Here is a 288358-nt window from a genome sequence, read left to right as displayed (position 1 = left end):
GACTGAATTACAGTGGCGGGGGTGTTTTTGAAGCACCTGATTAGAGCCATAGGCTCTAGGTTTGTTAGAACAGCAAATTAATTTTCGCTTTCCTAACACTGAACCTCCTTACCGCCAATCAGGTGCTCGGGTCTGTCCGGCTGGTATAGTGACTGCGTTTGATGGCACAGTGGCTGCGTTTGATGGGCACAGTGGCTGAAATTGATGGCACAGTGGCTGCATTTGATGGGCACAGTGGCTGCGTTTGATGAGCATAGTGGCTGCGTTTGATGGGCACAGTGAAGCTGCAATTGATGGGGTTTTTTTTCAGTTTGTTTGCGCACCTCCAAAAATTTGGAGCACCAGCCGCCACTGAGTATATGTATGAAATGCTATTGCTACTATTAGCAGGAAGTAGGAATAACAGTTCCTATAATTGACACACATATTATTGCATCATTCAGTGTTTGCCCCTTTACCAGGAGCCATGCTACACACTGCTGTAAGATTTATTTTGCTGCACTTCACAGAAGAAGAATTGTACTTCCTTATTTTGTCCTGCAGATTGCCAGATAGTAGAACTGCACAATCTAGTTTAATATCAAACCATTCTGCAGCCGCACACAGCTCCAAAGAAATGCACTCTTTCCTTTTTTTTATTCCAGCCCAACAGTGGATAATGAGTGCTTGCCAGACCTTGATCATACAGCTGCCTGACATGGCCCCACTGGCAATGCACTTAGGTGGTGAAACAAAGGGGTTAATTTACTAAAGGCAAATAGACTGTGCACTTTGAAATGTGCAATTGTACTCTGTAAGAGCAGTTGCACCAGTGCTAAGGAAATGAGCAGAAGCTCTGCTGACTTCCGTCATTCAATTATGTGCAAGCACAAATGCTTTTTTTAATTTTCCCTGCATGTGATTGGGTATTCTTTGCAAAGTGAAGCTTTACCCAAAGCTGGTGCAAGGATTTTTGACACCCTAGGCCAGGGATCCTCAAACTACGGCCCTCCAGCTGTTTCGGAACTACACATCCCATGAGGCTTTGTAAAACTTTGACATTCACAGACATGACTAGGCATGATGGGAATTGTAGTTTCTGAACAACTGGAGGGCCATAGTTTGAAGACCCATGCCCTAGGCGAAACCTAATTTTGCCGCCGCGCCCTTGGCTCCACCCTGAATCCACCCCTTTTGACCTGCCCATGTATACCCCACCTGTTTAATGAAGCGCCCATCAAATGCAGCCTACCAGCGCCCATCAAAGGCAGCCTCACCTGCGCCCATCAATGCAACCTACCAGCGCCCATCAATGCAGCCTCACCAGCGCCCATCAAAGGCAGCCTCACCAGCGCCCATCAATGCAGCCTACCAGCGCCCATCAATGCAGCCTACCAGTGCCCATTAATGCAGCTTCACCAGCGCTCATCAAATGCAGCTTCACCAGTGCCCATCAAATGCAGCTTCACCAGTGCCCATCAAAGGCAGCCTCACCAGCGCCCATCAAAGGCAGCCTCACCAGCGCCCATCAATGCAGCCTACCAGCGCCCATCAGTGCAGCCTACCAGTGGCCATCAATGAATGCTTGCTTCCATTCATTCAGGACACTATGTGCGAACGGAGTGATGCTGAGACTTAGTTGCTTGCTGCAGAGAGAAGAGAGTACTATTACCAGTGGCTGGGCGCCCTAGGCAGCAGTGTGCCCTAGGGGGCAGCCCAAATTGCCCAGTGGTAGCACCAGGACTGGCGTTACCTAATTTACTAAGCTCTGGAGCAACTGCACTTTGTTTCAAGTTCTGCTAAAACTATTCAAGCCTAGCTAGATACAGAGGAATACACAGAAACGTATTTTGATTTATAAAAGCAACACAGCAGGAATTACTTTTTTGCACTTTTCATAGCAGAAATGCTCTAACTAAATGAAGGAAAATGCATTAAAGTGTCAGACCTTACAATATGTGCTTTCCCTACAAAGAAACCCTCCACCATACAGAGTGTGGTACATCATTTAATACAAGTCACTATGACAGTAACAGGCTACTGTAAAGGTACATTTTGACACATTTATACATTTTCTATGTTTTTTCACACATGTGCTAAAATCATAATGCATTGGAAACCATCAACCTTCTGACAAAAATATTCACTACCTGATAGGTTAGTTTCTAAAAAAAAAATTGTTTTAGTTTTGAATAGAACATAGATTCTGTCTGTGTCCCCAAGGTAGAGATTTGCCATCCCTATTTGTTTTGATGTCTATTGTTACCAGGAAGTGTCACTAGATCAGGAAGTTCGGAGAATTCTTGGAATAAGGATAGCTCATCCAGTAGCAGATAAGCAGGGATTTCCTTCACTAAAGATATTTTCTGTTGTGTCCTTGCGATAGGAATTGACAAGACAAGAAATGCTATAAGAATATAGAAAAAAATGTTGTCTAAATATTATGATGACTAGGGCAGAATGTGCCAGTGCCAGAATTTGCATTGAAGAGGTTGCTTGTAGTCCAACTCAGGCCCCGTACACACGACCGAGTTTCTCGGCAGAATTCAGCCAGAAACTCGATCGGAGCTGAATTCTGCCGAGAAACTCGGTCGTGTGTACACTTTCGTCCGAGGAAGCCGAAAAGTTCCTCGTCGAGCCAAATAGAGAACATGTTCTCTATTTCCTCGTTGTTCAATGAGGAAAGTTGGCTCGCCGAGATCCTCGGCGGCTTCACACAGAACTCGACGAGCAAAACGATGAGTTTTGCCCGTCGAGTTCCTCGGACGTGTGTACGGGGCCTCAGAAGTGTGCATGAAAGAGTGGAGATGAGCTGAGTAAGGGTGCATTTATACTGGTGATTAGATGCCAGAACCAAAACAGGGGTTCCCGAGATTAGTTGTAAGAGTCGTTTGTCAATATTGCCATTGCACACGTTCCTGGACACATGCTCAGTGGTAGTGGGAGCTGCAGGTCAATGCACATATTGCCCAGCACACCAACGATCATCAAGTATTGTCCAAACTTCTATTGCAGAAAGATCACATTACAAAGGACCAAGTGCAAAGTTTCGGAGCCGCGTAGGACCCCTTCGTCAGTCACGTGATCATGATGTGATCATCACATGCCTGATGAAGGGGTCCTGCGCGGCTCTGAAACTTTGCACTTGGTCCTTTGTGATGTGATCTTTCTGCAATAAAAGCTTCAGATGATATTTGATGATCCTTGATGTGCTAGTGTATAGCTGCAAGAGGTAGTCCCATTAAAAGCAATAGGAGGTTGCCGCCTCTTACAGCTAATCGTGGCCACTTGTATGTAACCATTCATGCAGCGATCACATGCGAGTGGTTGGCCTTGGACACATACTGCTAAATGTTAATTTATCTGTCAGCTTAAAAAGTAAGGCCCCGTACACACGTCCGGTTTTCTCGGCAGAATTCAGCAAGAAACTCGATGGGAGGCGTATTCTGCCGAGAAAAACGGTCGTGTGTACACTTTTCGCCGAGAAACCCGTCGGGAAACTCGTCGAGCCAAAAAGAGAGCATGTTCTCTATTTCCTCGTTGGGCAATGGGAACATTTGGCTCGACGAGTTTTCTGACAGCCGAACAAGGAACTCGACGAGCAAAACGATGTGTTTTGCCCGTCGAGTTTCTCGGTCGTGTGTACGAGGCCTCAAAGTTTCCCCGCTACCTGAGATGAAAAGTTTGTACATATATGTGTTATGACAATACGCAGTAATGTGGTAGTTAATATATATTTATGAGACCAAATGTTGTATACTTTTATTATCTGTTTGCCTTCAACAATTCTGCCTTTGCAAACACTTTAAATAGTTCTGAAGTGAAATAACAGCTGAGAGATTGCCCACAGGAATTGCTTGGGTTCATAAGATCTGATTATAGCTCATCATCTATATTTATAAATGCACAGGGGGAGAACTGGAGAGTTTACTTTCATCCAAACAAGTATTTACAATGGCTTTTTATGTGCAATATACTCTAGGAAGGGTTTACGAGGGTGTAACAGTTGGACAAAAGAGAAAGTAAGTAAGAAATTTAAAACTGGCAATCACTTTATCAGTTCATAATGGATGCCATGGGGTTGGTTTACTAAAGGCAAATAGGCTGTTTACTTTGCAAGGGAATTTTCACTTAGCTTAGTGAATGTGGTGAAAATGTACTTTGTAAATAATACCAAATCATGTGCAAGGAAAATAACAGAAACGTTGGGGTTGATTTACTAAAACTGGAGCAGCTGTGCATGGTAGCCATTCAGGTTCTAACGTCAGCTTGTTTAATTAATCTTTGACAAAAAACAAAACTGGAAGCTTCTATGCAGAGCTGCACCAGATTTTGAACTCTCTAGTTTTAGTAAATCAACCCCGGTATTTTTACTTGCTTGTGAATGGATTATGGAAGTCAGTTACCTTGTTCACTAAGCTTAGCAAAAATTCCCTTGCAAAGTTAAATAGTTTTGCAAAATGAACTGCCTGTTTTCCTTTAGTAAATCAAACCCTATTCTTCATGAGCTGTAGTCTAAACTATTCTGCAGATAAAAGTTTGATATGCGTGTAATGAATATTTCTTTAACCTCTTCCGGACCGACTTGGTCAGATTGAACAGACGGGAGTCAATTATACACACAGGCACATAAAGGAGTTTTGCCTTTAGATACACTTTTTTTTTAATCCAACAAAAAAGTTTTTATTGATGAAAAGGTGGTATACAACTTATGACATCCAACATTGTACAGCAAAACCAGGAGTACATCTCTCAGAACCAAACATAGCACGGCATTGCGATGACCGGGTTATCTTCCCTCCCACCATAATACACAGTTCCCCATACTATGGCACTCATCCCGCATTTAATCCTAACAATCTGTCCATGACCAGATCCACCGGTGAAAGCCTGGGTGTATCCAGCCACGGAGCCCAAAGGTTCTCATATTTTCGGGTGCTCCCCCTGTGTTGATAAATAAGCTTCTCCATTCGTAACATTTCACCTATCCTAGCAGTCCATTCCCGCCTTTAGATACACTTTAAACTCACCTATACTTTGCTTGGCTTTTGTGAGCTGTTCAAATGACCACCAAAGAATGTATCTCCATTTTTGCTTTATATATCCTCCGCCGGTCACCCGCGATCATTCCCTAGAAATGCAGAACGGCGATCTGCCTATGGCCCTATGCAAACAAGGCAGATCGCCGTTCTGACATGGGGAGAACATAGAGATCTTGTGTTCCTGCTAAGCAGGGACATGGATCTCTGTGTTCTCCCAGTCAGAGCAATCCCTACACAGCTAGAAAGCACCCCCTAGGGACACACTTAACCCTTTGATCGTCCCTAGTGTTAACCCCTTCCCTGCCAGTGTCATTAGTATAGTAACAGTGCATATTTTTAGTACTGATCACTGTACTAGTGTCACTGGTCCCCCAAAAAAGTATTAAAAGTGTCATTTGGATGTCCAATTTGTCCACCACAATGTCATAGTCCTGCTAAAAAGAACCACTGATTGCCACCATTACTAGTAAAGAAAAAAAAATATCCCATTATTTGTAGACGCTCTATGTTTTGCCAAATCAATGAATATGTTTTTATTGGGATTTCTTTTACCAAAAATATGTAGCAGAATACATATTAGCCTAAATTGATGAAGAAGTTAGATTTTTTCAATTTTTTTTTATTGGATATGTATCATAGCAGAAAGTTATATATATATATATATATATATATATATATATATATATATATATATATATATATATATATATATATATATATATATATTTATTTTTATATATTTTTTTTTTAAATTGTTTATTTTTTGCTTATAGTGAAAAAAAAATGCATCTGATGCAAGAGCGGCAGTAACTTTTCACTTCGGCCCTCATAGACGGCCGATAAAATCGTTCTTGGACTAATTTAAAGGTCCTATCTGGACCTATGGTCATCATGAAGAGCGGTCAGCACTGTTAATCTCTGTTTCTCAGGAAGGAACAGTTGCCAGACACCTTCTGGTTCCTCCGATGGGCCTTACCGGTATACAACTTCGTCTTCTAGCCGCATTCATTCCCATTCTTTATGGACTACTTTAGCTCCTTCATTGGAACTACTTAACAGCATCTGAGGGTCACAAACTGATAAGGATTTCTTTAAAAGGTTACCCAATGGGTCTTCACATTGGTGCCTTCTCATATGCTCTTTGGTAATTTAGGCAGCTCTTGACTATGCACTTGTGTCAAATCACAAAAAGGCAAAAGGGGGCAGCCCTGGGACTTTGAATGAGGTGAGAGAGGTTTAGCCAATGTTCACAACCAACAATGAGACAAAATCAATGTATTATTTTCAAAGTGTTATGTAATGAAGTGGCAACAACAATGATTGTGAGTTACCCGGCATAATAGTCAATGTACACAGCACAAGTGAAAGTAAATATATAAAGATTTATTACAATTGTTATACATCAATGAGCAACAGTAGAACTTAAAAGTTGCAGGGCCAGTGGATGCACATATACAATAAACAAATAAAATGTACATACATATAAACAGAAGTATGTAGACATAGTACAGACAATAATATCCAGCATGTACAGGCATAAAACAAGCATCGATAAAGCCCAACTAGTTTTGCGAGACCCTGCTCACTTCTTCAGGGGCGGATGAATGAATGTTGTATCTGCAATGTAAGTAATAAAATCAATAGATGTATGTTGTTAAATGGGGGGCAGGCGGATTGATTGGCAAGAGAGGTCTGAAGAGGGACCTCATACTTACCCATAGGCTGAAATGAATTGCCAAACACTGGATATCAGAGTGTGTCAAATCACAGTAATATCTGGGCACTCCAGCAGGGGTGACCCTCATAGCTTCGGCCCCTGTCGCCCCTTTGTGCCGGTGTTCTATTCCTTGACATACAGCCAGTACGTAAATGGATCCAGCTCTTCTGACCACTGTCGGTGGCGTAAGGTCTTCAGGAGAGAGCATCAGCATCTCGGTTTCCCACTCCTGGCCGATATGTCATACTGAAACGAAACTCAGACAGGGTGGCCAACCACTGATGTCCAGTGGCATCCAGTTTGGCAGTGGACAGCAAGAAAGTTAGCAGGTGGTTATCTGTTTTCACCACAAACGTGCCCTGATATAGATAATCTCGTACCTTGTCCACTACAGCCCACTTGAGGGCCAGGAACTCCAACTTGTGTAACGGATAATTCTTCTCAGAGGGAGTGAGACTGCGACTCACATAAGCCTCCGGGCAGAGTTTCCCTTCTGACTCTTGATATAACACTCCCCCTAAGTCATCTCTGTTGGCATCCACGTTTAATTCGTAAGGCTTCGAGGGATCAGGATAGGCCAATACAGGTGTTTCAATTAGACTTTAGCTCCAGATAAGCATTGCAGGGCCTCTTCTATGCGAGGGGTTGTGTACTGATCTGGAATAGTTCTTCGATTCAGAGTTTGGTAGTCGATACAAACCCGGAGGGACCCATTTTTCTTTCTCACAACCACAATCATCGAGGCATAAGGGCTGCTGGATTCCCTAATGCCCCCGGACTTCTTCAGTTCAGCCAACTGTTCTCGAAGGTCCTCCAGATCACACAGAGGGATTTGTCTAGCTCTTTCTCGGAAGGGCTTATTTTCACCTAACGGGGTTGTAAAGGTAAAAAAAAAAATCCTAAATAGCTTTCTTTACCTTAGTGCAGTCCTCCTTCACTTACCTCATCCTTCGATTGTGCTTTTAAATGTCCTACAGGAGAGTCAGGACGCCCGCTACCACACAGCTCCTTTTTCTATCTGCAATGTAGAGAGCATCCTGACTCTCCTGTAGCCCAAGGGAGGGGGCGAGCACGACACTCCACACCAGGGAGAAAGCCTTGCATTACTGTGTGGAGTTACAGGCAGAAAAACAGGAAGTGAGGATTTCTCAGAAGAAATAAGGACATTTAAAAGCAAAATCGAAGGATGAGGTAAGTAAAGGAGGACTGCATTAAGGTAATAGGAAGCTATTTAGGGAAAAGAATTGTACCTTTATAACCCCTTTAACCAATCGAGCTACTTGAGCTTTCATTCTCTACTTTCATCTGGGGACAGATTTGGACACTGGTCAGTGGTCTCTTCCAGTTTCCTTCCGGGTTAAGTCATACCCTGTCACTGGGTTGGCAGCACTTACTTTTCTAATCACCATACTAGGCTTCAGGCTGATTGAATGGCTAGTGAAATTCCTCTAACTGACAGGAATTCAGCCCCCACTTCTCAGTAAGGCCCTAGTGGGTATGATCTCCGGAACCAGTTCTATCCCATTATCTTCCTCCAGTGTGTCAGCTTCTACTACCACATAAGGCCCCATTATTCCCATGACAATTTAACTAGGTGGCTTTCATGGAGGTTCTTTGCCCAGGTTGCAGCACCTTTTCTTGGGTGTCTAACCGCCACAGTCTTCCCACCCCTTCCGCGGGGGCCTTCTTCTCCTGCAGTATTCGTTGAAAAGGACGTGAGTAATCTCCTCACACAGATTGGTGTTGGTGCCTATCAACAAGAAGTTTTAGGCCGTCACCAGAAGGTCGGGGACAGACAATGGCTAGAATGTCGAAAGTCCCTGGCTTTCCAGTCAAGGAAGTATCGAAGCTTATCTTGATGGGTATATAACCGTCATATGGACACTTTTGTGTTTCTATACTCCAAGTACTTGTGATAGAAATCCCGATACAACAACATTACTTAGGCTCCGAGAGCCAACAAGTCTTGTGTATAGATACCCTCTACTTGTACGGGGATTATAGGAGAAGGTCCCACCAGATCCTTTGGCAGACTCCCAGCTGGTAAATCTATAGTTTGAGGCAGTTGAGTCTGTTTAACAACTCGCGCAGAAGGGTGTCTATTGATTTCTCGTATCTGTCTCATCTTCCCTGGGGGCCTTGTTTTATTTTTAGCAGACAAGGGAGGGAAAGGGGCAACAAACGACTTTTGTTCCGTTTTCATGTGTGTTTTCTTAACTCTGGAGCACAGTTTTCCCCCGAGGTCTCCTGAAGTTTCCTGCCAGCTTCTGGAAAAGTAGCTTCTGTAAGGCTTTTAAAACTTCAGTGAGCAATTGTAGGCTGATTCCAGCTTTGGGGCACTCAGCCCAAAAGTATCCAACTTCTCCACATCCATAACATTTATTTTCTCGTCCTCTGAAAAACTTTGGCCCTTCTTGGTGGGATCCTTGATCCTGGACCTTTGCTTGGGTCTCCATCACCCACATTAGAGCATGATACAACTGAGTTAGGGCTTTAGCTACTTGAGCCATCAGCCAGGTGGGCCCAAGTTCTCTCACTGGTTTGTTAGTATCAGGAGTGGCCAGCCCAGCCGGTTCTAATTCAGTTCCACTGTCATCATCGGAGAAACCTGCTTCTACATGAACAGTTCGGGCAATTACTTTCTCCCTATTACCAGTGGTAGTGCTCAATTCTCTCGTTCCTTGACTTTTTTCTTCCAATAGAACTTCCTCTTCTCGCACTTCTCTTATCAACTCTGGATACATAGGTACCACCTTGGTTCTTTTCAGTAGTAACTTCAAGACAATGGGATGGTTTGGCTGGGCCCCTTGAAACACCCAGGCTAAAAGAGCTTGATCAACGTCCTTGGAATCAATACCCCTTTTAAGGATAATCTGGTGCAACATTCTGTCTATTCTTCAGAACAGGAATGGGAGTATCTAGTATATATGGCATCAGAAATATAACACAACCAGTTAAAAGTTTACCATCCAGGACATTTTACATAGTGAATAAGGAACTCTAGCAACCAAATCCAAGGTATGGATCTTATGATTTGGCTCTCAAACATATAAAATGTTAGGTTTAAACAGATTAAACATCCTGTCTTTTATTCATCCTTTTGTCTCACCTATACTGTATCTAGATAATTACATTTTAGAGCATTTCAACTACAACAAAGAGATTGCAAACTCACTTATTACCTCTGAGGAAGTTCTTCCAGCTTGGTGGCTACATTAGTTAAATATGCATATTTATAGCACACTTGGCTACCATTTTCAAAGGGTCATTAGACTTCTCCATAATAGGTTTTACCAGAATTGGCATGGTTCTGTAAAGATTTATTTTTACTATCTATCATTTCGAGACTATAATTGTTTTTTTTTAAACATTTTGCATAGAGATTTTTATATATAGTTTTCTTTATAATATATATATATATATATATATATATATATATATATATATATATATATATATATATACATACTATATTTTATATAGGATTTGTGCATTCCATGTGCAATCATTTATACATGGATTTGTGTTTTATCCCTGATGAAGGGGGATTTCTTGGCCCCAGATATGTGTTGGATAATGTCTTTCCACTGGTTGTGACTTTTACTGTCAAGCATAAAGGATATATGGACTTTTGAACTGATTGGCACTTGGTTTCTTCTGTTACTTCTGGTTAGTGTTCTCACACATCTGTCAGTCCAGGCATATCCAAAAGTCCAAAGGTGTCCCTAAGGGACATATATGAGGACACAGGTCGGCCAGGCTCCTTACTGCTGTATATAATATCACCAGATTCTTTGGGGGTTGCTTATCTAGGAAATGGTCGTCCAAAGTGATTCTCTCTGTGGACAGTGCTGCTCACTCCTGCCCACAACCTAAAACAGGAAACAGTGTTTTTTTTTGTTTTTTTTCCTTTTTTTTACTAAAACTGGAAAGTACAAAATGTGGTACAACTCTGCAGAGAAACCAATCAGCTTCCAGGTTTTATTGCCAAAGCTTGATTAAACAAACTGAATTTAGAAGCGGATTGGCTATCATGCACAGCTGCACCAGAATCTGAGTGCACCAGATTAGTAAATCTACCCCAGTAGCTAGTTTTTAGCCTGCCTGATCAATTGGAACAAGAAGTCCTAAATGGGACGTATAGACTTGAGATTGCTGCCCAATCCATCCCAAAATAGGAGACAGTCACCTCATGTGTATGCAGAGCATACCATAAAAGGTGAATGGCATTAACAGTTATTTAAAAACATCGGTTCACCTTTGCAAATTTTTTATTTTTGTTTGCATGTTTTGTTATATTTTTGATTTTCCAAATTTTGAGTTTGAGTTATATATGATTTTATAAATGCCTAAGGATATTAGTGGATATGACATACAAACAAGACAAATGTGGTTGGTGGTACTGATATACAGTAATCTGCCTTTCTTTTTTTAGAGATAGTTGAGCAATAAGATATCCATTCTATTTTTAAATTCAGAACAAAATGATCTATGTACATTTTTTCTACTTTTAGATGAATGCATGTGTTTAGCTAACACAACAGAATTTGAAAGTCTAAAAGCATCTTTATAACAATCTGCTAACTCTTAAAGGGTTTTTGCTTTTTTATGGATGTGGAAAGATGACTTTGTGCATGTTTGACAGGCAAATGATCAGGTGAAAATGTTCATTTCAAAGCCACAAGCTGTAATGTCTGTAGATTATTGCTTTGTTGGCTTGTGGAAACAATATTCTAGTCCTAACCCACCAAGAAATAACACATTGTCTATCTAAGAGAAGACAAAAACAATTACAGGAATGGCAACACATATTTTTATGGATCAAAAATCTCAAGTTGCTGTGTTAAGTATTGATGGCATGCCAAGTATTTGAGAAGGTGTATAACTACTATTGATGAGAACATGTATGAGCCCTGCTCTCTACAGGACATCTGGGACATTTTACAGACATGCAAATATCCCAGTAATTTAATGATCTGGTTAAAGGAAAACAGATGGTATTCTTGCACCTGCTGCAGCATGACATTCAGAAGTTTATGTGAAAGCACACATAATATTCTTCCCAAGGCTCCCTCACATCAGCATTGCAATGGAACATAAAGATGGGTATATCATTTGACCTGAGATATAGATATAAAGATTTACAGTATCTCACTGAAGTGTGTACATCCCTCACATTTTTGTAAATATTTTATTGGATCTTTTCATGTGACAACACTGAAGAAATGACACTTTGGTACAATGTAAAGTAGTGAGTGTACAGCTTGTACAGTGTAAATTTGCTGTCCCCTCAAAATAACAACACAGCCATTAACGTCTAAACTGCTGGCAACACAGGTTGCCACTGGAGTTCTCTTCCACTCCTCCATAACGACATCATGGAGCTGGTGGATGTTAGAGACCTTGCGCTCCTCCACCTTCTGTTTGATGCCCCACAGATGCTCAATAGGGTTTAGTTCTGGAGACATACTTGGCCAGTCCATCACCTTTAACTTCAGCTTCTTTAGCAAGGCTGATATTATGCAGACACACATTGCACTTACGGCATGGGAAATATCCCTTGCAATCCTGGAAGAACAAAATCATTTTAGGTGGATCCATCACATTGGGGGCTATTTATAAAACCGCTCTATGGTCTTGGCCACCGTGCTGCAGCTCAGTTTCAGGGTCTTGGCAATATTCTTATAGCCTAGGCCATCTTTATGTAGAGCAACAATTCTTTTTTTCAGATCCTCAGGGAGTTCTTTGCCATGAGGTGCCATGTGGTGCCATGTTGAACTTCCAGTGACCAGTATGAGAGAATGAGAGCGATAACACCAAATGTAATACATCTGCTCCCCATTAACACATGAGACCTTGTAACACTAGCGAGGCACATGACACTAGGGAGGAAAAATGGCTAATTGGGCCCAATTTGGACATTTTGTTGTCAGCAGTTTAGACATTAATGGCTGTGCGAGTTATTTTTAGGGGACAGCAAATGTATACTGTTATACAAGCTTTACACTCACTACTTTACATTGTAGCAAAGTGTAACATTTTTCAGTGTTGAAAAAATATAATAAAATATTTACAAAAATGTGAAGGGTGTACTCACTTTTGTGAGATAATGTATATACATTATAAAGCTATAATGTTGCTTTCTCTGGCTCCTGTTTCTTTTTTATGAAGCTTTTTATACTGTAATATCTGACTAAAAACACAGTTTATGCTAGTTCCATACATTTTTTCTTTGCAAAATAATTTTCTGTTAACTCAGTAAATATTTGGTGCTTGGTGTGGGGGTTTCCCTAACAGTCTGAAACCTAAAAATGTCCCTAATGCCGCATACACACGGTCGGAATTTCCAATGAAAAAAGACAGACGGAATTTTTTTCCATGGGTGCGTCCCCGCCGTCCTTCTCTCCATAGAGTCTCGGTTTTGATTGGATAGATTGATAGCAGCAAAGCTATTGGCTCCCGCTGCTGTCAATCAAATCCAATGACGTGGGTGCCTAGGGGCGGGGCGAGTCATACACTCGGCGTCTATGGACGCCGAGTGTATGACTCGGGAGCGCGCCCGCAAGGTAACCCCCTTGGGAGAACGATTCTCTTATTCCTAGTACACACGAGAGGATTTATCCGCGGATACGGTCCTCCGGACCGTTTCCGCGGATAAATCCTCTGAGGATTTCGATCCGCTGGATTGTACTCACCATCGGATCGAAATCCGCGCCGAATTCACACCGTGGTGACGTGTCGCGCCGTCGCCACGATGATGACGCGGCGACGTGCACGACGCTGTCATATAAGCAATTCCACGCATGCGTCGAATCATTACGACGCATGCGAGGGATGGTTTCGGACGGATCGATCCGGTGAGTCTGTACAGACCACCGGATCGATCCGCTGGAGCCGATTCCAGCGGATAGATTTCTTAGCATGCTAAGAAATTTTTATCCGCTGGAAATCGGTCGGCCCGAGAAAAATCCGCGGAAAAATATCCGCTGGGTTGTACACACCAGCGGATCTATCCGCTGGAACTGATCCGCAGATAAATTCCAGCGGATAGATCCTCTCGTGTGTACGGGGCCTTAGGGGGTTATCTAATGCGGGGAGGAGCTGTGAGAGCAGCCGAGGGCCCCCAAATGAGGAGGATTGGGGCCACTCTGTGCAAAACGAACTGCACAGTGGAGGTAAGTATGATATGTTTGTTATTTAAAAAAAAACAAAGCTTTAGTATCACTTTAAGTATAAACCCCAAACAGAATTCCAGCCTCAATGGGTACAGTGAGGCAAACAAAATTTGCCTAACAGAACAGATTAACCTCATTGACTTCAATGGGCCCGAAATAAATTGACCTATCCTAGCACCTGACTAGGAGGGTGTTACATAAGTATACATAAATACACTATATAAGTATAAGCTGTTTATTATTTTATTTTAAAAAATGCCTTTAGCAACACTTTAATACTTCCCCTAACCCCTTAAATATTCCTAAATTATAAACAGAGCAAGTAAGGATGGCCAATGTTATTGATACCTGGATCAGGATAGGAAGTGAGGAAAAATCCCCCCAAAGAGGGCTTCAAACATCAGAAAAAACACATCTTCTAGTAGAGGGAAAAAGTAAGTCAGTTTAGCACCCTCGTGACCAACCCTTAACACTTTGATACTTAGGCCCGGATTCACGTACAGCGGCGTATCTTTGAGCGCGCGTAACGTATCCTATTTACGTTACGCCTCCGCAACTTAGACGGGCAAGTGCAGTATTCTCAAAGCACTTTCTCCGCAAGTTGCGGCGGCGTACCGTAAATAGGCCGGCATAAGCCCGCCTAATTCAAATGTGGAAGATGTGGGCGTGTGTTATGTAAATGTTATGTGACCCCACGTAAATGACGCTTTTTACGAACGGCGCATGCGCCGTCCGTGGACATATCCCAGTGTGCATTGCTCCAAAGTATGCCGCAAGGACGTATTGGTTTCGACGTGAACGTAAATTACGTCCAGCCCCATTCACGGACGATTTACGCAAACATTGTAACATTTTCAAAATTCGACGCGGGAACGACTTCCATATTTAACATTGGTACGCCGCATATAGCAGGGGTAACTTTACGCCAGGAAAAGCCTAACCTTAACGGCGTATCTGTACTGCGTCAGCCGGGCGTACGTTAGTGAAATTGCGTATCTAGCTGATTTACATATTTCTATGCGGAAATCAGCTTACACGCCCCTAGCGGCCAGCGTAAATATGCAGTTAAGATCCGACGGCGTAAGAGACTTACGCTGGTCGGATCTAATACAAATCTATGCGAAACGGATTCTAAGAATCAGGCGCAAAGATACGCCGTCGTATCTCCTTTGAGAATCTGGGCCCCACTGTGCAGCCCTTGAATCTGAATGGTCAGTATTTGTGTGGGTTTTCTTGTCTTTAACCACTTCAATACCGGGCTTTTATACACACCTCATTACAAGGCCTATTCTGGCACTTCTCTCCTACATGTAAAAATCATCATTCTTTTGCTAGAAAATTACGCAGAACCCCCAAATATTATATATGTTTTTTTAGCAGACACCCTAGGGAATAAAACGACGGTCATTGCAACATTTTATCTTGCACGGTATTCGCGCAATAATTTTTCAAACGCCCTTTTTTTGGAAAAAAATTGTTTCATGAATTAAAAAAATAACAAAACAGTAAAGTTAGCCCAATTTTTTTGTATAATAAGAAAGATTATGTTACACCGAGTAAATAGATACCTAACATTTTCACGCTTTAAAATTGCGCATACTCATGGAATGGCGCCAAACTTCGGTACTTAAAAATCTTCATAGGCAACGCTTTAAATTTTTTTTACAGGTTACCAGTTTAGGAGATCTAGTTCTAGATTTGTTGCTGGCACTCTAACGCACGCGGCGATACCTCACATATGTGGTTTAAACGGCGTTCACATATGTCGGCGGGACTTACGTGTGCGTTTTGCTACTGCGCGTGAGCTACCGGGGACAGGGGCATTTTAATTTTATTTTTTATTCTTTTATTTGTTTTTTTACTTATTTTTTTCTTTTTTTACACTTCTTTTCTAATATTTTTTTTTTTTTTTTTTACTTTACTGTTATTCCTATTACAAGGAATGTAAACATCCCTTGTAATAGGAAATGTGTGTGACAGGTCCTCTTTATGGAGAGATGCGGGGTCAGTAAGACCCTGCATCTCTCCTCCAGGCTGGAAACCATGAGATCGGTGAAAAAAAATTCACCGATCTCATGAATACTGTTGCTTACTAGCCGCAATTGCGGATTTGTTTACTTACGGGGACCCGGGCGTGACGTCATCACATCGCGCCCGGGTCCTCCGACGGTCATAGAGATGACTGGTGACCATCTGGTCACCAGTCATCTCTATGCTTCCTGCGAGCGCCGGACGATTCTTTCTCCCCTCCCGCCGCCTGTAAGAACGATCAAGCGGCGGAACCGCCGCTATGATCGTTCTTATGTTGCGCAGAATCGCCGGCAGAACAAAAGGATATCTGGATGATGCCTCTAGCTGCAGGCATCATTCAGATATCCACCCGCAAAGCCCAGGACGTCATTTGACGTCCACCCAGGATGGGAGATCCCATCTGTGGACGTCAAATGACAATGGGCGGGTATTGAAGTGGTTAAATGGTAGTGATCTCTAGCAGTCTAATGGTCCAATCTGAAAATGTATTGCTCCTAGCAGGCTTCTGGACCATGCAAACATCTGAGGCCCCGTACACACGACCGAGTTTCTTGGCAGAATTCAGCCAGAAACTCGATCGGAGCTGGATTCTGCCGAGAAACCCGGCCGTCTGTACACTTTTGGCCGAGGAAACCAACGAGGATCTCGTCAGGCCAAATAGAGAACATGTTCTCTATTTCCTCGTTAGTCAATGAGGAAACTTGGCTCGCCGAGATCCTCGGCGGTTTCACAAGGAACTCGACGAGCAAAACGATGTGTTTTGCCCGTCGAGTTTCTCGGACGTGTGTACGGGGCCTGACACATTCTCACAATGGACACATACTGTCATTTTAAGGTCATAAGGCAGCCAGGTTTTCCATCCAACTCATTTTATACTGGAGGCTTGTCAGGTTTCATTGCCTACGCACAACCCACAACCTGTGAATAAAAAAATATAATTCTCCTAGAACTTGAATTATTGTATGTACTAGACCTTTACACTCTACAAATTATTAAACATCACCTAAATATATTTTCTCTGTCGCTTGTCACAGTGCTTTTTTAAATTGGAAATGTTTACAGAGGAAGTATATTTTCACATCTTTGCAGCATGACTCGTTGTATGAGTGACCATGGGGAATGAATAGAATCCAACGTCATTACATTTACTCAGTCAGTTTCTACAAAGTAAAAATAAATGTGACAGTTGCACAGACCACACAATGACGTCCGATCCGGCATTCCATTCACTGAATCTGTTTAACGTGCAGCCCAGTTAAATGACACATGCAGCCCTGCATTCTTTTTAATGTTATTGAAAAAAAAAACTTTCTTCCAAAGAATGTAGGATATAGTACATCGCTGTACCAGTTAAGAAAGAGAAAAATAGAGAGTAAGCGAAGTTGAGAAAGTAATCGCAGGAGCTAACTGAACGCTATACACAATGCAGACTGACCTTCTACAAAATATATTCATCAGTTATATGGAGTGTGACTTGAAACATTCTTGAAATTAACCGAACATCCATATTTTGTGCAATAGAAATTGGACCAATAGTTCTAAAAAAATTGATTACTGAATCCCTAGGAATAAAACTATTCATATGCAAAAATATATTGATGCACAATCTAAATGATTCCAATGTAATGGCCGATTATTGCTAATTGGATGCCGGATCCCCGGCCTTAATCCATAGGGTTTCTTCACTAACTCTTGGCAACTTAAAGTTTCATCTCCCTCCATAAATTTTCTATAGGATTAAGGTCTGGTGACTGGCTAGGCCAGTCCATGACATTAATGTGCTTCTTCTTGAGCCACTCCTTTGTTGCCTTGGCTTTATTTTTTTTTGGTCATTGTCATGCTGAAAGACCCATCCATGACCCATCTTCAGTGTACCGGCTGAGGGAAGAAGGTTCTTGTGATAGACTAACCCAGGACAGAGGCTTTTGGAGGGGACTGAATGCTAGCCTTTTGCCTGCCCTGGCATTTGAGGGAGCTAAAAGCATTTAGGAAGATGTTCTTTTATGTAATGCAAAAGTGACATTATTAAGGAGGCCATGATGGTCTCTGTGAGCTTTGGACTCATAGCTGATGTTGATGTTATCAGCAAGCCACCTGTCAAAGGGTTGCCTACTATAATGTGTTTGCTGCAAGTAGGTCTAGTGCGCCTCCTAAGGGTCTTTCACCCATTGTTAATTGTGCTAATTAACTCACCTATTGTCTGTCTGCTAGCAAACCATTGTGGGTTGTGTTTCTACTTGTAATAATGTTTATTGTACAGTACTCTGTATTTGGTATTGTAGGAGTCGGGAAGTCTGACCTGGAATGAGATCTCTGAATAGTCTGGGTGGGCACTGAGTCACCCAGGTAGCCAATTGTGTAATAAACGTAATGTTTATAGTATATGTTGGTTGTTTTAATTATATTGATGTGTGCAGTTTGTATTGTGTGTGTATTGTGTGTACCTCCTACGGGGTATATATTCTGTGTAAGTTTGTTCAATAAAAGTTCCAGCTTTGTAGCCAAACAAGCCCTGCCTAGTTCTTGGTTGCAATATGTGGATATAATATCTGATATCTATGTTCAGACTAGAGGAAGCGGTATACTGTCAGAAGCACTCAAGTGGAGTGTGCGACGGGTCCGTCACAGTCCTCATCCAAGATTTTACAATACATGGCCCCATGTTTTGGCCCCTCAATGCAGCAAAGTCGGTCTGTACCTTTAGCAGAGATACAGCCCCAAAGCATAATGTTTCCACCTCCATGCTTCACTGAAGGGATGGTGTTCTTAGGCCCCGTACACACGTCCAAGGAACTCGACGGGCAAAACTCATCGTTTTGCTCGTCGAGTTCTGTGTGAAGCCGCCGAGGATCTCGGCGAGCCAACTTTCCTCATAGAACAACGAGGAAATAGAGAACATGTTCTCTATTTGGCTCGACGAGGAACTCGTCGGCTTCCTCGGCCGAAAGTGTACACATGCCGGATTTCTCAGCAGAATTCAGCTCCGACCGAGTTTCTGGCTGAATTCTGCCGAGAAACTCGGTCGTGTGTACGGGGCCTCAGGGTCTTAGTCAGCATTTTTCTTCCTCCAAACACAGCGAGCCCCCCTTCTCAAGAAGGAACATGTACAGTCATGCCAATGAACATCTAACTGATTCAGAGGATTGGGAGAAAGTGATGTGGTCAGATGAGACCAAAGCTTGTTGGCATTAACTTGACTCGCTCGGTTCGGAGGAAGAAAAATGCTGACTATGACCCTAATGCCGCGTACACACGGTTGGAATTTCCGATGGAAAAAGTCAGATGGGAGCTTTTCATCGTATATTCCGACCGTGTGTATGCCCCATCTGACTTTTTCCATCGGAAATTCCTATGGACTTAGATAGAGAGCAGGTTCTCTATTTTTCCGTCGGAAATTCCAACTGAGTTTTGCCCGGTCAAAAGTCCGACCGTGTGTACACGGCATAAGAATACCATCCCTACAGTCAAACACGGAGGTGGAAATATAATGCTTTGGGGCTGTTTCTCTGATAAAGGTACAGGCCAACTTTGACACATTGAGGGGCCAATGGATGGGGTCATGTATTGTAAAATCTTGGATGAGAATCTTCTTCCCTCAGCCAGAACATGGGTCGTGGATGAGTCTTCCAGCATGACAATGATCAAAAACATACTGCCAAGGACAAAAAAGGGTGGCTCAAGAAGAAGCACATTAAGGTCATGGAGTGGCCTAGTCAGTCTCCAGACCTTAATCCTATAGAAAATGTGGAGTGGCCTAGTCAGTCTCCAGACCTTGATCATATAGAAAATGTATGGAGGGAGCTGAAATTCACTGAACTGCAACTTAATTTATAGCATTTGTTTTATGCATTTTTTTCTGGATTTTTAGTTGATATTCTGTCTCTGTAATTTAAAATATACCTATGAAAACATTTATAGACCCTTCATTTGTTGTAAATGGGCAAACTTACAAAATCTGCAGGGGATCAAATTATTATTTTCCCCACTGTATGTATGACATACATAAAAATGTTATACAATATCCTATACGATACCCATTTTACCAATCAAGTTCTTCTCAACACAATCCATTCGCACCTCACACACTGAAGAAACCTGGCCTTTTACCATTGTAATTAAAGACACTGACATTTACTGTGTCCTGTACAACCCTTTGAGGCCTCTGAAAAAAAGCACTATAAAATTATTATTAATGTTACTGCTGGACATGAATTTTAACTGCATTCAGGTAAGCCTGTCACACAGGGGGCCTCTTATGTCAATGTGTATTAAGGGAAGATTTGTCTCCTAACAATGTATTTTCCCTTAGCAACTAATTAAATGCTTCATTTTGTTCCCCTATAGTATCTTGAAGGGAGGAAAGGAAGAATCTTATTTGTGGCTGTGGGCAAAATTTATAAATCCTTCCCTCTACGCACATTGATAAATAAGGCCCACAGATGCTCATAATTTCATAAAGAACATGTAAACAGTGTCTAGTTTCTGGTTATTCGATCAAAAGTTTTCAGAGTTTTTCCCCACATAATTATGGTATAAAGCTGAGAATTATATTACAGCAAACTAGAAACCCAATTAGTTGTTTGTAATAAACATGTAGAATATTTTACCAAAAAAAAAAAAAAGAATGATTTGAAAGATTTGAAGTTGCTTGTGCATCAAAACCTGCTTTGGATGCAATCCATTAAGTCACTGAGCAGAATTCATGCTATAGTGTATGGGAATAAAAATCTGTACATTATTAAAACATATATATCTATGTATTTTTACCTTTGAAAGTCAAAGTCCTCCTTACACAAGTACCTACAGTATAATGTGTAAAGCCCCATACACACTATCAGTTTTCCTCATGGTTTTCTCTTCAGGTTTACCAAAACCATCTAATATGAGGTCAAACCTTAAGCGTTTCAATTTGAATGCAATCAGGCAGGTCCTTGTACTACATGGTTTTGGTAAACCTGAAGAGAAAACCAGCAGGAAAACTGATAGTGTGTATGGGGCTTAAGATTTTAGTTTAAGATGAATAGAGTTGTAACTAGGGCTCTTTGTTCAGCTGGAACTTGGTGGAACTCAGTTCCACCACCTCTGGCTCAGGCCCTCTGCTCTCTGCTCACCACCATCATTTGTAAAGACAGATATCTGGCTTCTGTGTTTACAAGTGATAGCTTGTCTCCCAATGGCTCCCACAGACCTGATCTCCCTCCTGAGAGGCTCTCAATAATGTCTGATGGGGACAAGGGAGTTGCAGGTGCCCAGGGTGCAGTGTGGATGCCGACACCCCAACTGGATGATCTTCCTGCAAGTGAGAGTGGTGGAGCCACCTACAGCATACTGGAGCCTGATGGGTGCCTTAGCTTAATACAGAAACAAAAATAAGACAGGAGGGAGGGGAGGAGAAGATAGAGGTAGTGGAGGGGGGGTTGAGATGGAGGCAGTGGAGGGGGGTTTGCATGCAGAGGTCAGAGCTGAAGATGGGTGAGATTTGAATGGGGGATGTAGAGGTAAGCAGCTGTGGAATCCTAAACTCTGCACTATGTACGTAGTGCACTCCTAAACTTCTCACTGTGTGTAAGGTACCACATGCAAAAATGTACAAGGGTCTTTGCCGAAAACAAGTTTGGGAATAAGCAAAAAAATGATGTTTTATTTGCCACCAAAAACTTTGAAAAACCCATAAGACCCACTGTCATTAATAGTCTAACAAACTGAGTTTACATTATCACACCCCAAACACCACTGGTCTATCCCTATGTACACAATGTACCAAATAAGTATCAATACACAAAAGCATTGGGACACTCCTTATTTTAATGGGATGGGGCAACGCAACGCCTTTTTTATAGATAAAGATTCTCTGCTTTCACAGGAGTATATTGTTACTGGTTATCCAGAGATTGTATCACAGATAGAACCATTTAACTTCCCAAAAGTAAATGGAGAAGAAGATGGCTCACAGGCATACCCAGCTATCATGTGTAACTATTATGTATTGTATGTTAAATCCTATGAGCAGCATCCAGACATTTGTAATAACTTTCCTGGAATATCAAAACGTCCAAAGACATATCCTAGTGGACAACATCTTGCAAAGCACTACTGAACCGTCTAAAATTGCTTCTACATGAAATCTCCTGGAAATTCCAGGACATATGATAAACATAGAGGGCTAGATTCAGAAAGAATTTACATTGGCGTATCTATTGATACGCCACGTAAATTCAAAGCTGCGCCTGCGTATCTTCTTTCTGTATTTAGAAAGCAAGATACGCCGAAATTAGGCTAAGATCCGACTGGCGTAAGTCTCTTACGCCGTCGTATCTTAGTTGCATATTTACGCTGGCCGCTAGGTGGCGCTTCCGTCGATTTACGCGAGGAATATGCTAATTAGGTAGATACGCCGATTCGGAAACGTACGTCCGCCCGGCGCATTTTTTTACGTCGTTTACGTTAGGCTTTTTCCGGCGTAAAGTTTCCCCTGCTATATGAAGCGTATCCTATGTTAAGCATTTTCCGTCGATTACGTCGTTTGCGTAAGTCGTTCGCGAATAGGGCTGTACATAAGTTACATTCACGTCTAAAGCATTGACGATTTGCGGCGTGATTTCGAGCATGCGCACTGGGATTCTTTCACGGACGGTGCATAAGTAATTTAAATAAAACACGCCCACATCATCCACATTTGAATTAGGCGGGCTTACGCCGGACCACATACGCTACGCCGCCGTAACTTAGGGCGCAAGTTCTTTATGAATACGGAACTTGCGCCCTAAGTTACAGCGGCGTAACGTATCTGAGATACGTTACGTCCGCAGAAAATTACGCCGGGCTATCTGAATCTAGCCCAGAAACATTAAGGCAGAGGTGGAAATTGCATTAATATCATCACACAAGAATAGGCCCTGGCAGCAGCTTTAAATTTGGAATTCTCCCACTCAGAATGCAATGCTACAAGCCATCCATCAGGCATTGTCCCCCATGCCACGACTAGAGAAGCCACTATAGTGTTAATTTTAAGTAAAATATGTATATGTAACCGCACTATACCATCATAATGCCACTTCTTGTGAATTGAAATAAATTAAGCCCAAACAATTAATAAATTAAGCCCAAACAAAACCAAACATTCTTAGTTTTAAAAGTGCATGAAATAATTTCTTTCCTTTGACAAAATAAGATTAATTAAATAAACCAAACTCTAAAATCCATAGCACTATAAATGGCTGCAGGTGCACAAAATATTGTACAAAGTCTGTGAATGGTCCATATAAATTGCAAAGTGCAAAACAGGTGTTTGTATAGATTCAAAAAAGTGCAAAACCGGGGATTTAAGCATACATAAAGTTTATTTAAATGTCCAACAGACCAAAAAAGTTACAGTTTGGGTACAGTTTAATCAACAAGCCCTTCATCAGGCCAACAAAGACAGATATATTCTAAAATATGAGTATTCACATATATAATAATACCAGCAATAATGAGTTTCAAGCAATCAGTGGCAGCTGGTGGGTTTTTTGTTCGGGGTGGGTGGAAAACAACCACTCACCGGAGGCGTGGCACTAACAACCCCCCCACGCATCTGACGGTTGGTCTGGCACTTACGTGGATAGATAGATCCAGATAGATGGGGGGTGTCATCCAGTGCAGAGGGATGTGGGCAGTGGCTCCAGGCTAGCAGGTTTGGGGTCCAGGCAGCGGCTCCAGGCTAGCGGGTGCAGGGTCCGGGCAGCAGCTCCAGGGTGGCGGGCTTCCTCTCTGACACCAGCAGCTTCCTCCCTGGCTCCATGTCAGGCATCCAATAGGATAGCCTGGCTTTTGGCCAATCGGGAAACAGGTCTCACACCTGCTTCCGGATTGGCGGAGAGAAGATTTAGTGTGAAAATAGCGAAAATTAATTTGCTATTGTCACATAACTGAGTGGGATCAGGACGCAGTGCTCTGTGCCTCAAGCTCACCCTTTTTTGAAGCCTAGTAACCCCCCCATCCGTAGAAATTCATGCACCGGGCATCCTGAAAGGGGACGGGCGCATAGATAGGGAGGGCAGTGGCGGTATTAGGGGGGCAGGGTCCGTGCACCCACAATGCATGGGCCGCCACTGCTATCAATGATATCATTTAGTCAATATAAAGCATCAGTGTTACCATAGACCATACAATCAGAATCTTTGAAAAGGGAGAGGAATACCACTACCTTCTCCTCTCAGAAGTATAAGCATTCAAAAACAAGAAAGACGCTAAAAGAACGCACTGTATATACACGTATCGTCTCTATTATAAAGCAATTCCCTATGACCTCCTCTGGCTTAGGCACTGGCTTAGGCACTGAATCAATAATAGTTTATCTCTCTTGGGATACTGTGTGTTCCTATTCAACAAAATGCTGTGCCAAAGGCTGTTCCATTCATTTATCCCTGATTGCATATTTGTGCTTTGCAATTCTCTTTTTACCTTGCTGAGTCTCCCCATTCCCAATGGTTGTGTGTGCTGGGTGCAAGCTGTGAGGATAGAAAAATAAAAATGTGATATTTATAAATTAAACTAATCTTTTCCAATTCAAGGCAATGTTTCCTAAATTACTCTGTGCTACTGTTAAGTTTGTTATAAAAAAGAAATTATGTTAGTGGGTCTTACGTGATTTTAACATTTTGAATAAAAAAAAAAAACTTTTTTTTTTTTTTACATATTTTGTTGTGAGTTGGTACCTCAAAAGTCCGAACCAGTTTCCTGTAAAGGCCTATGCTGTGGTAGTCAGCAGTTGAATCAGATATAATCAGCGAAGGAATTTACATTGCTTTACGCTATACACTGTTGAGCTGAACTCTTGACATATGAAAAATACTTCTAATTAAATACTAGCGAGCCCTTTGCTTCTATAAGTGATAACAAGGTTTTGCAATAGTAAAACAGGTGTTTTTTTTAACATGGCTTGGAACAGTTGGAACATTTCTCAAATTCTTGCTGCAAATTAATCTGCTTTCCGCAGACAGGTGTAAAAAGCTAATGCTTTAATTTGCCAACAGTGCCCTCTTGTGGACGTTTAACAGAAAGCATTGAAAATTTAAGTGTATATACTGTATAGCCAAGGTTGAAATCGTTTATAAAAATATATATATATATATTGTAGGGGTTCCAGTGCATTACTTTGTCCAGGGACCCATGATGCTTTTAAGATGGCCCTGGGCTCAGCACTGGATCAAAGTCAGGCTCGGGTAAGTATAAGGCCCCATGCACAATGCTGCTCATAAACGGAAGTTTTGGGGCTTTTGGCATTTTTTTTTTGGTACTCAAGCCGCGTACACACGACCATTTTTCATGTCATGCAAAAAAAATATGTTTTTCTCAACGTGATTCCTCTCAAGCCTGCCTTGCATACACACGATCGTGATAAAAAATGTTTTTTTCACGACGAGAAAAACTAGAGCATGGTCTACATTTTAATGGCCATTTTTCTCGTCGAGAAAAATGCTCTGGAGCCTACACGCGACCGTTTTTAACGACAAAGTAAAAAAAAATTGCATTTTTTCTCGTCATGAAAAACGGTCGTGTGTATGCAGTATTAGACTTTTAGAGGAGCTTAGGAACAGCAAAGTCTAGAGCAAAGTCTACTATGTATACAGAAAAGCACCCACCTTGAGGGATTTGGTGGCCAAAAATGTTCCTGACCCTCCGCAAAGGGGGAACAGTTTGACATTCTTTCAGGGGAAAGGTTTCTTTCCCTGTAAAAGGTGTTTTGCCTGCAAACACACAAACTTCATGGGCCAAAAATGCTCGAAGTTTATCTCCAATGTGACCAAAAAGGAATACATAATTGATGATCTCATCACGTGTCGAACTGAGGGGGTTGTTTATGTTCTGGAATGCCCATGCTCCCTACAATATGTAGGACGCACAAAACGCATGAGGGAGCATGTTCAGAACATACAAAATGAAGCAATAAAGTGAGGGAACTCAGTAAATCCGAATCCCGTTGGATTTTTGAGATTAAATCTTTATCGCCCAATGGTTTAAATATTGATTTTGATCTTAATTGTTTTATTTCTGATTATTAATTTCTTAAGTTCCATACAGTTCATTAATTGTCAGTGGTCTTATTATGGGTAGTTAAATGGTATTCATATTAATATTATGTAATTTTATATGTCTTCATTTTAATAGCATTTTAAGGCTATCCTGAGTCTCAAGTCTACATATAGACTTTATTAATCTATTAATTTAATTGGTTTTATTATACAGATTTTTAATATATTGGTTTTAAGTTGCATTATCCTGTCTGTGTATAGTGGTGAAGTATTACTATTTTTTGACCACTAGAGGGAGTAGAAGGCAGTGATATGCTAATTTTATACATATACATTGTTGAGAATTAGCCTAGTTGTTATAGCGATGACAATTATATATATATATATATTTTTTCAGCATTTGTTTTTTTGATTAAAGTTGTTCAATGTATTGATTTAAATCCGCTTTTTTGCCCCAATGATGTAACACTTAGTGTGCTCTCCCTGTTCATTTGCTTCCGGTCACATGTCCTGTCTGAGCACTATAAAGCAAAGCTGGCAACGCTCTATGGACATTACCCATGATTAAGTCACGTGGCAAGTGACGCAACGCGTGGGGGAGGAGCCTGCCGTATGAGACCTGTCAGAAGTTCCCGAGTGAGGATCTCATTACTTTGTTACTGAGCGGCTTTCACAAAGAGGGGGAAATCGTGAGTGTATCGGCGCACAGCGCTACATTGATGTTGCATTGGAGTCTTGCAGTATTACACTATTGTGTGTTTCCTCTCTCCTTCATATCTTTCACATCCTGCCGTGATTTGTGTGGAGCGGGTCTGAAGTTATTGCAATGCATATCAATCATCAAGGCTGTGTGGTCTGATTACACTGGAGCGGGTCTGAACAGGGCCGGATTAACAATGGGGCTGATGGAGCTGCAGCTCCAGGCCCCTTTCTCAAGATAGGCCCATTTGCCCAAAGAATTTTAAGAATTTTTTTTTTTTAAGATCGAATTTGGGGGGTTGTAGCTCGATGACCAGAGGTCACAGAAACCCCACATTTGGGGGTAGGCATGGGAAAAGCTACCCCACAACTGGTCAAAATATGGGATGGCTATCATTTATGGTTCCGGAGATACGGGCCTGCTTGCACAGCCTGTCAGAAGCTACATTCAGAGCGGCCAATATAAATACAAGCTGACACACTGCAGCAGACTGATAGGATCACAGTGCTTATAATAATTATTTGTATATTACTCATGGTAATTAACCCCTTGTCACCCAGGCCAATTCTGACACTTCTCTACTACATGTAAAAATCATCATTTGTTTTTTGCTAGAAAATTACTCTATGGTGGTCTTTGCACTTTTTATGTTGCACGGTACAGAGCTGCACGATTCTGGCTAAAATGAGAATTGTATATTTTTTGCTTAGAAGATAGATCACGATTCTCTCACGATTGTTGCGGCGTAACATCATCTTTCACATAAAAAAAAAAAAAAAAAAATGGGCTAACTTCACTGTTTTGTTTTTATGGTTTTTATTATTCATTGAAGTGGGAAAATGCAGTGTGACATAACATATTGCAGCAATAGCCATTGTATTCCCTAGAGTCTCTGCTAAAATATATATAATGTTTGGCAGTTCCAAGTAATTTTCTAGCAAATAATATTGCTTTTTAACTTAAGAAACAAGTGTTGGACTTTAAGTGGTTAAATTTAGTTACAATGTTAGTTAGTTACAATGTTTCATTTTGTTTACAAACTTCGCAGACTGCCCAGATTTTTTCTTTACACACAGAAGTGTATCCCTTTGATCTAAGAAGGAAGGTTAGTTACAATGGGCCTGATTCTCAAAAGAGATACGCAGACTTAACTGCTGTTCAGCCTGCGTATCCCTGTGCCTAACTTTGGAAACGATTTTCAAAAGGCTTTTTCCAAAGTTAGGCAGAAAATCTGACATGTGTAAGACACTTACACGGTCAGATTTTAGGATGCAGTACCGCATCCGCCACTGGGGGCATTTCTCATTGAAATGCAGCTTTGAGTATGCAAATGAGGACTTAAGCAGATTTTCAAAGCATTTCATCACTGTGATTTCTGCCTAAGTTCCGAATTTGCCTGCGCAAAACTAGGGCTGGTTTTATAATGTGGAAAGTTAGTCACACATTGTAAAGGCCCATTCCAGCGACGGCATTTGGTATGCATTCCCGAGGGAGAACTCCACGGCAATTTTTAAATTCAAAACCGGCATGGGTTCCCCCCCCAGGAGCATACCAGGCCCTTAGGTCTGGTATGGGTTGTAAGGAGACCCCCCCTACGCCGAAAAATCGACGTAGGGGGTCCCCCTACAATCCATACCAGACCCGTATCCAAAGCACGCTACCCGGCCGGCCAGGAATGGAGTGGGGACGAGCGAGCGTCCCCCCCCCCTCCTGAGCCGTGCCAGGCCGCATGCCCTCAACATGGGGGGGCTGGGTGCTCTGGGGCAGGGGGGCGCACTGCGGGCCCCCCCACCCCAGAGCACCCTGTCCCCATGTTGATGAGGACAGGACCTCTTCCCGACAACCCTTGCCGTTGGTTGTCGGGGTCTGCGGGAGGGGGCTTATCGGAATCGGGGAGTCCCCTTTAATAAGGGGGCCCCCAGATACCGGCCCCCCACCCTAAGTGATTGGATATGGGGTACATCGTACCCCTATCCATTCACCTGGAGGCAAAAAGTAAAAGTTAGTAAACACACAACACAAGGCTTTTTAAAATAATTTATTATTCTGCTCCGGATGCCCCCCCTGTCTTCTTTATTAGCTCTATTTCCAGGGGGGGCTTCTTCTTCCACTCTCCGGGGGGGGTTTCTTCTTCCGCTCTCCGGGGGGGGCTTCTCCGCTCTCCGGTGGGCTTCTTCCATCTTCTCCCCTCTTCCGCTGTTGACTCGGCGAACCCCGGTTCTTCTCCAGCTGTCCGGTGCCTTCTTCTTCAGCGCTGGCTGCCTGCTATGTTTGTGTGTTAGCTCAATTAGTAACAGGCAGCCGGCGCGGTCTTCTGTGACGTCAGGGTCTTCTGTTCTTCTCCCCTCTTCCGATGTTGACTCGTCGCCTGTTGTCGCTGTAATGATGGAAGCGCGCCTTGCATCCCATTTATATAGGCATCACCGTCCCATCATGCTCCGGCAGGTACCCACGTGGTGGGTGCACGTGGGTAGGCACCCACCACGTGGGTACCTACCGGAGCATGATGGGACGGTGATGCCTATATAAATGGGATGCAAGGCGCGCTTCCATCATTACAGCGACAACAGGCGACGAGTCAACATCGGAAGAGGGGAGAAGAACAGAAGACCCTGACGTCACAGAAGACCGCGCCGGCTGCCTGTTACTAATTGAGCTAACACACAAACATAGCAGGCAGCCAGCGCTGAAGAAGAAGGCACCGGACAGCTGGAGAAGAACCGGGGTTCGCCGAGTCAACAGCGGAAGAGGGGAGAAGATGGAAGAAGCCCACCGGAGAGCGGAGAAGCCCCCCCCGGAGAGCGGAAGAAGAAACCCCCCCCGGAGAGTGTAAGAAGACCCCCGGAGAGCGGAAGAAGAAGCCCCCCCCTGGAAATAGAGCTAATAAAGAAGACAGGGGGGGCATCCGGAGCAGAATAATAAATTATTTTAAAAAGCCTTGTGTTGTGTGTTTACTAACTTTTACTTTTTGCCTCCAGGTGAATGGATAGGGGTACGATGTACCCCATATCCATTCACTTAGGGTGGGGGGCCGGTATCTGGGGGCCCCCTTATTTGAGGGGACTCCCAGATTCCGATAAGCACCCCGCCCGCAGACCCCGACAACCAACGGCAAGGGTTGTCGGGAAGAGGTCCTGTCCTCATCAACATGGGGACAGGGTGCTCTGGGGTGGGGGGGCCCGCAGTGCGCCCCCCTGCCCCAGAGCACCCAACCCCCCCATGTTGAGGGCATGCGGCCTGGCACGGCTCAGGAGGGGGGGGCGCTCGCTCGTCCCCACTCCCTTCCTGACCGGCCGGGTAGCGTGCTTTGGATACGGGTCTGGTATGGATTGTAGGGGGACCCCCTACGTCAATTTTTCCGCGTGGGGGGGTCTCCTTACAACCCATACCAGACCTAAGGGCCTGGTATGCTCCTGGGGGGGGGGAACCCATGCCGGTTTTTTCTTTGAAAATTGGCATGGAGTTCTCCCTCTCAGGAATGCATGCTGAGCGACGCTGTCATTTTTTTTAATAATTATTTGTTTTCCCGGCGCGTCTTTTTTTTTTCACCCGTCGCAACTTTAGTGTCCCGTCGAAATTCTCAAAGCCGCCCGGCGTTAATTACGTTCGCGCGCTGCACGTCGGGAAAATGACGTCACACGCATGCGCAGTACGGCCAGCGCGGGAGCGCGCCTCATTTAAATTTTAAACGCCCCCAGGAGAGGAGGACCGCCTTACGACGGCGGCACTTAAGTTACACGGCCTGAAATTTCTAGGTAAGTGCTTTAACGATCGGGCACTTAGGTAGAAATTTTAAGTCAGTGTAACTTAACTGCTGAAATTTAAGTTACGCAGGATTTTTGAGAATTTGGCCCAATGTTTCCTGTTAAAAACTTGGCAGACTGCCCAGATATTTTCTTTTGATAGCTGAACGTCTCTCCACTTGTTATATGAAAGAATCGGCAAACTCTGCATTGAAGATCGTCAGGGGGGTTGAATCGAGATCACGTTTTTTTTAACGATTAATTGTGCAGCTCTAGCACGGTATTTGCGCAGCAATTTTTCAAACATGTTTTTTTGGAAAAAAATGTTTCATTCATTAAAAAAACAGTTAGTTAAGTTAGCACAATTTTTTTTGGTATCCTAAGCGATGCTTTACATTTTTTTAGGTTACATGTTTAGAGTTACAGAGGAGGTCTAGTACTAGAATTATTGCTCTTGCTCTAACGATCGTGGCGTATGTAACCTGTGTGTATCTGGCTCTGATACTACCAGTGCCTACCCAGCCACTGACTAGTATCTCTCCCCAGCCTGTCCCCACACACCCTCTCACCTGTCCCCACACACCCTCTCACCTGTCCCCACACACCCTCTCACCTGCTGACTAGTATCTCTCCCCAGCCTGTCCCCACACACCCTCTCACCTGCTGACCTGTGGATGGGGGAATCACTCCTGCAGTGTTATTGTGTTCTGCCAGTGCGTACAATGATCAGTGTTGCTAACTTTAGCTGGCAGCACTGATTGTTTTAAGAAAAAAAAACAGGCTGGTTGTACTCAAGTTGATTAATAGATTGACTTGTGTAAAACCAGCTAGCCCATACATAGATTGACTATGGCTGGTCTCTGCATAATTGGCGTAATTTCAATCCATGTATGACCCGCTTAACCACTACTCAGTCCCTAAATATCCTTCCACTCCTGTACATAGTGCTCACTGTCATACCCTCCACACTCCTCTCCTGTACATAGTGCCCACTGTCATACTCTCCACACTTCTCTCCTATACATAGTACCCACTGTCATACCCTACACACTCCTCTCCTGTACATAGTGCCCACTGTCATACCCTCCACACTCCTCTCCTATACATAGCGCCCACTGTCATACCCTTCACACTCCTCTCCTGTACATAGTGCCTGCTGTCATACACTTCTCTCCTGTACTTAGTGCCCACTGTCGCACCCTCCACACTCCTCTCCTGTACATACTGCTCACTGTCATACCCTCCACACTCCTCTCCTATACATAGTGCCCACTGTCATACCCTCCACACTCCTCTCCTATACATAGTGTTCACTGTCATACCCTCCACACTCCTCTCCTATACATAGAGCCCACTATCATACCGTCTACATTCCTCTCCTGTACATATTGCCCACTGTCATACCCTCCACACTCCTCTCCTGTACATACTGCCCCATCATACCCTCCACACTTCTCTCTGGTACGTACTACCCTCTGTCATACCCCCTCACTCTTCCTGTACATACTGCCCATTGTCATACACTTCACACTCCTCTCCTGTACATAGTGCTTTTTTCCGTACCCTTTGTACTCCTCTCCTGTACATAGTGCCCACTGTTAGACCCTCCACATTCCTCTCCCTCACCTGCACATACTTCCCACTTATATACCGTCCATACTCCTCCCCTATGTCGCTTACCCACAAAAACAGTTCTTTAAAATTATACTGAATACCCTCAATGTTACCAGCTCTAGAATGGACACACTTTTGTTAGTTCAACTAAAGGAAATCTCAGTTCTCATATTTGTTCTGCTTCATTATTAGTACTCATTTAATTTTGTGATTACTACTATGATGTATAGAGGAACATCGGGGGTTTTCTGCTACTCTAAATATAGCACTTATATAAAAAAGTGGCCCTGAAAATATTTTTTAAATGTTGGCAACTGTGCACTTAGGCACTGCCCAAGGGCCACCGTCCACCGGGTCAGTAGGGGGCCCCATGAGAGGCTCCTGGGATCCTGTGATAATAAAGCGGTAGTAAACTTTCCTGACATTACTACTTTTTAGAGGCCCTGGGGTAGGTTATGCCACAATGTACAAGTATGCACAGCATATTAGCACATTAGTGTACACTTACATTTTCAGACTGAGCCCTCCAGTGCTGTGATGAATCAGGCGGGGCCTGGACACTTCCATCTTCACCCGGTCTTCCTTCTGGGTTCTGTGCCTTTGGTCACTTGCCTTGGCTGGGCTGCGTTCATGTCATTCCCACGCATTTATTTATTATTTATTACACCCCATTCACACCTCCGCGACAAAACGCCCGACGCCGGCTGCTCGTGCCGCTGGAGGGGAGAATTCCCATTGCTGTCTATGAGATGGTTCACATCTCATAGATGCCGTACACCTGCGGCATGAAAAAAGTCCCGGACCCTTTTTTTCAGGCGGCATTGGCGTTCGGCCATACAAAGCAATAGGAAGGATTTGTAAAAAAAAGTTACACTATTCGCGGCAAAATACGCCACGTACGCGGCGTTACTTGTCGCGGAGGTGTGAATGCAGCCTAAAAGGCCCCACCAAATTCCTCAGCACCAGGCCCATGATGTTCTTAATCTGGCCCTGGGTCTGAAGCTATTGCAGTGTATATCAATCATCAAGGCTGTGTGGTCTGATTACACTGACATTCACTCTCTGCTGTCAAGTACTATACTGTTAACCCTTCAGTGATATCATCCTTTCAATACAGGGACGGTTATGTGGAAACCAGTCTGCAGATGATGCTCTTTTAGTTTATTAATTGCCTCGTATTTTGGTGATATTAACACTTAGCTCTTTTTACTCAATATTAATCAGCACATTTTTGATTGTATTTGATCACATTTTGATTGCATTTGATCTTTTGTAGTAGGTATCACATTAAGGCTCCATTCACATCTCCGCGACAAGCAACGCCACGTATGCGGCGTATTTTGCCGCGGATAGTGTATCTTTTTTTTTTTTTTTTCAAATTCTTCCCATTGCTGTCAATGGGCGAATGCCAATGTCGCCTGAAAAAAAGGGTCCGGGACTTTTTTTCAGGCGACAGGCGTACGGCGTCTATGAGATGTGAACCATCTCCATAGACAGCAATGGGAATTTCCCCCTCTAGCGGCACAAGCGTCCGGCGTCGGGTGTTTTGTCGCCTAGATGTGAATGGAGACTAATTAGTTGTTTTAGCGCATATGTATATTATTTCACAAAGTCTACTATGGCCCTCTAGTTGTTCAGGAACTACAATTCCCATCACGCCTAGTCATGTCTGTGAATGTCAGAGTTTTACAATGCCTCATGGGATGTGTAGTTCCGCAACAGCTGGAGGGCCGTAGTTTGAGGACCCCTGATCTAGAGGTAGTCAAATCTCCTTCCCTTTAACGCAGAAGAATCGCGTTCAGGAGAGGAGCTTTTGGGCATAAAAAATGCCTAACATGGCTAAACACGTCTAAACACGCCTAAGCACGATGGGCCAGATTCACAAAGAAGCGCCTATCTTTAGACGGGCATAGCGTATCTCAGATACACTACGCCGCCGTAACTTAAGTTAGAGCGGCAGGTCCCGTATTCAGAAAGAACTTGCGCTCTAAGTTACGGCGGCGTAGTGCAAATGGGCCGGCGTAAGCCCGCCTAATTCAAACTAGGCTGGTAGGGGGCGTGTTGTATGTAAATGATTCGTGACCCCACGTAAATGACGTGCTTAACAAACGGCGCATGTGCGCGCATGCTCAGTATCATGTCGAATTTTCAAAGTAAATTACACCCGCTCAATGCTTAGTCGACGTGAACGTAACCTACGCCCAGCCCCATTCACGGACGACTTACGCAAACAACGTAAAATACGCCGCTGTTCGGACGTTTCCGACATCCATACCTAACATGACTTACCCCTGCTTTATGAGGGGTAACTTTACACCGGTCAGACGCCTTACGTAAACAACGTATCTTGATACGCCGGGCGCACGTACGTTCGTGAATCGGCGTATCTAGCTAATTTGCATATTGAACGCGGAAATCAACGGAAGTGCCACCTAGCGGCCAGCGTAAATATGCACCCCAAGATACGACGGTGTAGGAGACTTACGCCGCTCGTATCTTGGCCAAATCTATGCGAATAGATACGACGCCGCACATTCGGACTTACGATGGCGTACGTGGAGATACACCGTCGTAAGTCCTTTGTGAATCCGGGCCTAAGTGTGTTTAACACTTCCGCATTAATTTTTCAGTATTTACAATAAACCAGTGTGGTCTTAGAAAGGTGAGGTGGAGATACATACACTGAAACAAGTGGTGGCTGGTGCTAAAAAAAAATTAGGGGGGGGGGGGTGCAAACAAACAAAAAAAAAAAAAAACAATTGCAGCCTCACTGTGCCCATCAAACGCAGCTACTGTGCTCATCAATTTCAGCCACTGTGCCCATCAATTGCAGTAACTGTGCCCATAAATTGCAGACACTGTGCCCATTAATTGCAGACACTGTGCCATCAAATCCAGACACTGTGCCCATCAATTGCAGACACTGTGCCATCAAATGCAGACACTGTGCCCATCAATTGTCGCCACTGTGCCCATCAATTGTTGCCACTGTGCCATCAATTGTTGCAACTGTGCCATGCCGACAATTGTCGCCACTGTGCCATGCCATCAATTGTCACCACTGTGCCATCAATTGTCGCCACTGTGCCATCAATTGTCACCACTGCCATCAATTGTTGCCACTGTTCCATGCCATCAAACGCAGCCACTGTGCTATGCCATCAAATCCAGCTACTGTGCCATCAATTGTCGCCACTGTGCCCATTAATTGTCGCCACTGTGTCATGCCATCAAACGCAGCCACTGTGCCATCAATTGTTGCCACTGTGCCATCAATTGTCGCCACTGTGGCATTCCATCAAACGCAGCCACTGTGCCATCAATTGTTGGCACTGTGCCCATCAATTGTCACCACTGTGCCATGCCATCAAACGCAGCCACTGTGCCATCAATTGTCGCTACTGTGCCCATCAATTGTCGCCACTGTGCCATGCCATCAATTGTCGCCACTGTGCCCATCAATTGCCGCCAGTTTGCCCCCTTAAAAAATGCCAGTTTGCCCTGTAAAATGCTGCCAGTTTGCTCCCTCAAATACCACCAGATTGCCCCGCATGGCACTTACCTGTCTCGGGTCAGCCAACCTCCCTCCACTGTCCCTCGATGTCTTCTCCCGCCCCCGATGACGACTCAGCCAATCAGGTTACTGGTAACCAGACCCAGTGAACCTGATTGGCTGAGACACAAGTCAGTGTTAACCAGGGAATGCACACCCTGTGCGTCCCCTGGTTAACTATTTGGAAGCCGATTACAGCCCACGGGCTGTAATCGGGAAGCCTATCAGAGTCGCTGGCTCTGATAGACACTTCCAAAAACCAACCAACTGCTGTTATTCAGATGGCCGCACCCCTGGTAAGCGGCAGCAGCAGAGGCACCAGCGACAATACATAGATTCATGCAATGCATGAATCTACAGTATGTATTGTTTCAGTGGCGGTGCAGGAGAGAGGGGGCAGCGCTCCTGCGCCCACTATCGATGCACCGCCACTGACTGAAACATTTTTTTTTATCTTAATGCAGGAATTGTATTAAGGTCAAAAATTGTTTAAGTGTTACAACCACTTTTTTTTTTTAACAGGGAAAAACGTGTTACAACCACTTTAACCTTCAATCACTGCTTGAATTTTTTTTTTTAACTAAAGGCCTGTACACACAATACGAAAATCAAAAGAAGATTTTCATCCGACGAACAATCTGCCAATATTTGGATCGTTAGTATGGTGCTTTCAACAGCCGATTGCGGGATGTGCAGACTAAAACACTTTTGCTGGATGTGCAAACTATAACACTTTTGTCATACATGAACTCAACATCTGATTTTCATTTAATTAGTACGGTTTTCGTACAATAAAAATCATAAGAGCAAGACTATGTATGCTCAGAAACGAAAGAACGCATACAAAACTAGTCAACACATGACGTCACTTCTGAAGTTGTATTCTGTCATATGGTGAGTAACCTCTTCACTTTCGACATGAGACTAGCATGCAACAAAAATGGACGAATGGTCGTCCGAAAATCTGATCCTGTGTACGAGGCTTTAAGCTGGCCATACATTATAAGATTTTCTTATTCAATTTCCTTTAGATCTACCTTCATCTACGTAGTATAAGGGCATGCCTAATTGCATACAATTTGAAACTGCTTAGGTTTGACCTCATATTATATGGTTTTTGGTAAATCTAAAGAAAAGTTGTACAAGAAAATTGTATAATGTCTAATGCCGTGTACACACGGTCGTTTTTTGTCTTGTAAAAAAACGTCATTTTCTTCATTTTAAAAAAACGACGTTGCCTACACACCATCGTTTTTTCAAAATGCTCTAGCAAAGCCCGGTTACGTTCAGCACGTACGGCGGCACTCTGTTCCATTCAAGTTCGCGTCATAACTTGCTTCTCAGCATGCGCGGGTTTAAAAACGCTGTTTTAAACGTCGTTTTAAAACGGCGTTTTGAAAAACGACATAAAACATTTCGTTTTTCAGAACACATAAAACAACGTTTTCCCCACACACGGTCATTTTAAATGACGTTTTTAAAAATGACGTTTTTTTTCATCACAAAAAACGACCGTGTGTACGCGGCATTAGACCCAGTGGTGGTTCGTCTATAGAGGGCGCTGGAGCTCCGCCCGCTCTAGCTCTCGCACCGCCACTGAGTAAATAACATAGATTCATGCATTGCATGAATCTATGTTATTCTTGCTGGCCGCTGGTCTATTCAGATGGCCGGACCTTGAGTGCCGGCCACCTGAATAATGGCAGCTGGTTGGCTGTGCCAGCGGCTCTGATAGGCTTTCCGAGTACAGCCCTCAGCCTTCCGGATGCTTATCCAGGGAACGTACGGGGGGTGCGTTTCTTGGATAAGACTGACAGGTGTCTCAGCCAATCAGGTTCACCGGTTCTGGTTATCGGTAACCTGATTGGCTGAAGCGTCATTGTGGGCGTGAGAAGACATCGAGGGACGTGGAAGGACTAGGAGGATGGCTGACTTCCAGAACGGTAAGTGCCTGGCGGGGGTAGGGGCATTTTACAGGGCACAGCGGCGACAATGGGCACAGTGGTGACAATGGGCACAGTAGTGACAATGGGCACAGTGGTGACAATGGGCACAATGGGGACAATGGGCACAGTGGTGACAATTGGCACAGTGGTGACAATGGGCACAGTGGTGACAATGGGCACAGTGGGGACAATTGGCACAGTGGGGACAATGGGCACAGTGGCGGAAATTAAGGGCACAGTGACATCAATGGGCACAATGGCGACAATGGGCACAGTGTCGACAATTAAAGGGCACAGTGGTGACAATTAGCACAGTGGCGACAACTGATGGGCACAGTGGCTGCGTTTGATGGCATGGCACAGTGGTGACAATTGATGGCACAGTGGCTGTGTTTGATGGCATGGCACAGTGGTGCGAATTGATGGCACAGTGGCTTCGTTTTATGGCATGGCATAGTGACTGCATTTGATGGCATGGAACAGTGGTGACAATTGATGGTACAGTGGCTGTGTTTAATGGCATGGCACAGTGGCTGCGTTTGATGGCATGGCACAGTGGCTGCGTTTGATGGCATGGCACAGTGTTGCGAATTGATGGCACAGTGGCTGCGTTTGATGGCATGGCATAGTGACTGCATTTGATGGCATTGCACAGTGGTGACAATTGATGGCACAGTGGCTGCATTTGATGGGCACAGAGGGGCTGCAATTTTTTTTTCTTTTTTTTTCGTTTGCGCCCCCCCCCAAAAACTTTGAGCACCAGCTGCCACTGCTTAGACCCCTTTCATACTGAGGAGTTTTTCAGGCGGTACAGCGCTAAAAATAGCGCTGCTATACCGCCCGAAAAACTCCTGCACTGCATACTTAATGTGAAAGCCTGAGGGCTTTCACACTGAGGCGATGCGCTGGCGGGAGAGAAAAAACTTCCTGCAAGCAGCATCTTTGGAGCGGTGAGAGGAGCGGCGTGTATACCGCTCCTTCTCTGCTCCTTCCCATTTAAAACAATGGGAAACTGCGGCAATACCGCCCGCAATGCGCCTCTGCAGAGGCGCATTGCGGGTGGTATTAACCCTTTATCGGCCGCTAGCGGGGGTTAATACCGCACCGCTAGCGGCCGAATCCCGCGGCAAATCCGACGGTATAGCGCCGCTATACCGCCACCGCGCCTCCCGCCCCAGTGTGAAAGGGGCCTTAAGCTGAACATCGGATCGAAATTCAGCTGGTTCAACAGGGACCAGCCATATTTGGATCACTGTATGGCCACCAACAGAAGTTGATTGTTTGATGGACCTCTGTCAAACAAACAAGTTGGGAAAACTTTTGTCAATCTGCAGCTGCAGGCAATTGGTTGCAGCCGCTTATCAGTTTATTCTGGCAGCGCCGGTGTCAATTCCCTAAGTAAAAGCACAACAATGTTTACACAAAAACACTGGCTAGGCACACAGTTAACCCTTTGATCGCCCTAGATGTTTAACCCCTTCCCAGCTAGTGTCATTAGTGCTAGGGTTGTCCAGATACCGATACCAGTATCGGTATCGGGACCGATACCGAGTATTTGCGGGAGTACTCGTACTCGCGCAAATACCCCCGATACCTAAATAGAATACTTTCCCCCCCCGCGCATCGAAAGCCGCCGCATGGGTTAAACGGCGTGCGGGAACATCACAGCTTTCATTTGAATAGCTGTAGTGTTCCCGCGCGTATAGACACTCCCCCTTGCTCGGGATTGAATGGGTAAATGTGATCTGTCCAATTCCGAGCAAGGGGGAGTGTCTATACACGCGGGCAAAACAGCTATTCAAATGAATGCTGTGATTTTCTCCATGCGGTGGCGGCGGCTTTTGGCGGCAAAGGTATGGGGTAAATGGCTGGAGGGACATGGCTGCATATGTGAGGGACATGGCTAGAGGGACATGGCTGCATATGTGAGGGACATGGCTAGAGGGACATGGCTGCACATGTGAGGGACATGGCTAGAGGGACATGGCTGCACATGTGAGGGACATGGCTAGAGGGACATTGCTGCACATGTGAGGGACATGGCTAGAGGGACATTGCTGCATATGTGAGGGACATGGCTAGAGGGACATTGCTGCATATGTGAGGGAAATGGCTAGAGGGACATGGCTGCATATGTGAGGGAAATGGCTAGAGGGACATGGCTGCATATGTGAGGGACATGGCTAGAGGGACATGGCTGCATATGTGAGGGACATGGCTAGAGGGACATGGCTGCATATGTGAGAGACATGGCTAGAGGGACATGGCTGCATATGTGAGGGACATGGCTAGAGGGACATGGCTGCATATGTGAGGGACATGGCTAGAGGGACATGGCTGCATATGTGAGGGACATGGCTAGAGGGACATGGCTGCATATGTGAGGGACATGGCTAGAGGGACATGGCTGCATATGTGAGGGACATGGCTAGAGGGACATGGCTGCATATGTGAGGGACATGGCTAGAGGGACATGGCTGCATATGTGAGGGACATGGCTAGAGGGACATGGCTGCATATGTGAGGGACATGGCTAGAGGGACATGGCTGCATATGTGGGGGACATGGCTGCATATGGGGGGGACATGGCTGCATATGTGGGGGGGACATGGCTGCATTTGGGGACACATTTAAAAAAAGTATCGGTATTCGGTATCGGCGACTACTTGAAAAAAAGTATCGGTACTTGTACTCGGTCCTAAAAAAGTGGTATCGGGACAACCCTAAATTTAGTGCAGTGTGTATTTTTAGCACTGGTTCCTTGTATTAGTGTCACTGATTCCCACAAAGTGTCAAAAGTGCCTGTTAGTGTCCAATTTTCCGCCATAATAGCGCAATCCCACTGTAAGTGGCTGATAACGGCCATTACTAGTATAAAAAAAAACAATAAATAAAAATTTCAGTATATGTCTCATAGTTTGTAGACACTATGGCCCGGATTTACAAAGCACTTGCACCGACGTATCTCGAGATACGCCGCGTAAGTGCAAATATGCGCCGTGCCCACAAACTGAGATACGCCTAAAAATAGGCTTCATCCGACCGACGTAACTTGCCTACGCCGGCGTATCATGGGCGCATATTTACTCTGGACGCATGTGGCGCTCCCATTGATTTCCTTTTTAAATATGGAAATGAGGGATATACGTCAATTCATGAATGTACTTGCGCCGGCGCATAATATACGCGCTTTGCGTAAGTCGTACGTCCGGTGTAAAGTTATTCCCCATATATGAGGCGCAACTCATGCAAAGGTATGAACCAGGGAACACAAGCCGTCGTATCTTTTGTCGTTTACGCTGTACGTAAATTTGACTAGGCGTAGGTTACGTTCACGTCGTAGGCAGTGATCCGGCATATCTTAGGGAGTAGTTCCGACGTGATTCTGAGCATGCGCACGGGATGCGTCCACGGGACGGCGCATGCGCCGTTCGTTATTCGTATCTTTATGGTGCTCGGCCCATCATTTGCATGGGGTCACGCCTCATTTGCATGGCTCACGCCCACTTTCACTTACGACGACTTACGCATAAGAAACCCAGCGCAGATTTGGTGGCAAGTGCTTTGTGAATTCGGTGCTTACCTCTCTGCGTTGCGTCGGCGTAGCGTAAAGAAGATACGCTACGGCGGCATAAATATGCGCCGATGTATGTGATTCCGGGCCTATAACTTTTGCGCAAACCAATCAATATACGCTTATTGCGATTTTTTTATTTTTTTTACCAAGAGTATGTAGCAGAATACATATTGGCCTAAATTTATGAAGAAATTCGATCACTTTTATTTTTTCCTGATTTTTTTTGTTGTATATGTTTTATAGCATAAATTTTTTTGTCTATAGCGCAAAGAATTAAACCCAGTGTTTATCAAATGCCACCAAAAGAAAGTTCTATTTGTGGGGGGAAAAAAAAAAGACTTAAATTGTACTTGGGTACAGCGTTGCATGACCACGCAGTTGTCAGTTAAAGTAATACAGTGCCATGTCACAAAAAATGGCCTGGTCATGATGAAGGGGTATAAATCTCCCAGAAGTCAAGCAGTTAAACGGTGGGTCATTGTGGAGCAATCATGCTCCTATGTTTATTTCCATATAGCTGGATTCAGGTAGGGCGGCTTACTTTTGAGGCGGCGTAGTGTATCGCATATACGCTACGCCGCCGTAAGTCAGAGAGGCAAGTGCTGTATTCACAAAGCACTTGCCTCCTAAGTTACGGCGGCGTAGCGTAAATGGGCCGGCGTAAGCGCGCCTAATTCAAATGTGGAACAGGGGGGCGTGTTTTATGTTAATGACTGGTGACCCGACGCGATTGACGTTTTTAACGTACGGCGCATGCGCCGTCCGTGGACATATCCCAGTGTGCATTGCTCCAAAGTACGCCATTTCGACGTGAACGTAAATTACGTCCAGCCTGATTTGCGCACGACTTACGCAAACGACGTAAAAAGATAGGCCTGTTCCGACGTCCATACCTTGCATGGGCTGCGCCACCTAGGGAGCAGCTTTATCTTTACGCCAGCGTATCTCTAACGTAAACGGCATAACTAATTGCGACGTGCGCACGTACATTTCTGAATCGGCATATCTAGTCATTTGCATATTCTACGCCGAACTCAACGGAAGCGCCACCTAGCGGCCAGCGTAAATATGCACCCTAAGATACGATGGCGTAGGAGACTTACGCCGCTCGTATCTTAGCCTAATTTAAGCGTATCTGGTTTCCAGAATACGCTTAAATTTACGACGGCGTAGATTCAGAGTTACGACGGCGTATCTGCTGATACGCCGGCGTAAACCTATCTGAATATAGCTAATAATCTATAGAAAAGGCAGCTGTGGAATTTAGGGACTGCCCTAATACATGGAAAGCTGTTTAGACAACTTTCTGTTTCTTAAGAATTCTTTCTCCTTTACCAGATTTATGAGAAGGCATATTTTTCTCGGTGATAAGAAACATATTTAGGGCACAGCATTTCTATTTAAAGTCAAGCTGGCCTACGAATGACAATTATGCCACAGAGCCCAGGATTAAGGGCCGGTTCCCACTGCTGCGATGTCAGGCACTGCATGTGATTTGCTCCGCACTGGTATGCAGACTTTTTGATTTCTCTGGATGAATTCTTTTTAACCACAATGTTTGTGGAGATGAAGGTGTAATCTAGCAGTGACAATCATCAGAAAACTAAGGCCCCATACACACGAGAGGATCCATCCGCTGAAATTGATCCGTGGACCGGCTCTAGCGGATAGATCCCCTGGTGTGTACGATCCAGCGGATCTGTTTCCGCGGATTTTTATCCCCTGGGATGGATTTCCAGCGGATAAAAATTTGAAGACATGCTTTCAAATCTATCCGCTTGAATCCATCCCAACGGATTGATCCGCTGGTCTGTACAGACTCACCGGATCAATCCGTCCAAATCAATCCCCCGCATGCGTCGTAATGATTTGACGCATGCGTGGAATTCCTTATATGACAGCGTCGCGCACGTCGCCGCGTCATCATCGCGGCGACGGCGCGACACGTCATCGCGATGGGATTTCGGCGCGGATTTCGATCCGATGGTGAGTACACTCCATCGGATCAAAATCCTCGAGAGGATTTATCCGCGGAAATGGTCCGGTGGACCGTATCTGCGGATAAATCCTCTTGTGTGTATGGGGCCTAAAGGAAAATTACACATTTTTTTTTTTTTGCATAAATCATGTATTAGTCATCATTGCCAGAATACTAGCTTTAAGATCTTATCTTGGTGATGATATCTTAGGTCGTGTACACACCAGCAAACATGTACAATGAAACCGGTCCGCCGGGCCGTTTTCACCGTACATGTCTGCCCGGGGCTTTCTGTACGATGGCTGTACTAACCATCGTACAGAAATCCGCGCGTAAACATCAGCGCGTCGATGACGCGGCGACGTGGGCGGGCCTGCCAGTTAAATGCTTCCACGCATGCGTCGAAGTCATTCGACGCATGCGAGGGATGGCGGGCGCTCGGACATGTACGGTAGGTCTGTACAGATGACCGAACATGTCCGAGCGGGCAGGATTCCAGCGGACTGTTTTAAAACAAGTCCAGGAATATTTGTCCGCTGGGAAAAGGCCCAGCGGGCAAATGTTTGCTGGAATCCTGCACGCTCGGGCCTACACACGACCGAACATGTCTGCTGAAACTGGCCCGCAGACCAGTTTCAGCAGACATGTTTGGTCGTCTGTACGGGGCCTTAGCCTTATGACATTCCTGACCATACAGAAAACATTCTGGAGACTGTTTAAATGCAAGACATGAGGACACAAGAGTGATCCATATCTCATCTATTTACAGATAATACAATACCAGAACATATTGGACAGAATTAAAAACATCCAATATTTTTTAATCTCAATAACACTTCACAGTTTACTCTCATGCATTCCAACTCCTTACAAGTCCGATCAGATTCTCTCTGTGGAAATTGTGATTTGTGAACGTTATTGATATTAAAATGCAGGGACGATTCTAGGCAGGGTGCACAGGTTGCTTTGCACCCAGGCGACTGCAGAGGTGGGGGGTGCCAAAGTTCTCCCCTCCCTCCTTCCCTCCTTGTTTGTGTCTGTCCAGAACTAGTGTTCTGAGTATAGGTGTGTGTCCGTCCAGAACTGACATGTGAGCATAGGGCAGCCCGGCCAGTGTCCGTCCAGCCTGGCAGTGCTGGGGGGAGGGGCCGCTCCTCTTCCTGACACAAGGGTTCTAGTTTTCAGTGGTTGCTGAGTGCTGATGTGCAGGAATGAATTCCTCACACTGGGAGTCTTGGATCTCCACCAACTCCAGTTGGAATGCCTCCCCCTCCCATCTCTATCTTGGGCTGCACAGAGAGAGAACCGAGGTGAGTCACAGTGTTCAGTGTGCTGTGTGCTGGGGGATGGCATCCCCAGCATCCCTTTACACATGTTCTGGGCTGCCCCTGCTCTAGATGTTTTATGGCATGATAGATTGCATAAGATACACAGCCCCTGCCCATCTCCTGTACTATGTCTGCAGTCTCTGACCATCTCCTGTACTATGTCTGCAGTCTCTGACCATCTCCTGTACTATGTCTGCAGTCTCTGACTGTTTCCTGTACCAAGTCTGCGGTCTCTGACCATCTCCTGTATCATGTCTGCAGTCTCTGACCATCTCCTGTATCATGTCTGTAGTATGTCTTGGGCCTCTTTCTAACAGACTCTCTAACAAAAGCCCTCTCTGTGTCCATCAGAGAGGCCCCCCTCCAGGTCCCAATAAAGTACTCTGCTTCTCTTCCTATATTTTGTTTATTGTTAAGAGATCATGTAAGGATTCCAGGTTAAAGCGATTGTAAACCCTCCCTCATCAATTGTATATTCACAGTATTATGAAAGACAAGGTATTTAGCAATCGATTGATCACGTTGTATATAAATAACTGTTTTATCTTACTGCATATATTCTTTATCTTGTAAAAGTTTTTCTGCATATTAGCTGGCGCCATCTCCACTGTGGTCTTCCACATCTGAAACTATCTTTATTTCCGCCCACAGTACGTTCTCATCTCGGTAATCCCGCGCATGCGTCTTAGTAACAAGCCCATTGTTCTATCAGTATGGGTCCCCCCGCTTTGTGCTGGCCAGCGCTGTTCTATCGAAATGTCCAACTAAAAAAAATCTCTGCTGAATAATACACCCGCCCCTTTCCGCCTCTTGCTGTGAGCTCGGCCAGCGCTGTTCTATCGAGATGATAGGACACCTCTGTCTCTCCTCCACCCTGTGACGTACAAGTCACATTGTACCCGAGGAAGCATCGCGGGATGTCGGGGCTGACGTCTAAAACAGGAAATGACGCAGCCCCTACATAGACACTGAATTTTTCCGGCCGGGTCTCGGCTTGCCGGTAGAAAGGAGGATATGGCGCATGCGTGTTAGACGTCATGAATATCGATAACTGGGACAGAAGGCAGGTAGAGTAAAAATTAACAATGGCAATTATTTTAATTAACTAAATACAAAATTAAATGCAAAGTCAGAATTTTGGGTATACAACCGCTTTAATGAAGATTTTGCGGGGGAGCATATCTGTGGTTGAGTCATTGCCATAGAAACATTTGTAAAAGGGAGGAGTTAGTAAAATGACCACGCCCATGTGGGGGCGCCAGACATATTTCTGCTCCCAGGCGCTTGTGACCCTAGGATCGGCCCTGTTAAAATGTATCATTTTACCTCACTTCCTTTCTGGTAAAATATTGTTCCCAGAACAGTGAGTGAGGGAAAAATCTCTTGAACAGTGCCCTGGAAAAGTTTTGGCTACAAGTTTCCCACAAGGGCCAACTCTTTTCTTTCTAATCCAGCAATTCTTTCCATACTAGCCAGGTTCAAAGTTACCAACCAAAAAAGCACTAAACAAAATTAATCTGTCTAGCTGTATGCATTAAAAACAGAGGTTTAGTTGCATGTATTTGCAAATACCTGTAGTAAGCTGCAGGCCAACGCCAAGGCACTCCGTGTGCTGCAGTCCTAACTATGAATTTTAAAGTCTCCTAAATACGAGCACAGGCGTGCTAATCAATAGATAGGGGGCAGGTGATCTCCTAAACCCACCCCTACCTATAGTTGGTCTGGCAAAAAATAGCACTGGAAAAACAAAAGAAATGCAGGAGTGGAACCAAACATGCCTACCAAACAGGAAGAGCCATTGACAGACGCAAGTAGAGGAGAGCCGATCCGTGGCTCTCCTGACAGGGGGGGTTCACGCTGATTGTTTATCAGCGGAGCCCCCCCTCGGATGCCCACACTGGACCACCGGGGAGGCCACCATGGCCCAATAAAATAAATAATAGGCAAAAAAAACAATAAAAAACAAAAGCACAATAAATGCCAATCAATCAGTGCCCACAAATGGGCACTGACTGGCAACATGGGCACTGACTGAAGTGATGCCCAGCAATGCCATCAGTGCCACCCCTCAGTGTCCATCAGTGCCACCCCTCAGTGTCCATCAGTGCCACCTCTCAGTGCCCATCTATGCCCAGTGCCCACCTATCAGTGCCCATCTGTGCCACCCATAAGTACCCATCAGTGCCACCCATAAGTGCCACCCATGACTGCCCATCAGTGCCGTCTATGAGTGCCCAGTGCCGCCTATGAGTGCCCATCAGTGCCGCCTATGAGTGCCCATCAATGCCACCTATGAGTGCCCATCAGTACCGCCTATGAGTGCCCATCAGTGCCGCATACCAGCACCGCCTATCAGTGCCCATCTGTGCCGCCTCATCGGTGCCCATCAGTGCTACCTCATCGGTGCCCATCAGTGCCACCTCATCTGTGCCCATCAGTGCCGCCATATGAGTGCCCGTAATTGAAAAAGTAAACGTACTTATTTACAAAAAATTAACAGAAAAAAATAAACACTTAATTTTTTTCAAAATGTTCTGTTTTTTTTAGTTGTTGCGCAAAAAATAAAAATCGCAGAGGTGATCAAATACCACCAAAAGAAAGCTCTATTTGTGGGGGGAAAATGATAAAAAAATTGTTTGGGTACAGTGTAGCATGACCGCGCAATTGTCATTCAAAGTGCGACAGCGCTGAAAGTTGAAAATTGGCTTGGGCAGGAAGGTGCGAAAGTGCATGGTATGGAAGTGGTTAAAGTAACCTATTTAGAAGATAAAAAATGAACCTTTACAACCCCTTTAAAGTGGTGTTTCCATCCCAAATTTTTTTTTTCATTATTGTGCTCATTAGACCTAAAAAAGAAAAAAAAATGTTTTTACTCATCTGGAAATGCCTGTTGCTATGCGGTCCCACGAAATCTGCCTTTGGAATCACCTAGGATCCTGACATCATCTCCCTCTAATGCACCTGGGAAATGTGTGTCATCATTTCCCAGGATGCAGTGCACTACCCAATTATCACTCCCCATCCAAGACTTCCAGGAAGTAAGTGCTTGTGGGCTTGACAATGCCCACAAGCAAAATGACAACGGTGTGGACATAGTTTTATAAACAATCTTTTTTGAATAACTATGCGGAGCGGCGGCGGATTGTACAATAGTAAGTGACCGGATTTATATTATAAAAACGCATGATGAAAGGACATACATTTAAAAAAAATGCTAATTGTGGTTGGAACCCCGCTTTAAGCAACATTTGTCAAGTTGTCAAATGTACTGAATTTTTCACACAAATTTCTATTGGTATATGGCCAGGTTACACACTGGGCCAATATTTATTACTCCTACTCTTTTAGCTAGATTCATGTAGGGGCGCGCATCTTTAAGGCGGCGTAGCGTACCGTATTTACGCTACGCCGCCTTAAGTCAGAGAGACAAGTACTGTATTCACAAAGTACTTGCCTCCTAACTTACGGCGGCGTAGCGTAAATGTGGCCGGCGTAAGCGCGCCTAATTCAAATGAGGATGAGGAGGCGTGTTTTATGTTAATGGGGGGGTGACCCGACGTGATTGACGTTTTTTACGAACGGCGCATGCGCCGTCCGTGTACATATCCCAGTGTGCATTGCTCCAAAGTACGCCGCAAGGGCGTATTGTTTTCGACGTGAACGTAAATTACGTCCAGCCCTATTCAAGGACGACTTACGCAAACGACGTAAAATTTTCAAATTTCAACGCGGGAACGACGGCCATACTTAACATTGACTAGGCCAGCTATTTGATGGAATAACTTTACGCCGGAAAATGCCTAAAGTAAATGGCGTATCTTTACTGTGACGGGCGCACGTACGTTCGTACGTTCGTGAATCGGCGTATCTGCGCCTGTGAACTCAACGGAAGCGCCACCTAGCGGCCAAAGGAAATATTGCACCCTAAGATATGACGGCGCAGGCCGTCGTATCTTAGCTAGGTATAAGTGTATCTCAGTTTGAGCATACACTTAAACTTAGGACGGCGCAGATTCCGAGTTAGGTCTAACTCTCTCTGAATCTGGCTATTTGACTTTATCTGTCATTCTCTTAAAAAACAATATTTTTGCGCATACATCATCCAACATCAGAAATGATAGGATCATGCAAATCCTGGTGCTTGTTTTGCACAGATTAATTCCCTGGTGCTGCCTCTCATTTGAGATGCAAATTTGGTCACCCGCTTATCTATTGTGTGATCCTCAGGCTGAAGAAGCCAGTACAGGTAGTTCGAATTTTTCCTGCGTAGGTTCCTACTTGCTCTGCACTGCATCCCATGGTAATGAAAAGGTCTGAGAAGGTGCTCCTGTAGCACCATACAGTATGTGGTTAAAGATAAATGTCAAGTATGGCAGGTTCTAGTTCATTCCTCTATGACTGCATATCTGAATGACTGAAATTAATCGCAGGGACTTGAAATGTAAACAAATTATTATGCAAACGTCAAAACTGTTTGTGACTATTGTGTGTAACCGATACCTGTCACATCTACCTACTGTATTATAAAATAAAATAAATTTCGGGGTAGGGAAAGACAAGTTGGCTAGATTTCGGACACTGGGCCGACTGCCCATCCCCTACCATACAAACAAAGACATCATGTGAGAGTACTAGGTCAATCACCAAGTACCAGTGATGTCACATGGGGTGAGTCAGGCCGCGTACACACGGACGGACAATCCGATGAAAACGGTCCGCCGGACCGTTTTCATCGGACATGTCCGCTGCCGGATTTTGGTCTGATGTGTGTACACACCATCAGACCAAAATCCCTGCGGACAGCGAACGCGGTGACGTGGTCGCAACGTGGCCGCGACGATGACGCGGCGACGTTTCAGCAGACATGTTCGGTCGTGTGTACAAGGCCTCAAAGGTTCCTCCATACCTGACTGTAGTAGTGGGAATAGAGTCAAGTGAGGACTGCAGCACACTGATCGAAATTCAGCCAGTCTCTGCTGAACCGGCCACATTTCGATCAGTGTATGGCCAGCGGTGTATGGATAGAGTATCTGCAATACTTGGATTGCATATAACAATATTACAGTTTTACTAGGCTGACTGTTTTTTTTTTACATTAACGTAACAATAATTAAATCACTTATAGGGAGAATGTAAACCTTATACAGGCTACAGTAGCTGGATAGACCTGAAAAGCCAGGTGTCTGCCAGTACTCCTTGCATCAGAGTTCCCCTTTACACCAGAAGCCACCGTGTTTCCCCTTACATCAGAGTCTTCTTCGTACAACAGAGTTCTCAGTGTTCCCTCTTAAAGCGGAGTTCCGGCCACAATTTCACTTTTTAAATATAAATACCCCTGTAATACACAAGCTTAATGTATTCTAGTTAGGTTAGTCTGTAAACGAAGGTCCGTTTTGATAGGTTGTTACAGCATTTAGACACTTTATAAAATAGAAATTGACTGGGGCCATCTTAAGTGTGGGCATCATGAAGCCAGACTGTATGACTTCCTGGATTTCAGCCTTGCAGATCTCACACATGCTCAGTGCTGCACAAGCAATGTAATAGTTTTCAGATCAGGTTTCAGCACCTGTACTGTCCAAGTCACATGATTCTTCGAGACTGGGGAGTGCACAGACTCCTGGAAAGTTACACCCACTACATTCCCAGGAGTCTGTGCAGTGAAGCTTAAGCACCTAGGTGCAGGAAGAGGGAAGATGAACTATTCTGCCTAGCAACAACACTTTGAAGGCATCGGAAAAAAAAAATGTTTTTCTTAAAGGACTAATGACATTTTTTTTAAACTACTGATGTAATGTTATATTTATGGATGGAACTCCACTTTAAATCAGGGTTCCCAGAGCATCCCTTATGTTAGAGTCTGCAGAGTCCCCCCATACAGTGTAAGGGAACTCTGTGAGTTCAGATGTAAAAGAGGAACTCTGTGGACTCTGATATAAAGGGGAACTCTTGTTATTAACTTCATATGATTAGAAATGTTATTTAATAGCAAAATATATGTATTGACCCAGATTCAAGTAGCAATTGCACCTGTGTAACCATAGGTTACACAGCGCAATTGCTTACTTGCCCCGGCGTTACGAATGCTCCTGATTCAGGAACATCGTACCGCCGACTGCAGCCTAAAATCTGCGTGGCATTAAGGCTCTTATGCCACTCATATCTAGGCTGCATTCTTGCGATGACCGCTAGGGGGCGTTCCCATTGTGCTCAGCGTATAGTATGCAAATTGCATACTAACACCGATTCACAATGTTGCGCGAGCCCTGCGTACGCAATTTACGTTGTTTCCGTACGGCGTGTTTAGCGTAAGGCTGCCCCTTCTAATAGCAGGGGCAGCCAATGCTAAAGTATACCCGTCGTTCCCGCGTCGCGACGTTCGAATTTTACGTAATTTGCGTAAGTGATTCGTGAATGGCGCTAGACGCCATTCACGTTCACTTTGAAGCAAATGACGTCCTTGCGACGTCATTTGCCGCAATGCACGTCGGGAAAGTTTCCCGACGGAGCATGCGCTCTGCGCTCGGCGCGGGAGCGCGCCTAATTTAAATAATTCCCGCCCCCTACGGGATCATTTACATTAGGCGCCCTTGCGCAGGGCAAGTTTACACAGCGCACACGCAATTTACGGAACTACTGCTCCGTGAATCGCGGGTAGCGCAGTAAATTTGCGGGGGCGCAGGGCAAAAACGCTGCCCTGCGCCTCCGTAAATAAGGGGCAAATCTACCTGAATCCGGGCCATAGTTTATACTATAAAAAAAAAAAATTGCTGTGCGCCGCAAAAGTGTTCGGGTTTGACTTGAAGAAAAGGTGGCAACCCTACCGTACACACACAATTTCTGACCGTCCAAAACGCGGTGACGAATGAAGTTTAATGCTTTCGAGCATGCATCGACTTGATTCTGAGCATGCATGTTTTTTTCTCCGTCGGAGTTCCATACAGACGAACGGAATTTGCAATATAAATTGAAATTGAAACATGTTCTCTTTCTAAGTCCGTCGGAATTTACGATGGAAAAACTCAGATGGGGCACACACACGGTCAGAATTCCGTCTGACTTTTTTCATCAGAAATTCCGATCGTATGTACAAGGCATTACTATATAAGGACAACAACACTCTGGGGACAGGTTGTTAAACCTGATTACATTTTTTGTAGGAGCTGAATGCTAATCATACGGTTCAAGAGAAAAAATGAGATGATACATTGGTAACTGAGCAGATCAGAATAGGCATGCCAGTTGACTGCTTATCCAAATAGTGCTAAATGTCATCCCCCTGCCCAAAAGCACTTTCAACTGAAACTCAGTTATACAAAGGCTGCCTGCTGAGTGGATCACAAAGCTTGCTCTCTTCTCATTCTCAGCCTTACAAATAAGAGATCAGTGAACTTTGGAACCATTCAGTTTGAACACTGTAGAATATATCAATCGTCTTTCTTTTACATACAAACATACAAGTGCTCTGACGTAGAGAAATTATTCTATCCAAGAACAAAGTCCTTTTTTGTTAGGAATAAGCAAACAAGGAATGGCAATAATGCCTATGCAGTATCTACATCTTCTAGTCATCATCTGTAGGTCACATTTTAGGCAATTTCTGCACTAAAAATCCCAAATTCTTATTCTTTACCAGAGGCTGATGCAAAAAGAACCTTATGCCGCGTACACACGATCATTTTTCGGCATGAAAAAAACGACGTTTTTAAAAAATGTCATTTAAAATGATAGTGTGTGGGCTTCACATAATTTTTCGGGTTTCGGAAAAACAACTTTTTTTTTTTTTCGAACATGCTGCATTTTTTAACGACATTTTAAACAATATCGTTTTCGGGTTGTAAAAAATGATCGTGTGTGGGCTAAAACAACGTTAAAAACCTGCGCATGCTCAGAAGCAAGTTATGAGACGAGAGCGCTCGTTCTGGTAAAACTACCATTCGTAATGGAGTAAGCAAATTCATCACGCTGTAACAGACAGAAAAGCGCGAATCGTCTTTTACTAACAGGAAATCAGCTAAAGCAGCCCCAAGGGTGGCGACCGTCGGAAGCCTGTCGGAAGCCTGTCAATCAAATAGGAACGCCCAGTCCCGAAGACCATACCCGGAAGCGGCGGAATAGATCGCTCTCTAAAACGGTAAGTACTGCTTCGATTGTAAAAAAACTACCTGATTCCCCTTGACAAAATGAGCCTCAATCTACTGTTAAAAAACATTTTTCGGGTGAACTCCCGCTTTAAAGGCTTGGGTTGTTTTTTTTTTGGTAAATAACAGACATATTATACTTACCTGCTCTGTGCAATGGTTTTGCACAGAGCACCCCCGATCCTCCATTTCTTGGGTCCCCCTCCAGCTCTCCTGACTCCTCTCTCCTGCCGAGTGCCCCCACAGCAAGCAGCCTGCTATGGGGGCACCCAAGCAGGCTCACTCCTGAGCTGCTGCTCTATGTGTCTATTCACACATGGAGCCCGCCCCCACGCTCTCCTCGTTGGCTGTGATTGACAGTAGCATGAGTCAATGGCTACCACTGCTGTCTTAGCCAATGAAGAGGAAGAGACACCCACCAAAGCCGAGGCTCTTGGGCACATCGCTGGATCAGGATGGGGCTCAGGGATGTTTTAGTGGGGGGGCTGGGGGTACTGCTAAACACAGAAGGTTTTTATCTGCATGCATACAATACCTATCCTTTACAACTACTTAAATGCAGCCATCATGTCTAGGGCCTGGTAAGCTACAATTTATTACATTTCTGTTTTGAGCGTAGATATAAATATTTAAAATGTGGATGCCTTAATAGACCTTAAAAGTAAAAAAGCCAAATTTTTCACTAACCTATAGGAAAGTAGAGAGGCTGTCATTGGTGAATGTTTTGTGGAATGTTTGCTGTGTGGGCATCATATGGATTCTCCTTTAAGCTATCTTTACACTAGCCTGCACAATAAAATGTAGAATTTTGTGTTTTAGTGTTGTACCATGCAGGCTAGTGCAGTGCTGGCTCCAGCAGGGGACGTGTGATACGCGTTTCAGACAATGCACTAGTGTTATTTTTTTTTTACAACTTTATTTGAAGTGGCATTCACATGCTGTGCAATACAGTACTGAGCAAAAAATGCAGACATGCTCTATTTTTCTGCACTGCAACACATTGCACATCCCACCAGCATTGAGTTATAAATGGGGCACAGAGAAAACACTTGTTTTTTATGTGCCCTTCCAGTTACCTGCATGTATCCAGTGCAGAAAAATGCAGGTTATGGCAAATAGTGTGAATAGTCCCTTAGTGCTTTCTGGGTAACAGAACAAGCATGCTGTTAGGCCTCTTTCACACGGGGCAGTGGAGGTGCGGTGGAGGTATAGCCGCGCGATTTTTAGCGCCAATATACTGTCGTATTTACCACAATATTCGGCCGCTAGCGGTGCAGTTTAAACCCCCCGATAAAAGAAAAAAGAGTTAATACCGACCGCAATGCGCCTCTGCAGAGCGGTAAACACACCGCTCCAAAGATGCGGCTAGCAGGACTTTTGGAGTGGTCCTGCTAGTGCACCACTTCAGTGTGAAAGCCTTCGGGCTTTCACACTGAAGACTGCAGGGCACGATTTTTTCAGGCGGTATAGCAGCGCTATTTTTAGCGCTAAACCGCCTGAAAAACGTGTCAGTGTGAAGGGGGCCTTAGAAAAGTCAGAATAACTTACCTTCCCCTTGGACTTTCCCTAACCAGGTACTTATTAAGAAGCCTGTTTGGCTTGATTTTTGACCTTTCCTTCATTGGCTATAGGGATTTCTCTGTATATCTTTCTGTACATATATTCCCTTATTTACCCAATACTTTTACTTATTATACAATATATATACTTTTTTTACACAGTTAACATCACTGTGATCAACCTCTCATCACTTGGCTGTTATATTGCCTTCTTCTGATCTAATCCATAATTGTGGAACAAACTGATTGGTTCTATTAAGATAAGCCTCCTTGTCTCAATAGACAGGTACTTATTTCATCATTATATATTCTTTTTTTAATTTTGAGAGATATTTGGATATATGTTTGTACATACATATCCTTTATCTTCCAGATACTTATCTACTAGGTGGCTTATTTTGGCTGTGGTTCTCTTGAGGTGTTTTCTGGTTCTGTGTTGAAGCTATAGCTCTTCCTGTGCGGTCCGCTGCCTGCACATGCTGGTTTTTCAGAGATTTTTTACCTTCGGGTAAGTTATTTGGAATTTATTCTTATATACATCTTTGCGCCCTTGTTATCTATGATTGAGATCGCGGAGCATGCATATTCTGCCAAAATTTATGTAATTGATTAACTGTTTTCCCTTTTTTTCATATATTGAATTATAATATATTTATCTACCATCATGTATTGATATGTAAAAAAATTTTTACAGTCATTTAATTATATGTTTTTCTTTGTTTCTTTTTTGATATCTAGCATTGTCTGTTTAACGCTCCTGAGGAAGCTCAAAAGAGTGAAACATGTAGAGCTAACTGACTAACCAATGCCTTGTCTTGATTTCACATTATGTATTCAATCAAGATTCATCTTTATTTATCATATTTATGTCATATAATTGTTGTAATAAAATGCTTTTTCTATTTTCATAGAAAACCTTGATTGTGTGAATCTCTATCTGCACCATTTCAATAGCCCCTGGGTCCCTTTGGTACCCTTTTTGCCCTTTTTTTTACTTTTCATAGATCCTTAATGACAACCAGACAACTGGCATTTTTAGTAGCAACCCTTACTTCTTCAATTAAACCATATAAAACTGCTGCAATACACAGTTACATAGTTACATAGATGGTAAGGGTGAATAAAGACATCAGTCCATCCAGTTGAACCTGTGTGGGTGTGTGTATGCATTTGTCATATTGCATTAAACTTAAAAGCAACACAAGTTCAGCTAAATTAGGTACAGACAAGTTCAAGTAAATGAAATGCTCACGTCCTGAATTAATATGAATTATTGAGAAATAACCTGTAGCTATGTAACTATTACATGTGAGTGGGCACGATTAGCTGTGAGAGCCAGCGGCCTCACATTGCTTTAAAATGGGCTGGGACACATCTCATTTCGTCCTACTTAGGGCTCGTTTACCCTTCTGTTGCTCTGTGAAGAGTAATCCATGTTCAGATCACTCTTTAGAGAGCTATTGATAGGCAATGAGGAAGGGTTGTATCATCTCCTCACCATCTGTTTTTACCCCCTTAATGCCGCACTACTGTGCTGAAACTATAAAGCATTGCGCGCGGTAGCAGGGCTGTTGCAGCAAGGCCCTATTCACATGAATGAGTCTCATCTGGCAGGACGTAATGGCTGTCAAATGCGAAAGGGGGGATAATTCCTGCAGCTGCTCCAGGACATGTACACTCCCAGGAGCAGCCTTTCCAGCTAAAGGGGGGTGGGGGGCAGTTGAGGGGCAGTAAAAATTTGGCTCAACTGAGCGGTTTTATTCCCCCTCCAACCCCCCCAAACGCTAGTGTAAATGGGCAATTACACTACACAGTGTGGATCAGGGCTGGACTGGGATAAAAATTTGGCCCTGGACTTCATCCAGTCCGGCCCACTGACAGGTTTCTCAAATGTGGGTGGCCAGACAAACCCGCCCCCCCCCTGGTTGGCCAACCCTGATAGCCACCCAAGCCCCGCTCCCCCTTCACTAGCCATTAGCCATTCTACTTTATTACATGATGCTGCGGGGAGAGAGAGGAGGTGAGCGCTGCGGCGAGGGAGAGGAGGTGAGCGCTGCGGCGGCGAGGCAGAGGAGGTGAGCGCTGCGGGGAGGGAGAGGAGGTGAGCGCTGCGGGGAGGGAAAGGAGGTGGAACGCTGCGGGGAGGGAGAGGAGGTGGAACGCTGCGGGGAGGGAGAGGAGGTGAACGCTGCGGGGAGGGAGAGGAGGTGAGCACTGTGGGGAGGGAGAGGAGGTGAGCGCTGCGGGGAGGGAGAGGAGGTGAGCGCTGCGGGGAGGGAGAGGAGGTGAGCGCTGCGGGGAGGGAGAGGAGGTAAGCGCTGCGGGGAGGGAGAGGAGGTGGAACGCTGCAGGGAGGGAGAGGAGGTGGAACGCTGCAGGGAGGGAGAGGAGGTGGAATGCTGCGGGGAGGGAGAGGAGGTGAACGCTGCGGGGAGGGAGAGGAGGTGAGCGCTGCGGGGAGGGAGAGGAGGTGAGCGCTGCGGGGAGGGAGAGGAGGTGAGCGCTGCCGGGAGGGAGAGAAGGTGAGCGCTGCGGGGAGGGAAAGGAGGTGAACGCTGTGGGGAGAGAGAGGAGGTGAACGCTGCGGGGAGAGAGAGGAGGTGAACGCTGCAGGGAGGGGGAGACAGAGGAGCAAAGGGGGCGGCGGTCCGCTGTCACTGAAGCCGGCCCACTGAGCCATCGGCCCACCGGGAAACTCCCTGTAGTCCAGATGGCCAGTCCATCCCTGGTGTGGATATTTAACACTGTTTACGTTTACTTCTCTTCTCAGTCAAAGAAATGAAAGCGTTTGTTACTTCCTTTATGTGAAAACCCTGGTGTTCCTGTCAGTCCCTTTGCTTTCCTATTAAAAACGTGGTCAGTTTTCTAGCTTTGCTGGGAACTCAGTGTACTCTCCTCCAATGATCAAACTTGTCTTGACACGCCCCCCTGCACAGCCATTCGTTGGGAAGCTCAGTGTGCTGCTGTTTCTCCTTCCCCAGCTCTTATGCAGCTGAGAACAGAGGGAATGTGATCACTTATAAAATAGGGAAAAAAAGTATTTATAATGTTAATTCCTACCAGTTATTTATAATGTTTTTTTTTTATCTATACACAAATGTTTTGCCTTTCATTTCTATTTTAAACTGAATGGATTGTTTTACAAGGTGATTATTTAAAAATGTTGTAATTATTTTACAAATACTGCAGCTGCTGACTTTTAAAATACGGACACTAACCTGTCCAGGGCGCCCGTGATGTCGGCACCCGAAGCAGATCTGACTCTCAGAGCTCGGATGCTGCCGCCACCATCTTCGGTAAGGGTATCAGGAAGTGAAGCCTTGTGGCTTCACTTCCTGGTTCCCTACTGCAAATGTGTGAGTCATTCTGTGCAACCTGAATGTCTTCTGGGACCTGTGTGTCTCCCAGAAGACAGCGGGGGGGGACAGAGGAGGCGCCAAAATTGGCGTAGATATCCTTGGATATCTATACCCGGAAGTGGGAGCAAATACCTGTATTAGACAGGTATCTGCTCGCCCCCTCCTGCAGGATTTCATGCCGCGCGCGCCCGTCAGTCTGACACCCTGCATCTCCCTGGAAAATCTTTACCACGTGATCAGCCGTGTCCAATCACGGCTGATCACGATGTAAACAAGAAGAGCCGTTGATGGCTCTCCGTTGATGGCTCTCCTGACAGGGGGGGTTCACGCTGATTGTTTATCAGCGCAGCCCCCCCTCGGATCGCCACACTGGACCACCAGGGAAGGGCAAACCAAAAAAAAGCCAAAAAAAAAAAAAAAGTCTGAAAAAAAAAAACCAGCATTAAAAAAAAAAAGATGCCAATCAGTGCCCACAAATGGGCACTGACTGGCAACATGGTCAAATCAGTGCTGCCCCACAGTGTCCATCAGTGCCACCCCAGTGTCCATCAGTGCCACCCCACAGTGTCCATCAGTGCCACTCCACAGTGCCCATCCATGCCCAGTGCCCACCTATCAGTGCCCATCTGTGCCACCCATAAGTATCCATCAGTGCCACCCATAAGTGCCGCCCATGAGTGCCCATCTGTGCCGCCTATGTGTGCCCATCAGTGCCGCCTATGTGTGCCCATCAGTGCCGCCTATGTGTGCCCATCAGTGCAGCCTATGAGTGCCCATCAGTGCCGCATACCAGCGCCGCCAATCAGTGCCACCTCATCTGTGCCCGTCAGTACTACCTCATCGATGTCCAACAGTGCCATCTCATCGGTGCCCATCAGTGCCGCCATATCAGTGCCCGTAATTGAAAGAGAAAAACGTATTTACAAAAAAATTAACAGAAAAAAATAAAAACTTATTTTTTTTTCAAAATTTCAGTCTTTTTTTAGTTGTTGCGCAAAAAAAAAAAATCGCAGAGGTGATCAAATACCACCAAAAAAAAAGCTCTATTTGTGGGCGCCAATTTTGTTTGGGTACAGTGTAGCATGACCGCGCAATTGCCATTCAAAGTGCGACAGTGCTTATACATTGTGAAGATCAGCATTGTGTAAAGACTTTACAATGCGCTTTAATAAATGTACACCCATATTTGACATCAAACACAATTTAGATGTGTACACCATTTCTTCCTGATTGGTAATTACAGAATAAAGACATGTTCTGTCACATCAATCCAACCAATAAACCTCTACAGAAATATCATTACCATGAGTTCCACAATCTAAAAATTAAAGTATAATTACCTGAGTGTGTTTATACCGGGCAGCAGACTATGACACAATTCAGTGGCGCTGATTCACTCTACAGACCTGTTAAATGATGACAACTATGTATTATATATTTGTTATGTTAGGGAGATAATTGTACAGAGTTGAGGAATGTTGTTTTACAAATGACATAGTTATAATTTTAGTATGTAATGATATCTTACAATAAAACCAGTATAATGGTTTAAAGGACTAGTCCACCCAAAAGTGATATTTCCATTGAAGGTTCACGTTGGTGTGCTACCATCACATGACTAATGAGGGGGTTGTGTGTGGCTCTGAAACATTGCCTCTGTAACTATTATATGATCACTGAATAAAGCTTTGGACACACATTGGAGATCTCTGTATGCTGGTGACATAGTTTGCTACTGAGAACACCCTCCCGAACCTAATTAAGTTCAGTAGACATGTGCACAACAAAAAAAATCATATTTTTTTGTTCCGTTTCGTCTCATTCTGTAGATTCGTTAAGATTCGTAAATTCGTAAGACTCAAGTTTTCCTATTCGGAACCGTTCGTATTTCGTAAGACGCAAGTTTTCCTATTCGGACCCGTTCATATTTTCGTAACAGTTTTATTTTTGTTTATACTGAATGATTCGTAATTCTGTCTAATTTATTTTCGTTGATTCGAAATTCGTAATTTTGTTAGATAATAATTTTCGTTTAATGGATTCGTAATTTTGTACTTTCGTAAATTCATAGCAACACGCGGCTAATCCATATTAAGATATACTTTCTCTTAAAGCGGTGTTTCACCCTAAAAAACAACTTTCTAGCATGTCATTCAGCATAGTAGCGCGAGCTACAGTATGCCTTTATATTTTTTTTTGGCGCCATACTTACTGTTTAATCGCGTAGTAAAGTTTCAGACTCCCCGCGAGGAATGGGCGTTCCTATGCAGAGGGCTCGTGATTGACGGCCGGCTATGGCACGTCACGATTCACGAAAATACCCGGAGTAGGTCTCGGCTCTTCACGGCGCTATACGGCGCCTGCGCACAGACATCGGAGCTGACTGCACAGGCGCCGTGAAGAGCAAACACCTATTTTGGCTATTTCCGTGAAGCGTGACGCGCCATAGCCGGCCGTCAATCACGAGCCCTCTGCATAGGAACGCCCATTCCCCTGAAATTTTACTACGCGATTAAACAGTGAGTACGGCGCCAAAAAAAAAATAAAGGCATACTGTAGCTCACGCTACTATGCTGAATGACATGCTAGAAAAAAAAATGTTTTAGGGAGAACCCCCGCTTTAAGCCCCGTACACACGGTCTGACTTTTTGCCAACAAATGTCAAAATAAACGTTTTCCAAAAAATCCGACCGTGTGTACACTCTATCGGACAAACTTTTTCGGTTTCAAATGTCTGGCCAACTCCCTTCAGACAAAAATCCACGGAAAAGTTTGTTTGAAGTCCGATCGTGTGTACGAGGCTTTACACTGTACAATGTGACTCAGCACAAAAGAGATAAGCTGATTGGGTAAGATATTAAGTAATCACTCACTAACTACACTGCCCATTCAAAAGAACGATACACGTACACAAATTTACGAACAGACAAAGAAACAGATTTACAAAACACACAAATGAAAATACGAACATACGAATGAAAATATGAATATACGAAATTACGAACAGACAAAGGATTTAAAATACGGAATGCAAATCGTTCGTTATAGATGTCATTTTCGTTCTTTTGCTTTTTCGGTGTTTCGTATTTTAGTAAGATTGTCCATTAATACGTTCTTATTTTCGCTTGTTCGTTATTTTGCTTATTCGTAATTCCGTAATTCTCGTATTTTGGTTCTTTCAGCTTTTCGGATGTTCGAATTGATACGAATGTACGAATACTAACAAATTCTTACGAAAATCCATTTGTTACGAACGGGAACGCACATGTCTAATGTTTAGGTGTTCCTACTCTTCTCTTCCTTTGCGCCCTTGTAACATGAATTAGAGAGAGTGGGACCCTCCTCTTAATGACTGTGGCAGGCATTCAGCTATTTTTTCTAAAATGACTTCAGTTTGTGATACTTAGCACAGAATGCAATTGTGAGTCTTCTGAGCACAAGGATACCTTTTATTGCTAGCACTGGAATCACAGGGCCCAAAGACAAAGCCCCCATCCTCTCCTTTCTTTTAAAAGGAGCATTTGTCTTTCTCAATATATCACAACAATAATTGGGTAGAGTATATATCCTAACTATTAGAGCTCATGCACGCAGTAATGGGTGCCTGTGCTGCATGAAAGAGCATGCACAATCTGTAAAAATACTTTTCCCAGGAGACACAACTGCTGCGTACAGCCGCCTATAGAAACCAATTACAGGATGGGGCTGTATACAGGTTTATACTGGTGCTTGCGTGAACGTGCGCAATGACATATGACCCTTGATCAGGGCTGGTGCAAGGATTTTTGACACCCTAATTTTGCCGCCCCCCTTGGCTTCACCCTGCCCATGTATAGCCCACCTTTTTAATAAAGCGCCCATCAAATGCAGCCTCAGCAGCGCCCATCAAATGCAGCCTACCAGCACCCATCAAATGCAGCCTCAGCAGCGCCCATCAAATGCAGCCTCAGCAGCGCCCATCAAATGCAGCCTCAGCAGCGCCCATCAAATGCAGCCTACCAGGGCCCATCAAATGAAGCCTCACCAATGCCCATCAAATGCAGCCTACCACCGCCCATTAAATGCGGCCTCAGCAGCGCCCATCAATGCAGCCTACCAGCGCCCATCAAATGAAGCCTCACCAGCACCCATCAAATGCAGCCTACCAGCGCCCATCAATGCAGCCTGTAGATTTTGACTAGGGGCTAGTAGTATTGGACTTTAAAGCGGGGGTTCACCCGAAAAACACATTTTTAACATTAGATTTAGGCTAATTACGGGAAGCACAATTGGGTGTTTTTTTTTTTAAATCAATGCAGTACTTACCGTTTTAGAGATAGATGTTCTCCGCCGCTTCCGGGTATGGTCTGCGGGACTGGGCGTTCCTATTTGATTGACAGCCTTCCAACCGTCGCATACAGCGTGTCACGAGTTGCCGAAAGTAGCCGAACGTCGGTGCGCAGGCGCCGTATAGAGCCGCACCGACGTTCGGCTTCTTTCGGCAACTCGTGACGCGCTGTATGCGACGGTCGGAAGGCTGTCAATCAAATAGGAACGCCCAGTCCCGAAGACCATACCCGGAAGCGGTGGAGAACATCTATTTCTAAAACGGTAAGTACTGCATTGATTTAAAAAAAAACACCCAATTGTGCTTCCCACAATTAACCTCAATCTAATGTTAAAACATTTTTTTCGGGTGAACCCCCGCTTTAAGGGCACACAGTAAATATTGTAAAAAACTAGAGGTATTTTATTTATAGAAATGTCATAAAAAACTGTTTCAAATATAAAATCAAAAAAATAAATCGATAACTGGTCCACGCAGGTTATCACAAAAGTATTAACATAATACAGTTTGATCATAGAAAACTCAAAAAGAGTATAATAAGAGGTTTTTGAGTTTTCTATGATCAAACTGTATTATGTTAATACTATTGTGATAACCTGCGTCAGTATATTCAGAGCATCACCCTGTGGGGATATACGTTAAACCCAATTTTTTTCATACATCAATGCAGCCTACCAGCTTCCATCAATGCAGCCTACCAGCACTCATCAAATGCAACCTCACCAGTGCCCATCAATGCAGCCTACCAGTGCCCATCAATGAATGTTTGCTTGCTTCCATTCATTCGGGAGTCGGGACACAGACACAGTCCTCCGCCGCTGCTGCAGATGCCTGCTGATGCTGAGACTTAGTTGCTTGCTGCAGAGAGAGGAGAGTAGGAACACCAGTGGCTGGGTGTCCAAGGCGGCTGCCAAGTTTGCCTAGTGGTGGCACCGGCCCTGCCCTTGATGCAGATAATGTTTTATATAGATTACTGTAAACAGCAACTGTGGCTCTCGGTAGTAGACTTTTTGCAGGTTCTGTAAGCTCCTGCATGCTGTACAGCCCCCTTGCGGCCACGTGCATAAGCCTTTAATGTAACATCCAGATAAAAATAAGATGAACACGTAGATCATACTTTGGGCAATAGCATAATGTACATAGTATTGATTTGATTTGAAAAATCATAGATGACTTCCTTTTGAGAGTCTGTGGGTCTCATGCAGTAAGTGGCAATGTCAACCAGAGCAGTGTTTTGACAAATTAATGAACAACAGAGGGTTACAAGAAGCAGGAGGCAGCAGGGCAGATGTCAAAATTTTCATTCAAAAACACTTTGGGGGTTATTTACTAAAGGCAAATCCACTTTGCACTACAAGTGCAAACTACAAGTGCAAAGTGCACTTGAAATTGCACTAAAAGTGCATTTGGAAGTGCAGTCGCTGTAGATCCGAGGGGGACATGCAAGGAAAATAAAAAACAGCATTTTAGCTTGCACATTGATTGGATGATAAAATCAGCAGAGCTTCCCCTCATTTCAGATCTTCCCCTCAGATCTACAGCGACTGCACTTCCATGTGCACTTACAGTGCAATTTCAAGTGCACTTTGCACATGTAGTGCAAAGTGGAGTTGCCTTTCGTAAATAACCCCCTTTGTAAACTGGGACTCCAATGGAGTTAATGTTATATGAACTCATGATGAGGCATGTTCCAGATACCTGAGAATGTCTACTTTTGAGGTTAGTTTAAACAATACTAAAGCCGGGTGCTGACAGTTTTAAGCTTCTGGGGTTGAGAATTAGGCCCCGTACACACGACCGGATCTGTCCGCTGGGATTTATCCGAGGATCAGTTCCAGCAGACAAATCCGGTCGTGTGTACGGCCTAGCGGACATTTTTCGGCGGACATTTGTCCAGCCGACCGTTTTTCAAGCGGATAAAAATTTCTTAGCATGCTAAGAAATCTATCCGCTGGAAACCTGTCCGTCGGATGTGTTCGGTCGTCTGTACAGACTCACCGGACACGTCCGACCGTCCGCCATCCCTCGCATGCGTCGTACTGATTCGACGCATGCGTGGAAGCTTTGAACTTCCAGGGCCGCCCACGTCGCCGCGGCATCGTCTGATGGTGTGTACAACCATCAGACAGAAATCTCCAGGCGGACCTGTCAGGCTTCACTTCCTGATTCCCTCACCGAGGATGGCGGCGGAAGCAGCTGAGGACCGAGCGATTGCTCAGCCTTGGCTGCTGACATCGCGTGCGCGCTAGACAGGTAAGTGTCCATTTTTTAAAAGTCAGCAGCTGCTGTATTTGTAGTTGCTGATTTTAAAAAACGACGGAATGTACAAAGTAAAGTAGAAATCTCTGGGTCAGAAGCTAAAACACAACTATTTTGGTAGTGAGTGGAAAGACAGGTACAACTTCCTTCCATTTGCAGTTCTAAGCTTATTAAAAAATTGTAGACCTCAAAACAGAAGATTTAATACAGCAATAAACTTAGTAGGATCCTAAACATACAGTAACCCAGAGGTGTAAATTTAAGATTTTTTTTCTTCTCTAATCCCTCTTTCTAATTTGTGTACAAAAAGCGTTAATAAGACACAGATATGATGGCTTGCCCAAAGACATTATCATAAACTCACATTACTTCCAAGTAAAAGAATGTATTGTGAAGCTAGCAAAGGAAATATCTGAAATTCTTTGGCTAATCTTGTCTAACTCTTTGGCAAATTTTCTCCAGTGACTAATCAAAACAGAAGAAATGTGAGAGCTATTTTTCAAATATTGATCAAGCCTTAGGTTAAATATTACTGGATCTTTCCTTCCATAATGATTTTACTTATCAAAATAAAACACACCCACAGTATTCACCAACATATCAGTGAGTGAGAATTTATGTATCTCAGACTCATTAAAGGGATACTAAGGGTTCCTTTTTTATTTTTTTAAATAACAAACATGTCATACTTACCTCCATTGTGCAGCTTGTTTTGCACAGAGTGGCCCTGAACATCCTCTTCTGGGGTCCCTCGGCGGCTCTCACGGCTCTTCCCCGCATTAGATAACCCCCTTAGGGAAGAGCTCTCCCGAGGGGGTTACCTTGCGGGCGCGCTCCCGAGTCATACACTTGGTGTAAATAGATGCCAAGTGTATGACACGGCCCTGCCCCCCGGTGCCCAGGTTATTGGATTTGATTGACAGCAGCGGCAACAATCTCCTCCCTAGCACAACGACTCTCTGAGCTGGAGCGATCCCAGTCTTCCCAGGCAGCCACGGCCATTGACTTACAACTGCACTTGGAAGACATGGAGGACCGCAGCCGCCGCAATAACTTGTGGCTGCCGAGCCTCCCGGAGGCTATTATTATTATTATTATATTATTATTATACATGATTTATATAGCGCCAACAGTTTGCGCAGCGCTTTACATCAGGGAAGCTACCGGAGCAGATGACCTCTTCTCCGTCCCTGGAGCTGGACAGCGTTCATAGAACTCTCGGCCCTAAGCCATCAGACCCAGACAGACCCCGACACATGTTATGCAGGATCCATCGGTACACGCAAAAGGAACTTATCCTCCGTAAGGCTTGGACGTCGGATTCGATGGGGCTACAGTTAGGATCCTTCCGGACCTCTCTCGGGCTACGTTACAGAGGAGGGCCCTGCTGAGACCCGTTCTGGAGTAGGCCGTCCAGGTCTCCCTGCGAGCAAGAACTACCAACCTCCACGCCAGCAGCGGTCCAGGAAAAGACCTAGAGCGCCATCTGCGGAGGGGATACGTGAGATGTAACTGTCCTGTTTGTTCTCTGGCACTTATTAGTTAGCACGCAGTTTGTTGGTGGTTCTTTTGTTTTGCCCCAGTACATTTAATGGAGTGCTCCCCGTGGTCCACTATTTGGAGGCCCTGGCCAGCCCTGCCCCCTCCCAGGGGTGGAAATCATCGTCCCCCTCACAGGAGACCTTTCTTCTAGCAATGAAGGAAGAAGAAGAGGAACTAATATACCTAGTGCAACATCATCATTCCCTGTGTTTTTATTATATTATTATTATACAGGATTTATATAGCGCCAACAGTTTGCGCAGCGCTTTACATCAGGGAAGCTACCGGAGCAGATGACCTCTTCTCCGTCCCTGGAGCTGGACAGCGTTCATAGAACTCTCGGCCCTAAGCCATCAGACCCAGACAGACCCCGAGACATGTTATGCAGGATCCATCGGTACACGCAAAAGGAACTTATCCTCCGTAAGGCTTGGACGTCGGATTCGATGGGGCTACAGTTAGGATCCTTCCGGACCTCTCTCGGGCTACGTTACAGAGGAGGGCCCTGCTGAGACCCGTTCTGGAGTTGGCCGTCCAGGTCTCCCTGCGAGCAAGAACTACCAACCTCCACGCCAGCAGTGGTCCAGGAAAAAAAACCTAGAGCGCCATCTGCGGAGGGGATACGTGAGATGTAACTGTCCTGTTTGTTCTCTGGCACTTACTAGTTAGCACGCAGTTTGTTGGTGGTTCTTTTGTTTTGCCCCAGTACATTTAATGGAGTGCTCCCCGTGGTCCACTATTTGGAGGCCCTGGCCAGCCCTGCCCCCTCCCAGGGGTGGAAATCATCGTCCCCCTCACAGGAGACCTTTCTTCTAGCAATGAAGGAAGAAGAAGAGGAACTAATATACCTAGTGCAACATCATCATTCCCTGTGTTTTAACCTCCTCGATACCAGCATAGCTCTTCATTTAACAATTGTGGCAAAAAAAAAAAAAGATTTTTGTAGTACGGTAAACCTCCTAAACGCCACTACTATAAAATAATTTACTCTAATGTGCTTCCTAAAACCCCAAATGGTTGGAAACTTATATCTTAAATTTAAACCTGTGAAGATTTGCTGCATTATGGGAAACATTCAGAAATGCCTACCCTGAAAAATCTACCTTTTGCCTGGAATTCCTCCTGAAATATACCAGTGCTGGTCCTGGACTCCTGGTATGTGAGGATACCTAGGCACCTGTACCTATAGACTCATAGCTGTATATCTGATTTCTGAGATCAAAGACACTGCTGCCTCTGACTGCTAGTCTTGGGAGTTTGGAATGATATTTTGTGATATCACTACTGTGCTGTTGACTTTTCTCCTTACTGAAGGCTCTGACATGAGAAAGCAAAACACTGCCTCTACCAAGATGGTTGCCTTCATAGAGAGAAACAGTGCAGAACAAGGCATGGAAAGATTCATGTATGGCATAAATCTATCCATGGCCGCCACGGCCACCCCCTATTAATGCGTCCGACCCCTTTTAGGGCACCAGGCGCATGAATTACAGCAGCCAGGTTTTTCTTTTTAAGCACCTCATTAGAGCCAGAGGTTGTACATACTGTATGTGTATATATACACACACACACACACACACAGTATTTACAAGTAAGAGCAACCCTTACATTTTTGTAAATATTTTATTATATCATTTCATGTGACAACACTGAAGAAATTACACTTTGTTACAATGTAAAGTAGTGAGTGTACAGCTTGTGCCCTACGTACCCCAGCGGACTTACCTGCCTTTTTTGCCTTCCTTGAGGTGGATCCAGTTCAGGTCCCAGATTGGCTCATTCTCCTTCCTCGCACCTCCGACCGTCCAGGTCTCCCCGCGAGCAGGAACTACCAACCTCCACGCCAGCAGCGGTCCAGGATATTTTGTGATATCACTACTGTGCTGTTGACTTTTCTCCTTACTGAAGGCTCTGACATGAGAAAGCAAAACACTGCCTCTACCAAGATGGTTGCCTTCATAGAGAGAAACAGTGCAGAACAAGGCATGGAAAGATTCATGTATGGCATAAATCTATCCATGGCCGCCACGGCCACCCCCTATTAATGCATCCGACCCCTTTCAGGGCACCAGGCGCATGAATTACAGCAGCCAGGTTTTTCTTTTTGTACATACTGTATGTGTATATATACACACACACACACACACACACACAGTATTTACAAGTAAGAGCAACCCTTACATTTTTGTAAATATTTTATTATATCTTTTCATGTGACAACACTGAAGAAATTACACTTTGCTACAATGTAAAGTAGTGAGTGTACAGCTTGTATAACAGTGTAAATTTGCTGCCCCCTCAAAATAACTCAACACACCACTGGCAACAAAAGTGCTGGCATCTGAACAGCTGGCAACAAAAGTTAGTACACCCCTAAATGAAAATGTCCAAATTGGACCCAATTGGCTATTTTCCCTCCCCGATGTCATGTAACAAGTTAGTGTTACAAGGTCTCAGGTGTGAAGGTGTGTCAAATTTGGTGTTATCTCAACATGTCAACCTGTCAGTGCTCAGACCATACGCATCAAATTGGTCTGCATGGCTGTCATCCCAGAAGGAGGCCGCTTCGAAAGATGATGCACAAGAAAGCCCACAAACAGTTTGCTGAAGACAAGCAGACTAAGGATATGGATTACTGGAACCATGTCATGTGGTCTGCTGAGACCAGATAAACTTATTTGGTTCAGATGGTGTTAAGCTTGTGTGGTGGCAACCAGGTGAGGAGTACAAAGACAAGTGTGTCTTGCCTACAGTCAAGCATGGTGGTGGGAGTGTCATGGTCTGGGGTTGTATTAGTGCTGCCGGCACTGGGAAACTACAGTTCGTTGAGGGAACCATGAATGCCAACATGTACTGTGACATACTGAAGCAGAGCATGATCCCCTCCCTTTGGAGACTGGGCCACAGGCATGGGCGTCCGCTCCATAGGGCAAGGTGGGTCATTTGCCCCCCCTGAAATCGCCAGGGAGAGCCAGGAACAGGGCTGAACTGGCCCTGGGGCTGCTTTAAGCGGCGACTGCAGCGCTTCCCTCCTTTTGTCCTCCGGCGCTCATATCGTATGTCATGGAGCTAGTCTGTGTGCAAGGTCCCGCCCCCCTAGTTCGGATCGTCTGATAGTCTTCTAGTGTTCCGCCTATCACACGAGCCGAACTAGGGGGGTGGGACCTTACACACAGTCCGAGCTCCGTGACATACGGGCGCCAGAGGACAGTGCCTGGCCTGTGCTTTGTTTGTTCCAACATCTGTTGCCACAGGTAGCACTAGACTATTTTCTGATGTGTTTTTAGCAAGTCTGGAAACGCAGAGCAAACACAACACAGAGTTGTAGCCTACGGCATAGTTTCTAGTTGTCCCTTATTTAGAGTGCCTGTCCCTCTTCTGTAATCAAATCCATTTGTCCCTCATTCCAAAAGGTTCCTCTTTTAGACCTGAAATAAATATACTGTCAATATAGTGTAGTGTTTCAGTCAAGGTAAAGGGGTGTTGTGTAATGCGAAGGGGTCCAGTGATGCAGGGTGCTGTGTAATGTAAAGGGGTCCAGAGCTGTGGGGTGCTGTGTAATGTAAAGGGGTCCAGAGCTGTGGGGTGCTGTGTAATGTAAAGGGGTCCAGAGCTGTGGGGTGCTGTGTAATGTAAAGGGGTCCAGAGCTGTGGGGTGCTGTGTAATGTAAAGGGGTCCAGAGGTGCAGTTGTGGAGAGGGGGTACACAGTAGTGACAAAGAGATATTAAAAGATGCAGGGGGCACAGTGGGGTGTTTTTACATTTTAACGTGGGGGGGGGGCGCTTTTAACCCCCGCTAGCAGTCGAAGAAAGGGTAAAATGCGACTGTGTATCGCCGCTGCCGAATCGCGCCCCCCCCCCTGAAAAAATGTCAGCGGACGCCCATGGCCGCAGGGCAGTACTCTTTAATAATAACTACCGCAAACACACCTCCAAGACGACCACTGCCTTGCTAAAGAAGCTGAGGGTAAAGGTGATGTACTGGTCAAGCATGTTTCCATACCTAAACCCTATTGAGAATCGGTAGGGCATCCTCAAACGGAAGGTGGAGGAGCGCAGAGTCTCCAACATCCACCAGCTCTGTGATGTCATCATGGAGGAGTGGAAGAGAACTCCAGTGGCAACCTGTGAAGCTCTTGTGAACTCCATGCTTAAGGCAGTGCTGGAAAATAATGGTGGCCACACAAAATATTGACACTTTGGGCCCAATTTGCAAATTTTTCACTTAGGGGTGTACTCACTTTTGTTGCCAGCAGTGTAGACATTAATGGCTGTGTGTTGAGTTATTTTGAGGTGACAGCAAATTTACACTGTTATACAAGCTGTACACTCACTACTTTACATTGTACTACACGCCTACCTCTAATCCGATCAGATTAGAGTGGGTTCTATAGAGTAGAGTGAGCTGCCATCCACCTGCTCCGCTCATTGTGGCCCACGACCAGTTACCAAGTCATTTAAGTGGCCCCTCGCTCCTCAAAAGGTTGGGCACCCCTGCTGTATACTGAAATTCCTATAAATATTATCTAAGAATCAATTCTTAATTTTCTCAAATTATAACTCTGTCAGTATGTAAGCTTATAGTCACATTTAGGTAGATTCAGGTACATTGGGCCAGATTCACAGTGGAGATACGACGGCGTTTCTATCTATGCGACTGATTCATAGAATCAGTTACGCATAGATAGCCATAAGATCCGACAGGTGTAATTGTTTTACACTGTCGGATCTTAAGATGCAATACCGCAGCCGCCGCTGGGGGGAGTTTGCGTCGTAAACCAGCGTCGGGTATGCGTCGGGTATGCAAATTAGGAGTTTTTTTGGTGCCTTAACGTTACACAGCAATCGTATTGCTGTATAAAGTATGGCCGTCGTTCCCGCGTCGAAATTTTAAAAATAACGTTGTTTGCGTAAGGCGTCCGGGAATCCGGAATTACGCTACGCGCGTCGCCGTTCGAAAAAATGACGTCACGGCGCGCAATGCATGGCGGGAGTTCGGAAACGGAGCATGCGCGGGAGCGCGCCTAATTTAAATGGCACACGCCCATTTAAATTGGCCCGCCTTGCGCCGGAGGCCGCCGGCGTAGGTTTTCATCGCAAGTGCTTGGTGAATCAGGCACTTGCGATGAAAAATTGCGGCGGTGTAACGTATCTACGATACGTTACGCCGCCGCTGCCCTACGTGAATCTGGCCCAGTGGCCTTACTTTAGGGCGGCGTAGCCTAGCCTGTTTAGGCTACACCGCCGTAAATTAGTTAGGCTAGTAGTGATTCTAAATCAACTTACCTGCTAATTTTCGGAGGCGTAGCCTAAAACGAGCGGGCGTAAGGGCGCCTGATTCAAATTGGTTGGAGGGGGGCGTGTTGTATGGAAATGAGGCTTGACCTCACGTTTTTTGACGTTTTTTTACACTGCGCAGGCGCCTACATTTCCCAGGGCGCATTGCGGCTAAGTACGCCGTACGGGCCTATTGATTTCGACGTGGACGTAAACGACGTAAATCCCGATTCGCGGACGACTTACGTAAACAACGTTAAAATTTCGAATTTCGCGGCGGGAACGGCGGCCATGCTTAACATTGGCTAGGCCACTAGAGCATAGCTCTAACTTTAGGCGGCCTATCTCTTACGGAGACGACGTAATTCGACTGCGGCGGCCGCGCGTACGTTTGTGAATCGGCATACAAGCTCATTTACATAATCTACGCCGGCCGCAATGGAAGCGCCACCTAGCAGTCAGCCAAAACATTTCAATCTAAGATAGGACGGCGCAAGCAAGAGTGTATCTCTGTTAGAATACACTTAAACATAGGTCGGCTTAGATTCAGAGTTAGGTCGGCTTATCTGTAGATAAGCCGGCCTAACTCTTTCTGAATCTACCTAACAGTCTTCTGAGTCATCATTATAAGCAGCACTTAAAAATTGTTATCCTGAATTTTGACTCTCTAAAAAGTACCCAAAAGCATCCAGCATGATGCAAATGATACAACACACCTTCTTTATGGGATATTACACAATAAATAGCGTCATCAAATCATTCACTACCGCAGTGTTTGTTCAGTGTTAATTGTCAGTGTCAGCATGTTAATACTATACAGCCAAGCACAAATTACTGCTTGTTCAATTATAAAATGATGGAGATCATCTTCCACCAAATTGACTTGAAAAACACCATAGCACTTTTTTGTCAGAGAAACATGTGAAAGAGATCCACGTAATGTAAATACACTTATCAGTGTGCATTAATATTTTACAAACCATTCTTCTATGTATAGTTTGCAATTACTCATGAACCTTGGGGATAACAATATTTAAGCTGGCCGTACACTAGTAAAATTTTGTACAAATAATCACGAAATAATCATGAAAATTCTTGGAATGTTTAATTTTGTTTTTTGTTGGGTTCACACTGATACTACAAGCGCCCCCCCCTCCTGAACCGTACCAGGCTGCATGCCCTCAACATGGGGGGTGGGTGCTTTGGGGCAGGGGGGCGGTCGGGGTCGGGGTCTGCGGTCGGGGGGGGCTTATCGGAATATGGGAGCCCCCTTTAATAAGGGGGCCCCCAGATCCCGCCCCCTACTTTTTGTGAATGAGTATGGGGTAGTTTGCAGGTTACTGACTGATAGGTGACCAACGTCCAACCTCTCAGTACCTGGTTACCTTGTCCCCGGTGGATTGTCGAGACCCTGTTGGATCGCCAGCCTCTCTTGGCTCGCCTCAGATGGACTCCCCACAGAACTGCTTCCTCTGACCGGGGAAACGCTTGGGATCTTCTCAGAAATGGGGACCCAGTCGATTACTGGGGCCCAGCCACAGCTTTAAATGTTCCGGACCAACGTGGTCCCGGAACCAGGAACACTGTGTGGCACGCGCACCCTGGCCTGGAAGGCCATTTCGCCGGGGCGCTGTGATGCAGTCACCCTGAAAGTGGGTGCCGCACTCGAAAAAGAACCCAGACCAATGGAGTCTGTCTCATAAATACCCTCCCCCAGCATGCACAGCGAGCAAAACCCCTCCTGATAGGCTGCCGGGGAAAAGCACCCAAACCTCGACTCCACTGCTGCCACCTGTCGTCCTGGGGTGGGAACAGCACCCCAGGAGCGGCAGAATGAGCCCACAGTCAGCCAAGCTGAGACAGAGACCCAAATTTGAACAAATCAGCTGGGTCAGAGATAATTAACTCTCTGACCCCCTCTAAATTTAATTTAGCACCGGTACTTAGAAGTAACCAGGCGCTACATATATATCTGTGCAACATGAATTGATGTCTTACACTGTGTAGTTAACAAATAGCCATGAGCGCTTTTCTTATATTGTAAAGTAACCAGACCTGCACTGCTTTACAGCAAATAACCTGAAATCCAGCCAAGTCATTGCTTTCAAAGTAACATGATAAACGTGTGTACAATATGTATTTGACACACCTATTATTATTGCTGCATGCAAGGCAATCAACACACACAGCAATTATATAACCCCATATACAAGATTATCATACCACTGAGCTTAGATATTTTATATTGTTCTTTATAAAGCAGCAAATGAAATGCAACAACTTCTTTATAAAGGTATGTTCATAAAAAAAGTGGAGCAGACGGAATCTGGAGCAGTTTTTTATAGTAACCAATCAGCTATTAACAAAACTAAACCAAGCTAGACACTGATTTGTTGCCACGCACAGCTGCTCCAGATTCTGTCTGCTTCAGTTTTAATAAGGCTGGGTTCACACTGGTACGACACGACAGTCGTACTACTTTGTATCCGACTTTGCCCTGCGACTTGAAGTCTAACATGTGTCCGACTTCAACGAACAGGGATCCAACTTTGATCCAACAATATCAGGCACTGTGTCTGTGTATAAATCTTAAGGAAGAACTCCACGCAAAATAAAAAAAAAAAGCGTCATGGGTTCCCCCTCTAAGAGCATACCAGGCCCTTCGGTCTGGTATACATTTTAAGGGAAACCCCCACGCCAAAAAAACGGTATTGGGGGTCTCCCCAAAATCCATACCTGACCCTTATCCGAGTACGCAGCCTGGCCGGTCAGGAAAGAAGGTGGATTAGCAAGCGCCCCCCCCTCCTGAACCATACCAGGCTGCATGCCCTCAACATGGGGGGTGGGTGCTTTGGGGCAGGGGGGCCCTGCGCCCCCCACCCCAAAGCATCTTATCCCCATGTTGATGAGGACAAGGGCCCTTGTCGGGGTCTGCGGTTGGGGGGGGCTTATCGGAATATGGGAGCCCCCTTAAATAAGGGGGCCCCCAGATCCCGCCCCCCTACTTTATGTGAATGAGTATGGGGTAGGTCCCGGCAGCTCCGGGGGTCTCTTTCGACTTCAAGGGTCTTTTCCGACTTCTCCGGCCTCTTCACCGCGCTCTCCGGTTCTTCTCCTGCTGTCCGGTGTCTTCTGCCAGGCTCCTCCGCTATCTTCTGCTCTTTTGCCCGCTCTTTTGCTAGCTCTTGCCCTGTCTTCTCCGTCGTCTTCTTCTGTCTTCTCTTCTTCCGATGTTGACACAACGCTCTCTCCCGCTGTAATGCCGTGTGCACAGTGCTCAACGACTTATATAGGCATGGGGCGGGATCACCGGGTGATGTCCAGGTGCCCTCTCATCCCCACCCCCTTTCTTGACCGGCCAATTTTACTCCCACGCCAATTTTACGGCGCTGGGGGTTTACCTTACAATCCATACCAGACCGAAGGGCCTGGTATGCTCTTAAAGGGGGAACCCATGCCGTTTTTTTTTTTTTATTTGGCGTGGAGTTCCCCCTCAAGATCATCAGAGCACAAGTCGCATGCCAAAGTCGGATCAGGCAAGGCGGTGTGTCGGACCAGTTAAGACGGCTCCCATAGGGAATCATTGGTTTTCCCAATGTTTTCCCAATGTCGGAGCGTTTGTCGCGTTTGTCGCACCAGTTAGAACCCAGCCTAAACCCCTCTCAATCAGGAGAATAAATTATTATAATGGTGCAGAAAACTTGCATTAGTTTAAGTCTGTCTTCTCCACCCATCTTTACTCCTGACTATGGATGAGTTCAGGTGTGTCCGCACCCATGCAGAGCCTGCCAGGAAGTTGGCACTGTGCAGCGCTAATCACAGGCAGTGACACCTTTTCCAGATCTGTGGCTGCAGAGATCAAGAAATGTCCCACTGCCTGTAATTAGCGCTGTGCAATGCCGACTTCCTGGCAGGCTCTGCAAGTATGGGTTGCTAACACGCCTGAGCTCTCATCCTTAGGCCTCATACACACAGTTCGATTGTTGTACGACCGAGCATCTGATTTTGTCTAGCATACTAAACACACGCAAATTGTCATTTGGCAAACACGAACGTAGTGACATACTATGAGAGTATAAAGAGGAAGTTCATTTCTCAAGAGCTACCCTTTGTTAGTCGAAGTTTGGTGAGAGCGTTGATTCACGCTTTTCAGATCGTACAAAACAATTTTCTTTAAATATGTTTAGCATAACTACATCAGTATCACCAGCAAAGCAGCTTTATTATTATGCCATTAAAAAAGATGAGAATGTGCGCTGCATTTCAATATTTTATCAATTGCCGCGTCACGAATGTTAATTTTAGATTACGAACAGTAGTTTACAAGACCGAACTCTTCCCAGTTGTTCGTTGATTCCGAGCATGCGTGGTTGTACTTTTTCGACTTTTGTGTGATGGATTTTTGTACTGACCATCTGAAAATCAGACGTTGAGTTCACATGCGCCAAAAATGTTATAGGCTGCACATCCAGCTTTTGTCTGACGAAAAAGTCAAATCGGCTGTCGAAAGGTAAATCTGGAGACAAAAATCTGCAGAAAATCTAATAGTGTGTATGGGGTCTAACACCTCTATGTTAGGCGGGATTCACACCTATGCAGTTTTAGTGCTTTTTGCAGATTTAGCGTCCATTTAACATGGTTTCCTATGGAACACGTTCTGTAGTGCAAATCGGCAAAATGCACTAAAACTGCATAGGTGTGAATCCAGCCTTATACCTACGGTTCGATTGTTGGAAGGGGATTGTCTGTTGACAATAAAATCTTACCGTTAGTACGCTCCTTTTGATAATTGTTGTCCGATTTTCCGCTAACAAATGTTGGATGACAGGCTAGTAAATTTTCGGCAGACAACAGTTTGATGTCAGATTTTCGTGTGGTCAGTACACAAATCCGTCACACAAAAATCAAAAAGTACAAACACGCGTGCTCGGAATCAATGCTCATTAAACACAAAATTACCAGAAGGGGCCCAAAGGGTGGCGCTCAAAAGATGAAATTCCCCGTAGTACGTCACTACGTTCCTGTTTGTGGCACGACAATTGTGTACCGTTAGTATGCAAGACAAGATCCTGGCACACACCCTTTTGACAAAAATCAGACGCTCAGTTGGCCAACAATCGTACCGTGTGCACTAGGCTTTAGGCTGGGTTCACACTGGTGCGGTGCGAATTTCAGCTCTCTTATCTCTGCAGAGAGATAAGAGAAGTGTTCAGCAGATCCATTGCGTTTAAGCTGCAGATTAGCTGCGAATTTGGAGACCTGGGAGAGGGGAGGGGGAGGGGGGAAGTGTATTGAGCTGAATGAGACAAATACTGAAGAGAAATGAACACATCTGCGAATTCAGCTGCGTACCCATAGAAGATAATGGGCCTGAATTCGCACCTGAGCCGCACCGCAATGCCTAAAAGACGCACACGGTTTTGCGGCAATGCGCAGTGCGAATGCATCGCACATATGTGAACCAGCCTCATTGAAAACAATGTATTTTTAAATGTTCTGCGAATTGGATGCGGTTTAAGCCGCACTCAATTCGCATAGGTGTGAACCTGGCCTTACAGCTGCACACGGTGAGACATACATTACTGCAACCTACAACGATGCATCTGCATACCTCCCAACTTTCTGAGATAAGAACGAGGGACACCTATTAGCAAAAGTTTGTACAAAAAAAAAAAAAAAAAGATTGGTTAAGCTCACAAGAACCTTTTTTACCATTAGTATTCCTTTATACTGGCATTTGGAATTTACAAATGCAGCAATTTAGAAATTGGATGAAATGTTTAGCACTGGGAAACACTTTTTGATAGATTCATTTTATATACTATATAGATCAGACCAAAATGAGGAGGAAAGAGGGACAGATGGACTTTGCTCCAAATCAGGGACAGTCCCTCGAAATCGGTGCATTCGGTGCATTATTAATTATTCAAACACACTGTATGGCATAAGGCAATGTTCTGTGCATTGTGGTGCACACTGCATTGTTAAAGAAAAGGGTCTTGTGTGTTTTTTGTCTGTGCATTAGCATACCTCCCAACTTTCTGAGATGGGAATGAGGGACACCTATCAGCAAAAGTATGTAGGCATAGGACACACCCCTTGCCACGCCCCCTTAAAGGAGAATTGTACAAAAAAATAAGATTGGTTAAACCCACAAGTGCTTTTTTTTACCACTACTATTTCTTTATATTGGCTTTTTGAATTTACAAATGCAGCAATTTAGAAATCAGATGAAAGTTTAGTGCTGGGAAACACTTTTTGATAGATAAAAAGTGCATTTTATATACATCTATATAGATCAGACCAAAATGAAGGACAAATGAGGAGAATGAGGGACAGAGGGACATTGCTCCAAATCAGGGACAGTCCCTCAAAATCAGGGACAGTTGGGAGGTATGCATTAGCAGCACATTTTAATGAACGGGCTGCCTAAATAAACTTACATTACCACGCGAAGTAAAACCATTTAACACACTGCAAACATAGAGAATTTCTTTCCTTCAAGAACAAACAAGAATTAGAAGGGTTAACAGAAAAGCCTTTGCTTGCAACAGAGTGAGAACACCCGAGTACACCAGGCTGTTTTGTATAGGTAAGCATTGCATGGGAAAAGCCAGATGGTCACAGGTTTTCCATGCTTTCTACTTCCCTGGCTGCCTCTTACAGGAGCGTTGCTTGGCCTATGGATGTAAAAAACATAATGTGCGGAAAGTTGTCCCTGATTATAGGAAATGTTTATAGCTTTTACTGGGCAAAAAAGGAACATCTGAGAGGTTTATGTGTTATACACTAGAAACATGAAAGTGTCCTACAAAAATGAAATTCAAGGAAAGCTAATTCATGGGTCTGCCCAGAGAAGAGGGCATTACTAAAATTTGAATCCATGCTTCCAACAGAAATGTTTGGCAATACAGTTTTAGCACTGGTATTACGGGGCCAACAGCGTAAGTACTGTTTCTTTTTTAGGCATTTAATAAGAAATTGTTCCCTTTTGGAATACCTGAGAATACCTGAGAGAACAAAAGAAAAGTTATCAGTACCATTTGTTTTTTTGTATGGAGCTTGTATGAGAAGTAGTGATGAGCTCCGGCGTGTTCGCACAGTGCACGTGCAGAGCCCGCCAGGAAGTCTGCACGGCGCTGCGCTAACCACAGGCAGGGAGACATTTCCCGATCTCTGCAGCCGAGCATCAGGACTATGTCTCCCTCCCTGTGATTAGCACAGCGCAGACTTCCTGGTGGGCTCTGCACGTGGAGTGTGCGAACACGCCGGAGCTCATCTCTACTGAGGAGCAATGAATGGCAAATCATGATGCATGTAGGGTAAGAAAACTATTTTTAAAAGTTCCACCCATATAAAAGTCACTTTTAATAATTGGAAACTAACCTGTCCCAGGGTCCAGCAATGTGGGGGAAACTAAGCTGTGCTCCTCTCCATGGCGCCGGCATTCTGACTATGGGCGACCGGCTGTGGCTTCGCAGCCGGGCACGCATTGCGCATGCGCTAACTGTGTTGCACGCTGTGATTGGCCGGGCAATCTTTCGTGACCTGTGACGTGTCCCAGAACATTGCACGGAGGGAGGGGGTAGAGGTGAACTTCCCTGGTAGGAAGTGGGAGCTGGGTGCCTCTACAAAGAGGGTAAGAGGGTGTCCGCCCCCCTCCAAAAAAAAAATGTCATGCCAAATGTGCCATGTCAGGGGGTCACCTTCACTTAAAGCGGAAGTTCCATTTTTAGGTGGAACTCTTCTTTAGGCTGGGCTCACACTAGTGCGGTGCAAATTTCAGCTATCCTATCTCTGCAGAGAGATAAGAGAAGTGTTCAGCAGATCCATTGCGTTTTAGCTGCAGATTAGCTGCGAATTTGGAGACCTGGGAGAGGGGAAAGTGTATTGAGCTGAATGAGACAAATACTGAAGAGAAATGAACACATCTGCAAATTCAGCTGCGTACCCATAGAAGATAATGGGACTGAATTCGCACCTGAGCCGCCGCACCACAAGACCTAAAAAACGCACACGGTTTGGCGGAAATGCGCAGTGCGAATGCATCGCACATATGTGAACCAGCCTCATTGAAAACAATGTATTTTGAAATGTTCTGCGAATTGGATGCGGTTACAGCCGCACTCAATTCGCATAGGTGTGAACCTGGCCTCAAGGAACTAATTGTTCCTAAGTGCTCATGTATGGGACCTGTCAAATCCCATTATCTTCCAAGAAGGTCATTTACCGATATGGATTTCACAGATTTTCAGTTGCAGCATTTCCTTTTTTTGTTACCTGTAATAATTTAGCTTTGTTTACTGGTAAAAATAATATGTATACACCCTGTCCGAGTATTGCTCATGCCAATGATTTGATGTTGTTAACAAACAATATAAATGTCACTGATGTGATAGAGAATTTTTTATTTTTTAAACAATTGAATTTATTGGAATCGCATACAAAAAAGGTAAATAACATAAAGGAGTAGGTAACACTCCATTAGGAGACGATTTAGTTCACATTTGTAGTGCTATACAAGTTATTCATTCATTCAACAGTGATATGTCATGAGTATATCAAAAAATATTGATTAACCACTTGCTAACTGGGCACGGACCAATTTTCAGCTTTCAGCGCTCTCACGCTCTGAATGACAATTGTGCGGTCATCCAACACTGTACCCAAATTACATTTTTATAATCCCCCCCCCCCCACAAATAGAGCTTGTTTGTGTGGTATTTGATCACCTCCATTTTATATTTTATTATAACATTTTGCCAACAGGTAATTTTTCTCCTTCATTGATGTATGCTGATGAGGCTGCATTGATGGGCACCGATAAGGCAGCACTGGTGGGCACTGACATTTGACACTTTTATTCAGGCTTCTATCCTTTATTTTTACCTGGTAATCCTGTGAATAATGTACTACTTGTTCTTTGGTGGGTGCATTCTCTCCTCCACTGTATTCATTCAACCATGATTCTCACCCAGACTGGTTCAAAGAGGTCTGTTTGTGTTCATGCCAAGTTGGATCAATGTAAGTATGCGATCCAAATAATTCCTAGCGTACAGCTATAGCACTTGATTGCAAGCACTTTTCTGTATGTTCCAATGCAGTGCGTTTTTAGGAAGCTCTTTAAATTCAATGGGCTGCCTTATATGCATGAAACGCGCAAAAAAAGATTTAAGATTTTTTTAAATCACAGCGCACCAAACCATATGGCTTCTGGTGTAAAAAGGGGACTCTGGATGTAAAAGGAGAACTGTGATGTGAAGGGGGACTTCTGATGTCAAGGAGTGGGGCTCTGATATTATATGCAGGGCCGGATTTCCCACAAGGCCAACAAGGCCAGGCCTCGGGGCGGCACTGTATGCAGGGGCGGCGCTGCACGGCGGAGGAGACAAGTAATTTTTCAGCCGTGCGGGCCGTGCGGCGGAGAGAGATTACATCTTCTCTCATTGCACGCACTGCTGTTCCAGCTTCCGCCCTTACTTACAGGCTGCGCGACACAGAAGAGAGAGAAGGACGTCATCTCTCACCGCCCGCCCTCACTCTCATCTCTCACTTGAGTCTCATGGTTCACCTGCAGCTAGTTTCCCCGCACGGGAGAGGAGAGGCTGAGAGCGTTGTACCTGGCTGCATGTACTCTGCAATGCTGGGGGGGGGGGCTTGATTTTACATGCAATTAGTGACAAACTGGTACTTTTTAGGTGGCAGCAAGGTAACTGTGGCAATCCCTTTTCTGCTAGCAGGCAGTGTGGCAAGTGACATTCCCATCTAGTGGCAGGCAGCAAGGCAAGTGACATTACCATCTGGTGGCAGGCAGTGTGGCAAGTGACATTCCCATCTAGTGGCAGGCAGCAAGGCAAGTGACATTCCCATCTGGTGGCAGGCAGTGTGGCAAGTGACATTCCCATCTGGTGGCAGGCAGCAAGGCAAGTGACATTCCCATCTGGTGGCAGGCAGTGTGGCAAGTGACATTCCCATCTGGTGGCAGGCAGCAAGGCAAGTGACATTCCCATCTGGTGGCAGGCAGCATGGCAAGTGACACCCCCATCTGATGGCAGGCAGCATGGCAAGTGACATCCCCATCTGGTGGCAGGCAACGTGGCAAGTGACATCCCCATCTGGTGGCAGGCAGCGTGGCAAGTGACATTCCCATCTGGTGGCAGGCAGTGTGGCAAGTGACATTCCCATCTGGTGGCAGGCAGTGTGGCAAGTGACATCCCCATCTGGTGGCAGGCAACGTGGCAAGTGACATCCCCATCTGGTGGCAGGCAGCGTGGCAAGTGACATTCCCATCTGGTGGCAGGCAGCGTTGTACCTGGCTGCATGTACTCTGCAATGCTGGGGGGGGGGGGCTTGATTTTACATGCAATTAGTGACAAACTGGTACTTTTTAGGTGGCAGCAAGGTAACTGTGGCAATCCCTTTTCTGCTAGCAGGCAGTGTGGCAAGTGACATTCCCATCTAGTGGCAGGCAGCAAGGCAAGTGACATTCCCATCTGGTGGCAGGCAGTGTGGCAAGTGACATTCCCATCTGGTGGCAGGCAGCGTGGCAAGTGACACCCCCCCCATCTGATGGCAGGCAGCATGGCAAGTGACATCCCCATCTGGTGGCAGGCAACGTGGCAAGTGACATCCCCATCTGGTGGCAGGCAGCGTGGCAAGTGACATTCCCATCTGGTGGCAGGCAGTGTGGCAAGTGACATTCCCATCTGGTGGCAAGTGACACGCTCAGGGCTCCCACTCATTCTGCTTTATGGTGAGTTGAACTATTTCATTTTATATTGCAATGTAATGCTAGAAATAATGCATTTCAATAATCCTGACACCATAACAACCATCGTGCTGGAATGATTGAAGCACTAACATCAGTCATTGTCTGCGAAAAATCGTTTACCCCCCCCCCCCCCCCCCCGTGTGATGGTGGGGGGCGGCATTGAAGGACCCGGCCTTGGGGCGGCAAAGGGAGTAAATCCGGGCCTGATTATATGGGAGACTTCTGATGGAAGCGGGCTCTGATATTATAAGGGACACTTCTGGTGGGAAAGATGATGATGGAATAATGGAGGTGGGGGCTTTTGATGTGTTTGGGGGACTCTGATGTGACCCTATTTCTTGACGCATGTTCATTCATTTAAATAAAAAATAAAAAAATGGCCTGTGAATATATGTAAAATATACAACGTGGTCCTCATACTGAAAAGATTGGAGACCCCTATTATGTTGTATTGCAGTTCATCCAGCATATCCACAATAATCCTAAAAGGGAGCAGCTAAGATGATCACATCAACATTACATCACTTCTGTACGTCCCAAAATCAAGTGTTGCAAGACAAAACGTTTGCATGACAATGGAACTAGATTTTTAGCTCTACACTCACCTTTCAAATGAAACTGAAGAAATGATAGATATATATATTTTTTTTCAGAAATACGTACAATCCGACGGTACAGGGCTAGCTCTACAAACAGGGGCAGATCCACAAAGATCTGCTCCGGCGCAGCGTATCTGAGATACGCTACGCCGCCGTAACTTACTTAGCTTTGATTTGAATCCTGAAAGAATTTGCGCCGTAAGTTACGGCGGTGTAGTGTATCTCTCGCGGCGTAAGGGCGCGGAATTCAAATGCGGCGAGTAGGGGGCGTGTTTCATTTAAATGAAGCGCGTCCCCGCGCCGAACGAACTGCGCATGCCCTGTCCGTCAAAACTCCCAGGGTGCATTGCTCCAAATGACGTTGCAAGGACGTCATTGTTTTTGACGTGAACGTAAATGGCGACCAGCCCCATTCAGGGACGACTTACGCAAACGACGTAACATTTTCAAAATTATACGCGGGAACGACGGCCATACTTAACACTGAGTACGCCACCAGATAGCGGCTTTAACTATACGCCGGAAAAAGCCGATCGGAAATGACTTAACAAAATGCGACGGCCGCTCGTACGTTCGTGGATAGTCGGAAATAGCTAATTTGCATACTCGACGCGGATTACGACGGGAACGCCACCTAGCGGACACCGAAAAATTGCATCCAAGATCCGAAGGCGTACGAAGACGTACGCCTGTCGGATCTAACCCAGATGCCGTCGTATCTTGTTTTGAGGATTCAAAACAAAGATACAACGCGGGAATTTTGAAATTACGCCGGCGTATCAATAGATATGCCGGCGTACTTTCTTTGTGGATCTGCCCCACACAGTCTATATTTAGTAATGGCAATATGAATCCATAACTTTATTCTAACTATGGAAAATTGCCACAATACACAAATAACACACTTTTTTTACATTAGGATGTCGCATGGATACAACGACATCTCTGGAATACTTAACCACTTCCCTACCGCCCATAGGCATATGACGTCCACATATGGGATCTCGCATCCTGCGTGGATGTCATATGACGCCCCGGGCTTCCCGGCTGTCTAAGGGGCGCACGCCCGGGACACGGTGCGCGTGGCCCGGTGGCCGCGATGTCTGCTGGGCACTCGCGATTGCCTCAATCACTGCAGGACTGTGGATCTGTGTGTGTAACATTGGGGAGCGTTTCAGGTGTTTTAGCGCTAAAAATGGTGCCTGAAAAGCACCTCTAATGCCTCCCCAGTGTGAAAGTCTGAGTGCTTATACACTGAGGCGGTGCGCTTGCAAGATGGGGGGGGGGAGTCCTGCAAGCAGCAACTTTGGGGCAGTGCGGGAGCACTGTATAGACCGTCCCTGCCCATTGAAATGGGCAGCGCTGCTGAAGTGCTTCGGCAGTGCTGCAACACGGGCGCTTTTAACCTTTCCTCTGCCGTTAGTGGGGGTTTAAAGCGCCCTGCTAGCGTCTGAAAAGCACCGCTAAAACAGCGGGTAAAGCTTTAACACTGGCACCGCCCCAGTGTGAAAGTACCCTTAAGTTTACGGGAAAAAAAAAAAACCTTTAGATTGTGTTCACACTTTCGCGTAGCAGGAAAGGGTTCACGTTTTGTTTGAGTAATTGGCATGTGATTTTTTTTCATGTTGCATAGGGCCAGCCTATTCACTTGAATTTGTCACCTGAAAAGAAGCTGCTGCTCCTATTTTGAGGTGACAAGCTTTGTTAGATTTTTTTCAGCAGAATCGCATCACGTTTGGGGTGCCATTAAGGGACAATGGCACCCCAAACACGCGTTGTGCAGTGATGATCGCTGAGCAAATTGAATTCCAAATCGCGAGGTGTGAATGGAACCTTGGCCTCTCCAACCACCTTAAGGCAATGAGAGGTTCTGAATGGAACGTGTGCTGAAGTGTTTTCTATTCCCATGTTTTCTATAAAAATTCGAATATGGAACGTGTACTGAAGGAATATGTAATGACCATGCTGTAACAGAGAACATATGTATTCTCCCCTGTATGCTTTCCTTTATTAATACCAATTGGAGAAGATCTAGAAAAGGGCCATTTACTAAAACAGGAGCAGCAGTGCCCAGTAACCAATCGGCTTCTAGCTTCAGCATGCTCAGTTGTGCTTTGCCAGTGAAGGCTGGCAGCTGATTGGCTGTGGATGAGAGGCTGGGTGCCATGCCTGAGGAGAGCTGTGATTAGCAGTAAGCGGCTCCTCTCTCTCTCTCCCTCACACACATGCCTGCACCCATCTCCTTGTGCAGGTACCTCCTTCTCCTCCTCCCCCCTCCCCTCCGCCTTTTGTTTTACTATCACAGGGAGAAGGAGAGAACAATTTCCTGTTGACACCGGAATATTTAGAAAGTGCAGGGAAGGAGGACCGGGAGAAGCTGGCCGGGGAAGTTTCCTGTGACTAGCAGCCAGGCCAGCCGTGCTCGGATGAGGAAAGTTTATGTGGCCGGCCTGGCAGGCTGTATGTGCCATCATCGAGGAGTCAGGTGCGGGAGATCCAGGGGCTGAGCCTAGAGGACGGAGGAGAGCACAGCTCGGCCTGCACACCACAAGGAATGTGATTTTTCTCCTGCCTCTGCCCTCCTATGCTGTCTGCTGATGGCTGAAGCCTGGCTGGAGGAAGAGGAGGAGGAGCTGAGGGACAGTGCTGGCAACAGGAGACACAGGAGGTCCAACCTCAGCCAAGCTACAGGTAACCATGGGGATCAGGGATGGATGGATGGATGGGCACAGGGTCCTATTCCTCACACCTGGTATACATGGACATCACCCACATCCATTATTCTAGAAATAGCTAGATGGGTCTAATGCAGCCTTTCTCTACCCATTAACCCCCCCAGAATCTAAAGGAGGACCCCTCACCCTTCTTGCTGCACTAAGCATGTTCCCCCATACAAGGGCCTATTCACACTATGTGCGCTCACCTGCGATTTTCCTCACGCAAAAACGCAGGTAATTGCAATGACACAATGTCCTGTTCACGCCAGAAAGCTGTGTTTATCTGCCTTGTATATTATTGCAGCGCACAGAAATGCGTGGAAGGGCCTATGTTGTTCAACAATATATTTTGTATATATATTTTGTTTATTATTATAATATTTTTATTATGGTGTTTATTTTTATTATTGTGATTTGTTATTATTATTTTATTTTTGTGTTATTATTGTTGTGTTTATTATTATTATTATTATTATTATGAAGCAAAAAATAGTTGTTTCATATGTGTATTAACTGATTATTTCAGGATATCTAGTTGCAGCACCACTTCTTCTTCTTTTTTTTTTTTTTTTTTTTTTTTATAAATCTTTATGCAGTACCACTAGTTTTGGTTACACCAGCACGTTTTGATTTTTTCACAACAATTTCATTATACTTTATTTTCACATTATATTGATTTAATAAGGGGTTTTAGCGCAGATTTTTTTCCCCACCTTTTAACACTATTATTATTACCATATATCCTTTTATTATTGTATTTCTGTGTTCCAGAGCTGTGCCATATTATGCAACATGTTTGCATATTATCGCACTGCAACGCACAGAAATGCGTGTAAGGGCCTGTTTTTTTTTTTTTCAAATCAATTTTTATCTATTTTTAAAGGATCACTAAAGAAATCTTTTTTTTTTTAGCTAAATCGCTTCCTTTACCTTACTGCAGTACTGGTTTCATGTCCTTATTGTTCATTTTTGCTTTGAAGTAGCTGTAATTCTGCTGTGATCTCCACACTTCCTGCTTGTCTGGCTCCTTATAACCATCATACTGGGAGCTTTTCACTGTGGTCTAAGCTGTCATTACTGTGTGTCTAAAACTTCACAGAACCAATCAGATTCATTTTAAAAACAAAACACTGATTTGTTTGTTTGTGTTCTGTGTGTCTCTCTAGTTCACAGGAACATGAAACCAGTTTAAAAGTAAAACTAACCTGCAGGCACATTATAGGATTGATTTTTTTCTATTTGTAATCATTTTTAAAAGGAATCAGTTAACTTTTATGTCTCTATACCCTGTAAACAGTAATTTCAGCAAAAAAATAGTTTTCCTTTTAGTGACCCTTTATCTATTTTTAATATTGTGTTTATTATTATATGTTATTTTATAATTGTGTTTCTCTGCATTGCAGAGCTGTGCCATTTGATGCAATGTGTTTGCATATTATTGCACTGCAATGCACAGAACCACGTGAAAGGGCTGGTTCACCACAGATGCGGTCCAGTACATTTTTATTATTTATTTTTTTCCTACATCAAAAATGCATTGACAATAGGTTATATGGGTTCCAATGACATAGGACACGCTAGTGCAGTGCTTTCCAGGGTACTCAAAGTTAGGGCAGTACTGGAACGTGGCAAAATGCATTAAGTGCTAGTTCTCACCAGACGCAGTTCCATTCAGTTCCCTGCGCTTTTTTTCTGCATTTAAAAAAATGCATGCACAGTGTTTTCCATGTATTCCAATGGCTCTAGTTCACACCATGCAGTCAGTTTCTGCACCGCAGAAGTGTGAACTAGAGCCATTGGAATACATTGAAAATGCTGTGCATGCATTTTTTTTTTTTTAATAGTGCAGGAAAAAAGCGCACAGAACTACATCTGGCGTGAACTGGCCCTAAAAACGCAACGTAATGCTTTAAAGCAACAAAAAAATAACTTTTGAAAAATAGAAACGAGAGGGGAAAAAAAACACACTAGAAAGCATTAAAAGGGTGAATGCAGAAACGCATCCAGGAAGAGTTTTTGTGGTGTGAATGAACTGAAAGCAAACGCGCATCCGGAGTGCATTTTTTTTTTTTTTTGTTTTTATTTTGTTTTTCTACATTATATTTTTATTGTGCATATAAAACCACAAAGCAAACAGTAATAATGTTCCAATGTGCTTGCATCAAACAACTAAAGTGCCGAAACTGTGCATACATAAAATGTATAGTCCAACGAATTGTATATTTTAAACAAATAATTGCGTCCAAAACAATATATGTAGACTAAAAAGTCCCCAAAAAACATCCTTCCAAATGGTCACACGGTGATCAGTGCTCCACACCAACCCTATTGTTTTTTTTTACTCGCCAGATAATATGGACCCCTTAGCAATACTGCATGTGGGTCTATTAGGCTTAAACTGGTGAGGAATCCTCTGTAGTGACCACTCATGCATGAAGGACAGAGAATCTGTATAGTGTAGTACATTCTTGTTTATTTTATAAAAAGTTTAACATTACACTTGACATTGAATTGGTAAAGCAGTCGGCTCGCTCCAGGAACTCGGTAGGTTGCAGCAACCTCGTGTGCGTTCCACCGCTTGCCAGACGTGACATTACTAAGGAACCGGAATCTACGTTGACGCGTTTTTCCCCTCTTACAGGGCATTGTCAAAGTCTCCAACACTGAACCTTCAGGTCTCTCTCTGTGGCTGTAGAGTTGCTTGCAACTGTTCTGCTCTCTCCTCTCTTGTCCAATCACAGAAGGCTTTGGATTATGTGAACCTATTCACAAATCCTTCTATGAATGGGCAGCGGAGGGGAGGGCAGTCACACAGAACAATGCACCAAAATTCACTATGGTGTGTTGCAGCTCTGTGCAACCCAGGTGCAATGACTTTTGTGGGTGGGGTTGCTACTCAAAATGAAAGGCAGCACAGTGCATCAATGAATGTAGTGCGCATGTTCCTGCAAGGTCAATCACAGCGGCCCTTTACCATGTGATCAGCTGTGTCCAATCTCAGCTGATCACATTGTAAACAGACTTGCTGGTTATCGACAGTACTTTCCTTTTCTCTGTCACGGTGTGAGGAAAGGAGAGCCGGTAACCGCCAATTCTGACATGCACATGTATACTCAGTCCAGCATATTAGTGCCTTGTCATCAGTGCCCAACAGTGCCAGCTATCGGTGCCAACTCTGTGCCCATCATTGCCACCTTATCCGTGTACATGAGTAAAGAAGAAAAATTACTTATTTTGCAAAATTTTCTAACAGTAATTAAATAAATAAAATAAAAAAATTTATTTTAAAATGTTCAGCAACAAATTTAAAAAGCCTAGTGGTAAATAAATACCACCAAAAAAAAAGCATAATTTGTATGGAAAAAAAAGATAAACATTTCATATGGATAAAGTGTTGCTTGACCACTCAATTGTCATTCAAAGTGTGACCGTGCTGAAAATTGGCCTGGGCAGGAAGGGGGGTGAAAGTGCTCGGTATTGAAGTGGTTAACATCTAAAAACAAAATAGAAACCCTAGCTCTGCTGCTTTATATGTAGTTGTTTTTTTTTTTTTTTCTCCATCATCTGCTTCTTCATCTACATACTGACACCTTCATTTATTCTTTGTGTGTAAACCTGTGTTGTGCATAGATACACATCACCGCTACATACCAGAAGGTTTTTATTTGGGTGAAAATAAAGCTTTGTTTAAAAAAACTAAAAACGGGCTCCTAACTCGTTTAGCTTGCTCCTAGATTCTATGCAAATTTGTCAAGCTCTGGTTCTTACATAGGTCTAGCTTGAACCACTGTATGTCGGGAACCATGAGACAGAAAATGCAGTAAAAAAAACACACCTTTTTAATAAAGTGGTAAAAATAGTAAACATAGTCAAAACATAGCTAGGGTTCAGTAGTGAGAACAAGCCATGAAATCCGGAAGCCAGAGATCAGTGTAGTCAGAGGCAGCAGACATGATCAGGAACCAGAAGGGATGTCAGCCAGGCAAGTCTTCAACAGGAACACAGCAGAGAGTCTCTAGATATGTTGACCAAGGCGATGGCGCTGAATGAATGAGCAAGGCAGTTTAAATGGCCAGAAGGGGCTGGCTGTGGGCTGGACTGAAGAGCAGAAAATGAACACCAGGTGAGCCGTGGAATGATGAGTACTGGCAATTTACAGACAGCTGAGCCCAGCCTGACACTGTAATTGTGTATAAATATACTATACATGGAATTTATCTTTTTTTTAAGTTTCACAAAACGGGCAGAAACGAGGGGTACATTACATACAGACATAGATCAAATAGTCACCATACATATCATTGCAAGTATAAATGAGAAACGGCAAACGTAACAATCATTTGGTCTATTGCTTGTGACAGATACAACAAAGTCTGTGTGGATGGAACCGTAAAGATAATAAAGGGGGGGGGGGTGCATTATCACCTTCAAAGTGGAACCCATATCCTATACGATATACAAGTTGTAAAGAGGATCTAAGTGAGGGCATGTGATAATGAGAGGAGAAAGAGCAACCCGGCTCTACTCAAAGGGCCAGATGTTTCGCCTTCACCCAGGCTGCCCAAATTCTATCAAATGTTTTAGGACAATTTCTACCCAAGTATGTCTGTTTATCAAGCGGGAGGGCTGTATTACCCAAGGATTGCCAGAGCTGTCTAGTGGGCGGCTGAGCCTGATTCCATTGTAGTAGCACTGCCTTCCTTGCTTAAAATGCCGTGTAGAAAACATTTTTTTTCCCTTTTGAGAGGCCTCAAGGAAGTCACACACACCTAACGAGAGGAATAGGGCTATATGGGACGTTTATTTCCCCTACAGATTGTCGGCCAGAATTGTCTTCCAGAATTCAACCACCCTAGAACAAGACCAAACCAAATAGAAGAATGGAGTTTAACTTTGAGGCATATTGCACTAATCATTCAAAACCAACTCCCCTTCTCCATCGTGATACCTTTGTTGAACGGGATTTTCACGAGGACCAAGTCACAAATGTAAGGGGTTCCGATCTAAGAGAGGTACCCGAGGGGGCAAGAGAGTTCAGAAGCGGAAAACGAAGACGAACATAAAAGGACAAGGGGTTTTTAATCTGAGTACTAAAGTTTTCACACAGGATGAACTATCCGTTTTGGATAAGGGCCTCAAATTTGCCCCTCCGAAACGTTTAGATAAATTTGGAACGTTTATCGATATCCAAAAATACATCCGTAAAATTAACATACAAAGATACCTAATTACTAACCCCATTAGAAATGAACCTAGAGCGGCTACCTCTGGCACAGTACATTCAGGGTTGAGGAACCCTTCATTGTTTAATCCATCTGTTCCAGCCGCAGCCGCAGTTAATATTTTCAAAGATCTTGTCTTGAATGATCTAGCAGAGATACCAGATAGACGTAATACTAATCTTCCGATGTCCAGTGTCGGTTTTAAATCCTTATGTCAAAACAAGGACATCATTATCCGTCCCGCGGACAAAGGGGGTGGCATAGTCATCCTCGACAAATCCGACTATGAAACCGAGATGTTTCGATTATTGGACGAGCCCAATACTTATTCCAAATTGGCCGCCAATCCCACATCCCGGTTTAAAGCAGAGCTACAAACACTAGTTGATAGTGGTTTTGAAAGAGAGATTTTAAATTTGAAAGAAAAGAAATATTTAGTCCCCACGGTTCCTAGGATACCGACCATATATTATCTTCCTAAGGTCCACAAAGACCCTGTACACCCACCTGGTCGACCCATTTTAAGTGGGATCGACTCTGTTACTTCCAGGGTGGGTCGATACATTGATAATTATTTACAACCTTTGGTACAACGCACTCCCTCCTATCTTCAAGATACAAGGGCAACCATAAATAAATTGGATAGTGTTGAAATAAAGGGTAAATATATTATGGTGACAGCCGATGTAGCGTCACTTTATACGTGCATCCCTCACGATACAGGTTTTGAAGCCGTACATTATTATTTAAAGAAAGATCAGACATTAGCCCCATTCCAGACAGATTACATCATGGAATTGTTAAAATTTGCCACCAAACATAGTTATTTTTGGTTTAATGAACAATTTTATTTACAACAGAGAGGCGTGGCTATGGGGGCTAAATATGCCCCAAGCCTCGCTAATTTGTTCATGGCCAAATGGGAGGAGGATGTCGTCTATGCCTATAATACCACTTCACTGGTGTTCTGGGCGAGGTATATTGACGACATCCTCCTCCTATGGGATGGCAGTTTGGAAACACTAGAAATTTTTATGAGTCATTTGAACAACAATGACAGGGGGATATCTCTTACCCATACTGCTAGTTCAGATACTATTCAATTTCTAGATCTGGAGATTAGCATTGTAAACAACCGGTTTCAGTTTAAAACATTTTTTAAAAAAACTGACCGTAACAGCTTCATTTCAACTGATAGCTGCCATCATCCGTCATGGCTGAACTCTATACCCCGAAGTCAGTTTCTCAGGTTGAGAAGGAACTGTACAGATTTAGATACTTTCTCTACACAGGCTAACATCCTCAAAAATAGGTTCATTGAGAAAGGATATGATCCTGCCAACATAGAACTGGCTCTTAAATCCTCGCTTGAAGTGGATAGAAGTTCCTTATTAGAGGTTAAACCAAAAAGAGAACAAGATGAGAGTTTCAAATGGGCATTGCTCACGTCTTTCTCCATGCAACATAAACTAGTCAAATCCATTGTTTCCAAGCATTGGAATATATTGAGAAATGACCGAGTTTTGGGATCCGTTCTACCCGAACGAGCCAAAGTTATATTCAGGGGTGCACCATCACTTCAAAGCAAAATAGCCCCGAATATTATCAACCCCCCCACACGCCCTTCTTTCTTTTTCCAGTTAGTTGGTTACCATCCTTGTAAGAAGTGTACGGTATGTAGGTATAACATCTCAGGCAGGACTAAGAACCTTGAGTTTCGGTCCACAACAACCGGGAAAGTTTATCCTATCAAACAGTTCTGTACCTGTTCAACTAAGTACGTTGTATACCTCATCACTTGTCCGTGTGGCCAACAATATGTTGGCCGCACTATCCGGAAATTTTCTGTAAGAGTTGCCGAGCATATAGCTCTTATTTTAGCCGGTGACATTTATCATACTGTACCCAGGCATTATAAAAAACATCATGCCCAGAACCCCACTGGCACACAATTTCTTATTATAGATCAATTTGTGTCGCCATGGAGAGGTAGCCCAAAAACCCGTGGGGTGTCTCAACTCGAAACCTTCTGGATATATGAATTGGGTACACATACACCATTGGGCCTTAATGTAGAGTGGGACATCAACTCTTTTATTAACAAATCCTAGGAAACATATAGATGTCCCTATCTACCATGTATTGTTCTATACATTTTTAACACATCAGTTTCATTTGAGACATATTATTATTTCTATATGGTATGGCATGTTTCTATGAAACAACATTTATTTCTTTTCTTTCATCCACACCTGTTTTATTATTGTTTTAGATTTTTATGTATACATATAATAACATGTATCGTATTAATTTTTAATATGGTTATAGATATTGTTGTTCAATTTATAGCCTGCATAGGGGTTCGTTCGGAGGAGTGTCATTTCCTGGTCTCTGTAGTTTCACACGCTCAGACTTGTAATTGGACATAGACCCAATGGATTGGGTAAATTCTCCCTTTATATAAAAAAAAAAAAAAAAACATCCCCTATAGGTTTATATTACCTTTCTAGGGGGCATTAGTCCTGTTTTATAAATGAGGATGCTTATTGACATTCATAGGCAATATATACACTGTCCCCTTAATGTGACTCCTATTATGGAATCAATGAGTTACCTTTTTGTATGGACGTAAATTTTATTTCACCACACTTTACCGTTTTAGTGATAGCTTAATTTTACTTCCACGTTTATCCCCTGTTTTATTTAATATATATCATTTGCGTCTGCCGGGATAGTGAGTTCGTTTCCGCATCCCGGAACGCATAGTGGAGCGCAGCGCACTGGATTCATTCAAACGTGGAGCGCAACGCACGCATATACACACGTACGCACTATGTACCAGTGAGAACACGCCCATCGCACATGTCACTCCATCGGAGCGAATGAACAGACTGGCGCGTCTCATGACGGTTTGTTTATGCGCCCTCGTTCAGCGCGGTCACGTGACCCAAATGCCGGCTGGACCCGGGACAGCGATCGAATCAACTATTTATCCACGTCCCTCACATAGGGACCTTGATTGATCTCATTGGCCCCGAGTTCCATCCTGGAGTCATATGGGATTATATAATGTGATTTTATCACACCAGATCACTATGGACTGTTTGTCTCATTTCACAAACGGATCAGGTTAGTGCATTCTAAATAATAAATTAGCCTCAAATGATAATAATATTCATTGGAACACAGAATCTATATGTTTTATTTATTATATATTTAAACAATTTATTATTACTGAGGCGACCCGGAAGTGCATTTCCATTGGACGATCCCCTAGGGGTGTGTTTCCAAGGAGGTCAGATTTTAAATTTAAGCATGGCGGCATCAGTAGGGTTTCACCCCAGACGATGCTAGTTGTAGCGAAACATGTCGGGACTCTACTGCTGCCATGCACTTTACAAACATTGATGTCCTTTTTTATCCACTAAACTGTAAGTGTTTTTAACCGATAATAAACGTTGCTGTTTTTACGGTATCACGCTATGTGCCTTTCGTTTTCCTCCACATAATTTGGGCAAGCTCTTCCAACTGTATGAGCCATCTCCTAGCTGAGGTACCCCCTCCACCTGATACCAAGCGAAGATCTTATCGCTGTTTGTTGTCCGTTTGCGCTGGCGTGTTCCTGTACCATCTCATCTGTACTGCCTACAAGCCTATTTGACCCTTTGGGTATAAGCTCATTTGGGTCCATCGCATCCGGTAAGCCTCCCCTTTGGTGGTGGGCGTTATCACTATCATCACATTCCAATAGAATCACCGTGGGTGTCTTGTCACTATGATCTCTCATTGATGATTTCAACAAAAATAATTTCCACATTTTTTCCACGTCTATATATATGGACTTTTATTTTTACGTATATTCTTGTGGACTTATGCATATACAGATATTGCCTTGTTAATAAGGTCCATAGTGCTTTCACTATACCAATTGATATCACTTTTAATGTTATTCACTTATTTACATTGATACCTGTGAATGTCGAACATAGACATCACGGTCTTCCTACTATTCATTTTCAGCGCTGCATTTTTTTGAATTTTGTTTGTATTTCTTTCCTTGGTTTCACTGGATTGTATGTAGCTGCTTGTCACCCTGATAGCGCAGATTTATTTTTTATTTCTCTCTTGCTTGTTTTGTGATTTCATTTTTGCTGCTATCTATTTCTCTGAGTACACGCCTTCATATGGATATATTTGAATATAGAGCTTCCCGTACCGTGGACACTGATGGAGTGTTCACCGTTACAGGAAATGACTCAGAGATAGGAGGTTTGTTCACCAGACTTAAAAACGTCATGTCATCTGAGTTGCACCTCCAATGGGATCTTGTATTTTTGGACCAGTATATTACTGACCGAATGGTACCAAGGAGTCTCAGGTGGGAGGTCCAACCGCAACAGGGAGATCTAGAAATAGACTCCTGGTTCAAGTATTTCAATGATGCTGGTATAGCATTTTTAGGGGTCTTACTTTCCAAAAAGAAGACTAGACTGGTTGCTCTTGATAAAGAGATAAAAGAACTCAGAGAGAAACTGGTTTCACACAAGAAATCTCTAGAGTACATCTCCCTCTCAACCAGCCTTCAGTCTTTTTTGGAAAAAGAAGACAGAGACCAAAAACTAAAAAAACACAAGAAGTATGCCAGGGATGCTGGTGATTATAGAAATCACACAGTTTTCAACTGGCAAAAACTTTTCTCAACATCATTTAGCACAGATATGGACTCAACTCCAGTCTCAGCATCTTCCTCTAGCATTGTTCCCAATTCGAATGTAGGCCCTTCTACTGGTCAGAGTACAAGTACTTTAAGGGCTCCATCTATGCAGGTGTCCCGGGTGGTTGAACCACATTCTTCTCAACCCAGGGTTCAATACTCCTCCCCTCGTGTCTCTGGTCAGCCCCATCGAGGTAGGGGTAGATCCAGAGGCAACAGAGGAAATAGAGGACAATCTAGAGGTAATTCCCATCAATCTTATCCTCATTATAATTATGATGATAGACTGTATGGACCTTCCCCCGCAAGACATAGGGAGAGACAAGGTCCCTACAGAGACCCCTCCCCCTATTATGGGTTCCAACATATTCCTGTTCACAATAGGTTTTCTCCTTTGGGAGAGGTGCGTAATGACAGCTACTATAATCGTAGCTGGGACCATCACGAACCGTCCAATCGTAGTTACACCCCAACCCATCGTGATACCTTTGTTGAACGGGATTTTCACGAGGACCAAGTCACAAATGTAAGGGGTTCCGATCTAAGAGAGGTACCCGAGGGGGCAAGAGAGTTCAGAAGCGGAAAACGAAGACGAACATAAAAGGACAAGGGGTTTTTAATCTGAGTACTAAAGTTTTCACACAGGATGAACTATCCGTTTTGGATAAGGGCCTCAAATTTGCCCCTCCGAAACGTTTAGATAAATTTGGAACGTTTATCGATATCCAAAAATACATCCGTAAAATTAACATACAAAGATACCTAATTACTAACCCCATTAGAAATGAACCTAGAGCGGCTACCTCTGGCACAGTACATTCAGGGTTGAGGAACCCTTCATTGTTTAATCCATCTGTTCCAGCCGCAGCCGCAGTTAATATTTTCAAAGATCTTGTCTTGAATGATCTAGCAGAGATACCAGATAGACGTAATACTAATCTTCCGATGTCCAGTGTCGGTTTTAAATCCTTATGTCAAAACAAGGACATCATTATCCGTCCCGCGGACAAAGGGGGTGGCATAGTCATCCTCGACAAATCCGACTATGAAACCGAGATGTTTCGATTATTGGACGAGCCCAATACTTATTCCAAATTGGCCGCCAATCCCACATCCCGGTTTAAAGCAGAGCTACAAACACTAGTTGATAGTGGTTTTGAAAGAGAGATTTTAAATTTGAAAGAAAAGAAATATTTAGTCCCCACGGTTCCTAGGATACCGACCATATATTATCTTCCTAAGGTCCACAAAGACCCTGTACACCCACCTGGTCGACCCATTTTAAGTGGGATCGACTCTGTTACTTCCAGGGTGGGTCGATACATTGATAATTATTTACAACCTTTGGTACAACGCACTCCCTCCTATCTTCAAGATACAAGGGCAACCATAAATAAATTGGATAGTGTTGAAATAAAGGGTAAATATATTATGGTGACAGCCGATGTAGCGTCACTTTATACGTGCATCCCTCACGATACAGGTTTTGAAGCCGTACATTATTATTTAAAGAAAGATCAGACATTAGCCCCATTCCAGACAGATTACATCATGGAATTGTTAAAATTTGCCACCAAACATAGTTATTTTTGGTTTAATGAACAATTTTATTTACAACAGAGAGGCGTGGCTATGGGGGCTAAATATGCCCCAAGCCTCGCTAATTTGTTCATGGCCAAATGGGAGGAGGATGTCGTCTATGCCTATAATACCACTTCACTGGTGTTCTGGGCGAGGTATATTGACGACATCCTCCTCCTATGGGATGGCAGTTTGGAAACACTAGAAATTTTTATGAGTCATTTGAACAACAATGACAGGGGGATATCTCTTACCCATACTGCTAGTTCAGATACTATTCAATTTCTAGATCTGGAGATTAGCATTGTAAACAACCGGTTTCAGTTTAAAACATTTTTTAAAAAAACTGACCGTAACAGCTTCATTTCAACTGATAGCTGCCATCATCCGTCATGGCTGAACTCTATACCCCGAAGTCAGTTTCTCAGGTTGAGAAGGAACTGTACAGATTTAGATACTTTCTCTACACAGGCTAACATCCTCAAAAATAGGTTCATTGAGAAAGGATATGATCCTGCCAACATAGAACTGGCTCTTAAATCCTCGCTTGAAGTGGATAGAAGTTCCTTATTAGAGGTTAAACCAAAAAGAGAACAAGATGAGAGTTTCAAATGGGCATTGCTCACGTCTTTCTCCATGCAACATAAACTAGTCAAATCCATTGTTTCCAAGCATTGGAATATATTGAGAAATGACCGAGTTTTGGGATCCGTTCTACCCGAACGAGCCAAAGTTATATTCAGGGGTGCACCATCACTTCAAAGCAAAATAGCCCCGAATATTATCAACCCCCCCACACGCCCTTCTTTCTTTTTCCAGTTAGTTGGTTACCATCCTTGTAAGAAGTGTACGGTATGTAGGTATAACATCTCAGGCAGGACTAAGAACCTTGAGTTTCGGTCCACAACAACCGGGAAAGTTTATCCTATCAAACAGTTCTGTACCTGTTCAACTAAGTACGTTGTATACCTCATCACTTGTCCGTGTGGCCAACAATATGTTGGCCGCACTATCCGGAAATTTTCTGTAAGAGTTGCCGAGCATATAGCTCTTATTTTAGCCGGTGACATTTATCATACTGTACCCAGGCATTATAAAAAACATCATGCCCAGAACCCCACTGGCACACAATTTCTTATTATAGATCAATTTGTGTCGCCATGGAGAGGTAGCCCAAAAACCCGTGGGGTGTCTCAACTCGAAACCTTCTGGATATATGAATTGGGTACACATACACCATTGGGCCTTAATGTAGAGTGGGACATCAACTCTTTTATTAACAAATCCTAGGAAACATATAGATGTCCCTATCTACCATGTATTGTTCTATACATTTTTAACACATCAGTTTCATTTGAGACATATTATTATTTCTATATGGTATGGCATGTTTCTATGAAACAACATTTATTTCTTTTCTTTCATCCACACCTGTTTTATTATTGTTTTAGATTTTTATGTATACATATAATAACATGTATCGTATTAATTTTTAATATGGTTATAGATATTGTTGTTCAATTTATAGCCTGCATAGGGGTTCGTTCGGAGGAGTGTCATTTCCTGGTCTCTGTAGTTTCACACGCTCAGACTTGTAATTGGACATAGACCCAATGGATTGGGTAAATTCTCCCTTTATATAAAAAAAAAAAAAAAACATCCCCTATAGGTTTATATTACCTTTCTAGGGGGCATTAGTCCTGTTTTATAAATGAGGATGCTTATTGACATTCATAGGCAATATATACACTGTCCCCTTAATGTGACTCCTATTATGGAATCAATGAGTTACCTTTTTGTATGGACGTAAATTTTATTTCACCACACTTTACCGTTTTAGTGATAGCTTAATTTTACTTCCACGTTTATCCCCTGTTTTATTTAATATATATCATTTGCGTCTGCCGGGATAGTGAGTTCGTTTCCGCATCCCGGAACGCATAGTGGAGCGCAGCGCACTGGATTCATTCAAACGTGGAGCGCAACGCACGCATATACACACGTACGCACTATGTACCAGTGAGAACACGCCCATCGCACATGTCACTCCATCGGAGCGAATGAACAGACTGGCGCGTCTCATGACGGTTTGTTTATGCGCCCTCGTTCAGCGCGGTCACGTGACCCAAATGCCGGCTGGACCCGGGACAGCGATCGAATCAACTATTTATCCACGTCCCTCACATAGGGACCTTGATTGATCTCATTGGCCCCGAGTTCCATCCTGGAGTCATATGGGATTATATAATGTGATTTTATCACACCAGATCACTATGGACTGTTTGTCTCATTTCACAAACGGATCAGGTTAGTGCATTCTAAATAATAAATTAGCCTCAAATGATAATAATATTCATTGGAACACAGAATCTATATGTTTTATTTATTATATATTTAAACAATTTATTATTACTGAGGCGACCCGGAAGTGCATTTCCATTGGACGATCCCCTAGGGGTGTGTTTCCAAGGAGGTCAGATTTTAAATTTAAGCATGGCGGCATCAGTAGGGTTTCACCCCAGACGATGCTAGTTGTAGCGAAACATGTCGGGACTCTACTGCTGCCATGCACTTTACAAACATTGATGTCCTTTTTTATCCACTAAACTGTAAGTGTTTTTAACCGATAATAAACGTTGCTGTTTTTACGGTATCACGCTATGTGCCTTTCGTTTTCCTCCACATAATTTGGGCAAGCTCTTCCAACTGTATGAGCCATCTCCTAGCTGAGGTACCCCCTCCACCTGATACCAAGCGAAGATCTTATCGCTGTTTGTTGTCCGTTTGCGCTGGCGTGTTCCTGTACCATCTCATCTGTACTGCCTACAAGCCTATTTGACCCTTTGGGTATAAGCTCATTTGGGTCCATCGCATCCGGTAAGCCTCCCCTTTGGTGGTGGGCGTTATCACTATCATCACATTCCAATAGAATCACCGTGGGTGTCTTGTCACTATGATCTCTCATTGATGATTTCAACAAAAATAATTTCCACATTTTTTCCACGTCTATATATATGGACTTTTATTTTTACGTATATTCTTGTGGACTTATGCATATACAGATATTGCCTTGTTAATAAGGTCCATAGTGCTTTCACTATACCAATTGATATCACTTTTAATGTTATTCACTTATTTACATTGATACCTGTGAATGTCGAACATAGACATCACGGTCTTCCTACTATTCATTTTCAGCGCTGCATTTTTTTGAATTTTGTTTGTATTTCTTTCCTTGGTTTCACTGGATTGTATGTAGCTGCTTGTCACCCTGATAGCGCAGATTTATTTTTTATTTCTTTCTCCAGAGGTATCACCTGAACCAGGGATGTGCTGCTCCCTCACTAGTGATGTGGATGCATTTGGACCAATTAGGGAAAGCTTCCAATAGAGAAAGTGACAAATGTAATTAGGCGTTGATGTTGGATGTAACTAAATCAAATGCCATTTAGCATCTCGGAACATCACTGAAGAACAGGGGTAGGCAACCTTTGGTGCTCCAGCTGTTGTGGAACTACATTACCCATGAGGAATTGCAAGGTTGGCAGTTACAATTGCTCCCAGAGACATGATTGGGTTGGCAGTTACAATTGTAGTTCTGCAACAGCTGGAGTGCCACAGGTTGCCTACCCCTGCTGATGAACTAGCTTTAGACCCCTTTTACACATGCGTACCGTCTTTTTATTTTTTTTTTTTTCATCTGTTTTTTACCTTAACCACTTGAGTTCCGGAGCCATATTTTCATGCAAAAATGGACCGTTTGTCCATTTACATTCGCTTTTTGTCCGATCAGTTTTTTTTTTTCAGAAGAAAAATAGGGCATTGATTTGTTCCGTCAAAATCTGTTTGTTTTGTTTTTTGAAGCGGTAGTAAATAGTTAATTCTCCATTTACATCCTTTTTTCCATAGGAATGCATTGATGTCCATTTTTCATCTGTCAATGGATGGATGAAAAATGGACAAACGGTCCACATGTGTGAAAGGGGCCTTACATGTTACTTCCTAAAAGTAGTTGAAATTTCTTGAAAGTTAAGGTAATTCTAGTTATACACTTTGCCAGGGCTCGACAAATCCCGGTTGCCAGGTCGGAAGCTGGGCAAAAAAATATATATATATATATTTTTTTTTTCGGAGCTGGGCCGTTGGTATTACAAGTTATTACCACCAGATGTGAGCTGGCGCCATCTGGTGGTGGCCTTCGGTATTACAAGTTAAGCATTACAAGTTAAACAGCAATTCTAATGTCATTTTTCACTATTTTTCAATGCCATATTCTTCCCTCTAATTAGAACCCCCAAACATTGTATATATTTTTTATCCTAACACCCTAGAGAATAAAATGGCGATCGTTGCAATACTTTCTGTCACGCCGTATTTGCGCAGCGGTCTTACAAGCGCATTTTTTTGGGAAAAAATAACACTTTTTTAAATTAAAAAATAAGACAACAGTAAAGTTATCCCCATTTTTTTTAATATTATGAAAGATAAAGTTACGCCGAGTAAATTCATACCCAACATGTCACGCTTCAAAATTGCGTCCGCTCGTGGAATGCCGACAAACTTTTACCCTTTAAAATCTTCAAAGGCGACGTTTAAAAAAAATCTACAGGTTGCATGTTTTGAGTTACAGAGGAGGGCTCTACCAATCGCGGCGATACCTCACATGTGTGGTTTGAACACCGTTTACATATGCGGGCGCTGCTCACGTATGTGTTCGCTTCTGCGCGCAAGCTCATCGGGACGGGGTGCGTTTTCTGGCTCCTAACTTTTTTAGCTGGCTCCTAGATTCCAAGCAAATTTGTCAACCCCTGCACTTTGCAAATTTGTTGCTTTCATTTTTTTTTTACCGCCACAAATGTTTCCTGCTTTAGGCAACAAGTTGATAAACATCGGGATAGAAAGCTGCATTTTATTAGTTCTGGTTGATTTGCACCCTATTTTCCTACATTTATTCACTATAAGCAACAATTGTGAACAATAAAGTATTCATAAATAAAAATAAAGAGCAGTGCCTGTATCCTCCACCCTCCTTCATTGAAATGCATTCTTCTACCCAGGATCAGTGTGCACTTTGTGGTTTTCTTACAATAATCTGTGTATGTGGAAGATCATGGGTCTATTCTACCATCACCAGCTGCAATTGGGTGGTTGTTTAGTGTCTGTGTTGAGCTTTTTGAAAAATGTCAGTGGGATTGACGCCAATTTTTCTTTTTTTTTTTCTTTTTATTATTCTACAGGCGGTAGGGAGAGTGGCCCACTAACATTTCTTCAAGGCAAATGTAATATAAGCTAGAATGTGAATTCAAGTAGCAATATGACTGACTTTGCCTGCTATGTAGTACCCATAGAACATGTTATACATAGACATGGTTATAACTGAAATCTGCACAAAAACTTTGCATGATCTTTTTTTTTTTTTTTACTTGGTCAATTTTAAAGCGACAAAGTGATGGAAAATCCAAACTTTTAGATTCTTGATCAGTACAAGGGGTACATCTCTTCCAATGACAGCCGTTTAGCGGAGTCTTCCAGCTTAGCAGGAGATCACTCTGTTGATCTTCGCTGAGCCAGCAGGTGACAGGTCCATCTCTGCTCACTGAGCGGGGAGGGGTCTGTCAGAGCGCCGCTGATTCCTATGGGAAGATTGGATCAAAACGGACAGCATGTCCGTTTTCATCAGATCCCATCCAATCCGCCAAGACGGATGGCGAACGTATCGCCATACGTCTGATTGTAGCGGATCAGATGGCAGACGGCCATCAGAGGACACATCTCCGCTGACATCCATCTCCCAATAGGAGTCAATGGATGGCCCGCTCAGATCCGTCTGAAAAACAGACAGGTGGATCCGAGCGGGTGAAAGGGGCCTAAGAGGGGAATTTCCTCAGGTTTGTCTCTGGAAAAGGAAGTGTGTGAAAGTGTACTTATCCCTTTAAAGGGTAACTCCACTTTTTTTGATGAGATACTTCCAATAGGAAATCACATCTAAAGGAATGCAGACCATGCAATTTTCCTTATTAGAGCTCTGCAGGTGCACAGCTGATTGACAATTATAAAACCACTCCCATTAGACTCACTTTGCCACATGGATACAGACAAACACACAGGGATTTATTCAGAATAGCAAAAGGTAGAAATCTGCAGCAAAGTTTGTTAAAATCCTTGCAATGTGCATAGATCACCCAGAGGGGAATTTTTATTTTTTTTTCTCAACAAATGTGGAGTTGCACATTAAGCCTTAAAACGGGGATCCTCAAACTAGGGCCCTCCAGCTGTTGCGGAATTACACATCCCATGAGGCATTGTAAAGCTCTGACATTCACAGACATGACTAGGCATGATGAGAATTGTAGTTCCTGAACAACTGGAGGGCCGTAGTTTGAATACCCCTGCCTTAAAACATATATGGGGAGTCAACATGCAGATCCGGGCTTGGCTATAGTGCACCAGACCATCTCCCTTCATTTTATCGATGATCCTGAAAACTACTCTTGTTTGTAATGCAGGAGAGGTCTTCCCAAACGCACTCATCTGTAGGCTCATGGCTCAAATACAGAAAGCCTGATGTTCCAAAGAGTACAAAGACCTTTTTTAGAGCCGCCTTATTCAAGCCTATGTTGGAAGTTTACAATTTTTTTTTTTTTTTTTTAAGTTTATTTGATTTTTTCATATAAAAAAAATATATATAGTTCACATACTTAAACACATTAACCAGAAAATATACTTTTCCCCATTAACCCAATTTCCTGTTCCCCTATTATGCCATTTGTGCCAATCACTCCCATTTCTCTTCTCCCTACCCCCTCGCCTTCCCCCTCTACTCTACCAAGCTTTCAACATATTTCCTAGTTTTCTTAAATTCTATCCACTTTTCCCATATACTGGTGAATCTTTCTGTCTGATCCCATCCCTGTTATTCAAATATTCCATATTTATATGTATATTCTATTCTGTTGAACCAATCTCTATCTGTGGGTCTCTCTGGGTCTAACCATTTTCTTGGTATTACCCCTTTTGCTGCATTTATTAAATGTGGCATAACTGTATTCTTGTATTTTTCTTCTTTGTTTACATTGTGGAATAAACAAAATCATGGGTCATCAGGAATCTCTGACCCCATAATCTCCTCCACATACTGTTGTATTTCATGCCACTATTCCTTTATCTTCGGGCACTCCCACCATATCTGGGACATAGGGCCTTTTAATTACATCCTCTCCAACACAGGTGGAATTTCCCTGGTTGATATTTCTGTACTTTATCCGGTTTAATGTACCATCTTGCCAAACATTTGTAGTTTGTTTCTATTGTATTTATGTCCACTGCAAAATCATGTATGGCCCCCAGTATTTTACTTATTTGTTCTTTTAATCGTGACCCTAGTTCCGTTTCCCATTTTTCGATGAATGGAAGTGTTCCCAGTCCTTCCACCTGCATGAGAACCTTGTAGGTCTGAGATACCCCCATGTTTCTACGCAGTTGTTTTATTGGGTTCAGGTTCTCCCCATCTCTAGTTGGTTGCGACAAACTTCCCACAAAATGTTTTAAATGTGAATACCTCCATTCGTCCAATATCATCAGTTCTCATCTGTGCTTTAATTTGTGATATGATTGTATTTCCTCTTTTTTTTATTATATCTTTTATCTGTGCATTTTTTACCCAATTTCCAAAATGTGTCCCATTTTACCAGGTAGAAATAAAATGTCCCCCCTAGTGAGATTAGTGGTGAGTTATATTCCATTTTGCCTGTCTGTAAATTTATATCCCATATTTTGAAGACTTTCCTAGTCAATTCATGTGTATTTTCATCAAGCATCTTCTATTTTTGTGATAATCAAATATACTTTCATAAATTGTGCTCTACTTAAAGTGGAGGTTCACCCTAAAACAATTATAAAACATTACATCCAGCATACTAACGACATGTACAGTATGCTGGTATTTTTTTTTTTCCGCCGTACTTTACGTATATTGTTATTTTCCTTCCGGGTTCTGATTCCCGCGGGACTGGGCGTTCCTATTGAGAGGTTAGATGATTGACGTCTGGTGAAAAACTTCCCATGGCGCATAAGACGCGTCACCAGTTTTCCGTAAATAGCCGACCTGCGAGTCGACCCTATACGGCGCCTGCGCCCGCCGTGTAGAGCTGACTGAGCAGGCGCCATATAGAGCCGACTCGCAGGTCAGCTATTTACAGAAAACTGGTGACGCGCCTTATGCGCCATGGGAAGTTTTTCACCAGACGTCAATCATCTAACCTCTCAATAGGAACGCCCAGTCCCACGAGAATCAGAACCCTGAAGCCGGGGGGAATATAACAATATGTACGGCGAAAAAAAATACCAGCATACTGTACATGTCGTTAGTATGCTGGATGTAATGTTATATAATTGTTTTAGGGTGAACCTCCACTTTAATGTATTTTCCATTTTCACCCATCTTTTATCACTCTTTTGTGGTTCTCCATTCTATCATTCATGCTTGTATTACTGCATGTGCTTTACTTTTACTTATTATTGAGAATTTAATTCTAGGTTTCCTATTCTGCCATATAAACTTTTAGAATGAAAATGTGTAAAAAAATAAACTTTTAGAATAATTTTGTCTTTATTTTTTTTTAAATGTCAGTGGAGGTGCAATTGGCATCACTTTATATTTGTACATGATTTTTGGGAGTATAGCTGTTTTTACCATTTTGTATTCGTTCTGCCCATGAGAGTGGCCATGTTGATATTTTTTCTATTTTTATTTCATTAAGTAATGGTATATAGTTTGCTTTTATATAGATTCTCTAGTGAAGATGTTTAACCCCCAGTTTTTTAGATCTATGATGCAGTAAAGTGATTTATATAGGGTTTTAATCCACTGGGGCCTTTCCCCATATTCTCTATTGTGTCCATAATGAATCCCCAGTCTACCCTGTCAAAAGCCTTTTCAGCGTCTATTGACGGGAATATCCACCCTTTGTTTTATGCAATAGCAATAACGTTCTTATCCCATTCTCTTTTCCTTCCCTACCTGGGATAAACCCCATCTGTGGATCAGGCTGTGCATCAGCTCTTTCAGTCTTGTGGCAAGGAACTTTGCAAACAATTGTGTGTCGGCATTTAACAACGCAATTAGTCTAAAGCTGGAACACAGAGTTGCATCTTTTCTCTCTTTAGGTATTCCTGTAATGTGTGCCAAAAGAGATTCCCTCCTCATCTGCTCCCCTTCTCCTAATCTTTTGATATATGCACACATTTTTGGTATTACTTGTTCCCTACATTTTATTTATAATATCGGATCGTGAACCAGTCTGGTCCTGGGCTTTTCCCTGTCACTGCACTTTTGATTGCTGCTCTTATCTCATCTTGTGTCTATTGGGTCTTCAATTTTTCTACTGATATCTTTGGTAAGTGTGCTTTTTTTTTTTTTTTTTAAATATTCTTGTTTTCTTTTTAATTCTACTTCCTGTGTACCTTTTTTGCCTCAGTGAGTATCGTGTGCTATAGTAACTTTTTAAAACCCTAGCTACTTTTTTTAATTTATGGACCATTTCCCCTTTTGTTGGTGTTAATTTTTTCAATACAGTTTGATATATATTTTTTCCCTGGTTTATTTCCCCATTGGTATCTGTCCTTGGCCACTCTATTGTCTTACTGTGTCTCCATATCTACCTTTTTGTTTTATGTATCTGTTCTCACTCATATATTTCTTTTGTAAGCCTTCTCATATTACTCTTCCTCTCCTACTTTTATATCTTGTATCATTTCCTAATTTAACCTCCAGGTACTCATCTTACTCTGGACAATTATGAACTTCAGTTTCACCATTACAGGTGCATGATCCTATATTGACATTATTTTTATTGATGATTTTACAACCCGTTGAGCATAGAAAAAAATATACAAACACACAAATGTCTAGTGCAACAGGCACTACAATTACGGATAAATCCCATTGATGTACATACAGACATGGCAAAGAATAACATTACATGTGCACAGATATTTCAGCGTGGAGGAGGGCAGAGCGGTGCTGGGCCGGCGGGGGGATGCCCCCCGGGGCCGCCGGGGAGGGGCACGACTAGTCAGGCGCATCACAGGTGGAGGCGTCCCCCCATCCATCTATCCCAGACCTTGTGGTATTTGTCTGGGCATCCCCTATGGACGTAGAGTAGCTTTTTTAAGGGTAAAGTAGTGTTAACCGCTCTGATCCACTGCTGCAGTGTGTGGGGGGTCCCCTCATCAATGTCTTAGCTATCTGAAGCCTGGCAAAGAATGATTCCTGTAAAAATATATTCAGGTACTTTTCGGCCTCAGGGAGTGAAAGAAGCCCCAGCACACATTGACGGGGGCAGAGGGACAGTGGGGAGCCCATGCGGCCGTGGAGGAACCGGACCACCTGGGTCCAGAACCCCTGTATGCAGGGGCATGTCCAGAGGAGATGATAGAAGGTGGCGCTGGGGTGGTCGCAGCCGGGTCAGTCGGGGTTGTATCCGGGTCTGTATCAAGAGATACGGTAGGGCGTCGGGTATGAGTGGTGTAGGATATATAGGTGGGTAAGTCGGTCAGATATCTTGGGAGAGATAATTCTGCAATTGGTGAGAGCTTCATCCCAGTCCTCAGCCGACACCTCGCCCAGATCAGGTTCCCAACGGGATTTCAACTAATGGGCGGCGGTCAAGGGCGCCAAAAGATAGGCGTAGAACTGGGAGATCGGCTTCCTGGCAGGGCTGTGGAGTCGGTAGATAAATACTCTGACTCCTCAGTTTTTTGTACCTCCGACTCCCCGACTCCTCTGTATTAATATGCGAATGTATTTTATACATTCCTTGAAGGAAAGAAAGGCAACATACATGTCATTACCACAGGAGTTTTTATAGCCTTAGCTGAATGACAGCAGTTTTTCCAATGGTTTACAGCTTCAGTCTTGAACTATTGACCCTCCATTCCCTTCACTTATACAAGAGTGTCTCTAGTCCTGCAAAAAACATATTTACTTAAAGCGGAGGTTCACCCTCAAAATGAACTTTCCAGCATCCTTAAAGCGGTAGTAAACCCATCAATTTAACAGTTTGAAAAAGCAGTTACCTTCCTGGCATGCCGGGAAAGCTAACTGTCACATTGGTTGTGCTCTCAACCAAACTGTCAAACCATCCAATGGCTGGTGTCATAACTGATTACATGTGCAGCATCATGGCAGTTGAAGATTAAACAGAGGCCAAGACACGCCTTAGCAGCCGTCAATCAACTCCTCTTCACTTAGAAATGCCCATTCCCCCGCAGGATTCCCCGCTCGGAGGCGGAAAACAAGGGCTCATATAACGATAAGTACAAGTAAAAAAAAAAAAAAAACAGCATACTGCAGATGTTAGCAGTATGCTACAGCTAATGTCAAAAAGTGGATTTTTGGGTGAACCTCCGCTTTAATCCCTTATCAGTGAGAGGCTAGGTTACCCATGGGCGCTGCGTTACCTGTAACAGCAGAACACAACACTATGGAATGTTTAAGTATTGCCGCTCCTAATTGTGCGTTGCGTGCCATATAGTGAAGCACATGAAAAGCATGCTTCTTCACGGTCACTTAACGTGTTCGTTTTGCGCTTACGTGAGGCACTGCATGCATTGGTCTTTATTCTTACAGTAGAGAAGTCATTAATTATAACTTTTTGTAAATTGGGGCATTTAAACTTGCTTTTTTAATTTCAATCTAAATTTAGTAGGAGTCGGTGAATTGTTTTCCGACTCCAGGTACCCAAAATCTCCTCCGACTCCTCGACTTCGACTCCACAGCACTGCTTCCTGGGGTCCCTGCCCAGGACAATATCCACTGGCAGCGGAATCTCGAGAACAGGGATGGCGTCTCCAAACTGTGTGTTGAGTGCGTGTCGAAGCTGGAGGTAGCGGAAGAACATATGATTGGGCAGGGCGAAGGTGTCTTTAAGGGACTGAAAAGACCTGACCGCTCCATGGGCCACAACTTGCGTCAAGTATATGACACCCTTGTTGACCCACATGCCATAATCAGGGACCGTGGCCAGCTCGGGCAATTGCGGGTTACCCCAGAGGGGCGTGTGCGACTGGGGATGGCGCCTCGTCATGAAGCATGGCGAATTGCCAGATTTTGCAGTGGTGAAACATGTGTCGCCTGTCTGGGGTGAACCGCGAGGTCCACAGAACAGAATCTGGAAGGGGTGTGACAGCGGGCCAGGGAACACACTAGGGCCGAGTAGCATTCTCTGTCTGAGTGGTTAAGGTAGTAGAAGTGGGAGAGCTGGGACGCTATGTAGTATAGGGAGAGGTCGGGGACCGAGGTGCCACCCAGGCTGGACGGGCACTTCAGGACTCGCCACGACAGTTTGTGTCGGGAGGAGCCCCAAATGAACAAATTGAGGATAGACTCCATGGCTTTAAATATACGGAGGGGGATATAAAGCGGGGCCTGCCAAAAGGCATAGAGCAGCTTTGGGAGGAGGATCATCTTGACCAGGTTAATTCGGCCCATAACCCCAAGGGGGAGACGAGACCATATCTGCGTTTTGGTTTTCAGGGTATTGAATAGGGGCTCAATGTTGAGGGTGATGTAGTTTAGGGGGGATCTGGAGACGTGGATACCTAAAGTATTTGATGGCGTTTATTCTGACAAGAGGGAGTGCAGCTTGGTCAGCAGTAGGGGCGCCCAGGTCTAGGGGGAGGATGTGGGACTTAGCCCAGTTTATCTGCAACCCTGAGAATGCCCCAAAGGCTGTTATAATTTGTAAGGCTGTCTGGAGCGAGGGGCCAGCATCCGCGTGGTAGAGGATTATATCGTCCGCATAGAGGCTGACCACAGCGCAGTCCTCTGATTCCTGGGTGGCTCCTAAGGGCAATAGCAAGAGGTTCTACAGTAGGGGTGCAACGGATCAAAAAACTCACGGTTCGGATCGTTCCTCGGATCAGGAGTCACGGATCGGATCATTTTTCGGATCGGCAAAAAAAAAAAAAAATCTCCCCCACTGTAATATCCACATGTCCCCCCCCCCACCAACTATAGTACCCCCTCTGTGCAGACACCCCCCTCCTCTCGGTACAGTGACCCCCTCCTCTCGGTACAGTGACCCCCCCTCCTCTCGGTACAGTGACCCCCCCTCCTCTCGGTACAGTGACCCCCCCCTCCTCTCGGTACAGTGACCCCCCTCCTCTCGGTACAGTGACCCCCCTCCTCTCGGTACAGTGACCCCCCCTCCTCTCGGTACAGTGACCCCCCCCTCCTCTCGGTACAGTGACCCCCCCCCTCCTTTCGGTACAGTGACCCCCCCTTCTTTTGGTACAGTGGCCCCCCTTCTTTTGGTACAGTGGCCCCCCTTCTTTTGGTACAGTGGCCCCCCTTCTTTTGGTACAGTGACCCCCCCTCCTCTCGGTACAGTGACCCCCCCTCCTCTCGGTACAGTGACCCCCCCCTCCTCTCGGTACAGTGACCCCCCCCCTCCTTTCGGTACAGTGGCCCCCCTTCTTTTGGTACAGTGGCCCCCCTTCTTTTGGTACAGTGACCCCCCCCTTCTTTTGGTACAGTGACCCCCCCCCTTCTTTTGGTACAGTGACCCCCCCCCCTTCTTTTGGTACAGTGACCCCCCCTTTTGGTACAGTGACCCCCCTCTGACAGGTACCGACAGACACTCCCCGAGCGTTGTGTCCCACGAGTGCCGGCTCCTCCTCTGTGGGTGTAAACAGAGGAGGGCCGCCGCCGAGTGTACCAAGATGGCCGCGGCTCCGGAGCTAGGCCGAAGCCGCGGCCTTTCCTAATGTTACGGCGGCGGCTCCGGAGCTAGGCCGAAGCCGCGGCCTTTCCTAGCGTTATGGTCGCGGCTCCGGAGCTAGGCTGAAGCCGCGGCCATAACATTAGGAAAGGCTGCGGCTTCGGCCTAGCTCCGGAGCCGCCGCCGTAACATTAGGAAAGGCCACGGCTTCGGCCTAGCTCCGGAGCCATGGCAATCCGCGGATCACAGTGTGTTCCGATCCGACGGGGGTGACCCATTCGGATCACGGATCAACTGTGATCCGTTGCACCCCTATTCTACAGCCAGGGCGTACAGTAAGGGCGATGTGGGGCAGCCTTGGCGTGTGCCATGGGAAAGCGGAAAGGAGGGCGAGATCCTGCCGTTGACTTGGATACGTGCCGTGGGGGCCTGGTATAGAAGTTGGAGCCATTTTACAAAGTTTGGGCCGCAGCCAAATCTGCGGAGGCACTCCCACAGGTAGCTCCATTTCACGGAGTCGAACGCCTTAGCGGCGTCAAGGCTAACCACCACCCTGGAGCCCATGGACAATTCTTTGCTGCTATTTTTATACAGTCTTGTTTAAATATAGACCAAGATGCAGTGGGGAAAAGAAAGGCAGGTGGCAATTTCAAAATTTTACTTTGTACTTGTTTAATGTTTATACAAAAAAGAAAAAACTAATTGTAGAATTAACTCGGCAATCAGGAAAGATGAGGGTCAGACAGGATTTTTTTTTTTCTCACTTAAGTCTCCTGTCCGATGTCCCAGGGTTCCTCCGTGTTTATTTACACTTTTGAGTTATTAGCAGTTGCTATTGTATTTTTCCTTAACTGTTCAAGTCCTCTTCGTGTGTAGCTTCATTATTTGGAGCTCCATAAGCCCTCCTTTTTTTTTTCTGGTCCTTGTAGTCCTTCCGTCTTAGCCCTCAGTGTCTACTTAATGACAGGGATGCTCGGCTCTCTCTTTGGCTCTCGCCTCCACTTCGGGTCTAGCTGCCCGAGGTCGAGTCCCTCCGGTCTCTTCCGGGCTTTTCTGAGCCCTCTCCATTCTCCCACCAGAGGTCCTCACTGCTTTCGAGCCACCTATCAGGTCTCCTACGACTTGCTTGTGCCTCTTGCTTTGCTTCCTCGGAGTCGGAATGTGATGTCACTCAGCCACGCCAGCACACTCCTCCACTCAGGTGCAAGACACCAAGCATCGGAGTTTCCGACCATCCACCAACCTCCTCCACACGGCCCACACACAGCATACTGAGTCGCAGGGTAATGGCCAAAGACTATCCATTTTGGCAGGGGATTTGCGGGGATAAATCTGCTCACTTTATGGGTTGGATGAGAATCTCATGGAGCTCCTAGCAGGTGCCATTTTCAGGCTCCTCTTCCCCTATCCACTAGCCTATTGACTTTCCTAAATTTAGTTACTGATGCATAAATCTGAGAGGAAGTTGCATAACTGAGGTTCAGGAAGCAGATGCTTCCATTACATGTGTTAGTTGCTTTGTGAAATCTGGCTGCAGGTGATTATATAGCACAGGGGTCTTCAAACTTTTTTTAAATGAAGGGTCAGTTTACTGTCCTTCATACATTAGGGAGGCCAGACTGTGGCCAGAGGAAATAGAAATTATCCTGGAGTCAGTGTGAGTAAACAGTGCCTAATTTGTATTAGGGGAGGAATCGTGCCCCATCATTGGTGTCGGACTGAATGGTTCTCCTCTTTTTGGTGTTAGTGGGTGGAATAGTGCCCTATTATTGATATCAGTGGGCGCAATGGTTCTCTGCTTTTGGTGTCAGTGGGCGGAATGATTCTCTGCTTTTGGTGTCAGTGGGTGGAATGATTCTCTGCTTTTGGTGTCAGTGGGTGGATTGATTCTCTGCTTTTGGTGTCAGTGGGCGGATTGATTCTCTGCTTTTGGTGTCAGTGGGCGGAATGGTTCTCTGCTTTTGGTGTCAGTGGGCGGAATGGTACCAGGAACTAGGCCCTGCTGTTGCTGACAGTGGGGGGGGGAATAATGGCCCAAGGGCCGGACAAAAGGTAATTCACTGTTTAGGTTAATATTCTATAATGCGGTACAACTTCTTTTTTTTTTTTTTTTTTTAAGTGTACATTGACATGGACTCCTTGTTGTATTTCTCCTAACTACCACTGTGTCTTCTATCCATAAACAAAATATAGAGCGTTCTCTCCACTTCACTTCAAGGCCACGTAGCCATTCTTTAACCCGACTATTTGGTAATAATTCACTTGAGTGATCAGTTTCATATAGAAAAAAGGAAGTTTAGCAATGCTGCAGGCTTGGATGAAACTAAACGGAGCATTTAGGACCCATACAAGGTGACACATTGATTTAAAGCGTACAGTAACTCCACTTTTTGTTGAGGGAAAAAACATTCTCCTCTGGGTGATCTATGTTCATTGCAAGGTATAAAACAGCCTTTGTTACTGATTCCTCCCTTTTGTTTTGATAAAATTCCTGTTTGTTCCTCGTTGCCTCTGTGCGGGGTGGGTCTAATGGGAGCGCTAATGAGGAAATATGCTGGGCCTGCATCCCTTTAGACATGTTCCTATTCGGAAGTATCTCACCAAAAATTTAAAATTTTCTTCCAGGGGATACCTGAAATCTGATTTGTATCTTAGGCAGACACTTCTGGGAAAATCAGTGAGCCAATCGCACAAGCAGGAAATGTTTCTGGTGGGTGGTCAGTACACATTTAGTGTACAGAACAACTTCAAGTAGTCATATTGTAATACATTTTCAGAAAATTAAAGAGCTGCAGATTGAAAAGAAACAGTAATTTTTTGATAACATTCGATTACAATATGACTTGTGTCTCAATTGTATACACTAGATTATTTTTTCTTTATTTGCGATTTTCCTTCCCCCATGAAAGTGGGGTTACCCTTTATTTAATAAAACTGGAGAGTGTAAAATCTGGTGCAGCTGTGCATGGTAGCCAGTCAACTTCTGACTTTAACCACATCAATACTGGGCACTTTTGCCCCTTTCCCTCCCAGGCCAATTTTCAGCTTTCAGCGCTCTCGCACTTTCAATGACAATTGCGCGGTCATGCTACGCTGTACCCAAATGAAATTGTTAGCATTTTGTTTTGTACAAATAGAGCTTTCTTTTGGTGGTATTTATTTATGACTCCGTTTTTTGTTTTTTTGCAATATAAGCGAAAAACAGCCGAAATTTGGAAAAAAAAAACCAATATTTTAAAAAGCAATCCAAATTTTGTCATAAATTTAAGCCAAAATTTATTCTGCTACATGTCTTTGGTAAGAAAAATATAAGCGATAATAATTGGTTCGTGTGATCACAGACATATGTACGCAAATGATCATGTACAGATGTGCGCAGGTGATCACGGACGTGTGTGCAGATAATCATTGGGACATATGATTTTACTGTTACATATGTGGGGACATGTGTTTTGGGGACGTGTGTTTTTTACTAGGCTAGTGATCAGTGTGTAAAAAGCTGTAAAAAAACAGCTCATACACACTAATTGCCAGCCGTCTGCAGCGATCCGCTCTCCTCACCGACAGCTGTGTGAGGAGAGGAGAGCAGATTGCCTAGCAGCCGGCTCTCTGTTTACATCACATGACAGCTGTGATTGGACATTGCCGGTCATGTGATGATGAGGGCCCTCCTGCCGATCTGAGATGCGCCGTGTCTGGGTGACACGAGTGCATCAGGATCGTGCCGCTGCATGGGCGATCCCCCTCCTTCTGATGGACTTTCCTGAATGTCCACTCAGGAGAGAGCACCCACCCGGCCGTGTTTGTACAGTGGCTGGGTGGGAAGTGGTTAAGCTTTGCCAAAAACCTGAAAGATTTTGCACAGCTGCACCAGATTTTGCACTCTCCAATAAATTAACCCCAATGTATCTCTGAGATCCTAATGAGCAAGGTGCGTTGAAAGAATTTGTTGGGCTCAGTACAAGTGAGTAAAAATTAACTGTAACTGAACGCTCTATTTGTGGGGGGGGGGGGGGGGAGCATACATTTTATTTGGGTACAGGGTCGCACAACGCAATTGTCAGTGAAAGCAACAGTGCCGTATCGCAAAAAATGGCCTGGTCAGTAAGTGTGTAAAAAACCTCTGGAGCTGAATTGGTTAAAGGGTCATCGGAGGAACTGCTTGCTCATCCAACCAAAAGCAGGAGAATCACCAACGCCAGAGAAAAAACACTTGTGGTGTAATATTTGTTATAAATCACAAGTTAAAAAATATAAAACCACTATGATCCACATGAACAGATTGCTTGAGCATAGGTGGGTAAGTAACAACTTACATCAGATACCACCAAATCACAAAATGGGGAATGGCGGCTGGACCTTGAGTGTATAACAGTTGATTCAAGCAGTCCATATAATGTGCAATGGAAACGTAGGACCTCAGGTATGTAAATCAATCAACTTGGGTACAACCAGCCTGCCGGATTTTCTTGCAAATATCGCTAGTGGCTGCTGTAGCCGCTAGCGATAATCTCTGTCCTCTCTTCTCCCAGCGGGAACAACTTCCCCCATCCCCGCCGGGAGAAGACATTGGCCTGGCAAGAGGAATTCCCCAATTAGCACTGTCTGTGTTGGGAGGAATTGAGTGAATCTTTCCTGCAACCCATGGTGTATGGCTGGCCTAACTATGGATGTAATGTGGTATAAAAGGACAATTCCTGGTGATTTGGACAAAGCTCAGGATATGATTGGCATTGAAAGCACCAAGCAGCTCAATAAAAGTCAGTTTCAGCTAAACCAGGTAGAAATGATGTGCTGATTAGGCAATGATGCAGTTATTATTTGGATATTCAGGCAGCCATGGGTGTGGTGTCTGTCTGAATACTGTAGCCGACAGTGGAGTGTGGATGAGGGACATTTATTGATTTTTCTCTTGTTCAGACTAGAGAAAATTGAGGAGGGTATGGCTACCTAAGAACAGACAAAATGTGGTCCACATCTCTGACATTTCTATGCATTGTGTTTCTATATTCCAACCAGTAGTGTATTTAGGTTTTGTGCTGCCCTCGACCTAAATAAACTTGTGTACCCCCTAATTTAAATACTACCCACCCCTTCCTGTCAAGGCAACACCCCTTTCTGTTTATGACCCGACCTGAAATTTTCATGTGGGGACACTAGTTCTGAGGGCCTGGGGGTGGGCAATGGATTCCCTTAATTTGCATAGATTTCCTCTCACTTCCTGTTTGGCTATGGGGCAGGAAGTGAAAGAAAATCTCTGCAATGGGACAGGGATGGTAAAAAATAAACTGACCGGGGCAATAACCCTCCCTTACTATCCAAAATGGAAAAAAAAAAAGTGTTGCCTATAGTTCTACTTTAAGGAGAACATTTCTGAAAATTGAGAGGACTAATAAGATATAACCATGCCAATGGTGCAGCAGAAAACATATAGCACAGTGAGGAAGGTTTGTGGGCCAGCATGATAGGACAGTCAAAATTAGAAGCAGCTTGCGTTACACTAACAGTGTAGTGCAAGCCGGAGAGGACTCTTTCTGAGCTGCCCCCTTGCAAAGTGCTGCCCTAGGCCTGGGCCTTGTTGGCCTAGGCCAGGATACAGCGTTGATTCCAACGACCATTTTTTAAGTTTGTATTTATAATTAAAGCCTGCTTTCGGGTTACTATAATTTTGAGCGATTTGAGTAATCGGCAATATTTCATATTTTTGGGTAGAGTGCTAATGGCAATTTTTTTCAGCTTGTATTTTGAAATCTTATCACAGTGCATTTCAGCCCAGGTTCACACTGGGCTGCGGGAGTGAAGCTGGGCGAGTTCAGCTGAACTCGCACGATTTAACTCCCGCTTGTCAGTCCCGATTTCGGCCACGATTAGAGACATCTTTCAATGTAAATTGCCGGCTGAAATCGCAAAAAGTAGTACAGAAACTACTTTTTGAAATCGGTGCAGCGATTAGGACAGTGACATTGCCGGCTAATACCGCCGATTTGACATGTCAAATCGCACAAGTGTGAAACAGGGCTTACTGACATTTTAAGAAAGCTCCTGTTTTTTAGAGTTTACATCCACCATATATTTATGATGTCCAGGAGCTGCAGCCCACATAGAAAGCCAAGCAGGTAAAGTATGCTTTGCGATGACACATGGATGACAAGCCCTGTTCTTTGACTGTATATTACTGGAGAGGCAGGTCGATCAGGTTGGGTGGTGGTTCAAAGTAACAACTCCTGAGAATGAGTCAGTCCAGGTTCAGAAACTGACGATAAGGAATGGGGAACTATAAAAACATGATAATCAATATCAGGCTTTCTCTCCCTCATTTCTCATATATAAGCATAGCTTTGTGTAAGTTTGGAATGGTGATTCCTTGTGTTTTTATGCACAGAAGGGTCCGTTTTAAATTAGAAAATGTGTAACAAATAAGCCATGGTTTTTTTTTTTTTTTTTTTTTAGTTAATCATGTTAGGCTAGATTTACACTCATGCTTTTTTGGTTCATTATTGCAGTGCATTTTCTTGATGCCTTGCAATGCGTTTTCATGCTCTTGGTACTTTTTTTTTTTTTTTTTTAATAAGTGAACTTATCCTTTAACTGACACATATCAAAGCTGCTAAATGTAGTCTGTCTATGTATGCATCAATGACTTCTGGTCATGAATGGAGTTAATAAGTTACTATTTAGGCATAATGGTGCTTTTCGCACCAGATTGTGTGCTGAAATTCAGGATCTGCTCCATAGTGTGTAGTGAAAGGGACCAATTCACTATACTAGGATCTACCTGGGGGGAAAAAAAAAACGCTTTTCACTTTTGAGTTCTCTCATTTTTATACATTGGTCACACCAGTAGTGTATTTAGGAGTTGTGCTGCCCTAGGTCTGACTAAACTTATGCACCCCCTAATTTAAATATGACCCAGCCCTTCCTGTCAAGGCCACACCCATTTCTGTTTAAGACACTTAAAGCGGGGGTTCACCCTAAAACATCTATATACCTTTACTTCCAGCATACTGCTGACATCAACAGTATGCTGGATTTTTTTTTTTTCTGCTTTACTTACTTTTCTTTTCGTTCTTTTCACTCGGCTTCCGGGTTCTCGCTCCCCCGGGGAGTAGGCGTTCCTAAGACGAGGCCTAGATGATTGACGTGCGGGTAAAGCGCGTCACGCCTTCCGAAAATATCCGAGATGGGACTCGGCGCCTGCGCAGTGAGCTCTACACGGCAGGCGCAGGCGTCGTATAGCGGCGTAAAGAGCCGAGTCCCCGTCGGATATTTTCGGAAGGCGATGACGCGCTTTACCCGCATGTCAGTCGTCTCCTGGGAGGATCAACACTCACTCCCAGGAGACATTGCGCAGAGCTCCCCGTCTGGGATAAGGAGTGACACGCCCACTCCCCGCAAGGAAGAAGACCCGGAAGTGAGGCTGAAGACAGGTAAGTGTCCAGATTTAAAAAAAAAATGACAACGCTACAAGCCTTTATTAAGGCTGCAGATAGCATAGATAGAAAGTTAGTTTTAAGGGTGAACCTCCGCTTTCAGTTCTTAGGGCCTGGGGGGGCATTGGATTCCCTTAATTTGCATAGATTTCCTCTCACTTCCTGTTTGGCTATGAGGCAGGAAGTGAAGGGAAATCTCTGTAATGAGACAGGGATGGTAAAAAATAAGCTGACAGGGGCTATAACCCTCCCTTACTCTATCCAAAATGAAAACAAAGTGTTGCCTATAGTTCTACTTTAAGCACAAATTTCTGATAATTTTATGGAGAGGACTGAGAAGATATAACCATGCCAATGGTGCAGCAGAAAACATATAGCACAGTGAGGAAGGTACAGTCAAAATTAGAAGAAGCTTGCGTTACACTAACAGTGTAGCGCAAGCTGGCGGGGACTCTTTCCGTGTTGCCCCCCTACAAAGTGCTGCCCTAGGCCTGGGCCAGGATACAGCGTTGGGTCACACATTGAGTGCATGTATAAATGTGTTATGTTTTGAGGTGCTGTGTACTTGCTGTCCTAGGACTGTCCAATGCACGCATTTTGTGCTGTACCTCAGTTTGAGTATATTTCTGCAAGCACCACATGGGGGCGCCCTCCTACTGTGATGGGATATATGCATATGAAAATGAAGACTGTTCAGCAAGATTTGACTTTCAGATTTCAATATGATGTTATTGCTGAACTTTGTTTAAAGTAAACAACCTGATGACCGCCAGCATACTGAAGCGTTTCCTCCTCTCGTTAAATGCAAACAGCTCAGAACACTGTGAAATTTACATAGTGATCTCACTTATGTCAGAATGTACATGTTTTTTCTGATGTATAGGTCTCTATTATTATTATTATAGCTTTTAAAGTTTTACTTAAAATTACTGTCAATGGGGGAAAAAAATATGAAATCTATGGACAGAACTAGCCACATGGAAACAATAAGGCTTTTGGTACTACAGGTTTTGGAAAGACCTCTTGAATAGTAGCTTGTAAACATCGATGGGTATTGGTAGAATGTTTCTGTTTTTTAAAAGGAGTTTCCAGAAAAAAATACATACTGTTTGATTGTGACCCCTGTGCATAGTATTCATGGGTTTATTTATGAAAAGTGACCTAACTAAACATTATTTATTAAAAAACAATTCTTGCCTATAGCCACCAATCCACAAATGAGTCGGAATCTCAAATGGCTTTCAATATATGTGCTTATTGGTATACTTTGTTATTAGTTTCCTGCCTGATACATGTCCTGCTGTTTTTGAAATGCTTAGAAAATTGAAACAGAAAAAGTCAGTCCAATCAGTCTGAAATTTTGGCGAGCCATAATAAAATGAATGAAAAAAAAAAAATATATATTTCACACTATAATTGCTTATAACCGTGAATAGTGGTGTTTAGCTGTGGCCAATCACAATAGTACATAGTAATCATATGGTACAGATGGGCTGTGCATGGCCCTGTCTGTACGATGTGATCACTGTGACCAATCACAGAGAGAGAGTACACAATGAATGGAAACTTTTTTGTGTACAGTTTCCATGTGATCGGTCACAGAGATCACATGGTGTGGGCAGCAGGCCAGAACACCAGACACAGTGGGTGATTGCGCCCTGTGACCTCCACCCAGATCTTGAGCGGTCCCGCCTGGCTAAAGCACTGGGAACTACCTCACTGTTTGCACTACTGGGTGCCTTTCAATTTCCTAATGCTGCTGTTTTTACTGCAGCGGGGTTAAACCAAAAAGCAAAAATTTGTTATATTGCAGCTTACAATTTCTAGATGCAATGGCTATATTATTATTTGTTTGGCTTTCTTTTGTCTGTTTTCATCTAGTGATCCAGTCAGCAATTGTTTTTCAAAAGCACAAGCTCTCCCACAGAATGTATCGGTGTACATTAATGAGACAAACGCTGATAGGGGTGATTTTAAATGATCAGCTTTTATTTATTAATACAAAACCTTTATCCCAAAAGGGGAAACAACTTTGTAACTAATTATAAAGTGTGAGCTGTAGTTTGGCTTCAATTTGTTTGATGTATTTATATTTGTTCATACATTTAACACTCCCCCCCCCCCCCCAGACTGACAATACTGCTGTGCCTCCTGTGTTCATTCATTCAGAGTTGTCTCACCAAGGATGAGCTCAGGTGTGTTTGTAACCGCACGTGCAAAGCCTACCAGGAAGTCGGCACTGCACAGAGCTAATCGCAGGCAGTGAGACATTTCTCTGCAGCCGCGGATCAGGAAAATGCTTGTGATAAACGCTCCGCAGTGCCAACTTCCTGGTGGGCTCTGCATGTGCGGTTACGAACGCGCCTGAGCTCATTCTTATTTCTCACTAATACAGGAGGTGTGTTACTGGTCGGATCACCAGGTGAAAACAGAAGGTTTGAACTTAGATTGAATCAGGCACCGCCTGTCAGATTCACCCTTTTGAGATCAATGGGGCCACACCAAAACCATGCAGTCCTGCAACATGAAATTGCCTTTCAGTAATTATTAGGAAAAAAAAACAAGTGTCGGGAGGTGGCGTAGTGCCTCTTGAATGCCTGCCAAGCACTTATATACTTCCTTCCGTGAAGCACTCCACAGCAGATCGCTTTTCAATGGGCGCTAAGCATTACTATCTGTCTGAAAGAGCCCCTAGAACTTTTTATGTCATCCGATGAGCAACCCAGTAATTGGCACTTATCTGCTGGTTACTCTCTATGCACAGTCAGATTGTTGCATGATTGTATTGAAGATGTTTGCATTGTCTGACAGTTTGGCTCAGTGTAGAGGTACATTTGTACACCTCCTGTCAGCCCCTGTCCCAGACATTGGTGTTCTGATAATGACAAGCTAAAGGCAGTGAATTTTCTGCACCTGTTCCTCCAGCCAGCAATGTAAAGTGCCATGGAAATCATTTCACCAAGACCCTTCATGGAACAGAACAATCTGTGCTGAGGAGTCCCCACTGGCTATGATGGCTCCATCTGCAAAGGGATGCTTGGACTTGCCTGAGTCATACTGTATTTAATATGCCATTGACATATATAGAGACATTTCCCTTATATCCTGCTTAGTTAGCTCAGTACTTTGCCATTTGTTAAAATTCAGCTGAAAGCTTTGTAAACCTTTCATTCAGAATGCCGTGTTGATGAAATGGGGCTGGTAAAGTGTAACTGACCCTTCCAGTAATATGAGATGTTTGCCATGGGTTGTCCTGAAGCCTTTAGCTGGGTGTGTTTTTAAGAAATGAAGATAAGTGTAACTATGGATGAAAATACATTTGTGTCTGATGAGGAGACGCAGAATACTTCTATATGGTTCTATATTATTTTATATTTGGGAGAATTTACATGATGGAAGAGTGGAGCCATAATCTGGGGTAATCGATCACACACGTCTTTCTTCATCTGAATCATTCAACCTGATTGCTGGCTCTAGGTAACCTTACTTTTGCTTTGTTTTTCTTATTTGAGAGTTTATAAGTCAGTGACTTTCTCTTTCTTATGGCAGCATGCAATAAAGACTAACGTTAAAGGGGAGCTTGAGACTTTTTGATTGTGTTCAGGTATGCATGTAAAAAAGATGAATAAATCTAAATAATCGGATCAAAGAGGAATAAAGCTGAAGTTTAGATATGGCAATTGTTGGTTACATTGTTCCAGCTTACAGAAATGTAAGCATGTGTGTGCCATACCTGTGGGATCACCATGGAAGCTGGAAATCACTGTACTAAGCACTGCTACTACAATGCTCTCCATTGGCTTCCAGATCCATTTGAGTGGATGCAAGGTATGTTCTGATTGGACGAGGTAGAGATTGTGACATCACAGGGGGATCCCACAGGTATGGCCAAGCAGGACCAATGTAACAGTTGAATAATTACCATATCTAAACATCAGCTTTAGTGTCGGTTCACACAGGGGCAACCCGAATTACAGCGCAACTTTGCAAGGCGACTTCAGAGCAACTTGCAATGCGATTTGAAGTTGCCTCTAGGACAGGCAACTTTGGCTGTGGCCAATCGCAGAATAATCGGCTCTGTGGGAGGGAGGGGTTTGTCTGAGTAAACAATTTTCTTTTCCTGTAAAGTTGCTTCAGTTAAGATGTGATCCGTCTTTGGAGGAACTTCCATTGAAATCTATGGGTACAAGTTGCCTAGAAGTCGCCTTGAAGTGGTACAGGAACCTTTTCTGAAGTCGGAGCGACTTCAGTAGTGTACATTAAGACGGCTCTCATTCACTTCAATTGAATTTCTCATGTCACGTGACTTGGGGAGACACAAGTAGGATCCCAAGTCGCGGTAGTGTGAACCAGCACTTAAACAGTTTTGGCTTTACATGCACCTTAACTGTTTTTAGATCTGGATAAAATAAGACCCCTTTTAAATTTTTCTTGCTGACTGTACCAAGTTTGTAAGATTTACAGTCATGTCCTGGAGCCACAACTGGAAATGAGAGGGAATCTCGATGAGGAAAAAAAAAATGTCCTCTTATAGTTGTCAAAAAAATTGCCCCTCAATCCCCTGCTCTGGTGACAACTCCAAAATTTTGGATTTTGCATAATTTTCTATAACAGACATCAGGACACTGGGTTTTTATACACTTGCACTGATCTTAAAATGGGGAAAGTGCTTGCAGTGCAGGTACCTCTTTCACACTGAGATTTTGATCTGGACTGAGCTCCGCGGTCTCGCCCATAGGAATTGCCACAGCTTCAGCCTTGCCCAGAAGCCGCGGCCATCTTGGTACACCCGGCGGCAGCCTAGACATCATCATCACCCGCCTGTTTGTGTTGTCTGCTGCCTGCTGTGCATTTACATATATTCGTATATGTAAATGGGGCCAGCTTTACTATTTTATATTACTATATACAATAATGTACAGAAGTCACTTTGCTTCTATCAGGGCCTTTTATCTTACTGATGTGTTCTGCATGATTAAAAACAAACCTACAATGCAACAGGTAGACGGAGACCATTTGAGATCTATGCTAATGGTGTGACATGGTTAAGCTCAGACTAGTATACTCTTCTGATCTTCACCATGTCACATATTAGCAGCCTACATAATTTTTCTCATTTCAAATTTTCTTATAAATGCCTTTTTTGCATGTCTTCCCAAATATGACACAATTCTCAATGCTAATTACTATTTATGTCCTATTATAGGTAATTATTATTACATAGGTATTTATTACCTATGTGCTATTGTTTCACTTGGTCACAGACTTCTAGAACAAGAAGCATATATTGAAGGTATCCCTACAAAATGCCTTGGGCACTATAAGTACAGTACAGTTCTACTGGAAAAACAGTTTCAGCCTTGAATCTCTTCCTCATACAATATAACTGAAGAAAGATACAAACATTGCAATTGGAGGTAACAAACCACTGATAACATTGTACAATATTGTGATACAGCAGTTGTATTTGGTGGGTTATTATACTGATCTTCAGACAACACAACTCAATCAAGATTAACCACATTTGCAACCGCATAAGTGATGTTATAATGATACTTCCCCACTTCTAAGTAGCATAAACGGCTATTAATAACCACAAAATAATAAAACATGGAATCGGGAAACTGACAGTGAAAAGGAATACCAAGAACAAAAGATAAATATGTTGCAGTTTACCGATCCTTAGATGTGGTGGCTGCATTAATAAAATGTTTTGTCTAAGCATTTATCAAGGACACAAAATGTGTTAATCATGCCAGAAGTGCCATGTCCTTTTCACTTCATGTGAGCTGAACTGAAAGCAAAAACAATGCTATCCAGTATGTCTCAAACGTCTTTTTAGTCACAGAACTCTTAAAGCGGAGGTCCAGCGGTACAAAAAAAATTAAGTCGGCAGCTACAAACACTGTAGCTGCTGACTTTTAATAAGGTTGCCCGCGATGTCGGCCGCCCGAGGCAGATCCATCCCTCGGACCGGGTCCCAGCGCTGCCATTCTCACTAAGGGAAACAGGCAGTGAAGCTTCACTGGCCGTTTCCTACTGTGCATGCGTGAGTCTCGCAGCTATTTATGAATGGGAACACCGTCATGTGTGTCCCAGAAGGCAGCGCGCCTCAATTTTCCAGGAGGCAACGTCGAGGAGGAGAACACAGAACCTCAACGCGGAAGAGGCAGATTAGGACGACCTGCCTAGTAACAGGAACTTCTGGTGAGTAGAATTTATTTTTTATTTTTTTAGGGTGGACCTTCACTTTAAGACCCCTTTCACACTGAGGCAGTTTTCAAGCACTTGGCGCTAAAAATTAGCATCTGAAAACTGCCTCTTAAGCCACCCCAGTGTGAAAGCCCGAGTGCTTTCACACTGGGGCGGTGCGCTTACAGGATGGGGGGGGAAAAGTCCTGCAAGCAGGACAGCGGCCTTGTCCATTGGAATGAATGGGCACCGTTTCCGAAACGCGCATCATGGTAAAAAAGTAAATGTTGCTTATATCAGTACGAAACCTGAGCCTGGGACAATGCACGCAACTACCTCAATAAAATTAACTTCACATCAGAGATCCCTCCATGTCAAAGGCCCCCAACACATGAGAGTCCCTCTATCACAGTGGTTCTCAACCTGGGGGTCGGGACCCCCTCGGGGGTCAAATGACGATTTGCCAGGGGTCACCAAATGCTGGTCTGTTCCTGAAGCCTGCGCTGCTCTCTCAGCCTTTTTGCAGCCTCCTAGCAGGGCTGTCTCTGGAGCCTGTGGCCACCCAGCTGGGCTGTTCCTGGAGCCCTCGGCCACCCACTCGGCCTCTTCGCAGCCGCTCATTCAGTTCATGGCATGGGTGGGGGGCAGAGACTAGAGGTCAACTGGTGAGGAATGTGAAGTGGGAGGGGCTGGAGGAGACCCTATCTCCTGATTTTGGCATAGCTGTCACTGCTACGAGACACCACACATTTGGAGAGACACAGTGAAGCTGGAGACAGTCGGTAACACTACCTGTGATTATAGTTGCCATTAAAGTTCTCAGATCAGCAGATGACATTGATCAAGTGCACCTAAGTTGGCTGCTCAGAACTCCCCCCCAGCATTGCCACTGATCCCACCCCCTACCAGCACTGCCACTCATTCCAACTCCCCACCAGCACTGCCACTTATCCCCCCCCCCACCAAGAAAGATGGCTAGAGAGAGGGATAAAAACAAAAAAATAGCATACAGAGAGATAAAATGGAAAGAAAGGAGAACAAAGAGAAAGTGGTACATCCTAAAATGTACCATAAGGGGATTTAATACTGTACGAGTGGAAGGAACTCAGAGAGTGCTAAATGTCCATGGGTTAGGGGTGCAAATTGCTTGTCTTGCCTTGAATAAATAATTTTAGTGTTAGGGAATTTTAGTGTTAGGGGTCCCCACAAATTGGGAAATGTTATCAAGGGGTCACGGCACTAGAGAGGTTGAGAACCATTGCTCTATCACATCAGAGCACCCCCATGAAAGAGTCTTCTTATTGCATCAGTGCCCCTGATCCAGGGAAACTGGGTCTCGTGCCGGCGGCGTCCTGAGGGAACTCAAAGGGTGCACCAGGGTGCCTTGGCACCCCAGGTTGAGAAACACTGCTGTAAACTATTAATCTTCCCTACCCTCTTGTAATGGAGATGATGAGGAAGACCTAGATACAAAAGAGTAAGCCTGCCGTCACACTGGGTACAGTTTAAAGTAGTGCGATTTAAAGCCTGACTTCAACCACGTCTTCAGCACTACTTCTGTACTTTGTAACGATTTGATATGACTTCAGTGATACTTTATGAGAGGGGCTGTCCATGTCACAGGGAGAAACAGTGGTGTTCTATACAAAAGTTTAACTAGCAAAGTGTTAATCTTTCATTTCTTTCAGGCTCAAGTAGTGCTGATAAGGACACAGGCATGTTTTGCAGCAAGATTTACTTTATAGTCTATGGTAGAAAAGTAATACATGAACTTCTCAAGTCGTGCTACTTGAAATCGTATGTTTTTAATACTGTAATGAATGGCATTCAGAATATAAATTTCTTTTTTTAATTTCACAAGTCTTTTTTTATGTATTTTTCAATTGTAGGCAGCATTTACTACTGTCTGCACTTGGTGCACACAGTGCAAAGTTAACTGACACTGCGATATATACAAAATCCACAAAACAATGTTTTACAGCACCTTGTAAAGTGTGTGTTTTTTTTTTTTTTTTTTTTTTTTAATTCTAACACAGCTTGCATATGAACATTAAACCGTTTTGAATCTAGGATGGATCCTTCATCGGGTTAGGTCAGAGCTGATCTACAGTAAAACCTTGGTTTGAGAGTTACTTGGTCTGAGAGCGTTTTGGAAGACGAGCAACATTTTTTAATTTTAAAACGCGTGGCGTCATGTCACCATTGAGTATAAAAGAGAAGCGCCTCTAAGTGTAGTTATATGGTTAGCAACTCACATGGTTGTTGATTAAAACAGGCACATCTAAGAATGTAGGCATTCGGGGTAAAGCTGTTCACATAGACCAGTGTTTCTTAACCTTTTTCCAGTTGAGGCGCCCTTAAAAAGTATTTTCAGTCTTGAGGCACCCCAGTCCAAAACTTGGTTCATGTTACTGTGTGTCATGGAACACATGCAAAAACGTGCGCGTTCCCCAAACAAACGAATGCTCTGCTCTTTACGGGTACCATTAATTCTTAATGGTTCCCCACACAATGGAAAATGTGGGGTGCGTTTGGTGCAGTGCAATTTAAGAAAAAAAGGTCAGGGACTTCTTTCCCTGCATTCTTGTGGGTAGGAAAGCCCATTGAAATGAATGGGCTGCGCTACACGCAGCTACACAGATGTGAACCAAGGGCTTGTTCACATGTCAGGTTGGAGGGGAGGTAAAACCACATGTTTGAGCTGTTTCTACCACCCCAAACTTCTCCCCATTTAGCTGCTGAGGCATACACATGCTTTGGCTGCAGGTGGAGGTATGCCCAGGGTAAATGGGGCTGCACTGCAACTACCCCGCAACTGTACATTTTACGGTTGCGGTGTAGTGATGCTGCATTTACGGGCTTAAAACAGGTGGTGAGGAGGCAACATAATGCCTCTTTACCGCCGGGGGTCAGGATTAAAAAGAACGAACACATGCGCGCGCACACACACACACACACACACACACACACACACACACACACACACACACACACACATATATACACATATACAGACAAGTGCACACACGTACAGACACATTCACACACTCATACCGACACATGCGCGCGCGCGCACACACCTTTATACAGACACACGTGCAGACGCATGCACACACCCAGACAAATACATGTGCACACATACATACAGACACATGCACACATTCATACCGACACATGCGCACACCTATACAGATACATGCACAGACACACACAGACGAATGAATGCGCACACATACATACACACACATACATGCACACACACACATACATACATACAGACACATGAATAAAGCTGTTTTAAAACGAATCTAGCTTCTAGCACAGTACTGTGCCTTTCCTTTTACCTCATCCAGCCGGGTACTGCACTGCAGGGGGAAGCAGAGAGCACAGCACACTTCACTGCACTTTACTTTCACTTTGAGACTGAAGGAGCTTCTCATAGTGCTGATGTACAGTTCGGCAAGGGATCAGGAGATCAGGCTCACCTGACAGCCCCTTCTCTCCCTAATCTGGCGACGCACCTGAGAACCTCTGACGGCACACTGGTTGAGAGAGGCTGACACAGACCATTCTCCTCACCCCCATCGACATCATCCCTTCCACGATGTGCTCCGCGATTGGTTCAAGCCCCGCTTTCAGATCGGTCTACTACAGGGTAGTCTTCCCGGTCACAATTGCAGACTGACAGCGGTATGAGCCAGCGGTGCGGAGGATGTTCTATATGAACAGCTTTACCCCAAATGCCTGCATACTTAGATGTGCCTCTTTAATCATCAATCATGTGAGTTTCTAAATGTAACCATATTGCTACACTTGGAGGCACCTCTCTTCTCCTTTATACTCTGTAGCTCCTGCTGGATTTTGCTTCTAATCCCCTTGTTGAGGCTGCCATTTGTGGATGGACATTTTACTGTTGCACAACTTATCACATTGCTATAATCTTTTTATATGGACTATAAATTGGTGGACTTATGAATAAATGGTTGTGGAATGAATCATTTGAGCTTTGGATTATAAGCATGTTTTTGGAACAAATTATGCTCGCAATCCAAGGTTTTACTGTACTCACAAGTAGGAAAGCTAAATCCTAAATGAACCAGAAATCTGTGTCACATGCATTCATCAATAGGCATAGTACGAACATAGTTGTATACAAGACAGAAACTTTAGCAAACAAACTGGACAATTCAGTAAAGTGTTAAGGACACATTTCTGGTGGTAGTTTTCTTTAGAGTTACCTGCACGCTGTACCTACAGTGGGGAAAATAATTATTTGATCCCCTGCAGATTTTGTAAGTTTTCCCACCTACAAAGAAATAAAGGGTCTATATTTTTTATCATAGGTGTATTTTAAATGATCGAGACAGAATATTTAAACCCCCTACCAACCAACAGTAATTATGACTCCCACAGACTGGCTGCAGTATGTGCTCAGTCTCCAGACCTAAATCCTATCAAAAATGTATGGAGGCAGTTGAAATTTCGAGTTGACAAGCGACAGCCAAGAAACCTTAAAGTGGTTGTAAACCCACTGTTACAACTTGCACCTACAGGTAAGCCTAGATTAAGGCTTACCTGTAGGTGCTAGAAATATCTCCTTAACCTACACGGTTAAGGAGATATTTTCACAAAAACGGGCACCACTGTCTACGACACAGGTGCACTGAGCGGTGCCGTTTTTGTGAATGGCATCAACAAGGTTAATGCCGTGTTTTCGCGCATGCGCAGAGATCTGCCGGTCCCGCGCGCATGCGTGGGAGTGACATCGCCGCTCGGGCCAATCACAGCGCCGGAGCGGCAAAAACGGGAAGAAGATCCAGGGGACATGGCGGCGGTGGTGGACGGGACCAAGGCAGACTTCGGGGGCTTCGATCTCAGGTAAGCGACACATAATAAGCTAGTATGCTGTGAATACTAGCTCATTATGACTTTCTCTTGCAAGTGTATTTAAAAAAATAAAAATAACCAAGGGTTTACTTCCTCTTTTAGGATTTAGAGAAGATCTGTAAAGAAGAGTGGACCACAATCCCTCCTGAGATTTGTGCAAACCTGGTAACCACCTACAAGAAACATCTTGCTTCTGTGCTTGCCATCAAGTGTTTCTCCACCAAGTACTAAGTCATGTTGTGCTTGGGGATCAAATTCTTATGCCGCGTACACACCATCACTTTCTGCGATGAAAAAATGCGACGGTTTATGTGATGGAAAAAAACTACATTTTTCAAACTTCAATTTGAACAACGATGTAGCATACACACCATCACTTTTTCACAACGCTCTAGCAAAGCGCAGTTCCGTCAATCACGCACGACGTCACTATAAAGGGTCGTTTCCATGCGGAAGACGGCCTCTTTTGCTGATATAGTGTTGCTGCGTGTTAGTAAGTTTGGTGAGAGACGATTCGTGATTTTCAGTGTTTGTGCTTTAAATTTCGGACCAATGAGTTGCAATACTATACATTTTGTGCTCTTGGGTTTAGATACACTTTAAATGCAGTGCAGCTAAACCCAGTGGGGGACGGGCCGCACTGGATGCCACACACTGGGGGGTGTCAGGCCAGCGACTGAAAGGAGACAGCGCTGTGGGTTTAGACACACACACGGAGAGCCAGAGGTAGTCGGCACACCCGGCACAATAATCCCCTTCTCTCCATGGTAGCAGCTCAGTATCGGCTGCGGTTGACACAGCCGAGCAGAGTGAAGCCGCCTCACCCTCCTCCTTTATGTCTACACAGTGCTGTGCATGCAGGAGGAGTGGAGGCGGCTTCACTCTGCTCGGCTGTGACAGTCGCTGCCGCGACCACGGAGAGAAGGGGATCGTTGCGCCGGGTCCCCGGTGTGCCAACTGGCTCGGGTGCGGCTCACCCCCCCCCCCCGCAAAGCCACTACCTCTCCGTGTGTGTTCTGAGATACATTATGGGTCTGAAGGGGGGTCTGTATTGTGGGAGGGGGTCTGTAATGTAGGGAGGGGGTCTGCATTTTAGGGGGGTCTGTGTAACATGCAGGGGGTCCAGAACTGTTAGGGGGGTGTCTGTGTAACATACAGGTGTCCAGAGCTGCAGGGTGCTGTGTAATGTGAAGAGGTTCTTAGGTGCAAGGTGCCGTGTAAGGTAAAGGGGTCCAGAGGTGTAGGGTGCTGTGTTATCTTAAGGGATTGATAGGTGCAGGGTGCTGTGTAATGTAAAGGGGTCCAGAGGTGCAAGGGCTGTGTAATGTAAAGGGGTCCAGAGGTACAGGGTGCTGTGTAATGTAAAAGGGTCCAGAGGTACAAGGGCTGTGTAATGTAAAGGGGTCCAGAAGTGCAGTGTGATGTAAAGGGGTCCAAAGGTATAAGGGCTGTGTAATGTAAAGGGGTTCAGCTGTGCTGTGTAATGTAAAGGGGTCCAGCGGTGCGGGGTGCTGTGTAATGCAAAGGGGTCCAGAGGTACAAGGGCTGTGTAATGTAAAGGGGTCCAGAGGTACAAGGGCTGTGTAATGTAAAGGGGTCCAGCGGTGCGGGGTGCTGTGTAATGCAAAGGGGTCCAGAGGTACAAGGGCTGTGTAATGTAAAGGGGTCGAGAGGTGCAGTGTGATGTAAAGGGGTCCAAAGGCTGTGTAATGTAAAGGGGTCGAGAGGTGCAGTGTAATGTAAAGGGGTCCAGAGGTACAAGGGCTGTGTAATGTAAAGGGGTCCAGAGGTACAAGGGCTGTGTAATGTAAAGGGGTCCAGAGGTACAGTTGTGGAGAGGGGGTACACAATAGTGACAAAAAGATATTGAAGGATGCATAGGTATGCAGGGGGCACAGTGGGGTGTTTTTACATTTTAAGGTGGGGGGGGGGGTTGCCAGATATAGGATGCGCCCCGGGTGCCAAATGCTCTAGGTACGCCCCTGGCTAAACCTATTCTGTTGGTCACTGCCCAGCACCTAGTATGTAAACACAACATGGCAATCGTAGCTTTATCTTGTAAGGGATTTTCTTTTAGGTTCTTTTAATGGACCTGGTTTCCTTTTTTTAAGTGGTGAAAGTGAGGAGGGACCAGGCACTTCCTGAATAGCTGCATTCCTGTACTGCTCTTTGACCAGTTTAGCTTTTCCAGTCATAAATGCACAAACACACAGGACCCATCCCTCCAGTCCTCCGCCTCTCTGTCTCTCTCTAGATGCTGCTAGCTCATTTCGTCTCTGGCTTGCTCTCTAACACGCATGCCACTACATTGGGCTTAGCTGTGTGGGTGAGTGGGTGGGAAGTCCACTTAGTAACGTAAGCACTGCAAACTTGTTGATACTCGGAAACAATGCTGGAAGTAATGGACAACACAAGCGTTTCTTTCTCTGGATCTAGGTAAGATACAAGAAAGAGTTTTTACATTCCTTTCTTTGTGTCTGCTTGTTTATACTACTTTTGACTAAGTATGGAAATATTTGACAGCGATCATTGAGTCACTTTAATTGGTGTTTTTCGTAGAACGCATTGCTACTGGTTTAGCACACTTTCAACATGCAAACAGAGGGAAATGTAAATAGACTTGATACAGGGAATAATAGGATCCTTCTTTATGTAAGAGCAGATGCCCAGAACAGTAATAAACTATATTAGCTTTAGTCTCTGTTAACAGGGAATATACAGTCTTTGCAACAAAAAATAAAAAAATGTTACAGCATGTTCAGCATGCACTTTGTATAAATTGATTTTATATTATGAAATCTTTTAAAAGCCTTGTTTCTCTACCTTGCATTGGTTTATTTACTGGGGGTGGCCAAATTTTCTCATTACATAGACAGGTTCTGCTTCCGGCTTTGCAGACCTACACAATGGTTGTGCTTTACTACTACTTTCTACAATGCAAGTCCATGCATTGTCTGACTCAGTGAAAGCTATGCACTTTCTATGTGGTAGATAGCTTATGTCAATGTTAGCAGAGAGACGGAGCAAGTGTACAGAGCCACTGCCCGCAATGCTGGACATACTACACTGATATATATTTTTTTCCTTTCAGCCAAAAGATGGAATGGAAACCAAAATCCTGATTCCTTCATTCACCCAATGCAGCACAAATGTACAAATCCCTTTACTGTGTTGTTATGGCAGCTGCTGGTAACTGTCAGAATACCCAAACGGTTGCATCTGATATGATGCAGCCACTATTCAGCTGACAGTTTTCTGTCCAGCTCTTTTCCTTTTTTTTCCTTTTTTCAATCCAAGGATGTCTGGTGGGGCCAACAGTGCCATTTACTAAGCAAATATCAGACTGTTTATCAGGGGCCACATGCAATTTGGCTTAAAGGGGGTTGTAAAGGTAACATTTTTCCCCCTAAATATCTTCCTTTACCTTAGTGCAGTCCTCCTTTACTCACCTTATCCTTCAATTTTGCTTTTAAATGTCCTTATTTCTTCTGAGAAATCCTCACTTCCTGTTCTTCTGTCTGTAACTACACACAGTAATGTGGCACTTTCTCCCTGGTGTGGAGAAAGCCTCTTGAGGGGGCGAGCAGGAGTGTCAGGACGCCCACTAACACAGCTATTTTTTCTATCTGCAAAGTAGAGAGTGTCCTGACACACCTGCTCGCCCCCTCAAGAGGCTTTCTCCACACGAGGGAGAAAGCCTTGCATTACTGTGTGTAGTTACAGACAGAAGAACAGGAAGTGAGGATTTCTCAGAAGAAAAAAGGACATTTAAAAGCAAAATCGAAGAATGAGGTAAGTGAAGGAGGACTGCACTAAGGTAGAGGAAGCTATTTAGGGAAAACATGTTTTACCTTTACAACCCCTTTAAAGCGGGGGTTCCGCCAAATTTTGTTTTTTTTCAAAGCCAGCAGCTACAAATACTGCAGCTGCTGACCCCGCCGCCATCCTCGGTTAGGGAATCGGGAAGTGAAGCGCTGCGGCTTCACTGCCCATTTCCCTACTGCGCATGCGCGCCGTGCCATCACTGGTCCCTGCTCTCTCCTGGGAACAGTGCATTTCCCAGGAGACAGCGGGGGGGGGAGCAGGTAGGGGTGTGTCTGCCGCACAAGTTGTTTCCGGTAGTGGGTGCAAATACCACAGGTATCTGCACCCCCCTCCCCCCTGAAAGGGGCCTAATGTTACACTGGAGGGGGGGGGGGTCCGAAAAGTGGAAGCTTCTTGTCTACAAATATCTGTATTTAATAGAATAATAGAAATAAAGGCAAGCTTGTAAAAATATGATGTACCCAGCTGCCCAAAGCCTCCTGGGATACTTGCATCACACATCCCACTGTACATCATCAAAGGGCCAGCTGCACAAACATGAAAGAGGTAGCCGACTCCTGATGATGTCAGCAAAGATGGTGGGGCGTCTGATTTTTTTTTTTTTTTTTATAAAAAAATGTTTTTTTAAACAAAAGATGGTGGGGCAGAACCTGGCTTGTGGCAAGCTTTGCCAAATTGCAGCAAGACAATGCTGAATTGGCTGACTGTGTAAGTATATGTTTTAGGAGGTAACCCAGGAAAGAAAGAAGATAAGAAAAAATATAGGGGATAGGGGGTTTAAAGTAAAACTATAGGCAAAACTTTTTTTAATTTTGGATAGAGCAAGGGAGGGTTATAACGCCTATGAGATTTTTTATTTATTTTTTGCCATCTGTATCCCATTGCAGAGTGGGTTTTCCCTTCACTTCCTGTGCCATAGCCAAACAGGAAGTGAGAGGAAATCTCTGCAAATTAACCCAGGTCACCAGATCTAGTGTCCTAATTGGAAGATTTCCCCTTATTACTTTTCTGAGGACAACCCAAAATTTGGGATTTTCTTTTACTTTCACTTTCAAGGATAATGGTAAACGGGACAAATAGAGAGGGTGAATCTCCTTAGTGGGGGGCACAGACCGCAATACAAACTGACAAGCATTCTAATTCCTCTGCACTCTCCAAAATAAAAAAATAAAAAAAAAATGGCCTTTTAGTTATACTTTAAGTATTTTTTTATGATGAGCAATACAATGACTAAAATATGTGTTTGGAAAAAGTATATGATTTTTTTTTTATAGGTAAAGCTGAGGCCTTTATGTATGTATTTGTTCAAATGAAGGAAGATTTGCCTGAATAATTGTAGAATAGAAGATTGTCTGGTTTGTGGTTTAAAGACAGATCTGTATGAACAGATTTGGAAGCATATATCCTTGTAAAGTTGAACATAGAGGGACCCTTTTAGGTCACTTGGGGCAATACATGAAACTTTTGTACTCATCAAAACCCAGTGGAGAATGAAAGGTTAATTTGCAGTGTTTCCTATAAATTATAAGGTATTTATACAGCTATACAGTAAATTTCCAGATGTTGTATAGACCTGCCCGACTCCCCCCTTCCTGTCGCGGAACCTTGCCAACAGTGATTCATGGAATAAGCTTAAACTTCTTTTTTTTTTTTTTTTTTTTGTGGTTTCTTTTTTTCTCCCTCCTCTATTTTTAAAGTTGTGGCTGAAGTATGAGTTTGACCTGTTGCTGAGGATACAGCTGCACAAGGTTGCTTTGTCAGCATTTTATTGTGTTCCTAAATTTAGGTCTTCCCTCGGTCAGTGGAGAGGCAGGGAATGCTTTTATGAACAGTTTAGATGGTATTATGACAAAGCCCAGAGATGTACTGTAGAACAGATCAGCAGAACATTACCTCAAACTGTTCTTAACCCATCCCTAGCCTTTTTCTTTAATGATGACCATATGCTGTGTGGTTTTTGCTAGCTGTGACACATCACCAGTAAAAATCAGGTAGTCAAGGCTTTAAAGCGGAGTTCCAGCCACTTAAAAGTCAGCAGCTACAAAAAGTGGACACTCGTCTGTCCCACGGCCCAGCGATGCGGCCGAACGAAGCCCCGCTTCTCTTCCCCTCCTCTCTGCAGTGCCGGCATCACTACTGTGGGCGCCAGGCTGTGGATTCACATGCGCATGCGAGAGCTGTGATTGGCTGGGCAATCTTCTGGGACCTGTGACGTGTCCCAGAAGATTGCAGGGAGGAAGGGGGAGAGGTGAACTTCCTCCCAGCGCTGCGGAGCCCCAGCAGGAAGTGGGAGCTGGATTCCTCTAAAAAGAGGGTAGCCACCCCCCCCAAAAAAATATGACATGCCAAATGTGGAATGTGAGAGGGTTATCGTAGCTTAAAGCGGAAGTTAAATTTTTTGGGTGGAACTCCACTTTAAGGTAACCTTGTAATGAAATGTCAAAGGTTATCCTGTCAGCAAAGGGTAATTTCTATAGAACTGCATACAACTTTTTTCTTTTACTTTCACTTTCAATGAGAATGGTTAACAAGACAAATCCAGAGGGTGAATCTCCTTGGCCGGGTTCACACTGCGCCAACATGGAAGTCGGACAACTTCCAATCTAACTTTGCCATACAACTTCATGTCCGACCCAAGCATGCAGGGGGTGGGGGGGAGAGCGAGCAAGCTCCTAGACCAGTGGTTCTCAACCTTCTAGTGCCGTGACCCCTTGATAAAATTTCTCAAGTTGTGGGGACCCCTAACAGTAAAATTATTTTCGTAGCGTGGGTTGTCAGCACCCAAGGCAAGACAAGTAATTTGCGCCCCTAACCCACAGACATTTAGCGCTACCTGAGTCCTTTTAATGGCAACTATAATCACAGGTAGTGTTACTCACTGTGTCTCCGGCTTCATGGTGTCTCGTAGCAGTGACACCTATGCCAAAATCTGGAGATGGGGTCTCCTTCATCCCCTCCCACATCACATTCCTCACCAGTCAGCTGACCTCTAGTCTCTGCCCCCCAAACATGCCGTGAACTGAATGGGCGCCAGAAAAGAGGCTGAGTGGGTGGCTGTGGGCTACAGGAACAGCCTAGCTCGGCGGCCACAGGCTCCAGGAATAGGCCGTCTGAGTGGCCGCAAAAAGGCTGGGAGAGTGGTGCAGGCTTCAGGACCAGACCAGGATTCGGTGACCCCTGGAAAATCATCATTTGACCCCCGAGGGGGTCCCGACCCCCAGGTTGAGAACCACTGTCCTAGACCATACCAGGCCACATGCCGTCAACGTGGGGTGGGATGCTTTGGGGACAAGAGCCTCTTCCCGACAAGCCTGGGTGGTGGTTGTGGGGCTCTGCAGGCAGGGGGCTTAACAGAATCTGGAAGCCCCATTTAACAAGGGGGGGGGGGCCCCCAGATCCCGGGTTCCCTCCCTATATTTATGAGTACATTGTAACCCTACAAATTTACAAAAAAAAGTGTCAAAAATAAATAAAAACCTACACAGGATTTTGACAAGGTCCTTTATTAAAAATAAAGAATGTTCCCTGTCGTAGCACCAATGTGTCTTCTCCCTCCTGTGATGTCTTCGCTATCCCCCGGGTTTCTTCTCCCTCTGCTGCTGATGTGTTCTTCCTTCAGTTCTTCTGCTGAGGAGGAACAGGAAGTGAGAAATTCAGACAAAGAAAAAAAAACATTTAGAAGGGAAATGCACTATGTACTAGCTTAAAGGAACCTATTTAGAAAATAAAAACAAACCTTTACAACCCCTTTAAGGCCCCTTTTACATGGGGCGGATCAGTAATGATCCGCCTCCGTATGCTCATCGGGGATCGCTCCGTTGATCCCCATTGAGCAGGCGGATGACAGGGTGCTCCCCGCACACTGTGCAGGGACCGCCCTGTCTTTTCTCCGCTCTTTCCTATGAGGTGATCGGATTAACACGGACCGTATGTCCGTGTTCATCCGATCCACAGACGAAAGGAAAAATAGGGTTTTCTTCCATCTGCAGAATTGGATCATTGCGGAGGCGGACGAGATCGGGTGTCGGCGGATGTTCACCTGCTGACACACGCAATCTCATAGGGACCAATGCATGTCCCTTTTTTTCATCCGCAAACGAATGGATGAAAAAGCGGACATACGGTCCGCAGGTGTGAAAGGGGCCTAAGGCTTCTTTTACAGCGGTGTGCTTAAAAATGCAATATGCGGTTTGCAAAAATGCATTCTGCATTTTTAATGTGTTTTTTTTTTTTGTTTCGTTTTTTGAATGCCTGACTCCCAGTATGCACCTGTGAATCTTGGAATGCGACTCAAACATACCAAAAACATACTGCAAGTGCATTTTTGATGCGGTCCCATTAAATTAAAATGAAAGATGCGTTTTTGAAAAGTCCACCAAAGATGCTGAATGCAGAACTTTTATAAAAAAAAAACAATAAAAACGCAGCGTTTTGCCTAAGCAGTACAAGGAAAACAATTGGATGTAAATATTTGACATTTGTGCCTGAATGTTAGATCTGCCAGATGCATGCTGGTTCGCAGGATTTATTGATACAGAAAGTGTGTTGCTATATGTATGAAACTGCTCTGAATCTTATGGGAGGTGTTGCAGTATTGTGTGGTGTTGTATGTTGTGTGTTTGGTAGCAACAAACACGTGTGGCCTCTGTGTACTAATACCATTGTAGCTTTTCACTGAAATCTCTGCAGATCAGTTCATCTGTCTTTTGTTCTGGACCATGACTTTTGTTTGTTTTAATCCAGTCAGTGGTGTGATGTATGGGTCTCGTGCCAGCAAAATGCTCTCTTAAACAGACGTGAAACTAGTTGGCATGCTAGCAAGGCAGATTGCTAGATGGTATTTGCACATGCAACCTAGAAATGCATAGAAACCCAAAGATAAAATCAAAGGGCCAGATCCACAGCCAGCCGCCGTAACTTAAATATTCCCATTTAAGTTACACTGCCCCAAAATTTCTACCTAAGTGCCCGATCCACAAAGCACTTACCTAGACATTTTCGGCTGTTTAACTTAAATCCGGCCGGCGCAAGGCGTTCCTATTCAAATGGGGCGAGTCCCATTTAAATTGGGCGCGCTCCCGCGTCGGCCATACTGCGCATGCTCACGATGTCATTTTCCCGATGTGCTTAGCGCGGTTTTACGTTGCGATGGGCGTAAAAAAAAAATACGAGTTGCGGCGACGCGGGATAGAAGGGTCTACTTTTACAAGGCCTAAACAGTTTAGGCCTTGTAAAAGCAGCCCTAATATTGTGTTTGCAAACTAATACTTACGGAGAAAAAACGAAGCGTAAAAGCTTTGTGGATCTCCGTAAGTGCTAATTTGCATACACGAAGCGGCATTTCGACGAGAAATGCCCCCAGCGGCGGCCGAGGTACTGCATCCTAAGATCCGACAGTGTAAGTCCCTTACACATGTCGGATCTTCTCCCTATCTTTTGGAAACTGATTCTGTGGATCAGTTCCAAAGATAGAAACAGGGATACGACGGCGTGGATCTGGCCCAAAGAAGCTTAGACATTCGTGGAGTGTAGTGGAGTGGAGTGTACTTATAGTTGCAGTGCTATCTCCGATAAAGTGATACTAAACACATACTGTTAAATTTATATTATGCCTTCTCTTTCTGTATGAGGATGATGGTACTGTATTTATATTAATAAAAAAAAACATCTAAGAACCTTCTTTCCTAATCGATATACAGCTGTCGCATGACCCAGCCTGTCTGTAGGGAAACAGTGGCAGGAGGAGCTTCTAGTGTTCTGCCACTGGTCACATGTTTAATAAAAAAATGTAGTCGGAAAATAGAGTAAATATAAATAATTAATATCAATAAACTGTTTTAAATTGCCACACAATTTTATATTTGAAATCAAATCCTTTTTTTTTGGCCTGTGGAAAATTGCAAGGGGTATGAATACTTTTTCAAGGCACTGTATATGCCCACATATATGACTATAGTCACATGGGCTGCTCAGATGTGATAGGGAGGCAATGAGCAGGTGCACTAGCTGCCAATGCTGATCCCCCACCCCCCACAACTGCAGTGGGGACATGGACAGGAGGGGGAGACAGAGAGCAGCAGAATCTACCAGTTTGTTTTGCAGGATACAGAAAACAAATCTTATAGTGACTGAGTATGAACAGCATGTAAAGCACCATTGAAAGTTCCTATTGATTTGGGTTTAATGACACTTCAAAAGTATCTGCAAGCTTTCTTCCCTGCAAATTTTTTTTTTGTTAGTTACTGTCAGCCATTGAAAAATCGGCATAACGTCTCATATAGAGTTATTTCATTTTATGTCGGGCTAATGATACAAAAATACCACTAACAAGTGGCAATGCATTAGAAAGCTCTTTAAAGTACATATGTCAATTCTATATGAAAAACTAAAGACGGGGCCACAATGTAGGCACATACAGATAGATGTCTGCACTTGCCTTTTAGAAGGCACTCTAATATACATATATCAACATTCAGTATTGCTGAAAACTGTCCGCCTCCATTTTTCCTCTTGCACTTTCATAATATCCAATTACTGTATTGGACAGATTTACTGGCCAGTAGTGAGATGCAGGAAGTGAGGTCGGCTTTCACCATATTAATAGGAGCTGTCATTTACATGTAAGAGCACCTCAGGATTCAGGGCTCCTGGGGACTAAGAAGTCGTCTAATATTGTGAACAGATCTGGTAGGTGCCTGCATTTTAATCCTGGGGCCAGTTTAGGATTAATAGAGAAATAGATTGCATACTGTGCATAACTCCATGTAGTTTACTTCTGAAATATTGGGGGAAGGAGTTGTAATGCTCAAAATAAATTTGCTTGATTATTATTATTATGATTATTATTGTTGTTATACAGCTTGATTGTGTCCTCCAACTATAAAGCTAAAACAAAAATTCACTTGCCTATAAATGTATTGTAGATTTTGGCCCGGATTCAGAAAGAAGTTACGCTGGCGTATCTATTGGATGCGCCGGCGTATCTTTTTTTCTGTATTCAGAAAACAAGATACGCCGGAATTTTGCTAAGATCCGACTGGCGTAAGCCTCTTACGCCGTCGTATGTTAGTTGCATATTTACGCTGGTCGCTAGGTGGCGCTTCCGTAGATTTCCGCGAGGAATATGCAAATTAGGTAGATACGCCGATTCACAAATGTACGTACGCCCGGCGCATTTTTTTACGTTGTTTACGTAAGGCCTTTTCCCTTTATGTTTAAAGTAGTGTATATGGTGCTGTTCCAAGTGACTCTTGCAACAAAGAAGAAAAATACAAACAATCGCCACTAAATTATATTCCTACAAAATATTGAGGCCAGGTTCACACCTATGCGAATTGAGTGCGGCTTAAACTGCATCCAATTCGCAGGACATTTCAAAATACATTGTTTTCAATGAGGCTGGTTCACATATGTGCAATGCATTCGCACTGCGCATTGCCTCCAAACCGTGTGCGGTTTTTATGTCTTGCGGTGCGGCTCAGGTGCGAATTCAGTCCCATTATCTTCTATGGGTACGCATCTAATTCGCAGAAGTGTTCAGTTCTCTTCAGGAATTTCTCTCATTCAGCTCAATAAACTTCTCCCCCACTCTCCTCTCACCTGGAACTTCTCCCAGGTCTCCAAATTCGCATCTAAAAGGTTGCTAATCTGCTGAACACTTCTCTTATCTCTCTGCAGAGATAAGAGAGCTGAAATTCGCACCTCACTAGTGTGATTCCGGCCTCAAAAGAAAACTGTGTGGTGAATGGCTAATGTATAAACAAAAGTGCTCCACGTAAAATGTAATATTATGAACAATACTCCACCATCAAAGTATTCAAACAAATGGGATGGCACACATAAAATCAATTGTAATGACAACAATACAAATATTGCTCCACTTAGAAATATAAATTAAAGAAGAGGTAATGTTCCGTATATAGTAGTGAAAAAAATGTGACCGTCCGACATCCACTTGAAATTACAATTGTGCTCCAGCTTTTGTGTAGCGAGCCTCTCACCTGATAAAGTGGACCTATAAGGGATATAGGTCAGAAGCGCCTTTCCCCTTGTAGGGGAATAAACACAGATGCACCCTTATCCTCTATATAGGCTCTCCTTTTTTAGGCAATCCTCTCCTCTTCCAGCCGTGCACCTTGTACTCACAAACATACAGAGACTCCCATAGTGTGTAGTAATAAACTCCACCCATATTTTATTCAAATAAATAAAATAAACACCCACATATTGGATACTGTATGTTGGTGCACATCAACACAAAGTCGTCAGTAATGCAGTCCCAATATGGAGCAATACTTAATCAGGGTTCCCCCTGATGAAGTCATGTGATTTTTGTCGATACGCTGGCTGAGGGTGTTTTTTGACCAGTGTTCTTGACCAATCTGTGCTTCTGCAGAGGTCAAGGATCTGGCTTTGTCTGTTTTTCTCTAAAAGTGATGCCAATATCGCCAAACTGACTTAATAGAATTATGGATCCTTTGGCAAGAAAAATAGTAACCTCAGCTTTTGCATTTTCCAAGTTTCTAATTTTACCTTAAGTAATGCAGCAAGTCCCATAAAAGTTAGTTGGAATTTCCAGACTTCCCAGAATGCTGCAGTGCAGAACAAGCACAGTGGTGGGAAACATCACCTTTTTTTTTTTTTTTCTAAAGCTGAATAGAATGGGTTTGATTTGAAAGCAATTGTAACAAACTCATTACGCTTACCTCCCCTATGTCTACACTAATTTGAGATTAAGCATATGGCTATGCTGCAGACACAGTTTTTCTTAAATATTTAATCTTTCTGGACATTTTCAAATTTTGTAGTGATACAATATGGAATTTAAAATGGATTTCGTTAAGATTTTATTGCACTGATCTACACAGAATAGTTAGTAGTAATGAAGTGGCAAAAAAACATTACAAAGTTCCAATTTCTTTACATAGAAAACCCAGAAAGCTTAACATTGTATACGTATTTACCTCCCTGTGCCCCTTTTGTGCAGTCAGTTACTTTCAGATGTTACATGAGTAGCTGAATGGAGCTCACATCTGTGCAGATAGTGTCACATGATCTAATTCCTTATTATTCGTGAAGAAACCTAAAGGTTTTTGAGAATTAGCAGGATTGTGTAAGGAGGAAAAAAATATATATTTATATATATCTATCTATCCTCAGAAGGAGCTGTCTAATTTGAGAGTGGATGTGAGGAACTGTCCATGGGGCCAACCACAATACAAGCACTCCAAAAACCTAGATGATGCAGAAAGCCAACACTGCTCATCACCCTGAGAAAACCATTCACATGGCAAAAAAAAGACTGGTCCAGTTTAAGGGAGGAATACAAGATGGCATTGAATGAAGAGGAACATCTTTTTTTAGGAGACCTTAGTTGGGATAGATTGCCAATCTTCCAGTCCAGTCTATGATGTTAACATGTGTGAGATAGTCTCAACCTTGCACCATCCCACAAGCCACGCCCTCAGACATGTTTCACCCCATCCACCAGGGCTTGGTCAGAGGTCACCCCGGGTAGGATGGCACAACTTGTCAGAGGACATAGCTTGTGGAATGGTGTAAGGGTGAGGCCATTTCACGTGTTGGCAACATAGACTGGACTGGGAGAGCGGTGGTTTTTCCTAGTATATACACTATACACTATACACTGGATGGTGATATTTAATGCTAGCACCAACGGGACAAGATAACATCTTCCTTTTTTACTTAGAGCGCTACAAATATAAGCAGATTACAGTAAGTTTTTGATAAAGGTTCAACTTCCAGCGGGGAAGTAACCATAAACCCACAGCCAAATATGTATAGCAGTGACTTTAAAGCCAAAAATAAGACGCACATCTTGGTCTTATAATGGCCCAGTCAGGGCCCATATCTTGAAGATCTGTGCAAAGATTTGGCTAACTGCTGTTTTACAAATGTTTTTGCATGCAGATTGACAGAGGTTAATTTTTCCAGGAAGAATAAGCAAAGTTTGCTGTACTTTAGGTGTGCAAAGCTGGTTATAACTTAATGCAAAAGGCTTACAGCTGTAATTTCAGTCAAAGTTGGATCTACTTAGTATTGACCAGGAGCAAGTTTGTTTCAGCTCAATTAAACGTCCTTGGGGGGGGGGGGGGGGGTCTGTGTCCACTGGGAGAAAACTGTGATTATTGGTAGCAACAATAGCAGCCGTTTGCGATGATCGGAAGTGAATCCGGCAGGCTGGTTGTGCTTAAGTTGATTGCTCGACCAACTTGGTATATTTATCCTGCCCATTAATGGCTCAAATCATATATGGCCGGTCCAACCCTGTGCTTGCATCAGAAAATCTCACACTCAAAATCGGCACAGCACTCTGACATGCCCCCCTGAATACTGCCTAATACCTGGTCACTGCTTAGGGAGGGACAGCAATGGTGATTAGAGCAGTGCTCCATGGGGCATTGGACCAATGCTGATTAGAGCAGCGCTCAGTGGGGCATTGGACCAATGCTGATTAGAGCAGCGCTCAGTGGGGCATGGGACCAATGCTGATTAGAGCAGTGCCCAGTGAGGCATGGGACCAATGCTGATTAGAGCAGTGCTCAGTGGGGCATCGGACCAATACTGATTAGAGCAGTGCTCAGTGGGTCATTGGACCAATACTGATTAGAGCAGCGCTCAGTGGGGCATCGGACCAATGCTGATTAGAGCAGTGCTCAGTGGGGCATCGGACCAATGCTGATTAGAGCAGTGCTCAGTGAGGCATGGGACCAGTGCTCAGTGGGGCATCGGACCAATGCTGATTAGAGCAGTGCTCAGTGGGGCATCGGACCAATGCTGATTAGAGCAGTGCTCAGTGGGGCATCGGACCAATGCTGATTAGAGCAGTGCTCAGTGGGGCATCGGACCAATGCTGATTAGAGCAGTGCTCAGTGGGGCATTGGACCAATGCTGATTAGAGCAGCGCTCAGTGGGGCATCGGACCAATGCTGATTAGAGCAGTGCTCAGTGGGGCATCGGACCAATGCTGATTAGAGCAGTGCTCAGTGGGGCATCGGACCAATGCTGATTAGAGCAGTGCTCAGTGGGGCATCGGACCAATGCTGATTAGAGCAGTGCTCAGTGGGGCATCGGACCAATACTGATTAGAGCAGTGCTCAGTGGGGTGTGCAAGACCACAAGAGACCATAGGAGCTTGTTCTAACATTTTTATGTGCTGGCAGGGTTTTTAATCTTTGGTGCAGTACTTGGCTGATTTAAAAAATACATTAATTTCTGTAAATGGGCTTTAAAAGGTTACAGTTGTTAAATCTTTAAATATTGTATATAGCAATAAAACCTATTTTGCGCTTTTAAAATGGTTTTAGAATGTGTTGTGTAAATGGGCGAAGTAAAAATGATAGGTCACGCCAACAGTAAATTGTCAGGTTCCAGCTGTTTTACTCTGGCAGAGCCAACTTTCTTTACCCTTTTATCCTCCGAAAATATTGGTCAGTAGGAAATCGTGAAGATTTCAACATTTTAACATTGGTTATTTGCTGTAGAATTATTTTTTCTTATGCAATGGTACATGATTTCCTTTCACATGGTTTAATTACATTGCAGAACATTGCTTCATAGGGTATGGGGAAAAAGTCATTGACTTTTTCCACTGTGAAATGGTGATCCATAATTGTATGTATATGCCTGTAAAGTTTTTAGTAAATTTCTATTTTTTTTTTTTTTACTTTTCACAACCATAAGATGATCTGAAAATGGCAAACAGGCGTGTATAATCATTTAATGTCCCCAATTATTGTTTTATATGTGCTCATGTAACATGTCCATAAAAATAAATTCTTCCTATCTTCTTTTTTTTCCCCCCTCTCTTTGTACAGAACGCCCAGAAAGAAATAAACCGGAGCACCGATTTCCTGGGTAAGTTATTTTTGAGAGGAATATGGTGACTTTTTTTTGCCAGAAATAACGAAGGATTGCATGACTTTGTCTAGAAACGAACTGTTCACAGAAGTATGTCTTTGGCTTTAAGGGCCAGTCCACACCAGCTGCAGTTCCATGCACTTTTTTTTCTGAACTAAAAATGCATGCACAGTTTTCCATGTATTCCAATGGCTTTAGTTCACACCATGCAGTCAGTTTCTGCACCACAAACTGACTGCATGGCATGAACTAGAGCTATTTGAATACATGGAAAACATTGTGCATGCATTTTTAGTGCAGAAAAAAGCGCACAGAACTGCATCTGGTGTGAACTGGCCCTAAAGGCCATTTTTAGCTAAAACGTTTATTTTATTTCATTAGAACAAAGTGTTTATTGTAGTTGGATAAGCAATCAGATGCTGAAAATATCCCAGCTAAAGCTTTTATTTTATATGTAAGCACAGTGTGGGAAAGGAGAGAAATCTGTCACTGGGGGAGAATTTCCTTCCGTGTTGGGGTATAATTGGGTGTCTGGTGTACCCTTACCGTTGTGGCTGGAATTCAGCTTTAATTGCTTATGTTGTATAGCTGTGCTGCTTTAATAAATAAACTAGCCATTTAAATTATTCACTCTTTTGATATTAGCCTCGTTGGGGTAATGAACTTTTCCATAAATGATTTCTGTTGTATGGGTATAATACCTTTCTTTTCAAATCGGCATGAGCTCAGCCTATATAGGACATGACAGGTGTGCAAACTGCTTCAGATACTTTTTATGTATAGAGAACAGTGAGGAAGAGAAATCTTAAGATAGTTTCCCAGTGTATTTAAAGGACAAGTCCACTTTTAGTAAACAGTACACTAGTCTACCCTCCCTACCTCTTTAACCTAGAACCTCCATTCATAGCAGACACTCCGTTCCTCAGTGCACTCCCTTCCCGGCCACTGCACCAATCACTCTGACAGGCACATGGCCAAGGAAGTTTTGTAGAGGGAAAGGACTTCAGTCATTGGGAGGGCAGAGCCTCATTGGGCACTAAGACTAATTAGTCTTAGTGTCAGTCCACCCGGCTGTTGACTGACAGCGCACATCAGTAGGCGGATCCATAGCCACTATTCTGTCCAATAGTTGCTTTCAAGTCCATCCGCTGCTACGGCAACCAAAAGTAAGGTGGACTAGATGGGGAACTAGTCTCTCTGTCTCTTACTGATCAGGCTCCCCCCCCCCCCCCCCCAAGTGATTTTAATAATTTTCCAAAGATGGACTTTGCCTATTCTGTTACTTATCAGGCTCCGCCACCCAAAGTGACTTAACCACTTTTGGACCGCCCACCGTGTAAATACGTTGCTACTTTAACGTTCTATACCCTTGTAATGGCAACAGATAGCTGCCATAACTCCAGTATATTTTTAAACGGCAGGATGTCTGCTTTAACATAAAAGTGGTCCCAGCGGTAGGAGAGGGTCCCCCTTTACAGATGGGCAGGGAGTCGATTGAGGGCAAGATGGCCCTCACTCAACTTTATGTCCTTGGCGAACCAGAGCAACGTCAAACATCACTTCTGCCCTCCGGCCTTTAAAGGGCCCATTATTTTATTTTTTTGGGATCGAAAAAATGTAATTGTATTTATTTTTTTACCTTTTAAGTGTAAATTTGAGATCTGAGGTCTTTTTGACCCCAGATCTCATATTTAAAGAGAATCTGTCCTGCTTATTTCTGTTACAATGGATGTTTACATTCCTTGTAATAGGAATAAAAGTGATCAAATATTTAATTACATTTTTTTAAAGGGACAGTGTAAAAATTAAAAAGTAAAATAAATAAGAAGAAAAACGAACGTAAACGGTGTTTAAACCACACATGATCGCCGTGATCGTTGGAGTGAGAGCAATAATTCTAGCACTAGCTCTCTTCTGTAACTCTAAACATGTAACCTGTAAAATGGAGATTTTTAAGTACAAAAGTTTGTCGCCATTCCACGAGCGTGCGTAATTTTAAAACATGACATGTTGGGTATCAATTTACTCGGCGTAATATTTTCTTTCACAATGTAGAAAATAATTAGGCTAACTTTACTGTTTTTCTTCTTTTTTTTTTTTTATTATTTAAAAAAGTTATTTTATTTTTCCCCCCAAACAATTGCGTTTGTAAGATCTCTGCGCAAATACAGTGTGACATAAAGTATTGCAGAAATCTCTATTTTTGGGAGTTTGGTGTGCTTTCGAAAGTTCACTACAATTAAAGGATTTAAAAGAAGTCTATGGCAAATTGCAGCTATCCTGCAGGTGAACTGCGCTGCGGGTAAACAACAGCGCATCAGAGTGAAAGCAGCCTTAGACCCCTTTCACACAGTCAGTCCAACCCAATCAGACCCTCCTTTCACCTCTAAGGAGTGGCAGATGTAAATGGACTTACCTACCTCCAATCTGATCCGCAAAAAAAAAAAAAAAGAGTAGAGTGGGTTCTATAGAATAGAGTGAGCTGCCATCCACCCGCTTCGCTCATTGTGGCCCACGACCAGTTACCAAGTCGCTTTAGTGGCCCTCGCTCTTCAAAAGGTTGGGCACCCCTGGTGTAACATATGGATGTTACTGTTTTGTTTTTTGCTAAGGGCTGTACTAGATGGACTTAAAAAATAAAATAAAATAAAAATAAACAACCTCACTGTCAGGGTTGGTACAAATGCAAGACATAGTGGGATTTGCACCCACTCCCAGCACAGCAAATAATATAGCATAAAGAAGTATAGATACACAGTAATAATAACACATGGAATAGACTAATAATAACTAATACGCGAAAAAGCTGGGGCCTAGTGCAATGCATAGTTAGAGCTTTACATAGCCCAAACAAAGGGTAATCCAAAGAATCAGAAGTGCAAAAAAGAGCACTCAAAACCAAGTAACATACACTAGAAATAGAAAGAAAGGAGAAATGGAAAAAATGGGATAAAGAAGTAGAAAAACCAGAGGGGGATGGAGGCCACTGCCCACACCAAGAAGAAGTACCATCCAGAAGACCAGTGGGCAACTGGAGGGTCTAGGTTCCAGAACGGGTCAAAGCCTGGAGGTAGGAAATTATCAACCCAGGGTTGCCAGACCTCCTAAATGTTTGGGAGCTGCATCTTAAGGTTGACTCAAACTTGCTTTGGATCATTGCCGGAGTAATGTGGTTCTTAGTCTCTATTATACATAAAGTCAGATGTCCTTTTTTTTTTTTTCAACATATGTATCTTTGTAGCTCAGAACTGGTCTTAATTACAGCCGGTTTCCTGATCTGTGAACTGGCAAATTCCTAAAGTACCAGTAGTTTGAACTACTTTTAGTTTGGTGCATGTGTCGGTAATGTTACCAAAACTGGCACAAATGCCTGCCTGAATTAGGCACAGGTAGCTAAAGCAATTTACTACCAGAAACGTTTCTGTTTTGCGGAATTCCCCAGATTGGCTTTTTTTACAAATATAATCTGTCACTAGACTTTATTAAGACTTAAAGGGGTTGTAAAGGTTCCCTTGTTATTTAAAAAATAAATAAAAATCATACTTTCCTCCACTGTGCAACTCGTTTTGCACAGAGTGGCCCCGATCCTGGTCTTCTGGGGTCCCTCGGCGGCTGTCTCTGCTCCTCCCCGCAAGAGCTAACCCCCCTTCTGGGAAGCGCTCTCCCAAGGGGGTTATCTTGTGGGCACGCTCCCATGATACAGTCGGCGGCCATAGTCACAGACTGTATCACTCGGCCCCACCCCCCCCGGTGGGCCACGTCATTGATTTGATTGACAGCAGCGGGAGCCAATGGCTGCACTGCTGGCAATCATCCAATGAATGAGCCGAGAAGCCAGCACGACGTGGGACTTTCAAGGGCTCAGGTAAGTATGCATTAAGGTGAAAAAACATGTACCTTTACAACCCCTTTAATTCTGCTTTAATACACTGTTATTTTTTATTTATTTTTTAACAAACATTTGTAACGGTCCATGCACACTGGGCTTAAAAAATGCTGCTTCTACAAGAGTTTAGCATTTTTGTAGAAGTAGCTCAATGACTTGTGGGTGCAATGCTTTACAGGTCCATTGCAACAAAAAAAAAAAAACATGCAAAAAAATGTGCATTTATTTTTTTGTAAAGGTGAACTTATCCTTTTAAGCTCAGCATTTAGAGGCAGAACAAACCCTTCTGGATTGCATTTTGAGAGCAGTTTTCTGACAGAAATAAATGCTAAACGCGTGTACAAAAGCTCATATATATGAGTTTTTTTCTGCTGTTTTTTTATGCTGTTTTTCAAGCCCAGTGTGCATGGACCCTAAGGCCCTTTTTTTTGGATTGCATGGGTGTTCACACCTAAGCGATCTGATTTCTTGCACCATTTTACAGATAACATTGCGATCTGCGAACCGATCTGGGGGTGTCGTTAACATTACATTGGCACCTGGAGCGGTTCGCAGATCTCGGTGAGAACCACTGTGAGATTCAGGTGTGATGCGGGAACCCGCATCAGATTCACAAGGTTCTCGCATGGCACTAGTGTGAACCAGGACTAAATGTACCGTCTGCAGGAGGAAGTTCATCATTTTGTTTTATTTATCATCATCGCATCAATATAAAGAGTTCCTGCCAGTCTCCATCACCACTTCTAAAGCACTGATGGTATTTTAGTCCTTATTGCCAGATGTAATTTCTCTACTATTCTAGGCTGTAAAAGGACACTTGTGTGGAATTTCACAATTGCATTCCGGGTCATTTTAATGAGACCCATCCAATGCTGAATGTTTTACTTTCTCATGAACATATTGCAAACAGACGTGATGTACAGCTGATTTATACTGAGCTCTGTTTAGATGGAGATTCCAAAACAACCATTCTTAAAATGTTATAAAGGCCACAAAAAACAAAATATTATATTTAAATTTATAGATGTATAAACAATTTTATGTGCAAAGATTAGATTGGAGATGTAACAGACCTATAACATTATTGGACGTTTTCCTATTATACATCTTGAAAATGACAGTTGTAGCTAGATAACAAATATTAATAGACAGTTGGTTAAATTTAATCGTAAATGTCACCCCATATTTTGACTTTTCCTCCCTCCCCTAGTGAACAAATTGAAGAAATCCACTTTATTTATGAAAGAGGGCAGATATCAGAAAAACAGTTCTTGCATCTGTTCATCAGCATAGAAGGAACTACATGTACAGTTTTCATTTACTAAGCCATTATTTCTAATTCTCCATATTTGACTTGAGTTGACTCATATTTCTTAATGCTTTGCGGTTAGCATTTTTGTATTGCTTGAGCTTTTTATGTGTACAGTGTGGTTCTTGCCTTTGGCAATATAGGCAAGGAGTTGAAGTTATGTGGCATTTTCTTTAAGGTTATATGTGAAGATAGAGGGCGCTAGATACTAAACACAATTAACAATTAGTGCAAAGTGTCAAACCCAATAATCAGCTACCTGATTCGAGAATGAATAGTAATTATATCAACATATGTAAAAAATGTAGAAATAAAATTAACTAAAAATATAAATATATAAAAATATAAATTAAAGTCCCAAAATATTGCAGACAGCGCTGCACATTTGTGATAAATGTGATTCAATGTGATCAGATATAAAGAGTCTTTGTGGTCCCAATAATATAAAGAATTTATTGGGACCACAAAGACTCTTTATATCTGATCACATTGAATCACATTTATCACAAATGTGCAGCGCTGTCTGCAATATTTTGGGACTTTAATTTATATTTTTATATATTTATATTTTTAGTTAATTTTATTTCTACATTTTTTACATATGTTGATATAATTACTATTCATTCTCGAATCAGGTAGCTGATTATTGGGTTTGACACTTTGCACTAATTGTTAATTGTGTTTAGTATCTAGCGCCCTCTATCTTCACATATAACGTTCACAATCCAGCATTGTCTATGAGGACCAGCTCTTTATATATTTTATATTTTTACTTATATTATTTAGGTAACTAGGCGCGGAATTTCTTGCTATTGTACATTTTCTTTAAGGTGCCCTCCACACGGAATTACTCATTAATGTTTTTTTTTTTATTCGGGCACTGGATGTAATTGTGCTTCAAGTACCTGACTGCTTCTTGGATTGCCTTATGGCCAACACTTCTTCGACTTCTCTATTCGGTGTTCAGCCCACTGGGAGTGGGGGCTGTAGATCTATTTTTGTTTAGACAACAGAATAGACGAAGATGAGACAACTGTGTACAAGCCTTAATTTTTCCATCCATGCCTTGCTGGAAACCTTGTCGTAATAGGGGATGTGCATACCGAACCCAGTGTAAATGCGGAGGGGCAGTGCATGACATGAGGGCTGGTCTCATTGGGGGGGGGGGGGGCATTATGGCAATTCATGAGATATGCTGCATAAAGGGTGAAACTGACGCTACCTTGTGTGTGTGTGTGTGGGCCTGGAGAAGTCCTATATTTTGATTAGTTGACGCAGATATATGATATGTGTTGTACAGTTTTGTGATTTAGTGAAAATGGCTATTCTCGAGTATAAATTACAGAGCAACTCTTTTGTTCCTAGGGCCCAGAGTGTTGGGTGTGGTTTGGCTACTTTCAAGAATGATTTGCACATGTTGACAATTTGTTCAACATAAAATAATTGAGAACACATGCGAGGAATGCAAACATTCTGTTATGCTTGTATCATGCTTATTGCAATTTCCCCCATTATCTCACTGTGACAATGCTCTTTTGTGGACTTTTGTTTAATTTAGAAACGGCTGTAAAAACTAGTTTTACATGCACTGTTTCTGGATATTTTTCCATTTTCGTGATGTTTGTTTCTTCTTCCCAATCTTAGTAAATTAAGCTGTCAGTTTAGGATTTATCTAATCTATAAAGAAGTGCAAATAAATCAGGACAAGGGAAACGCACATTTAAAAAAAAAAATTACATTTGAAATGATATTGGGTTATGTCTAGCTGACAGAATCAGCCATCAAAATCTACCCTGGCAGGAATTTCCTCCCGCCCAGTCCATCTGCGGTAACAAAAAGCCAGATAGGGGTTTTTACATGAGCTGGACTAATCCCAGAACCCAGATAGCCAGTGTGTCCAAAGCAGCAGTAATGTGTGGTGTTTATCTATCACCTAATGACCACAAAGGACATGGCCGCCATCCAATCATAATTGCCACCCCATCTACTGTTCATATAGATATCTTTTAGATCAAATTTACAAGAATTCATTATAATGACTGTAGTGTGCATTAGCGGTACAGATGTTTTATAGAGAGACACAACGTTGGCACACAGGTGCTTCCATAAGCATGAAATGGTGCGTCATGTGATCATGAGGTGGCCTGAAAGTGACAATTTGCTTCTTCCTTCAACAAGCCTCAGCTAGTGATGTCTGCTGGGGCTCAACAGATACTAAAAAGTATCCTAATGTAGCCTAGCATCTGTCCATTATCAAGTAACATATTTTTTGTTCTAAAGGGATGTCTGCTGGGGGGGCTGTTTCCCATTGTGCAACATAATATCCGCAAATCAAAACTAAGGTTGGCTTTAGTTGAATCATTTCCTTTGTTTAACCAGCAGGCTGAATGGAAAAAACAAACCGATTTCACCTTCCCAAAAGTCAAGATTGATAGACTCTTTGCTAAACTGTATTCTGACAGTAGGTGCTCTCCGCTGAGCTGTATTCTGACAGTGGGGGACTCTCCTCCTAGCTGTATTTTGACAGTGGGGGACTCTCCTCCTAGCTGTATTTTGACAGTGGGGGACTCTCCTCCTGAGCTGTATTTTGACAGTGGGGGACTCTCCTCCTGAGCTGTATTTTGACAGTGGGGGACTCTCCTCCTGAGCTGTATTTTGACAGTGGGGGACTCTCCTCCTAGCTGTATTTTGACAGTGGGGGACTCTCCTCCTGAGCTGTATTCTGACAGTGGGGAACTCTCCACTGAGACATTGTATGCCGACAGCGGGGACTCTCCGCTGAGACATTGTATGCCGACAGCGGGGACTCTCCGCTGTCGCAATACCCTGAACAGTGGCTTCAGCCTATTGCCTGCCATTGCTGATTAAGAAACATTTTTCAACAACAAAAGCTGATTGTTGCATCGACTTCTGTCGAGCAAATGCAGCCACACTTGCATAAAAATTTGATGTTACCTGCTGATCCGGCCGAATTTCAATCCATCAGCCATTTCTCCTTGTGCTAAATTAGCACACATTTCATCTTGATGATATAATGCATCTAAAGCCCCATACACACTATCAGTTTTCCTGATGGTTTTCTCTTCAGGTTTACCAAAACCATCTAATATGAGGTCAAACCTTAAGCGTTTCAATTTGAATGCAATCAGGCAGGTCCTTGTACTACATGGTTTTGGTAAACCTGAAGAGAAAACCAGCAGTAAAACTGATAGTGTGTATGGGGCTTTAAGCTAAAAATGTACTCCCCATTCGTTTAATCTCCCATTCATTCAAGTCAAGATTCATCATCACCAGACTGTTATGTTCTCATCTCAACATCCCAGCATCACTGATCCGCCCAGTCTGCCTCAATCTTTTTATTAACTTACCAGCAGGAAGTGAGGTCACAGCATGTGACCTCCTCCACCCAGGAAGTAACTATATAAGGATATACAGCTAATACAATACATGAATAAAACACAATACAATGATGGCTAAAGTCTTATGGGCGTGTCCGGGCAGGGTAATCGTGTATGCGTTTAACAAACAAAGCCATATTGCTTTAAAACATGGACGCTCTCCCTGACTCTGAGACGCTCATAAGCTCTCATATTACCGCTGATAGGAATCCTTATTCCATATTCGGATTATACTATTATTGCTTGTGGAAGGGAGGAGGCCATCTGCAGGCGTGCGCTACGAATCCCGACCACGCTGATCGGACATAGCAGAGACAAGAGTGCACATCCACCTATAACCAATAATGTCTTTGCAGAGCGAACATATTCCCCCCTCAATGATCGTCTGTGCTAATGCAGAGGGCCCTTCGTCGGCGGGCATATCCTCACTCTGCAAACATCATTTCCAACTAGAAGACGTTTTCCACTACCAGATGGGACTCAACCAGCGTCGGTCTGCCCCAGTCAGCTCCTTAGAACAGGTTGTGGGAGAACTAACACTGGGTGACACTATGACAATACATATTAAATACATCTTCATAAAATTTCCACGACAATGGCCAACTTAAAGAATTCTAATCAGCCCATATATAGATCACTGAAATCTGCACCTTTTTCTCAGGCCTGTTGCATGCACTAAATTTGTTTGGGGGAAAACCCGTAGACGGGTCGTGCTTTTTTTTAGGATCAATACATAAAGAAATGCGTACAAAACCACTATAGGTGTCTACTTTACTGCATGTCAGTGGAGAAGAAGTAAAAGCATAGCTGCTACCAGCTAAGAGTATTATCTGCATAGAAACATCTGCAGAGTATGAGCATTCCAATACAGTTGTATTCTGGTTCCATAAGCTTCTATTATCCATTTACTGGCACTTGCTGTATGCCATTATATGTCTTCTGACAGCTGGCTCTCATTTTACTGGCAGCAAAGGTCTGCAGTGCACATTGTTCACATTTACACCCAAGCATTCCATATTCACCTTCAGATTATGGCTTGTGATTTTGTGTTATCTATGATTTGTAAATTAGGCCCAATTTTGCATGAATGTGTCTATTTTACTAAGGGCAGTTGTGTTCATTATACACTTTGGCAGATCTGGTGTTTATAACAGGCAAACCAAATCCCTTCCCACTAATACTCCACTTTGCTAGGCTTTTCCACTGTTATGTTGAAGCTCTTACAAATACCCCATACTTTCGGGCATGGATGGGCATGTTGCCTACTGCTCTTACCCCAGGAATGTATTGTTCGGGCCTGAGTGGCTAATCGCCAAGCCCTAACACAGCGAGGAGGGGAGAAGGTCATTAACTCTGTGTAAGCTTCAGCACAGGTCAACATGGTGCTCACATATGACTAGACTCAGGGCTGTGACAACTGAACAGATGTGCAGGGTAGCAGAGGTAAGGCAGGTATTGGTGGTTGGGTGTATTTATTTATAATAAAAAAACCTTTTCTCTTCCGTTCATGGACGGACACAGCAGCAATTGACCTTAGGGTATTAGCCTCCCTTTTAGGAGATTGACTAGGCAGAAAAAACAGCATGTTAAGTGTTAAACACTCCACACAGTACAGTACCTCCCAGGGGGCGGTTCCCCCGGGTACATCCCCCACACTATGCTCTACAGCCCCAGTTTTTCTCTGCCTAGCAAGGAGAATGACATGGCTCCTCTGGGCCCATGTGCTCTGAGGCATTTTTTTTGCAATTTTCTTGCTTTTCTTTTTTGTTTTTCCTGCATTTTTGGATCCTGAGATCTACAATCAACTGCCGACTGGGTGACAGGCTGGGTCCTCGATCCTTGTAGTCCCCCCCAAGTTCGGCCATCGAGCGTGTGCCGGCCTTTAGCTACACGCTGGGCCGTCCACGACATGCCCGTTGCTCCAGGGGTGGCCCGTGAGCTATACGCTCCAGAGCACACATATGACCGGGCTCTATGTCTGTGTCAGTGTGCCGGGCCGACAGCCATGCCTTAACTGCGCGGACGTTGGTTCTGTCTGGGATGCCTCCAGGACGGGTAAGTAGCAGTCCCCTTGCTTTGGCATGGTGGTGCGGCTGGTGCATTCCTGGGGAGGTCGATCAGGGGTCCGCCCTGCTTTCCTCTCTCCCTTCCTCTCCCTCCTTTCCCCACGTTCTGGGTGGCGGGGTCGGCCGTGAGGTGGGGGGTCTGCCTGGGGGGCTCCATCCAGTGGCTGGGGGCTGTGTCTGCTTAGGGGGTGCTGTTTTGCTGCCATGTGTGGGGGGGGGTCCCGGGTGTTTGCACTGTGTTCACTGTATGTGTGTGTTTTTTACTGTGTAATCGCGGCCGCCATTTTGGCGGTGCCGGGCGCCTTTATTAGAGTTTGGCGGCCATTTTCTTGTAGCCCGCATGCTCTTTTTGCATGTCGGCGGCCATTTTGGATTCGGTTTTTGCCTCTAGTGGCTAAAATAACGGCGCTAACGGCTCCAGCACACTTCCTGAGGGACGGGTCCGCTTGGAGCAGCGCTCTGGGGCAGACAGCAGCATACAGGCCTGGTCGGGTGGTGAGTCCTCTGGGGGGTCCCCTGTTCTCTGCTGGGGCCGGGAGGGTGGCCTATGGGTCTTGCCTTGCAGTCCAAGGGTGGCATTAGGGTGGGTCAGCATGACGTCCGAACCGGATGCTTTTCCCCCAGACATGCCAGAGTTAACCCTTAGTGCCCCTGTACCTGTGGCCCCTGTGGATGCTATGACGGCAGTCCTAGAGGCGTTTGTTGCCAGGATTGAAGCAGCGCGTGGCTAGAGGGGCGCCTTCTTCTGGTGATGCCTCTGACACGGAATCGGTCCCAGCTACTGCTCCCGGCCCTGGTTCCGAGGTGTCAGAGGATGCAGGCCTAGTCCACAAGGACAGTGAGGATGACTCTGCATCAGGGTCAGCGTATGATAGGGCGCTAGTGGGAGCTCTTATCACTGCGGTGCGGGATACTCAAAAAATGGAGGATTCGGCGGAGACATCAGAGATGTCGGTCCCTTTTGGGTTCCGCAAGCCGGCCCGCACTGCAAAAGTGTTTCCTTGTGTTCCATATCTGGAAAGGTTTTTGTACAAGGGATGGGATCGGCCGCAAAAGGTTTTTTCCTGTTCCAAAATGCTTTGCGGTCCGTTATCCTTTTGAGGAGGATTTCCTGAAAAAATGGACCTCTCCTCATTCAGTGGACCCCCTGTGTCCAGACTGAACAAGGCTACCACGTTACCTGTGGAAGGGGCTCCTGCTTTTAAGGATCCCCCAGATAGGAGAGCTGAGGCTGTGGCCGTGGCCCGGTCCATGTTCACGATGGTGGGGTCGGCGGTGAGACCGGTCTTGGCCGGGGCTCTAGTGTCACAGACACTTACTGAACGGGCAAAGTTGGTGCAGGGCCTGTCTGCGCGTCAGCCCTGGATACGCTTCCCTTGCTCTCCAGGGCCTCCGCCTACGCGGTGGTGTTGCGCCGCCTTGTCTGGCTGAAGTGTTGGTCCGCGGACCAGTCTTCTAAGAAGACCTTGGTGGACTTACCCTTTAAGGGTGAAAGGCTTTTTGGGGCTTCTCTAGATGACATTATCAAAGATGCCACGGGAGGTAAGAGCACTCTGCTCCCACAATCTGGTAAGGGTAAGGAGCCTCGCCGTAGACAGGGGCCCTCCTTTACCACCCCCAATCGTTTTTTCATCCGCCCGGTGCGGCAGGTAAACATTCCCAGGGCGCTAAGGCGCCCGCCGAAGGGCAGAAGCGCCCCTGGTTCCCCAAGCCTGCGGAAAAACCTGCTTCCTCATGAAGGTCTGCCCCCACCGTCTCTCGGGTGGGGGGCCGGCTTCGCGACTTTGCGGCTCGGTGGAGGTCTCTTTTTTTCCGACCGGTGGGTTTGCAAAGTAGTTTCCTCGGGGTACAAGATAGAGTTTCTCTCTTGTCCGCCAAACAGATTTTTTCCTTCCAACCTCCAGCTTCCTCCGGGTCGTCGGGAGGCCCTGTTTGGGGCTGTTCACGATCTGCTGGTCAGGGAGGTGATCGTGCCGATTCCCTTACTGGAACGGTTTCAGGGGTTTTTCTCCAATCTGTTTGTAGTCCCCAAGAAAGAAGAGGTCCGTCCAATCCTAGATCTCAAGGCCCTCAACTGTTTTGTCAAAGTGCAAAAGTTCAGGATGAAGTCGGTTCGCTCTGTAGTGGCGGCACTCCATCAAGGGGACTTCCTGGCGTCCTTGGATATCAAGGACGTGTACTTGCATATCCCCATATGCGCAAAGCACCAGAGATTTCTGCGCTTTGCGGTCGGGGAGGACCACTTTCAGTTTGTGGTCCTCCCTTTCGGCCTGGCGCAGGGCGCCAAGGGTTTTCACCAAGGTGCTCACTCCGATTCTGGCCCTGATGAGGCAGCGCGGGATCGCTATTGTAGGATACCTGGACGACCTTCTGAGAGCTTCTTCAAGCTCAGAGTTAGAGGTGGATGTGTCTATTTCCTGCCAGACCCTCTGGGAATTTGGTTGGCTGCTAAATGCTCAGAAGTCGGTGTTGGTACCGTCTCAGTGCCTGGAATACCTTGGGTTGGTCCTGGATTCCTCGGAGGCGAGAGTTTTTCTTCCCACGGAGAAACTACAGACACTGCAAACTGCGGTGAGGCGGTTGGTGACCCAGAAGTGGTCGTCGCTTCGCTTTTGCATGCGAGTTCTGGGTCTGATGGTGGCCTCCTTCGAGGCGGTTCCATATGCTCAATTTCACACTCGAGTGTTACAGGGAGAAATTCTGTTGCGTTGGAACAAGCTCCCTTCGTTTCTGGATTACCAAGTCCGGGTGAGTCGCCTGGTCAGGTCCTCCCTAGTGTGGTGGCTGACATCTCCGGTACTTCGGGCCGGGAAGACGTTCCTGCCGTACCACTGGACGGTGATCACGACGGATGCCAGTCTCTCCGGCTGAGGGGGAGTCTGGGGTGTTCAGTCAGCCCAGGGGCGCTGGACTTGGGAAGAGTCCTGCCTGCCAATCAATGTCCTGGAACTCCGGGCGATCAGGCTGTGCCTCTCCAAGTGGTCTCTTAGACTGCAGGGTCGCCTGGTCGGAATTAAGTCAGACAACGCCACGGCTGTGGCGTATGTCAATAATCAAGGGGGCACACGGAGCTCGGCTGCAGCGGCGGAAGTCAATCACATCCTCCGGTGGGCTGAAAAGAACGTTCCGGCTCTTTCGGCCGTTTACATTCCGGGCGTACAGAACTGGCAGGCGGACTACCTAAGTCGTCAAACGCTAGACCACGAAGAATGGTCGCTACACCCGGATGTGTTTCAGAGTCTGTGTCTGAAATGGGGCACTCCAGACGTGGATCTTCTGGCGTCCCAACTCAATCGGAAGGTGTCACGGTTCGTGGCCAGGTCAAGAGACCCGTGCGCAGATGCGTCAGAGGCGTTGGTGGCTCTGTGGGGTCACTATCGCCTAATCTACGCCTTCCCTCCTCTGATGCTTCTTCCTCGTTTGCTGCGCAGAGTGGAAGCCGAGGTGATACCAACAATCCTAATTACACCGGATTGGCCTCACCGTCCCTGGTACGCGGATCTGGTGCGTCTGGTGGCAGATGTTCTGTGGCGCCTGCCACTGCGAGAGGATCTTCTGTCGCAGGGTCCTATCTTGCATCCTGCTTTACAGTCGTTAGCTTTAACGGCGTGGCCATTGAGAGCCAGGTGCTGAGGGACCGGGGTCTGTCGGATTCAGTAATCTCGACCATGCTGCGAGCGCGGAAGTCTACTTCCCGGAAGATTTACCATTGTACGTGGAAGGCTTACATCTCTAAGGAGATGAATTGGCACCCCCGTACATACATGATGTCCCGGATTCTGCTGTTCTTACAGCGTGGAGTGGGTCAGGCTCTCGCCTTAAGTACGATTAAGGGGCAAATTTCGGTCTTGGCTGTTTTCTTTCAGCGACTCTTGTCGGCGCACTCTCTGGTGCGTCCGTTTGTGCAAGGGGTTCAGGATGTGGCCCCTCCTGTGCGTCTTCCACTGCCTCCGTGGGACTTGAATTTAGTCCTCTCGGGGGTTCAAAAACCTCAGTTTGAGGGCATTAGGGAAATCCCTTTATTGACTCTTTCCCAGAAGGTGTTTTTTCTGGTGGCAATCACATCGGTCAGACGGGTGTCTGAATTGGCGGCCTTGTCTTGCAAGGCTCCATACTTGGTCATCCACAGGGATAAGGTGGTGCTGCGTCCGCAGCCGTCGTTCCTTCCTAAGGTTTTTTCACACTAATGAGGACATTGTCCTTCCATCCTTGTGTCCTCGGCTGGCGAACCCAAATCCCAAAAGAGGCTGTGTTGCATTCCTTGCGGGTGTACCTGTTTGCTACGGCTCCGTTTCGGAGGTCGGATTCACTGTTCGTGTCGGTGACTAGTCCTAAGAAGGGTCTGGTGGTCTCGTCGGCCACCATTTCTAGGTGGATCAGGCAGGTTGTGCTTCAGGCCTATGCCTTAAAGGGGCGGGCGCCCCCCTTCCCGGTTACAGCGCATTCGACCAGGGCAATTGGTGCCTCTTGGGCTTTCCGCCATCAAGCGTCTGTTTTACAGGTGTGTAAAGCAGCGACCTGGTCATCAGTCCACACCTTCTCAAAGTTTTACAAGGTGGATATGAGTGCATCTTCGGATGCTACCTTCGGTTTTGCAGGTTTAAGGTTGAAGTTCCTCCGTTGAGGAGCTCTGGATTGTTTTGGGGTGATGTTGGTTTGCTGTGTTTTTCCGCCCCTCGATTTTTTTACACTGCTTGGGGACGTCCCTAAGGTCAATTGGTGCTGTGTCAGTCCATGAACGGAAGAGAAAATAGGATTTTTGTACTCACCGTAAAATCCAATTCTCTGAGTTCATGGACGGACACAGCACCCACCCCTCCTCTGTTTGTACTGCTTGTTACGAACTGGGGCTGCAGAGCAGAGTGTGGGGGATGTACCAGGCGGAACCGCCTCCTGGGAGGTACTGTACTGTGTGGAGTGTTTAACACTTAACATGCAGTTGTTTCTGCCTAGTCAATCTCCTAAAAGGAAGGCTAATACCCTAAGGTCAATTGCTGCTGTGTCCTTCCATGAACTCAGAGAAATTGATTTTACGGTGAGTACAAAAATCCTATTTTTTGGATAATGCAGTGTAGTGTAAAGCCCCTACGTGTTTGTTTTACTGGTAATGATCTCTTAGTGAGATTTCCTTTTTACTTCCTGTTCTGAGGACACACCAAGAAGTGAGAGGAAATCTCCACTAAATAGGAAGAAATCCCCCCTAGACAGCTAATACCAGAACGCATGTCTCCATTGAAAAATTTCCCTCACTGCCTGTTTTAATTGTTTTGAATTTCCTATCACTTCCTATCCCTGCGACAATGGTCACCAGGACAAATAGAAAGGGTAAGGCTTCATTTCCATGGAAGTTTTTGGACGTTTTTACAGCCACTTTTCTGAGCGTTTTTTTCAGCTTAAAAACAGCTCTCCATTTTAGTCTATGGCCTCATGCCCACCATGACGTTTTTGAGCTGTAGATGGCTGAGCCGTTTTTAAGCTGCAAAAAAAAACCAGGACCAGTGCGTTCTGAAGCTCCAGCGTTAGAGCTGTAAAAACGCCAGACATTAAAAAACTCTCAAACGCGCAAAAATGCTACCACAGCGTTTTTGAGCTCCAGCTCAAAAAAAATTATTATTTTTTTTTTTAAACATGGACAGGCGTTTTTAAGCTGTAAAAAAGGCTAAAAAAGTGACTGTAAAAACGTCCATGGAAATGAAGCCTAAATCTTACCAACGGTGACACAGAGAGCTATACAAATCAGACAGAGGTTGTAACCCTTTGCTACTCCATCCAAAACGAATCTGTGTGTGTGTATAGATAGATAGAGAGAGAGACACAAGTATGTACACCCCTCACATTTTTGTAAATATTTTATTACATATTTTCATATGACAACACTGAAGAAATTACACTTTGCTACAATGTAAAGTAGCGAGTGTGCAGCTTTTAGAACAGTATACATTTTCTGTTCCCTCCAAAATAACGCAAAACACAGCCATTAATGTCTAAACTGCCGGCAACAAAATTAAGTACACCCCTAAAATGTCCAAATTGGGTCCAATTAGCCATTTTACCTCCCTGGTGTTATTTGACTCGTTAGTGTTACAAGTTCTCGGGTGTGAATGGGGAGCAGGTGTGTTCAATTTGGTGTTATCACTCTCACGCTCTTATACTGGTCATTGGAAGTTCAACATGGCACCTTATAGCAAAGAACTCTCTGAGGATCTAAAAAAAAAAAAACATTGCTCTATATAAAGATGGCCTAGGCTATAACAAGATTGCCAAGACCCTGAAACTGAGCTGCAGCACGGTGGCCAAGACCATACAGCAGTTTAACAGCACAGACCCCACCCAGAACAGGCCTCGCCATGGTTGACCAAAGAAGTTGAGTGCACGTGCTCAGCGTCATATCCAGAGGTTGTCCTTGGGAAATAGACATGTGAGTGCTGCCAGCATTGCCGCAGAGGTTGAAGGGGTGGGGTGAGCCTGCCTGTGCTCAGACCACACGCCTCACATTGCATCAAATTGGTCTGCATGGCTGTCATCCCAGAAGGAAGCCTCTTCTAAAGATGATGCACAAGAAAGCCTGCAAACAGTTTTCTGAAGACAAGCGGACTAAGGACATGGATTACTGGAACCATGTCATGTGGTCTGATGAGATCAAGATACACTTATTTGGTTCAGATGGTGTCAAGCGTGTGGTGGTGGCAACCAGGTGAGGAGTACAAAGACAAGAATGGTGGTGGGATTGTCATGGTCTGGGGCTGCATGAGTGCTGCCAGCACTGTGGAGCTACAGTTTATTGAGGGAACTATAAATGCCAACATGTACTGTGACATACTAAAGCAGAGCATGATCTTCTCCCTTCGGAGACTGGGCCGCAGGGCAGTATTCCAACATAACGACCCCAAACACACCTCCAATACGACCACAGACTTGCTAAAGAAGCTGAGGGTAAAGGTGATGGACTGGCCAAGCATGTCTCCAGACCTAAACCCTATTGAGCATCTGTGGGGCTTCCTCAAACAGAAGGTGGAGGAGAGCAAGGTCTCTAACATCCACCAGCTCCATGATGCCGTTATGGAGGAGTGGAAGAGAACTCCAGTGGCAACCTGTGAAGCTCTGGTGAACTCCATGTCCAAGAGGGTTAAGGCAGTGCTAGAAAAAAAGGGTGGCCACAAAAATATTGACACTTTGGGCCCAATTTAAAAAAAATTCACTTAGGGGTGTACTCGCGTATGTTGCCAACGGTTTAGACATTAATGGCTGTGTGTTGAGTTATTTTGAGGGTACAGCAAATTTACACTGTACAAGCTTTACATTGTAGCAAAGTGTCATCTCTTCAGTGTTGTCACATGAAAAGATATAATAAAATATTTTCAAAAATGTAGGAGGGGTGTACTCCCTTTTGTGAGATGCTGTATATCTCGGCATGAACTTCATGCAAATAACAAGGTCAGCAATGGCAGCTTTCATGAGAGGTTTTCTTTGAAGCTGAACTCCAGGATAAGCAAATATTATAAAGTACAAGAGTCATGTATTGTTTCTTCACTCTTGGTGTTCTTTGTGTGTTTCTTACAGATCTGTTCAGTAATCCAGTGTAAAACTTTGCCTCTGCGAAGAAGCTTTTTTTAAATAAAGGCCACTGTTGCTCTCGCTCCTAGGTAGGGTGACGGGTCCCTTCTCTGCCCCCTCTGCAAACGGTTTGTAGTGCATGGAGCTTTGGCGCGCCTCCCACAGCTCCGCTCTCTGCACAGGCTACAACAAAGCGATGGTGTCACTGGTACATTTACTAGGAAATATCTGGGTTTGCAAAGGCATTTGGTGCACACAAAGTTGAGTAAAAGTCTTTGTGCCCGGAGTTCATCTTTAAGTGCTTTCATAAATGAAAACATATGGTAAGGTGTCTTTACCATCTTACTAAATAATTACATTAAACTTTTAGAGTTCTTCTCCTTTACAAAAGTGTCTGTTGTGTACGTGACAACATTTTGGCTTGATGAAAACAGCTTGTGCACAGTTTGTTAAATTGATGCGTGCGTGTTTTTAATCTTGTATGAATCTCATGGGAACAGTCATCTGGAGACTCCAGCTTCTCTTGCAGATAAACGCATAGTTCATCCTCCAAGTACTTCCCCTGTAGCAGAGAGCCTAAGTTCTCATCAGGGCAGCCTGAGAACAGCAATGCGAGTGCCGTGTGTGTATTTCTGTGTATTCCTTGTTTTTCCTATCTAACAAGCAACACAAAAGCAATCCAATTAAAACAGTATGAATTGTGCTTTTTATTTGTTATACGGCTGATTCACTTTCAAGATTCTGGTTTCCATTACAGAGGGCTGAACCCGGGCTGGGATCAGGAGATTATTTTACAGTGCTGGCATAAATATAGTAAACTGGCTTGCGATATTTTCTTTTAGAAAATGATGGAATGCTTGCAAGAACCAAGGCAGATTTTGTGCTTTTTGTTCCAAGTTGTTTTGTTCCATATCAAGTAACTAATCCAACCCTCTTTTTCAGACAAGGACCTTTGTCATCAATACGAGCTGTAATTAAGAGAAGTAAGTACTTTTCTTCCTGCTTTATTGCATTGCATCTATCTATTTTAGCTAAAAAAGATTTATCAGTTTTTTTTATATTGTATATTTGGATGATATGACCTTACAGGCTAAGTTCACCTTTTAGAACATGCTACACCCATATTAAAGGTGTAATATGTTCCAGCTATTGCTCCGCTCTCTACTTGCAGCTGCGCTGAATTTAAATGTGACAGCAGCTGCAGGGAAGAGGATCCCCAGCCCGCTGTCATTATTAAATGCAGTCAGGATACATGGGGCACTACCCACACAACTACATCTTTCATTCACAGGCATCTGTGAATGAATAAACTACAAGTACCATCTTCCACCACAGCAGGCGGCTTGTAGTTCTCAATGGACTCTCAGCATGCTGATCAGTGCATTCACTCTCCAGTTTTCTATCTAAAAGCCCATATAGTGGTATCGGCAGAAAGCTAAAGGGAGAGTATGCAGGAGCCTGACATTGCACCCATGATCCACTAATCGCAGGTGCAATGCTTTGCAGGCTCCTATAGAAAGAATAATGCACTTTTTTTTTTTTCCTGCAAAAAATGTGCATTTATTATTTTTTCCTAATGCCCCTTACACACGATCGGAATTTCCATCTGACTTTTTCCATCGGATTTTCCGATCGTGTGTAGCCCCATCTGAGTTTTTTCATCGGAAATTCCGATGAATTCCATTAGCGTTTAGATATAGAACATGTTCTATTTTTTCCGATGGAATTCCGTCGGAATTGCAATGTGATTTGTCCAGGCAAAAGCCTGATCGTGTGTACGCGGCATTAAGCGGTCCTTTTAAGAACATAAGTAATGCCGAGATTTTCATTTTGCATGGTATTTTTCATAGTAGATCCAAACACTGTTTTTGCTCCTTCTTTTTAAAACATCATACTTAACCACTTTAATACCGCACATAGTCATATGACGTCCACAAAGGGGATCTCCCATCCCGGACGGACGTAACATGACGTCCTGGACTTTGTGCGGTGATATCTGAATGATGCCTGCAGCTAGAGGCATCATTCAGATATCCTTGTGTTCCGGCGGCAATCCTGCGCACCATAAGAATGATCATGGCGGTGTTTCCGCCGCTTGATCGTTCTTATAGGCGGCAGGAGGGGACATACCCCCCTCCCGCCGCCATCCGTCGCTTCTCCGGGCTCTCCCGTGCCATCGGGGGCCCGGAGAAAGGATCGCCCTGCGCCGGATAGGAAGCCTAGAGATGACTGGTAACCAGATGTTTACCAGTCATCTCTATGACCGTCGGAGGCCCGGGCGCGATGTGATGACGTCCGCGGCCTCTGAAGGAAGAGGGGCAAACATGGATGCAGGAACAGCGTGGGCTTTGTATGCTGGTAAGTGTCACATAATGTGCTAGTATGCGATCCATACTAGCACATTATGCTTTAACTTTGCAGGGAACAAAACAGGAAGTAAAACCCATCAGGGTTTACTCCCTCTTTAATAAAGCAATTCTAACCCTTCTGGAAAAAAATGAAACAAAGATGAGCCTGCAAAAGAACACAGTCTCACCTCCCACTCTGCTGAACTTGAGCTTCTGCTGCTGGAGAGATCTTCTTCTCCCTAAACAGCCAAATGCCTGTTCCCCTTCTATGCTCTGTGGTTTCATCCGCATCCCCTATGTCACCATGGGATAGTGGAAGGAACCACAGTGCACAGCAGCAAACCAGGCATCCAACAAACCTGGAGGTATGTCAGATGCTGAAGATTTTAAGGCAGTGATAGAGAGCATGGGCAGGGGTACAGGTATTCAACTGTGTTAAACAGGCGCTTAATCTTTTGCAGAAGTGGGTTGCTTTAAAGATATACTAAACTCCATAGGCTATGCCTCCAAAAAGAAAGAAAAATCAAACAACTTTTTCTGTTGTCTCTATGTAAATGGTCATCGGTCAGGGATGGCAGAGAAAGCCGGTAAAATACAGCTGTGTATTTATAAGAACCGGCCAGGGATTGCAGATTGGAGCAAGATGTACAAGTAGATGTGCTGGAACCGATCGGAATTCTTTGGCACTTTGCCTTGTCGCTCTACTCATTTAATGCGTTTATTATTTATCTCAATAAATCTACACTTAGATGGTCGTGCCCTCCTTTTTTTTTTTTTTTTTTCTTAGTTTTAGAACCTGTGGCACGTTTTTATTGCTGTTTGGGTCTCCACTTTAGGGATCCTCCCTAACTGTTCAGTGTTACTGAGACAATAAGTAAGGGGAAACTCCAATAATAGCTTTATAACCTTAGCTATCCACTATCCAGAACTTTTTTTTTTTTTTTTTCATATTATACAGAATGTAGAAAGGACAGGAAAAGAACCAGCAATGGTGGCTGGGAAAATGGTTAGATGTTGCATCAGAATTTGGTATTTGCAACAATTAGGCCTCTTGCACACAGAAGTAGTAATTTACTGATGTTTAAACGCACAACCTTGCTGCCAGGGGCTGGAAGAAAGATGAATGAATGAATGAATGAAAAACTTATATAGCGCAGCACATGCGAACCAAATCGCCTCAGGGCGCTCGTTGTTCCTGTCTCCTTTGATATCAAAAGAGATGAGTTTTGATCTTTCTCCTGAACGCTAAGTAATTTTCCTCCAACCGAATGCTGGTTGGTAAAGCGTTCCATAGTCTGGGACCCTGAACCGCAAATCTTCTTTCTCCCTTGGACTTGTATCTGGCTTTCGGTATCTGAAGCAGATTTTGGTTGGTGGATCGCAGAACGCGATTGGAGTTGTGAGCTTTTATTTTTTCGCATAGATAGAGGGGGGCCTTCCCATGGATACATCTATGCGTTAGACAGAGTGCTTTAAAAACAATTCTGTCTTTTACTGGCAACCAATGAAGGGCTCTCAGCGAAGGTGAGATTGATTCCCAGGGTTTTTTCCCAGTCACTAGTCTGGTGGCCGTGTTTTGTACGACTTGTAGACGGGCGATTTGGTACTTTGGCAGACCGAGGTAAAGATCCTGAGAAAAAACAAGTTATGTGCAGTAAAGGTCTCACCTATACCTGGCTCTGATGGATCTTTGTGCAGCTTGTACATTGTCCCATAGACAACAAAGCACCTGTGTTTGGATCCATGTAAAAAAAAAAAAAATACAAGGCTACAAATGCCAATGTGCAAGAGGCCAACATGATTTTATTAAATAAGATAATATAATATATAATATTATATATAAAATAAAAAGTGACCTAACCCAGAACAACCAATCAGATTTATCCTTTTACTGATCTATAGCTGATGACCGCCTTAATCCAAAAGAGATATTTCAGTTACAGTGGTATCTGATGGGCTGACATTTTTTATGTCAATTGTTTATGTTTTATTTGCTTAAAGCGGATGTTCCACCCCAAAAAAATATTAAAAGCCAGCAGCTACAAATACTGCAGCTGCTGACTTTTAATATAAGGACACTTACCTGTCCTGGAGTCCAGCGCCGTCCGCAGCAGAGCACGAGCGATCGCTCGTCACCCTGCTGCTCCCCCCTCCATCCACGCTGAGGGAACCAGGAAGTGAAGCGCTCCGGCTTCACTGCCCGGTTCCCTACGGCGCGAGTCGCGCTGCGCCCGCCGATTGGCTCCCGCTGTGTGCTGGGAGCCGAGTGTTCCCAGCACACAACGGGGGACAGACGGGATGTGACGCCATGCCCGTCTTTTGCCCGTGAATGCCGGGCCGGAAGTGGGTGCAAATACCTGTCTTTAGACAGGTATCTGCACCCCCCTCCCCCCTGAAAGGTGTCAAATGTGACACCGGAGGGGGGGAGGGTTCCGATCAGCGGGACTTCACTTTAGGGTGGAGAACCGCTTTAAAGGACAGAACTTTTAGAGGGGGGAAAAAATACAGTATATCCCCCCTCACCACTTGGAAATCATCTGAACTATACTGCCTTCAATCACATCAATAGAAAGCTGGTCTCTCGGCCTGTCAGGCTGTGGACAGTACCGTTGCAGAGAGGCCCCTGAGGGAGGGTAGAAAAGGATAAGTGCATTTTTTCTACTTCTTCAGGGGGCTAATACACTAACCTGAAACTTGTCTGAAGTACCAAACAAGCTTCTGTCTAAGTACATCAACATGGAAGATTTTATCAAGACGCAATGACTAAGCCCTCTTAAAGTCTAGTCATAGCGTTGGCCTCATGTCTGTAGTTTGTTTGGATCACCTAACAGAGTGCACTCATTTTCCAATGACAAAATCTTTGAATACACCCTCTTTCTGCACTGCCCCTGAAAATTATATACATACACTGCATGGGAGGAAGCTTGAATTCCCATGTGGTTTCACTTGTTATGGAAATGTTGCATCAGCGTCTGTATGCTTTGGTAATTGCAATGCTTGCATGAGTTCACTGAGGCCGTGCACTAACCTATAACAATCAGTAAGATTTCTCATTTTACCACGTAGGACTGAAATCTCACTGAGTGTTGTAGGTTACAGCAGTCTCTAGTCACATCAATTTGGCTTTAATATTAAAACTGGGTTGTGGTTCATGTAGTTCACTCACATCAGAAAATAGATTCTATGATAGTCATTCATAAAGCTGGCCACACATTGCCCGATTTTGGGTCAATTCATGTTGGCCTAGCCGAAAGTGAAGCAGTTTATGACCCTGCTGGCACTGCTACATTCAACAAGTCGATTGTCAAATCGACTTTTGTCAAAGGAGCCAGGCAAAACAAATTGTCAGCTGAACAGCATCTGTATCCGTTCAGATGCAGGCACTGTTGGGTACTTTGACAGCCAACAGCACCAGCTGGCATATTACAATAGCTGGCAGGGGGAATTCATCCATCCACTCTTTTTTAAGAAAGAGGAATCTATTGAATTTCCTTCAGTTAGCCCACAGGCTGTTCTGTTCTTCATAGGTAAAATGTCAAAATATGCTTATATGTAGCTTGAACTGCATGCCCTCATTACAGGGCTTAATGTGCATTGGCCGAGTATCACTGGAGTATCTGCTATAAATGTCAGCAAAGCCCACAGTTTGCATCTGGCAGTGCAATACTAAGGTTGGCTATTTCCAGCAATGTTGCCCCCATATGCCCTGTTATTATCTTAAACCTTAAAAAAACACACATTTTAAAGCATCAATATTTCTTGTGTGGTAGGTTTGTGGTAATGGCTGTAGTTGTTTCTACAGCTACTGTTATCTTGCATACCATTATTTGCTGCAGTATTTGCTATTTCCCTATCTTATTACAAGCTATATAAAGAATAGGCATTCACATAATGAAGTGACCTATAATAATCGGTTCACACAAAGCATTGTGCATTTTACTTTATAAATCAAGAATACAGTTCATATAGTAGAACAAGTAGAACCTCCTATTCAGCTGGGTACACATGGTCCGAATATTGGCCCATTCAGCAGGAATCTGTCGACATTCGGAGCCATGTGTACCGTTGTCCTTCTGACAGAAGCCGATCTAAGGACCGGCTTTTGTCGAAGGAACATACTGGAAAACATGCATCCGATTAGCCATTGACTGCGAGCGCTGTGTTTGGGGGGGAAGAGGAGAGGCACCGCGGGAGAGATCCCTGCATTAACATTGCTTAGTTAGTGGAGCGATCTCTCTGCTCAGCACGCTGGGCTGAACAAAAAAAAACCTGAATGTGTGTGCCAAGCTTAAGTTTATGATTATTATTTTTTATACCTATTTTTTTTTCTTGTTTATTAAATGCGAATAAGATACTTTACAGGTATACCAGACTTGATTTTTTTTTAAAGTATATTTCAATAGGAAAATCTGTATGCATGTAATATTTGACGTTTATTGGTTTATTTTGCAGCTTCCAGAACTACTGCACAGAGTGAACAGCAAAGAGATAGAAGGTAATACTGTCAATCCTTTCCGTTCTTCTGTTTACACTCTGTGGCCAAATTATGAGGTACAACTGCTCATAAACGTTGAAATCATGTAGGTGCAATTCATTAAAGCCTGCAGACATGGTCAAGAGTTTCTCTTGTTGTTTAGCCAAATATAAGAATGTAGAACGTGTGCGATCTAAATGACTTTAACTGTGGCAGGATCATTACTGCCAGACATGGCAATTGCAGCATCGCAGACACAGTTCACCTCCTGGGACTGTCACGTAGTCTTTAGAATTTACAGAGAATGATGTGAAAAACATCCAGTGAGCTAAAGGGATTTGTGGGGAGAAAACACCTCAATAATGAGGTTAAAAGAGAATGGGCAGACTTGTTCAAGCTTTTAGTAAACCCACAAATGCTGAAATAATCCCCCTCTGTACAGTGGTGTGCAGAAGGGCATTTGTTAGCATTCAAACTTGTCACACATTAACCACTTAAGCCCCGGACCATTTTGTAGCTAAAGGACCAGGCCCCTTTTTGCGATTCGGCACTGCATTGCTTTATCTGACAATTGCGCGCAACATGGCTCCCAAACAAAATTGATGTCCTTTTTTTCCCCCACAAATAGAGCTTTCTTTTGGTGGTATTTGATCACCTCTGCGTTTTTTTATTTTTTTTGCTTTAAACACAAATAGAGCGACACTTTTGAAAAAAAAAACAACATATTTTTTACTTTTTGCTATAATAAATATTTCCCAAAAATATATATAAAAAAAAAATATTCCTGAGTATATAAGCGGTTTTTGATTGGTTTGCGCAAAAGTTATAGCGTCTACAAAATGGGGGGATAGTTTTATAGCATTTTTATTAATAATTTTGTTTTACTAGTAATGGCAATCAGTGACTGCGATATTATGGCGGACACTTTTGACACTATTATGGGGCCATTGTAATTTTTTCAGCGATCAGTGCTATAAAAATGACGATCAGTGACACTCACAATAGGAAGAATGGGGAAAGGTTTGTTTACACTTGCCTCTCCCCGTTCTTCAGCTCTGTGACCCGATCGCGGGACACTGGCGGCGATTGGGTCCTGCGATCACGAAGCTCAGGACCGCAGCTGGGCTCTTAAAGGGCAACGTACCTGTACATGCTTGTTCGTTTTTGCTCTCAAGTTGCTGTAATTCTTCTCTGATCTCCACAGGTAGGTAAAAGTACTAAAAAGACTATACAACCACTTTAAGGTCATGGAGTAACCTAGTCTCCAGATCTTAATTCTATAGAAAATGTATGAAGGGAGTTGAGTTGCCAAACGACAGCCAAGAAACCTTATGGATTTAGAGAAGATTTGTAAAGAAGAGTGAACCAAAATCCCTCCTGAGATGTGTGCAAATCTGGTAACAAACTACAAGAAGCTTCTTACCTCCTGTGCTTGCCAACAAGAGTTTCTCCAAGTACCAAGTCATGTTTTTCTTGGGGATCAAATACTTATTTTACTCCCTAAACTGCAACTCAATTTATAACATTTGTATTGTGTTTTTTTTTTGGTTGCTATTCTGTCTCATCATTTAAAATGCACCTATGATAACAATTATAGACCCCTCATGTCTTTGTTGGTAAACTTACAAAATCTGCAGGGTGATCGAATCATTTTCCAATATTCAGCCCATGTGTATATCAGCCTCTCCGACAGAAGCTAGCCAAATGGGCATGCTAGAAAACCAGTATCCGTTCAGGGCTGACCGGTGTGTTCTGGCAGGGGAAGCCATCCCCTTGTCAGAACACAATAGCTCAGCGGGGAGATCACAGTATTAACATTGCATAGTTGGCACAGGGAGCTCTGGTTTGAATGGGGGAAAAAACTGATGGTGTGTGCCAATCTCAAGTCCTGCTGTACCTGGTGCTACGGGACAGGGGCATCTCTGACCTTATGATTCCTGTAATACTTAAGGCTGGGAAGGCTACTTCCCACAAGGTCCATCATCAGACATTGAAGGTTTACTAAAATGATATGAGTCTAGAGGTCACCCAGAAAGCTTCTCCATGGAATGAAGCCTCTCCTTTCGGTAGCTGGCTCCCTGTACTAAGAAGGGATATATTTCTGCCCTTTTAATTCTATTTCAGGGACCGTTGGCTTTTCACTCTTTAGGACTTTTGTACAGGGGCTTGCATGTAGCTCACCTCTCTGTTCCCCAGTGACTCATGGAATTTGAATCTGGTTCTCTTTCTGTACCTTAAAAACCACCAGTTAAACCCATTAGAGACATTCCTCTTTACTCTCAACCAAAATGTGGTTTTCCTTGTAGCCATCACCTCAGCAAAGTACTGCAAATATCTGAACTGACAGCCTCATCTTGCAAAGAACCCTTTGTGGTCTTGCATAAGAACAAGGTGGTGTTAAAACCCAAGACAGAAAGGCAGGAACCTTCTTCTTTCTTTCGGCTTCACACCCGGCTTCCCACTGTGCATGTGCGAGCTGCATATTTAGATTTAGGGAAAATATTGTCATTAAAGTTTTATTGCTGAAGATCTATATTAAAGGTCTTGTCCTTTAGGATTTTCTTACACAAAGCTAGTTTTTCTGTATTTAAATTTGTTAAGCGACATTCACATTGTGCTCTATACTAGACAAGAAGCTAAGGGGTTGATTTGCTAAAACTAGAGCGTGCAAAATCTGGTGCAGCTGTGCATGGTAGCCAATCTGCTTCTAATCTTAGATTTTTTAATTAAACAAAACTTCAAACTGATTGGTTTCTCTGCAGAAATGCACCAGATTGTGCACTTGCTAATTTTAATAAATTAACCCCTAAGGGAGAATATAAAGGTCTCGTATGTGTGAATTCAGAGAATGTTGTGCTCTAATGCCTCGCCTCAAATACTTCAAACTGAAATGATCTATATTAGCCTTTCATACTATAACTTATTCAATAAAGCAGTGATTTTCTTATCGTCTCAAAAATGTGTTCGCTTTTGTTTTCTTATAGGGATGAGCAAAATTACTTGTCAGTGGTCTGAACTAATAAAGCAAACTTTTAATTGTAGATCTAAAAGGTTTTATTAATGTATTTGCAAACACAGGCATCCATGTGAAGTAAGCTGTGCCAGCTGATCAGAAATAATTGGGTTATTTGGAACTATGGCAATAACTCACAACCACTGTGAGCTAGATAAATGTATTTTAAGTATTATAAAAATAGAATTATTATGCAGAGTTTTACTTCAGTTTTCTATTCTTGCAGACGTCCTGAAATCACCATTGTTGCTGCTGAGCCGATTGGTCCTGGATCCTGGTTTCATGGTGGCCCAGCAGGGGGACTAGGGTTTCCTCCTCCACCCCCACCTCAGTGGAGACCCAGTGATTCCCATCATCCAGAGGTCCGTAGCAGTTAATTTTTTTTTTCTCTTTCAGAATTTTTTTTTTTTTTTACGTTTGATTTATTAATAATATAAAATCTAGAACATGAATGAGCATGTAAGGTGTTTACATTTTTTTTAAATATTGTTGACATTAACTACGAAGTACAATGAACATTCCAACTGGTAGTCTTTGGTAGTAATGTCTATTGTGCATTAGGTAAAGTTCACACTCGCCCATTCCCTGCATTCTGCAGTGGATCGCTCTTCACAATGTGGCTAAACGGCTGCTGTCAGGCATTCAGGAGGCTATCCTCCTTCCTTCTAATTTTTTTATTTTTTTTGAAGGCCTATTTACAATAGGACTAATGTGCTGCAACCACAAACCAAGTGTTTTTTGGTTTGCGGTTTTGGCGTGTTCCTGTTTACTTCAATGGTTGAGTTTGCCAAATAGGGTGCCACCTGTCAACTCGACATGCACATTAAATTTGCTGTGACGCAAATCCTTAGGTGGGTGGTAAAAATGCAGCTCAATTGCCTGTTTTTACTACCGCCCGTGTGAAAGAAGAATAAATTTACATGTAGCTTGGGTTTGGATATATTCAGTATTGAAAAATATTAGGTATGATATTACTCTAGTTATCATGTTTGCATCAGGGCAGAGGAGCCCTATGAAGCTGTGCTTTCAATTGCCTGCAATGTAACATGTGCTTTCTTTATTTGTGAAACAGCCTCCATCCTATGAGCAGGTCATAAAAGAAATTAACCAAGTCCAAGTTACCACACCCAGTACTAATGTTGAGCCCAGGCGGACATCAACGTGTGCTACACAGACAGATTTTCCTTTGGAGGATGATCGCCCTGGGCCTGGCAATAATGTAATTCATCAGCCTGTTCTCTGTGATCAAGCCACAATCACAGGTAGGTTTAAAATTCTGGTTGTACAATAAAAATCTAAAACTTCTACATTGCACAGCTTATAATATATAATGTTAATGAAAGGGGGTGTACTGACTTGCCCTTAAAGCTGTGTCAAAGCTCTTTTAAAATTACATGTGGTGCACACATGTAGATGTACAGTTAGAAACACATTTTTAAGAAGCATTTTTCTAACACTTTATACATCTTTATTGAAATTAACACTGTTCGATAGAGCATGAATGCGTAAGCTGGTATATGTGAGCTGACTGAGTCACGGTAAATTCAAGCCCTAAGTCCCTTTCCCACACTTGTATATAAGTAGGCTTAGATTCATGGGTGACCATATGAGGTGTCAGGTCTTCATCTACAAAAAGGTGTTTAAAAGGTGTGAGGGAGGAAATATCCCTCATAGAGTGGCCATGTATCTCAAAAAAGGGATGGAGTTGTCTATATCTTCAACCTCTATGTCTAGCCTGCAGGGTGTCAAAACTCAATAGCTTACCACAGCTGGCAATGCCATCGTCCACCCAGGGCCCAAAAAAGGCCATTTGTTCACCAAGAGGGAAGCACAGGAACCCACCCAGCGGACCTAATGTTGACCGGGGGGGGGGGGGGGGTCAAATTCAGGGTTGGGTTAATCTGATCCCAAACTGAAAGAGCATGGACCATCAATGGGCAAGTGGTATCAGACAGTCCCCTGTGTTCCCAGGGCAGCCATGATGCATATGATAAATTCCTGCCTGCCATACATTTCTCTAGGCAGACCTACAGCTTGTGGCGAGTATGGAAACGCCAGTTGGGGATCCTCTGAAGAACAATAGCCCGTTAATACCGCTGTATGTCTGTGATTCCCAAGCCACCCGCATTTTTTTTCGCCCACCTCAGCACCCTCAGGGCTATTCTTGGTTTCCGTTTATTCCACACAAACCTGGACAGCACACTAGACAAATTGGTGAAAAAGCTTCTAGGCAGGGGTACCAGTATCATCTGCAGGAAGAAAAGTATGCGCGGCAGAATGTTAATTTTTATGATATTCACCCGCCCCAGCAGCGTGAAAGCAGTTTTTGTCCATTGTAAAATGTCCTTAACGGCATCGAGTAACGGAGGATAGTTGGTAGCATGTAGAGTATAAAAGCGGTCTGTAAGCTGTATGCCCAAATATCTAAGGGAAGACTTGCCCCAGGTAAAAGGGAAGGCAAACTGCAGGCTATTTGCTAAAGAGGGGGTCAATTCGATAGGCAGGATCTCTGACTTTTTTAAATCGATTTTAAAGTTACATAGCGATCCAAAATGTTTAAAAACGTCATTTAAAATGATCGTGTGAGGGCTTCACATCGTTTTTTGTCTTCTAAAAAACGACGAAAAAAAAATTCTAACATGCTTAAATTTTTTATGTCGTTTTTCAAAATGTCGTTTTTTGTGTCATAAAAAATGATCGTGTGTGGGCTAAAACGACGTTTTAAACCCGCGCATGCTCAGAAGCAAGCTATGAGATGGGAGCTTGAATGGAACAGAGTGCCGTTGTACGTGTTGTACGTAACCGCGCTTTGCTAGAGCATTTTTAGAAAACGATGGTGTGTGGGCAACGTCGTTTTTTTTGATGGAGTTAGAAAAACTTTGTTTTTTTCATGATGAAAAACTTTGTTTTATTTCATCACAAAAAACGACCGTGTGTACGCGGCATGAGAATGTGGGTTGAATGATGCGGACTATCAGACTGAGGACATCTAGTGGCAGAAAAAACATTTCAGGGGAAATCTATAGATTAATGGTGAATAATGCAGCTGTTCTTTTTATTTGATCTTTATTTTAGGCTATTTATATTTTATCTTGTTTTTGGCTAGAGTTCTGCTATAAAATATATGTCAAAAGAGCTTGCCATTTTTTTTACTGAAAATATTTTGATGTTTATTGGTGCACAATTTAATGAATATTGTTACTATTTTTAGTGCAAAGAACAGAACGGCCAGAGAGACCCCGACAGCCAGTACCATTTGTGAAAAACAATGTTCAGGACAGTGGTCACCAGATAGCAATCAGTAACACTGCTGGGACCAGCACCCGGCACGAAGACACAAATGTCCCAAATATCATCAGATATCCAGTGCCAAGACCAAGGACAAAACCAAATCTTAAACCTTTAGGAAACAATAGTCTGAGTATCTTTCAAGGAAACGGTGAGTTCTTCCAGGCCACTGCTGAGGGAGAACTGCCATCCAGCCAGTCTTGTCCAGGATTTAATGATAACTTCCTAGGGGAATTATTTGAAATAAACAATATGAGCCATGAAAGAAGCCAAAACAGTATTACGGCACGAATCAAAGCCTTTGAGTCTCAAGGTGAAAGTACCGAACATCCTCGAAGACCAGAAATTGCTCCACGCTCCATCAACACTAAAAGCGGTGGTCCTGGTAAGCCTTCTGTAGCTCCCAAACCAATTTCTAATAGGACATCTGGAGAATGGGAACCAGGGAAAGACAACAAACCAAAATGCACACCAAGAGAAGGGCTTATTCCAACCAGTCTGTCAGATTCTGGTGGTGTGACCAAACCAGAGCTGCCAAAGAAACCAAAGTCAAGTGTTGTAAAAAGCAGCAGCTGTGACATCCCAGATGTACTCCTTGGAACATCTGTGTCTGTTATTAACAGTAAAGAGTTGGACAGGATAGTCCCAGTTCCTGCCCCAAGGCCTATGCTACCGAAGAAAACCTTGCAGACTGATAACTCTGTACCGGTAGGAGCCAAACCATTGATTTCTGCTCCAAAATTCTCTATAGCAACTCAAGCCAAAGCATTTAATGCAGTTGAAACTCCTGGAACCCGAGTACCTGCACAGGTCACACAAAGCAAGTCGGTGGGTGAATTAGACCTGATCAGCTTTGATGACGAAGTTTTACCTCCTGTGTTACCAAGTCCAGAAGTTAATGATTCCAATGCAAATTCTGGTAAGTGTTGATACACACATATGCTATATTTTTTTCTTTTTTCCTAAACAGATTAAAGCAGTTATGTTTCTGTGCCTTTACTGACTTTTTTTAACAACTCTTAAATTCTGGCTAAACTCAGGATTGCTAAACATTGCAACATTTGATTTCCAAAAGAATGCATTTTATTTTCAGATCCATTCCAGCTGTTTTCCAAGCATGAGACTGAGAAGGAGCAGCCAGGTCCTCCTGTTATATTAAGAAAGCCTACAGTCATTCGGATCTCCGGCAAACTAGGCAAATGTAAGCAGCATGATCATGCCATAGCTTAAGCATTTCTTTTACAGGTCACTTTAGATCTTGTTAGCATTTAAAAAAAAGAACTTTGTTGCTTACTGATATCCAGGGCTGCTGTTAAAAAGCACAGGGCCTCATACAGCCAAGCTGACAGCCCCCCAAATACAGTTTACTATGCTTCAGTTATGAATGACACAATTCCGACACGGAAAGGATCTAATTAAAAGTATAAATAAATCCTATAGTGTATAGTAATCACAAATAATTATTTATTTGGAACCTGGGATTCATAAAATGTACAGATCTATATGCAGTCAGGAGTTGCTCTGTTTGTTCTTGATGGCATTGCGTTTTCGGCTGAAAGCACACTACCTGTCTCACAAAGGGCTGTGTGGACAGTTGTAACTGAATTGATCCTTAGACCAGTGGAGCATGGAGAGAAGATGCTGCAGTGGAGCATTGGGCAAGTAGATTTTTTATTTTTTTTTGTTATGTCCCGCAGACCTAAATGAGCAATCGACCTTTGCGGTGTGGTCACAACCCCACTTCAAGGGATGATGTTGAAGTCTCCTGGAGTTGGGCTTTAGGTCTTTTTAATTCAACACCCCAAGCCAAGTACAACCAACGTGGTCTTTTTAATTCAACACCCCAAGCCAAGTACAACCAATGTGGTCTTTTTAATTCAACACCCCAAGCCAAGTAGAACCAATGTGGAATTTACATATTAAGAGCATTTTCTATTTGAAATCGCATTATTCCGTGAAAGTAGGGCAAGTCTGGCAGGGGGAAAAAAAGGGGAACATACAAAAGTGCAGAGGTGAGTGTAGAGCAGTAATCAAAAGTCCTGTCTTGGCTTAGTGCTTTGGTCCTTTGGTATGACTTGGCTTTATGGTATACTTTCTGGGGAATTTTCTTAAACTGGTACAGACAGAAGCCAAAGCAGCTGTGCATGGCAACCAATCAGCTTCCAACTTCAGATTTGTAATTAGGCTTTGAAAATGAAAGCTAGAATCTGTTTGTTTACTAGGTGGAGCTGAAGATTTACCTCTAAAGATTCTGTCTTCCTCAGTCTTCGTAAATTCCTCTCATTGTATCTATTCACATTTGTAACATTTAGTTCTTTTTTATGAATCGTATTATATATTTCTTTCTATTTTCTTAGTATGTTCAATCAGGTTACTTGCCAGTATAGCATAAAGCTAGTTATACTAATATCAAATTTCGTCCGTTTCAGCAGGGACTGGCCAAATTAGGATCCATGTTTGGGCACCCTGGTTGTACAGTAGATTGACTTTTGTACAACCACCCTGTCGAAAAAATGCCTTTCAATTAACCCCGCCATCCATAGCTGGCAGTGCTGATCAGTATGTTCCGACGGTGGAGAAGTTTCTCATCAGGACACAATAGTTCAGCAGGAGTGATTCCCCCATCCACATTAAATGTGTGGATAGGGGAAATCCAGGCAAATTGTTTTCGTTAAATCCTCTGGTTGAACAAAAAAAAAATGTAATTTATGGGATGCTTAAAAATATGTGGGGTATTCAAGGTGTTCACCTGCATGGTTAAAAACCCTGAAGCATATATAGATGGACTGCATAGTCATGGCTAAGCCCAAATCCAGCCAAAACATTTATTTCACTTTAGAGAGGGTAAGGGTGTCTGTCAAGTTTTTATTATTGGCTGTGCCCCTATTGCCTGGATTTTCTGTCACTTCGTGTCAAGTCTGGAAATTATAGCAAATCTCTCCAAAAGGGACCCATACTAGAAAACAAATTTTTAGTAGCGTGAGGAACAGTTCGTTTCTGGCAATGCTTTTTAGTTTTGTCCTGGCCTTTCAAATTGTTTGTGTGTTTACCCATACATCAGGGCTTCTTGGTATTTCATTAGTTCATTATAATTCTTTATATTCCATGTTGAATCTGCAGTTAGCATTTCTTCCTAGTTTCTTATGTTGACTAGTCTTCATGAAAGATCATAGTGTCTTCCTGTGTTCACAGCATGTGAGGAACTTCAGGCTCCCCCACCGCTTCCTGCAGAAAAACCAGTTGGTCTTTACAATAAAGGTGCTGCAAGAGCACGCCCTATGGTTAGAAAAGTAAGTACTATACAATATTATTTCTTTTGTCTGGTGTTTGCCAGTTATCTATATATTGTCTTTTTATGATGGTTCTTTCCATTTGTACTGGCTGTAACTGATGTACATAGATGTGAACCCCTATAGCCCAGCATAACGAAAAGAAAATGTAAATCCCAACTGAATGGCATGTAGTTTGCCAAAGTATAAGCAACTGCTTTTTTTTTTTTCCAATCTCCTGCAGCCACTTTTTGTTTAATGCATGCACTCTAGGGATGGCTGCATGGCATTTTCCAGGGTGATCCTGATGGTGACAACAGAGAACCGTAACTCTGTAATGTGTGTTAAAATTGACACTTCTAGTCCATCAGAAGCCTATAGAACAGGGAGATAATAGATGGGCATAGTTGAGGAACAGGGGAAAAGCATTGTTAACCTAACAGGAAGAGCCTGAGCAAGGACCTTTGTGGCAGGATCTCCAGGTACTATTTTAATGGTAAGCTACAGACTTTAAAAAAATTGTAAAAATTACCTAACATGTTAAAGCTTACAGAGATTTTGGTAAATAGGTTTACATATACTTTGAATTTAAATGAGATAGTCACTGAAAACATGTAATTTAATTAGCATGGCTGTGAAGTAAAACAGTACGGCCTGCACCCCATTTTCTTTTTTAGTTTTATAAACATTTTGAAACTGTTGTTACTATTTACAGTACTTCATATACTGAAGCAAACTTTGTTTTTTGTTGCAGGAATGGGAAACATTTGATAGTACAGAAGAGCCTTGGCCGAAGCCAGTTCTGCCTACTAGGTATGCACTGTATATATTTTGTAAAGTTAATCTTATTAAACACATTTGGCAATTCACTTCTCTGAGTTTTGTTTCTCCCACAATATTAAGAACTCTCTGTACATTGCTAAGCAATAAGGTTTCATAAACATCTGCAATTGATGTTGGCCATTCCTGTACTCAGTCAGGAAGCAGTCTCCTTTTGATGGTATAATTTTACCTTGCATTCCTGTCTAGGCCAGCTGGTGTTAAAGTAATGGAAACTGCACAGCAGCCTCCACTGAAAGGTCCCCCAGGTCGACCACCACCTCCCAAACTTTCCAGAAACGCCTCAAATCGAGATGCCGTTCCTCGTTCATCCTCTGATGCAGGCCTTGGTGCAAAACAGAACACATCTGGTATCAACAGATCAAAGAGTCAAGTATTTAAGAGACAGCAACCAGATCTACCTCCTCGACCTAAACCTGGGCATCCTCTGTATAATAAATACACGGTGAGTCTTCTACTGATGTTAGTACAGGTCTCTTTAGAGTACGGTATTTACCACAATAGAACTTGTGGGTCAGTGTCCAAGGCAGTAGAAATAGATGGGGCAACGCAAGCGTCAGAATTTTACAAATTGTGATAATTTTTTTATTTCCTCTTCTGGAATCCTCTGGAATTTTAAGGCTGGGTTCACACTATTGCAAATTGTATGTGGGTTTTTACCGCATCCAATTCGCATGTCAGGATATTGTGACCGGCTCTCTATGGAGACAGTTCACACATCTCCAGAGTGAATTGCACAGGCGTCGTCTTGTCCGTTTTTAAGGTCAGAATTCAGGCCCAAAAAAAAAGGCATCGGGCCCCTGCTGTGAACCCAGCCTTAAAGCTATATCCAGAACAGTAGGATGCAGGGGTTGTTGAGATCAGTCAAGAGGCTCTTTATAGTTCAGGAAACAGACTCTGTGGTTGGATGTAAAGCAGACGGCATTGTCTCCAGTAGCACATTTCAGCAGTTGTTTTTGCTAGAATAATCACATGACACAATGGGCAGGGCTTGTACATAGGTGTGTCATCATTCAGGTAGGCCTAGAGCAGCATGATGTCTAAATATAGCCTTGGCTCTATTACCACTTGCTATGGTCATGAACAGTCTGAGAAATGAAATGTGTACACCAGCAGATACAAAGATTGTGCTTAGGAAGTTTGTGCTGTGAGTTGATTTATGATAAATAAATGTAGTTACACAAATAGAAAAATTAAAAAGTCGACTAAGGCCCCTTTCACGCGGACGGATAGAATGGTGCTTTTAGCTGCGGATTTTACCGCAGCTAGAAGCACACAATGCTTTCCTATGACACCCTTCACACACTACAGTTACCTGCGGTTTTGTTGCCCGTGATTTTGTGCGGATAGAAAAAATAGAACTGAATGTGTCCAGCTGTGAAGTCCCGCAGCTATCGGCACATAACCCCAGGTAACCGCAGTGCACGGTGTCAGCTGCGTTTGGTATGAATCTTGAGGGGGGAACTCCACGCCAAATTTCAAATAAAAAACCGGCATGGGTTCACCCTTCAAGATCATACCAGGCCCTTGGGTCTGCTTTGGATTATAGGGGGAACCCCCGTACGCATAAAAAAAACGGTGTGGGGGGGGGGTCCCCCCAAAATCCATACTAGACCCGTATCCGAGCATGTAGCCCGGCCGGTCAGGAAAGGGGGTGGGGACGAGCAAGCGCCCCCCTCCTTAAGCGTGCCAGGCCGCATGCCCTCAACATGTAGGTGCTTTGTGGCAGGGGGGCGCCCTGTGGCCCGCCCCCCGGAGTCAGCTCAGGGGGGGCTTTCTTTTAAGCTCTTTTACGAGCAAGGGCCCTGGGCTTCTTCAACGTCTTCCGCCGGGGGGGGGGGGGGGGGGGTCCCGGTCTTCACTGCCGTCTGGTTCTCTTCCGCCGGGGGGGGGGCGCTTTCTTCTTTTATCTCTTTTACGAGCGATCCGCAGTCTGGTTCTCTTCTGCCGGGCCCGCCCCCCCCCCCCCCCCCCCCAGGGCTTCTTCAACGTCCTCTGCCTTTGGGGGTGTCCCGGTCTTCACTGCTATCTTGTTCTCTTCCCTGGGGGCCCCCTCTCTCTTCTTTAGCTCTTTTACGAGCCGGGGGGCCCCCGGGCTTCTGTTGCCTTCTGCCTTCTTCTCTTCTTCTCTTTTACAGAGGCAGGGATCCAAGTCAGATCCCCGTTCAATATCGTGCCGTGGCTAAACACAACCGCAGCTAATCGCACTGTACAAATGCAGCTGACCGCTGTGCCTGGAGTCTTGAATTCCAGCAAAAGATAAACATGCTTTTATCTGCGGCAAAACGGCCATCGGTGTAGGCCCCTTTCAAAGATCAATTAAAAAATCTTGCCTGTTCTCAGTATTATTATTTTGTTGTAGCAGTGTTATTACAGTGTATTGTGTACTCATGGGTGACTGTTTTCTGTTTTAGCTGCCTCTTCCTCATGGAATTTCCGAGAAGGATATTGTAGCTAGTAACCCTCGAGAGCTGTCATGCAAGGTAAATCTACAGTAACAGCTTATGTGTAAAATGTGGTGGCAAGATATGGTGATATAAATATTATGTGACCAATATGTGAATTTGCAACCTGAGTTCACCTCTGCCATCCTTTTCTGTGACATCATTGGGAGGCGGCTGTCCTTCATTTGCTGAATGGAAGCCGATGCCTCCTGGGGTATGTGACATACATATCCAAGGAGGCACCAGAAGCAGAGCCTGTTATTCTCTCCTAGACAAGAATGGAGGACGAGAGGCAGGTTGGAATAGAAAAAAAAAATGAAAACAAACATTAAATAAAGAGGTAGTGTGGGTGGGTTCAGAAGAAGGAAATGTTACTTTTTAGGCCTTGTTAACGCAAGGCGTACATAACTGTATACCCATGAAGGGCCATGTTTTCCAGCACAGGGATGCATGTGTGTTCCATTCATCCCCTGTGCAGGCAGTCCCATAGCTGTCAATTGGGACACAGCAGCTGCACAGACACAGCCACTGGTCCCAATGTGACATTGGTGTTGGTGTATGGCACAGAATGCATGAAAGGTGTATGTCTCATGTAAATAAGGCTCATGTATAAACTTCTGCTTTAATTAGATTTGGACTAGGTGGGTTAAATGGAATCCCTGTCAGGTCTTAAATGCGCTCTGTCTCATCCCCTCCATAAATAACTGTAATCAGGAGGGTGAGGTGAAATTTAAAGCACTATGTTGTTGGACATTATATATACTGTATATATGAGGTCTGTCCGGTAAGTATCCAGCCATGTAATATGAAAAATGTAGACATTTTCTGAAGAAGATACAAGCTAACACTGTACATAGGACAATGGTGCCTCTGTTGCCTTCAAAGTAGGGGCCTTGGGACCTCACATACAGTAGTTCTCCCAGCATCTCTACTGATGTTCAAAAAACTCCTTTGTGGGAATCGTCATCGGCTGCCTCGTCGTATTTTCCTAAATCTTCGACGGTATTAAATCTCTTCCCCTTTCAAATGTGATTTTAGTTTTGGGGAAAGCCAGGAGTCGCAGGGCTCCAAATCTGGGCTGTAAGGGGCTGGGTCACCTGGGTGATTTGATGTTTCAACCATCTTTGAAGCGTTTGTGCCAAACTTTTATTTGCACTGCACTGATTTCTTCATCCCCAAAAGCCATCTGAATTGTTTTCACTGAGGAATGTTCAAGCTTCACACAAAATTTGATGCATATTCGTTGCTCTACTAGCGCAGTCATTTTGAATGCAACGGCCACACAGTACACATGTTCATTCAGCGGCAACTAGCATCCCCACTGACTAGTACAGTGAAGTCATCACTGTTCATGCATGCGCATTCCAGTCCTCTCTCATTGCCTGCCAGGCTACATTGATGTTGTGCAAAAAGTTAATGTTTATATTTGCAAAGCCTGGACTTTTTCCCGAACAGACCGTGTATATATTATGATAAAATTCAGTCTGTGTCATCTGAGCTTCTTTCACTTTTTTGGGGGAAAAATACTGTAATTAATATTTAGCAGTGTGTTTGTATTATGTGAAACGTAATTCTTCCTGTGTCTCTATACCTACAGCGAGGAGAGGTGTTGGTGTTGCTGGAACAAACAGATAACAGTCTTATCCATTGCCAGAAAGGTGGTATAACAGGGGATGTTAAAGTGACCAACATGAAGATCATTACTCCACTAGATGACAGTGTGGAAAACAGACCGAAAGTAAGAACCCCCTACTATAGTACTTTTGAAGTTTAATAATCATTCTCACTACAGTGTATATATCTGGGCTAATTAATGATGGATAAATGGGCAAGGTGGAAATGTTTAGGATAGGTATACATTGCCATGTTTTGGTCTTAATTTGGGCTTCATCTGTGACTTTTGAGCATGGATACACGGATCTTGCTGAAAAATCTGTGTGACAGCCATTGATCTATTTCTAGTAGAGTAAAAGGGAGGTGCTTATCACACACACACACATACTGTACACTTGATTTACAGTGGGGCAAAAAAGTATTTAGTCAGCCATCAATTGTGCAAGTTCTTCCACTTAAAAAGATGAGAGAGGCCTGTAATTGTCATCATAGGTATATCTCAACTATGAGAGACAAAATGTGGAAACAAATCCAGACAATCACATTGTCTGATTTGGAAATAATTTATTTGCAAATTATGGTGGACAATAAGTATTTGGTGAATATCATAAGTTCATCTCAATACTTTGTTATATATCCTTTGTTGGCAATGACAGAGGTCAAAGTTTTCTGTAAGTCGTCACAAGGTTGTCACACATTGTTGCTGGTATGTTGGCCCATTCCTCCATGCAGATCTCTTCTAGAGCAGTGATGTTTTGGGGCTGTCGCTGGGTAACACGAACTTTCAAATCCCTCCAAAGGTTTTCTATGGGGTTGAGATCTGGAGACTGGCTAGGCCACTCCAGGACCTTGAAATGCTTCTTACGAAGCCACTCCTTCGTTGCCCAGACAGTGTGATTGGGATCATTGTCATGCTGAAAGACCCAGCCACGTTTCATCTTCAATGCCCTTGCTGATGGGAGGAGGTTTGCACTCAAAATCTCACAATACATGGCCCCATTCATTCTTTCATGTACACGGATCAGTCGTCCTGTTCCCTTTGCAGAGAAACAGTCCCAAAGCATGATGTTGCCACCCCCATGCTTCACAGAAGGTATGGTGATCTTTGGTTGCAACTCAGCATTCTTTCTCCTCCAAACACGACGTGTTGTGTTTCTACCAAACAGTTCTACTTTGGTTTCATCTGACCATATGACATTCTCCCAATCCTCTTCTGGATCATCCAAATGCTCTCTAGCAAACCTCAGACGGGCCCGGATATGGACTGACTTAAGCAGGGGGACACGTCTGGCACTGCAGGATTTGAGTCCCTGGCGGCGTAGTGTGTTACTGATGGTAGCTATTGTTACAATGGTCCCAGCTCTCTGCAGGTCATTCACTAGGTCCCCCTGTGTGGTTCTGGGATTTTTTTCCCCATTCTTGTAATAAATTTGACCCCACGGGATGAGATCTTGTGTGGAGCCCCAGATCGAGGGAGATTATCAGTGGTCTTGTATGTCTTCCATTTTCTAATTATTGCTCCCACAGTTGATTTCTTCACACCAAGCTGCTTGCCTATTGCAGATTCAGTCTTCCCAGCCTGGTGCAGGTCTACAATTTTGTTCCTGGTGTCCTTCGACAGCTCTTTGGTCTTCACCATAGTGGACTTTGGAGTGTGACTGTTTGAGGTTGTGGACAGGTGTCTTTTATATTGATAACAAGTTCAAACAGGTGCCATTAATACAGGTAATGAGTGGAGGACAGAGGAGCCTCTTAAAGAAGAAGATACAGGTCTGTGAGAGCCAGAACTCTTTATTGTTTGTAGAGGAGGCCAAATACTTATTTTCCATCATAATTTGCAAATAAATTATTTCCAAATCAGACAATGTGATTGTCTGTCTGGATTTGTTTCCTTATTTTGTCTCTCATAGTTGAGATATACCTATGATGACAATTACAGGCCTCTCATCTTTTTAAGTGGGAGAACTTGCACAATTAGTGGCTGACAAAATACGTGTTTGTGTGTATGTATGTATGTATGTGTGTGTGTGTGTGTGTGTATATATATATATATATATATATATATATAATATAAAAATATACATGCTGGTCTATCATTTCCTCCAGCGCCTATTGTGTGGAACATTGCTATAGAGCGGGGATATGCAATTAGCGGACCTCCAGCTGTTGCAGAACTACAATTCCCATGAGGCATAGCAAGACTCTGACAGCCACAAGCATGACACCAGAGTCAGAAGCATGATGGGACTTGTAGTTTTGCAACAGCTGGAGGTCCGCTAATTGCATATCCCTGCTATAGAGTCTAAAGCTGAAGTTTAGTATTTTTATGTCGGGGGGGAGGGGGGGGCAGCGAGATACAGCAACATGCACATTATATATGGTATATCCCCCATTATCAGCAGGTGGCTGCTTCTGCTAAAAATCTTCCCTGCTGTGCCACCACCAGAGCTGTCGCTGCAAGGGACATCCTGTCATTTAACTGCTGTACCCCCCCCCCCCCCCCATAAAAAAATAATACAATTAAACTTCAGCTTTAACAAGGATAAGATTGCTGGGGGCACTACAAAAAAGGCTAGTTATTTTTTTAATATAATTATAACTTACGAGGCATAGAACTTGGGACACAGAACAAATTTCAGCAAGCTCCAGGCTTTGAGAATGCCAGACAATTAATAGTATACTAGTATTTTACAGTTGTAATAGCTTTAATATTAAACGTTGCCTTATGGCTCTGCCCTTCCTAGGATGTGCTGCCTAGACTGGAGGACAGCCATACTCCGCATGCACTAGTGCTACATGACTATGCAGGAGGTAAGTAAAGTAATTTGTTATATGCTATTAATTCATACACATTTAGATAAAAAAAGATAAGTTGGTTGGGCTGTCTGTCAATTTTCAATCTATCATTTGTTGTTTTTAACCAATTACACTTGACTGTAACTTTTAACTATACCAATATTACCTTTTTGTGTTTGTGAAGGCCATGGTATTTGCAAAGTTCAATTAATGAAAAATTAAAGTGGTTCTAAAGGCATAAGTTTTTTTTTTCTACCTTTTTAAAGCGGTTGTAAAGGCATAAGGTTATTTACCGTAATGTATTTTCTGTCGGAAGGTAATAAACCTTCTGTGATCAGCTACTCCCTTCCCCAAGCCCCACCTAAATACTTACCTGAGCCCGATCTTGATCCAGCTCTGTGCCTCGCTCTCTTCTCATGGACATGGAGGCAGCAGCAAGAGCTATTGGCTCTTGCTTCTGTCAATCAAATCCAGTAAGGAGGGAGCAGGGGCTAAGTCGAACCCTGCGGTGTGGGTGTCAATAGATGTATACATCCCGAATCTTGGTTGAGCCCGCACAAGTGCCCCCAGAGCAGGAGACTTGCTATGGGGGCCATCGAAAGGGAGCAGGACTCCAGAAGCAGAGCAGGTAAGTATGACATGTTTGTTATTTAAAAAAAATTACGTATCGGATGGAATCAACATTGACTATTTGCATATCTTTGTTCCTTGTCTTGTCTAACTGTATTATTCATTACATTTCCCTGATTTATATTATACCTTTTGAAAATCAGATGTTAATGGACACTTTTTGTACTGTTGGCTAAGTTCTTTTTCTTGTTTGTGTGTCTTGTCACCTTTATAACTTTTTTTACTAAATACAAAATGTGGGGGAAAAAAATATGCATCTTTACAATCACTTCAATACATTATATACAGTGAGGGAAAAAAGTATTCGATCCACTGCTGATTTAGTATGTTTGCCCACTGACAAAGCAATGATCAGTCTATAACTTTAATGGTAGGTTTATTTTAAAAGTGAGACAGAATAACAAAAATATCCAGAAAAACGCATTTCAAAAAAGTTATAAATAAATTAATTTGCATTTTAATGAGTGAAAGAAGTATTTGATCCTCTATCAATCGGCAAGATTTCTGGCTCCCAGGTGCCTTCTATACGGGTAACAAGCAGAGATTAGGAGCACTCCTTTAAAGGTAGTGCTCCTAATCTCAGCTTGTTGCCTGTATAAAAGACACCAGTCCCCAGAAGCAATCAATGAGATTCCAATCTCTCCATAATGGACACATTAAGGTCCTGGAGTGGCATAGCCAGTCTCCAGACCTTAATCCCATAAAAAATACGTGGAGGGAGCTGAAGGTTTGAGTTGCTAAACGTCAGCCTCTAAACCTTAATAATTGGGGAGGATCTGCAAAGAGTAGTGGGACAAAATCCCTTCTGAGATGTGAGAAAACCAGGTGGCCAAATACAAGAAACATCTGACCTCTGTGATTGCCAACAATGGTTTTGCCACCAAGTACCAAGTCATGCTTTGCGAAGGGGTCAAATACTTACTTCACTCATTAAAATGCAAATCAATTTATAACTTTTTTGAAATGCATTTTTCTGGATTTTTTCATGGTTATTCTGTCTTGCTGTTGAAATAAACCTACCATAAAAATAAACCATATAAAATGATAGACTGATCATTTCTTTGTAGGTGGGCAAATGTACAAAATCAGCAGGGGATCAAATAATTTTTCCCCTTTACTGTACACTAAGGTAAAAATGCTTCCAATATCTGACCCCCCCACCCAAATACTTACCTGGCCCCTTTTTCGATCCAGCACTGTGCCTGGGAGTAGCATCACCGCTCCCCCTCACTGTCTCCTCAGAGACATTGGCTCACGCTGCTGTCAATAAAATACTGTAAGAAGGGAGCAGGGGACGAAGCCGAACCACACCACGTCTGTCTATGAACACGCACAGCCCAGCTTAGGATCAAGCTGGGACTTGCTATGAGGGCAGACACAGAAGAGGAGGAGCCAAGAGTGCCAGCTAGAGAACACCAGAAGAAGCCGGTTGGGGGGAAAAAAGCACTGCACAGAGCAGGTAAGTATAACAAGCTGAGCCTTTGCAACCGCTTTAAGTAAGGAGTATTTCACCAAGCAAACTGTGCCCTCATCTGACCTAGGAGGTTGAGAGTGCAAATAATTTGCGAGCACTACTCATATTTGAACATCACAATAATCGGGCTGTCTGTGAACTCCATGTGAGGGTGCTAACAGACACCTATGGCAGTTGGAGATGCTCTTTATACATAAGAAGATTTTCCAGTTTATTAATGGGGTCTGCAAAAGAGTCAATATTACTGCACATTAAATGTCCTAATACAACTCCTGTAGAATGATGGGTTCAGTCAGCTGCTGATATTTTCCCACTTTGTGTTCAGCCTGTTTGCAGCTGGTATTAGCTACTTAAGCACCAGAAGAGCATCAGTTGATATAGGGGTTATTAATATTGGCTATATATGGGAACATTAAATGGAACTATACTGTTCTCCGGTGCTGTGATCCTCTGGAGCTCCCTGCCAGCCATTAACATCTTCAGCCTGGCGGCTTCCACTCCCGCACGTGTGCGTGAGTTCAGTCATCGTGACATCGCCAAAATTCTTATACTGAGCTGTCTTGTGCTAACAGACATATTTTTGTAAATGTTTAGAACATGAAGATGACCTAAGTCTGAGCTCAGGGGAGATTGTATACCTGCTGGAGAAGGTAGACAAGGAGTGGTACAGAGGAAAGTGTAAAGGAAACACTGGTTTATTTCCTGCCAATCACATCAGAGTTGTGGTAAGTGATTACATGTGGCTGCTTTGGGATACAGTAATAGAGATATACAGTAGCGGGCTGGACGTTTGTCCCAAGTTGTAGAACATTTATCAATTCTGTCTCATAGCCAGGAAATGCTAAACGGCAGCAGTGAGACAATTTAGGACAAACACGAGACAGATTTATGATGAGTATCATTCATTCATTCCTCGAGTGGCTGCTCTAAGTACCACTGAATTAAACCTGCTCCTGACCACTTCTTAATGGTGTGTCTGTATTGAGTGAAAATCGGTCTCCTCCTCACGAACATGTCGATTAAATTTAAGAAAACGTGGATCACCAGTTCCTATCAGTGAATCTTGATTGCCACCTAATAGATCTTTGAACTTGTGAGCCAATTCTGAGTTGGCAAATCATGGCTTAAAGACAAGACCCCAAGGTGTTCATCCTTCCCTACTTCTCCCTTCTGCTACCTCCCAACCTATCCTGCTCTTTTTTCTTTTTTACCTTATTTTCTCTTAGCTGATAGATCATTGATAGATATCATTGATAGATCAATGACAACCTCTTCATATTACACTATATTACTACCCTGGCTATACTACCTGGATGACTATACTTTAAATGTTTCTAAGGAATCAATTTTGCTTTTATTCTAGATTCTGTACACCTTCCTAACTAATATACTAATACAAATATTGAAAGATAATCTGTCACATCTTTGGTGATTAATATATTGCAGACTTCTGCAAATCTGTCTCGGTTGGCTGCCCAGGATTACAAACTTAGGAGTCGCAAATACACCTAAAAACTGTTGCACGGAATCTGCTAATTGACAGGCAGCCTGATTTGCAGCTACTTTTATCACTAATATGCTTGATAAATGTCCCTCTTTGACAGTTTGTGTAAACATTAGTGTAAGTGTGAGTTTTGTCTTCAGTAATTGGCACTAGAGAACTGACAGTTGAAATTTGTATTTGTTTTTTGTCACCTTGATGTCATCCTTTTTTCTCTAGTTTTATGAATGAGATATAAAATGTTAACATTGACAAACATTTTTTAAATGAAACCACTTTTTTTTTTTTTTTTTAATCCTGGATCATATACGTTGATTAGAGAGGATTGGTCATATTACAGGGAGACCAATGTAGGCTACCACTGCTGACCATCTTCGGAAAATGCTAGTTTGGCTGTCCCACTAATCCTCTTGCTTCAATACTTTGAGTCACTGACCCAGAAAGAGTATGCAACAATTGAAGTCCTCTCCTGATCTGCATACTTTTCCAAAATCAATGATTTAGAAAATATTGAAGCTAAAAGGTCAGCAAGACTTCCAGATAACTAGAATTTCAGTGGAAATCCCCAGTAGTGCCTTCTTCCAGCTGGAGTCCAATCATCACAGTGTTGAAGTTTATTACTCTCCAGTGCAAACATGGTATTATTATGTTTACACAATTAGCAAGAACCTCATAATGTATTGTAAACATAAGATATGTTTATCATGTAATAAAAGTACAGATGAAGACGTGTGATGAAGAAGTGTAAAATAAGCAGCACTAAGAATTATAGCTGTAGTTTTTTTACCCAGTGTTCTTATGTAATGCACTGCCCTCTGCTGGCTACAGTGTATGAAAAGTAACATTGACATACATACTGTGCCTCCATCTTATTTCCAAGGTTGAAGTTCCAGAAAAGTTAAATCCCAGGAGACACTCCTCAGCATCTATTGTAAAGTAAGTAAGCTGTTTTTTGCCATGATCTATTTTGTAAACCAGGGATATGCAATTAGCGGACCTCCAGCTGTTTCAAAACTACAAGTCCCATCATGCCTCTGCCTCTGGGTGTCATGATTGTGGCTGTCAGAGTCTTGCTATGCCTTATGGGACTTGTAGTTCTGCAACAGCTGGAGGTCCGCTAATTGCATATCCCTGTAATGTAAACTATTCAGTAGCCAATCAATGTTCTAACAAAAAGTGTCCTCATTTTACCCAGAAAGAGTGATTTGTGTTTGGTTATTCCAGGGGCCCACGGTGTGTGGCACGATTTGAATTCATAGGTGATCAGAAAGATGAACTGAGCTTTAGTGAAGGCGATACAATTGTCCTCAAAGAATACATGAATGATGAATGGGCTAAAGGGGAGCTACGAGGACACATAGGGATCTTTCCAATCAACTTTGTTGAAATTCTAGAAGACTTACCATCCAAGACATCCGGTAATTTTGTACTGTATTGTACATGGTTATTTTTTAACGGGAATAAATGGCTTGCTGTAGCTCTTGGAAGTAAGAATGCTTGCATGACTTTTCCACAAATGTATTACCCTTGTCTAATGTAATAAGGCAGTGAGAACACAATCCTAATGATCCAAGCTTAGTAACACTTAACAGCTAGATGTCCCCATTCATCAGTTTAGTGTAAAACAATGAAGGATGATTGCTGATTAATTTCCATGGAATCCATACTTCTGTTTTTATTTAATGCCATAAGAACTGTTTTGACCCCCTAGTTGTAGCTTTTGTTTTAAATTAGTGACTGCTTGATTTATCTTGTTTTTTTTCCCATTTGATCTTTTAGATGTTCGGGATTCACTTAAGATTAAATTGCCTGGATTATCATCACAGGTATGTGTTTGTGTTTCCCACAAAACCTAGATTGTCAACTAAGATAGGTAACATTGTAGTGTTATCATACAGATCCAAATGGTCATGCAGTGAAATTCAGGGTTGTACATTGTTATGTTAAGTCAAATACTGTATGTTGCCATAAATTCGCTCTACCACCACTCTATGTTTAAAGTGGTTTTAAAAGACATTTTTTTTTTTTTTACTTAATGTATTGTGTGGTTCAGGAGCTCACAGAGGACGTTGCAAGAAAAACACAGCACAAAACAATTTAATAAAAATGGTTTACAGGAACAATAAGTAGTGGAGGTCTATGGATTATTTTTGGGAAATAAGGATAGTGTTTAGCATCACTTAAAAGTTAAAACCTATAATCCTAAATATAGGAAAACAACATTGAATCCAGTTATGTATTCAGGTAAATTATATATTTATTTTTATAAAAACTAACAGTTACCTGAATCTCAACATGAATGTCCCACCCTCTACACGGCAGCCCTCAAGCTGGGACAGAAAAAAGCAGAAGTGTTGGCCAATCAGAGAATTGTTGCTTTGTAAGGGAAAAAACACAGGAATGATCTTATCTATGTTTTTTTTGTCCATTAACAGACTGGGGATGGGTCCTGGATAAGGCTATATTTGCATAACTGCAGTGTACTTTGCAGGGAGGTCTAGAAAGCGACTGTGCTGTATGACAAGGGTGCTGGCTGATCAGAATAAAAATAAGAAACCCTATGACAAATCCTTTTTTAGCTTTTTAAGTGAATCCATCGCCTACACATGTAAATGCATTCAAGCGATACCTGAGCAGATGCAGCAAAATAATAAAATGAGCTGCTTTGCGTTTTATAGCTGCTTACATATAAAATAGTAACATATTCATGACAGTTAGGCAAATGATGGTGATTAAACCACATTTGCTGCACCTTCACTATCGGCTCTGAGTGGTCACATGCAATTTAGTTATTCCATTGTGTCTCATAACATTTGTTACACAAGATGGTACATTTTATTGTTGACATTTCTCATCAACTCATATATTGTTACATATATGCTCTCTGAAGGTACTTCCTTAGACTAGGTTCACACTTGTGTGGCTCTGCAGGTCATGTTTTTGAATGGGCTGCTGTGCCTCCTGAGAATGCGGCACAGAAACTGCCAGTGCAGTGTGATTCCCAATGCGGGGAAACCTCTCAGCGTTTTCCAGTGCGTGTCAGTGCCATTAGGATTATTGGTACCCCCACGCATCTCCTGCCTTTTTTCATGCAGGTGGTTGCAGTTGCGAGAACAGGTGCGGACCCACACAGGAATCGCCTGCATTGTGAACCTAGCCTTATATTTGTTTAACTCGCAAACAAAAAGAAACATTCTTTCTGTTGGTATTAATCTGTTTCCCTGTATTTTGTTTCAGCAAACAGGTGATTGGTGTGAAGCACTGTATGATTTTGCTGCAGAGGCAGAAGACGACCTGTCCTTTAAGAAAGGTGACAAGATCCTGATTACAGAACGGCTAGACCTGGAGTGGTACAAAGGAAGACTGAATGGCAGAGAAGGAATTCTGCCAGCTGCGTTTGTACAGATCTGCTCAGGTAGGGCTTGAGATTTAAATGGCTCTCTATAGGTTCGCAAATAATGCAGTCTAATTTTAAATGATTTGGGGCTTAAAGCCTTTTTAACCTTCTATTTTGCTTTTCCTGGTTCCTCCTCCCCCATAAACAGGATGAAAAAACATTCCCTTTTCATTACATACCCTATGTAAGACCCAGAGATGTCTTTTGATGTGCTCGAAATGCAGGCAGGCCATGGCTGTTAGGCGGGGCAGGCAGGGGTCCCTTACATAGCTTCCTCGAAACCTCATAGCACCCTGCTGTCAAGAACTCTCGGCCCTTATGTAAGCAGTAAAGTGGCTCTTAGGAGCTATATAAATATCAAAATGCCTTTATTGGTGTGTCTAAAAGTACCCCTCAAATGTCTCCTTAATAAGAACCTGCCACAAAGAAATGATGCCACATAGGAGAATTTTTGTCCCCAATGTGATATGCAGTAAATAAAGATTCAGTGAAGAAAAAAAAACACACCTACAAAAATAGATACATGCGATTGTCTGTCACATAGGAGATTATTGCTTATTGAGTAGACACGTGTTTTTTTTTGCGTTTTGCAGGACCAACAGCACGGCAAACTCAGGGAGGGAAAATTGGAAAGGCTCGGGCACTTTATGACTTCTGTGGGGAGAATGATGATGAACTTTCATTTAAGGTATACAAAAGCCTCTCAGTCTGAAAAAGTTGCATTGCTCCACGCATTTGTTATAGATTTTCACTTAAGCCGGCCATACTATGGGCAGGCTGATTGTACCCAAGTCAATCTATCGTTAGACTTGGGTACAACAAGCCTGTCGGATTTTTCTACATACAGTTACTGCCAGCGAGTGTAGCTGCTAGCGGTAACAATTGTATTCTGCTGGTTGGGAATGCTCCCCGTGCCTCCTTCTGGCAGAATACAATAGCGCAGCGGGAGCCATTCCCCCATCAACACTGACTGTGTGTTGATGGGGGAATTTGGTCAATCTTCTTTCCTTCCACCCATGGTGGAAGGAAATAAAATAGTATTCTCTATGGCCTGCTTTAGGATGATTTGCCGTTGTTAAAACCTGGTGTTCCAAACTAATACTGCCTATCTGACATTAAGAGCTGTATTTTATTTTAGATTTGAATAGTAGGAGATCTTAATGTACAGTAAAACTGGCCATACAGCACACGTCATTCCAGGCTCTGGAAGGATCCCAGTCATATTGTTGGGATCCACCCAGATGCCTGATTAAAAGCTGCCTCCAGCTCTCGGTGAGGGGCTGAGAGCAAAAACCAGCTGCACTCACCCCTCACCAGAACCGGCGCTCCAGTGAGCTCAGGGAGGCAAAGCAGAGAGCAGTGACTGACAGTCATTGTTCTCTGCTCAGAGCCAACTGAGAACTGAATGATCAGTGGTCATTTGATTACTCAGTTCTCAGGATTAGAGCTGGTGGGGGAACAGCTGCACCATCACAATGATGCTGCAATATGGAAGTATGTACAGTATGTGTTTTTTTAACTCCAAACTTCTCCCCTACGCTCCATTCACATTTGGTGTGTTGTGATCTCCGGCAGAATTGCTGCAATTTTGCCCATGATCTCAAATCGTAGTGCAATCGCAAAACACGTGTTCACGTGCAATTTATCTGGCGTCAGTGGCTGAGATTTGCAAGACCACTACTTGGTCTTTGGTTCATACATTCACAAGGTTTTTACCAGGTGGATGTCAAAACCATGGGAGAATACTGCCTTTGGCCTCAGCATATTACAAACGGCAAGAGTAGGTTCTTCTCTGTTGGTATTTTTCTGTGATGGTGTCTCCCTCCCCTCAAGGGCATTGCTTTAAGACATCCCAAATGGTTCTGAATATAACTGGGTCTGTGTCCTGTGATGTACGATAAAGAAAATTAGATTTTTCCTACATCTTACCTGTAAAATCCTTTTCTTGGAGTACATCACAGGACACAGAGGTCCCTCCCCTCTCTTTGTGCTTGCTACAAAACAGAAGGACTTCCTGTATAGAAGGGGTTATATGGGGAGGATTTCCTGTTTGTTTGATTGATCTACCAGTGTCCATTTACCTGTAGGTAGCGTATAAACCCATAAGGCCTCATTCACACAGGCGGACTCCGTAGCGATGCATGGAGCGGCCGTTCAGGTCCGTGACAGACGGACCCGAACGGCCTGTAGTGTGAATGAGGCCTAATAGTTATAATTATAACCTGCTCTGTGTCCTGTGACGTAATCCAAGAAAAAGATTTTACAGGTAAGATGAAGGAAAAATCTTTTTATTAAATTAACCACTTCCATACCAGGCACTTGCGCACCTTCCCGCCCAAGGCAATTTTCAGCTTTCAGCACTGTCGCAATTTGAATGACAATTGCGCGGTCATGCTACACTGTACCCAAATGAAATTTTTATCATTTTGTTCCCACAAATAGAGCTTTTTTTTGTTGGTATTTAATCACCTCTGCGATTTTTTTATTTTTTTTTCTGTAAATTTTTTTGTAAATAAAGCACGTTTTCTTTTTCAATTATGGGCACCGATGAGGTGGCACTGATGGGCACCGATAGGCGGCGCTGGTATGCTGCACTGATGGGCACTCATAGGCGGCACTGAGGCGCTGGAGGCTCTTTACCGAGATCGGAGATGCAGGGTGTCAGACTGACACCCCGCATCACCGCGCGCCGGCATGAAATCCTGCAGGACGTCAATAGACGTCCAGTCAGGATTTCACAACCACTTCCCGGACGTCAATCTCCTAGTGACCGGGCAGGAAGTGGTTAAAAACAAAACTAAATTACAATTTAAATGATATTTTAAAGCTAATATTAGTTTTTGGATAGAGTAGGTAATGGTTACAACTTTTTTTTTTTAAGTTTAATTTTACTAAGAGAGAGAAAAAAAAATTGTGAGCAGGCAGACTTTTTTTTAATACAGAAGAGAAGAAGAGACACGGTTTCTTCATCATTAAAAAAATATATAAAATCTTACCTTCAACTCAGAGTACAATTTTGGCATCTGCCAAGATAAATGGACTCCTGCACATGCGTGAGAGTGTAATCATCTCCGCCCAGCCAGCCAAAGTGTCCGAAGATCAGAACCTGGCAGAAGATCGGTCAAAGATGTCAGAGGTCGGCGAGGGAACTTCTGGACATCACATCGCTGGAGTGGAAGTGAGTATAGTTCTACTTTTATTGTCCTATCAAGACACAAGAGGAAGTAAGAGCATGTCTCTCCAAAGGCAGGGAAACCTTTACTTAGTTCCCTATTAGAAGAATTTTCCTCTATTTCTGTTCCAGTGACAACTCAAAATGTTAGATTTTATCTTGCTTTTAGTCCCATTGACAGTGATCATTAGGACAAGTGGAAAGATAAAGCTTCTCGGCAAAGATGCAGACAGCATTAAAAACCCGAAAACGTACCCTTCCTTGCTTTATCCAAAACAAGAAAAAAATAGTTATGCCTTGTGGAAACTTGGATGCATAATACGGTCATTGTTGACATTGCTTGCCAGTATATGAAATCAAAAAGATGACTTTTTCTTACCCAATAATGTGGTCAGTCAGAATGTTGAAAGCATAAAGCTTGTCAAGCAGTTGATGTTTTTCTGTCCTCCTCCCAGGCAGGTGATATTATCTCTTCGCTGGAATCGGTGGATAATGACTGGATGAGTGGTGAACTCCATGGAAGGACAGGAATATTTCCAAAGAACTTTGCTCAGAGATGTTAGCAGTATGCAGCGGACATTGCATTGTACCCTCTCACAAAACAGACTATCACCTTCGGTGCCAACTGAACTTTTTATATCTTCGGTATAATGTGTGAGATTTTTGCACTATGTTTTTGTTCCTTTTGTTCCCCTTTTTTAATTTTAGAAAAGAAAATGTTTTGTTCTGGTCTCTGTATGCGCTGTTTACCTGCTTGTTCTATAGGAATACATTCTGTTGAGCCCACCATGTTCAGTACATATCACATGCCATGTAGCATTGCACAGGGCTTAATGGAGAATGTTCCTATTGAAGTTTACCAGGAATCCCCAACATGTTCTCTACCATATAGTATCACTGCAGATTAAGGGACACAAGTGTCCAGAAGAAAGCTTGGCTGGAGTTACAGTTGACTAGCCCAGGAGAGTTCTGCGTATAATGTGCTTTTGTGTTCGTATTTTTTTGTGTGTGTTTGTATTTTCTGAAAGCAGTGATCATCGTCATGCTGTTCTCAAACTTTCTTACAGTGGTAAGGCTAGCTTAGTGTATTACATGGTGCTTAGTGCTGTTAGATGAGCTGGGTTACTAGACAGCTTTAAGTAGCCACAATCCATTTAGTGCCTATGTACAATACTTTGATATGTCAGTGTTTGCCCCTCCATGTCCAAAACAATGCATATCTATGATTGCCTCCACCCGTTCCTCCTTTCCTTGTTGAATAATTTCCTAAATGGACGTTCTAGACTTTCCTTGTGTTCTTTGACCAGTAAGGCTTTTTTCATGCTTAAAGGGCCAGCTAGAACAAGAACCACCCCATTATGCTTCTGGTAGAGCAAAGATTTACTCTCTCTATTTTGGCTTTGAATCCGTTACAAAGCAAAGATTTACTCTCTCTATGTTTTAGCTTTGAATCCGTTACAAAGCCAAATTCCTCTCTCGGAAGCCTCTGTACAAGCTGGCATTCCTAAACTCACAGCTTGCTATTTTCAGGGAAGCAACTTTCCTCACAGTCAAGCCAAATGGGTACAGTTTCACTGGCCTAGAAGTATTATGTAAAATAAGTCTAGGTTTTGCTGCTTCCATCAGGGGCGTCTGAGAGTTTTCCTGCTTAAAACTTTTGTTATTGGGGGCTCCAGTTATTTACCCTGTCTGGTCCTTACTGCACTTCCAAGATATGGAGTGGTTACACATAGATCTTTAAATTGGTTGCATTTCTGGATTCAGTTACCATGAGCAGGTCTTTCTTGGTAATTGATTTGTAGACACACAGGAGAGAAAATGGGGCAGTTTAAGCAGAATTGGGAGCTAGCTAGGCTGCTAAGATTACCACTCAGTGTTACAAGGTTGGGAATATTCCGGCAGCTTTCTCTGTTGTGACATTAAGCCTGGGTTCACACTAGTGTGAAATTCCAGCGCCCGTTCCTGCATCACTCCTCTCCCGCAGGCAGTTCACACTGCCTTGTGCAAACCGCTGTGGGTGTCATTAACAAAATGACACCCCCAGTTTAGTTCACAGATCGCAGTGCGAACTGTGAACTCACACAGGAACTGGATCGCATAGGTGAGAACGCCCATGCGATCCGATTCTATTGCAGGGACATGTCCCTGCACTGTATAGCTGAACTTGCTTTGCTCACCTGTGGTGTGGGTGCAAATCGCATGCGATCTCTGAGATTGCGCTAGTGTGGAGCCTGGCTTAAGCCCAACTTAACTTGAGTCTGAAAATGGGTAGAAATGTTTGATATTGTTCCAAAATCCTAACTTACTAAGTATTATTTCTTTTAGTCCTTTTGTTGCCACCTAGCACCAGACACAGTCCAGGAAACGGTAAGCTGGGCAGGAGCCTGCCCCTTTTCAGCAACCGTTGCTGACTGGTGTGCTGTAGTGCCGACGAGGCAGGGATGGAGGAGGGAAACCTGATTCTTGGATTTACAACCTCTGATAGGGATAAACCAGACTGAAAGAACTGCAGCAGTAAGACTTCGCAATTTAAAGGGGAGGTTCACCCTAAAAACGACTTTCTAGTATTACATTGGCCCCCCACATTACAATACAATTATGCCTATTATGTTTTTTTTTATGCTGTACATACCTTGGTACAGCTAATTCACCCGCAGCTTCCGGGTTGTGAGTCCCGCGGGAGTGGGCGTTCCTAACATGCTGGTGATTGACGTGATGACAAAAAACGAGCTCCCCACGTCGTGTAAGGTGCGTCACGATTGGCGAAAGGAGCAGAAAGGCGAGTCGGCGATATACTGCGCCTGCGCACCGCCGTTCGGCTCCTTTCGGCAATCGTGACGCAGCTTACGCGACGGGGGGGAGCTCGTTTTTGGTCATCACGTCAATCACCAGCATGTTAGGAACGCCCACTCCCGCGGGACTCGCAACCCGGAAGCCGCGGGTGAATTAGCTGTACCAAGGTATGTACAGCATAAAAAAAAACATAATAGGCATAATTGTATTGTAATGTGGGGGGCCAGTGTAATAAGAGAAAGTCGTTTTTAGGGTGAACCTCCCCTTTAAGCTTTTGGAACATTATAAGGGCCCGAGTTGACTGATGTTCGTATGCTTCAAGCGGGATTTGCCTTCCTATATAAGGCTTCGGGAATGCAAAACTCACTTGAAACAAGTCCAATACAGATCAGAAGGGTCTCTTGAAGTTCAAATGCACCTGTCACTGAATTCTGAATGAGCTCAGAAGTGTCCCAAAACTGATGCAATCGAAACAAGCTCAAAGGCCGTCTTTGCAGACACTTGAAGGCTTTTGCCTAATTTCTGGCTTGCGTTCAAAGAGGCCCATAGGAATTAATAGTACTACATGCAAATTTGGTTTCCAAAGTCCCTTCCCAATTTTCATAATGCTTAGCAACAAAAGTGCCGTAAAATCACACATTGACACAATAGTGTCAACTGTGAGAAGCTGCATGCAATAGTGTCATAGCTGCATGCTACTGCATGTGTATAGGTGCAAACAATCCCTTAGTGTGGCAACTAGGAGCACAGAGCAACTATAATCAGTACAGCCCCCCAAGAAGGAGAAAATGGCAACCATGTCATGTAACATATTTGTAAGCATTAGGTATATTTTATTTGTTTCTGCTTCGCAATAAGGTAGAGAAGCATAGATGTATCTGCCTTTTGGTGCTTGAAGAGGTACTTTATGTTGGGGGCACTGTATGCATCAACATGACACACATCCTAGGTGCACACTCTGCCCAGATTGTCTTGTAGATTCTCTAAACAAATGGCCTCAACTGTTAAGCAGATATACAAGCCTCCAGAAGCTTGACTACGTAGCAATCCTGGCCAAGACACGCTGTTTTTACACATTGACATGTTTAGTCTTCAAGCAGTAGACAATTGCTAAGTGTATTTCTATAGAATCATTTTTTTTAATGAATAATCATGTTTCAATATAACTTTCAAGTGAAAAGGGCAAGTTTTAAAATGAAATAATGTTTAAGCTTGCTTGAAACAGGTGTACAATGCTTTACCCAAATGATGGCAAACTCATCATGTACTTGCTTCATGAACATAAGCTGCACTTTCAAAAAAAAAAAGTGCAAATATGAACTTTGAACACCCATATACAGGGTAGATCCGTGGGATTTATTTCTAATCATTCCTTTAGACTCTCTGTGGTCCTACTTTTTATGAAAACTTTTTTTGTACTATGGTGAAAAATATTCTAATGTAAAATAGAAAAAAAAAATGAATGTGTCATAAATATGGGGAGTGCATGGAGTCATACTTTAAGTACAACCTCACAACTGAATGTCTTTTCCATTCATTGTAAATGTATGGAATTTCAGTGAGATGGCTTCATTTCTGTCTCCTCCTCTCATACTGTAAATTTCTGCATCTGTTTTGCTAAGATGAGTTAGCAGATGCAGTGACTGCCTAACCCTGCCCCATGTGTCCTATCTTCTGTCATACAAACAACAATGCACTTTAAGGAACCTGACCGCTCTCCCTAGACTCTGAGATTGTAAGATGTGCAGGTGGTAAATGTACTATGCCTTTGCTGACTACAGAACATTTAGGAGGAGTTTACGACAAGGGTATAATTTGTATAGTCTTTCATTGGGCAAGTATACATTACTGGAACGCTACATAATAAAAAAAATATTTATAATATATCAGTGTTCTGTCTTTGTTTGCATCGATCTGGCAGCAGTGTAACCAATGCAAGGTTCTAAATCGGGGGTAGGAAACCCACGGCACGCAAAGCCTCTTTTGCTGGCACTCGACTTCCTCCCCATCAGCAGAGCAGCTCAGGGAAGTGTCAGTGAGACAATAATGCATTAGAGTTTCAGAATTCTCTATGCAACACCTGCACTGAGGGGAGGCGCTGTGCCCCCCACACATTGTAAAAAGATGCAAAACATTGTTTGGTTTTCTAACTTTGCTGTAGCTGCGATTGTCAACTTTTGTGATGGGGAAAAGGGATTGGGTGCAGTTCTGCTAGGGAAGGGGGGTGATCCCTGTTTCCAGGAGGAGGAGGAGTGTCATTGGCCACTGCTAAAGCCAATCACAGTCCTGCTAGCCTCGCCCACCATCTGGAGGAAGATGACTCGCTTGGTTGCCACTAGCAATCTCAGAAAGAAGGAATTTCACTGTGATTGAGAAAACCACAATCGGGTGAGTTTTTGGAATTACTGTAGAACTTCTGGGAACTACCGTATTTATCGGCGTAAAACAAGCACAGGGGTATAAAACACACCCTAACTTTAAGAGGGAAGTTTCAGGAAAAAGAACTTTCCACAGCCCCCTGCGTATAACACGCAGGCACAGTTTCCCCTTTATTTTCAGGGTAAAAAAATGAGTGTTATACGCCAATAAATACAAGTATGTTGAAATCATTCCTGAACCTTTGCGTCACTTATTACTGAACCCTGCACTCTGTGTCCCGTTTAAGCCACAGCCAGTATTCAGTGCAATGAAAATCACACGCAACCACTTGTTCTAAGCTGCGGGGACCCAACTTATGATCATGCACACAGGCCCACTGCTTTCAGAAAATGCCTCTGACCTGAGCTCATCATTGCGCATCCATTCCATATGCTTGTATGCGACATCACAGGAGATACATTGGTGGGGTAGATGAGAAAGCAGGTTACAGTGGTGCGGCAGATGAGTTCAGTGTTAGGGCAGATGAGAAGGTGATTCAGTAGTAAGACCGAAGAGCATGGGAATACGGCAGTGGAGCGGATGTGCAGGGAGGTACAGTGTTGGGGCAGATGAGAAAAGGGGTAAGCAGTGGGGCAGATGTGCAAGAGGTACAGTGGTGGAAGGGATGAAAAGGGGGTTCAGCAGTGGGACAGAAAAGCGGGGGGGTTCAGTGTTAGGCTAGATGAGAAGGGGGTTACAGTGGTGGGAAAGATATGCAGGGGGGGGTTAGTGTTGGGGCAGAGGAGAAATGAGGGTACAAAGGTGGGACAGGTGGGCAGAGGAGAAAAGAGGGACATCGGTGGAACACATGAACAGAGGGTTACAGTGGTGGGGCAGAAGAAAAGAGGTGGGACAGATATGCAGGAGGTACATTCGTGGGGCAGATGAGAAACGGGTTTACAGTGGTGGGGCAGATGAGCAGATAAGTTCAGTGTTAGGACAGATAAGAAGATGGTTTAGTGGTGGAGAAGATGTGCATGGCGGTACAGTGGTGGAGCATATGAGAAAGTAGTAACATTGGTGGGGCAGATGAGCAGGGGGTTACATTGGTGGGGCAGAAGAGCAGGGGGTAACAAAGGTGGGGGGGACAGAGGTGGGGCAGATGTGAAAGGGGGTTACAGTGGTGGGGCAGGTGAGCAGATAAGTTCAGTGTTAGGACAGATTAGAACATGTCAGTGGTGAAGCATATGTGCATGAAGGTACAGTGGTGGGGCAGATGAGAAAGGGAATACAGTGGTGGGGCAGATGAGCAGGGGGGTGCAGATGTGCAAGGGGTTACAGTGGTGGGGCAGATGAGCAGGGGGTACAGTGGTGGGGCAGTTGAGCAGGGGGGTTACAGTGGTGGGGCAGATGTGCAGGGGGGGTTACAGTGGTGGGGCAGATGAGCTGGGGGGCTACAGTGGTGGGGCAAATGAGAAAGGGGTACAGTGGTGAAGCAGATGAGCAGGGGGGGTTTTAGTGGTGGGGCAGTTGAGCAGGGGGGTTACAGTGGTGGGGCAGTTGAGCAGGGGGGTTACAGTGGTGGGGCAGATGTGCAGTGTTGGGGCAGTTGAGCAGGATGGTACAATGGTGGAGCAGATGAGCAGGGGGGGTTTTAGTGGTGGAGCAGGGGTGTACAGTGGTAAACCAAATTTGCAGAAGGGGCAGTGATCTGAAATGTGGAATTGCAGGAATTGGGGCTGATCCGAGGCGTGAGTGCAGGATGTTAATTTCTCACTACTCAAGTAGTTTACAGCATTTACTTTATAAAAAAAAAAAAATTTCGTGATCGAGAGTGTGACATTGACTTTTTTTTGTTATAAAGTCGGCACACTCAATTTCTTTGAAAACCTTTTTCGGCACACTGTGCTCAAAAGGTTGCCTACCCCTGTTCTAAATGATTAGCACTTAGCAGGTCTTTAAAATAAAATAAAATAAAACCGCACAGACTGCTATAATCAGACAAGCTCTGGTGCTTTCACCCCCAATGCTCACTGATCTATCAATACAGAGCTGTTCTTATTTCAGGTTGAGGGAGGCTCGGCTTCATTCAGTCCACTTCCTTTGAGCGCTGGAAGTCGGGATCCAACCTGGGGCTCACAGGGGAATGCTTCTGAGAATACAGCCCCGGATAATTACCTAGCACTGCTCTCTGCAGCATTTAGGATTTGCCCAATAACAAAGAAAGATAAGGAAGAAGAGAACCTGTGATTTCACCGGACCTAGGCTGAATACACCTTTAAATAAAGGGTAAGTATCTGGATTTATTTAAAGGTTGCAGCAAGTCAAACGGCTGAATACAGGCATACCCCGCTTTACGGACACTCACTTTACGTACACTCGCGAGTACGGACATGCCCGCGAGTGTACGTAAAGTGTCTCACAAGTACAAATATTCCCGCGCCGTGCACCCGCATTAGACGGAACTGAAGTTCTGAGCACTTAGCCTGCTCAGTTCCAGTGTGCTCTTTCTGTATCCTGGCTGCCTCCCCACCTCCGGTGACATCACATCCCCTCAGGCTTCCCAGTCAGCCACAGAATGCCATCCAGCCTCTCAATAGCAATGTCCTTTGTGCACAGCGCGATGTCCGGGGGATGGATTGGAGCGCCCCCCCTTGCATCAGATGAGCTTATTTACATGTGAGTGTTCCCCTGATGCCCCCACTAAAGCCCCTGGCACCCCCACTACAGCCTAGAAGTGAAAAAAGGCATTGCTTCACTTTAAGTACATTTTCGTTTTACATCAATGCTCTGGTCCCGTTGTGTACGTAAAAGTGGGGTATGCCTGTATACAGTGGATATAAAAAGTCTACACACCCCTGTTAAAAATGTCAGACCAACATAAATCATTTCAGAACTTTTTCCACCTAATGTGACCTATAAATTGTACAACTCAGTTGAACAACAAACTGAAATCTTTTAGGTCGGAGCAGTAGCGGATGTTGCTTAAAATTTTTGGGGGGCGCAAACGAACTGAAAAATACTGAAACAAAAACATCAGTTGCAGCCATTGTCTCCATCATATGCATCCAACTGTGCCCAGCAAATGCAGCCAACATGCCTATCATATTCAGCCTCTGTGCCCATAATATTTTTGGGGATATTTATTATAGCAAAAAGTAGAAAATATTGAATTTTTTTTTTTTTTTAAATTGTCACTCTATTTTTGTTAATAGCGCAAAAAATAAAAATCACAGAGGTGGTCAAATAACACTAAAAGAAAGCTCTATTTGTGGGAATAGACGTGGCTCCCAAACAAAATTGACGTCCTTTTTTCCCCCACAAATAGAGCTTTCTTTTGGTGGTATTTAAACACCTCTGCGGTTATTATTTTTTATGCTATAAACAAAAATAGAGCGACAATTTTGAAAAAAATTCAATATTTTTTACTTTTTGCTATAATAAATATCCCCAAAAAATACATAAAAAAAGTTTTTCTCTTTCGTCAATGGACGGACACAGCTTCCTTTATACTCTTGACTGTAGGGTTATGTTCTGTCTATTAGAAGAGGACCTCTCCCAATATACAGAACATAACCCTACAATCAAGAGTATAAGAAAACTGTCCGTCCATGGACGAAAGAGAAAAGGATTTTTTTTACGGTGAGTACAAAAATCCTATTTTTTTTTCCTCAGTTTAGGCCAATACGTATTCTTCTACATATTTTTGGTAAAAAAAAATCACAATAAGGGTTTGATTGTTTTTTCTCAAACGTTATAGCATCTACAAAATAGGGGGTAGTTTTATGGCATTTTTATTAATATTTTTTTTTACTAGTAATGGTGGCGATAAGCGATTTTTATCATGACTGCGACATTATGGCGGACGCATCGGACACTTTTGACACCATTATTTTTACAGTAATCAGTAGGGTTGTCCCAATACCGATACTAGTATCGGTATCGGGACCGATACCGAGTATTTGCGGGAGTACTTGTACTCCCGCAAATGCCCCCGATGCCTGGCCGAATACTCAGACCCCCCACCCCGCTGCCACCGCATCCCGCCGCAACGCCGCCGCCGCTTGGTTAATATGGGCGGGGAACATTACATCTTTCATTTGAATAGCTGTAGTGTTTCCCGCCGCGTATAGACACTCCCCCTTGCTCGGGATTGGACGGGTGATCTGTCCAATCCCGAGCAAGGGGGAGTGTCTATACGCGGCGCGGCGGGAAACACTACAGCTATTCAAATGAAAGCTGTAATGTTCCCTGCCCGTATTAGCTAAGCGGCGGCATCTAGGTATGGGGGAGATGGCTGCTTATATGGGGGACATGGCTGCATATATGGGGGGGACATGGCTGCATATATGGGGGGGACATGGCTGCATATGTGTGGGGACATGGCTGCATATGGGGGGGACATGGCTGCATATGGGGGGGACATGGCTGCATCTGTGGGGGGACATGGCTGCATCTGTGGGGGGACATGGCTGCATTTGGGAACACATTTAAAAAAAAGTATCGGTATTCTGTATCGGCGAGTACTTGAAAAAAAGTATCGGTACTTGTACTCGGTCCTAAAAAAGTGGTATCGGGGCAACCCTAGCGATCAGTGCTATAAAAATGCACTGATTATTGTAAAAATGACACCGATGAAGGGGTTAAGTGTGACCTAGGGAGTGTTTCTGTTAGGGGGTGTGGTTTGCTGTGACACGTCACTGATCGCTGTTCCCGATGACGGGGAACAGACGATCAGTGACATGTCACTAGGCAGAACGAGGAGATGTTGTATTTACACCAACATCTCCCCGTTCTTCAGCTCCGTGACATGGTCGCGGTATACTGGCGGACATCGAGTCCGCGGGCCCCGTCACGGAGCTTGCGGCAGGATCGCCAGCGCGCAACCACATGACGGCAATTTAAAGGGGACGTATATATACACACACGTCAATTTGCGCAGCCGTGCCATTCTGCTGACGTATGAAGTTGTGCATCGGTCGGCAAGCGGTTAATAACTAGCTTTGCAGACAATTGTAAACATAGGTTTATCTGAATCCACCTGGGCCTTCACACTCCACCTTCGTGTAAACATCGGGCCAGTTTGTTTATTACCCAAGTATGTGAGTAAATTATAAAACATTGTTTCTATCTCCAGTTCTGTAAGCAAGCTTGTTTGTAGATCTCTAACAAGGTGATAAAAACATGCAGAATGTTCTGTTTTGAAAAACTCATGTGTCTTATCAGAGGCTGACCTTGATTTCCATCTGAAATGTATGAAATATGTCTATTTCTTTATCATAGTTCTGACAACACCAAGCAAAACACTCGTACAGGCCCATCTCTCTTTTAAACCGGGAGCTGAAGATTCTCACCAAAGTCCTAGCAACTTGCCTGTCCAAAATTGTTGAGACCTTGGTGGACTCTGACCACACTGGGTTCATCCCTCAGAAGTTCACTGATATTAATATTAGAGGACTTTTAATTAACATTCAGGTCCTGCATTCTAAGCAAGGGAGCAGAATAGTGGTTACACTTGATACTGAAAAAGCATTTGATCCTATAGTTTGGAGCAATATGTGCATGGTCCTTGATAGAAGGGGATTTTGCTCATCCTTTATACAATGGATGGATCTATTATATTGTAGTCCCCAAGCATCTAATAAACTAGGAGATATGATTTCGGCCCTATTGTCAATAAGGAGAAGTATTCGCCAGGGTTGCCCACAATTATTAATCTTACAATAGAGTCCCTTGAGGTAGCAATTAAATCGAACCCAGAAGTGAAAGGTCTTAAGTTTAATAAGTTGGAGGAAAAACTAGTGTTCTACACAGACAACATGCTGTTGTTTCTCCGGACCCTAACTCATCTCTACGATCTCCCTTACTCATTCTGGAGGAGTTCTCGTCTTATTCTGGGTTAAAGATAATCTGGGCAAAATCAGAAATCCTTCCTATAGGTCCAAACCTACCTCAAGTGCAAGATAGTGCTTTTCCTCTTTAGTGGGTAATGCAGAATAAATATTTGGGTATCCATTAACACAGCAGAGTTTGTGCCCCTAAATTGTTCTCCTTTTTTTGAGTCTCATAAAAAATAAACTTGAAGAAAGGCGATCATTACCATTATCCCTGAGAGGTAATACAATAAAAATTTCATTATCCCTCTTTAAACAACTGGATGCACACATTTCCTCCTTCCTGTGGAATAGTAGACTTCCCTGTCCCATACTTGCAACATGAAATTTTGCAGTGGCCTTTGCTGGAACCTGTCCCACTGGGGAAGGTTGCGGTCATGGGTCCTTTACACAGACATTTTGCCTCTCAAAGATACTGGCTAATTGTTCTAGAGTCTGGACTTTCTCTATCTTTTCTTCTGATAGAAACACTTTCTGTCTCCTGGAATCTGGAATGTAACCCAAAAAACTGATCCTCTGAAAAGGTATAGTGTTGGATTTTTCCAGGTTGATTAACCAACCCAAATTGGTCAGCCATTGCTAAACTCAAACAATCCTCCATGGAAGCGATTATGAAATTATCCAAATATGGAATTACAGTGACCCCCTCGAACCTCAGGGGTGCTAGGGCTTCAGCCAGAACCTTAGAGAAAATTCTTGGGGCAGAGAAAAGCCTGAATGGTAATGCTCTAAATTGGAAGTGTTACTCCTCTGGGCCAATCTTGAGAGCCATTCTGAGAAACCTGTGACTCCTTCCTTATTGGAAAATGCAAGTAAGCGTCGTGGAGATCCGATGTTGCCATAAAGCAATTTTGATTAAAAAAATGTACTCCATCCAGATACTTTTGTACCTTATTGCCTTGTTCAGGGGGCCTTAGGTTTAGGATTAGGCGAAATTTGCCTGAAGGTTTCTTTACTACAAAAGGTGCGAGAGTAAAATCCTTATCCTTTCAGTTTGAGGCACCTGACTCAAAACTCTTTGATCTACCAGGTCTCCAGTCAAAACAGCTAGAGCTTTTGCCCTTTTTGGTCTTTTGGCAAATAAATTTATAATAATCTAGAAGGCGGCGCTAGAGGTTATTTTTCTCCATTGTGGGACAAAGTCCTCCAGTCTTTCCACTATCAGCTCTCTGTAGTCATTGGGTTTTAGGGGACTTGTCAGGAGAACTCCTGTTCTTCCCTTCCTGTCCGGACCAGTGCTTCTTTGATCTCTCCCCCTCTTCTGTTTGTTGGCGTCCTTGCCAACGAAATAATTTTTTTACAAGAAGATTCTTTCTTCTTATCTGCCGTCCATTCTGGCATCATGTAAGTCTGCACCAAATGGTACATCTGAAAATGATAAAATACACAGCCACAATTTTGATGCAACATCACCTGCCCCAGGTTTTTAGCCAGAGAGCCATCTAAGCTGAGTTTGGATTGTCTTCAAATAGGAATCTTCTCTTCAAGAAACCGGAAAAAAAAGATGATTCTTTCTGGAGTTTCCCATTCTTTCATTATGGCTTCTGAAAGGACTTTGTGTACAGTAGTGTGAACCCAGGCTAAAAGTTCATCACTAATTTTGTTTTTGCTTTACCCCACCTTGCTCTATTGTGTTATCAACAGATGATATTGGTATGGATATAGCAGTTAAAGCGGGAGTAGCTGCAACTTTAAAGGGTTTGTAAAGAATTTTTTTTTATCTTAATAGCTTCCTTTACCTTAATGCAGTACTGTTTTCATGTCCTCATTGTTAGTTTTTGCTCTCAAGTTGCTGTAATTCTTCTCTGATCTCCATACTTCCTGGTTGTCTGTTTCCTGATGACCACAGTACTGGGAGCTTTCTCTCTGTGGTCACTAATCAAGGAGGTGTGATTACTGTGTGTCTGAAACCCCACAGCACCAATCAGTTTTGTTTTCCAAACCATCACTGCCCTGTATTGGCTCTGTGGCTCTGTACAGCAGAGAGGCAGGAAACAACTTGAAAAAACGAAACTAGAAACTACAGGTACATTATATGATTGATTTTTATCTATTTTTAATCATTTTTAAAAGGAATCAGTTAACTATTATGTCTCTATACCCTGTAAACAGTCATTTCAGCCAAAATTTAATTTTTATTTACAACTCCTTTAAGAGTAGGATTTTTGAAAGAGTCCTAAATGTATGAAAAGTTGCTACTAATGCCCCCTTAACCACTTCAGCTCTGGAAGTTTTTAACCGCTTCCTGACCAGGCCATTTTTTGCAATACTGCGTTACTTTAACAGACAAATGCGCAGTCGTGCAATGCTGTACCCAAATAAAATGTATGTCCTTTTATCCCACAAATAGAGCTTTCTTTTGGTGGTATTTGTTCACCTGTGTGTTTTTTTGCACTATAAACAAAAACAAAACTGACAATTTTGAAAAAAAAAACAATACTTTTCTCTTTCTACTATAAAACATATCCGATAATAATAAAAAAAATGTTTCTTCAGTTTAGGCCATAATGTATTATTCTGCTACATATTTTTGATAAAAAAATCCCAATTAGTGTATATTGATTGGTTTGCACAAATCTTATAGAGTCTACAAACTATGGGATATATTTAGGGACTTTTTAAAAATATTTTTTACTAGCAATGTCGGCGGTCGGCAATTTTTAGTGGAACTGCAGCATTGCATTGGACAAATCTGACACTAAGTGACAGGGAAGAAGTTAACATCAGGGCCAATCAAAGGGTTATATGTGTTCCCTATACAAGTGCCTTCTAATTGTGGGGGGTGTGCTTTGGCTAAAGGAAACTAGAAAGCTGTGTTTCTGCTTAGCAGAAACACAACATCTCCATTTTCCTCTGGTAGGCCCCCATTCTGCTTTTTCCTGTAAATGATCACAGCCACCGGACCTGCTGATTTGGCTCCCGCTGTGTCCAATCATAGCCGAACTCCGGCGGCATGCACGTGCCCCAGAGCCGATCACAGGAATCACATACAGATGATCCTCTGCGCTAGTGCTTAGGGTTTTGAATTTGCCTGAGACCCGATCAAATCATTGGCAGCCCTGGAGCACCAATCCCCCTCTCCCTTACTATCGGCTTTCACAGCTTTGACCAATAAGGGAAGGGGGCACTTCAACTCCCTGCACATATTTCTCCCCGCCTCCACCCTTCCCTCTTGTGCAGAGCCCGGGATCGTCTGTCCACACTTGGTGAAGGGAGAGAAGTTTCAGCAAACAGCATGGAGAACACAGAAGCAGCAGTGACAGCCCAGAGCTGCAGACATCAGAGCTGTGCAGGAATTCTTCCTCCTCATCTTACTGTGAGTCCCCCCCCCCTCCTCCCCCTCTGGGGCTGCTGTGTGTATAATGACTTTCTGCATCTGTTCACAGTCACTAGGTAACCACACACTATTCACCTTCTGGGGGGGGGGGGGGGGTCTGCAGTCTTCCTGGCCAGTGCTCTTTTTTTCTATTAGAGGGGGTGACCAGGGTCCTCCCATCACCCCCCTGCAGTTCTCCAAGCTGGGGGTCTTTTTTAACTGGAGTTCCTATTTTCCTGGATGGGGGTCTCCTAATATCACCCCCTGCAATCCTCATAACTGGAGGGGGAAGAGAGGGGGATTCCTTTATTAGGGTCCCTTCTTATCACACCCCCCCTCCCCCCCCCCCACACACACACACACACAGTTCTCCTAGCTGGGGGTCTTGTTTATCTAGAGGCAGTGTGTCCATAAGGGCGCCACCCCCCTCTCCCCAGCCACCCCCTCTATCAGGCAGGGGGGGGCACAGTGGGAGCATTTGATGCAACAGTGGCAGCGTTTGATTGTCAGTGTAGGGATCAGGTAGGTCAGTGTAGGGATCAGGTAGGTTATTGTAGTGGTCAGTGTAGTAATCGGGTAGGTCAGTATAGGAATCGGGTAGGTTAGTGTAGTGGGCAGTGTAATGGTCAGGGTGGATGGAAAGTGATTACAAAATGGTAAAATATGAATAAAAGCATCTTTATGCTTCCCACATTGCTTTTATTCATATTTTACCTTATTGTGATAACTTTTATTGGCTATATTTACACTGATTTGTAAGATATTTTTATAAATAAAATTCACTGGTTGATCTACACCATATGGAGCCCTCTTTTATATGTCATGCTATGCTGGGGCACTAGTGATTCATCTTGCCCCACCATCACCCCTTCCATCCACCCGGCTGTTGGTTTTCTGCGTGCGGGGGGGGGGCCTCCATGTCCATTTTGCTTGGGGCCCCCTATATCCTTCAAACGGCCCTGCATACATTGTATGAACATTGGATCAGTCATTTCTCCCCCTGACAGGACCGGGAGCTGTGTGTTTACACACACAGCTCCCGATTCTCGCTCTGTAACAAGTGCACCCCTCACATTTTTGTAAATATTTTATTATAACTTTTCATGTGACAACACCAAAAAAATTACACTTTGCTACAATGTAAAGTAGTGAGTGTACAGCTTGTATGACAGTGTACATTTGCTGTATCCTCAAAATAACTCAACACACAGCCATTAATGTCTTAACCGCCAGCAAATGAGTAAACCCTTAAGTGAAAATGTCCAAATTGGACACAATTACCCACTTTCCCTCCCTGGTGTCATGTGACTCTTTAGTGTTACAAGGTCTCAGGTGTGAATGGGGAGCAGGTGTGTTAAATTCAGTGTTGGAGTTAAGATATTTACCAGCACACCATGGAACAACGAAAATAGCGTCCAAGCGGATGATTTATTGCATGATCACAACACAAAGAGAGCGCAACGTTTCAAAGGCACGCAGGGCCCTTTCGTCAGGCAAATATCTTAACTGTAACTCGCACCAGTATCCAGCTGGTTGTTGCTACAGCACCCGAATCCAAGAGCTTATCCAGGAAAGTGTGCGATGGAAATATGAAGTACTAAATTCAGTGTTATCGCTCTCACACTCTCATACTGTTTACTGGAAGTTCAACATGGCACCTCATGGCAAAGAACTGAGGATTAGGGATGAGCCGAACATACCTGCGTTCAGTTCGCACCAGAACTTTCGAACGGACCGATCATTCGCGCAAACATTTAGAACCCCATTGAAGTCTATGGGACTCGAATGTTCGAATTCAAAAGTGCTAATTTTAAAGACCAATATTCAAGTTATTGTTGGAAAACGTCTTTGAGAACCCGGGTCTTGCCCCAGGGAACATGTATTTTCTGGAGCAGCGATTTTAATGATGCTTAAAGTGAAAAAAAAAATCAAAAATTCCTTTAAATATGGTACCTGCTGGGTGTCTACAGTAGTGGCACGTGTTTAGAAATGTCCCTGCACAACATGAGATACTCTCAGAAAAAAGTAATTTAATACTGCTTGCGGCTTTAATGTAATGTTTGGTCCCTGCAATATGGATAAAAATCATTGAAAAAAATAGCATGAGTTTCCCCGCCACCACTCCCCCCAGGTCATTACAAGACCCAGTGCCAATCCTAACCTCCCTGGGGCAAAAAAACAGCACACGTGCAGTAAGAACGACTGCGTTTATGTGCAATTAAATAACACACGTGCACTAACAGCAACTGCGTTTATGTCAGTGGTTCTCAACCTTCTAGGGCCGTGACCCCTTGATAAAATTTCCCAAGTTGTGGGGACCCCTAACAGTAAAATTATTTTTGTAGCGTGGGTTGTCAGCACCTCCGGGTTTGAACAATAACATTAGTTATAGACCTTTCCTTGAAGGATACAAATCGGGTGTCTGGGAGGGAGAGGGATAATATATACCACGGAATAAACCCTCTGATGATAATTTCTCTAGTTTGCAAGAATATCCCCCGAATCCATAGGATACAAAACGTCAAGTGTCCCTTTCCCCTTTCCCTCCCTCCTCCTACTATCCTAATCTTGGATAGATCATTCAATCAGGATGTACCAACTGCCTGATTACTGCCCTTTATCAAATAAGTGTTGTGCTAATTGTTTACATCAGTATAACTTTGAACAAAAACATTTTTTCTGTATTGATTTATTATTACTTTTTTGTACTGATCCATTATTATGCCCATTGTCCATTTGGTTTACTTATGATATATCTACAAAATGTAACCTTTTTAACTTTTTCTTATTTATTTATTTATTGTTTAATATTTGCATACCCAAAATTCAATAATGGATGATCGATAAGTCGTTACTGCTAACTTCTAATTTTGGCCCTGAATTGGGAGTTGTGGCTCCCTCTTACTCTGCACCTCGATCTCCTCTTTTTTCTCCCCTTTTTTTCTTCTTTTTTCCCCTTTTTTATTTTTGTTTTTTAAATTTAAATTTTTTTTTTTATATATTTATTTTTATTTTTACTTATTTTTATTTTTATTTATTTTTTTCGTATGCACCACCCTGCACCATTCTAAACTCTATATCTGGCAATCTATATTGGATATTCTACTTCCAGTGAGGGGACACGCTCTGACCTTCTTTGTTGACAAGCACTTGGTTCATCGCAACCTTATTGGACAGTCCGTCCATGTGATGAACTGCAGTACCTTCCCCAGCCGTGGCTTCCCCGTTGTGTGTAGCATGGCGCGGGACGCCGGGTCATGTGACCCTCGGCACCAGCGTCATCACTATGGGGATGGGGTAATGCCTACAAGAGGGCTTCCCCGTTGTATATGGTGTGACGCAAGACGCTGGGCCACGTGACCCTCGGCGCCAGCGTCATCGCTATGGGGATGTGTCAATGCCTGCACGAGGACCTCCCCGTTGTGTATGGTGTGACGCAGGACGCCGGGTCACGTGACCCCCGGCGCCAGCGTCATTACCATGGGGACATGACAATGCCTACAAGAGGGCATCCATCCCCATTTAGGGGCGTACTATTACGCCCACTACACTATCCCGCCCTTCCTCTATACACACAGGGGGTGGCCAGCTAATTAGACCAACGCCATTGGGAGGCGCCGCAATGCACGGCCTGCCCACGTCCTGCCTGTCAAATAAATAGAGCTAGTTTGTGACTAGTCCTTCAAGCACCTTGTGAGCTGAAGGGACGAACACTATTAGGACACCACATCTAAAACCACGGTGAGTGCCATCCATACTATATACTTCTAAGCCTGTTGCAACTAATTTGACTTTGCTTTAGCATGCACTTCTCTTTTGTAATGTGTGCTCTGCTCCTAATTCATGTATGTCTGTTTACCAGGCATTTGGCACCAGGTTCCCCTGTACATATTCAGCTCGGGACTCCCCCGAGCACTGTTAAGAGGACCGTCCGTATTGGACTCAGTGGACTCACTGACCTGCTGCAATTTTGCCCTTAAAAAGTCCCGTATCTGGGTAAATATGACCTTTACTACCTACACCATGAATATTAGTAAAATGAAAAGGCACTCATATATGAGACCAGTTGCAACACACCACCTCCTGCTTTAAAAGTTTTTTTTTTTTTTTCTGTGTCTTTAAATCCTTACAGGACATCCTGTGTTTGAGGTCAGTCGGAGCCATCCCTCCCTTTTCCTCCACCCCTAGGAACCTAAAATCATATTCTGGGGACACCTAGAACCCAAAACTTGAGGGTTAATTTTTCAATCCTTTGTTGATTACAAACGGTATGTTGATCATATATACCACAATAGAGGCATTTTAATAATAAATATGGATTCGCATACAGCTGATGTTATGACATAATATAATGTTGTGTGTTCTAATTTTAGAGAGAACACACAACCATACACTCCTGTGGACCCTGATGAAGGTCTCTTGCTCTATCAACAGACCGGAAACACGTCGGGCAAATCTCCACTGCTCTCTACAGTGTTTTTTAATCTATTTTGTATGTTATTGTCACAAGGTTTATTTTGTTTTTTTCTTGGTTCCATACACGGGACTTGTGTCCCAGGTGTCACTCTTTTATATTTACTTTATGTTATTTTTTTTGATTGTTCCAGAAGACTCATGTAATCCAACATCCAGATTATTTCTGTGAACAAATGTCAACCCATCTTGGTTTAACCATTAAATAAAATGTATATATCTTGTACTGGAGTCTGGCCTTTAAAGTCCCATCTGGGGGTATTCGTTTTCTTTTTGTTAGACAAGTAATTTACACCCCTAACCCACGGATACTTAGCGCTCCCTCAGTCCCTTCCACTCGTACAGTATTAAAACCCCTTATGGTACTCACTGTGTCTCCGCAGCAGTGACACCTATGCCAAAAACAGGAGATGGGGTCTCCTCCAGCCCCTCCCACGTCACATTCCTCACCAGCCAGCTGACATCTAGTCTCTGCCCCCCAGCCATACCGTGAACTTAATGGGTGGCTGCGAAGAGGCTGAGTGGGCCACCGCAAGCTCCAGGGACAGCCCTGCTGGGTAGCCATGAAAAGGCTAGGAGAGCGGAGCGGGATTCAGGCACAGCCCAGGATTCGGTGACCCCTGGCAAATTGTCATTCGACCCCCAAGAGGGTCCCAACCCCCAGGTTGAGAACCACTGGTTTATGTGCAAATAAATAGCACACGTGCAGTAACAGCTAATGCTTTTATGTGCAATTAAATAGCACACGTGCAGTAACAGCAACTGCGTTTATGTGCAATTAAATAGCACACGTGCAGTAACAGCTAATGCTTTTATGTGCAAATAAATAGCACATGTGCAGTAACAGCAACTGAGTTTATGTGCAATTAAATAGCACACATGCAGTAACAGCAACTGCGTTTATGTGCAATTAAATAGCACACGTGCAGTAAGAGCAACTGTGTTTATGGGCAAAAAAACAGCAAACGTGCAGTAAGAGCGACTGCGTTTATGGGCAAAAAAACAGCACACGTGCAGTAAGAGCGACTGCGTTTATGGGCAAAAAAACAGCACACCTGCAGTAAGAGCAAATGCGTTTATGTGCAACTAAATAGCCCACGTGCAGTTACAGCAACTGTGTTTATGTGCAATTAAATAGCCCACGTGCAGTAACAGCAACTGCGTTTATGTGCAATTAAATAGCCCACGTGCAGTAACAGCTAATGCGTTTATGGGCAAAAAAACAGCACACGTGCAGTAAGAGCGACTGCGTTTATGGGCAAAAAAACAGCAAACGTGCAGTAAGAGCGACTGCGTTTATGGGCAAAAAAACAGCAAACGTCCAGTAAGAGCCCACGGGCAGTAACAGCAACTGCGTTTATGTGCAATTAAATAGCACACGTTCAGTAACAGCTAATGCGTTTATGTGCAATTAAATAGCACACGTGCAGTAACACTGAGTACTATGTTTAGGTGTAAACTAAACAGCATGCAGGCAATACAACACGTTAGAGCACTGCAGCTAGCACAATCTACTGCCTAACAAATAGGAATAGCTGATCTAGCTAAGCTATACAGTGTATAAATATATGTACAACGCTAGGATGTATATACAGTGAGGAAAATAAGTATTTGAACACCCTGCTATTTTGCAAGTTCTCCCACTTGGAAATCATGGAGGGGTCTAAAATTGTCATCGTAGGTGCATGTCCACTGTGAGAGACATAATCAAAAAAAAAAATCCAGAAATCACAATTTATGATTTTTTAACTATTTATTTGTATGATACAGCTGCAAATTAGTATTTGAACACCTGTCTATCAGCTAGAATTCTGACCCTCAAAGACCTGTTAGTCTGCCTTTAAAATGTCCACCTCCACTCCATTTATTATCCTAAATTAGATGCACCTGTTTGAGGTCATTAGCTGCATAAAGACACCTGTCCACCCCATACAATCAGTAAGAATCCAACTACTAACATGGCCAAGACCAAAGAGCTGTCCAAAGACACTAGAGACAAAATTGTACACCTCCACAAGGCTGGAAAGGGCTACGGGGAAATTGCCAAGCAGCTTGGTGAAAAAAGGTCCACTGTTGGAGCAATCATTAGAAAATGGAAGGAGCTAAACATGACTGTCAATCTCCCTCGGACTGGGGCTCCATGCAAAATCTCACCTCGTGGGGTCTCAATGATCCTAAGAAAGGTGAGAAATCAGCCCAGGACTACACGGGAGGAGCTGGTCAATGACCTGAAAAGAGCTGGGACCACCGTTTCCAAGGTTACTGTTGGTAATACACTAAGACGTCATGGTTTGAAATCATGCATGGCACGGAAGGTTCCCCTGCTTAAACCAGCACATGTCAAGGCCCGTCTTAAGTTTGCCAATGACCATTTGGATGATCCAGAGGAGTCATGGGAGAAAGTCATGTGGTCAGATGAGACCAAAATAGAACTTTTTGGTCATAATTCCACTAACCGTGTTTGGAGGAAGGATGAGTACCATCCCAAGAACACCATCCCTACTGTGAAGCATGGGGGTGGTAGCATCATGCTTTGGGGGTGTTTTTCTGCACATGGGACAGGGCGACTGCACTGTATTAAGGAGAGGATGACCGGGGCCATGTATTGCGAGATTTTGGGCAACAACCTCCTTCCCTGAGTTAGAGCTTTGAAGATGGGTCGAGGCTGGGTCTTCCAACATGACAATGACCCGAAGCACACAGCCAGGATAACCAAGGAGTGGCTCTGTAAGAAGCATATCAAGGTTCTGGCGTGGCCTAGCCAGTCTCCAGACCTAAACCCAATAGAGAATCTTTGGAGGGAGCTGAAACTCCATGTTTCTCAGCGACAGCCCAGAAACCTGACTGATCTAGAGAAGACCTGTGTGGAGGAGTGGGCCAAAATCCCTCCTCCAGTGTGTGCAAACCTGGTGAAAAACTACAAGAAACGTTTGACCTCTGTAATTGCAAACAAAGGCTACTGTACCAAATATTAACATTGATTTTCTCAGGTGTTCAAATACTTATTTGCAGCTGTATCATACAAATAAATAGTTAAAAAAATCATACATTGCGATTTCTGGATTTCTTTTTTTTGATTATGTCTCTCACAGTGGACATGCACCTACGATAACAATTTCAGACCCCTCCATGATTTCCAAGTGGGAGAACTTGCAAAATAGCAGGGTGTTCAAATACTTATTTTCATCACTGTATATCCTCTACACACTGTAAATTTAACTAAATTGACTAGCCTGACTGCTCTATCTATCTATCTGGTAGAAAAGACAGTGTCTCTCTCTCTCTGACTGACTTCTCTTTAACAACGCCGCAACACACTACACGCGGCCGCCTTGCAGGCGGCCTTATATAGTGTGGGGCGTGTACTAAACCCCCTGAGCCATAATTGGCCAAAGCCACCCTGGCTTTGGCCAATTATGGTTTTGTTTTTTGCACGCTGTGATTGGCCAAGCATGCAGGGTCATGGTGCATGCTTGACCAATCATCAGCGCGCAATGCCGCAGTGAATTATGGGCCGTTGCGCGTCACTCGAATTTAGCGCGAACGACCCGTTTTGTGCGAAATTCGTCGAACGTACGAACAGACAATGTTCGAGTCGAACATATGTTCGAATCGAACACAAAGCTCATCCCTACTGAGGATCTGAAAAAAAAAATGTTGCTCAACATAATGATGGCTTGGGCTATGAGAAGATTGCCAAGATCCCCAAACTGAGCTGCAGCTTGGTGGCCAACACCATACAGCGGTTTAACAGGACAGGTTCCACTCAGAACAGGCAACTTTTTTGGTCGCCCAAAGAAGTTGAGTGCATGGGCTCAGCATCATATCTAGAGGTTGTCTTTAGGAAATAGACCAAAGTCATTCCAGGGATCACAGCCAGGGAGACATTTCCCGATCTCTGCAGCCGAGCATCGGGACAATGTTTCCCTGGCTGTGATTAGCGCAGCACCGTGCAAACTTCCTGGCAGGCTCTGCACGTGTAATATGCGAACATGCCAGAGCTCATCCTTACTGCAGAGGTTAAAGGGGTGGGGGGGGGGGGGGGTCAGCCTGTTAGTCCTCAGACTAAACGCTGCACACTACATGAAATTGGTCTGCATGGCTGTCATCCCAGAATGAAGCCTCTTCTAAAGATGCACAAAAAAGACCGCTGAAGACAAGCAGACTTACGACATGGATTACTGGAACCATGTCCTGTGGTCTGATGAGACCAAGAAAAACTTATTTGGTTCAGATGGTGTGAAGCGTGTGTGGCGGCAACCAGGTGAGGGATACAAAGACAAGTGTGTCTTGCCTACAGTCAGGCATGGTGGTGGGAGTGTCATGTTCTGGGGCTGCATGAGTGCTGCTCGCACTGGGGAGCTACAGTTCATTGAGGGAACCATGAATGCCATAATTTACTGACATACTGAAGCAGAGAATGATGTCCTCCCTTCGGAGACTGGGCCGCGGGGCAGTATTCCAACATAATGACCCCCAAATACACCTCCAAGATGACCAATGCCTTGCTAAAGAAGCCAAGAGTAAGGCCCCTTTCAGGAGGGGCAGATCAGTAATGATCTGCCCCATGAACCTCCGCTTGCTCAGCAGGGATCGCTCCGTTGATCCCCGCTGAGCCAGCGGATGACAGGGCGGTCCCCGCACACTGTGCAGGGACCGCACTGTCTTTTCTCCGCTCTCCCCTATGGGGGGGATCGGGTGAACACGGACCGTCTGTCCGTGTTCACCCGATCTGATACGCCAGACGGATGGAAAAGTAGGTTTTTCCTCCGTCACACTTTGGCGGATCGGAGCGGGTCGGATGTCTGTTTTTCTGCCTAGTCAATCTCCTAAAAGGGAGGATAATACCCTAAGGTCAAATGCTGCTGTGTCCGTCCTTGAACGGAAGAGAAAGTAGGTTTTTCCTCCATCACACTTTGGCAGATCGGAGCGGGTTGGATGTCAGCGGGCATGTCACCGCTGACATCCGTGGCTCCATAGAGGAGCACGGAGCACCATTCAGGTCCGCCTAAAAAACTGGCAGGCGGACCTCAATGGTCCGCCTGTGTGAAAAAGCCCTAAGCTGATGGACTAGCCAGGTATGTCTCCAGACCTAAACCCAATTGAGCATTTGTAGGGCATCCTCAAACAGAAGGTGGAAGACGGCAAGGTCTCCAACATCCAGCACCTCTGTGATGTTGTCATGGAGGAGTGGAAGAGGACTCCAGTGGAAACCTGTGAAGCTCTGGTAAACTCCATGCCCAAGAGGGTTAAGGCAGTGCTGGAAAATAATGGTGGCCACACAAAATATTGACACTTTGGGCCCAATTTGAACATTTTCACTTAAGGGTGTACTCATTTTTTTTGCCAGCTGTTTTTTACATGAATGGCTGTTATACAAGCTGTACACTCACTACTTTACATTGTAGCAAAGTGTCATTTCTTCAGCGCTGTCACATGAAGATTCAATAAAATATTTACAAAAATGTGCAGGTGTACTCACTTTTGAGAGATACTGCACATGAACTTTAAGCGCATCCCAGTCTTGGGCCACAGGGTTAAATATTAAGTTGGCCCACCCTTTGCAGCTATAACAGCTTCAACACTTCTGGGAAGGCTGCCCACAAGGTTTAGAAGTGTGTCTATGGGAACGTTTGACCATTCTTTCAGAAGTGCATTTGCAAGGTCAGGCACTGATGTTCGACGAGGCCTGGCTCACAGGCCCTGCTCTAATTCATCCCAAAGATGTTAGAACGATTGCAGTCAGGACTCATGCAGGTCAGTCACGTTCCTCCAACCCAATCTTGCTCATCCATGTCTTTATGGACTTTGCTTTGTGCACTGGTCAAATAATTTGGTGGAGGTGGGGGATTATGGTGTGGGGTTGTTTTTCCAGGAGTAGGGGTTGGCCCCTTTAGTTCCAGTGAAGAGAACTCTTACAGCATAGCAAGACATTTTTGACAATTTCACGCCCCCCATTTTGTGCACTGGTACAGTCAGGTTGGAACAGAAAGGTGCCATCCCCAAAAAGTTGGGAAGCATGAAATTGTCCAAAATATTTTGGAATGCTGACACCTTAAAGCGGCGTTCTGCCAAAAAAATAAAATATATAAAAAAAAAGTCAACAGCTACAAATATTGCAGCTGCTGACTTTTAATATATGTACACCTACCTGTCGGCACCTGACGCTGATCTCTCCCTCATCTCTCAGGTGCTGCAGCCGCCATCTTCGGTAAGGCAATCAGGAAGTAAAGCCTTGCAACTTCACTTCCTGGTTCACTACTGGCCATGGTCATAGGCGCAATCTCACACGTGAGTGCTACAGAAGAAAAATTCTGTCCAGATGGGACAAGTGCCCATCATCCCCGGATTATCAGATCTGGGTGAGCCACCTGGTCAGGGCCTCCCTGGTGTGGTGGCTGACCTCACCGGCACTTCTGTCCGGGAAGTCGTTCCTTCCTTATGACTGGATAGTCATCACAATGGACTCCAGCCTTACCGGTAGGGGAGTCTGGGGGGTTCAGTCGACCCAGGGTCGCTGGTCTCCAGAGAATTCCCATTTGCCAATCAAGGTCCTGGAACTTCGGGCGATCAGGCTGTGCCTCTCCACATGGTCTCTGAGGCTACAAGGGCGTCCAGTCAGACAACGCCACGGAGGTGGCATATGTCAACCATCAAGGAGGAATAAGTAGCCTGGTTGCAGCGTCAGAAGTCGCTCACATCCTAAGGTGGGCAGAAAGGAGCATACCGGCACACTCGGCCATATACATTCCGGGTGTGGAAAACTGGCAGGTGGACTACCTATGTTGCCAGAAGCTGGACCACCCTCCTAACAGCAGCAGAGATGAGGAGTAACCCCCCCCCCCCCCAGAGGACTCACCACCCTGGAACCAGCAGTGCAGTGCCGTCTAGCCGAGCTGCTTCTTGTCCGCTGAATATAACTGTCAGTCTGCTGTCCTTATTAGCTTTGCTAGTCAGCAGCGTGCGTCTGTTTGGCTGCTGATTTACAAGATGGCCGCCTCTCAGGCGCTAGAGGTCAAGCATACTGAGGCCCCAAAAGCATGGCCGCCAGTGCTGTAACATTTGCATAGGCTACAAAAAAATGGCCGCCGAGCGGGACCCCAGAGGCCCCAGTTTCATGGGGAAATGCTGCTGGAGGATAGCCGTTCTAAGCGCCCTTATTGGGGCGCAACATGCAGGCCACTGAGCGGCCGGGAGACGCGGTACAGCACCCTCTTGGGCGCCGTGTGCGCAACACCGCCAGTGCTGGGCGGCTACAAGAAAATGACCGCCATAGTGCATATAGACCCCAGAAGTATGGCCGCCGAGCTCTGAGTAGGGCCAACAGTGTGGCTACAAGAAAATGGCCACCAGGTATACAAACAATCCAGCATGGTCACAGAAAAAATGGTCGCCAGACACACAGCAACAGAATCTCTTATGCAGCTCTCTACATTGAAAGAGGGAAGCAGCAGCTGACAACATGGACACAAGTAAGCCATATCTATGCACTTATATTGGTTCTCAGGTAGAGCTGCCCAGGGCAAGCCCCACCTCAACAGTCTAGGGAGGAGGGGAGAAGGGAAAAATATAGAGCCCTTTACTCACCTCTCCAGAGATGCCAAGCTCTGTTTTCTTGCCGAAGCAAGGTAGTAGTACTTATCCTCCTGTGGTTTTATGCTGGAGCATCCTGGACAGTGCATCTTCCGCATGGTAACGGCGATGACTGTCGGCCAGGCTACTGCGACTCGGCCCTGTAGACCAGTCTTTATGCAAGCCCTGGAGCGCATAGCTCACCGGCCACCCGTAGAGCGACAGGCATATCGTGGACGACCCAGCTACGGTCGGCACACGCTCGATGACAGAAACTGGGAAGAAAACAAGGATCTAGAATCGAGCCTGAGGCCCAGTCGGCAGTTAAGGCATGTCTTCTGCTGAAACTAGGCAGGGGAAAAAAAAAAAAAACACTGATCTGCGAGATGGAGAGAGGGGTTATACCCAGAGGGCCCGCCCCCTGGCGGAGCTATAGGGTGTGTATGATAAGTTAACCTTTTTTATAAGTTTCTGCCTAGTCAACTCCTAAAGGAAGGTGAATGCCCACTAAGTCAAGATTAAGGCTGTGTCCGTCCATGAACAAAAGAGGAAAAAAGTTAACATACCCAGTTAAACCATCCAATGGCTGGTGTCAAATGACCATATGCACAGCATTGTGGCAGTTGCAGATTAAATAAAGGCCAAGCTGGCAGCTTCCTTGGCTGAAACTGACAGGCGGGGTTACTGGCACTTTAAAAGTTCCCTTCACTGGACCAAAGGGGCCAAGCCCAACCACTGAACAACCACCCCCACACCATAATCCCCCTCCAGCAATTGATTTGTACCAGTGCACAAAGCAAGATCCATAAAGACATGGATGAGCGAGTTTAGGTTGGAGGAACTTGACTGGCCTGCACAGAATCCTGACCTCAACCTGATAGAATTGAGATTGCAAGCCAGGCCTTCTCATCCATTAGGAGTATGGCTGTGAAGTAAATGCCAGATAATGACCTGGTCCTTGCCGTGCCCTACAAGGCCAAAACTGCAACCTCGGCGCAGTGATGGACTTGCATCCACTGGAAATGATGCGGATGCACCTTCCAGTGCCTGGTTCTTCAGCCTTGCTCCACTTCCAGCAGCCGAAGGAGACGCCAACCTAAGCATCCCACTGCAGCTGCCAGTATGTGCCCATCACACCACCTTAACCAGGTAGCAAGGAATGATGGCACACACCCGCTAAAAGGGACCAATGTACAGCTACAACAGTCCGCAGGAACAAGCTGACCTACCGCAGTAAAAATACGATATTTTTTTTTCGTACTCGCCGTGAAATACTAATCTCTGTCGTCCATGGACAGACACAGGCTTTCTCAAGTCTTGACAAGTGGGTTATGTTCCTAGGAGAGGACTAGGCAGAAACATGTTAGATATTTAAATACATGTTGCTTTAACAGAGCTGAACAGCCCCACCCAGGGGGCAGTCCCTCCAGACATAACCCTCCTCCCTGCAGCCTCAGTTTCTAACAAGCAGTACAAACAACCTAAAAAAGAACGGGTGGGTGCTGTGTCCATCCATGGGCGACAGAAAGGGATTTTACGGTGAGTACAAAAAAAAAACACTATTTTCTCTTATTGTCCATGGACAAGTGGGATATCCCCAAGCAGTGTTAAAAAAAAAAAAAGGGGTGGGAACAGTATCAGTAAAAACAAAAACTTCACCCCAAACAAACAGCACTCAACGGAGGAGTTGCAACTTTAAACGGCCACCTGCAAAACCTTGCAGTCGAAGGAAGCATCTGAAGATGCCCTCACATCAACCTTGCCCACGGCGCCACCTTACACACCTGCGAGACAGCTGCTTGATTGTCAGGAAGCACCAATTTCCCTGGTCGAATGTGCCATGACCGGAAAGGGGGGGCACCCGCCCCCTAAGACACCATTTACACCTGAGCGTTTTGTAGCTTGAAGCCTCAAGCTACAAAACGCTGGAGGGGAAAAAAAAAAAAAAAAAAAAAATCTATTCTATATGGAGATGGTTCACATCTCCACTACAAAATGCCTGAAGCCAGAAGTTCAAAAACACCTGGAGCTCAAACAAGTTCTGGGACTTTTTTTAGGCAGATTTGGGCGTTTTTCTGCTTTTAACATTAGTGACCCTAGGACCTGTCCAAAAACGCCACAAAAATCACAGTAAAACCGCCTAAAAAATGCTACGCTCAGGTGTGAATGCAGCCTATGAGCATAGGCCTGTATGACGGTCTGCCTGATCCACCGAGAAAGGGTGGCCGACGAGACCGCCAGGCCCTTTTGTCGACCAGATACTGACACAAAAAAGCGAGTCAGACCTCCAAAACAGAGCCGTAGCAGACAGGTACACCCGCAAAGCACGTCCAAAGTATGTATCGCAACCTCCTTAGAATGCGTCGGCCAAGGACACAAGGATGGAAGTACAATGTCCTCGTTAAGGTGAAATGACAAAAACGCCTTCGGAAGAAAGGAAGGCTGCGGGCACAACACCGCCTTATCCTTATGGAGGACCAAGTATGGCGACTTGCAAGACAAGGCCACCAAATCAGAAACGCGTCTGACAGAAGTAAAGGCCACCTGAGATGGTGTTAAGAGAGGAATCTCTGCTGTTTTCAAAGGGAGGTCCAGAGAGCACCAGATTCAAATCCTGAGGGGGTTTAAGACGGGGGGTGGAGTATATGACAAACCCGCTGCACAAAAGGTGCCCACCAGAGAATGGGCCGCCAAAAGAACACAGCCAGCACTGAAATCTGACACTTAATGGTGCTTAAAGGGGTGGTTCCCCCTAAAACACATTTCTAACAATAGATTCGTAAGACCCGTTACACTGCGGGTAGGCTGGCTTTTTTTTTTTTTGTACATACCGACATCTCGGCGTCTCGTCCCTTGTCAGTGGGCGTTCCTATTTGATTGACGTTCCTCGGACTCGCGCATACGTGACGTCACGACTTTCCGAAAGAAGCCGAACGTCGCTGCGCAGGTGCCGTATAGAGCCGACTCTATACGGCGCATGCGCAATGACGTTCGGCTTCTGTCGGAAAGTCGTGACGTCACGTATTCGCCCGTCCGAGGAACGTCAATCAAATAGGAACGCCCACCGCCAAGACGCCGAGATCTTGGTATGTACGAAAAAAAAAAAAAAAAAAGCCAGCCTACCCGCAGTGTAACGGGTCTTACGAATCTATTGTTAGAAATGTGTTTTAGGGGGAACCACCGCTTTAAGGCAAGTTTCTGATCCACTCCAAACTAAAAACAGCAGGACCCTGGAAACTGAATACGTCCGTGGACGCCACCCCCATCTCTTCACACAAAGATGTAGGCCTTCCAGGTGAGATGGTAGATCTTCCTGGAAGACTTCTGTGCCCTCAGCATGGTTGAGATGACCAAGTCGGAAAGACCTTGGTCCCTCAATACCATGCCGTTAAAGCCAGTGACAAGTATGGGACCTTGAGACAGAAGGTCCTCCCGCATTGGCAGCCGCCAGGGTACATCCACAACCAGGCGCACGAGATCGCCGTACCAAGTACGCCAAGGCCAATCTGCTGCAAATAGAATCATTGGGATCCCCTCGGCCTCCACTCTGCGGAGCAGACGAGGAAGCAACTTCAGTGGGGGCCACCAACACGTCTGCCCAGGGATCTCTGGACCTGGCCACGAACCTCGACACCTTGCGGTTGAGGCGAGAAGCCTGGAGATCCACGTCCAGTGTGCCCCACCTCCTGCTAAAACACCTCCAGATGCAATGACCATTCCCCCTGGTCCAGCATTTGGCGACTCAGGTACTACGCCTGGAACGTAGACAGCCAACACGCTTCTTTCCGCCCACCTTAGGATGTAAGCGACCTCGGACGCTGTAGCCGAGCTCCGTGCTTCCCCTGTCCCCCCCCCCCATGGTTGACATAAGCCACCGCCGTGGTGTTGTCCTACTGAATCCTGATCGGGCGACCTTGCAACCTCAACCATGAGAGGCATAATCTGATCACCCGAAGTTCTAGGACATTGATCAGCAGATGAGATTCTGCTAGAGTCTAGCGACCCTGGGCCAACTTGGTGCTCCTCCATAGTCTGGTGCAAAATCTTTGCCCATTCAGTGAGTGTCTGAGACACCAGGGTTGCCGCTGCGCAAATACTTTGACATAAAAAATTGCAAGGGTCGCCATTTTTTTCTTAAGGGTGTTTTCCCTAAATAAAAATAAAATAAGAAAATGTTTAGGGGTTGTAAGCAATTTAGCAAAAAATACTGGTTTAAACTTTAACAAAATGTGGCAGAAAATGCCTGGCCAGCAATTGGTTAAAAAATAAACTCCATAAATCCCGTGCAAGATGCACACCAGGAGATTAGATTGTAAAGTCTTGTTTTCTCCCTATAAAAAAACATGTTATACTTCCCTCCTTTGTTACAGTGGATTTGCACAGAGCAGCCTGGATCCTCCTTTTTAGTGCCCCCATAGCAAGCCGCTTGCTACGGGGGGGGGGGGGGCGGCACCTGAGCCAAGTTACAGCTCCCCATTTGCATTTAGACCCCCCCCCCCCCCAACTGGCTAGCTGACGATTGACAGCAGCCAATGGAACCATTACGGTGTTTAAGCCAATCATGGGAGAGAATCTTGGGTGGCTGACGCACGACATCGCTGGACAGAGAAGGACCTTGGGCAAGCATGGGGGGGGGCTGCGGCACACAGAAGGCTTTAATAAACACCTTCTGCCTTTACAACCACTTTAAAAGCGTTCATCTTTGTAGCCACTAGAACCTCTATTGCCAGATCTTGGAAATCCTATATTTCCATTTCAACTGCTAAAGGCCAAACTGTAGTGGATCATGGTTCATTAACCCCCCTGACGGTAAACCCGAGCGCGACTCGGGTCTGGTTTTTTATGTTACTATCGGTTAGTCCGAGTCGCGCTCGGGATGAATGTGCAGAGAGCGCAGCGGTGTTCCTTACCTTGTCCAGGCGATCCAGCGATGATCTATCATTGCTGTGATCGCCGCCGAGACACACACCGCGCCGTCCATCGCTCATCTGACTTCCTAGTTCCGTTCCCATGCACCGCAATGGTGCATGGGAACGGAACTGGGAGGGAAATTCAAATGTTGCACCAACACAAACACATAAAAAGGAGGTGATACAATGTAATCTGAGAGGATTACACTGTATCACTTTGAAAACTGACACAGTGCCCTTTCATTGCCCCTTGCCATTGTCATTGCTGACATATAAAACCTTATAAACCATATAAAAAATGGCATCAAAAAAGCGCTGTCCTCCAAATGCGCTTTTGGACCAGCTGAGCGACAGCGGCAGCGACACGGAGTTGCTCGCAGATCAGAGCGACAGTGAATCATATGGAGATTTATCATCTGGATCTGACACTGACACTGATATAGAAAGTGACGCCGCAGATGATCCCGCACCTGACCTGAGTGATGTGCGCACTTGGTGCCCTATAGACAGTGATGCGGACCAGACAGCGCCCCCGAGGTTCCGATTTACTGGATCTCCTGGGATGAAGGTAAATGTGGAGGCCGACAACCCTATGGCGTATTTGAAACTCTTTTTATCTGAGGAGGTCATTTTACAAATTGTGACGGAGACCAATCGCTACCACGATCAGCAATCTGCTACGCTGCGTGGCAGATTTTCCAGGTCCAGAAAATGGGAACCGGTCACCGAGGAGGACATTTGGAATTTTTTGGGACTCATCATCCTTCAGGGGGTGGTGGGCAAACCGCTCCAGAAGTGGTACTGGACCACCAATAAGATGCTGGCCACTCCGTTTTTTGGCACTGTGATGTCCGAGTATCGCTTTTCACTAATAATGAAAAACCTGCACTTCGCCAACAACGAAGAATTTGACGAGGCCACACATCCTGCGCCAAAGCTGAAAAAAATCTGGGAGGTGTGCCAGATGATTGTTGCCAACTTTCAGCGGACCTATGTGCCAGAAAGGGACGTAAGTGTGGACGAAAGTCTGATGGCCTACAAGGGACGCCTGAGTTGGATCCAATATATTGCGTCCAAAAGAGCGCGCTTTGGGATAAAATTTTACATGCTATGTGAATCATCCACCGGCTACATATGGAATTCGGTAATTTACACCGGGAAAGGTACCAAATTCAATCCCAGGTACAGCCGCTATGGGATGGCCACGTCTTCTGTCCTGTCACTGCTGGACCCATTGCTGAACCAGGGATACTGCGTGACAACAGACAACTTTTACACGTCACCAGAACTTTATGAGGTTTTGCTCCTCAATAAAACGGACGGGTATGGTACCGTGAGGCCAAACCGGCGTGACATGCCATCTACGTTTGGCAAGAAAAAAATAAAAAAAGGAGAGATGGTTGCCTTTCAAAAGGGCAAAATGATGGCAATGCGCTGGCGAGACAAAAAGGACGTGTGTCTCATGAGCACCGTGCACAGCACCTCCACTGCCATGGTCCGCACAAAATACGGAAACGAAGTGCTGAAACCACAAGTCGTGATCGACTATAACCACACAATGGGAGGTGTCGACCGAGCCGATCAGGCGATGACTTTTTACCCGGCGATGCGAAAACAACAAAAGAAGTACTATAAAAAGATTTTTAGGCATCTCCTTGAACAATGTCTTTGGAACGCCTATATCCTTTACAAAAAAAACACGAACATACCTCTTGTTCATTCGGACTTTATTTGGAAGTTGGCTGAGCAGATCTTTATCAATCACCCGACGGCATCAGTGTCTGCTAACAGACACGGACGACGCTCTGTTGACGTTGGGAATCCAGAGCGCCTGACAGGTCGTCATTTTTTGGAACCTATACCGCCAACCGCACGAAAGTTAGCGCCTACCAGGATGTGCGCCAAGAGGGATGAAAATGGGAAAAAAGTCCGAAAAGAATCAAGGTACTATTGCCCAGATTGCAATGTCGGACTTTGTCTATTTCCTTGCTTCAAAGTGTTTCACACTATGGATGTGTATTGAATTTCTTTGACTAATTTCTTTATTTTTCATTGCTTTGTTGAATAAAATTATATTATTGATTAATTATAATTCATGTGTTTTGTGTTTCAAATTTATCACATCTGGAATGTCTACTAGAGTCTTGTTTTGGTCAGGTTTAAGTAAGTAATTACTAAGAATTGCAGGCCTATAATACATATCACCAAATTTCCATGAAAAAAAATGTACCGCTTTTGGTACGTAATTCCAGACAGAATCATACCGCCAGGGAGGTTAACACCTTTCAGCTGTCATAAAAATCTGGGATCCCTGGATTACATCTTTCTGGAGCCTCGTAATATTCCCCTGATAAAGCAATTCTGCAACGAACCAGTTGCACTCCCCCACATGCTTTACCTCAAATGTAACCATTCCCTTGACACTTTTGGGGGTAAAAGCCTAAAGAGCAGACAGATCAGTCATTCCAGGCCATAGCCAATCAGGGTGTTCAAATCATTTGGACACCCATAACTAAAGTGCGCTCCGCCTATGGACGTATAATTAACCTAGAGCGCAGGAGTTTTTTTTTTCTATACCTCACGTTGTAAAGTGATGCGCAAACTTATGGCACTATATACAAATCCTAAATATTAAAGAGTTACTAAACCCAGTAATATGAGAATAGTTGATGTGCCCGCCCACAGCTTATAAATCTGTTTACATTAAATACTGCCACTATATAGCTGTTTGGCTGATGTGTATACCATGGTCACATAACCTGCAGTTTGTCCAGAACCATGTATTCAGGTAGATTTCCACTATAGCCTGTATACATGCCCACATGTGTAATGTCAATATGTGACCTGGCTCGCTCTGAAAACAAGGAAATGTTCTCTCCAGCATAAAAGACAACTGAGCATATACAGGTCGACTACCCTGCCTGTGCTTTAGATGCAGGAGGGAAGGGAATCTATGCACACAGGATCAAAAAGCCTTTTTACACAATGCAGGGCATTAGCACCTTAAATGCCATTCTACATATACAGACCGATTTTACTTTTGTGGGTTTAGCAACACTGCTATACAATGCCCTTCATATTTTAATATTGAAACAGGTGAAGCAATAGGACTCCATTAAGATATCATGATTTTCTTGAGCCTATTCCTCCTAAGCTACACCATGTGAACATTGTAACCATTTCTCTCACTTTCGTTTTTGCATGAAGCAAATGTTAGAAATTATTGGTAAAAACATATGGTTCCTCTGTACCTGCTTTGAAATATTCAAAATGATTGGAAACGACACTGTAGACACTAAATTACAGAACAGATGTTTATTTTACAGGCTGAATCAGATTGATAGTCTCAAACAGATTCCTGCACAGGGGGTTCATAACCATCCGCCCTTTCGACTTTGGCGCCCGTATCATCTCCAGTTGGTTTGCCAGAAGTGCCACCCTCTCCGTGCAGTTCCATGAGTTTGCCCACTGCAAAAGAGAAATTGGAGAAAATAGTTAAAAAAAAAATTCATAAAACAATATCAAATATAATTATATATTTTATTTAAAAACATTTAGGTTTTAAAACTGGTGTGTGAAAGGGGGGGGGTGTTTGTGCGTGCGCACACACCGTTTACCTCTCCCCAACCTCCCCTCCCATTGTCAAGTCTCCACTACCCCATCTCCATTTTTTAAGACTTTCCCCATCTTCAAGTATGAAATCTGATATTTTTTTGGCTACCCCTTTCGCCCTTTTATTGGGGAGTCACAATAGAACCATGCTGGATAAGGTTTTGAATATAGTTTAACATTTGTATTCAATGCTGTCTCCTGTAGGAATATTAGGCCTGCAGAGCATCTTAAATTTTTTAATACCTTATACCTTTTTCTGGGGAGTTCAACACTCCTACATTATGTTTAACAATTTGCAGCTGTCATTTTAATTCTCCATCTCCCATCCCTCCTTCCCTCCCCCCATAGCTCCTCCCCCACACAGAAGAGGAACTGAGGGGTTCCAACCCCATAGATCAGTTGGTGAGCCAAAAGAGCCAAGTATTTCCAACAGCCATAAACCCACTCGTTGCAGCGATTTGGGGAGGTTCGGTTGGGGTGGGAGCAGAGAGCCTGCCAGTTGTCCAGGTTATCAATCCTTTATCTTGTTTTCCTCCAATTTATTCCTACCCCCACCCCCAAGCAAAAGTCTAATTTTCTCTAATCTTCCCTGCTTTATTTTCCATTTCGATTCATATTTTTTCTTAGGGATCAGTTGCCATTGATCTTCCTGATTTGTTCCTTCTCTCCTACTTGGTGTCCACCCAAGGTATAGGGATTTCCAGTCTTTCAGAATTCTTGTAGTTCTGGGAATCTCAGTTGCCATACGTCCTCCCTATCTGGCCCAGCAAGCAGGCTGAGAGGTGCCCGTTGTACCATATATCGTGATTTTGCATTAGATCCAAAAGAAGGTTTAGAAAAACTCCAAAGTGTCTCAGGTGATAGACCTGGGAAAATCTGGAGTTTGGCACTTCTCATATTTTATTGGCAGCTTACCCCTCATGTTTTTTTTTCCTCATAGCTCTTATATCTCTTGAAACCTCTGTATACATTTTGGTCTTCTAATCCTGCAGACTTTATATTGTTATTGGTTCTGCTTCTTCCCTACCCAGTAATGGTTTAAATATTTTTCCTATCCTTTCCACTAGATCTTCTCCATTAGTTGGTTCAGGTAGGCCCCGTATTATCAAGTTTTTCCTTACGCTTCGGTTTTATTGGTCCACCATTTTATATCACCAAGGCTGCTTTCACACTCAAAGCGTCCGGGCGGTAAAATGCCGCTGATTTTAGCATCGCTTTACTATCATTTCTGCATCGCTTTTTGGGCGCTAGCGAGGCACTTTTAACCCCTGCTAGTGGAAAAAAGGGTTAAAAGCACCCACAAAGCCACTTTGCTGCCAGCGCTGCTTATTGATTTCAATGGGCAGGGGCGCTTTAGGAGCAGTGTGTTCACCACATTTAATGCGCTGCAAAGAAGCTGCTGGCAGGGCTTTTTCTGACACCCTGCCAGCACACCGCTCCAGTGTGAAAGCCTGAGGGCTTTCACACTGGATTGAATGGAGCCGCTCTTTCAGGGCGCTTTTCGGGCACTATTTTTAGTGCCTCAGTGTGGAAGGGGTCTTATCCTTTTAGTTTTTTTATCATCTGTATATGACTGTCTACTCTACTTTCTATACATCTTCTCCTCTCATCAGGTGTGTATTGGTGCCATCTGAGGTTTTAGGGAATTTTCTAGTGCTGCAAAAACAGCCGCCATCTCTACCTTGGTACAGAGTCAGGCTTTCAGGGAATGGTACTCCTTATATCACCCCAAAGTGACTTTCTGGGTCTTTGTTTATTGTTGACTGGTTAAGTACATGTATCCTGAGCAGTTTTGTCCTTTATTTCCATTAATTTTCCCCGATTTCCTTGTTGCCTTTTCATTATGTTTCTCGGATCCTCCTTGGGACATCTACTTAATTGATCCTAGAATTGGGCTTACTTTTGGCGATTTTGCAGCTGCCCTCTTTCCGATCTCCCCCTCATTCCCTAAATAGCTTTTTTTATTTTAGTGCAGTCCTCCTTCACTTACCAGATCCTTCGATTTTGCTTTTAAAAATGTCCTTATTTCTTCTGAGAAATCCTCACTTCCTATTCTTCTGTCCGCAACTCCACACAGTAATGCAAGGCTTTTTCCCTGGTGTGGAGTGTCGTGCTTGCCCCCTCCCTTGGACTACAGGAGAGTAAGGACGCTCTCTGCATTGCAGATAGAGAAAGGAGCTGTGTGTTAGTCGGCGTCCTGACTCTCCTGCAGTCCAAGGGAGGGGGCGAGCACGACACCACACCAGGGAGTTAGCCTTGCATTACTGTGTGGAGTTAGACAGAACAGGAAGTGAGGATTTCTCAGAAGAAATAAGGACATTTAAAATAAAAATTGAAGGATGAGGTAAGTGAAGAACTGCACTAAAGTAAAGGAAGCCATTTGGGGATTTTTTTGTTTTTACCTTTACAAATCCTTTAAATTGTACATGTTGGGTCAATTTGCCATATAATCCAAATGACCATCTATACCCCCCCCCCCCCCCCCCCCAAGCTCTCTCATGCTGAGCAATACCTCCACTCAGATTTACCACTCTTCACACACCAGCGTCTACTCTGCAGTACTATCAAGACACCACTGCTTTTCGGCTTTCCCTTTCACTACAAGTACTAGCTTGTGGAGCCAGACATGTAGCCGTCACAAGATTGTTATCGTATAGGACCAAGAAAAAGTGGTTTGTGAAATTCCAATTCAACCTAAAGAGCAGGCAACCAAGCATAGTTGACACTTGAGTGCCTTCAAAACAGATGTTTTATAAAGAGAACACAAGCAGACTACATCAACAAACTTACACTCAAATTTTGGCTTCTTCAACATCTTGACTTTACGAACATAGACATCATGAAGAGGGTAGATTGACTGACAAGCTTTTTCAATGTCTTTGCCTACGCTGTCTGGAATTCTAAAAAAGGGAAAGAAAAGTTATAAACGTCCACATAAATGTTCTACAAAAGATTTGTTAGCCACGTTACAATAAAATTTGTAGTATAAAAAGGAACCTATTGCTAGAGGTTAAGAGCTGCCATTGCTGATCTCTTTTTAATATTGCCAATTCCCAGGCCATCACTAAAGCTTTGGCTTCAGAGCTGTGAGTCACTGACCCCAACAAGTGTGAGATAATGTTTGAAACTTTACAGCATGCTTGTTCCAGGTCAAAGCCAGGCATTTAGCATATTTAGAAGGCAGGCTGAAATGCCAGGGCAACCTAAAATTTTTACAATTTATACCATCCTGCTGCCAGAAAGGACTTCAAAATTACTAGGTGGGACACCTACAAGGCAGCGGTATTCACACTTTCAATAATGCTTATTTCTTGATCAAGCAATTGGCTCATTTCCTTCACCATCGTGAAGGAACACACACACACACACACACACACACACACAATATCAAATAAAGCCAACCCTAGCTCTGAAAACTTAAAAGGGTTGTAAACCCCCATGTTTTTTCACCTTAATGCATTTTATGGACGCCAAGTGTATGATACAGGAGTGCGCCCGCAAGATAACCCCCTCTGGGAAGCTCTATCCTGAGGCGGTTATCTATTCCAGTGAGGAGCTGGACCCCAGAAGAGAATGAATGATCAGAGCCACTCTGCAAAACTGCACAGTGGAGTTATTCTTTTTTTTAAATAACAAACTCATAGTATCACTTTAATGGCCGGCTAAAGAAAACTGGTACACAAGTGATTAAAGCAGTTTTAAAAAGGCAATTTTTTAAAAATAAATAGCAGCTCCCAAATCTCTTCTGGAGTCCCCCCCACCAGAGATCTCAGCTGCTCCTCTTGTCTGCGCCCATATCAAGCGCTTGCTATGGGGGCAGATCTGCAGGTCTGATCCAGGCTAGGTGCATCCACTGGTACAATTGGGTTCAGCGTTGCCACTCAAAATTTGAGTGACAGCAGGAGCCAATGGCACCTGCTGCTCACAACCAAGCTTTGGGATGGGATGAGAGAAAATTGGCAGACAGGCACAGCACCAATCGACACAGGACTCAGGCAAGTATTTGGGGGAAGTTTTACCTTGACGCAGGGAATGAATCAGGGGAAAAAAAGTTACCTTCAGAACCTTTATCCCATTAACCACTTAAGCCCCGGACCAATATGCTGCTAAATGCCCAAAGGCGTTTTTACAATTCGGCACTGCGTCGCTTTAACAGACAATTGCGCGCTCGTGCGACGTGGTTCCCAAACAAAATTGGCGTCCTTTTTTCCCCACAAATAGAGCTTTCTTTTGGTGGTATTTGATCACCTCTGCGGTTTTTATTTTTTGCGCTATAAACAAAAATATAGCGACAATTTTGAAAAATGCAATATTTTTTACTGTAATAAATATCCCCCAAAAACTTATAAAAAAAAAAATCTCCTCAGTTTAGGCCGATACGTATTCTACCTATTTTTGGTAAAAGAGAAAAAAAAAATTGCAATAAGCGTTTATCAATTGGTTTGCGCAAAATTTATAGCGTTTACAAGATAGGGGATAGTTTTATTATTTATTACTACTAATGGTGGCGATCAGCGATTTTTTCCGTGACTGCGGCATTATGGCGGACACTTCGGACAATTTTGACACATTTTTGGGACCATTGTCATTTTCACAGCAAAAAATGCCTTTAAATTGCATTGTTTATTGTGAAAATTACAGTTGCAGTTTGGGAGTTAACCACAGGGGGCGCTGTAGGAGTTAAGATTCACCTAGTGTGTGTTTACAACTGTAGGGGGGTGTGGCTGTAGGACTGACGTCATCGATCGAGTCTCCCTATAAAAAGGATCACTCGATCGATGCAGCGCCATAGTGAAGCACGGGGAAGCCGTGTCTACATACGGCTCTCTCCCCGTTCTTCAGCTCCGGGGAGCAATCGCAACTATAAACAAATAGCCGCGCCGTCGTCCCGGATCGCTCCCCGCGGGAATCCGACCGACGCATGTAGCGGGGTCCCCGATCGGACCCCCCACCCGCTAGAAGGCAAGGACGTACATGTACGCCCATATGCCTGTACGTGCCATTCTGTGGACGTACATATACATGCGGCGGTCGGGAAGTGGTTAAAAAAAGCATATTTGCATGTATTGTACAGATGTAGAATTGCCCAGACATACAGTTTAACCACAACAGGAGACAAGAATTACAAGAGGTCCTTGTAGGGACACAAGTCTTCTGGAGCTCCACGCCAGTGCTTCTCACTGTTCTGAAAGCACCTTCAGCAAGATGTGCGCTGAGGGGCACCTGTGCAGGCGTGCTTATAAACCAGGCTGTGCATAGACACTAAGCCACACCCTCCGGCCCCCCTTACAGGATTTGACTGACAGCGGCAAGAGCCAATGGCTGAAGAAGAATCAATCCCTTTTGCAACATTTAATTTCCCTTGTTCAGAAATAATGTAAAAAAAATATAGCTTTAATACTTACAGCTTGTTAACAACCTCTTTTAGGTCATTAGTTTGGACTTCCCGGGTCATGATTTCCATCATTTTCTTGCGAATCTGACGAACTTGCTGATGCTGGGCATATGACGTCTTTCTGATCTGATTATTACGTTTTTTAGTGAATCCAACACAAAAGAGACGGAGCAGGTAGCCATCTGTTGTCTTTACATCAACATGAGCTTCAATCATGGTCTATGGGAGGGGGGAAAAAAATATTATATATTTTACTATACTTACAAGCAATTACCGACTGTTCCAAAAGAAATACCTTTTCAAACATCAGTATTAGATAACATTTTAGGCCTGAAGAGTACACAAAATCCCAAATATATTTTCTGAAAGCAGACACCCTGGAGAAAACAATGGGGGGGGGGGGACGGGGGGGTAGGACCAATTTTTTATGTCACAATATTACAGCAACGGTCAAGAAACACAAATTTTAGGGCAAACAAATGCAAACTTCAGTACCCTATATTTTCTATAGCCCCATATAGTTATCAGGTTAGTGTTAGAGGTCTTGCATTGGAATTATTGCTCTCAATCGTGTGCGGCGATATGCAACATGTGTATCACCATCAATGTTTTCGTGCGCAGGTGCTCCGACACAATCGTTTACGTGGGGGGGTGGGGATTTTATGTGCTTGCATGCAACTTTTTTTTGAGCTAGCCAGGACACCAAGAGCTTGACCCATAAGTGACATCAGATGTCTTTCCAGGTCACAAGAAAATGTGCTTCTCCTTCCCCTCTACCCGCCGGCACCCGTCATGGAGCTCCTGGGCCCCCGGTAAGCATGGGGCAGTGGGAGGTCGTAGTGGGGAGCGCCGGTACCAGGGGTGTGTGTGCGAGAGATCAGGCGCCAGCAAAGCCGCCCGAATGCTCTCACCTGACAGGCCTAGGAGTCAGCCTGTCAGTTTCATACACAATCCCAGTGGCTGCAGCCATCAGTTGTGTGTGATACCCCCCCCCCCACTATTAGGTCTGCACAATGTATGGACCTGGTGAAGCGTTAAAGACACTGATTACCTTTCTCTAGTCAAGGTAAAGTGAAAAATTGAATATTTTACCCACCTTCCCCTGATCAAATTTAGAAATAAAAAAATAAAAAGTATATATCAAGTGCGCTCCGGATGCCAGGACCTAGCAAATAAAGTCTGTTTTGAAATGGATAGGCATCTTCAAACACTTCAGGCCGCACTCAGAGACAAAGTGATCTCTAATGATAAAGATAAAAACAAACAAGGCGCCTCTAAGTGCAGAAATAAAACTTTAATATCCCCATGAGTATAGAGCCTGGAAATTAAGTTAGCGGCAGTGGGATGAAAACCAGCATGGAACAAACAGGAAGTGTCGTCACCTTTCTGATGACACTTCCTGTTTGTGTTCCATGCTGGTTTTCGTCCCGCTGACATTTCCAGGCTCCATACTACACGCTGGCCCAGACAGCACTATTGTGTTTCGAGAGCCTGCAGCGTCCACCGGCTGTTTCCTGGATCTTACTGGAAGCATTACATACTGGGACCTTCCTGCTATAAGATCACCACCTGGATACACCAACTACATGCTCCGTCTCACCCTCTATATCGTAAATGTTTTTTAATCCTCTTGGGGATAGTAAAGTTTATTTCTGCACTTAGAGGCGCCTGTTTGTTTTTCCCAATCAAGTTTGTATACTCAAGTTGGCCATACACTAAAAATTATCTTGTTCAGTTCTGCCTGCGTTGCTCCAGTGTCAAAATAGTATTGGGACTTGGACAGGTGTGACAGTGATGGAGCCTGGTGTATCCTCATACTTTGAAGCACAGCTTTGTTAAAAGTAAAATGTGGGGTAGCAGCAATGGAGTATTCTAGGCAAGTATTCATGCCTTCAAAATTGGCTAAGTGCAAACTGTCAGCTTGCCTAGAATAGGCCAAGTGTTGCCTTTTAAATCAAGAATAGCATTAAAATTGGCATAAGGCAACAGCAATGCCGATATATTTTCCTTTCAAAAGCAGAATTTACCATTTTCTCTATAAACTATTGTTTTAACAGCAAAGTGAATTCCAAGATCAACATATGCATGTATATTATGTACACAGTGTACGTCCCTTTGTTCTTGGCATCCCCAAATCCACGGGAGATAATAGCTGCACTCCTGGGCTAGCAGTCACGTTACATTAATACATCACTTGGGATTTCTATGGATTTGAAATTGCCTTGAGTGAGGCTGAAGAGCCCGTGTTTGCCTCGAGTAGTAGTTCTGATCAGCAGGGAATAGGACCACTGTGGGACTTTTAAAGTCGATCGGAAACACATACATGGTGCTGCCATGGCAACCTACGAACACTGCACATGGGAAGGAGATTCTTTTAAGTGCAAGCAGTGGACAGGTTCAAGAAGATATCACTGGAAAATGCAGCAGTCTATAGAGTAAACAAATATTAAAGTATGTGGGAAATATAAGGTAAGCATCCATTAAGGATACTGGTTTACGATGGGAGAAACCGATTTTTAACTAAAGTTTGTAGTTCCATTACCCCTCTATTGTGCAAGTGATCTATGATCCTAAAGTACGCTTTTAAATATGAACAGTGACTACCATTTAAAAAAAAAAAAAAAATCTAAATCTGAAAACGTTACATATGGAAGCTTACTAGTCTTTCAATGTGGTATATGCATTTGCCCCATCCTACCACTGGTAGGATTCCTTCATCCACATTGACTGTGTGGATAAGGGAATCAGCCGACTGACCAAAAAAAAAGTAAAAAAAAAAAAAACGAGCCATCTATGGCCACTCTTCCAAAAAAAAAGTATCAGTACTTGTACACGGTCTTAAAAAAGTGGCATCTGGACAACCCTACCTGTAAAACACTTCTAAAACAAAAAGCCAATAAATTGGCATGCTCAGGTGTGAATGGAGCCTTAGTCTGACTTCCAACCAATACATTATCACTAGATGGAAATTAGTAGGGCATGCAAAACTGTCCAGCGACTTACCTGCCACTTCTTGACCATAGAGCACATCTTGTCGCGGGTCAGATCCATGCCATGAAAGTTGGTGAGACAATTCTTGCCCTGAACATCTTCAGTAATCAGTTTGAATTTACGGAAGGCCACTTCATCATTCTGCAGGTCAGCAAGGCTTACCTCAAATACACGCCCTTTGAGGCCATCAGATGCAATCTCTACATTAAGCAAAATACAGAAAAAATATTTAAGAAAACTTTTCTAAAGTAAAACTATGAATTTTTAGTGAATAAGGGAATGTCAGAACGATCTCAAAGTCAGTAATCACAGATGTCATTTGGGACCAAAACTATGTTCTCATACATTCCCATTTTTAAAACGCCAATGCTAGAAATCATTTAAACCCTTAATATTAAAGTTCACTTATAACAATTAAAGGGGGAGGGGAGGTTTATAGGGCAGGAGTCTAGGGCTGAAACTAATCGACAACCAATTGATTCTAAAAATAGTTGACAACTATTTTCATAATAGATTAATGGGTCAGCCGATTGGCTGGCCTGCATACAGAATGCATTATTTGTTAACATACCTGGAAATATAGTGCAGTACACATACAGGTCAAAGCACCATCCTCATTAAAGCGAATTTCAAACCCAAAAGTGGAACTTCCGCCAATCGGATCCCCCTCACCTCCGGTGCCAATTGGGGGGGTGGCAAACTATGACAGGCATCCTTTCCCACTTCCGGAAGTCCGGGCAATGGCCCAAGACATCAGCGTGGGGCTCCCTCCTCCTCCACCAGGCCAGTAGGAGAGAGGAGCGGGCCTCGCGCCTGCCCACTGGGGTTCCCGGTGTGAAGCCGAAAGGCTGCACTGTCAGGTACCCTTACCCACATTGGTGGCTGCAGTAGTCGACAGCTTATGGAAACATCAGCTGCAGTGCCAACATTGCTGGACTCCAGGACAGGTAAGCGTCCTATTAAAACCCAGTAGCTGCAGTATACTATGTGTAACTGCTGGTTGTAATTTTTTCACCTTGCCATAGGGGCACTCTATACTATACTCTGAAGATAGCTATTTAGGCAATCTAAAGGCAGAAGCATTGGTGGGGGACTTCAGAACACTAGAATCAGGGCTGCTCTGCAGAAAACCATTGAACAGAGCAGGAAAGTAAAACTTATTAAAAAAAATAAACACACACACACTTCAAAGACTGTACAGGGAAGATCAGCATCTGAACCCAGAGAAGGTGGAGACCGGAGGCAATAGAAGGCATTACAATAACATTTAAAGTAAACTTTTCTGTATTGTGCATTATATTTAAAGGGGTTTTCCAGCCATTTTTTTAAGTTTATTAAAAGTCAGCAGCCACAAAAAGTGTATACTTGAGCGGAGAACCAAGCGATTAAATATGATGATTCAGTTTTCAGAGCTCCATGAGCAGAGAGCTGCAGACTGTCAATCTGAGCTCTTTGCTCGTTCCCCTCCTTGCTCATTGGAGAGCTGGGCTGTGGAGGGGGCGGAGCAGCTGGCTCAGTTTCTCAGCGACTCGCTGAGAGGCATAACCGGGTGTCAGTCCAGGCACCTGGCGGATGCAGACTTGTCAGGATGATGCAGTGCCTGGAATGATAACCGTAATGTCCGAACGGATTTCAGCCCATTCTGATTTATAGAGGTACAGCCAAACAACTTTGGTTATACATAAAAAATGTTTACTTTAATATATTTCCCCCAAGGCTAATATTTAGCAGATTCAACCTCTAATAGTATATACATCATATCTTCCTTTCGGTGTCAGGGGTGGAAGCGGGAGCTGGGCGCCTGTAAAAATAGGGTACAGGCTTTCCCCCTAAAAAAATTAGATGCCAAACGTGGCAAGTCGGGGGGGGTCACCAACACTTAAAGTGGAAGTTTCATTTTTGAGTGGAACTCCACTTTAAGAGGGGATATAGTCTACACCAGGGGTCCGAAACTCCAGCTGTTGCAAAACTACCAGTTCCAATGAGGCATTGCAAGGCTTACAGTTACAAGCATGACTCCCACAGGCAGAGGCATGATGGTGCTTGTAGTTTCGCAACAGCTGGAGGGTCACCAGTTTGAGACCAGGGAAGGTCTACACCAATGCATACAAGCCACCTCCACAAGACAAAAGCATAAGCTGCTGCACCAGTACATTGGTCCTGCAGCCAAAATCTATGCTATTTACACAAGATATGCAATCTCGGGAGATTAGGTTAGTGAGGCTATGAGGGCTTTTAGAGTCGGTTCACACAGGGGCAGCTTCAAAGTCGCCCCGACTTCCGTGCAGCTTGCAAAACAACTTCTGTATAGAAGTCAATGCAAGCTTCTCTGAAGTCACCTTAATGTAATATAGGAACCTTTTTCCAAGTTGGAGCGACTTGAGTAGCTCCTATTAGAATGGTAAGAGCCCATTCACACCTCCGCGACAAAACGCCCGACGCTCGTGCCGCTGGAGGGGAGAATTCCCATTGCTGTCTATGGAGATGGTTCACATCTCATACGCCTGAAAAAAAGTCCAGGACCCTTTTTTTCCAGGCGGCATTGGCGTTCGGCCATACAAAGCAATGGGAAGGCTTTGTATAATTAAAAAAAAAAAAAAAAAAGTTACACTCGCGGCAAAATACGCCGCGTATGCGGCGTATCTTGTCGCGGAGGTGTGAATGCAGCCTTATATTGTACAGAATTAAGCGCGACTTGTGCGAACAGGGTCTTACGGGGCAAGTGTAAACACACATCCATCCTTATCGATTAGTGACCACAGAATGGAATATACTGTCAAGACAATTTAGTAATTGGATTATTTCCCATGTTATTTTACCACAACCGTAACCTAAACTGAAATGGCATCAGATTGAATCTACATCCAGAAACAGTAAAAGGGGATGTGCCATGAAAAAAAAAAAAAATATTTAAAAGCCAGCAGCTACAAATACTGCACTGCTGACTTTTAATATTAGGACACTTACCTGTCCTGGAGTCCAGCGACGTCCGCAGCAGAGATCGAGCGATCGCTCGTCACTCTGCTGCTCCCCCCGCCATACTCAGTGAGAGATCCAGGAAGTGAAGCGCTCCGGCTTCACTACCCGGTTCCCAACGGCGCATGCGCGGGTTGCGCTGCGCCACTGATTGGCTCCCGCTGTGCTCTGGGAGCCGAGTGTTCCCAGAGCACAACGGGGGGAGGACGGAAGGTGACGTCATGCCCGTATCGTGTGGCCGGAAGTGGGTGCAAATACCTGTCTTTACACAGGTATCTGCACCCCCCTCCTCCCTGAAAGGTGTCAAATGTGACACCGGAGGGGGGAGGGTTCCGATCAGCGCAAGTTCCACTTTAGGGTGGAGCTCCGCTTTAAGAAGCATACACTCAAGACATGACAGCGGTAAAAGGCTTACCAACAAGATATTAGGGGAGATTAGAAGTATAAGAAAACATGACTCAGACAAAACGATCCTCCCAACTGTTAAGACAGTTGGGCCAACATGCCGCAAAGTTTGCTCTTCTCAAACACAAGTCAGATCACTGACACTTACTAGTTCCTTGTGTCCTTGTAACCAAAGTCTTGCCAAGGTTGCGGATATTGAACATGGCTGGAGCTTTAACATCATACCAATCTTTTTTGGAAAAGGGGTCAACACTGAAAAAAATTTAAAATAAAATAAACAACTATTCAAGTTGGTTGCCTAATTTTAAATCATGTTGAACACAAATAGGGTAAAACATTTTGTAGACTAGTGTTACAAATTAGTAAAATATCTGCCGATTAACATTTTAGGACTACGCAAGCTCTTTGGCCAAACTATCTATGAAGCTGTGATCAAACAGGCACTATTAAATTGGCTTCCTTCAAAAAAAAAAAAAAAAAAAAAAAAAAAAAGGACTTCCTTCTACAATAACCCTGCAGATTTACACCAATCAAAAACTGCTCAGACCACTGGATCACCACCTAGTCAAGTGCAAACATTAGGTTTAGTAAGAAATTCTAGGACCAGAGTTTGAAGACCGTTTTCAGAATGCCCAATAAACCCGGGTACATGGGGGTCAAATGTCAGGAAACAGTCGGGTAAAAAAAACAAAAAAAAACGACATTCGAATTGTGTGTATATCGGTCTCTCAAACAGAAGTCGGCTGTTTGGCCGGCTTGTCGGCAGAGAATGCTGCAAAACCAGAATCCGGCCAACTCCCAATTAGCACTCTCAGTCAATGGCCAAACAAAACACAGTAATAGTTTGTACCCGGCTTAGCGGTAATTGATTGGAAGGGTTGCAAATTTTCTTGTAAAACAAAAATAAACATATAGTCTGCCATTGCTAAATACTAGTTGGCCATCGAAGTGACCCAACAAGGAGCTGCTGCAGAGCGCTGGCAGGGAACCAGAGAAGAGGCTCTGGGCTGCTCTGTGCAACAAACTATTGCACAGAGGTGGCAAGTATAACATGTTTGTTATTTTACAGAGAAAAAGGGCAAGCTTTGAGCCCTTGTTTACACTAAAATGCAGGATTGAAATTGTGCGATTTTGAACCTGCATTTCAGTGCGAGTTCGGGAGCGATTTGAAAGACACCTGTGTAGGTTCATGCACGTGTCAAATTCTCTCTGAAGTTGGCAAAAAGTAGTGCAGGAACTACTTTTGGAAATCGGTGCATCGTCGCACTAACTGGGACAATGTCGTTGCCAGAAATAGGCTGAAATTTGGCATGCGATTTGACATGTCAAGTGCATGATTCCCATTTTAAAAGGGCTCAAGTTGTACCGAATTGCACCAAAAAAGGCACACGCATCTTTTTTGGAGCCACACCATAAACACATAGCATGGTCATTTAGTACATGTTAACCGCACTGACTTTGCAATCCTTTTGGGGTGTTAACACTCGCAGCAGATAGTAAAGACAGTGCAATTGCAAAGCGGTGTGGGAAACAAGCAGGGATGGCTGTGTTTCCCACCCCACATGTGTGAACCTAGGCTTACTCATGATGGCCAGAAATGTTAGGGGGCGTTCTTTAGAGTGATTTCTCAGCAAAATAAAGGATGGATGGGGGAGTTTGCTTTGTGGTGCTCAGATGCAGCGCAGTTGTGTTTCGAGTTTACTTTTATATTAATGCTCTATGCAGCGTTCTCCCCTTCTATTAAGCAGGTTGAAGAAAAATCTCTTGGAAAGCTTCTGTAATTTCAAATTCCTCTAAAGGAATGTACACAGGCTGAACATTGGTCAGTTCAACAAAAACCAGCTGAGATTCAGCCAGCGTGTACAGCAGCATGTCCAACAGAAGCAGGCCTAACAACCAGTTTATAGTGACAGAGCATGCTGAAAAACCAGCATCTGCTCCGCTCCTCTCCCCAGCTGGCGTTTTCATTGTCACTGTGGGCACCCGGCCGTGACAGCTTTCGGCTTCACGGCCGGGCACCCACTGCGCATGCGCGCTGTTTGATTGGACAGGCGATCGCCTAGGACCTGTTACGTGCCCTAGGCGATCGCCTACAGGGAGGGGCTGCCAAAGGGCGATTAAGATTAATCGCCTTTCAGCCCCCCGGCGGAAGGAGGAAGTGGGACAGGAAGTCCCCTTCTCCTGAAGCCCCCACCCCAAAAAAAATTACATGCCAAATGTGGCATGTAAGGGGGTGAGGAGTGGGATAAGCGGAAGTTCCATTTTTGGGTGGAACTCTGCTTTAAGAGAAGCCCAACCAAACGAGCTCAGGCTGGACTTGTCATTTAAAAGATTTATTTGTTTATTCACTATGGTGATTCATATGCAATTGCGTGGTTTCTCTTTTTCACATCTGATCGCCAATGGCCCGCCAGGTGATCAGTGTGTTTGGGCTGGGGTTACCCAGGAGCAATGCGACTAGTGGCGGCACTACACAGAGGAACTGACTTAGTTATTCCCTCTCTGTGACCCCAGAAACCAAGTGCATCATATTGTCACTTCTGGTTTCAGCTCTTTTACATGGCCATAAGCGGCCAGGAAAGCAGCCAGTGATTGATCAGCTGCCTTGGGAGCCAGAGAAGAGATTTGGAATCCAATAAGAGCCCAGATGTCTCCATAAAATGGACCAGTCAACACCCATGCGGTCACAAGGGATGTTATTCATATCTCTCATATTTTACCCCCCAAAAAAGCTGCGTGTTGTATTGTCTGTGAGCAATAAAGTTAATTTTTTTCCCAAAACGATTGTGTTTGAAAAACTGCTGCGCAAATACCGTGGGACAAACTGCAAAACTAATTTTATTCTATAGGGTAGTATAGGAGAACCTTGGCAACTACATTTCCCATGATGCTCGTGCACTCTGCAGTGTAGTTGAGCATCATGGGAAATGTAGTTTCAAAAGATGTGGGTTGGCAAAGTTTGCCATCACTGCTAGAGAGAAAACAAATTAGCAAAAAAAGTTTTTACATGTGCAAGTGTCAGAATTTGCCTCACAGGCAAGTGGTTAATATCACTTTAACAAATTTGACAAACTCAGCAATGAATTGGAAGGGGGTATCTGACTGTTATTCAACTTAAAAGCCAGTGTATTTGTTAGGACAAGACTTGTGAAGAGAAAACTTCCGCTAAGACCCCTTTCACACTTGTGTGACTTGCGTCCTGCGTACCCCATGATTTCCAATGCGTACCATTCATATCTGTGCTCCTTCAAGTCGCACCAGCTTCAAAGTAGTCACTGTATGGTGCGAGTTGAGGTCCATAGACCAAGATTACACAGGCATTCCCTGAAACTGCTGCAAAAATTACACGACTTTCGAGTCGCAGCAGTGTGAAAGGGGCCTAAGCCTGCTATTGCTGCCTGTTCACCTCTGCGCCTGTCACTGAAACCAGAACACAAAATATTCCTGTCAATGGGAACAGAAGCTCCCCTACAGAACAGATCCCATTACTTCCTGTGCAGTCAGAAAGTTCTGGGGAATCTGCTCAATGGGGACACAAACCTGAAAGAGGTCCTATCACTTCCCCACTGTCCGAATACTGGGCTTTAACCACCACTTGTAGAGCTGTTGGGATTTCTGAGCCTCAGAGCTCCTTGCCAGACTGGCAGACATAGGTGCCCACCCTAGACATGGCAGACAGGAGTGCATGGGCTGCTAGGGAGAGTCCAGGAACACACAGCCCCAGGACATGGCGAGGAGCTCCTTACACTGGGTGCTCACTATAGTACACCAATGGAGGGGTGTGTGTGGGGTAGACCCCCTTCAGTACACACAGGCAGACCCTATACTCCCTCCTGAGGTAAGCACACGTTACTGACAGAGAGCGCCAGGCCTGCAGTCATGGAGCCCGACTCGTCCTTATCCACCTTCTATCAGCGCCATCCTTCCCCTAATTCCCCGCCACACAACCCCCAGCGCCGCGCACACACCTCGCCCTCATTCCCCGGTCTCTATTTCTACTCACATCTTCTTCTTGGCACCTTTCTTGCCGCCTTTGGTCAGCCTCTTGTTCTTGCCGACTGCCATCTTGCCCAGCTGGGAGAGAAAGAGGAAACGTAGGCCGCACACGCGAGACTTCAGTGAGAAGGCAAAACCATAGAGAGGGACGGGCTCCTGGGAAAAGCTGAGGACCTCTGGTGGGCGGAGGAGGTATTGCGCCAGTGGAGGGTGATAGTAATGCACGTGGAAGATTACTGGTGAAGGGAAATGATCAGCACTTCAGGGACGTGAGCTGGAGAGAGATAATAAAAAAAAAAAAGTCCCGGGGATTGGAGCAACTGACCTGTAAATAGAAAGAACAAATGTCTTCTTATGGAGCACAAATAGAGATCGATGATCACACAATGCTCCAATCATGTTGTATCTTCTTCTATAGTGAACCATTTTCCATGTGTTTAGTGACAGATAAATACTCCTAGTGATTTTCACTAATTGTGATGCTGTTTAGCTTTGACATTAAAGCGGGAGTTCACCCGAATTTTTTTTTTTAACCTTAGATTGATGCTCATTTTGTCAAGGGGAATCAGATAGTTTTTTTTTAAATCGAAGCAGTACTTACCGTTTAAGAGAGCGATCTTCTCCGCCGCTTCCGGGTATGGTCTTCGGGACTGGGTGTTCCTATATGATTGACAGGCTTCCGACGGTCGCATATATCGCGTCACGAGAAGCCGGTGTGGCTCTATACGGCGCCTGCGCACCGACGTTCAGCTACTTTCAGAAAATCGTGACGCGATGTATGCGACCGTCGGAAGCCTGTCAATCAAATAATCAAATAGGACGCCCAGTCCCGCAGCCCATACCCGGAAGCAGCGGAGAAGATCGCTCTCCTAAACGGTAAGTACTGCTTCGATTTTAAAAAAACTACCCAATTCCCCGTGACAAAATGAGCATCAATCTAATGTTAAAAATTAAGTTTTCAGGTGAACCTCCACTTTAAGGCTGGCCATACACTATACAATTTTCTTATTCAATTTCCTTTAGATTTACCTTCAACTATGTAGTGCAAGGACCTGCCTGATTTCATACAAATTGAAAGGGTTTAGGTTTGACCTCATATTATATGATTTTTGTAAATCTAAAGGAAAGTTGAACAAGAAAATTGTATAGTGTATGGCTAGCCCAAGGCTCTATTCACACCTGAGCATATTGGAATCACGAGCAGAATTGCGAGACTCCAGAATCGCAACAAAACGTGCAACGCTCTTGGGGTGCCATTATTTCTTAATGGCACTTCAAACGCAGTTTGATTTTGTCGTGATCGTTGTGCGACAAAACACAATAATTGCAACAAAACACGCAATGCCAAATACACCTAACTCCGTGCCAAAAGTTGGTGCTTGAGCATTTTTGTGCGTTTATGGAGCAGATGGAGGCCCATTAAAATGAATGGTGCTGCTACAAAAATGCAACCACAAAGCAGATTAAAAAAAAATTACGCCTTAGTTTCACACAGGTGTGAACAGGGGCATAAAACGTATTAAAGTTAGGCCCCTTTAACACTGCTGGACCGTTCAGGTCCGCCTGTCAGTTTTTTCGCTGACATCCGATCCGCTAAAATCAGATGGATGGCGATACGTCGCCATTTGTCCATGGCGGATGGCGAGTGAGATCTGTTGAAAACGGACATGGTAGGAGACAGCGGCGCTCCACAAGCCCCTCCCGCCCAGTGAGCAGAGAGGGACCTGTTATCCGCCGGCTCAGCGGAGATCATCGGAGAGATCTCCCGCTCACCTGTGGACCGATGCAAGCGGATCCGCCCATGTGGAAGGGGCCTTAAACTAAAACTTTTTTTTTAATTTTGGATAGAATAAGGGGGGTGTTATAAACCCTGTAAGGTTTATTTTTGCCATTTGTGTCCCATTGGGGGGTTTTCCCTTTACTTCCTGTCCCATAGCCAACACAGGAAGTGCAAGAAAATCTTTTTGTCACCAGAACTAGTGTCTCCACGGGAAGATATCCCTTATATTCCTGTTCTGGGGACAACTCAAAATTTGGGATTTTTTTTGCTTACTTTGCCTTTCTGTGATAATGGTAAACAGATACATAGAGGGAGTGAATCTCCACAACAGGGACACAGACAGCATTAAAAACCTGACAGGTGTTCTAATCCCTCTCCACGCTATCCACAAAAAAAAAAAAAGTTTAAATCACCATTTTTAGTGCAACTCCATGAAAATGAAAAGAAAAAATCCACCCTTTCAATGAACACCCCGTTCCCCACCACACTGAAAGGGTTAAAGCAGAACTACTTCTCCCTCCTCCTTAAGGCCTGAATCACACTAGGGCGTTGCGTTTTGGAGCTCCGTTGTCTTTGCAAATTTCTCTATAAGGTGTTCTGCAGATCAACTGCGTTTTAGCTGCAGATCAGGTGCGAATTTGGAGACCTGGGAGAGGGGAGGGGGAGGGGGGAAGTGTATTGAACTGAATGAGACAAATACTGAAGAGAAATTAACACATCTGCGAACCCATAGAAGATAATGGGACTGAATTCGCACCTGAGCCGCACCGCAAGACATAAAAACCGCACACGGTTTGGAGGCAATGCGCAGTGCGGATGCATCGCACATATGTGAACCAGCCTCATTGAAAACAATGTATTTTGAAATGTCCTGCGAATTAGATGCGGTTTAAGCCGCACTCAATTCGCATAGGTGTGAACCTGGCCTAACAGTTTCAGTACCTCGCCATTACCAGCATCTTCTTCTCGAGTTAGCAGCTTTGGGCATTTCCATTGGCCAGCACAGTATGACGTTTGTTCTCTGCATGTGCAGGAGTCAGTCATCCTGGCACAAAGGGACCTTGTCAGCGATGTAAGCTGAGCTGCACATGCATAGCTCAGTTTACATACCACAGAAGACTGCTAGCATGTAAGCAGGGTGAGTTATATGCTCAGCTATCCCTGCCCATACTGTGCAATACACAATACCCTGTGCAATACTCTGCAATACCCCACAATACTCTACAATACCCCACACTACTCTGCAATACCCCACAATACTCTGCAATACCCCACAATACCCTGCAACGTCGCCTATGGGTATTTTTAAGTAGCGAAGTTTGGCGCCATTCCACGAGCGTGTGCAATTTTGAAGGGTGACATGTTGGGTATCTATTTACTCGGCGTAACTTCATCTTTCACATTATGCAAAAGAATGAAGAAAAAATACTAAATTTGCAAAATTGTATAACAGAAACAAAGAAAAATTCATTTTTTTTACAGAATTTTCCAGTCTTTTTTCTCTTATAGCGCAAAAAATAAAAAACCCAACGGTGATTAAATACCACCAAAAGAAAGCTCTATTTGTGTGAAAAAAAGGACGAAAATTTCATTTGGGTACAATGTTGTATGACTAAGTAATTGTCATTCAAATTGTGAGAGCACCGAAAGCTGAAAATTGGTCTGGTTATTAAGTGGGTTTACGTGCTTGGTGGTCAAGTGGTTAAAAACCAAGGGTTTTATTAGGCTGCCTTCACACCTAAGCGTTTTACAGTAACTGTAATCTGCCCCAAACAAGCTCATGTTCTTTTTTGAGCTTAAGGCCCCTTTCACACTACTGCCGCACGATTTTGCCGCAATTTTACCACGACTTCACTGCCGCATTTTTGATGCGATTTCAGGGAATGCCTGATTAAACTTGAGGTATATGGACCTCAACTCGCATAAAAATCAGACCAAAGTAGTACAGGGATGTGAAGTCGCACATATATGAAAGGTTATCATTGGAAATCACGGGGAACGACTTGTCATGTGACTGCAGTTCCAAGTCTCAGGACAAGTCGCACAAGTGTGAAAGGGACCTAAGGCGTTTTTCAGGCTTTTTGCTTCAGGTGACAAAAAAATTCTCAGGCCTGGTACACACGATAGGATTGATCCGCGGATACGGTCCGCCGGACCGTATCCGCGGATAAATCCTCTGGCGGATTTGGATCCGTTGGCATGTACTCACCATCGGATCCAAATCTGCGCGGAATTCAACCGCGGTGACGTGTCGCGCCGTCGCCGCGACGTGCGCGACGCTGTCATATAAGGAAATCCACGCATGCGTCGAATCATTACGACGCATGCGAGGGACGGGTTCGGACGGGTTCGGACGGACCGTGTATATGCAAGCCAAGCTTGAGCAGAATTCCGTCGGAAAAAACATCCAAGGTTTTTTCGACGGAAAATCCGATTATGCGTACGCGGCATTACAATCTCTTCAAATAAAATACGAGTATTGGTTATACCATACCTGGATTGCCTACAAAGAAATTATCTGGTGGTCCTTGAGATTTAGACCACTGTGTTGCTTAGACAAGTTGTCTGTATTCTGTCACATTCCTTGTGTATGTGTTTCTGTTGCAAAAATAAAGAGTATATAGCGTATAAATACCTGGAGATCTTGCCATAAGGGTCCTTGTCCAGACACTTCCTGTTATGGGGTCACAACGTACATAGGTACATAGATGCTCGATGCATATGCCTGTGTAGTGCAACCTCTGAAAGAGCCCCTGGTTAAGATAGGTCTTCTGCTCTTGGCTCCAACCTTCTCAAAATGTCAATCCCCTCTGACACACCAGGTTGAAAGGGGATAACAGGCAATCATAATAATAAAACTGTGCAACACGATAATAACAGTGTTTAAAATCAGGCACCAGACTAGTTACTGAAAAGTAAACTTACTGTATTAGTAACACTCAGATAGTTTGGTCAGAAGACAGATTCCAAATGGCTGACTATCATAATAACATTGGGCCAGATCCACAGCCAGCGCCGCAAATTAAGTTACTCGAAACTTATGTCATTTAAGTTACGGCGCCCTAAGTTGGTGTCGTAAGTGCCGTATCCACAGCGCATTTGCGCACAAAATTGCGCTTGCGTAACTTAAATCCCGAGGCGTAAGGCGGGGTTATTGCAAGTGGGAAGGAAGTGGGCGTGCTTCATTGTAATGAGCCATGACCCCATGCAAATGAAGGGCCGGCCGTACTGCGCATGCACGCACGAATCTGCTTCTCACTGGGCATGTGCAGAACTTTGCTCGGCGCAATCAGTGAGATATTTAAAAGGCCAAGCGTACTTAGTTTGAGGATCGCCCTGTGTATAAATAGCCCCAGTCAAACACACTTCCCTTGCAAAAGTATTTCCCTGTGTTACCCTTCCTAGAGCAAGTTGCTTCTGCTCTGAATGTTTGTCGGTGTTTGTTGGTGAGTTGTGTGTGATAGAGAAGTTTTGGAGGAGTATTAGATAGTAGTTGGTGTTTGTTTCTGCTAAGTGTATTTTCTGTTTGTTTTTTTCTGAGTGTTTTTTTTTTTTTTTTTTTCTGATTGTATTTTGTGTTTGTTTTTTTCTGATTGTATTTTGTGTTTGTTTTTTTGCGTGTTTGTTTTTGAATTTGTAGTAGCTGTCTGCTTGTGTGTTTTGCTTTTTGTGAGTTTCTTCTGTGAGTGTTTTTGTTTGTTTGTTGTGTGTGTATTTTTGTTTGTTTGTCCTGTGAGTTTCTTCCTGTTGCTGAGTGGTGTCTGTGATGGCACCCAAGCGCAGGAAGCTCAATTTTAATCAGGTTGAGAAGCAAATTCTTGCTAGGTCCATCGTCCTATATGGGCGCTATTTACATGGGCCTGATAGCCGGAACACCTCCCCGGCCCAAAGGAAGAAGATTCTAAAGAAGATAACGGATCAGATCAATGCGGCGGGGGGGGGAGACGAGGACCCCCGTTGGCATCCAAAAAAAGATCAATGATCTAAAGAGCGTGGTCCGTAATAAGGTGGCAAAGATCAATGCCCATACCACGGGCACTGGAGGAGGCCCAGCCTGCCCCATCCGTCTGAGTGAGGAGGAATGGGCAGTGGCCCGGTGTTTCCAGCCAGAGCAGGTGGTGGGCATGCGTGGATATCAGACAGGTGTTCCTGTGGGGCCAGGTAAGTTTTGGGTTTTTCTATCTGGTGATTAGCATGTGTGGGTGGGGGAAGGGAAGATGTGCCAAGTGTGTGGATCCTCAAACCTGTGATTGTTTTGTGTCCTCCACAGATGACCAGGAGATTGCAGGCCCATCAGGCCAGGAGGTTGCTGGCCCATCAGGCCAGGCTGCTGCACCCCAAGGACAAGAGGCTGCTGAGGAGTCCCCAGGGGAGGGGAGTGGCCAAACCTCCCCTCATGAGGAGGTTGAGGGGGAGGAGGATGAGGGGGAGGAGGATGAGGGGGTGGAGGAAGAAGATCTGCAGATTGGCCGGGAAGTCCTTTTGGCCTCTGATATGATGACCGTTGAGGATACCCTTGAGGCTACACTTGAGGCTACCCCAGAGCCTACCCCAGAGGCTGGCAGCAGTCAGGCCACCATCAGGGGTAGCCCCTCCCACTCCTCCCCCAACAGGCCGCAACCCACAAGGGTCACTCTCTCCCCTCCTCCCAGGCCACAAGCCTCAGCGGCAGGCAGGATGGCGACCCGGGAGACCAGGGGGGTGGCCGAGCGTCTGCCGGCCAGTCTGCAGAAGGACAATGCCCGGCAGACCCGCACTCTGGGTCAGATAAAAGACACTCTGACCCAGATGGAGCACAGCCTGGGTGCAATGAAGGAGTCACTCGGTGATGGGGCCACAAACTCATTGGCGGTCATCACATGTTTGTGGGACCTGAAGACCGCCACAACAGGCATGGCCCAGGAAGTGACTGCCCTGACCCAGGCTGTGCAGGACAATACCAGGGCTGTCCAGGACAATACCCGGGCTGGCCAGGCCAATACGGCTGCCGTCACTGTCTGTCTCACAAGGATAGCAGTGGCCTTGGAGGGCAGGCCAGTAGGAGGACAGACACCAGGGGAGGCTCCTCCTTCCCCTGCTCACCCACCCCCCCATGAAGATACTCCCTCCCCTGCTAACACCCCCCCCCATGAAGATACTCCCTCCCCTGCTAACACCCCCCCATGAAGATCCTCCAGTTAGCCGTGCCCATGGCCGTGCCCGTGTCCGTGCCCGTGTGCAGCCCAGACAGAGCAATCGCCGCCGAAATTAATTTGCAGGGGTACTTTTGATTTTTTTTTTTTGGATATTTTTATGATTTTGTTTATTATACTGTACTTATGATTTGTTTTATGTGTGTGAATGATGTGTGAATGTGGGGGGGGTGGCATTCCTGATTAAATAAGGGTGTCACCTTCAGTTTTGGTGGAGAAGGGATCCCCAGGACCAGGGAGAAGTGATCCCAGGTCCCTGAATGGTGTATGAATGCACAGTAACAGAATTGGAGCCGTGGCGTGGCGTTACTGCTCCCAAGTACCAATGGGGGGGGTACTTGGATCTAACCCAATTAGATGTGATGTGTCTGTGCTAGGGACCACAGTGGTGTGCATTCATGCATTCTCATTGTGACATAATTAATGTGTGTGTTTACTGTGCAAAGATACATTCTCATTGTGACATAATTAATGTGCGTTTACTGTGCAAAGATGCCTTCTGCGAGGCGTCTCCTGGCTGCTGTGCCCTCAGCAGACCAGGTAGAGTTTCTTGGGGGGGGATTGTCTGGGTCGGGGGTCAGGTCATCACATATGTCAATCTCCAGTCCCCTTCTCATGGCAAAGTTGTGCAGAATGCAACATGCCCCGATGATCTGGCACACAAAGTCTAGGGAATACAACAGTGTACCCCCAGACTTATCCAGGCATCTGAAGCGGGACTTCAGGAGGCCAAAGGTGCGTTCCACCACTCCACGGGTACGTATGTGAGCTTCATTATATCTTTGTTCTCCTGGGGTTTGGGGGTTCCGGAATGGGGTCATCATATGGGGTCCCAGGGCATATGCAGAGTCACCTGGAAGGGAAAAGACAGGAGGATGTTAGTCATGCATGTGCCCCTCGTGATGTCTGCATCATGGGGGGGGACAGTCATACCTGACACCCATGTCACTCACCAACCAGCCAGCTGTCCCCATACACGTTCTGTTCCAATTCTCTTGAGATGTTGCTCTGACGGAAGATGTAGCTGTCATGGCAGGATCCTGGGAATTTCGCACAGACGTGCCATATGAGGTATTTGGCATCCACTATGACCTGGACATTGATGGAATGCCAGTTCTTCCTATTACGGAACATGTGCTCTGTCTCATGGGGGGTCTGTAGTGCCACATGGGTACAATCAATTGCCCCGATTGTGCGTGGGAATCTGGCAATTTGGTAAAAATCGGTCATTGTGTCCATTCGCTGGACCTCCTGGGAGGGTTGGATGAATTGATTGGCCATGCTTCTGAGGATGTGCGCGACGCTGTCATATAAGGAAATCCACGCATGCGTCGAATCATTACGACGCATGCGAGGGACGGGTTCGGACGGGTTCGGACGGACCGTGTATATGCAAGCCAAGCTTGAGCAGAATTCCGTCGGAAAAAACATCCAAGGTTTTTTCGACGGAAAATCCGATTATGCGTACGCGGCATTACAATCTCTTCAAATAAAATACAAGTATTGGTTATACCATACCTGGATTGCCTACAAAGAAATTATCTGGTGGTCCTTGAGATTTAGACCACTGTGTTGCTTAGACAAGTTGTCTGTATTCTGTCACATTCCTTGTGTATGTGTTTCTGTTGCAAAAATAAAGAGTATATAGCGTATAAATACCTGGAGATCTTGCCATAAGGGTCCTTGTCCAGACACTTCCTGTTATGGGGTCACAACGTACATAGGTACATAGATGCTCGATGCATATGCCTGTGTAGTGCAACCTCTGAAAGAGCCCCTGGTTAAGATAGGTCTTCTGCTCTTGGCTCCAACCTTCTCAAAATGTCAATCCCCTCTGACACACCAGGTTGAAAGGGGATAACAGGCAATCATAATAATAAAACTGTGCAACACGATAATAACAGTGTTTAAAATCAGGCACCAGACTAGTTACTGAAAAGTAAACTTACTGTATTAGTAACACTCAGATAGTTTGGTCAGAAGACAGATTCCAAATGGCTGACTATCATAATAACATTGGGCCAGATCCACAGCCAGCGCCGCAAATTAAGTTACTCGAAACTTATGTCATTTAAGTTACGGCGCCCTAAGTTGGTGTCGTAAGTGCCGTATCCACAGCGCATTTGCGCACAAAATTGCGCTTGCGTAACTTAAATCCCGAGGCGTAAGGCGGGGTTATTGCAAGTGGGAAGGAAGTGGGCGTGCTTCATTGTAATGAGCCATGACCCCATGCAAATGAAGGGCCGGCCGTACTGCGCATGCACGCACGAATCTGCTTCTCACTGGGCATGTGCAGAACTTTGCTCGGCGCAATCAGTGAGATATTTAAAAGGCCAAGCGTACTTAGTTTGAGGATCGCCCTGTGTATAAATAGCCCCAGTCAAACACACTTCCCTTGCAAAAGTATTTCCCTGTGTTACCCTTCCTAGAGCAAGTTGCTTCTGCTCTGAATGTTTGTCGGTGTTTGTTGGTGAGTTGTGTGTGATAGAGAAGTTTTGGAGGAGTATTAGATAGTAGTTGGTGTTTGTTTCTGCTAAGTGTATTTTGTGTTTGTTTTTTTCTGAGTGTTTTTTTTTTTTTTTTTTTCTGATTGTATTTTGTGTTTGTTTTTTTCTGATTGTATTTTGTGTTTGTTTTTTTGCGTGTTTGTTTTTGAATTTGTAGTAGCTGTCTGCTTGTGTGTTTTGCTTTTTGTGAGTTTCTTCTGTGAGTGTTTTTGTTTGTTTGTTGTGTGTGTATTTTTGTTTGTTTGTCCTGTGAGTTTCTTCCTGTTGCTGAGTGGTGTCTGTGATGGCACCCAAGCGCAGGAAGCTCAATTTTAATCAGGTTGAGAAGCAAATTCTTGCTAGGTCCATTGTCCTATATGGGCGCTATTTACATGGGCCTGATAGCCGGAACACCTCCCCGGCCCAAAGGAAGAAGATTCTAAAGAAGATAACGGATCAGATCAATGCGGCGGGGGGGGGAGACGAGGACCCCCGTTGGCATCCAAAAAAAGATCAATGATCTAAAGAGCGTGGTCCGTAATAAGGTGGCAAAGATCAATGCCCATACCACGGGCACTGGAGGAGGCCCAGCCTGCCCCATCCGTCTGAGTGAGGAGGAATGGGCAGTGGCCCGGTGTTTCCAGCCAGAGCAGGTGGTGGGCATGCGTGGATATCAGACAGGTGTTCCTGTGGGGCCAGGTAAGTTTTGGGTTTTTCTATCTGGTGATTAGCATGTGTGGGTGGGGGAAGGGAAGATGTGCCAAGTGTGTGGATCCTCAAACCTGTGATTGTTTTGTGTCCTCCACAGATGACCAGGAGATTGCAGGCCCATCAGGCCAGGAGGTTGCTGGCCCATCAGGCCAGGCTGCTGCACCCCAAGGACAAGAGGCTGCTGAGGAGTCCCCAGGGGAGGGGAGTGGCCAAACCTCCCCTCATGAGGAGGTTGAGGGGGAGGAGGATGAGGGGGAGGAGGATGAGGGGGTGGAGGAAGAAGATCTGCAGATTGGCCGGGAAGTCCTTTTGGCCTCTGATATGATGACCGTTGAGGATACCCTTGAGGCTACACTTGAGGCTACCCCAGAGCCTACCCCAGAGGCTGGCAGCAGTCAGGCCACCATCAGGGGTAGCCCCTCCCACTCCTCCCCCAACAGGCCGCAACCCACAAGGGTCACTCTCTCCCCTCCTCCCAGGCCACAAGCCTCAGCGGCAGGCAGGATGGCGACCCGGGAGACCAGGGGGGTGGCCGAGCGTCTGCCGGCCAGTCTGCAGAAGGACAATGCCCGGCAGACCCGCACTCTGGGTCAGATAAAAGACACTCTGACCCAGATGGAGCACAGCCTGGGTGCAATGAAGGAGTCACTCGGTGATGGGGCCACAAACTCATTGGCGGTCATCACATGTTTGTGGGACCTGAAGACCGCCACAACAGGCATGGCCCAGGAAGTGACTGCCCTGACCCAGGCTGTGCAGGACAATACCAGGGCTGTCCAGGACAATACCCGGGCTGGCCAGGCCAATACGGCTGCCGTCACTGTCTGTCTCACAAGGATAGCAGTGGCCTTGGAGGGCAGGCCAGTAGGAGGACAGACACCAGGGGAGGCTCCTCCTTCCCCTGCTCACCCACCCCCCCATGAAGATACTCCCTCCCCTGCTAACACCCCCCCCCCATGAAGATACTCCCTCCCCTGCTAACACCCCCCCATGAAGATCCTCCAGTTAGCCGTGCCCATGGCCGTGCCCGTGTCCGTGCCCGTGTGCAGCCCAGACAGAGCAATCGCCGCCGAAATTAATTTGCAGGGGTACTTTTGATTTTTTTTTTTTGGATATTTTTATGATTTTGTTTATTATACTGTACTTATGATTTGTTTTATGTGTGTGAATGATGTGTGAATGTGGGGGTGGTGGCATTCCTGATTATATAAGGGTGTCACCTTCAGTTTTGGTGGAGAAGGGATCCCCAGGACCAGGGAGAAGTGATCCCAGGTCCCTGAATGGTGTATGAATGCACAGTAACAGAATTGGAGCCGTGGCGTGGCGTTACTGCTCCCAAGTACCAATGGGGGGGGGGTACTTGGATCTAACCCAATTAGATGTGATGTGTCTGTGCTAGGGACCACAGTGGTGTGCATTCATGCATTCTCATTGTGACATAATTAATGTGTGTGTTTACTGTGCAAAGATACATTCTCATTGTGACATAATTAATGTGCGTTTACTGTGCAAAGATGCCTTCTGCGAGGCGTCTCCTGGCTGCTGTGCCCTCAGCAGACCAGGTAGAGTTTCTTGGGGGGGGATTGTCTGGGTCGGGGGTCAGGTCATCACATATGTCAATCTCCAGTCCCCTTCTCATGGCAAAGTTGTGCAGAATGCAACATGCCCCGATGATCTGGCACACAAAGTCTAGGGAATACAACAGTGTACCCCCAGACTTATCCAGGCATCTGAAGCGGGACTTCAGGAGGCCAAAGGTGCGTTCCACCACTCCACGGGTACGTATGTGAGCTTCATTATATCTTTGTTCTCCTGGGGTTTGGGGGTTCCGGAATGGGGTCATCATATGGGGTCCCAGGGCATATGCAGAGTCACCTGGAAGGGAAAAGACAGGAGGATGTTAGTCATGCATGTGCCCCTCGTGATGTCTGCATCATGGGGGGGGACAGTCATACCTGACACCCATGTCACTCACCAACCAGCCAGCTGTCCCCATACACGTTCTGTTCCAATTCTCTTGAGATGTTGCTCTGACGGAAGATGTAGCTGTCATGGCAGGATCCTGGGAATTTCGCACAGACGTGCCATATGAGGTATTTGGCATCCACTATGACCTGGACATTGATGGAATGCCAGTTCTTCCTATTACGGAACATGTGCTCTGTCTCATGGGGGGTCTGTAGTGCCACATGGGTACAATCAATTGCCCCGATTGTGCGTGGGAATCTGGCAATTTGGTAAAAATCGGTCATTGTGTCCATTCGCTGGACCTCCTGGGAGGGTTGGATGAATTGATTGGCCATGCTTCTGAGGATTGCAGGGACAACCTGGTGCACACACCTGCTCATGGAGGATTGTGCCATCCCAGCCACACCTCCACTTGTGCGCTGAAAACAGCCAGTGGCAAGGAAATGCAGTGTTGCCATTACCTTGATCAGAGGCTGCAGTGCATGTGAGCGGTGTGTTGGGCTGGTGAGGTCATTCTGCAGGATTGTGGTTAATTCCAGGATGGCTTCATGGTTGAATCTGAAGGTGCGATACACCTCAGAAGCAGTCATGCCAAACACATCTTGGCGTCTGCGGTAAACCCTCTCCTGTGCCCTCATCCTCCTCCTCTGTTCCCTCCTCCTTCTTTGCGCGTCTAAAGTCACTAGTGCAGTTATGATCATGGATGGCCCTGGCATGTTGGCAGACAGATTGTAGTCCGGCAAGTGTGTGTGCTCAGCTCTTCCTCAATGGTGTTGCTTCAGCAGACCTTTACACGGCAGGTGTAAAATTAGGGCTGCTTTTATAAAGTGTAACTTCCCGCCGGGAAACCAACAGGTGCGCACAGGGCGTAATCTACGCCGCACACACTTAATTTTGTGGATCGCCCTATCTCCCTCATTTGCATCTTTGCCTATCAAAAACAGCGGCGTGTCTAGCGTAATTTGCGCACGGAAAAGCGCCGGAGTAATTCTTTTAGGTAGGACGGAAAAACCTGATTTTAAGGCGTATCTCGTTTTGAAGATCAGGCGCAAAGATACGCGCCGTGTAAATCTCAATTACGCCGCGTATCTCGAGTTAAGTCGGCGCATCTGCTTTGTGGATCTGGCCCATTATGTGCAGGAGTTTCAATAGTAAATAAAGTGAGTAATAAATTACATTTTCACCCAATCAGCTTACACAGTAGCACCACCCCCTGAAGTACAACATCGGGTATCAAAGCATGTACTACACTACCGGCGTGCACTAATGGGTTGTTGTGCTAGGCCCAGACCAACTGGGAAAACACTATCCAAATCAACAGTCATTGGGTGACTTAGGCCCCGTGCACACCATAGAATCTATCCGCAGATAAATCCCATCGAATGGGTTTCAGCGGATAGATTCTATGGTGTGTACACTCCGGCGGATATTTATCCGCGGATATTTCCGAATTCCAGCAGATAAATATTTGTCGACATGCACAGAATATCTATCCGCTGGAATCGGATCCCACGGATGGATCCGCTCGTCTGTACAGACTCACCGGATCCATCCGTCCAAAGGGATTCCCCGCACGCGTCGTAATGATTTGACGCATGCGTGGAATTCCTTATATGACAGCGTCGCGCCCGTCGCCGCGTCATAATCGCGGCGACGGCGCGACACGTCATCGGCAGAGGATTTCAGCGCGGATTTCAATGCGATGGTGTGTACACTCCATCGCATGAAAATCCGCCGAAATCCTCGAGAGGATTTATCCGCGGAAACGGTCCGCTGGACCGTATTCGCGGATAAATTCTCTCGTGTGTATGGGGCCTAAGAATAATAAAGAAACAAATAAATCAAGGTGAAGTTCTTAAGATTGTTCTTCTGTTGGCTAGCGTTGAGGTCCTTTTTTTAATAAGCATTAGTGCACTACAAGTCCTACAAATGGTAAGATGGTGGGCATAAGCATGCAGTCCAGTGCAAGGAGCAATAGGGTATGATCAAAGGTAGTGCTGGTGGCAACACAGCCGCAGATCAAGATCAACTAATGGTAAAAATGTGGAACTAGATTAAAGACTGATAATATAAAATCATTTGCACAAATATCTGAGGAATTTAGGATTCCGAGACAGAGGTTCTTTCAGTATCTCCAGCTTAGACATGACTTTCACATCCAGGCCCGTACATCTGTATTTAAGCGTAATGTCTCTAAAATAACAACATTGTTGAAGAAAGGGGATCAAAAGAAGGGACTTATCTCTAAACTATATGAGATATTGATGAGTAAATTTAAGGAATCAGTAGCAGTGCCGGCTAGGGTGCAGTGGGAACGAGACCTGGGAGTACTGACTGACGTTCAGTGGTCGGAGGTCTTGTCTGCGATCCCAAAGGTATCACTGTCAGCCACTCAATAATTAACACAACTTTTTATTACACATAGATCATACTATACCCCCTGAAAAATTGTTTAAGTGGAAACGCAGGGAAAATCTTTTTTATCTCCCAGGTGTAGTGTTGCACCGGCCAATCTAATACACATGCTGTGGAAATGCCCCAAACTCCATCGATATTGGCAGGATATAATTGAAAACATAAATAGTGCCCTAGGTATAGAAATGCCACTAGATCCGAAACTATGTTTATTAAATATAGGGGAGGAACTGAATATTTCAAAGTATACCTGTATCGCAATGACAAGCGGCCTGTTTTAGGGAAACTAATAGCCCAGAAATGGATATCTATAATATACCCCCCGACGGTCGAAGAATGGAGATCACATCCTTCTTTGGGGGTGGGTAATTGCTAGAAGTAAGATTATGTATCTGGATAAAATGTATGTATAAATGTATAGCTTGTACTGTTATGAAAATAATAAAAAAAAGTACTGAATCGAAAAAAAAAAAAAAAGAAGATTAATAGCCAGATTCTTAAAGACTTCCGACAGCGTATCAGTAGATACGCGTCGTAAGTCAGAATCTGCGCCGTCGTATCTTTAAGCGTATTCTCAAACTGAGATACGCTTCTCTGTTGCTAAGTCTCCTACGCCGTCGTATCTTAGCTGCATATTTACGCTGGCCGCTAGGGACGTGTACGTTGATTTATGCCTAGAATATGTAAATGAGCAAGATACGCCTATTCACGAACGTACTTACGCCCGATATGCTGTTTACGTAAGACGTTTTTCAGGCGTAAAGATAAACCATCAAAAAGATGGCGTAGCCCATGCAAGGTATGGACGTCGGAACAGCCTTCGAATTTTACATCGTTTACTTAAGCGTACGTGAATGGGGCTGGGCGTAGGTTACGTTCACGTCGAAAGCAAGGAGTATTTGCGACGTGATTCTGAGCATGCGTGCGCATGTGCCGTACCAACGGCCCTCATTTACATGGGGTCACGGGTAATTTACATAGAGCACGCCCCCTACCTGCCTATTTTGAATTAGGCGGGGTTACGCCGGGCCATTTGCGCTACGCCAACGTAACTTAGGAGGCAAGTGCTTTGTGAATACAGTACTTGCCTCACTATGTTACATCGGCGTAGTGCAAATGGGATGCGCTACGCCGGCATAAGGATACACGGCTCTACGTGAATCTGGCCATAAGTGCGTAATGCTGCCTACCTTGCAGTAGTAGGGTGGGTCAGTGACCCATTTAACAGTTCCCAATTGTAATAATAATTTGTACAGTGAAAGGGGCCCCTCTGGTCTTGCGACAGCTTTTCAGAGAATTCAGCTGCCTGTGGCGCAGAAATTGAGAAAGTGCTGGTCTCTTCATTGCAGACTGGTAGCACGTGAAACCTATGGCTTTCTGTTCCAGCCACGGGCTTGCGTTAATCTGAGTAAGACCTCCATCTATCCTTTTGGAATGCACAGAATAATCTTGCACTAGCAATCCCCTTATCACCAACAGGGCAAACTTTCCTGGGCAAATCCCTTTAAACACCCTTGTTGACTCTTCCTGCTGCCCTGAGAATGTTAGACACTGTAGTTCAGAAAGACACCCAAAGCATAAGATGGTCACTTCCTAAGATTATCAGCACTCTGCCTGGGAGTCTATTGGGTTACTTGTCTGTAGCTCTCCCCCTCTGGCCAGGGGAAAGTTGTGCAGCACGTTGTCAGTGTCTCAATGTAAATTTATCTAGAGCACCCCCGCAGGAGCCTCTAGTTTGGTAATGCCTCTAAAGTTATTGGGCCAGATTCAGGTACATTGGCGTATCTTGTACTGTGAATACAGCGCATAGATACGACGGCGCATCCGTGGACTTATGCGGCGTATAAGAAGATACGTCGGCGTAAGTCCTACCTGAATCCGGGCCATTCTGTTTTCACTGAATCAAGTAGAGTAATAAATCGACCACTCTGACACACCCTTTACACACATAAATCACACCAGAGGGTTATCTTGAGTATATTGATGGTAAGTAAGTCAACAAAGACAAGGTTATACAACTATAATCACAACCTTGTAATAATTTGCTAGTATGCAATGGAGTCATAAAACAGCCTTAAATATGGAGATTGTTCACAAAGGTGACTGGGCTCAGATTCCACCATGTATGTCACTTCACTTGCAATAGAACTACCAGAATCTAAACTGAGTAGCTACAAAAAAATTCAAACTTCAGGTATTAAGCTACCTCTGAGACTCAGGGATGGTAAATAAATAAATACAATAAAACAAATAGTAGGAAAAGTGCTAATAATTAAGACAAGAGGAGATCTGTAATTTTTCCTTTGTTTTTTTCTCTTGCTGACTTAGTTGGGGCTCTTTTCGTTGATGGTGCAGAAGTGGTGAATGTGATATTTTAGAAAATAAACAAACACTGATTGGTGAAGATAGTTTGAAGCAAGCTCCAATAGGAGGAGAGAGTAGGATAATTCAATTTTTTATTGGATGTCATAGGACATAATTGGCTTGAGTTTTCACCTTAAATTACAGAGGGGCATATACAGAATTGACCACCAACCACATCTTGTAATGATAACCACTGGTGAAGCTGACAAATCTCGCTGGGATTGGTGCTGACTGTTAATCTCTTTGCACCCACGCAATAGCTGAAAGATGGCTACAGCACAGCCCTAAATTGACGGGGGCGTCCATGTATGTCCTCCCGAGCATGTGCTGCCTGCACGCCCCCTACGGGGCGTGGGCGACACGCTCTGTGATCAGCGAGTCAATGTCAGAGCGCCCCTTACCACGTGATCAGCTGTCAGCCAATGACAGCTGAACATGTGATGTAAACAAGCCGATAATAATAGGATTTTTGTACTCACTGTAAAATCCTTTTCTCTGAAGTCCATGGACGGACACAGCTTCCTTATACTCTTGACTGTAGGGTTATGATCTGTCTATTAGGAGAGGACTAGGCAGACATGTTAATGTTTAAAACATGTAAACTTAAGCAAAGCTGAAACAGCCACGCCCAGGGGGTGGTCCCTTTGGTCATAACCCCTCACACTGCTCTGAGCAGCCCAGTTCATCAAAAAGCAGAACAAACTCAAAAAAGGAGGGGTGGGTGCTGTGTCCGTTCATGGACTTCAGAGAAAAGGATTTTATGGTGAGTACAAAAATCCTATTTTCTCTTTCGTCCATGGACGGACACAGCTTCCTTATACTCTTGACTGTATGGATGTCCCCAAGCAGTGGCAGAAACGAGGAGTGGGAACAGCAATCAAAAACCAAACTTCACCCCAACACACTAGAGCTCCTCAACGGAGGAGATGCAACCTATAAACAGCTGCCTGCAAAACCTTGCGGCCGAAGCAGGCATCCAAAGATGCACTTACATCAACCTTGTAAAATTTTGTAAAAGTGTGAACGGACGACCAAGTCGCCACCTTACACACCTTTGAGACAGACGCTTGATGTCGGAAAGTCCAGGATGCACCAATTGCCCTGGTGGAATGTGCCGTGACAGGAAAGGGAAGCGCCGCCCTTTCAGGGTGTAAGCCTGAATCACGATCTGTCTGATCCACCAAGAAATGGTGGCCGACGAGACAGCCAGGCCTTTCTTAGGACCAGACACCGATACGAACAGTGAGTCTGACCTCCGAAATGGAGCCGTAGCAGACAGATACACCCGCAGAGCAGGTACCACGTCTAGGGAATGTAATGCAGCCTCCTTGGGATGTGACGGTCGAGGACATAAGGATGGAAGTATAATGTCCTCATTTAGATGAAAAGCCGAAACCACCTTCGGAAGAAATGAAGGCTGTGGGCGTAGCACTACTTTATCTCTATGGAGGACCAAATAGGGGGACTTGCAAGACAAGGCAGCCAACTCAGAGACCCGTCTGACAGACGTAATGGCCACTAGAAAGGCAACTTTCTGAGAGAGCGTCAAGAGAGGAATTTCTCTGATGTTCTCAAAAGGAGGTTTCTGAAGCACCGAGAGCACCAGGTTCAAATCTCACGGAGGTAGTGGTGGTTAAAACCGGGGGAGCCATATGCCGAACCCCTTGCACAAACGTACTCACCAGTGAGTGGGACGCCAAGGGTCGTTGAAAGAAAACAGCCAAAGCTGAATTCTGCCCCTTAATGGTGGCCAAGGCAAGCTTCTGATCTATACCCCGCTGTGAAACCCCATCTCTTCACACATAGAGATGTAGGCCTTCCATGTGCGATGGTAAATCTTCAGAGAAGAAGACTTCCGTGCCCTCAGCATGGTGGAAATAACCAAATCCAACAGGCCCGGTCTCTCAGCACCTGGCTTTCAACAGCCATGCCGTTAAAGCCAGCGACTGTAAAGCAGGATAGAGAATGGGACCTTGTGACAGTGCGAAGGTCCTCCCGCAATGGCAGTCGCCAAAGAGCATCTGCCACCAGGCGTACTAGGTCGGCGTACCAGGGACGCCAAGGCCAATCTGGAGCAATTATGATCATTGGCATCCTCTCGGATTCCGCTCTGTGGAGCAGATGAGGAATCAGTTTCAGTGGAGGAAATGCATATATCAGCCCATACTGTCCCCATGGGGCCACCAACGCGTCTGTCGTGTCCACCCAAGGATCTTTTGACCTGGCCACGAACCTCAACACCTTCCGATTGAGTCGAGAAGCCAGGAGATCCATGTCTGGCGTGCCCCATCTCAGACACAGGAAGTGAAACACCTCCGGGTGTAGTGACCATTCTTCTTGGTCCAGCGTCTGCTAACTTAGGTAGTCCGCTTGCCAGTTTTCTACATCCGGAATGTACATGGCCGATAGAGTCGGCACGCTCCGTTCCGCCCACCTCAGGATGTGAGCGACCTCTGACGCTGCAGCTGAGCTTCTTGTTCCTCCTTGATGGTTGACATACGCCACTGCTGTGGCGTTGTCCAACTGGATCCTGACCGGACGCCCCTGTAGGCTCTGCGACCATGTGAAGAGGCACAGCCTAATAGCTCTGAGTACCAGGACATTGATCGGCAGGCAAGATTCTTCCTGTGTCCAGCGACCCTGTGTCAACTGAACACCCCAGACTCCCCCACAACCGGTCAGACTGGTGTCCGTCGTGATCACCATCCAATGAAAAGGAAGGAACAACTTTCCGGCATGAAGAGCCGGAGATCTCAACCACCAGACCAGGGAAGTCCTGACCAGGTGGCTCACCCGGATTTGACAATCCAGGGACCACGAAGACTTGTCCCATTTGGACAGGATCTCCTTCTGCAAGACTCAAGTGTGGACTTGAGCATACAGTACTGCCTCGAAGGAGGCCACCATGAAACCCAGGACTCGCATGCAAAAACGTAGCGGCGACCACCTGCAGGACACCAACAGCTTCACCGCCGTCCGGAGAGTCTGCAACTTTTCCAGAGGGAGAAAAACTCTCGCCTCTGAGGAGTCTAGAATCAGACCCAGATACTCCAGGCGCTGAGTCAGCACCAACAACGACTTCTGGAAGTTCAGCACCCAGCCAAACTCTTGGAGGGTCTGACTGGCAATCGCCACATCCTCCTCTTAGGCCGGATTCACACGTGTGCGGTGCGAATTCCAGCTCTCTTATCTCTGCAGAGAGATAAGAGAACTTTATTTAGCAGATCAGCTCCATTTTAGATGCAAATTTGGAGACCTGGGAGGGGGGAAGTGTATTGAGGTGAATGAGAGAAATCCTGAAGAGAAATGAACACATGTGCGAATCAGATGTGTGCCCATAGAAGATAATGGGCCTGAATTCGCACCTGAGCCGCACCGCAATGCCTAGAAAACGCACGCGTTTTTTCGGCAATGTGCAGTGCGAATGCATCGCACATATGTGAACCAGCCTCATTGAAATCAATGTATTTTATAATGTTATGCGAATTGGATGCGGTTTAAGCCACAACCAATTCGCATAGGTGTGAACCCGGCCTAATTCTGAGCTTGAAGCAGCTCTCAGAAGTAGATAGTCCAAGTAGCCCACGATAGCGATTCCTTGCGGTCTCAGCAGGGCCAAAATCGGGGCAAGCACCTTGGTTAAAACCCTTGGAGCTGATGCCAGGCCAAAGGGAAGAGCCACGAATTGATAATGGTCTTCCCCGACCGCAAAGCGGAGAAACCTCTGATGCCCGTCATATATGGGGACATGCAAGTATGCGTCCTTGATGTCCAAGGACACCAGAAAATCCCCAGGATGGAGTGCAGTGATCACAGAGCGAACTGATTCCATCCTGAACTTCCGAACCCTTACAAAGGCATAGAGAGACTTGAGGACCACAAACAGATTTGAGTAGAAACCCTGAAACCTTTCCCGCAGTGGCACGAGTATGATCAACCCGCAGCTTAACAAATCTTGCACTGCCCCAAAGAGGGCGTCTTGACGAGCTGAAAGGAGAGGGAGGTTTGAGGGAAAGAATCCGTTTGGTGGACGAGAAAGAAACTATCTGTTCGGAAATCAGGGAGGTCCATCGAGCCGCAAACTCGTGCAGACCTCCCACCACCCGAGAGTTGGGTGGGGGCAAACCTTCATGCCGTCGCAGATTTGTCCGCAGGTTAGATTGGCTTGCGAATCCAGGGTCGTTTTTGTCCCCCAGCTGGTCCTTTGTCCGTCTGAAGACGCCAGTTTGCGGGTCCTGACTGACGAAAATACCGCTTTTGCATGGAAAAAGAGGGCCCTGGTGCAATAGTCTTGCCCATTCAGTAAGTGTCTGTGACACCAGTGCCATAGCTAGAATAGGCCGTAATGCTGAACCCATCATAGAGAAAATGGACCGACCTACCGCTTCAGACCTCCTGTCAGCAGGATGCTTAAAAGCAGGAGTTCCCTGAACCGGAATCGTGGTTGCCTTGTTTAACCTGGATACCGGGGGGTCCACAACCGGGGGAGATTTTTTCAAAAGGCTCTCCTCAAAGGGGTAACAGACTGCCATGCGCTTAGAGACCGCAAAGGTCCTCTGCGGTCTTTCCCATTCCCCCTAAAAAGGGCACATAAGGAAACACCTTAGCAGTGCGGGTCTGCTTGTGGGACCCAAAAGGGACCGACCCCTCAGCAGATGTGCAGGCAGTATACTCTAATTTAAGAGTGTTCCGCACTGCGGTGATAAGAGCTCCAACAAGTGCCTTGTCTTGCACTGACCCAGACCTGGAGTCTTCCTCACTATCCGAAAAGTCCTGGTCTGCATCCTCTGATACCTCAGAACCAGGGCCCTGGGCCTCGGCCGGGCCCAAGTCAGAGCTATCCCCAGGAGATGGTGGGGGCAGGGGGGTGTTTTTTACCTCCCTTGCACCCACACACTGCTTCCATCCTGGCAACAAATGATTCTAGGACTGCCGACCAAGTGTCCACAAGTAACCGCAGGTGCAGGGGCACCGGTTGTCACCACTGGAATGTCTGGGGAAGAAGCGCCAGCTTCTGACGCCATGCTGACAGCCCTCAGGGACTAATGTCAAGGTACAAGTGCATAAAAAGAGAGAAACCCACCCTCCTTGCTGTACTGACCAAAAGGGGTATCCCAGGGGACTCACCACCCTGACAAGAAGCTGCACAGCACCACAGTCCGCTCTCCTGTACTACACAATTAGTGACTGAATGTCTCTGAGGTAAAAACTGCGCTGTTCACGCCGTTCATAAAGCCCCCTCAGCACTAGAGGCCAAAACCTGTGTAAAAATCCACTCAAAGATGGCCGCTGGCCACCTCAGGAAAAGGAGCGCTGAGCTACTAGGAAATGGCTGCACGCATTAGGTACCTGCGTCACAGCGCTGCTACAAGAAAATGTCCGCCAGCCACATCTTAATAGCAGTGGCGCGGCCACAAGAAAATGGCGCCAAATTCAAAAAAATACAGCGCCGAGGACCCATGTGGACGAGAAGGCTGGAAAAAACACAGTGGCCCTGGAGCGGAGGACCCCTATAGCAAACCACCCATACAGAGAGTGGACCCCCGCAGCCCCCAGCCAGGATAGAGAAAAACACTCCACAGGCCCCCAGGTCAGTCACAGCAGGTCCAGGTATGGGAAGGAGGGGAGGAATGGTAGGAGAAGAAGAGGGAGGACCCGAGACCCCCAAATCGACCACCTTTAGGAAGCCCTGCTGTTCCATCCTGCCAAGACAGGGGGAAAGTACTTATCTGTCCTTGAGAGGACTGCTGGTGCGTTCCTGACAGACCAACTTCCGAGCAGTACAGAGTAGCTGTCGGCCACGGCCCACTGTGACACAGACAGCAAGCAGCCTTCTCATATGTGAGTCCTGGAGCAAAGGGGTATGTCGTGGCCGACCCATCGCGTAGCTAAGGCCTGCTCACGCTTGATGGCCGGACTGGGGAGACTACAAGGATCTATATTATCCAGCCTGTCACCCAGCCGGCAGGATCAAAAAAATAAAATAAAAAATAAAACAAATTGAAATCTTTAAAAATAAAAAGTTCCTCAGGACCATGCCTAGCTATATCCCCAGGGCTCCTTTAGATGTGACATAGTGTAGGAGCAGCACATCCCTGGTCCTACTGTACTTTAGATGTGACTGAGCCTAGCTATATGACAACGGAAATTAATGGACTAATAAATTGGACTTTTGGCAGTACAGGTAGTTAATGTAAAAGATCTATAAATAAATTTATTTTGTAAAAAATGCATAAATAGAAACTTGTATACACAAGTTCATGAAACAGTATCAGCATATGATATCAGTGCATCTAACACAAAGTAAGAGATACATTTATACTTATACAGATACATTCATGGCATAAAAGCACATAGCGTCACGAAGGTATAGAACTCTTATAGCCGGATTCAAGTAGAGCGGTGCATCTTTAGACCGGCGTAGCGCATCTCATATGCGCTACGCCGACGGAAATCAGTGAGGCAAGAACAGTCTTCACAAAGCACTCGCTCCCAAACTTGCACCGGCGTAAAGTAAATTGCCGGCGTAAGCCCGCCTAATTCAAAGTAGGAAGGTAGTGGGCGTGATCTATTAAAATTAAGCGTGACCCCATGTAAATGAAGGGCCGAACGAACGGCGCATGCTCAGAATCACGTCGCATATACTCCCTAAGATACGACGGCTCAATGCCTACGACGTGAACGTAACCTACGCCCAGCCCCATTCACGTACGACTTACGTATACGACGTAAAAATACAATGGCTGTTCCGACGTCCATACCTTTGCATGGGATGCGCCTCCTATATGGTGGTTTAACTTTACGCCGGACGTACGCCTTACATAAAAGGCGTAGATTACTGCGACGGGCGTAAGTACGTTTGTGAATCGGCGTATCTTGCTCATTTACATATTCGATGCGTAAATCAATAGAAGCGCCCCTTGCGGCCAGCGTAAATATGCGCCCAAAATACGACGGCGTAGGACACTTACGTCGGTCGGATGAGGCCAAAATTCAGGCGTATCTTCTATTAAGAATTAGGCGCAGAGATACAACGGCGCATTCGTGCACTTACGCGGCGTATCAGAAGATACGTCAGCGTAAGTGTCTGTGAATCTGGGCCTTAGTGTTTGAAAAAAAACGTTGTACACTCTTTACCACACAATCAGTGGTTGGATCGATTCGATTGATCCGTAAGTTCAATAATTAATAATTTATTTTTGTTTTAACGCTCATGTATGGATTTTTTGTTTGGATGCCCTAAAAAAAGGGTGTTTTTGTAGATAAGGCTATACCTGTATGAACTACCATCTAATCTTGTTTCTGATCACACTATATGTATCTCGTATGTGATTGGCTACTGATTTGTTGGGTGTCTTACCTGGATTTTTATGAACTTGATGTATGGGTTAGTCCTGTCAGGACCTGGATTTGAACCTGGGACCTCAGCTATGTCTGGCAGTGAACCTTCTCACTGAGCTATCTGGGATGCTGGACAGCTCCCTGTCTGATCTGCTGGACAAACCCATCTGATCCATTGAACATTCCTGCCTTGTGTCTTGATTGTCTTGAACCTTGAACCCCTTGCTCCTCCCACGAACTTCCTGATATAAGCCATGTCTCTGCACTTCCTCCTTGCCAGAATATTGTGCTATCTCCAGCCTATATCTCGCTCCTGTCTTCCCTGCTGCCGTCCATATTTGCTACTGCTCGTTACCGACCACTTGGCTTGTTATCGACTACGCTTCTGCCTGATCCCAACCTACAAATACTTATTACCGACCCCTTGGCTTGTTATCGACTACGCTTCTGTTTGATCCTCACCTGCTTATCTGCTATTGTACCCCGGCTTTCTCACCTCCTGGTGGGGCAATCCTGAGGACCGCGACCTGGCGCTAACACGCAGCAAAATCCATCTTCACCTTCAGAAGCTCTGGTGAATACCGGTTAGCGCTTAGATTCCGCACCTCAGGTGACCCCGTGTCATCAGCCAGGGTGACCTGTTCTGCTGCTATAGCTACTGGCCTCTGAGCCTGACTCCAGACCGTGACAGGTCCGTTTATTGCATGGGCAGCAACATGTTAACAGCTTTTTAATCTTTTATTTGCGATTTTTATATGTTTTATGTATAAACTGGTTTGACTAATTGACATCTTTAGATGTTTCTCTGTTTATGTTATGTATGTCCGTTATTAGACCTTTATCCTTCTGATGAAGCGTCCTGTACGCGAAACATGTCGAGAGTAAATGCAAGATCTACCATTATGCATATCGGATTCAGCTTCAAACACTTAGGCCCCGTACACACGAGAGGATCTATCCGCTGGAATTTAGCATCGCGGCGACGGCGCGACACGTCACCGCGGAGGGAATTCCGCGCAAATTTTGATCTGATGGTTAGTACAACCATCAGATCAAAATCCGCCAGAGGATTTATCCGCGGAAACGGTCCGGAGGACCGTTCCCGCGGATAAATCCTCTCATGTGTACGGGGCCTAAGAGTTCTATACCTTCTTGACGCTATGTGCTTTTATGCCATGAATGTATCTGTATAAGTAAAAATGTATCTCTTACTTTGTGTTACATGCACTGATATCATATGCTGATACTGTTTAATTAACTTTTGTATACAAGTTTCTATTTATGCATTTTTTACAAAATAAATATTTATAGATCTTTTACATTAACTACCTGTACTGCCATTAATTTCCATTGTCACTTTCCCGGGACGTTGGTACATTCAAATTAGTGCATTCACAGTGATTAGTCGCCCTGTGATTATATGCTAGTCTGGCAAGACCCATTTAACCTCTTTACCACCGCGCTATAGACAAAACATGTCTACAGCGCGGTGGAGTTATTCTGGGAGGACGTCCCTGGGACGTCCTCCCAGAATCCTCCTCTCGCGCGCCCCCTAGAAGACCCGTTGCATCACAGATCGCGGTAAATTGCCGCTGATATCGGCCGTTTACCACGTGATCACTCCGTCAAATGACGGAGCGATTACTTGTAAACAAACCGGCGTCATGTGATGACGCCGGTTCCTCCCTCTCCTCTCTGTACCGATCGGTACAGTGTGAGAGGAGAGGGGGGAGAGCGGGTGGCAGCAGCAGCTGCTGTGGCTGGATCTGTGACAAATGCAGTCACAGATCCAGCCATCCATCCCTCCCTGTGCAATACTCTGCAATACCAGCAATACTCTGCAATAACCCCCCCATACTCTGCCATAACCCCCCCATACTCTGCGATAACCCCCTATACTCTGCCATAACCCCCCCCACACTCTGCAATAACCCCCCCATACTCTGCAATAACCCCCCCCATACTCTGCAATAACCCCCCCATACTCTGCAATAACCCCCCCTTACTCTGCAATAACCCCCCCCATACTCTGCAATAACCCCCCATACTCTGCAATAACCCCCCAATACTCCGCAATACCCCGCAATACCTGCTAATATGACAGAAACAAGATTTTTTATTTTATTTTTACTGAATTTTCAGTGTTTTTTCTTTTATAGCACAAAAAATAAAAAACCCAGAGGTGATCAAATACCACCAAAAGAAAGCTCTATTTGTGGGGAAAAAAAGGACCAAAATTTCAGATAGGCACAATGTTGTATGACTGAGTAATTGTCATTCAAATTGTGAGAGCACCGAAAGCTGAAAATTGATCTGGTTAGGAAGGGTGTTTAAGTGCCCAGTGGTCAAGTGGTTAAATGAGCCTAGCTATATATCCACTTCAGCACTGAAAGATTTTACCCCCTTCATAAGCAGACCATAATTTGCTATTTGCCACTGCGCTACTTTAACTGGCAATTGTACAGTCATGCAACGCCGTACCCAAACAATTTTTATGTTATGGTTTCCCCCACAAATAGAACTTTATTTTGGTGGTATTTGCTCACCACTGGGTTTTCTTTATTTTGTTATTGTGTGAATGAAAGAAGTCTGAAAATGTTTAAAAAACCCCAACATGTTTTACTTTCTGCTATAAAACATGTCCAATAAGAAAAATCTAATTTGTTTATAACTTCAGGCCAACATGTATTCTACTACATGTCTTTGGTAAAAAAAAATCCCATTATATTACAAATGATGGGATATATGAGTGAGTGAGTGAGTGAGAAACTTATATAGCGCAAACAAATGCAAACTTAATCGCCTCAAGGCGCTGGCATCCAGAGTTGTACAGGTCTTTCAGAAGAGGTGGGTCTTGACAAGGAAAATGCTGACTACAGGGGTAAATGGGTAAATTGGTTTAATTTAAAAAAAAACAGGGGATACATGGAAAATCTGAGGGAGATATAGAAAGCCCAAGCAGCATCTGAGACAAACTAGTAGAGTGGAGTCACGAGATGGTGGGGTGGGGGGGCGGGGGTTAGGGGGGAGGGAAGGGGAGGGTCGCTGGGTCCAACTTTTTGTATCCCCCTTATATTCACCTACTACTGGAAAATTCAATAAATTTTCTATAAAAATAGACAATATATATTTAAATTAAAAAAGAAAAAAAAAAAAGAGAATCATCATGAAAAACCAAAATAAAAATGAATCATATATCCGCAGATGATGCTAAAACTTCTTCGGAGACGATGGGGGACCATCTTCCATGAGAAAGTCACCAAGAAAGTTATTGACTGAGCGAAAAAAAAAAGAAAAAAAAAAAAGAAGAGGTGGGTCTTCAGTTTTTTCCTAAAAACCCGATGTTTTTCTTCCAAGCGGATGGTCGTGGGTAGAGCATTCCAGAGCCGTGGTCCTTGGACCGAGAATCTTCGTCCTCCCTTAGATTTGTAGCGAGATTTGGGGATTTGGAGAAGGTTTTGGTTGGTTGATCGGAGCACGCGCTTGGTGACGTAGGTTTATTTTTTCTCGCTTAAGTATTGAGGAGCTTTACCCTGTGTACATTTGTGGGTGAGGCAGAGAGTCTTGAATGTCACCCGGTCCTGTACGGGCAGCCAGTGGAGGGACCTCAAGGCCGGGGAGATTGGTTCCCACGGCTTTTTACCAGTTACCAGTCTGGCTGCCGTGTTCTGGACGACTTGTAGACGTGAAATCTGGTATTTCGGTAATCCTAAGTAGAGGGAATTTGCGTAGTCGAGTCGTGAGTTGATGATTGTTCCAACCACTACTGCTGTGTCCTCTTCCAGGATGAAGGGGATGAGTCTACGTACAGGGCCGGATTAACATAGGGGCTGATGGAGCTGCAGCTCCAGGCCCCTTTCTCAAGATAGGCCCATTTGCCCCAAAAAAAAAAAAAAAATCAGAAAAAAAAAAAAGATCTACTTCGGGGGTTGTATCTCGACGACCAGAGGTCACAGAAACACCACATTTGGGGGTTGGCAGTTGAAGACCTACCCCACAACTGGTTAAAATATGGAACCGCTATCATTTATGGTTCCGGAGATACGGGCCTGCTTGCACAGCCTGTCAGAAGCTACATTCAGATCGGCCAATATAAATACAAGCTGACACACTGCAGCAAACTGATAGGATCACAGTGCTTATAATAATTATTTGTATATTACTCATGGTAATTAAACCCTTGCCACCCAGGCCAATTCTGACACTTCTCTACTACATGTAAAAATCATCATTTGTTTTTTGCTAGAAAATTACTCTATGGTGGTCTTTGCACTTTTTATGTTGCAGGGTACAGAGCTGCACGATTCTGGCTAAAATGAGAATTGCAATTTTTTTGCTTAGAAGATAGATCACGATTCTCTGACGATTCTTGCGGCGTAACATCATCTTTCACATTAAAACAAAAAAAAATGGGCTAACTTTACTGTTTTGTTTTTATGGTTTTTACTATTCATTGAAGTGGGCAAATGCAGTGTGACATAAAATATTGCTGCAATTGCCATTGTATTCCCTAGAGGCTCTTCTAATATATTTATAATGTTTGGCGGTTCCAAGTAATTTTCTAGCAAAAAATATTGCTTTTTAACTTAAGAAACAAGTGTTGGACTTTAAGTGGTTAAATTTCCTGCATTTACACACAGAAGTTTGATCTAAGAAGATAGTTGGTTACAATGTTTCATGTTGTTACAAACTTGGGGGATTTGTTCTTTACACACAGAAGTTTATCCCTTTGATCTAAGAAGGAAGAGTTAGTTACAATGTTTCCTGTTAAAAACTTGGCAGGCTGCCCAGATATTTTCTTTTGACAGCTGAAAGTCTCTCCACTTGTTATATGAAAGAATCAGCAAACTCTGCATTGGAGATCGTCAGGGGGGTTGAATCGAAATCACGATTTTTTAACGATTAATTGTGCAGCTCTAGCACGGTATTTGCGCAATTTTTAAACGTGTTTTTTTGGAAATAAACTGTTTCATTCATTAAAAGAAAACCACTAAAGTTAGCACAATTTTTTTTGGTATCCTAAGCGATGCTTTAAATTTTTTTTAGGTTACATGTTTAGAGTTACAGAGGAGGTCTAGTACTAGAATTATTGTTCTCGCTCTAACGATCCTGGCGTATGTAACCTGTGTGTATCTGGCTTTGATACTAGCCAGTGCCTACCCAGCCACTGACTAGTATCTCTCCCCAGCCTGTCCCCACACACCCTCTCACCTGCTGACCTGTGGATGGGGGAATCACTCCTGCAGCGTTATTGTGTTCTGCCAGTGCGTACAATGATCAGTGTTGCTAACTATAGCTGGCAGCACTGATTGTTTTGGGAAAAACCTAACAGGCTGGTTGTACTCAAGTTGATTAATAGATTGACTTGTGTAAAACCAGCTAGCCCATACATAGATCGACTATGGCTGGTCTCTGCTTAATTGACTCTCCACACTCCTCTCCTGTACATAGTGCCAACTGTCATACTCTCCACACTTCTCTCCTATACATAGTGCCCACTGTCATACCCTACACACTCCTCTCCTGTACATAGTGCCCACTGTCATACCCTCCACACTCCTCTCCTATACAGAGCGCCCACTGTCATACCCTTCACACTCCTCTCCTTTGAAATAGTGCCTGCTGTCATACATTTCTCTTCTGTACATAGTGCCCACTGTCGCACCCTTCACACTCCTCTCCTGTACATACTGCTCACTGTCATACCCTCCACACTCCTCTCCTATACATAGTGCCCACTGTCATACCCTCCACACTCCTCTCCTATACATAGCGTTCACTGTCATACCCTCCACACTCCTCTCCTATACATAGTGCCCACTATCATACCCTCCACACTCCTCTCCTGTACATACTGTTCACTGTCATACCCTCCACACTCCTCTCCTATACATAGTGCCCACTATCATACCATCCACATTCCTCTCCTGTACATACTGCCCACTGTCATACCCTCCACACTCCTCTCCTGTACATACTGCCCCACCATACCCTCCACACTTCTCTCTGTTACATACTACTCTCTGTCATACCCCCACACTCCTCCTGTACACACTGCCCACTGTCATACCCTTCACACTCCTCTCCTGTACATAGTGCCTGCTGTCATACACTTCTCTCCTGTACATACTGCCCACTGTCGTACCCTCCACACTTCTCTTCTGTACATACTGCTTACTGTCATCCCCTCCACACTCCTCTCCTGTACATACTGCCCACTGTCATACCCTTCACACTCCTCTCCTGTACATAGTGCCTTTTGCCGTACCCTTTGCACTCCTCTCCTGTACATAATGCCCACTGTTAGACCCTCCACATTCCTCTCCCTCACCTGCACATACTTCCCACTTATATACCGTCCATACTCCTCCCCTATGTCGCGTATCCACAAAAACAGTTCTTTAAAATTATACTGAATACCCTCAATGTTACCAGCTTTAGAATGGGTACACTTTTGATAGTTCAACTAAAGGAAATCTCAGTTCTCATATTTGTTCTTAATCTGGCCCTGTCTACGTAGCATGCGGAGCAGATGATGAGAACCGCTGACGACTGATTTGTGCATCCATCGTCATGTCTGCGTCAAAGATGACTCTGAGACTTTTGACTTTATTGCTTGGCGCAATGGTTTGTCCGAGGATGGTGGGTGGTGTCCATGTGGTCCTGGAAATGGATTTCCTATTTGCGTGAAGGGTGAGTAGCTCTGTTTTGGATCCATTGAGTTTGAGGGAGCTTTCAGTCATCCAATTGTCGATCAGTGTAAGGCACTTTCCTAGTTCATGAAATTGGTCTTTTTTGTTGGTGATTCGAATGTACAGCTGCGTGTCGTCCGCATAGGAGTGGTAGCGCAAGTCCTGTTTGCTGATGATTTTGAGGAGCGGGCGGATGTAGATGTTGAAGAGTACAGGTGAGAGGGGTGATCCTTGAGGAACTCTGCATGTAATGGTCCGTGTTTCTGATATAAAACCTCCAAGTTTCACGGTCTGAGTGTGATTTTCTAGGAAAGATGCGAACCACGGTAGGGCCGAGTCAGAGACTCCTGCTACTTCTAAAGAAGTTTTATTTATTTTTTTCATACTAGTAATGGCAGTGATCAAAGACTTATAGTGGGACTGTTGCGGGAGCAATATGACACTAACTGATGCCAGGGAGGAACTAACCGCCGCTGACATCCCCAGTGATACTAATACAATCATCAGTGCTAATAATATACACTGTCACTGTATTAATTACACTGGCTGGGAAGGGATTAACATACATTTAAGGGTAATCAAGGGGTTAGCTATGTGCCTAACAATGTGTAATGAGTGTACTGTTTTTTACTGAATGATGTGCCGTTTTTTTTTCTCTCTGTTTTGCAGGTTACCAACACAGATCTCTCTTCTGTCATTCGGTCAGCTGATCAGCAGGTTGCGGCCATAAATCATTGGCCGGGATCGACTTGTGCTGTAATAAATAACTGCACAGCTAGAGAACGCGCATGCCCCCTAACCGAACATACTGGATCACATACATGTACGGGATCTAGCTCTGCAGGGCTGCTCTGCCCCAGTAAAACTGCGGTAGGCCGTCTGCAAGTGGATATAGATTAGTGCACGGCTCGACAAAAGCCAGGCACCTGGAAATTGCATCCTGCAGTTACACTGCAGCAGTGATCGAAATCCTCCCATGTGGCCCACCCACGGGTGAGCGGTACGCCTGTTTGTTTTTGATCTGGGGGCAGGGAGTGGTTAGTGTAGCAGTGGGTGTGACTGACATGTACTTCAGCTTTTGGGCGCCTCCCCTGTTTCCAGTAAGAATGTTCTGGAAAGGGGGCAAGGCTGAGAGTTGGAGTGGCATGGGGTGTATGTAGGAGCTCTGACCAATCCCCATCTAGGAATGGCAGGGGGCGAGCCTCCTATATATTCCCTCAGTCAGCATGCTAAGGAGGAGTTGTCGACTGTGTGAACTGAAGGATGGAGTGCTAGACTGCGTGCTATAGATACACCCCCATCTGGGGGGGGGTGGATCTGGCGCAGGAGCTCAGGAGCTGGGAGGGAACCTCTCCTTTCACGGTCATGTTGAGATGTCCTGGAACAGGAGCTGGAAAGCAGTTGGTCTGCATGTCAGGGTAAATCCTTCAGGAAGGATTTGGGGCAGGCGTCGATGAGTGAGGCACAGTGGAGATCTGGAAGAAGCAAGCTAGGGAGAGCTGGGAGGGAGCCTTTCTTGACATGGTCATGGAAAGGTGTCCTGGAATAGGAGCTGGGTGTAGAGCCAGAGGAGAGACTGTGGTGTTTTGTGTCAAATCGATGAAGCCTGAGGGTGCAGGATTTGCAACTTGGGACCGCTGGGATCAGTAGCCCACCATCAAATATTGTCCTCTAGTATGCACAGCCACAAAAAGTGGTACTGTAGGCCCCTGGCCTATTCAGAATCATCAATTGAATCTACCATTGACTTATTGAGAGTGAGGCCTAGTGGGCTGAAGATGGCGGGACAGGAGTACTAATCCATGACAGGAAAGTGATGTGCAGGAGAAGAAGTGTCCTAAGGTAAAGATCTGCAAGGAGAGTGCAGAGGCGGGAAAGTTCTGAGGTGAAAAGTCTGTCAAGATTAGCGTCTGCCATTTTATCCCATCTGAGGAGTGTAACATATGAACCGCTATATCATTTGTAAAGATAATGAGTAAACCATTAGTCCATGTAAAGCTGGATCTGCTCTAACATGGCAAATACCGTTTTGTTCTATGGGCATCCCATATCCCTTCCCCCAACCAAGTTCAATCCCCCAAATAAAACAACAAAACAAAGCAACATATTTTTTATTGTCTAAAAGTGTGACATGTAGACGTCTGGGAGCAGGGTGAATATGCGTGGATGTTAGTAACTCGTAGCAACACACTGCTACAGTGCTGTGATGAGCGCAGCTTGCTTTCACTGCCTGCCCACCTCCGACATCATCTTCCCAGGTTGACAGGGGTTAAAGCGGTGTTTCACCCTAAAAACAAATTTCTAGCATGCCATCAAGCATACTAGCGCGATCTACAGTACACCTTTCTTTTATTTTTAGGCGCTGTTTACTGCCGTAATGAAGTTTCAGACTCCCCGCGGGGAATGGGCGTTCCTATGCACAGGGAAGATGATTGACGGCCGGCTATAGCCCGTCACGCTCCCCAAAGATAGCCGAAATAGGACTTGCCTCTTCACGGCGCTATACGGCGCCTGCGCACAGACATCGGAGCTGACTGCGCAGGCGCCGTGAAGAGGCAAGCCTGTCGCTGAGTGGATAGGGAGTGCCACCTCATCAATGCCCATCAGCTTAGCCTCATCAGTACCCATAAGTGCCACCTATCAGAGCAGCCTCATCAGCGTCGCCCATCAGTGCCACCTTATCAGTGCAGCTTCATCAGTGCCGCCTGTCAGTGCCAATCAGTGCTGCCTGTTAGTGCATATAAGCACAGCTTCTTCAGCTCAGCCTTATCAGCATTGCCTGTCAGTGCCTTCTAAAGGGTGCTTATCAGCGCAGCCTCAGTGTGGCCTTTCAGTGTCACCTCATCAGTGCATATCAGCGCAGCCTCATCAATACCCATCAGTGCAGCCCATCAGTTCCACCTTTTTAAATTTTTGGTCTTTTTTGGCACCAGGCGGGAGCATTTCTTATTGCCTGGCGCCCCCCTGGACATGCAGTTCTGGGCGCTGGGCAGCTGATTTAAAAAACTGTCTCCTCAATTTTTTAGCTGGCTCCTAGTTTCTAAGCAAATTTGTCAAGCCCTGAATTAGTGTCTTTGTTTCATATTGTATAGTCCAGCACCCGGCCACCGTTGTCAATATCAGGGCACCTTGAGAAATGACAAACAGCCACCACAGGACGAAGAGCATGTAGTCAGGAAGTGGCTGTAAAGAGGCTTGGAAGAGATCAGCAGCACTGAGATGCAACAGAAGATAAGGTCTCGTTTACACAATACGTTTCGATAGATCTTAAGGATTACATGTGAGGCCTTGTACACACGACCGAACATGTCCGCTGAAACTGGTCCGTCGGACCAGTTTCCGCGGACATGTCCGACCGTGTGTAGGGCCTACCAGACAGTTTTCCGGCCTAGCGGACAGGTTTCCAGCGGACAAAAGTTTCTTAGCATGCTAAGAAACTTGTCCGCTGGAAGCCTGTCCGTCGGACATGTTCGATGGTCAGTACGACTCATCGGACATGTCCGTTGGCCCGAAATCCCGTGCATGCGTCGAAGTGATTTGACGCATGCGTGGAAGCATTGAACTTCCGGGTTCGCGCACGTCGCCTCGTCATCGTCGCCGCGTATTCTGTCCGCGGGGAATTTGGTCTGATGGTGTGTACACACATCAGACCAAAATCACCCAGCAGACATGTCCGATGAAAACGGTCCGCGGACCGTTTTCATCGGACATGTCTGGTCGTGTGTACGAGGCCTGAATGATCTTAAAAAGATATAGCATGTATATTATAATCAATGAGTGTTTCCAATTATTAAGGGTGAATATAATATGCATGTTATATATTTTAAAGATTATTCACATGTACTCTTGAAGATCGAAACGCGTTGAGTCTACATGTGGATTGTATTGGATCTGAACAATTACTTGGACCCTAAATTTAGTACAGGCATACCCCGCTTTAAGTACACTCACTTTACATACACTCGCGAGTAAGGACATACCCGTGAGTGTATGTAAAGTGCCTTACAAGTACTGTACAGACATTTTGCAGCCGCAGTAGAAGGAGCTGAAGCTCCGAGAGCATGGCCCGCCCTGTTCCGGGGTGCCCCTGACACCCCCAATACAGACCCTGGGACCTTAACTACAGTTCCTGACCCCCCACTACACCCTAGAAGTGAAAAAAGGTATTGTTTCACTTTAAGTACATTTTCGTTTTACATACATGCTCTGGTCCCCATTGTGTACTTAAAAGTGGGGTATGCCTGTATTTTACTGTTTGTTTTGCGTTTTTATTGAATGTTATAATACAATTCCTGTTTTTTGTATACGCAGTGTTTTCCTTGTATCTATATGCTCCTCCATTGGTCCTCGGCTACTATATTATTGTTTATATATTGCATCCTTATGGCTTTGCGGTGTGTTGCGGCCTATCTGTGTGTAAATAATAATGTAGCATACTGAACTTTGTTTTATAAAAGCCCCGCAATGACCTAAAGCGGCTCATTTCCATACATACATTTTTCTTTCTTATGTGTTCAAAAACGTTTTCCTGAATGAAAATGCTGATTTGTGAAACACAATTGTTTATAATACACAGTGCTTTAGCAGAGCACATTATCCTATGGCAATAATCCATGCGGTGCCCTCCCAGCTGTGTGAAGAGATGGCGGCCTGCTGTGGCCCTGCCCCATCCCCGGTGTGGCCCCCGGGTCACATGGCGCCAGGTGAGGCTGACCGGCTCCCCTCCCATGTGATGCCATTCCTTCTACCTGCGAATAGGAGGGGTCTCCGCGGCGCACAACCCCGTCCAATCACATTGCCAGAAGTACAGGAACACGGCGCACCAATAGGAGCTAGGCTCTGGTAAGAGCCCGCGACTGGCATCCAATGGTATGCTGAACAGCAGTGACAGCCACCAATAGTATGGCACGGAGGGCGGAGACGTGTTGCCACTTCCTAGGACGCTGCAGCGAGTGAGTGGGGGGTTGGTGAGGGCGCACCTGACAGGAGGAGTTGTCGGTGTACAGAGGACAGTGCCGGTCAGCTTGTGTGCCCAGCTCTGCCAACACAGGACCGCAGGAGCCCGCTCCCTTCTCACACAGGCACGACGGGCCCTGTGTGCTCCTGCACAGAGCCATGTCCAGCCAGGAGAGACAGGTGCAGACAACAGGTGATGAGAGGAGAGCGCCAGCAGAGGGCCCCGACCCCGGGGGAGCCATGGCTCTAGGCCCAGGGGTGCCCATACGAGGGATCCGCATGAAGTTCGCTGTGCTCACTGGATTGCTGGAGGTCGGGGAAGTCACCACCAGAGACCTGGTGGACACCGTGTTCAACCTGGTGAGTCAGGAGAGGAAGTCAGCCCTGATTGGACGGCTGGCTATCCATTCACTTGCACTACACATCACAACTACACTGTCCTGTCCTGGGGGGTGTGCCTAATGACTGCCCTGGGTCGTGCCTGATAGCTGCCCTGTCCTGGGGATGGGGGTGTGCCCCCTGGCTATTTTGCCATATGGGTGTCTGCGCTGCCCCATCAGAGGCTGCCTTTAGATGGGCAGCTTCCATGTCTTGTCAGTAGGTATCCTGCTTTGTCCTTTAAATCACCATTGACTGCCTTGTTTTGTAGATGCCTAATTTATTTTGCCCAGTCCTTTGGGTACTCACTGACTGCAGTGTGTGTGTGCCCACTTTCTGTCTTGCCCTGTGCATGCCTGCTGTGCCCCATCACAGGCTGATTTTAAGTGGGTGCCTCTCAGCCTCTCTGCCCTGTCTTGTGGGTGCCCACTGACTGACCTATACCTACTATGTCCTGTTGGAGGCTGCCAACTAGCCACTGTGTCCTGTCAGTGCCCAGCCTGAGTTGTGACCTTTGCTTACTTTGTTCTCTCAGTGGCTGCCGTGGCCTGTTTGTGCCTACTGGCTCCCATGTTTTGTGTGGTGCCTCTCAGATGCCCTGTCATTTGAGTGCCCGCTTTTTCCTTTTAGCAATTGCCATGCCTTGCTGATGCCTAGTGGCCGACATGTCCTATTGGTGTCTGCTCTGTCATGTCACTGACTGCCCTGGCCTATATGTGCCTGCTGTCCTCCCTGTCCTTGCAAAATATTTACTACAGTCATACACCCCAGAGCAACATAGCATGAAACTGGCATGTAAATAAATGTGCTTTCTTTTCTCTCTGTGAAAAATGTTGAACCGTTTGTAACAAATTCATTACTGCCTTTTTGTGTGTGTGTGTGTAATAAAAAAAAAAAAAAAAAATTATATATATATATATATATATATATATATATATATATATATATATTTAAAATAATCTCTTTCTTTGTGAGAGAGAGAGAGAGATTGATTATTTTATGTGTGTGTGTAATATATATATATATATATATATATATATATATATATATATATATATATATATATATTAAAAAAATTACACACACACGTACATTTAAAATTCTCTCAATTACAAAGAGAGAGATTATTTTAAATATATAATATATATATATATATGCAAAAAAAGCAGTAATGAATTTGTTACAAACCAAACTGTTCAAAATTTTTCACAGAGAGAAAAGAAAGCACATTTATTTACATGCCAGTTTCATGCTACATTGCTCTGGGGTGTATGACTGTAGTAAATTATTTTGAGAGGACAGGAGGCACATATAGGCCAGGGCAGTCAGTGACATGACAGAACAGACACCAATAGGACATGTCAGCCACTAGGCATCAGCAATGCATGGCAATTGCTACAAGGAAAAAGTGGGCACTCATATGACAGGGCATCTGGGAGGCACCACGCAAAACATGGAAGCCAGTAGGCACAAACAGGCCACGGCAGCCACTAATAGAACAAAGTAAGCAAAGGCCAGGACACAGTAGCTGGTAGGCACCCACTGGGCAGAACAGCCTCCGACAGGACATAGTAGGTAGCCACAGTACACGTCAGTCAGTTAGGCTGTTTCTTAAAGGGGTTGTAAAGGTAAAACATTTTTTTTCCTAAATGGCTTCCTTTCCCTTAGTGCAGTCCTCCTTCACTTACCTCATCCTTCCATTTTGCTTTTAAATGTCCTTATCTCTTCTGAGAAATGCTCACTTCCTGTTCTTCTGTCTGTAATGCCGCGTACACACGATCATTTTTTGGGTTGGAAAAAATGACGTTTTTCAGGCTCTAGAAAAAACGACGTTTTTTTAAACTTCATCATTAAAACGGCCTTGCCTACACACAATCGTTAAAAAAAAAATTATCTAGCAAAGCGCGGTGACGTACGACGGCACTATAAAGGGGAAGTTCCATTCGGATGACGCCACCCTTTGGGCTGCTTTAGCTGATTTGATGATAGTAAAAGACTCCCTTGGACTGCAGGAGAGTCAGGATGCCCACTAACATACAGCTCCTTTATCTGCAATGCAGAGAGCGTCCTGACTCTCCTGTAGTCCAAGGGAGGGGGCCAGCACGTCACTCCACGCAAGGCAGAAGAACAGGAAGTGAGGATTTCTCAGAAGAAATAAGGACATTTAAAAGCAAAATGAAAGGATAATGTAAGTGAAGGAGGACTGCACTAAGGTAAAGGAAGCTATTTAGGATTTTTTTTTTTTTTTTACCTTTACAACCCCTTTAAATGCATTTTATTTGTTATTTGATAAAATACTCCGTGGTTATGTGCAGAGGGTATTGGTAATCGCTCTCCTAGACGTAAAGTGACAGTTTCCCTCTTGGTCTGTTTTTCATATGACTCAATAGTTCTGTTTATGACAAAATACACCATGGGTTTGCCTGATCTGACTGCTCTCTCTGATGTCTATGGCCAGCTTCACTCCACTCAGAACAGTCAATGAGGTTTTAGTTTGCTTTAGTCATAACCATTAACCAAGTGATGGGTTGCTATGAGACTCCATGCACCCTATGTAGACACTGCAACTTTCCTGCTGTAGCTTTATACGGGAAGATACGCTTGCATGCTGCATAGTTTATTTATCCTAAGGCCTGGTTCACACCTATGCATTTTTTTTTTTTTGTGCATTTTCAGTTTTGCATTAACACACTACAGTTCATTTAACATGGTTTCCTATGGATGTTGTTCACATCGGTGTATTTTATGGAAAGGGCTGGGGACTTTTTTCCTGTGTGTTTTTTTTTTTTTTTGTTTTCGGTTCCATAGATTTCAATGAATCAAAAGCGAGTGTTGAAAAACACAAAATGCACCTGCAACCTGCATAAGTGTGAACCAAGCCTCAATGAGTTAGTAAACTATTCTTTTATCATATGATGAAAATCAAATCATTAAAGAATGCCAGTCAGTGTGACAGTAGAACATATTTGGTAATCTGGTAGATTTAATTTTGCGGTTTGGTCACGATGGAGCTAGAAATAGGCCATATTGTACACTAGGGAGGCATCAGGTGGATCACTTACAAAGTGTTCGTCTTGAAGCGAGTTATTTTGCCTGAGGCTTTTCCAGCACAACAGGTGTATGGATACATTTCACAGCAGGTGCTTCATAGGTATATCTCCTACAGGGACAAATATGTAATGATGACCCCATGGCTTTGTGTTATCGATTCCTAGAGGAAACAGTTCCCTCCTTTTTTATCATTTCTTATCCGTTCAGATATTTTCTAGGCCTGATTGATGGATTTTTTTACAATGTCATGCTGTCCAGGAAGTGTAGATTCATGTCCCATGTGTGGGCAGGTGCTAGTTCATTGTTAACACATCTTACTGTTGGGTAAGTGACTTGATACACAGGGCTTGCCGTTCATGTTGCTACTTGATTTGAACAGAACTAACATGTAACTTTTTAGTTCTTTTCTTGCTCATTGCAAGCTCAGCTTGGGGAGTGCAGCATTTAAATTATGAACACATTGTATCTGTGTGAGGTGCGTGTATAACTACATTTGTGGACATAGTTTCATCTTTCACAATGCAGTACCTTGTTAAAAATCGCTGTTGCAGGAATAGATGGCTTGTCATTCTTCTACAGGAGTCCCCTACCTGTCTCCATACAGGTGGAAGGGATATAGTGAGTCTGAAATAACTCTTGTTTTGTTACCACATGACAATCTATTTTAACAATGTATTTACAAATATAGGAACCATATATACACTCTAAGGCCCCATACAGACCTTTGGATTTTCTGCAGATTTTTGTCTTCAGATTTACCAAAACCATGTAGTGCAAGGGCCTGCTGGATTGCATCCAAACCCTTAGACCGGGTTCACACTGGAGCGGCACGACTTTGGGGGTGACTCGGCAAGGCGATCTCAAGACGACTTCAGAGGCGACTTGCAAAATGACTTCTGTATTGAAGTCAATGTAAGTCGCCCCCAAAGTCGTACAGGAACCTTTTTATAAGTCTGAGCGACTTGAGTCTCTCCTATTAGAACAGTTCCATTGAACGGGACGCGACTTGTCAGGCGGCTGAGTCGCCCCTGTGTGAACCGGCTCTTAAGATTTGACCTCCTATTATATGGTTTTTGGTAAATCCGAAGAGAAAAATCTGCAGAAAATCTAATTGTGTGTATGGGGTCTTGGTATACATTTTGCAGCAGATTACTAAAATAGATCTACTGTATAATCACTTCAGCTCTGGAAGATTTACCCCCTTTTCTGACTAGGCCGTTTTCTGAGATATGGCACTGCGTTACTTTATCTGACAATTGTGTGGCCGTGTGACGATGTACCCAAATAAATATGTGGGTTACCCCCCCCCCCCCCCTCCTACAAATAGAGATTTCTTTTGGTAAGGAAAAAATCCCAAGAAGCATATTAAGTTTATAGCGTCTACAAACTATGGAATATATTTTTATGTAATTTTTATTTATTTTTACTAGGGGAAGGCATAGATCAGTGTCCCTGCTTTG

The 288358-nt window shown here is 44.4% G+C and overlaps 3 protein-coding genes and 1 non-coding gene across 6 annotated transcripts in view; 2 read left to right on the top strand and 2 right to left on the bottom strand.

The window, feature by feature from the left end:
• The first annotated feature begins 84455 nt into the window (after window positions 1-84455).
• On the top strand, window positions 84456-199401 carry SH3D19 (SH3 domain containing 19). 2 transcript variants are annotated; one of them, XM_040331894.1, is made up of 21 exons: window positions 84459-84922; window positions 144358-144397; window positions 163556-163596; window positions 169414-169456; window positions 172675-172810; window positions 173521-173710; window positions 175660-176655; window positions 176830-176937; window positions 178929-179026; window positions 179760-179818; window positions 180035-180290; window positions 182260-182328; window positions 183887-184027; window positions 186648-186714; window positions 189398-189528; window positions 191185-191240; window positions 191529-191722; window positions 192084-192130; window positions 193542-193719; window positions 194295-194389; window positions 197329-199401. In XM_040331894.1, exons 1-21 carry the CDS (start codon window positions 84829-84831, stop codon window positions 197434-197436), a joined length of 3147 nt encoding a protein of 1048 aa, XP_040187828.1. In that variant the 5' UTR covers window positions 84459-84828; the 3' UTR covers window positions 197437-199401. The 2 variants fall into 2 exon arrangements, with proteins under 2 accessions (XP_040187829.1, XP_040187828.1); XM_040331895.1 differs by lacking the exon at window positions 194295-194389 and having other exon boundaries at window positions 84456-84922; window positions 197329-197423.
• Window positions 199402-231481: 32080 nt separating this feature from the next.
• RPS3A (ribosomal protein S3A) lies at window positions 231482-247683 on the bottom strand. Its single transcript, XM_040331893.1, has 6 exons — window positions 247572-247683; window positions 243717-243820; window positions 240200-240387; window positions 237207-237415; window positions 234592-234701; window positions 231482-231657 (listed from the first exon to the last, which is right to left on the bottom strand). The coding sequence occupies exons 1-6, from the start codon at window positions 247631-247633 to the stop codon at window positions 231536-231538; spliced, it is 795 nt and encodes a 264-aa protein (XP_040187827.1). The 5' UTR covers window positions 247634-247683; the 3' UTR covers window positions 231482-231535.
• Window positions 240466-240535, bottom strand: LOC120925381. The gene has a single exon (XR_005746656.1). It is a non-coding gene; the product is annotated as a small nucleolar RNA SNORD73 (small nucleolar RNA).
• A 35725-nt stretch (window positions 247684-283408) lies between the features above and the next one.
• Window positions 283409-288358, top strand: part of LRBA (LPS responsive beige-like anchor protein) — a 789979-nt gene continuing 785029 nt past the window's right edge. For both annotated transcript variants that reach the window (XM_040331890.1, XM_040331889.1), the window contains exon 1: window positions 283409-283829. In XM_040331890.1, coding sequence (XP_040187824.1) covers window positions 283629-283829 — 201 coding nt within the window. In that variant the 5' untranslated portion in view covers window positions 283409-283628. The remainder of the gene's footprint in view (window positions 283830-288358) is intronic.

This window comes from Rana temporaria, chromosome 1 (assembly GCF_905171775.1).
Source record: "Rana temporaria chromosome 1, aRanTem1.1, whole genome shotgun sequence".
In the NCBI taxonomy this organism is placed as follows: domain Eukaryota; kingdom Metazoa; phylum Chordata; class Amphibia; order Anura; family Ranidae; genus Rana; species Rana temporaria.
This window is presented reverse-complemented; position numbering and strand designations above follow the sequence as displayed.

Excerpts from the sequence above, each read along its gene's own strand:
- SH3D19 (XM_040331894.1), top strand. The coding sequence starts at position 84,829 with ATGGCTGAAGCCTGGCTGGAGGAAGAGGAGGAGGAGCTGAGGGACAGT. Across the intron at positions 173,711-175,659 it reads TGATCAAGCCACAATCACAG|TGCAAAGAACAGAACGGCCA; the intron begins GTAGGTTTAAAA and ends TACTATTTTTAG. Across the intron at positions 180,291-182,259 it reads CTCTGTATAATAAATACACG|CTGCCTCTTCCTCATGGAAT; the intron begins GTGAGTCTTCTA and ends TTTCTGTTTTAG.
- RPS3A (XM_040331893.1), bottom strand. The coding sequence starts at position 247,633 with ATGGCAGTCGGCAAGAACAAGAGGCTGACCAAAGGCGGCAAGAAAGGT. Across the intron at positions 243,821-247,571 it reads AAAGGTGCCAAGAAGAAGAT|TGTTGACCCCTTTTCCAAAA; the intron begins GTGAGTAGAAAT and ends AATTTTTTTCAG. Across the intron at positions 234,702-237,206 it reads AAAGAGGTTGTTAACAAGCT|AATTCCAGACAGCGTAGGCA; the intron begins GTAAGTATTAAA and ends TCCCTTTTTTAG.